General features: G+C 41.3%; 28 protein-coding genes, 9 long non-coding RNA genes, 1 other non-coding gene and 1 pseudogene across 61 annotated transcripts; 21 read left to right on the top strand and 18 right to left on the bottom strand.

Moving 5' to 3' along the window:
• Positions 1–5,488: 5,488 nt before the first annotated feature.
• On the bottom strand, positions 5,489–6,118 carry LOC122321050 (uncharacterized). The gene has a single exon (XM_043210062.1). It carries the CDS (start codon positions 6,116–6,118, stop codon positions 5,489–5,491), a length of 630 nt encoding a protein of 209 aa, XP_043065997.1.
• A 17,007-nt stretch (positions 6,119–23,125) lies between these two features.
• Positions 23,126–24,255, top strand: LOC108121462 (uncharacterized). Its single transcript, XM_017235570.3, has 2 exons — positions 23,126–23,424; positions 23,477–24,255. Exons 1-2 carry the CDS (start codon positions 23,271–23,273, stop codon positions 24,049–24,051), a joined length of 729 nt encoding a protein of 242 aa, XP_017091059.2. The 5' UTR covers positions 23,126–23,270; the 3' UTR covers positions 24,052–24,255.
• A 4,747-nt stretch (positions 24,256–29,002) lies between these two features.
• LOC138925911 (uncharacterized) lies at positions 29,003–30,046 on the top strand. The gene has a single exon (XM_070277557.1). It carries the CDS (start codon positions 29,003–29,005, stop codon positions 30,044–30,046), a length of 1,044 nt encoding a protein of 347 aa, XP_070133658.1.
• Positions 30,047–33,293: 3,247 nt separating this feature from the next.
• LOC108134076 (decapping and exoribonuclease protein Rai1-like) lies at positions 33,294–34,879 on the top strand. 5 transcript variants are annotated; one of them, XM_043209963.1, is made up of 5 exons: positions 33,294–33,300; positions 33,616–34,061; positions 34,117–34,264; positions 34,322–34,529; positions 34,592–34,879. In XM_043209963.1, exons 2-5 carry the CDS (start codon positions 33,632–33,634, stop codon positions 34,772–34,774), a joined length of 969 nt encoding a protein of 322 aa, XP_043065898.1. In that variant the 5' UTR covers positions 33,294–33,300; positions 33,616–33,631; the 3' UTR covers positions 34,775–34,879. The 5 variants fall into 5 exon arrangements, with proteins under 5 accessions (XP_043065898.1, XP_043065897.1, XP_070138166.1 ...); XM_043209962.1 differs by having other exon boundaries at positions 33,294–33,544; positions 33,620–34,061; XM_070282065.1 differs by having other exon boundaries at positions 33,294–33,544.
• Positions 34,880–36,299: 1,420 nt separating this feature from the next.
• On the top strand, positions 36,300–39,151 carry Septin1 (Septin 1). The gene is made up of 5 exons (XM_017254260.3): positions 36,300–36,445; positions 36,992–37,184; positions 37,242–37,500; positions 37,575–37,940; positions 38,010–39,151. The coding sequence occupies exons 1-5, from the start codon at positions 36,428–36,430 to the stop codon at positions 38,266–38,268; spliced, it is 1,095 nt and encodes a 364-aa protein (XP_017109749.1). The 5' UTR covers positions 36,300–36,427; the 3' UTR covers positions 38,269–39,151.
• Positions 39,152–39,861: 710 nt separating this feature from the next.
• On the top strand, positions 39,862–42,226 carry waw (Translation factor waclaw). The gene is made up of 2 exons (XM_017254252.3): positions 39,862–40,614; positions 40,679–42,226. The coding sequence occupies exons 1-2, from the start codon at positions 40,153–40,155 to the stop codon at positions 42,224–42,226; spliced, it is 2,010 nt and encodes a 669-aa protein (XP_017109741.2). The 5' UTR covers positions 39,862–40,152.
• Positions 42,227–45,970: 3,744 nt separating this feature from the next.
• On the top strand, positions 45,971–49,383 carry bbx (bobby sox). Its single transcript, XM_017254250.3, has 3 exons — positions 45,971–47,130; positions 47,192–47,273; positions 47,338–49,383. Exons 1-3 carry the CDS (start codon positions 45,971–45,973, stop codon positions 48,562–48,564), a joined length of 2,469 nt encoding a protein of 822 aa, XP_017109739.2. The 3' UTR covers positions 48,565–49,383.
• A 615-nt stretch (positions 49,384–49,998) lies between these two features.
• slgA (proline dehydrogenase slgA) lies at positions 49,999–60,694 on the top strand. Of its 8 annotated transcripts, none has more exons than XM_017254253.3 (12): positions 49,999–50,221; positions 51,980–52,612; positions 55,526–55,647; positions 56,471–56,557; positions 56,624–56,805; positions 57,301–57,336; positions 57,798–57,862; positions 57,922–58,100; positions 58,163–58,337; positions 58,394–58,747; positions 58,806–58,983; positions 59,055–60,694. In XM_017254253.3, exons 2-12 carry the CDS (start codon positions 52,097–52,099, stop codon positions 59,258–59,260), a joined length of 2,100 nt encoding a protein of 699 aa, XP_017109742.1. In that variant the 5' UTR covers positions 49,999–50,221; positions 51,980–52,096; the 3' UTR covers positions 59,261–60,694. The 8 variants fall into 8 exon arrangements, with proteins under 8 accessions (XP_017109742.1, XP_070134030.1, XP_070134034.1 ...); XM_070277929.1 differs by lacking the exons at positions 49,999–50,221; positions 55,526–55,647 and adding exons at positions 50,287–50,692; positions 55,931–56,052; XM_017254254.3 differs by lacking the exon at positions 49,999–50,221 and adding an exon at positions 50,290–50,656.
• A 685-nt stretch (positions 60,695–61,379) lies between these two features.
• Positions 61,380–63,648, bottom strand: Ddx56 (putative ATP-dependent RNA helicase DDX56). The gene is made up of 4 exons (XM_017246189.3): positions 63,491–63,648; positions 62,630–63,381; positions 61,988–62,431; positions 61,380–61,923 (listed from the first exon to the last, which is right to left on the bottom strand). Exons 1-4 carry the CDS (start codon positions 63,554–63,556, stop codon positions 61,485–61,487), a joined length of 1,701 nt encoding a protein of 566 aa, XP_017101678.2. The 5' UTR covers positions 63,557–63,648; the 3' UTR covers positions 61,380–61,484.
• On the bottom strand, positions 62,507–62,597 carry LOC122321070 (small nucleolar RNA Z30a). Its single transcript, XR_006245974.1, has one exon. It is a non-coding gene; the product is annotated as a small nucleolar RNA Z30a (small nucleolar RNA).
• Positions 63,649–63,857: 209 nt separating the features above from the next.
• Positions 63,858–65,003, top strand: LOC108128507 (uncharacterized). Its single transcript, XM_017246185.3, has one exon. It carries the CDS (start codon positions 63,960–63,962, stop codon positions 64,944–64,946), a length of 987 nt encoding a protein of 328 aa, XP_017101674.2. The 5' UTR covers positions 63,858–63,959; the 3' UTR covers positions 64,947–65,003.
• A 141-nt stretch (positions 65,004–65,144) lies between these two features.
• On the top strand, positions 65,145–65,903 carry Mpv17 (Mitochondrial inner membrane protein MPV17). Its single transcript, XM_017246186.3, has one exon. The coding sequence runs from the start codon at positions 65,321–65,323 to the stop codon at positions 65,825–65,827; it is 507 nt and encodes a 168-aa protein (XP_017101675.2). The 5' UTR covers positions 65,145–65,320; the 3' UTR covers positions 65,828–65,903.
• Positions 65,904–66,145: 242 nt separating this feature from the next.
• mst (misato mitochondrial distribution and morphology regulator) lies at positions 66,146–68,662 on the top strand. Of its 2 annotated transcripts, XM_017246188.3 has the most exons (4): positions 66,146–66,286; positions 66,340–67,075; positions 67,133–68,047; positions 68,202–68,662. In XM_017246188.3, exons 1-3 carry the CDS (start codon positions 66,206–66,208, stop codon positions 68,044–68,046), a joined length of 1,731 nt encoding a protein of 576 aa, XP_017101677.2. In that variant the 5' UTR covers positions 66,146–66,205; the 3' UTR covers position 68,047; positions 68,202–68,662. The 2 variants fall into 2 exon arrangements, with proteins under 2 accessions (XP_017101677.2, XP_017101676.2); XM_017246187.3 differs by lacking the exon at positions 68,202–68,662 and having other exon boundaries at positions 67,133–68,200.
• A 6,846-nt stretch (positions 68,663–75,508) lies between these two features.
• Positions 75,509–76,048, bottom strand: lcs (la costa). The gene has a single exon (XM_043210061.1). The coding sequence runs from the start codon at positions 76,046–76,048 to the stop codon at positions 75,509–75,511; it is 540 nt and encodes a 179-aa protein (XP_043065996.1).
• A 2,650-nt stretch (positions 76,049–78,698) lies between these two features.
• Positions 78,699–79,054, bottom strand: whe (what else). The gene has a single exon (XM_017246899.2). It carries the CDS (start codon positions 79,011–79,013, stop codon positions 78,699–78,701), a length of 315 nt encoding a protein of 104 aa, XP_017102388.2. The 5' UTR covers positions 79,014–79,054.
• Positions 79,055–95,842: 16,788 nt separating this feature from the next.
• On the bottom strand, positions 95,843–119,951 carry DIP-beta (Dpr-interacting protein beta). 5 transcript variants are annotated; one of them, XM_017246939.3, is made up of 9 exons: positions 119,635–119,951; positions 119,037–119,143; positions 111,816–112,001; positions 109,091–109,283; positions 108,882–109,010; positions 100,659–100,778; positions 99,405–99,575; positions 99,210–99,268; positions 95,843–98,861 (listed from the first exon to the last, which is right to left on the bottom strand). In XM_017246939.3, exons 1-9 carry the CDS (start codon positions 119,891–119,893, stop codon positions 98,481–98,483), a joined length of 1,605 nt encoding a protein of 534 aa, XP_017102428.2. In that variant the 5' UTR covers positions 119,894–119,951; the 3' UTR covers positions 95,843–98,480. The 5 variants fall into 5 exon arrangements, with proteins under 5 accessions (XP_017102428.2, XP_017102426.2, XP_017102425.2 ...); XM_017246937.3 differs by having other exon boundaries at positions 95,844–98,861; positions 119,004–119,143; XM_017246936.3 differs by having other exon boundaries at positions 95,845–98,858; positions 119,004–119,173.
• LOC108129026 (uncharacterized) lies at positions 100,409–160,107 on the top strand. 3 transcript variants are annotated; one of them, XR_011442897.1, is made up of 4 exons: positions 100,409–100,576; positions 100,637–100,857; positions 123,429–123,589; positions 160,052–160,107. It is a non-coding gene; the product is annotated as an uncharacterized lncRNA (long non-coding RNA). The 3 variants fall into 3 exon arrangements; XR_001773543.3 differs by lacking the exon at positions 160,052–160,107 and adding an exon at positions 132,463–132,970 and having other exon boundaries at positions 100,640–100,857; XR_011442896.1 differs by lacking the exon at positions 160,052–160,107 and adding an exon at positions 132,463–132,969.
• On the bottom strand, positions 103,239–107,645 carry LOC138926226 (uncharacterized). The gene is made up of 2 exons (XM_070279476.1): positions 107,380–107,645; positions 103,239–107,320 (listed from the first exon to the last, which is right to left on the bottom strand). Exons 1-2 carry the CDS (start codon positions 107,591–107,593, stop codon positions 103,473–103,475), a joined length of 4,062 nt encoding a protein of 1,353 aa, XP_070135577.1. The 5' UTR covers positions 107,594–107,645; the 3' UTR covers positions 103,239–103,472.
• Positions 116,074–117,669, bottom strand: LOC108129015 (methionine aminopeptidase 2 pseudogene; annotated as a pseudogene).
• Positions 137,968–138,745, bottom strand: LOC108129016 (uncharacterized). The gene is made up of 2 exons (XM_017246940.3): positions 138,336–138,745; positions 137,968–138,279 (listed from the first exon to the last, which is right to left on the bottom strand). Exons 1-2 carry the CDS (start codon positions 138,604–138,606, stop codon positions 138,113–138,115), a joined length of 438 nt encoding a protein of 145 aa, XP_017102429.2. The 5' UTR covers positions 138,607–138,745; the 3' UTR covers positions 137,968–138,112.
• Positions 139,434–140,271, bottom strand: LOC138926156 (uncharacterized). The gene is made up of 2 exons (XR_011442526.1): positions 139,741–140,271; positions 139,434–139,683 (listed from the first exon to the last, which is right to left on the bottom strand). It is a non-coding gene; the product is annotated as an uncharacterized lncRNA (long non-coding RNA).
• LOC108129017 (uncharacterized) lies at positions 140,757–141,528 on the bottom strand. The gene is made up of 2 exons (XM_017246941.3): positions 141,124–141,528; positions 140,757–141,067 (listed from the first exon to the last, which is right to left on the bottom strand). Exons 1-2 carry the CDS (start codon positions 141,383–141,385, stop codon positions 140,901–140,903), a joined length of 429 nt encoding a protein of 142 aa, XP_017102430.3. The 5' UTR covers positions 141,386–141,528; the 3' UTR covers positions 140,757–140,900.
• On the top strand, positions 146,355–147,021 carry LOC138926119 (uncharacterized). The gene is made up of 2 exons (XR_011442484.1): positions 146,355–146,610; positions 146,672–147,021. It is a non-coding gene; the product is annotated as an uncharacterized lncRNA (long non-coding RNA).
• A 553-nt stretch (positions 160,108–160,660) lies between the features above and the next one.
• LOC138926393 (uncharacterized) lies at positions 160,661–203,014 on the bottom strand. Its single transcript, XR_011442899.1, has 3 exons — positions 202,997–203,014; positions 202,732–202,928; positions 160,661–161,133 (listed from the first exon to the last, which is right to left on the bottom strand). It is a non-coding gene; the product is annotated as an uncharacterized lncRNA (long non-coding RNA).
• On the bottom strand, positions 174,172–175,690 carry LOC122321048 (serine/arginine repetitive matrix protein 1-like). The gene is made up of 4 exons (XM_070280127.1): positions 175,244–175,690; positions 174,880–175,186; positions 174,430–174,824; positions 174,172–174,362 (listed from the first exon to the last, which is right to left on the bottom strand). The coding sequence occupies exons 1-3, from the start codon at positions 175,623–175,625 to the stop codon at positions 174,608–174,610; spliced, it is 906 nt and encodes a 301-aa protein (XP_070136228.1). The 5' UTR covers positions 175,626–175,690; the 3' UTR covers positions 174,172–174,362; positions 174,430–174,607.
• LOC122321038 (uncharacterized) lies at positions 176,637–177,420 on the bottom strand. Its single transcript, XR_006245956.2, has 2 exons — positions 176,961–177,420; positions 176,637–176,903 (listed from the first exon to the last, which is right to left on the bottom strand). It is a non-coding gene; the product is annotated as an uncharacterized lncRNA (long non-coding RNA).
• On the bottom strand, positions 192,597–194,118 carry LOC108129024 (serine/arginine repetitive matrix protein 1-like). The gene is made up of 4 exons (XM_070280137.1): positions 193,669–194,118; positions 193,305–193,611; positions 192,855–193,249; positions 192,597–192,787 (listed from the first exon to the last, which is right to left on the bottom strand). Exons 1-3 carry the CDS (start codon positions 194,048–194,050, stop codon positions 193,033–193,035), a joined length of 906 nt encoding a protein of 301 aa, XP_070136238.1. The 5' UTR covers positions 194,051–194,118; the 3' UTR covers positions 192,597–192,787; positions 192,855–193,032.
• Positions 195,067–195,911, bottom strand: LOC108129020 (uncharacterized). 2 transcript variants are annotated; one of them, XR_011443286.1, is made up of 3 exons: positions 195,897–195,911; positions 195,391–195,824; positions 195,067–195,333 (listed from the first exon to the last, which is right to left on the bottom strand). It is a non-coding gene; the product is annotated as an uncharacterized lncRNA (long non-coding RNA). The 2 variants fall into 2 exon arrangements; XR_001773537.3 differs by lacking the exon at positions 195,897–195,911 and having other exon boundaries at positions 195,391–195,890.
• An 8,505-nt stretch (positions 203,015–211,519) lies between the features above and the next one.
• Positions 211,520–214,165, top strand: LOC108128977 (uncharacterized). The gene is made up of 3 exons (XM_043210059.2): positions 211,520–211,683; positions 211,739–211,918; positions 212,165–214,165. Exons 1-3 carry the CDS (start codon positions 211,598–211,600, stop codon positions 214,038–214,040), a joined length of 2,142 nt encoding a protein of 713 aa, XP_043065994.1. The 5' UTR covers positions 211,520–211,597; the 3' UTR covers positions 214,041–214,165.
• Positions 214,166–222,900: 8,735 nt separating this feature from the next.
• On the bottom strand, positions 222,901–225,014 carry LOC108128999 (uncharacterized). The gene is made up of 4 exons (XM_017246902.3): positions 223,850–225,014; positions 223,622–223,794; positions 223,395–223,565; positions 222,901–223,339 (listed from the first exon to the last, which is right to left on the bottom strand). Exon 1 carries the CDS (start codon positions 224,883–224,885, stop codon positions 223,854–223,856), a length of 1,032 nt encoding a protein of 343 aa, XP_017102391.2. The 5' UTR covers positions 224,886–225,014; the 3' UTR covers positions 222,901–223,339; positions 223,395–223,565; positions 223,622–223,794; positions 223,850–223,853.
• Positions 225,015–239,027: 14,013 nt separating this feature from the next.
• On the bottom strand, positions 239,028–242,877 carry GCS2alpha (glucosidase 2 subunit alpha). Its single transcript, XM_017246976.3, has 5 exons — positions 242,743–242,877; positions 242,214–242,346; positions 241,400–242,149; positions 239,774–241,259; positions 239,028–239,713 (listed from the first exon to the last, which is right to left on the bottom strand). The coding sequence occupies exons 2-5, from the start codon at positions 242,321–242,323 to the stop codon at positions 239,285–239,287; spliced, it is 2,775 nt and encodes a 924-aa protein (XP_017102465.1). The 5' UTR covers positions 242,324–242,346; positions 242,743–242,877; the 3' UTR covers positions 239,028–239,284.
• A 699-nt stretch (positions 242,878–243,576) lies between these two features.
• DIP1 (DISCO Interacting Protein 1) lies at positions 243,577–246,450 on the top strand. Of its 2 annotated transcripts, none has more exons than XM_043210014.2 (4): positions 243,577–243,744; positions 244,826–245,135; positions 245,200–245,789; positions 245,851–246,450. In XM_043210014.2, exons 1-4 carry the CDS (start codon positions 243,682–243,684, stop codon positions 246,046–246,048), a joined length of 1,161 nt encoding a protein of 386 aa, XP_043065949.1. In that variant the 5' UTR covers positions 243,577–243,681; the 3' UTR covers positions 246,049–246,450. The 2 variants fall into 2 exon arrangements, with proteins under 2 accessions (XP_043065949.1, XP_017102481.2); XM_017246992.3 differs by having other exon boundaries at positions 244,781–245,135.
• Positions 246,451–246,521: 71 nt separating this feature from the next.
• LOC108129035 (NFU1 iron-sulfur cluster scaffold homolog, mitochondrial) lies at positions 246,522–247,707 on the top strand. The gene is made up of 3 exons (XM_017246952.3): positions 246,522–246,679; positions 246,738–246,994; positions 247,050–247,707. The coding sequence occupies exons 1-3, from the start codon at positions 246,612–246,614 to the stop codon at positions 247,583–247,585; spliced, it is 861 nt and encodes a 286-aa protein (XP_017102441.2). The 5' UTR covers positions 246,522–246,611; the 3' UTR covers positions 247,586–247,707.
• Positions 247,708–248,674: 967 nt separating this feature from the next.
• LOC108129032 (tektin-3-like) lies at positions 248,675–250,684 on the top strand. The gene is made up of 3 exons (XM_017246949.3): positions 248,675–249,270; positions 249,386–249,973; positions 250,034–250,684. The coding sequence occupies exons 1-3, from the start codon at positions 248,840–248,842 to the stop codon at positions 250,569–250,571; spliced, it is 1,557 nt and encodes a 518-aa protein (XP_017102438.2). The 5' UTR covers positions 248,675–248,839; the 3' UTR covers positions 250,572–250,684.
• Positions 250,685–251,021: 337 nt separating this feature from the next.
• On the top strand, positions 251,022–253,357 carry LOC108129033 (solute carrier family 35 member E1 homolog). Its single transcript, XM_017246951.3, has 4 exons — positions 251,022–251,589; positions 251,751–251,959; positions 252,018–252,143; positions 252,495–253,357. Exons 1-4 carry the CDS (start codon positions 251,259–251,261, stop codon positions 252,960–252,962), a joined length of 1,134 nt encoding a protein of 377 aa, XP_017102440.1. The 5' UTR covers positions 251,022–251,258; the 3' UTR covers positions 252,963–253,357.
• A 979-nt stretch (positions 253,358–254,336) lies between these two features.
• Positions 254,337–259,673, top strand: LOC108129048 (zinc finger CCCH domain-containing protein 18). Of its 3 annotated transcripts, none has more exons than XM_017246968.3 (6): positions 254,337–254,708; positions 255,847–256,618; positions 256,679–258,275; positions 258,340–258,498; positions 258,702–258,812; positions 258,882–259,673. In XM_017246968.3, exons 2-6 carry the CDS (start codon positions 255,881–255,883, stop codon positions 259,226–259,228), a joined length of 2,952 nt encoding a protein of 983 aa, XP_017102457.2. In that variant the 5' UTR covers positions 254,337–254,708; positions 255,847–255,880; the 3' UTR covers positions 259,229–259,673. The 3 variants fall into 3 exon arrangements, with proteins under 3 accessions (XP_017102457.2, XP_017102456.2, XP_070133568.1); XM_017246967.3 differs by having other exon boundaries at positions 258,678–258,812; XM_070277467.1 differs by lacking the exon at positions 254,337–254,708 and adding an exon at positions 254,870–255,292 and having other exon boundaries at positions 258,678–258,812.
• A 405-nt stretch (positions 259,674–260,078) lies between these two features.
• On the top strand, positions 260,079–260,917 carry LOC122321039 (uncharacterized). 2 transcript variants are annotated; one of them, XR_006245957.2, is made up of 3 exons: positions 260,079–260,093; positions 260,155–260,585; positions 260,643–260,917. It is a non-coding gene; the product is annotated as an uncharacterized lncRNA (long non-coding RNA). The 2 variants fall into 2 exon arrangements; XR_011442263.1 differs by having other exon boundaries at positions 260,152–260,585.
• A 2,573-nt stretch (positions 260,918–263,490) lies between these two features.
• LOC108128996 (uncharacterized) lies at positions 263,491–264,261 on the top strand. The gene is made up of 2 exons (XR_001773531.3): positions 263,491–263,929; positions 263,987–264,261. It is a non-coding gene; the product is annotated as an uncharacterized lncRNA (long non-coding RNA).
• Positions 264,262–266,850: 2,589 nt separating this feature from the next.
• LOC108128995 (uncharacterized) lies at positions 266,851–267,605 on the top strand. The gene is made up of 2 exons (XR_001773530.3): positions 266,851–267,273; positions 267,331–267,605. It is a non-coding gene; the product is annotated as an uncharacterized lncRNA (long non-coding RNA).
• Positions 267,606–278,656: the final 11,051 nt, after the last annotated feature.

The following is a 278,656-nucleotide window of genomic DNA, read 5'->3' as shown; positions in this document are numbered from 1 at the left end:
ATCGGCATTTAAAAAGGATGAGCTAAATTATCATTTTTTTTTTTTTGAACCGTACGTCGATCTTTACGAACTTTGGCCATGTCGGGACCAAAATATTAAATTTATTGGCATGGACACAAAACACACCTACAGGGTAAACGCCTTGTTGCAACCGTCGCACACCTTACGCTCCCTGGCCATTTCTACGGCTCGTACCTTTTTCTCAAAATCTTTTAATTTTTAATATTTCAAAAACGGGATTAACTGAAAATTTAGCGTCATAATAATTTGAAACATGATTTTGAAGTTTTGAATATGGTATATATTTAGTATAGTATACGAGGTGCGTTCAAAAAGTAAGGTGACTTTGTATTTTCAAGAAAAACTATTAATTTGTTCATCAATATCTATATTGCCCCCTTCAAAGTAATCCCCCTCAGATAAAATACACTTATGCCAACGGTTTTTCCAATCCTCAAAGCAAATCTTCATCTCTTCAATCGCCTCTTTACTTTTTTCTTCAATAGCTCTCTTTAGTTTTGGAAACAAGAAAAAGTCAGATGGGGCCAAATCCGGTGAATATAGTGGCTGAGGCATTATTGTGATGTTTTTTTTGGCCAAAAAATCTCTCACAAGCAAAGATGAGTGAGCAGGGGCATTATCGTGATGCAAATCTATGAATTCTTTTTCCACAATTCTCGCAAACGGCGCATAACTTCCAGATAATACTGTTTATTGACCCTACGACCAATATGGTTAGAACTCCTGATGCACCACGCCATGGTAATCGAAGAAAACAGTGATCAAATCTTTGCCAGTGATCACTCACTCGCATATCTCTGCGTACACCCCTCGAAAATTTCAATTTCAATCTTTAAACACCAATAGATTGGCCATTTATTCATATATTCAATTTTTTTTTAAACAAAACTTTAATTTATTGTCTTCAATGACGTATTTTTTCCAAATTAATTCAACAATGTCTTATATTTAAATCTTAATTTTAAACTTAGCACTACCAAAAAATGTACACGCAAAAGTCTGCGTACAGCCAAGAAAAAAATATTTTTAATTGGAAGTTTACTTCTTTTAATAACTAGTAGGGTATCCTTTCTCTGCAAAACCTCCGTAAGGCGTCTCGGCGTAGAATCGACTAATTTTTTGGTCTCCTCTGCAGTAATTTTGCCCCATTCCTCCACAATTACATCCTTCAGCATTTTTGTTGATGTTATTTTGTGTTTACGGATCTTTCTGGGGAGGTGTTCGCAGCTGGTTTTTGACATTATAAAGCAGAGAGAGCTTGGCGAACTTCGAACTTGGCTTGCTTTTTTCGGTCTTGGCTCACCTGGGCTCTTCCATTGGGACGATTGGGCTTTGGTTTCGATATCATAACCATATACCCATGATTCGTCACCAGTTATGCCCCTTTTGAGTAAATCTGGGTTCAATTCAGCAATTTCGGAATAAACTTTGCTGACACACGACTTACGCCCAAAACGTTTGAAAAAATGTCATGGCACGAGCCATGCGATATACCGACATCTTTAGCAACTTCTCTGATAGTGATTCGACGATTTTCCAAAACAATTTTCTTCACTGCTTGAACGTTTTCGTCAATTATCAGAGCGAGGCCTCGTCATTGGCATCTTCCCGGCCGCCTTGGAAGAGTTTTTTCCACTTTTTAACATTTTTTTTACTCAGAAAAGGTTTGCCGTATGCGCTTAATATTATTTTTTACACAAAATTTGATCTCAGAGAGAATCCCTGCGACTAATGTACGGGAAAATGTCTCGTATTATAATGCTCTTCGCAACTGTTTTAAAATAGTAAGCTCCCCAATAGAAAGAATTTCAATCTTGATGCAGCTATGGAAGCCCTCAAAGCGAAGGTGGATACCATCCAAGCCATTTTGAAAGAACTGCAAGACACAAACCAGTTGCTTAGACAACTAAAATCGTGGACATACCTAAGTATTTTGACACAGCGGATAGCTTTATTCCATCGCGTATCTCTCTGTACGCGTAAAAGATACGGGATCCATTTCACTTTCCAGTAAGAGATTCTATTTATAGCTTTAGGAGTGCAAAAGATGGCACTGATAAGTAAATTAATTTCTTTGCTTTGTGATGTGAGAGATTATGCATTTTTGGGTGGACAAAAATATTTTGACATTGCATTCAATCAGTTCTCATTTGTTTGTAACTCCAGCTTATAAACCTAGCAGCTTTAATACCAGCTTTTTTTTGTCAATTTTTTAAATTTCTGTACCGGTATTTAATTATAATATGGGTAAAACACGGGAGCTAAGCCAAATCCAGCGAAACGAAATAGTAATTAAGTATCACACAGGTACATATGTATTTCGGTCCAGGGCATGAGCATATTTTATAAAGTACCCCGACAAACTATTTACTATCAAATTAACAAACATAAACTGACAAATTGAAAAAGATAATTTAGTCAGAAAAGGACGACCACGCAAAACTACGCCTAGACAAGATCGTTGATCTTGAAAATCCTTGGAAAATTTAAAGATGATGTCCTTATCACACCAAAACCTGCTTCAATGGACGTTAAATGATATGTCTATGATAGACTAGACTATGATATTTCAATTAGTAGAAAAACAGTTGAATGAAGATTGAAAGAGGCTAACTTTGCTACTTATGTGGCCCGTCCCATACCTCTCATTTCACCTAAAAATAAGTTGAAACGATTAGCCTTTGCCAAATCATATGTTAACAAGCCTCAATATTTTTGGGAACAAATTTTGTGGACCGATGAGAGTTCTTTTGAGTACCATGGATCAAAAAATAAAATCTACTGCAGATTACCCGAAAATATTCGCAAGAAAGTGCGACCTGTAATTCAACGTGTATTACCCGGTAACCATACCAATAATAGAAACAATTGTTAATTATATTCAAATATATATTTATGCGCGGTGGTCTGTTCACTCCGGCTGTAAGAATAAGATTAGATTACAAGAATTGACAAGAGTCAAAGTATGGCCTTATTGAGAGTCATAATGGGTCGCTCTCTCGCTCTCAGAGATCACCGGAGGTACAGACTCCCACATCCCTCCCTTATTGATGAGCTTCAGCTTCAATCCTTCTCCGGGTGCCGATGTCGTCTCAGACGTCGATTCCATCTGTTTTGATTCATCCAGTGTCCTGAAATTTAAAGGCTGCAGAACGTCACCTGTGCTTCGGGAGGGTGGAGAGTGATCTTCGGTCTCAGCTGGAGGTTGTGTTTGTGGAATCTTTTTCACATGGCTCACATTCCTTGTTAAAGTTTTTCCCCCGCCTGTTATTCTTATAATGTCTCCCTCTCTTCCTTTTACGACGTATTTGGTGGTGTCAAAATTTGGTGTAAGCTTGTGGGGAAAGATTACGTTTTTAAGAAAAACCTTGTCTCCCACTTCAACATTAATTTCTTTGGCTCCTCTCCTCTTGTCGGCTTATTCTTTGCCTTTCTGTTTGTTTACTAAATCACGGTCTCTTTCTACTGAGTCACTGTATTCTCCCATTAAATCCTGCACCCCCGGAATCTTGTCCCTTATTACTCGATTGAACATTAATTCCGTTGGTGCAGACCCTGTGGTTCCATGGGGAGTCACATTATACATCATAACAAATGATTGTATTTCTTCCTTGAAATTTTTCTTGTTGGTGTATGCAATTTTTAGCCTTTTTACTAACGATCGATTCATATTCTCAACTTCCCCATTGGCTTGAGGCCAATAAGGTGGCGATGTTACTTGCTCGATTCCGCATTGCTTACAATATTCCTTAAATTCTGCACTCACATATTGTCTTCCGTTGTCAGTTTTCAGCTTTTTAGGGTAGCCTAATCTGGTGAAAATTTCTTTCATGGTACTGATCAATGACGTTGATGAGATCGATTTTAGAAATTTATATTCCATGTATCTTGAATAGTAGTCGATAAAAACTAGGATGTGCTCGTTGTTAGGTAACGGTCCCAAAAGGTCTGTAGCCACAAAAATCCACGGTCCTTCTGGAAATGTGGTTCGTTTCATAGCAGTGGGGTTTAATGCTTGCGATACCATTATACAATCTCTGCATGATTTGACGAATTTCTCCGCGTCTCGATCTATTTGCGGCCACCATACCTTGGACCTTAATCGTCGCTTCATCGCTGACTCTCCCGGATGACCTTCGTGTGCCAACGTTAGAATCGCCTGTCTTAACGCTTTTGGAGTAACTATGCGGGTTCCTCGCATCATGATGGATTCAGTAAGTGAGAGACAGACTGTTTGACGATGAAGCGTTCCACGATTCGTCCTGCAGGCACGACATTGCATCTACAATCTCCTCGTCGTTAATGCTTTTCTCTGCAATTTCAGCGATCGTCATGGACGACGGAGTCGCGTTTTCGATTACGTGGAGAATGCTATGTTCGCCTTTCATGTCGTAACAATATCCTGGGTTTAATTTGGATAGACGAGAAAAAGTATGCGCAATATTCTCTATTCCGGTTTTATATTTAACAATGAATTTGAAAGCTTGGAGGCGGAGGAGCCATCTTTCGATTCTCGCTGGAGGCTTCGAAGATGGTTTAAAAATGGTTTCTAGTGGTTTATGATCGGTTATTAGTTCGAACTCTAATCCAGCTAGATAATAGAAGAATTTTTCCACTGCCCAAACTAATGATAAGCTCTCCTTCTCGGTCTGCGAATAGCGCTTTTCGACATCTGTCAGGCTTCGACTAGCAAAAGATATTATTTTCGGTTCATCGTCTCCATGAAATTTCAGCAATACAGCTCCCAATGCAACCGGACTGGCGTCTGCAATTAACTGTGTTTTGTGCTTTGGATTGAAATACTGCAAGTTAGGAATTTTCGCCAGACACGATTTCAGTTTATCAAACGCATCCTGTTCCGGAGCACCCCAGGTGAACTTCTCGTCCTTTTTGAGCAGTCGTCGCAATGGGTCAGTTTTATTTGCTAACTCTGGAATGAATTTTCCTACATATGTTACAAGGCCCAAAAAACTGCAAGTCCCCTCCTTGTTCTTTGGAGGTCGAAAAGATGTGATGGTGTTAATTTTTTCCGGATCGGCCTCGATGCCATGATTCGATAAAATGTGACCCAAAAAATGTAATTTAGAAGCTTTGTAGACACATTTCTTTTCATTTAATACTGCGTTGTTTTCTTTTAGAATGCCCCGAACTCTTTTCAATGCTTCATCGTGCTCGTCCTCAGTTTTTCCAAAAACAATGATGTCATCTATGTAATTTAGGACATTTGAGGAACCCGACAATAATTGCTCAAGCCTCCTTTGGAAAATCTCTGGTGCCGAGTTGACTCCAAATATTAATCGCCTGTAACGAAATAATCCTAACGGAGTTATAAACGTTGTTATTGCTCGGCTTTGTTCATGTAGCTCGAGTTGGTGGTATGCATCCTTGAGATCTAACCTGGAGAAGTATCTAGCATCCCTGAGTTGAGTCATGAACGCTTCAAACGTCGGTAAAGGATATTTTTCCCTTAAAATGGCTTGATTTGCTCGCCGCATATCGAATCCAGGCATAGTCGAATGTCTCCATTTTCTTTGAAAACTAAAACCATTGGTGAGATCCAGGCACTTGGGCCATTTACAGGTTCAATAATATCACGCTTTAGAGCATCCTGAGTCTTTTCGCGCACCTTTCCTTCTAATGCAATTGGTATCCTTCGCATGGGCTGTTGTACTGGTTTTATGTCCTGATCCATTGCCAACTTGACACTGTCGCCCTTCCACTTCGGAAAAACCGATACCTCCTCAATATGATTTATCTGCAGACCCAGCCGTAGCACTTCCAACTTAATTGCAGTTTCTCGTCCCAGCAATGACTGTTGTCCTTTTTCAATGACTAAAAAGGAGGCAATCATTTCAGCCTGTTTACCGACAGAAATTGGTGCCTCAAATACGCAAATTACATTTAAAATTTGGTCCGAAGCATATCCTTTGAACTGGTACTGTGAGTTAGGACGAACATTGAACACTGTGGCTTTATTCCTTTTTAGAGTGGACCAGTCGTCTTGGCAGATGAGATTATAGCGAGACCCCGAATCAATGATCAGAGATACATATGTCTGCCCCCCCGACTTTGCATTTGAGGCATTCTTCTTGCTCATCACAATTTATTTTGAAACAATCCTCCGTTTTCGGTTTTTTAGTGTAGGAGCCCGTTTCACCTGGGTTAGTAGATCTCCATTGGCAGTTCTGTCTTTTTAAATTCGTCCTGCACTTCCGTCCAAAATGGCCCAGCCGACCGCACCGATTACATTTCGACTGTCGAGCTGGACAAGTAGGACAGTCATCTTTGTGGCCAGTACGTCCACATCTCTCGCATTCGAAGTTCCGTCTATTTCCTTTCGGTTTACTTGTCACGACTCTGTTTACCGGCTCCTCTGTACCCTTTGTCATCATTGCTTATTCCTTTCTTATTTCTTCGTCAACTTGGCATGCCTCGAGTATTTCATCCAGTGAATCTTTTCTTTCATCCAGTTCTTTTTCTAATAATTTCCTTTTTAAATCTCCTGATGCCCAAGCGTCGATTACCTTATCTTTAAGACAAATCTCTTCGATGTCAGCTTTCGTTGATCCAAAATCGCACCTCTTAATTTGTTGTCTTAGGCGCAAAACAAATTTGGCAAAACTTTCGTCGCCAGATGGAATCAAACTCCTGAACATGTGTCTTTCGAACGACGAGTTTTGTTTGGGTGAGAAGAACGCTGTCAATTTTTCCACCAACACCTGAAATACATAATTTTGTTCCTCTTCGTCGAAATGAAACTGAGTTTCGTTTCATTCTGTCACTGACTCCAGTTAGTTCGTATCTAACTGTACCTACTTTACTAAAAATATGTATGATTTTTTTTCTTTTTTTTTCTCTGACTTTTGTCAGCTTAGTACATATGTATGTACATACATACATGTATGGCTAACTGCCTCTGAAAACTCATTTTCAGATAACTCCTTTTCTTTTTTTTTTATTATTATTATTATTATTACTGTCTCTGACCTTTGTCAGCTTAGTTCGGGCCTAACTGTCTCTGATCTTTGTCAGATAATCTCTCGCTTTCGCACATTTTCTTGTTTTATTTATTTCAATTTGCATGCATGCAATTTGGTAATAGAAAGCTTTAGGTCCACAACTTCAGCCTTTAACATTCGGTTTTCTTTTTGTATTTCCAGTAAAATATTAGTAATTTTATCAAATCTGGCATCATTTTGCACTAAAAATAATATCGTTATTAAAAGTTATTGTATTTAATTATGCTCTACTTACATGATGTTGAATTGTTCAATTGTGTGTATTGGAAATTTTCAGAAGAATAATGGTTCTCAGACATTGTGCACGAGGGGTGTAAAAAAGAAACTAAGGGTCGAAGAATTACGTAAACATATAATTTTTTTAAGAATATCGTTTACTGAAAACTCAATTTTGTCATCAAATGTTATATCAGCCGCACAAAACATTTGAAAATTATTCGACTCAATTGGTTGAAGAAAAGCTTGCGTCAAGTTATTTACTGCCATTCCAAAAAAAAACTGGCATATTATTACAGTTCTTTATTTCAGTAATCTTAAGAACTTTATTTCCTACCAAACAAAAATTATCGGGTTCTCGGACTGAGAAAACAACACATTTCACATTTACATTTAATATTTTTCCCTTTTTAGTTTTTCCAAAACTAGCATGTAATTCATATCCTATTTCCTTCTCTAAATTATAGCTACTTTCTACATGTCTTTTATAAATTTGGACTGCTACACTATCTCCTTTCCTAACCTTTCGTTTAATTTTATTTAAATGGTTCTCAAATTTAAATGCGCTTATACCTTCTAGAGATCCATAAAGCTTGGCATCTTCATGAATATGCAATAATGAATGAAAATTATAAGTTATGAAGGACAAATCATATAACCTTGGTGTATCAAACACAAAAGATTTTAAAAGATTTTCAGCACATGAGTTGTTAAGCCCACAGTCATATTTATCTAAAAGAATTCTTAAGGCTAAAAATAATTTTAAAAAGTGAGCATATCTTTCTGTAGTAAGATCTTCTTTTAATATGAAAGGTCCAGTATAAAGTATAAATTGTCTGAGCTCTGTTGCCTTCCATCTGTCTAGTTTTTTTAAACTTCGAGGTTTTCTTTTAAATTCCCTTGTCATGTTATTTCTATTAAAATGCAACTCTTTTGATATAGATTCGATTTTCCACGATGTTAAAGAAAAGTCTGCACCCTTTTTTTTTACCCATGCATTCAACAATGTCCTCATCACACCTAAACATACAACGTGCATGTAATCTAAAGAACATTGTGATATAATATCAATATTTAAAATTTCTAATGGAGATTGCTTTAAGTGATGTTGGGGCTGAGTCCTATTTCTGAAGGAATAATTAGTTCTAGGTGAATTGGTGGTTTCTGGTGGAAAAATAAGACGATGTTTAACCATTTGTCCTTTTTGAGTACACCTGCCACATGAATAGTATCCACTATGTCCCTTAGTTCCCAAAATATAAGACTTTGCCGGTGCATCCATTACGAAACAGCGAACAGAGATTTGGTACAAATTATTCGAAAACAAAAAACCCTCTTGCATAACAATTGTCATTTCAGAAATAAATTCTTGTAAATATTCCATCGCGCAACTTGGCTTAGAAGTTCCTTCATACACGCCAACAAGAAAAACGTTGAAATTTCTTTGGACAAACTTATTTTTTCGTTTTCACTTTCACTTTCAATTTCACTCTCACTATCGAAATCACTCATAGAAGAACATTTTTCACTTGACGCGCTTGGGTCGTTATAATTTTCATAGTTATTTTCTGCGACAAGTTCTTCATTTGTGTCATCTGCCATGTATTCATTTTTTTTTAATGCAGACAACACAATGTCTTTGCTTAATAATTTTTTGGCTTGTTTTTTTGCCAATTTTCTAATATTTTTGGACGACATATTCTTTTACCTTACCTAATCTCACTGAGCTCACAAAGTTACTAAAAGTGAGTTTAAAAATGCAGAAAATTGCAGCAACCACTTCAAATTTGGTGAAAAGTACAGTTTGAAAAAGATCAACGAGATAAGGCAGAGAGCAGAAAACCAAGGGTGTCTCCCTAGCGCGACTAAGCTCCAAGTTCTTTCACCGAATGTTAATGCAAAGCAACAAAAAATCTCATTTCAATCATCTGGATGACCAATTTTCGATTGCTTTACAATTTTGTTTTTGCTATTTTATAAATCGTATTTGAAGATCATTTGCGACTCATTTTCGAGTCATTTTCTAGTCGCGAATAAAACGAATCTTTTTTCAATCATTTCAACGACTCGAAGAAGACTCATCAAGGTGCTTAATGCAAAAACAATCTTCCAATTGCTGGCTGGGCACATGTACATACATGTATCGTGTGCAACATGCATACACGTATACAACACATGTATGTATGTATGCCGGTGTGTCAACGCCAGTTCTATGTCTACATGACGAACGGCGTGCCAAAAGATAGTGCAATTGAAAATTGCGAATCTTTTTTTTTTCTGCGTTTATTTTTTTTTTCTATTTATATTTTATTTCCTTTTAGTTTCATTATTAAGTATTATTTACCTCGTCGCCAATGTATTACCCGGTAACCATACCAATAATAGAAACAATTGTTAATTATATTCAAATATATATTTATGCGCGGTGGTCTGTTCACTCCGGCTGTAAGAATAAGATTAGATTACAAGAATTGACAAGAGTCAAAGTATGGCCTTATTGAGAGTCATAATGGGTCGCTCTCTCGCTCTCAGAGATCACCGGAGGTACAGACTCCCACACAACGTATCTCACATGGTAACGGCAGTGTCATGTTTTGGGGATACAGTCTGTTTTAACGGGATCGATGATTTGGTCCCCATTAATGGGACGATGAATCAAGGACACTATTTTCGTATCCTGAATCACCACGCTTTGCTTGCCGGCGGCAGACTCATTGGACAAGACTCTATCCTGCAACAGGATAATGCTCCATGCCATAAAGAAAAAATGATAGCATTTTTGAGGGACTTGGAAGTGAAATTTTTAGATTGGCCACCCCAATGTCCCGATCTTAACATTATAGAGAATGTGTGGGCTTACATAAAACGTAAGAGGAGTCCAAACTTAACAAGAACTCTAGAGGAGACAATTGATGAAGTCGAAGGACTATGGGAGGAAATATCCCTTTAAACACTTAAAAATTTAGTGAAATCTGTTCCTGCACGATTACAAAAGGTATAGATGCCAAGGGAGGGTTTATTTTTTATTAATTTATATTTCATTCACATTAATTTTCTAACAAATTATGTTATGTCAAAATACATTTGGCCCTTCACTTTAATGAATTTGTATTTCTAGTTTATAAGATGTAATATGAAATGTAATATTTTTGTTGTTTTTTATTGTATTATTATACTATTTTTATATATATATTTCATTAATATTTTTTAAAGGGTAAATAAATTAGAGTTTATAACACAAAATGTGAATTTTTATTTATGTCAAAATACTTATGTCCACGATTGTATGCTTAAAATTTATAAATTCCAAAGTATGAACATCCACAATCTAAGCCTTAGTATATAGAATGCTAGCGGAATTACGGTACAAACAGAAGAATTGAAACAATTTCTTCAAAAACATAATCTCGACCTGATGCTTATCGCTGAGTCATGGGTTCAACCCAATAACCAAATATTGTTACCTTTTATTTTATATTATTTTATATGAATTTACCAAATTTCGCCAACGCAGTGACTAGCTCTTAGCAACAGGCTTTCCAACATATTACCCATTACTTGGAGTTTTTGTACATCACTCCTAGTGCCACAGACTTCTTTCTCATCAATGGTATCCAGGACATGATGGTGTACAAAGTAGGGGATATTTTAAAAGATCAGGCTAAGAAATACAAGAAACACTTCAAAACCACTCAAATGTGCTAGTCAGGAATCTAATAAAATTAATAATATTATTAATATGATAAAAGGAAATAACTAAAATAAATCTTATATACACTAACAACCAAAACTGTGACACGAGTCAACTTTAAAGGTCTGTAAAAAAGCACTTTGAATATCTAAATCTTGTTTTGTAGTTTATATAATTAATTTTTATAAAATTTAAAAAAGTCAAATGTTACAGTTACGCAGTCACAATGGCAAAGCTTTGCTTTTTAGTTTTAAAGCTTAGATTACAGTTAAAGTTTATTTGTTTACATTTTATTCGCTGAGCTTTGATATTTTAAAGCCACATAGTAATTGAATTTGTTATGGATAGTGCAAAAAATAAGATTTAAAAAAAAATACAATATTAATAATCAAACTAAATAAATAAATAAGAAAGGAGCTTTCCTTAGGTTTAGTAATTTTTCTTTTGTACCTTGTAAAAATGATAGGATTAATTTAGCTATGTTGATTAAGAACTTTAAACGAAAATATAATGAATAAAATGTTACTGTAAATTTAACTGACGAACTTCGCCAATGAATCCTCGGGTGTAGAGGGGGAAAAGGGGCCACGAGAGTGACACTCTTCTGCTGTGGCCGAGCTAGGGTTGGGGAAATAGAGACAACAGCAGTGCTCCTTCATAGAATCTTTCGAACCAGGTTTCTGTCCTGTTTCATTTTTTCTTTTGAATTTGATGATCGACTGATCTCTAGCGGAGATTATACACTTCTCTCTGTCGCAGCACGCAACCTTTCTTATACCGCTAAATTACTATTATCCTACGTTGCAACTTCAGAAGGACCTGTCCCACCACCCTGTGACCTGTGACCACCACCCGCCAAGCCGACGAGCTAGAGCCGGACCCTTTCAGCGTGCCCGCGAGCACAGGTCCTCCCACTGCTCATACCCCCGTTGCACGTTACAGTAATAATATTATATTATTAGATAATAATAATTTAGGAAATAAGTGGCGCCCAACATGGAGGCCTTCCTAAGGACAAAATAAGGATAACTCCCACAGAAACTCAACGATCATTAGATTCGAAATCTGTATTACTTTTCTTTCAATTTTCAACAAATTTGCTTCTCTTGACTGTGAATTGTTCGAGAAACTTATATCAGAAGACTCTGGTGTTCTGAGGGTCCGAAATTCATTTTAGGAGCAGAGATTTGCCCATCTGTCATCTGTCATGGAACTCAGTGCAGGGATCACAGAGAACGACAAACTTCGGTTTTGTCTCTGACCTGTTACTGAGGTACCATCCTAATCAATTAGAAGCTTGACTAGAGGCTCATACGAATAGGAATATAGAGACGTTCTAACAGAGAGATGTCCTAACCACGTGTGAACTCTGGGAAAGTCTAATTTCCTTCCTTTTCTGAGAGGTTAAACATTTTGGTTGTGATGCATCAGGAAAACCACATAGATCGGTTCTACATCGTATTGGGTCCGATGCAACATAAATGAAAGAGTTACTACTCTCCCTAAACAGCTCAGCCGCCTAAAAACCTTAAGTTTTCAGGGCCTATGTCTTAAAAATCATTTGAGAGATTCGATTACAATTAAATTTCACCCGACATTCGAGGATTTCAGAAGCGAAGTTCAGTTAGTTATCGTACCATTTCGTACTTATTTTCGATTTTACAGAGGTTAGGATAGATCAATAGGGAATAGGGAAGAAAATAAAATTTTTACAAATTATAAACATTACTTAGTGATGATGGGCTTGGATAGATCACCAGACCGTGCCTCTCAAGAAGCGCCAAAACTAGGTTGCCAACTTTGCAAAAACGAAATCAAATCCGCAGCCGAACTTTTTGAAACCACTTGTCATCACGAGTTCCACAAGAAATGCATCAATGCGCATTTAAAAAAAAACGACAATTGCCCTGTATGCAAGAGTATCTGCAGGCCGGTAGTCGAAGGTCTTCAAACTCGATCTCAATCAAGAACCCGTCAGACAGGAAGTATCCAGGAAAGGACACCTACTGACGACATCCCTAGCACTTTCCGAAACACTGAGGCAGCTAACCTGAGGAACAACGATCCAACCAGCATGGCAAATGCAATTACACTGCTAGCCATGGAGAGGAGACTGCTCACCGTATTGACGGAGAAGATGGACGAACTGGTGGAAACGTCCGTGTTAGACAGTATGGAAAGACTGATAGCAACGCCTGCCAACTCTGCCGTGAGCAGGGAAGTTAGATCATCCCCGAGGTTAGAGAACATACAGCAACCGAACATAGAGGAAACAACGGCTCCCACCACAATACCGACGATGCCAGCGGGATGCGCTATGTCTCCCCAACGAAGCACAATATCCGATCTAGGAATACGACCAGACAAAGTTGGACATATCCTAAATGGGTGGAAGCTTAAGTTCTTCGGAACCGGCGTGCCGATAGACGATTTCATCTACCGTGTGGAGGCACTGACTCATCAGACACTGGATGGGAATTTCGCGGTGTTGTGCCGCACCGTCAGCGTGTTATTTGAAGGTAAGGCTACGGTATTCTATTGGCGATGTCACAAGTCCGTAGCTGAGGTCCGATGGGATCGGTTATGTTCAGCGCTCCGCTTACAATTTCGTCAAAACCGGGACGACGTCGATGTAGAGGAATTAATAAGAAATAGGAAACAAAAGCCAAACGAATCTTTTGATGCATTCTACGACAGTGTAAACGCAATGTTTGATCAAATACAAACGCCTTGGTCCACTCGCAAGTTAGTTCGCATACTTAAGAACAATTTGCGACCAGAAATACGTCATGCAATTCTGAATGTCGAGGCGGTAACGGTTCAGGAGCTCAGAGAGATTTGTCGACGGCGAGAGGCATTCCTGGAAGATGTCAAACGATCTCATGGCTATAACAGAGTAACTCCATTCCGGCGGGAAGTCGCGGAACTAGTCGACGAACCTGGTGCGGAAAGCAGCTCTGAGGTTGGAATTGAAGCAGATATCGAAGCACTCAGCCTGGTATGCTGGAATTGCCACCACGAAGAACACCGATATCAAGACTATCTGGAGGAAAAACGAGTGTTTTGTTACGGCTGTGGTGCAGCCAACTGTGGTGGATGTGGTGGAAGATTTACTTGATTTACTGGAAGTTGGTAAAGTAGCTAACCAATTCGTTGTTAGCCATATGCAGCAACTCAAAAAACACGGTTTAGGAAACATTCCAAACAATCCAGGAGGTCGACTCAGAGTTTTGAGTGAACGTGAGACACACGTAACAAGCAATCCTGATATCACACCAATAAAACCGGCGTCAATGCTTAATTTGAATGCCAGGGCTTGGACAGTTTACCGAAGTCTTAACAAATTGGGTCTTAAGGCTAAAGAAATGAAAAAATGGCATACAAAAATATTTCTACAATACAATATTTCTACAAAAATTGATCGCTCCAGTCAGTCCAGAAATCCTACGATCCTACACCAAGTAGAGGTGCAGAAACATCGATGTTATCGCAAATTCATCGGAACTATAGATGGTTTGTGGGACACCATCGATGTTTTATCACACAACTCTGGGCTTAGTGGCAGCAAACAAATAAATTGTAAGTAAGATAAGTTTTTAATTGTTTTTCTATATTTAACTAAATATTTAGTTCAATAGCTCAGGCTAGGACAAGTACAAGGCAGGATGACAAGTACATGGAAATTAAGTTTTTAGTCAGTATAAGTCCAAGCTGCTAATTTACTTACACATACACACGTGCATTTTTAAATTCTTTAATATGCTTTATTTATTTATTTATTTAATAGGAGCGGAATCGCCAAATTCTTTACAGTTTGAGACAGAAACAAATCGGAAAGAGAGCGTTTGACTTTTTGGGACCATTTAAAAATAAATACCATTTAATTCGTTAATATTCAGGCAACAACATCGAAACATCGTTTCTGCATCCCTAGCACCAAGTCACCGGTTTCATCATGGTTTGGCGGTGCACTAATTCACATGGAGTTGGTTCCTTGGTGTTAGTCGATGGAATAATGTGTAGTGTGTGGATTTCGAATAGGGCATCCATATCACAGAAAAACATAGAAATCAAGACTTTTTAAAAAGTTTAAAATGTTGTATCTATTATTCTCCGGTCACCTTGGATAAGTGAACAAAAAATATCACACGATTCTTATCTATTAGTTTCTGCATATCGAGATAATAGTGCAGCATCAGTTATGTGATAGCTTTTTATTCTAGCATAGTTAGGGCTAGATTTTCATAGGGATGCTTAGACTCTAACTTGCATACGCTTAAGAGATAAGGCTGCATTTTAAGCCTAAATTTATAAAAAGTAAACTCGTTGTTATTATAATTAAATCTATGGAAGAATTTATTAAACCCCAGCGGAATTAGCTGTGGAGATCAGTGCATTAGTGATTTTAAGCCAGGTATGTTTTGGATTTAGTGTAGTGCAGTTTTCTTTAAAGAATTATTTTCCCCAGTGCCACGTGCCAGTGCGGCTAGTACGAGATGACGTAATCGGCTAGTTAGAGGTTACGCAATGGGCTAGTACTAAATTATGCAATCGGCTAGTCTAAGTAAGGAGCTAAGGAATGCACCGATATTCGACCGGAATTAAATTTGATAAAATCGGATGGAATCGTTTTCATCAATTTTTGGAGCCGAAAGGCGGCTGCAGTTTTTTCCGGTGGCATAATGGACACCTTAATTTCGCTACACGGAGAGAAAACTCCTTCGAATTATATGTTTACGGTCGTATCTATTAGCAGTGTACTATAATTTTATAAACATTGGCCTGCTTAATTATTATAGAAAGCTTTGCGGATTATTATTTTGTTTATTTTATTATGAAGTTTTTATACGAAAGAAAACTTTCTCCGCACCATTCTATAATTTTTAATTATAGTTCTGTAATTATAGTACAGCAGTTCTGTATATTCACTTGCCGTACCCGGACGTGTTTCTTCGATCGCTCTTGCCAGTTTGCAATTATTTTCGATCTTGAACTCAAGCTTTCTCCTTCTGCGACAAGTTGAAATATAACAATTAATCCCTAAAAATAAATTCGACTTATTAAGTTCATTGAACTATTTATTTCCAATTTATACATTTAATCGGTTAAAGTTATCTCTGTTGCGCTTTAACTATATTCTCCAACATAAGTCTCTCCGAGCTGTACTCTCCGGACGTAACCCGTTACATTCATAGTTACTGTGGAGTTTGTTGTTCTTCACGACGCCGAACCTTCGTTGCACATCTCTTTCGTAACGTCATCTCTTACATCCGATCTGAATCTGATCGTCCACTCTCGGCTACAGAGTGCTTCAGAGAGCCTAAATTCTTTACACGCTATTACAGTGGTCTGCATTCCGTCAAAAAAGAAGTCAAAAATGAGTCTTACTTGCACAGCAAAAAAATGTGAATTTGTTGGAACCATCACGGGTGACTCATACCTGTCTTGTTGGCTCTGCAATAACTGCTCACATATTAAATGTGCTGGAGGAAGACACAATGGACGGATAAGTGACCTTATCAACAAGAAAATTGGCCTGACATGGTGTTGCATCGCTTGTAGAGAAATTGAGTCAGAGATGCGGACTTTTATGAAACAGACGAGAAATGGTTTTCTAGATGTCCGCAAGCAATTCTCGGCCCTTAATGAGCAATTCCTCGCTCTTGAAACTCAATTCCTTGGGCTAAAGTTGTTAAGCGAATCCCCCAGACGAAAAATTCCCAACAACAACCTGCTGACTGCTAAATTACTGAATACCCCTACATCCCATGCTGTACAAGTCGATGAATTTTCAACACCAAACATTTTACCGTCGCCTACTTGTCTACCTACTTATGCTGTTCCAGTACCAAGGGACTTGATGAGCCTTCCTTCAGGGCACTCTAATATTTATCCCTTGCAAGAAGCGATCAGCGTACCAAGTACAAATCTCGAGCCACCTCTCATATTGGAACCTCCATCGTTGGACAACCCCCATCGTTGGACAACCTACCCTCTGCTCTAGCTGTGATGTCTCCAAGGCCTCTTTTTTATCTTTTTTATCCTCTTAAATCCTGTTCGTCATACCAAAAGTAGCATACAAAGTATGCTGTCGAAAGACAGAAAGTTGAAATTTCGTACAGATTCTATTTTGGCTTAGTCAATCCCTCCTACCAAATTTTATAACGATCGGCCGACTTTATCTTTAGCTGCCATATGCTTCTGTTCCTCAACATACCAATATTACCAACATTTTACCAAAATACAAACTTTAGCGTTCTTGGGAATAGAAGTTTGGCACTTTTTTTAGATTTTGTATCGTAATGAATTGGTTATATAATGATTTTCTCAAACAGATCGGCCAACTTCTGTATATTCACTTGCCGTACCCGGACGTGTTTCTTCGACCGCTCTTGCCAGTTTGCAATTATTTTCGATCTTGAACTCAAGCTTTCTCCTTCCGCGATAAGTGGATATATAACGATTAATCTCTAAAAATAAATTCGACTTAATAAGTTCATTGAACTATTTATTTCCAATTTATACATTTAATCGTTTAAAGTTATTCCTGTTGCGCTTTAACTATATTCTCCAACATAAGTCTCTCCGAGCTGTACTCTCTGGACGTAACCCGTTACATCATAGTTACTGTGGAGTTTGTTGTTCTTCACGACGCCAAACCTTCGGTGCACATCTCTTTTGTAACGTCATCTCTTACATCTGAATTGAATTTTTGGTGGATCCATCACGGGTGACTCATACCTGTCTTGTTGGCTCTGCAACAACTGCTTACATATTGAATGTGCTGGAGGAGGACACAATTGACGGATAAGTGACCTTATCAACAAGAAAATTGGCCTGACGTGGTCTTGCATCGCTTGTAGAGAAATTGAGTCAGAGATGCGGACTTTTATGAAACAGACGAAAAATGGTTTTCTAGATGTTCGCAAGCAATTCTCGGCCCTTAATGAGCAATTCCTCGCTCTTGAAACTCAATTCCTTGGGCTAAAGTTGTTAAGCGAATTCCGAACAACAACCTGCTGACTGCTAAATTATTGAATACCCTTACATCCCATGCTGTACAAGTCGATGAATTTTCAACACCAAACATTTTACCGTCGCCTACTAGTCTACCTACTTATGCTGTTCCAGTACCAAGGGACTTGATGAGCCTTCCTTCAGGGCACTCTAATATTCATCCCTTGCAAGAAGCGATCAGCGTACCAAGTACAAATCTCGAGCCACCTCTCATCTTGGAGCCTCCATCGTTGGACATCGTTGGACAACCCCCATCGTTGGACAACCTACCCTCTGCTCTAGCTGTGATGTCTCCAAGGCCTCTGGTTGGTGTGGCGCCTGAAGTTAGATCTTCTGGACTTACGTTGAGGGCGGTTGCTCCTCGTAAGGCCATTTTTGTCTCTCGGCTTATGCCGGATGCTACTGTTGATGATGTCAAGAGTCACCTGTTAAACCATCTTAAGGTAGCTCCTAATGATATAGCTATTTTTAAGTTTAACTTTAAGCATAAGCGTTCTATATCTTCTTTTAAAATAGTTCTACCTGATTCCTACCTTGAAAAAGCACTTGATCCTGTAGCCTGGCCTGAGCACAGTATCGTTCATGAATTCCTAGCAAAAGACGCTCAGAATCCTATCCCTGCAGAAACTGCTTCAAAAAACTGAATAACATAGTATTTTCCTGCTGCTATCAAAACGTTAGAAGTATTCTGGGTAAGCTGAGCCAGTTTTTTACAAAGAGTGCTTCTTTTGATTTTGATGCTATCGTGCTTACTGAAACTTGGCTTAACTCCTCTGTCTCTGATTATGAAATTCTTGTTTCCAAATTCATAGTGTTTCGATTGGATCGTCCAACTTTTGCAGGTGGTGTCCTCATTGCTGTTACTAATAAGTACCCTTCTGAAATTATTCCTTTCACGAACGAGTTCGGAATTGAGTTCATTGCGGTGAAAATTTTAACTGGCTTGTCTCATATTTTTCTGACCTGTTCCTACATTCCTCCCATGGCTGAAGATATTGTGTACTTTCACCATCTTGATGCCATTAGGTCTATCTCTTCGTTGGCCAAGGACCGTGATTTAATCCTAATCATGGGAGATTTCAACCTTCCCATCATTTCCTGGATCCCGTCTGAGGTAGACAATTCCTTGCTTTCCAGTTGTCATAACGACTTTATCGATGGCTTAACCGATCTTGCCCTGCTCCAAATTAATCCAATTCATAACACTCATGGCAGATTTCTCGACCTTATTTTTTCTAATGTGTCATCCTCTGTGACAGTCATTCGGTCCCCGCCGCTATCGCTTCCTGAAGACATTCACCACCCTACATTATTAGCATCGGTGTTAATTGATGTGCCTCACAATGATGCTTGCTTTAATGCTAAACCTCGTTTCAAATGCTTCAGAAAGACTGATTTTATTGCCCTTCGGAATCATTTAGCTGAAATCGATTGGAATTTTCTTTCATCTATAAACACAATTGAAGCAGCTACGGATTCGTTTTACGAAATAATTCATAATGCCTTGAACAAATTTGTTCCGGAAGTCCCTGTATCATTGTCTACAAAACCACCTTGGTATAATAAACACCTTTCTCGTCTTAAGAACAGGAAATCCAGAGCTTACAAAAAGTTTCTTAAGTCAGGATCGATGTGCCACCAGTCAAACTTTCTTTATGTTCGCAACCAGTTTATTATTCTCAACGATCTACTCTATAAGCAGTATATCAGGAATTGTAAGGTAAACTTTCGAAATGATCCAAGCTCCTTCTACTCTTTTGTCAATATGAAACGTAAATCAAATCTTTTTCCTCCTTCCCTATCATATAAAAATATTTCACATTCTTCTGAGCAAGGTATTGCTAATCTCTTTGCGTCATTTTTTCAAACCACCTATTCGTCCGATTCATATAACCACAATTCTACTTATCCTTATAAATTACCACATATAAACAACATTTACTTTACAAAATTTCGAATTCAGGATCTGTTCGAAGCTCTTTCAACAATAGATATATCATTCTCTGCTGGTCCTGACAATGTTCCTAGCTGTGTTCTAAGGTACTGTTCTGATATCCTTTGCTATCCTCTCACTATCTTATTCAACTTATCCTTGGAGCTGGCATGTCTCCCCAAGAGATGGAATGAATCTTTTATTATTCCGCTTCATAAGAAAGGCTCTAAAGCACTTATTGAGAACTACCGGGGGATTGCTAAGCTATCTGCGATTCCCAAACTGCTTGAGAAACTGGTTACTTTCCAACTGCAACATTTTTGTAAAAGTATTATTTCCACTTCACAGCATGGTTTTGTCAAGCATCGCTCTACCACAACTAACCTTCTTGAATTCACTTCGTTTATCCACAGAGGTTTTCTGAGCCGCATGCAAACTGATGTGGTGTACACTGACTTTAGTAAAGCGTTTGACTCTGTTAACCACCATCTCCTCCTTCATAAGCTGTGTCTTTTGGGGTTTTCTCCTCATATAGTACAGTGGTTGACCTCTTATCTATCGAACCGCACGCAGCGTGTTTTGTTTAAAAACAGTTCATCACAGATTATAAATGTTTCATCTGGTGTCCCACAAGGTAGTCACTTAGGACCTCTTCTGTTTGTTCTTTTTGTCAACGATTTACCTAGTGTTGTAAACTATGCTACTACATTTATGTATGCTGATGATGTCAAGTTATGTCTTTCTTTCTCAGACCATTTCCTTCATAGACACTTGCAACTAGACCTTAACGAAGTCTTCTTGTGGTGCTCAAACAATCTCCTATTGCTTAACTGCTCTAAGTGTAAGGTTATGACGTTCAATCGCAGTGTGCCTCACATCGTTTCGTACTCTCTTGGGAATAACGTCTTAGATCGTGTTTTCCTAATTAACGATCTTGGAGTAATTTTTGACAATAAGTTGTCCTTCAACGACCACATATCACTAACAGTGAATAAAGCCAGAGGCGTGCTAGCTTTTATCAAACGTTGGTCTAAAGAATTTGATGATCCTTTCACAACTAAAACTCTATACGTATCGTTGGTTCGTCCTATCTTAGAATACTGTTCTAGCGTTTGGAGTCCGCAATACTTTGTTCACCAAAGGAGGATTGAATCAGTCCAAAAGCAGTTTCTGCTATTTGCGTTAAAAGGCTTAAACTGGGATACTGCCACTTCCCTCCCGTCGTATAATTGCCGGTTAAAATTACTAAACCTACCTCCTTTAAAAGAGCGCCGTACTTGTGCTGGGGTTATGCTGCTTCATCTGCTTATTCTTGGACAGGTTGACTCACAAGTACTTCTTGATAAATTATTCTTTTCTGTGCCTAATAGAGTAACTAGATCATTCCGACCCCTTTGGTTACCAATTTATAGATCTAATTTTGCGGAACACGATCCATTCCGCGTTATTTGTAAAAATTATAACTCGTTATCCCATTTAATGTCCCCTGAACTATCCCTAGTTGTAATTAAATCCAAAATTATGGAATATCTTTTAACTTAATTTATCCTTACTCTTAGTTATAATAATATAGAAATAACAGTTCATTGTTAATAATAATAAATTATATTATAATTTTGCAAATAATTTAATGTTAAAAATTCAGATAATTATTATATACATTTTCTTGATTAATTTTAGTATAAATAAATATACATTTATATTTATATAAGTGCAATGAATTTAAAAGAGAAATAATTAAAATTTACTTGAAATACGAACTTTGCGATAATATTCGAGCATGGCCAAACAAATTTTATTGTAATATTTTTTTATTAAATATTTTTACAAACATCTATAGCATCCTGTCCTTGAGCTCAACGGCGGTAAACTTCGGTAAGTGGATACCACTGAAAGAAATTACTCATTTTTTGTACTTAAACAGTAAATTTTTTTAGGCATGAATCGTGAATAATTTAATTTTATATTATTGAAAATTTCTTAATATTTAATCTAAAATGTAGCTAAAATTTAATTCTTGAACTTAAATCAATAATATTAATTCCCAAGTGTTATACATTCCCGATCTATGTATAAGCACGAGTTATTCAAACTATTCCCCACGAAAATGGCAATAAGTGAATCCATGTTCAGGATCAGGATTTGTGCAAAATTTTTGCGAAAAAAAAGCCCTTCACTCACATATAAACTTGGCATATTACAATATTAATATAAGCGAAATGATAAGAAAAAACTATTTTAAAACGAAAACAAATTATATACATATATATAAAAAATTAAAAATAAGTTAAACTAATTGTAATGGAATGATGCAAATATACATAAAATATACATATATTAATTTTTAAAACGAAATCCTGTCCTGTGGATTTTTTGCCTCGAGAAAGAAAGAAACTTGACATCAACAAAGGGAGCTTTTGAGGTTTTTGAAGGACTTAGTAGTATCCTGGGGCTAATGAAGGGTCGGAGGATATTAATCCTCGATTTTATATTGGAACTCCGTTTCCGAATCGGCTAAGAAATGGCCAGGATGTTTCCAATTCCAATATTCCCAAATATGGGTTCCGATTTTTCAATTTCGTGTTTGGTATATAGCGTATATCCCGGCCATTTCTGGACCGATTAAGGAACAAAACACCATTTCTGAATCAGGACATCAATATCCTTCGATCTGTATCAAAAGATTCGTGAAATCGATCAAACAAATTTCAGCTCGATTTTCGCAATTTTTGACAGCGGTGACATCATGATTTTTTGCGAAAATCGGCCCAAATTTTATTGTTCGATTTTTAAAATATTTTGATGCAGATCGAAGGATATTCAATCCTGATTACAAAATGGTATTGCTTTTAAAAATCCATTCAAAAATGACCAAGATATGAGCTTAGAAAGATCAGCCTGGGCGCCCGCCGTTGGGTTCGGTTGCCAAATCTTGGTCCTATCTTGGTCAAATGTAATCGGATTTAAAAAAGGGTGTTGAAAACGATATGTACAATTAATTTTCATTAATCTGCGTGTTGAGGGTCATACTAAATTAGATATTCAAATTAAAATTCTAATTGACCTTTGCAATATTTTCAAGAATTTGATCGCTATCTTTTATCTGTTTATAAGGAGAGTTTATAAAGCTTAAACGTTAAAATTCTTTATAAATGGCTTTTTCAAAAACATATAATATATTTTTTTATACTTAGATTCAAATAAAGTACTATAAAAAAACACAGGGTCTTTGTTCCATCTAGTAGGCTTTGGAAAAGTGAACTGTCATGAAAAGTGCATGGTCATTGACATTTCAAAGTACTGATTGGCCACTCTAGTTCATCGAAGAAAACTTTTTCATTGCTCTTGAAATTTTTTCATTTTTCTGGAAATTATGGACCCAAATAAGAATAAGAAACCGAAGCACAAGCTTGTCGAAAACAAGCTGGAGGTTATGAATGATGTGGAGTTTATTCGCAATATTCTCAAGGACATGAACGTGGATTCCAGTCCCCGAGCACGTGGAGTTCTTCTTGACCTGGCTTACAGTATGTATTTTATGCTTTCTAATGACTCCACACTATATAAAATTGCTTTCAGCTTTAGCCAGGGATCACCTGGTTGAGGCCGACCGTTATGCCAAGATGGATGGTCGCACAACCATAAGTGTTGAGGACATCAAAATGTCAAAGCAAGTGGAAGTGCCTAAGGTGTACAAACCTCCGCCACCGGACAATGGGCCGAGTTGCTCCAACAAAAGTGTTAAGGACATTAAAATGGGAAAGCCAGATCTTGTGAAGAAGATGGCCAATACTCCGCCACTGGACGATGGGCCGAGTTGCTCCAACAAAAGTGCTAAGGACATCAAAATGGGAAAGCATGTGCCTGTGAAGAAGATGGCCATTACTCCGCCACCGGACGATGGACCAAGTTGCTCCAACAAAAGTGCTAAGGACATCAAAATGGGAAAGCATGTGCCTGTGAAGAAGATGGCCATTACTCCGCCACCGGACGATGGACCGAGTTGCTCCAAAATAAGTGTTAAGGACATCGATATGGAAAAGCAAGTGCCTTTGAAGAAGATGGCCAAACTTTCGCCACCGGACGAAGATCCCAAGCCGAACGATGAGCTCCCGAGCACTAGCCAGCGTAAAGGAGACCACACCGACTCCTAACTATTTGACATTTTCAATCATCGAGGGCCCATGGAGCTACGAATACCACAATCGAATATGACGGCGCCTTATCCTGTCGTCAATATTTAAAACCTATTATCAATTTATCAATCAATCAAGATCGACGACGTGTGCGGGACACTTACAGAGACATTCTTATCTCCCTTTGCTCAAAATGTAGACGATAAAAAAGACAATAAATTACATAAAATAATATAAATGAATTATAATTTCTCGACAAAAAAACCCCTAACCGTTTATCAACAGATTTCAGAAAGGGATATCATATATATTCGGTCCTATATACATATGTATGTTGAAAGTATCAGAAAAAAATGCTTGTCCGCTGCTTGGACCGCTTGCAAAGCTTATATCTGGGTCAATGCTCATAGGATGATAAGAATTCCGTTTCCAAATCGTCTAAGAAATGACCAGGATATTCCCAATTCCAATATTTGTAGTGTGTGAATTTCCAACAGGGCATTCATATCACAGAAAACATAGAAATTAAGATATTTTGAAAAGCTTAAAATGTTGTATCTATTATTCTCCGGTCACCTTGGATAAATGAACGAAATATCACGCGATTCTTATCTATTGGTTTCTGCATATCGAGATAATAGTGCAGCATCAGTTATGTGAAAGCTTTTTATTCTAGCATAGTTAGGGCTAGATTTGCATAGGGAAGCTTAGACACTAACGTGCATACGCTGAAGAGATAAGGCTGCATTATTAAGCCTAAATTTATAAAAGTAAACTCGTATTTTATTATAATTAAATATATGGGAAAATTTAATAAGACCCAGCGGAACTAGCTGTGGAGATCAGTGAATTATTGAATTTAGTAAATTTTAAAGCCAGGTATGTTTTTGAGTTAGTGCAGTGCAGTTTTCTTTAAAGAATTATTTTCCCCAGTGCCACGTGCCAGTGCGGCTAGTACCGAGTTATGTAATCGGCTAGTACGAGATGACGTAATCGGCTAGTACCGAATTATGTAATCGTCTAGTTTAAGGATCCAAGGAATTCAGCGCTATTCGACAGAATAAATCCGATGGAATCGGATGGAATCATTTTTATCAATTTTGGAGTCGAACGGCGGCTGCAGTTTTCCGGTGACATCCTGCCCAAAATTATACGACACCTCTAAATTTTTTGTTTCGGGGCTCGTAGCAGAATGCGAGGACGAAAACGATCAAAACAAAGTATGAGAAATGATAGCACAAAGTTTAATGCACAAAATAAGATATTTTTTACTTTTGTTGCATCTTCCGTTATCAAGTAACGGTAAAAAAAGCTCACACGCTTTAATTTTGGCTACGCTGCACGTGTATCAAAATGATACGACACATTAGGATTTTTGCTGTTGGCGCGAAAGATTTGGTGCAAATTTTTTTCATTTAAAGTTTTGCTAAAAATTTAATTAGTTTTTAATAAAATGCCGCGTGGTTGCTTATTAAGCGAAGAAGAAAAGGGAAGAATAAGAGCTTATAACGATGCCGGATTCAATATTAGCAAAATATCGCGGATAATGGGGCGAACACGCTGTGTTATAGCACAGAAAACCCAAGCTGTCCGATCGTGATAAACGACGCATATTGAAAAAAGCAAGCAATTCTTTTCTATCATGCGCATCACTTGCAGCGTCTTGCAGTCATCCTGTGTCTCGGATGACTGTCTGGCGAACTTTGCAAGCCTCGGAATTTATTGTAAGGGGAGTTTTAAAAAAGGCTCCATTCCTAAAGCCCCAACACAAAGAAGCACGCCTTCAGTTTGCTGAAAAAAATTTGGAAACCAACTGGGCCTAGGTATGGAATTTCAACTCCATTTTGTTTATACGAATTTAATCAATATTTCTCACTTAGATAATTTTTTCTGATGAGAAAAAATTTAATCTGGATGGCCCAGATGGGTTTCGTCATTATTGGCTAGATTTGCGTAAGGATCCCCTCATGTTTTCAAGGCGCAATTTCGGAGGTGGATCCGCAATGGTTTGGGGAGCCTTTCATGCGTCTGGAACGCTTAATCTGTGCTTTACGAGCTCTCGTATGAATAGCACAGACTACAAAAAAGTATTAGAGGATCGTCTTCTGCCATTTTTGAACCAAAATGAGGAAAGAAAATATGTTTTTATGCAGGATAATGCATCAATCCATAAAAGCAAAGAAACCCAAAGATTTTTAAACGAGCATTCCGTGAAGGTTTTGGATTGGCCAGCTTGCTCTCCGGATCTTAATCCTATAGAGAACCTATGGGGTATCCTAGCCAGACGAGTTTACGCCAACAACACTAAATTTGACACCGTCAATAGTCTTAAACAGGAAATTTTGGCACAATGGGCCCTCCTAGACCAAAATATGGAAATGGGGAACCATGGAACCACAGAACCTGAAAATTTTACTTGTTTGCTAGAAAAATATTCTCTGTAATAAAAAAAATGAAAATACAACAGTGACACCAGCGTCAGTTGACACGAAGAACCACAAAAAACATATGGACATGATGCAGCTTGCGACTATCGTATACCCCAGAGATTCAAAGTCAGTGAAAGTACGATCAATCGAAAACGTTGCCAGTGCCATACGATAAGTGGACAAATTCTTCAAGAACTCATTTCCAAAACGTGTGACTGTATTAGCAAAGATACTTGGTGAAAAAATTGTCCAGTTGTGTGAAACAAGATGGGTAGAGAGACACGATGCTGTCCTTCAATTTGTTGCGAAGTTACCGTTGATAATCGAAGCTCTGTCAAAAATCAGTGAGTGGAAGAACAGAGAAACAGCAGGCAAAGCAACAATTCTCCTATCGGCTTTGTGCAAGTTTGAATTCATCGTCGGGCTCTTCTGTCAGCTTCTCAGCGACATTCTATCGCTCACCCATCCGCTCAGCGTAGTTCTTCAGAAGGAAGCAATTGATTTGGCGAAGGCATCAAAAATAATTGGGACGTTGCTTGCCACGTTCAAAAATAAGAGGGAAAAAGTTAATGATATATTCCGACTGATTTATTCAGATGCCAAGAAAATGGCGGAAAAACTCGATATTGATGAAGCAAACCCGAGGACACGTGGTCGACAAACAAAACGGGAACTATACGACGTGAAAACTTGCGAAGATTACTACAGGGTCTCTGTCTACATACCTCTGCTGGATACCATCAAAGAAGATTTGGAAGCTCGTTTTTCAAAAGAAGTTTTGGATGGTTACCAATTGAGTATGTTGCTCCCAGAAAAAGTGAGTCTTTTAAAAGAAAACGAAATGGATGATCTAATCGGATGCTTGATAGAAAGATTCGGGAATCTTCTGGATGATGACAAGACCGTACAAAAATTGAAATTCAAAGGTGAATTGAGTTACTGGCAGCAGAAACAAAAAACTGAAGGCAATGAAATTCCAACTTCTGCACTGGAAACACTAAGAAAATGTGATATCGACATATTCCCAACAATCCACACCTATCTCCGAGTATTCTGTACACTTCCCATAACAAACGCGAGCTCTGAACGTTCTTTCTCTTGTCTTCGCCGCATCAAAACATGGCTTAGGACGACCATGCTTCAAGAAAGACTAGGTGGATTAGCGTCATCGAAAGATTCGCAAAACTTGGCAGCCATCGTTTCGCATTATGAAACACGCTATGTAAAAGCATTTTTCTGTTTGAATTTCGAATAAAATTAGCCACTCTGTAATGCATGTATGGCTTTTCAAATATAACCACTTTGTTTACCTAAAAATTGGGATGGATAATTTTTGTTTTTTTAATTTGTACTGTATTTCTCTCGCAATAAAAAGTTTGAACCCCAAATCGAAGAATAAGTTCAAGGTATCACATAGGATTGTGATATGGGGCGAATCAAACGTCGTAGATCTCGCCAAGGTCGGGTGGGTTAAGACTAGGGTATAATGACCATCTAATTACCCTACAACTGATCGAAATCACTCTCTCTCTTCTGAAGCTATTTGAGTTTTAGGGGATTTGTTTCATTGTTTTCGGATTTGATTATAAAGTAAAATCATCCGGGTTTCTTCATGAATTTTCGAGCACTTAAACTATTTTAATCATGTGTTTTATGAATACGTGAAAAGCACCACCCCCATCCGTCGAGCTCAGTCTAAGACCACAAGAAGTGCACGCCCTTTACTCCCATCCATACGTCCCTAAGGTATATCCTCTGGACCTTGCAGAAGATCTTGCAACTTGGTTCTATCCTTATTACCTTATACCTTATTGCTGGCTCTCTTAGTTTCTCTCTTTTAATCCATGAAACTCCCACATATAAGGATCTATGCGTCTCACATTCACATGTCAACTATACTCACTCCCTCTCGCTAAAGACTCGCTCTTTGTACTCGTTTACATCTCTCTAATGCGTAGTTTATTGCCTTCATTAAGCTACAACTCTCCTTTTTCATTTTGGCTTTGCCTTCCATTCGCTCGCAAACCTCAACAGAATTCAGTCGCAAAAAATTCAAAGTACAGTACCATCACGATCTAGAAATGGCTACTTCTATAGACCAGGAAGACTACTACTATATAGACTACTCTTCCATCCATGGAAGACATTAGAAGCCTTCTAAATCCTCGTCCCCCAGTGAATCGGCAGCACGCAATCATTCGCCTAAACGGAAGAACACTCACGTGTTTTATCAAAACTCTACAATGCCGGCCTACAGGCCCATTCATTCTTTCACCACACAAACAATAATCGTCGATTCATAATCCCGCCATAATCCGGGCTTCGCCACGACACGTCTATCTCTCACATCCAAAAAGAGTTTGGAAAATTAAATTTTACTATCTGCTTCATCAAGAACCTGAAATCCTATCGAGACCGCACACCAATGGATATTTTCGTTATTGCACTGATGCCTTTCGACATGGAACGGGTCAACACCTTTCTCGGTATCAACAAAGTTGGAAATAGGCGTATCTCTATCGAACGCCAGAGGCAGCGTGATGAACCTAATATGTGCCATCGATGCCAAAGATTTTGGGCATACCAAAAACTACTGCCTCCACGACTACGCGTGCTTGAAATGTGCCGCCCCCCACCGCTCAACAAACTGCGATCGCCCAAGATCAGAAATCCCTAAATGTGTTAACTGTGGCGGTCCACATGTTGCCAGTTTTAGGGGCTGTAAGGCATTCAAAGAAGCCCGGGATTGCTATTTGGCTAATCGTCCGCTGCCCCCACTGAATGACTTCCAAGGACCCACTAACTCCTTGCCTCGTCGTTGCGACTCCAACCTACACTCTCGTCGATCTCTGTCGCCACCAACAACGTCTCGTCGTGCGATTGAGTCATCAAAGTCACCTCGCTGTATGCCCTTAGCACACACTGGCTCCTCGCCCCAGTGCCGCGACTCCGGCTCATCGTCTACTCAATCCATATCACCACCAACAACATCAAGCCGAGAGCTTAAATCGTCAAAGTCATCTCGCTGGGTACAAATACTTGCCCAAGCAGGCTCCAGCTACTCCACACCTCAGTGCTGCGAAACCAGCTCATCTCCTCGCCGAGCCCTGTCTCCACCTACAACATCAAGTCGTATGCTTGAATCATCAAAGACACCTTGCCGATCGCTTATGCTAGCCCATACTGGCCCTGGCTACTCCTCGCCCCAGCGCCGTGATTCCAGTTTACCTTTTCGCCAATCACAGTCTCCCCCAACTACATCTCGCCGTGCACTTGAATTATCTAAGCCACCTCGCCGAACGCCCTCGACAGCCAAGCCTGACTCCAGCTGCTCCTTACCACAGCGCCATGTCTCCAGTCCATCCTCTTGTCTACCTGAGTCTCCACCTAGGACATCCTGCCGAGAGCTTAAGCTGTTAAAGCCTTCTCGCCGGACGCCTGCGTCGGCCCAACTTGACTCCAGCTACTCCTCTGATGACGCTTTTGTATACCAGATTGAAGGTTTTAATAATTTGGCCATGTCCTTTGGAGCATCTACCTCGGAAGACTCATCAATGGAAGAGGACCTACTCGGTACAGTGTAGTAACCGTACCATCAAAAAACTGTCTAGAAAAATAGACTCTCTAACCCATCTGGTCAAGACATTCACCTTGGATCCACTTTAACTTTGTTTATTCGTAAAAACATAAATACATATTCAATACATTATATGCTGACGATTTTAAGCTAATTATTAAACTAGACAAAACCAAAACTAAACATATTATTTAAGATCAACTGGTCAACGACATTTCAAATTGGTGCTCATGTTCAGGCGCTAGTCTTTTCCGTTCAAAATGTAAGCACATATGTACATGTTTGCAACAAACACCACTGCGTATGCAATGTCCTTTGGATATTTTCAACTCCCCAATGTGAACCAAATAAAAATTCTTGAAATCATATTTATTAACAAACACAAATGGAACTCACACGTTGAGTATTTAGGTACCTCTCTTCAAAAGCGAAAAAGCCCGCTTCAAAAGCGGGCGGAGCCGAAGTTGATATACCCTTGCAGTTAAAAGCGGATATATATCGCAAACCTCGGATAAAGGTTGCCGGTCCTTATGAGAATATCATCATAAAACCAATTAATTACAATAAAATATATACAAAAAAAAAGTCCCAAGCTTCTATCTTCAAAAATATCAAAGTTGGTATTTTTACCAAAAACCATTTCCGATCATTCAGTAATATGTCAGCTATAAGATATAGTCAACCGATCGTTATGAAATTTGGTAGATCGGATTAACTGACCAAAATAAATGTGTACCAAGTACCAGCTTTCTATCATCAAAAACACGAAAGTTGGGTCATTTCCGATCGTTCAGTTATATGGCAGCTATAGGATATAGTCGGTCGATCCTTATGAAATTTGGCATGTCGTATTATTTTGCCAAAAATAGCGTTTTACACGTTTGAACTCTCTTACTCTAAAAACACCAAAGTTATACCATTTCCGATCAATCAGTTATATGGCAGCTTTAGGATATAGTCGGCCGATCCGGGCCGTTCCGACTTATATACTGCGTGCAAAGAGACTATTAATGAGAGACTAGTTTGCGTAGAAACAGACAGACGGACAGACGGACATGCTCATATCAACTCAGGAGGTGATCCTGATCAAGAATATATATACTTTATAGGGTCGGAGATGTCTCCTTCACTGCGTTGCACACTTTTGACCAAAATTATAATACCCTCTGCAAGGGTATAAAAATGTTTAAACGATTGATTATTATAAAGTAAGATTGAAAGAATGTTTTAGGATTTATTTGAAGCGCCTTTGTTAACTATAGCAACTTCATGGCGTTTTACTAAAAAGTTCACAAAATTTTTGAATCTCTCGCCAGTAATTAAGGCTCAGGACTTTTAAAAATTTTCCGAAAGTTGAATGTTAATGGGTTGAGATTAAATGTCTCTGACGGCGATATCATAACTTTAATTCGGTTGTCGGGAAGCCACTCTTTGGCCAAAAAACTGGTATACTTCAGTTCTTTATCGTTTTGAAACGTCAAAAAAAGTGTCATGTCCTCTAATATATACGGAAGTATCACTTAGCTTAAAATTTTGGATTAATGGTGACGATCAGTGATGATTTTGAACCAAAAAATGGTCAAACCTAATAATTATGCAAAACTAGGTCAAATCAATTTGGATGAAAAAATTTTTGAATGTATGTTTTAGGGAAAATTATACTAGGTATGCCTTGTAGTATACTGCCAGGACCCCAGCCACAAAAAAATCTATTTTGGCTTCAAACTACCAAAGGATGTTTCTTCATATTTTCATGGGCTATTTTAAATGGCCTAGTGTTTTGTTTTGTTAGAGAAGCAATTTTCCAGGACTTTTATCTATGAAATTGTTTTTTCTAAGTTGTCTTCTTGCTGTTTTCAAACTTTCCCAGTTGACTTTAAAGCAGTGATCGGCACCCCAATACATTGATATGATTTTACCGCATTAGTGTTAGTAACGAATAGCAGAAAGTAGGCTGTGTGCATGACGTTTCACACATGTATACTGTGTGTGTGTGGCAGAGCTCGGGCAGAGAAATTTCCTATGCCCCCGAGATAGGGCCGTGCCGACCTCTGCTTTAAAGCGATAGGAGACATACTATACTCATATTTCGCCTGCCCTACTAGACGGTTCACTTTTCGAATTATCTTAAGTGGAGCTCGCATTTTTTATGCTGGCTCATATTTGTTACTCATTTCTAATTACTGTAGGAGATCAATCAATAATATTGATTGATTGCACTTAGGCTTACGTAACCCCTTCCTGTATTTACTTTTAAAACACATTACGCCTCTCGGCAGGAATGTTTTTGGCACGTAATATATTGCCAGGACCAAATGATAAAGAAGAATCGATAAAGTAAAAATCCTGTTGGAGAACATCCTTATATATTATTTAAACTAAAAACCTTTACGAAAATTAGAACAAATTTCATATATTTAAGATTTTTGTTTGGCACTACTGCTATTTTGACCGTGACGGCCAGGTAGTTAATAGCAAAAAATGGCGAAAAAAAATAGAAAGGCAAGGAATAAGACGATCACACTTTATATTCTAGTAGTACAGATATTAATATGTTAGCTAATAATATGAAAACAATCATTTGATTATTTAAATTGATTATTTAAAGCATATAGAAATTATAGTCGAAAAACTTCTTGCTCGACCAGCACTACTATTATTTTGACCCAACTGTATGTATAAATTAGAATAAATTTGGGTGTATTTGGTTATCCCTCGCTAAGTCGGTGACGTTGCAGGTGTGGGAGATGAGTGTGATCCCTGCCGGTTGCCGAGGGGGTTCTTCCTTCTTATCAGGAAGTTATGGTGGGAGTTACTATGGATAATCTTGGATAATCCGACACTGCCGTCGCGCGGTTATCTTTAGTTAACTTATATATATTTACTATGCAACACCCGTGGCACCAACATATTTTTTAAATAACAGTACTACGAAAGAGAATAGAATGAAGCTATATTAATAAGCATTAGCAAAAATGCACATACATATATGTATTTGTCGGCGGCAAGGGTCTCTGCCTCTGCTGCCGTGCTTTCGCTCAGTATCAACGGGTAAAGCAGAAGCAGGGAATTCCCCGAGTTCCCAATTACCAGAATGCTACATTTGCTAGAAATCACACAGCGACATATTTATAAAAGTTGTGGTACATTCACGAAATATTGTATTGGGTAGCTTATCAATGCTGCTTATCAATAAATAAAGTTTACTTAAAGAATAGCTCGCCAAACTGCCGAATCAGTTCAGTGATAAACAGTAACATTGTTAGTTCAAATCGCTACTTAGCCAAAACAGATTAATTTTCGTTCATTTTTTTGCAAAACGGCACACAAGTCAAATTTGTCAAATACAGTTGTTCTCCCATTCTAAAAAAGGAAACGAAGTGCAAAAGGGGATATTGGGGATATTCTTACATTCCGTGTAATAACTCAAGAAATGGTTTCACAAAAACCAGTCAGAAACGCAATAGGAAGTTAGGAGTTAGGAGCTGAAATAGAAGCTAGGAAAGTAGGTTGGGGAGTAGGAAAGTACTCTCAAGAAAATTATAAATAATTTGTAATCTTTTTCTTAAAAATAAGCCAGAATCAAGAAATAATGGAGTTTAGCAACATTCGTTTGCGAAGCCTTTTGCATTACGACCCGGAAAGTCAAAAGTTTTCACCGACATCAACCATAAAATACCTTCGAGTGCCTGAGGATAAGGAGTATCCCCTGGATCTGACCAAAAACTATGAGACCTTTGTCCATCGGAACAACGAATATCCCGGTCAATTCGATATGGTGCAGTACTACTTTGAGCACGTCGACAAATTGGCGTTTATTCGGCAGGACTTTGACATCTTTTGCTCCCGCAAAGTACTACTAACGCTAACTACCGCCAAGCCAAGGACATCATTTACCAAAGATTTGTCGATGGAGGCCTTCAGGTTTAAAGGATGTATCTTTCTAAGGATGCTACAAGAAAATGTTGAAGCTTCCGCCCGTGATTCATACTCATTTAAGGCACGCCAGTACCTATTTAGTGGTAAGTTATCTAGACGGTTTTTAAATTTAAATAGTGTTTTAAAATTTTCATTTAGATGAGCCAGGAAAACTACCCGATACGAATGCCCCAGTAGACCAGAGGGACCAGATGTATGGAATGTTCTCCGCTCGAATTGGGAAATTCCGATTGCTCTACTCATGCGAGGTTGTTGGAGTTACAAACACCGAAAAGCTCGGTGATCTGTAAGTTGAATTTAGACAATTTATAAATAATAATAATTCCTATTTACTGATCCACAGCACTGATCCCGAGGAGCTGGAAAAGTGCTCTTTAACCACCGTAAGGGTCGTTAAAAGCTATGTCAAATGGCGAACCTCTTTTCGCTGTCCTTCGTGGGTCCTTCAGACCTACTTTTGTGGAGGTAGTCAGTTGGCTGTAGCCAAATTCGATGATAATGGATGTGTGCCCGAAAGGATTGAGGTCGAGTCCGTTGAGGATTTGCTCGAGGTAACCACCAAACTACATATAACCTTAAGTCTTTAAGCCAATTAATATCCCCTTTCTATCAGTCTCACGTGCGATCTAACCAGACCAGCTTTAAACAATTGAACGGCTTTTTGGAGCAGATCAGGCAGAAGCTGGACGAGGTCGACAGTCCGAATGTGAGCCTGAAGTTTACTCTCTCCGGAAATGAATTAGTTTTCGACGAGGCTTTCAAGACCGACTTTCTGGACTTCGCCAACCAGTTTTAGGCTCAGTGATATTATATTCTTATAATATACCAGCTGTTTGTATATTATAAGCCATGAAACTCAAAAGCGCCAATAAATTTGTGGTATTTCCCTTTATACATTTAATTCATACATATAATATAAGTTAATTACTTCGATTAGATTAGTGTGGAAAAGATTAGATACAGCTTTTATACCTGGAACTCGAATAGTGCAAATTTTTGTTCAAATGAGTGTAATTAAATGGTACACTCTTATGCACTTTAGAAGAAATTCATACTTAAAGGAGGCACCTCCGAAGCTTTTGGTTTTCCCCGATGGAAAACCAATCTCTGTAATCTTTTTTTGGACTATATCGATCCTAAATGGCTTTAAAAGTAAACAAACTTTTTTACAGACGACGACAACGACGTCGCATTAATCACCAGTCAGATAAGAGTTTTTGGTCTGCTGACTTCATTCGGTAAGCTCAAGTGCCTGGAAATCTGAGCGAAATAAAATGACTCACAGCCTTTTTTTCTTAATTTATTAAAAAAATTTTAAAAAAGGCACAATCAACTTTGTAAGCTAATAATTAGCTAATATAAAATTATTAAAGTAAACATTTTAAGCAATAAAAAATGTAAAAAAACAACTGAAAAAAAACGTATTAAAAAATCAAGCTTCGGTTCTGAGGTACAATATTAATTTTGTCCAGAAAAAGTGGTCAAATTTACCATAGTGCATAGCCAGGTCAGAACAAGTTCCGTAGGCTGTGGCTCCCAAAGATCCAGAAATTATTACAGCCTCCGGCCAGGAGTCATGCCAACATGGTCAGGGGTCACACCACCGATTATAAAGTCATTTTATGACTTACATAAAGTTCAATTCGGCACAAAAAGCACTTAAAAAAATGTATGTTGTTCTTAAAAATGTATAGCACATATTTGTAGTGAAATTTTTAAGAAATAACCAGAGGTTCTGATCATATGCTACAGAAACTATGAAAACCACCATTTCAAAATATCTATGAATTAAATCAATATTAATAGGTATTTTTAAAATTATTTATTTACGACAAAATACACAAAATTTTAGATTTGATTTAGGTTTAGCATTTTGGTTAGTTCTTCTATTAGAAAGTAATTCCCATTGACGCCATAGCCTAGGAGAAAAATATTAATGCTATTTGAATTTCAATATTCCCTTAGAATTCGTCATCGCATTCTTTAGATAATCTATTCGGGAATGAAACAAAAAAAATGGCTTTTCTATTTTGTGGTAAAGAAATTAATATATAATTTGATAAATAATATATAAATTGAAGTCTACTTGCACTGCAGATATAGCTGCTCTAATTTTAGAATGACTTGGCGACGTAACAAACGCCCCAAACAATATAATTTTCTTTAATTCTCTGAAATCTTTGCCAGAGCAAAAGGCACGTTTTCATAACTGGGGCAACGACTTCTTCAAATCTATAGGCGGTTTTAGTTTCAAATTCAAATAGTAACGGATAGTCTCCACTTTTGAACGACGCGATATCGATAATTATCGTTTGGTGTCATGTTGCCGGCACGTTCCGTTTCGCGGTCCACCTCTATTGCATCGATGTTTTTCCACCTCTAGTTTTGTTCGTCAATCGTTGAGTTTCTTTTTTGTTTTAAATTAAAAAAAACCATTTAAAAATATAAAATGGCCGACACAAAGGGCGTGAGTAGCCAAGTATTTAATAAATCCACGTGGCGCCTGCCACCGACTATCCACTATCCGAACAATGCCCAACCGGCCATCTTCGATCTTCTGGCTTGGGTGCTGATTCATTTTCGGTGTGGCGATGCCGCTTCTGTTTTTTGTCTCTGCGTCTGTTTGTTTGCCGCCACCTCCGCCTCTGCCAACGCCACCGCCCCCGCCGCCGCAGTTCGTTGTCCCCGCGCTTCATTGTGCGATTTTCCAGGCGTCGGCATTCTTTCAGAATTTTTCTTTGTTTTTGCAGATGCACTGCATCTGCACTTAACAAGCATACCCCTATGGGCGACCCAGATTATACGGGCGGAATGTCGGATGCTTATCAGCTGTGCCCCCTTTTGGAGAAATTCCAATAAATATGCGGCGACAGAGAAACTTTCAGTGTGCGTGCCTAGCATGCTAATACCATTAGTGGATGGGGGGTAGGGGCCCTAGCTTTCTATGACCGCCAGCCAGTGGCGCTGTTCTTGGACACTAAACTAATTACCAATGGTCCTTCACTTTCTACAGTTTTCTAGCATCGAGACGCCCGGCTACGTGGGTTTCGCCAACTTACCCAACCAGGTGCACCGCAAGTCCGTGAAAAAGGGCTTCGAGTTCACGCTCATGGTGGTGGGTGAGTCCGGCCTGGGAAAGTCCACACTGGTGAACAGCCTATTCCTTACGGACCTCTACCCGGAACGTATCATTCCAGATGCCATAGGTAAGCTAAACCCCATGTACTCCTAGAAATGTGTAATTATTTCGAATATTTTTCTAGAGAAACAAAAACAGACTGTTAAGCTGGAAGCCTCAACCGTGGAGATCGAGGAGCGGGGAGTCAAGCTGCGTCTCACTGTGGTAGACACTCCCGGCTTTGGTGATGCCATTGACAACTCGAACAGCTTCGGAGCCATCCTGGAGTATATTGACGAGCAATATGAGCGCTTTCTGCGTGACGAAAGTGGCTTAAACAGACGCAACATTGTGGACAATCGTATTCATTGCTGCTTCTACTTTATATCTCCGTTTGGACACGGGTGTGTACCGGTGATCTGGCGGTGGATGTTTGTTACTCATCTTGATGATATCATTTTATTACTCTTACCTGCAGCCTCAAACCCCTCGACGTGGAGTTCATGAAGAAACTGCACTCTAAAGTCAATATTGTGCCGGTGATCGCCAAGGCGGACTGCCTCACCAAAAAGGAGATCCTGCGCCTCAAGTGCCGCATCATGCAGGAGATCGAGAGCCACGGCATCAAGATCTATCCACTGCCAGACTGTGATTCCGACGAGGATGAAGACTATAAGGAGCAGGTGAAGCAACTGAAGGAAGCTGTGCCTTTCGCCGTCTGCGGCGCCAACACTCTGCTCGAGGTCAAGGGCAAAAAGGTTCGCGGTCGCCTCTATCCGTGGGGCGTGGTCGAGGTTGAGAATCCCGACCACTGCGACTTCATCAAGCTGCGCACTATGCTAATGTAAGGGTCCAACTCTCACTCTCTCTCTCTCTTGTAAAAGGCTAATACTTCATCTTGAATCCTCAATAGCACCCACATGCAGGACCTGCAGGAAGTAACGCAGGAGGTGCACTACGAGAACTACCGCTCCGATCGCCTGGCCAAGGGCATTAAGGGGGGCAAGGGAACCGGCGAGAATGGCATTAAGCCGGAGCGGGAAAGCATTGTGCCGGGCCAGGCCAGTGTGCTGTCGGAGAAGGATCGCATTCTGCAGGAGAAGGAGGCCGAGCTGCGGCGCATGCAGGAGATGCTGGCCCAAATGCAGGCGCGCATGCAGGCCCAGCAGTGAATACCATTCATCCTGACCCCAGCAGTGACGCAGGCTGATGCGGAGAAGCAGCACCCGAGTCGTGCAATCGATATATATATACATAAACATATATTTTTTGTAACGCAGATTTAAGTTCGCGATCGCGCTTTAATTCTACTCTCAATTGTGAAACGACGGGCGCTATTTAATCTGTATTAATTTCGCATTCTTCATATACATATACACTAATAATCGTAGGTCTTAGTTATACACACTCTATACATATACATATACATATATATATATACATATACATAATATAAAATCGAAACAAAACGTCTGCAATGCAATTGCGCTCCATTTACGAAAAAAAAAAAACCAAACACCATCAACACAAAAAACTCATTTCATATCACTCCTATCACTCCACAAACACAAAAACAACTGTATTCCTACTATGTATTTAAAAGCGATTAACAATTATTATTGTACTCTGCTAAAAGTTTAGGCTAAGCGATTCCTATGTCCCGATTTGTATTGTATGCTGATTAATTTTTTTGTAATTTTTATCGACTCTGTAGCCCTTTTGTTTAGGTTATCCTACATACATATATTAATGTCTTCATTTTATACCTATATATATTCATATATATTTGTTTATGTATATATGCATACACGTATATGTGTGGCAGAGTGCGACGCGCCAACTCGAATTAGTTAATAACTTTTTGGCAAAAGGTTCAATTCCTATACATTTATACTTCCTGCGAGCCCCGAATCGAACCACTAGGCTGCTTTAATTCGGTGACGAATTCGATTGACAGCCGCACTCTCGAAGCAACAAAAACAAAACCAAAATGTGAAATCTCTTTTATGTATTTGAACGTTTTTTTTATCCTAATATAATCCTGATGAATACATATATATGCTTTTTATACGATTTATAAACCACACGTCTATTTATTATCTACCTTTCTTATTGGGGAGCAGAGATGTACTCTTCAGGGGGGTTCGGAATGGAAGGATAAGATATAGAAGTCATATAAGATACTTCGCTTGAGGATCCGATGGATATTGGCCGAGATATGCGCTTCCCAAGGTCCATATTTTGGAATTTCTGCATTTTCTCCATTTTTGAAGGGGATCCATCAGAAAAATTTGAAAAAATCGGATCCCAAATTTTGTTTCTAGGTTTTGATGCAGATCGGTAGAGAATCGACCCAGAAATCGATAGAGGTACTCCTCTTGAGGATATTGGCCGAAATATGGCCTTCCTAAGGCCCATAATTTGGAATTTCTGCATTTTCTCCATTTTTGAAGGGGATCCATCAGAAAAATTTGAAAAAAATCGGATCCAGAATTTGGTTTCTAGGTTTCGATGCAGATCGGTAGATAATCGATCCAGAAATCGTTTAAGGTATTCCTCTAGAGGATCCGATGGATATTGGCCTTCCAAAACAGCCAAAAAATGTATTTACTGTGTTTTCCAATTTATTCAATAAAATAAAACCTCTACCATATAGCTATACCATGCTATGACCTGAAAAAAAATACAAAAAGTATCTTTCTGATTTTTTTTTGCAGTGTATGAGCCAAAAACAGGTTGGCAGCACACCTGATTAAATACCAAAAGTAGCGTGGTCTGATCGCCTCTGTTATCATAAGTTTCGGGTTTAAGAGGCTTTGAAACATAAGAAGACGAGTTGTCTCTTAATATATAACCCCCTAAGTACGAAGAAACCCAACAAGTTAAAGAATCCGCTGGATGCGAGCCTTAAAATCGGAAAAATCATGAGAACCTTGTTATCATACGACGGTCTGGCAACACTGGCGGAATCGTTTTTTTCACCGCAGTGTGAGAAACTCGTGGCGCGAACTCGGAAAAAGGCGACAGGCACACTCCGCATGTTTTGTAATGGTTAGATGGTTATGTTCAGGACGATATCCATTCGCCGGCTGCTGCACCAATCCCCGCCACGATGTCGAGGTCTGATTGCCGCCAACGCCCCCCACTGGCGCACCCTTTGCACCGCCAACCGGGTCAAGGACGAAGCGACGGAGGCGGCGGAACAGTCATCGGCGGAGACCTCGCCGGGGGAGCTGCTGCGTCAGTTCGCCACCATGCCCGTTGACCGCATTCGTAACTTTAGCATCATCGCCCATGTGGATCACGGCAAGAGCACCCTGGCCGATCGAATACTGGAGCTGACAGGCGCAATTGCCAGGAATGCCGGCCAGCATCAGGTCCTGGACAGCCTCCAGGTGGAACGGGAGCGCGGTATCACGGTGAAGGCACAGACAGCGTCAATCTTCTACAAACACCAGGGGCAGCTCTACCTCCTCAACCTGATCGACACGCCGGGTCACGTGGATTTCTCAAATGAGGTTATTGTTATGCTACAGAAACCAAATACAGACCAACTAACCACTCCTCTACCTTTGGACGCAGGTCTCCCGCTCCCTGGCTGCCTGTGACGGCGTAGTCCTGCTGGTGGATGCCTGCCACGGTGTCCAGGCACAGACTGTGGCCAACTACCATCTGGCCAAGCAGCGTAATCTGGCTGTGGTGCCGGTTCTAAACAAGATTGACATCAAACACGCCAATCCCGACCAAGTGTGCCAGGATATGAAGCTCTTGTTTGGCATTGATCCCGCCCAGGTGCTGCGTGTGTCTGCCAAACTGGGCACAGGGGTCTCCAAGGTCCTGGAGCGCATCATCGAGGCGATACCGCCGCCACAGGTGCAGCGAGAGAGCGAGTTCCGGGCGCTGATCTTCGACAGCTGGTTCGATAAGTACCGCGGGGCACTGAATCTTATATATGTCCTAAATGGAAAGCTGGAACTCAACCAGGACATCCAATCGCTGGCCACCAAGAAGGTGTATCCCGTAAAAAGCATTTCTGTGTTGAGACCGGCCGAATCTCCGGTTCCCGATTTATCGGCCGGCCAGGTGGGTCTGATTGCCTGCAACATGCGGAACAGCAAAGAATCCATCGTGGGCGACACCATCCACCTGAAGAACCAGGCTGTGACCGCCGCTGGGAGTTACAAGCCCCAGCAGCCGCTTGTGTTTGCCGGCGTCTTTCCGTCGGATCAGTCCAAGCACGTGGCTCTGCGAAGTGCCATCGATAAGATGGTATTGAACGACTCGGCTGTCACCGTTAAGGTGGACTCCAGTCCAGCTCTCGGTCAGGGCTGGCGTCTGGGCTTCCTCGGCCTCCTGCACATGGAGGTCTTTTGCCAAAGACTGGAACAAGAACATGGTGCGGAGCCCATTATCACGGCTCCATCGGTCACCTACAGACTGACATTAAGTAATCCCAAGCTGATCAAGCAGCAGGGTCGCGACACCCTGGACATATCCAATGCAGCTCTATTCCCGGAACCGCACAGCATCAAGGAGTATTTTGAGCCGCTGGTGATTGGAACGATTATCACGCCCACGGAGTATGTGGGTCAGATAATCGGGCTCTGTGTGGAACGTCGCGGCCTCCAGCAGAGTTGCGTGAACATCGACGAGACCCGCGTCCTCATGAAGTACATCCTGCCACTGAGCGAGATCATTCTCGACTTCCACGACCGCCTCAAGTCCATGAGCTCCGGTTACGCGAGCTTCACCTACGAGGATCACGGCTACCATCCCTCCAACCTGGTGCGATTGGACATCCACTTGAATGGCAAGCCAGTGGAGGAACTGTGCCGGATAGTCCACGTATCCAAAGCCACGGGCGTGGCCCGACAGATGGTGCTCAAGCTAAAGGATCTCATACCGAAGCAGATGGTCCAGATTGCCATACAGGCGTGTGTGGGCAGCAAGGTCCTGGCCCGGGAAACAATCAAGGCGTATAGGAAGGATGTAACGGCCAAGCTATATGGCGGAGATGTGACCCGGCGGATGAAGTTGCTCAAGCAGCAGGCGGAGGGCAAGAAGAAGATGCGAATGTTTGCCAACATTCGAGTGCCGCACGAGACCTTCATCAATGTCCTGAAGCGATAGTCCGGCTAATACTCCATCCTTACTAGGTGAGTTGTCCTTTCGAGGGATAGAGTTCCTTCGGAATATGTTTATAGTCTAAGATAATCGCTTATCGTTGTGGTAGCCTCCCTCTTCGTGAAACACCCCGCATTCCCACCATATCCGTTGTGATAACTCTTATCGGACATAGTTTATAGCTCTTGGTCTGGAATTACAAATATTATAATGCCACACACCACCCACCTACCTACCTACAAAGTTCATTAACATTAAAAGAAGGGTATTTGATGTTTCTACTTCTCCTTGTTGGTTTTTTTTTTTTTCAATGCACTTGGCGACCTTGTAATGCCGTCTGGTTGTTGTTGCAAGGAAAGCACGAAGAAGAAGAAGAAGAAGTAGAGGAGAGAGAAACTGGCGCAGAAAATCGAATTTTCCTGACCCTGAAAACTGGCACACAGACACTCACAAACACACACACACACTCACTTACCAACAAACAGATGAGTGCAGATAGAGATAGCAACATATAATGTATCCTTCCACCCAACCGCCCCAAAAATCTTACACACACACAACCACTTAGAGAGAGAGAGATACCTGTGAGAAAGCTAATAGGTGTAGGTGTGAGTTATTGCAAGTTTGTTGGCTTGTGTCGCTCTCTCGCCTGTAGATTTGTTGTTGTTGTTTACGCGAAACGAAGAGGGACGCACATTAAATGAGAGGGAGAGAGAAAAAGTGAGAATTGAACCTTTAAATCAGTGAGTGAGGTTGTTGGGCCGGTTGGGGGGTGGTGGGTGGCTGGGTTGTGTTTTATTCTGTGCCTGTGTATGGGTGACCTTGAAAAACCATAACATTGTTGTTTCCCCCCTGCCTGCTTCGGTAGAAATGCAAATTGCAAACAAACCGAATCGGCAACCGTTCGGCCAAAACTGTTAAATTATTATGCAACTAAAAAAAATCACGAGAATATAGTTTTAAATTAACTTTTTTTTTTGCATTGATCGAGTTAATTAAAAAAAAAAACTATTACGAGATACACCGTTTAAATGTCAGTCCGCTAATTATGCCAATGAACCGTTTTTTTTTTGTATCAACTTGTAACTCTTTACACCTGATTTTGTATTTAACTCTTAACATTCTCTGTAAATCGGCAGAAAAATCAGCTGCACTTTGCAAATTCTCTCGCAAACAAAACAAAAAAAAAAAACTGTAAACAAGCAACAACAACAGAAAGCAGCTGTGCGAGCTGAGCCCCAAACGCAGGTGCAAAAGAGATGGCACTCTCACCATCTCTCAATTGCCGCTCACAAACAGTTACCTTTGTTATTGTTTTTGGGGGGCTGCATGTGTGTGCATGTGGAGAGCACACATACCAGTGCAGAGGCGCCTGCAGAACAGTAAAGGAAAAAAAAAAAGAAAAAAAAAAAGTAAAGTTAAATACATTTCGCTGTCCAGTGTTGTTGCGCGCAATTGAACTCACGAACAGTGGGATATCTAGTGATGATAATAAAAAAAAAAATAATTATTATAATTAAAATAAAAGTTTTTAAAATCTTAATAAGAATATTATTTTTGTGAGACTATTTCTAAAAAACAATATTAGTTTGCCTCATGAATCAACAAGTAGACAAAAGCAAAGATTACTTCTTAAAAGATAAAAATGATCTTTTGAAATATTATCTTTGGCTATCCTTATTGAAGTAACGGTATAAGTGGGCCCATTGTGCGGCACGACGTCGCCCCAACGTCGTCGTCGCCGACGCCGCCGTTGACGCTGTGCTGCTCTGCCAGCACAAAAACACAAAAACACAGTCAGTTTTCATTCTCATTTGACATCATCAACATTGAAATTTAATTAAAACAAGAGCAGGAGGCAACTTCAAATTAATACAGTATCATCGGCGAATATTTCTGGTGCGGTTATTTCAAGTAAATCACAAAATTTTCGGTATTTGAAACGGGGCTTTATTTATGGCAGCGCGATAACTTTAGTTTTTCATTTAACAAAACAATGATTTTTGTTTTTGTGCGAAAATTAAGCGACGCGCACAAAATAACAAACGTCATCAGCTGTTCTTTGTTGGTGTTTGTGGGGGGGAGCATGAATGTGTATGCGTGTATGTGTGTGTGAGAGTGAATAGTACATATGTGGAAGAACTTTTCGATAAGTTGGGGGGGAGGGGGGTGTTGCTTTCTATATTGTACAAGTTATTATTTAAAATTGTATCATAAAAGTCGTAAACATAACCTAGAAATGTAGGAAACTGGCCGTTTGAAGGTTATGGCAGAAATACCCCTCTCCTCACTGCGCCGCCACCCATCTACCCAAATGGCTTGGCCTTGACCGTGTATATCGGTGTGAGTGCACCAGAGCGGGACAACAAGATAAAAGCCAACGGTAACCAACAGCTGACAGCTGCACTTTTGAATCTTGCGCCAAGTGGCAGTCCTAGCGATCCTCCCACCGGAACAACACCAAAACACAATTAGTTCCCACTAAACAAATATACAAAAAAAAAAATAAAACAAAAAAAAAACAAAAGTGCAAAAAATCGAAGTAAAAATAAATAACAACAAAAACAACAGGCAGACCATCTCTTTCTGGCCGCTCACTCTCTCTCTCTCTCATACACACATACACCGGCATACGCTCAGCTGTACACGTAGACATTAGTTTTGTTGTTTTTGTGTGTGCGTTGTTTTTCTCAACATTTTTTTTTTTATATTTTTGTTTGGTTGTCAGATAATTGTGCAATAGGAATGAATAAAAAAAAAACAATAAAAAAAATCGTTAACAATATACAATTCGAACGGAACTTGAAAGTTTCGCTCAAAATTTTTGCAAGCCTGGCAATACAGTGTTGAAAAGAGTTTCGAAGAGACAAACACACAAAAAAAAGCGATAACTTTTATTGGGTGTCTTCTCTCATTTCATTTTCGCTGATTCTGATTCTTATTCTGATTTCGTTGTTGTTGTTGTTGTTGTTACTGTGAGTGCGTCGCCTTTGTTGTTTATTCATTTCCTTTGCAAATATCTTCTATACTCGTTGAGTTTATTTACGCAAGTTCAAGCTTATGTATTCATCGACCGATCGTGTACACATATACATACATACATATATATATTAATTAAAAAAAAAAAAAGTGAAATTTCTTCATAATTATTCATTCTGCGCAAAAAAAAAAAAAGCTGAAAGAGAGGCATAAAAGTTTCATAATTTGAAATATAAGGCGTTATTATTGTTTAAGGATCCACAAACACACACAGCTGATAGATAGGCTTTGTTGTTTTTAAGCTGATAGTGAACGATAAGAGGCGTCGTCCGGGGGGATCGAGGTATTTGGAGCTTTCTTAGCCCTTTGTTTGTTTTACCATTTTCGTTTTTGTCTCTCTAATCAAATATCACATGAAAATTGAATTTTTAGAATGATAGACACTTTATTGATCCCCTTGATCGGTTAAGGACACCCGCCACTGATGCTGACGCAGCTTCGCTCTCATTATTTTTAAGCTCTCTCTCTCTCGCGTTCTCGATTTTTTGTAAACAACAGGGTTGCCAAACAATTTTCCAGCCACACTGGCAACACCATTCCATATTTTTTTGCATTTGTGAAATTCAAGCATTAAAGCACAGAAAGAAAACAATCAGGGCTAGGATATTGAAAGAAGTCGAGACCACAAAGCTTATATCTTGCCATTATCTTTTTGCAGTGCGTGATATGTTCGAGGATACTACACAGCCGATGTGATAAACAATACAAGACATGATCGGTGGTCAGCAGGCAGCAGCGCAGGTGACGCCAGCAGGTGCTGCAATTAAATTGCACTTTGCCTGCAACAAAAACAACAACAATAATAATAATATCAATAACACCAACAATAATAATAATAATAGTAACAAAAACAACAACATGTACGCTGGCCTTAAAACAGTTGTAGAGCACAAAATGAACATCAAAAATGCTAACAACAACAACAACAATAATAATAGCAACGCCACCAACAACAACAACAATAACAACAACAATGGCGAGAAATCAACAACTGAAATGCGAAAAATTTTCGAAAATATCAACGATGGATCTGGATCAGTATATCGGTCGCTAGGATCCTGTGTCTCGGCTGCTTCGCCGCTGGGAGCCTTTCGGGCAGTGCCCAGAGCCGCCTCGATATTAGTAACTCCAGCATCGTCGACAATTATGGGAGTTTCCAAAGGAATCGGCCCTGTAGCGCAGACCCTGAAGGGACTCCAGCCAAGATCATGTGGCGTTACGCTAGCATCGGGCACTATGCTGGGAGTTACCCGAGGAAACTCTGTGGGAATTGTGACAGGATTTCCCGCCGGTCTGCGGTTGCTGCCAGCGCCTATTCCCAAAGGAAAGCCACCAACTGTGGGCGGTGGAGATAGTGCAGAAGCCATAATGTCAGTGGGTAGAGCGGTCGAAGCTCCTGCTGCAACCAAAAGTGCCTTAGTCACCACTTTAAACCCATCAGCAGCCCAACAGCAGCCAACCCAGCGCACTGAGGACCAAGAAAATGCCTTTCGACGCATCGAGGATGTGCACAACTATGCCAAGTTGCAGGACTATAGCAGCGAAGACGATGACGTGGAAGACGACGAGGAGGAAGAGCTGGACGAGGAGGAAGAGGAGGAGGACGACGATGAGGCTGATGCAGGAGCAAAGATCCAGGTGCCTGCAAAGCAAGAAGTTACACGCATCCGACGCGAAGACACCGAAGAACATGTAGATGTGGTTACGGTTCCGCAACCAGAACAAGAATGCGATCAGGAGAAACATCAAAAGGAAGCTGTGGAAATCATTCAACCCGAGCACCATGCCCGCCGTCCCATGAACGCGTTCCTCATATTCTGCAAGCGACATCGCGCCATCGTCAAGGAGCGCTACAAGACTCTGGAGAATCGGTAGGTTCTCATAACTCTACTCAGACGATGGCCATTCTAACAGCATCCTAACATATTCTAGAGCCATTACGAAGATCCTGGGTGACTGGTGGGCCGCACTTGATGAGCAAGAGAAGCACTGCTTCACCGACTTGGCGCAGCAGGTGAGTTTTCAAGTTCGCTTTTCACTTTTTGGAAAATTTCCTAAAAGATTTCTGCTCTTTACAGAACAAGGACGCCTTCTTTAATGCCAATCCCAACTTCAAGTGGTACAAATTACCCGCTCCGCCCCTAAGAACACTAGCAACCCGTCCCAGTAATGCTGCTACGGGCGGAATTGGATCTTCTGGCGATGATAATCAGCCATCGCCACATCCTACTCAGTTGCAGTTGCAGAAGATACCATTGGACCTGTTGCGTAGCAACTACTTTAAGCTGGCCGACGAAACCCAGATGGGAGAACTGAGTTCACTGCTCCAGGTGCAGGTCCAGGAGAAGGACTTCGCCCTGCAACAGGTCCTCAGTGAGACCAGCCAATTTCTATCCGCCCACATGCCAGGTGCTACTGGCAATCAGCCTGCCACTGGCCTCAAGCGATCGTTCGACAGCCAGTCTAGCAATTCCAGCGAGGAGGAGGGGGGAGCGACCGGTTCGCCAAATAAAAAAGCCAAATCATCACGCTCGTGCAAGGGCAAGATCTACCAGGAGCTGGTCAACTCCGGCCAGCTGGCGGCCATCAACAAGAAGGGCAAGAACAGGAATCCCACAGTTTCGGGAAATTTTACGGATACATCATTGGACGCAGCACCGAATACTCCACCCATTTCGCCACCAGAACGCCCGCAGAGCAGCAGGCATCAGCGCAGTGTGTCCGAGTCGAGCAGCAGTGGCTTCTTCAATCTGGAGGAGAGGATCAAGGAGCTGCCGGCTCTCAGTTTGGATGCATATTTGCAGCGCAAGCGCAGTACCAAAAAGAAGAAGAAGTTCAGCGGCAGTAGGAAGCAAAGGAACATCCTGAATAGCAGCTCAAGTGGGGCAAGAGCGGCTCTCCCTGATCCTGCGGTGGTTGCTGGTGATCTGGAGCGGATCAAGCAGCAGCAGCAGCAACAACAATTGCAGAAACAACATCAGCGGCAACAGGCAGCTGCCGTGGGCAGTCAGAGACGCAAGGCTCGGAAGGAGAGCATCACACGTCGGGACGTGAGTGCCATCGAGCAGGAGGTGGCCTCCATTCTGCCGCTAACAATCAACGGGTGCTACTACTTCAACGAGAGTCCTGTCCCCAAGGCGACCAGTGGCCCAGTAACGATTGTGGCATCCAATTCTTCGTCGCCGCTCTCCTCAAACTCCTCCTCCTTTTCCTCGCCGAACTTGGAAGAGACCTCCTCTACCTCAGATCTACTCATTCTGGCCGAAGTGGCCGCCAATCGCACTGAGCTGACCAAGTCCAACTAGCGACAGCAGCACTACTAACAACAAAAGCAGGAGCAGCAGCAGAAGCAGAAGCAGCATCAGCAGTAGTAGAATAACCACCAGCATCAGCAGTAGTAGAATAACCACCAGCACCAGCATCACCAATTTTCATTAAAATTTTTATATTTTTTTTCTTAAACACGTTATGCCTTAAATGAAACGAAGTCTTTGAGGTGTTCCTTTTTATTTTGTAACCCAAATACGTAACATACTTTCTAGAAGTCAAGCAGACATATTCATTTTTAAACATTATTTTATTTTATTTTATTATCCAAAAAGCCACATAATTAGAAAAAATGTAGTAAGTAAGCTCTCCTTTTGCATGGAAGACTTAATTTAAAAAACGCTGGTGCTGGCGGTGCGTCAAAGATATGATGGAGAAACAGACATTCGTTGATCTATTACAATTTAGTCAATAATATTATATGAAAGATGAAAAGAAGAAGAGAGAAGCGAAGGCCGCCGGTAAGGAAATGGCAAAAGGAGAGACGGCAGGAGAAGATGTATTTTTGTTATGATGTGGGCGAGAAACCCCCTTCAATTTCATACACGCATACTGTCTATATATATATATATGTACACATATATATTTAGATAACTTGTTCTGTTTATTTTTTTTTTTTTTTGTTAAGTTTCTTCTTTCATCGCGTTCGACGCCAAAACAGGCAAGAATCCAACAACGATATCAACACAAGTCGAACGCTCATTAACTGTTAATTATTATTTCTAATATTTAGATATAATTTATTGCAACATTTGTCAATGGCAATTTGCAACACAAATATATTCAATGTAATGTAATACTGGATACTGGTTTTTATTTCAAAATCTTATGAATTTCAGTATTTGGCGCCATAATTTCAAATTTGAATTTTAAAGCTCGATAATAACTGTGAGCTGGTCTCAAGCGTGTTATCGATAAGTGGTTTAAAAAGATGGCGACTGAAAACTTTGCAACAAGCTGCGGTCACACTGAACAGCTGCATAGCCGGCTGGCAAAAAAAAACGTCACGATAAGAAAGGTAGTATGTCCAGGGGAGGAGGAGGGAGTAAGTTACTGATAAGAAAGTGTCACTGGCCAACCGCCGGGGATGTAGATAAGCCGGTTGGCTGCAATTGGCCGGAAATTGGGGCTCTGCCCGAAGAAGAAGATGGCGGCAGTCGCATGATTTTTGCATTTCGATTTTTTTTTCGCTTCAGCTTTCTTTTTGCCCTGCGCTCACGTGCAAGGCAAACAACAACTGTAGACAGCTGCTGCTGCTCAGTTTTTTTTTTTTTTTTTTCGTTTTGCTCTCCACCCCAAAAGCCCCAAAAAACCCCCAACCGCCCGTAACGGCCACGACTGCTTTTGACTGATTTTCTCGTCTACCATTCGGCGCTACCACTCTCGCCAAGCATTTGGATGTGGAGCTTTTTCAGATTCGTCGCGGCGTCAGACCTTTGCAGTTCTCGCTCTCCGCCGTCTTTTTTTTGCGAGCGTTTTTTTCGTGTGTGTCTTTCGCAGCAGCACCAACAACAACACCAAACAAATAGATCAAACCGAAAAAAAAACCCTCGCAAAAGAAATTAAAAAAAAAAAAAAAAAAAAAGACCTCCCTAAAAAGGTGTGTGTGCGTGTGCGTGTGCGTGTTCTGCTGAGGTAGGAATTACAAAATTCTTAATATTTTCATGTCTTGCATTGAAAAGTTTGTCAAACACATTCGACGGGGCACTGAGAAGTGTGTTTTTATTTTGGTGTACAAAATTGGGCAGAAAAAACAACATATTATAGCAAAAAAAAAAAATAGACAGGATTCCAATTCCTAAGAAGATTCCGTCATATTCTCGGCCAACACGCCTAAATCGCCTAATTTTAATTATTACTTTTTTTAATACTGTTATTGTTTTTACGAAACTAACGGATTTCTGGAGACTGAAGAAATTTTAAGTGTTCCATCCCTACCAAAAACCCCACCGCCCCCCACCCCCCACCCACACAAAAAGGACAACAAGAAGAAGAGTGTGTGTGTGAGAGAGGGATAGTAGGAGGAAGGAGCGAGGAGTGAGGAGTAAGGTGGTTGCTGCCAAAAAGGGGGTAGGAAAATTCGCCACAATTGCGGCGAATTCAAAGGTGTGCGCGTGTGTTACCAAAAAGGATCTGTCCTAGAGACCAGTGTTATATAATAGGCAGTGTGTAGTGAGTTATAACCCCCTCGTGCCCCCAGCCCTTAATTACTTCATCCCAACGAGAAGCAATTTTTGACTCGCTTGGCAACCAACCCCACAAAAGTATTATTACTTTTATTTTTATTCTTTTTTTTTTTTTGGTTTAATTTTCTGCTGTGTTTGCAATTTGTCGCCCCGCGAACTGTAATGAAATCTGTTCAATGAAATGTTCAATGATTTGATTGCAGCTTCTCCACGTCTGGCGATTTATTAGCAAGCCGCTAATTAATTGAGTGCAGAGTGAGAATAAGAAGAGAGAGCGAGAGAGAGAGAGAGTAGCGGCAGGAGGCCCCCCCATTAACACACCAATTACTAATTGTGGCTGCGGCGCATTTCAATTAAATCCCAAAAAAAAAAGTCACAAGCAAAAAAAAGAAAACTCAGAAAAGGGGGCTCGAGTTTCGGCTTTGATTCCTTCTGTGACGTCACACGTGAAAGCTATTATGTAAGGCGAGCAGGATTTTTATTTTTTTTTGCCCTTAAGTTTTCGCTTCGAGCGATTTCGCCAGCCTTTGAATTCGCTCCCCCCTCGTTTCAGAATTCGCCGCCGTCGCACCAGAGCAGAGTAGCGCGCTGAGCTTCACATTTTGTTTCGTGCTTTTGCGGCGCACACAGCTTCGACGCCAAAATACAAAAAAAAAAAATAAAATAAAAAAAAAAAAATCGCAAATAAAACGAAAAACCAAAAAGCAATTGAAAAGAATATAACAAAATAAATAGTATAAATAACTAAGGAATAGAAAAGTCAGAAAAATCGAATAGCTGTGCGAACATTTAACAATTTGCAGTCGAAATTGAATATTTTTGTTGTTTTTGTTTTTTTTTTAATTGAAATTCTGAGGTGTACATAGCGTACGTGTGTTGTGTTGTTTTTTTTTTCGGTGCTCCCTTGCTCTCCCAGTTTTTTTTTTTTTTTTTTTTTTTTTGCAATTGTATAACATCTCTGAGAAAACGAGAAAAAAAACGTGTACACGGAAAACAATAACTGAGAGAGACAGACAATAATATCCCTTAAAAGGATTTGTGAATGTAGAACCCCCTTTCTCTCATAATTCCATTCAGTTTAAAATTTTATAAAAAAAAAAGAGGAAAGCCTATTTTTTTTTTAAGTGTAGTTAGAAAGCTTTCGAAATCACAGCTGATTCAATAGACCTGATGTTTATTATTTTGTTAAACTGTTTCTTTCTTGCAGATTAAGTTGCCGATTCTGAATCCAAATTGAAAAAATAAAAGAAATCGAAAAACAAAATAAAAAACAGCCCAAGCGAAAATCCCCCATCTCCCCCCCCTCGGAAGAGAAGCGATTGTAATGGCTCTACTCCGTTCACTGAGCGCCCAACGAACAGCCATCAGTTTGGTCTACGGCCGTAATAGCAGCAAGTCCGGCAGTGCCGCCGTTGTCGCCCGAAGGAGTCTCCAGACCGCCACACGCTCCTCCCCAGCAGCAGTCGCCGTTGTAGCCTCCAAGGACTCTGATGAATCGGTAGTGGTATCACCACTAAGCAGATTAACACCATCCAATGGTGGTCATGGGACGCGACGATTCCTTCACTCCGGCAACAAGCCGTTGCAGGCCTCCACCGTCGCCCAGCCGGCCTATGCCGAGCCCGCCCTGAAGGTCGACCATAAGACGAAGAGCACCAAATGCTCACCGCCATCATCATCGTCATCCTCGCCGGCCGGTTCGCCACAGCGAGATCCATTGGATGTCAGCTTCAATGATCCGATAGCCGCCTTCAAGAGCAAGACCACGTGGGAGCTGGTCCGGGCCTATCTAGTCTATATGATCTGTTCCAGCGAGAAGCTAGTTGAGCACAACATGACGGTGAGTTTGGGGGGGTTGACGATAGGATCTAGATCTTGACTAATATATCTTATATGATCTTTCAAGTTCCAAGTCTGTTTAGTTTAGAGCCTTCACCCATTTAGAGCGTAACCTTTCCGTTCCCTGATCTTGTTCCACCTGCTGCTTCTGACCCATTAGTTCCCGTGACATTCTAACCTGTGTCAGGTGGCATTTTGTCCTCCTCTGCCCTGCCCCTGCCTCTGCCCCCGCCCTGCATTGGTTGATGATGAATTCATTGCTAATTGCTTTCCGTAGACTACTCAGACAGGTGTTGCAGTCCCCACACAAATTATTGAGGGAGCTCGTGTGTCGTGAATAAGGCGACTGATTGGCCAAGAATGAAGATGAAAGGGCTTGTTTTTTTTTTTTTTAGATTGAGATTGAGATGATTACAGAGCTGCCTGAAAACAATACGTAATGGGGCAAGTAAGCTCTACCACCCCCCATCCCCACCTCCCATTATAATGCGGCAAGCAGCAGCACCCCCCCTAATTGCGTCGGTGGAGGGGATATTGCATGGCAGTCGTTTGATTGTTAATCGATTACTCAAAGTGCATGCGTCGCTTGTTTATTGTTTTTTTTTTTAGTTGCTTTTATTTTTTATTTTTATTTTTTTTTTGCGCTACATGCAATTTGCATAAATGGCTGCCACATGGGGAAGGTGCTGGCTGGCTGGCAGGACAGGAGTGTAGGTGGCTTCCTGGGGAAATTATATTATATTGTGGCATTAGTCATTCATACGTTTGCTGCCCTTCCCAAGCACTGGCATAAATATTTAAAAGGGATGTGGGGTTACTTTTTCACCCTAGGGGGTATATAAGTAAGGGTTTATCTTTAGCCACCAAAAGGATACCTATTTCTACCTGGTAGAGTCTTTATCTTAAGGATATTAGCTTGATTAAGGCTTCTTTTATAGTTGTTTTTATTCTTTTATTATTTAAAGCTTTCTAAAGACTACTTCCCAAATCCTTACAGAGTCTATTTCTATGTCCCTATGTCCTTTAGTTTCAGCTTCTTGAAGATATAGCCTCTGTATTGCATATTAATGCTTAAAAAAGTGAGCTATATATCTTAGATCATATAAAATTGGCTCTTTTCTTAATAAGGACTACCTCCAAAGACAATAAATAGCACTGTCCCCGTGTCCGCATGTCCGTTTATATCTATATGTCAAAGATATAGCCTCTATTATCCATACTGAAGCTTCAAAGCATAGGTTCTATATATTAAATCCTATATAGTTTGATTTTTTTTTACAAGGACCTCTTTCAAACTCACTATAGAGCCCTGTCCGCGTGTCCGTTTGTCCGTTAGCTTCTATGTTTCAAAGATATAGAATCTTTTATGTGTAACAAAGCTTCAAAGTATGGGTTATATATCCTATATGGTATAAAGTTGGCTTTTTCTTAATAAGGACTACCTTCAATGTCTATAGAAAGCCCTGTCCGCGTGTCCGTTAATTTCATTATTTCAAAGATATAGTCACTATTCTCTACTATCATCTCTATTATCTATAATAAAGCTCAAAGATATATATCCTAAATCGTACAAAGTTAGCTTATTCTTCTTCAGGACCTCCTCCAAAGTCTCTTCAGAGCCCTGTCCGCGGGACCATCCATCTGTCATACTCTTATCCACTCCCACAATTTCCAACTCTAGACCTCTATATCCTATATCCTCACCGATTTAAAAACACCAAGCAACAAAATATGAATGGCTCTGCTTTTTTTTAACGATTTCCTTGAACTTTTTGTGGCAAGTGGCAAGTGTCGGGTGTTGCTAGTTCTATTTACAGTATCGCGTCGTTTGCTTTGACGGACGACGACGACGACGGGTCTCGTGATATGAGCAAATGGGTAAATGGATCCACAGGGATAGGGAGGGGGTGGGGGGGAGGGGGGTTGTTGCCTTTCGTATAATAGTATATATATTAGAGGGTAGTGTTTGGAGGGGGGTAGGGCCTCTTAGTAGTCGTTTCTGGGGCCAAAGCTCAACGACAAACACCTGTCCTCGATTTCCTCGAATGCGATTACTTTTTCGAATTGTTTGCCAAAAAAATTTAGATAAAACGAAAAGCAATAAGACCGAAACAAAGGCACCAGAATCGAAAAGTGAGAATTTATTTTATGTAACCAGTTTTTTTTTTTTTTTTGCCTGTCGGCTTTTTAACTTTGTGCACTCAATTAATTACTTAGTGTCGTCTCTATAGAGAGAAAGAGAGAAAACCGGTTCTCCCTAAATGGAGACCGAGACGATGGAGCCTTCTCCTTGGAGCACCAGCACCATGTCATTCATCCGAGATGGATCCCGCATCACACGTGTGCCCGCGCCCCAGCAAATATTTCATAATAAGGCTTCCCAGAAAGGGCAACGCCCTTGATTACTTCGTACTTGGCAGCTAGGATGGTTGTTAGGATAAGGATATTTCCTAGAAAGTATTGTATTAATCATCTTTCATCTATTGGCCGGGTTGATGGACTATCTGGGCTTTCTTTTTTTTTCGAAATTCGGCATTTAAATGAGACTCTTCCCGCCCACTCACTTATTTGTCGCATTTTTGCTTATAATTGGACTTTGGCAACGCCTTCTTGGCCTTGACTTGTTCAAGTTTTTTGTATTTTGGCCGAAATCCAAATGATTTATGGCCAGAAGCAGCTAAACGTGGAACATGGAACATGAGAGAGTAATAGATTTTATGGGAAAATAATTGTATATACATAAAGATATCTTTTTTTTAAACTTAAATAATTAAAACTATATCATATTCATTGTTTAATTTTTACAAATGCCTACCAAACAACAAATAAAACATTATATATAATTAACAAAAAAATTAAAATACTAAAAAAAAATAATATACCGCCTAAAAAAAAACAAACGAAAATTTCGCAGCTTATGAAATGGTCAAAGCAAGTATTCGGTCAACGCATATTTACAGCATTTATGAAGGCGACCTTCTATGGCCATTTTGTCGCCGGCGAGGATCAGATCAAGATCATACCCACACTGGAAAGGTAATTTATTGTCACGACAAAACCCACTCACTTATCGCTTTTGTTTCTTTTCTTTTCTTTTCTTCTCTTTTTTTTTTTGTATCTTTTTTATATCCTTTGATTTATGCTTTCTTCTGGCGCTATATCGTTTTTGTTATCGATTTTTGTTGACCCGATCACTCAATTTACCGATTATGATTGCGAAACGGTTATGCGAAACCACCCGCTTCAAATGCCCAACACAAAAACACACGATTATCCTCACGACAATCATCGATATATCATCGATAACATCGATAAACAGCTACTGAAACTGGCGCGCAACGTTCTGGGAACGAGGCTTTTTGTCCTGCTGATGAAGTCCAGCTTCTACGGACATTTTGTGGCCGGCGAGAACCGACACACGATTGTCCCCGCCCTAGAGAGGTTAACCTCCAAAAACCAATATCCAAAACCACCATAATATTGCATCCCCCCAAAATTATCGAAATCTTATATATACATTAGCGGTCTAAAATTCTGAAAAAAATTATATTACAAAATTTAATAAATTATCGCTATTGTGTGTATATATTTTTTTGTAAATGTCCCCAGGACTGAGAAATATTATCGGTTATGCAATTCTCAATCCAAAAGCCAGCATGATATTTCGATCTATTGGATCTATAAACCCCGAATCCGTAATGCCCCCCAAAAACCATCCGGAATGCACTTTTTTAAACCAAAACTCGCCTCCCCACGACTGCTAATCCAAACACAATCAAAATTTTATGATTTTACTAATATGTGTATGTGAATAAAAGGATTTTAGGACATTTATTAATTATAATCTTAATTATTACAGACTAAGATCGTTTGGGGTTAAGCCCATTCTTGACTATTCCGTCGAGGAGGATATCTCCCAGGAGGAGGCTGAGAAGCGTGAAGTTGAGTAAGTCTTTTATTGTATTTTTTTTTTTAAGATTTCATAGCTAATCCTTTTGTTCTTCTCCTTTAGATCTTCCGTTTCCAGTGCCGGCGACAACAAGGAGGAGGGCGCCATGCCCCAGTATCATGTGGACAAGTCCTTTGCCGATCGGCGCTATAAAGTGAGCAGTGCTCGCACCTATTTCTATCTCAACGAGGCCACCTGTGAGCGCAACATGGAGATCTTCATCAAGTGTCTGGAGGCTGTTTCCGGTATGTCTTTGGAACGATCTCTGCAATGATCTGCCCTTACGATGTTGCTGTTCCTTCACTCCTCCCGAGTCCTTATCAATTTTTTGTACATAAGCATGATAATTCACTCAGCAAATTTTAATTAATATTTTTTTTTCTTTTAAATGCAACATTATATATTAGTGTAAAGCATGAGTTTTGAACAGAAGCATCGCCATTGTTAGGATTAGTAGGGATATTCTCTATAAGAACTTGTTTCCTGATCTCTCTCTCACCATCTCTTCCCGACTATCGCTTTTTATATAAAACTTGAGCTCCTTGATCGGAGCTTTGTGAAAAATTGATAATTAATTAATTCTTTCTTCTGCCCCGCAATCTCGAAATGAAATCCGCAAATATCCCCCAAATGGCACTATCAAAAATCGAATCAAAAATCAAATCAAAAATCAAATCAAAAATCAAATCAAAAATCCCCCCGCCTTATATCATAAATCCGTATCCATTCCATTGAAAAAGAGGACGATCGCAAGGCGCCCCGGGCAGTGGCCACGGGTAAGCCGATTACAACAAAACCACACTACAAAAATACTATTACTTATGAAACACCAACAACAACAAGTATTTTCAACAAAATATCTTAAAAAAAAAAAAACAAAGAGTATCCATTCCGACAGAGAAAAGCCAACGAGTTTGAACATTTTGGGCCATTTTAGAGTGCGTTCTTAGCTAATCGATGTGGCTAACTGTAAAAGATACTGATAATCGATATTGTCGTAGCTATATAGATTGTATATCTGTGTATCTGTATCTATATATATGTGTATCCTGTATCCTGCACTCGTGTCATGTAGTTAGTTATATTATATGTGTAATTTTTTGGTTGCTTTTATTTTTAATTATGCTCCTGCTCCTGTTTAATGTCCGCTTATCCTTGAGAGCGTATCTATATATCCTTTTCCATCACATCGCATTCATCGATATCTTTCTCCCAATGCTTTCTCTTAAAACCATAGGCGCCACCTTTGGAACTGGCATTACGGCCATTAAACTTACCGCCCTGGGCCGTCCACAGTTGTTGGTAGGTAGTACTCCCTATATAGAATTATTATATATCCTTAACCAACATCCTTATTGTAGCTACAACTCTCTGAGGTAATCATGCGCACACGTGGCTACATGGAGGAGATGGTGGGCGGTCAGGGAAATGTGCTCACCCACCACAAGACCATCAAGGATCTCGAGAAGTATTATGCCAGTCTCGGCGACAATAAGAACGTCAAGGACTTTCTTAAGAATGTTACATCCGACAAGGAAGGGTATGGCCTAATTCGATTTTCGATTCCAAACAATTGATTCTAATCATATATCTGATTGGTAGTATCCTGCATCTATTCCCCTGGTCTGGAATCGTAGATGAGGACTCGCAACTGAGCGATACTTTCCGCGTTCCCGATCCCCAAACCGGACAGATGCGTCGACTGATCTCACAAATATCGCCCAAAGAGGAGGAGATGTTCCGGAATATGATTCGTCGCCTGAACACCATCGTTAGGGTTAGTTATTCCTGATCCTCCTTCAACTTATATATTAAACCTGGTATATTCTTCAGGCTGCTGCCGAATTGGATGTCCGCATTATGGTGGATGCTGAGCAAACCTATTTCCAACCGGCCATTTCCCGCATCACCCTGGAGATGATGCGAAAGTTCAACAAGGACAAGGCGATCGTCTTCAATACCTACCAGTGCTATTTGCGCGAAACCTTCCGCGAGGTCTGCACCGATCTGGAGCAGGCCAAGCGCCAGAACTTCTATTTTGGCGCCAAGCTGGTGCGCGGTGCCTACATGGAGCAGGAGCGGGCTCGTGCTCAGGCCCTCGGCTATCCGGATCCGGTTAATCCCACTTTCGATGCCACCACTGAAATGTACCACAAGACCCTGTCCGAGTGTCTGCGACGCATCAAGGTGGGCTTAACTCTGAGAGTATCGGGTATCATATAGTAACTTAATGGTTTTTCTATAGTTGATGAAGGATGGCGGTGAGGATGCCCGTAAGATTGGTATCATGGTTGCCTCCCACAACGAGGACACAGTGCGTTTTGCCATCCAGCAGATGAAGGAGATTGGAATCTCGCCGGAGGACAAGGTTATCTGCTTTGGCCAACTGCTTGGCATGTGCGACTACATCACCTTCCCTCTGGGTAAGTATTTCTGCCACTAAAATAATTCTAAAAATATTTATATTTATTTTTTTTTGTATAAAAACTTTTAGGCCAGGCGGGCTACTCGGCCTACAAGTACATCCCGTACGGACCCGTGGAGGAGGTGCTGCCGTATCTGTCGCGTCGTGCCCAGGAGAACAAGGGTGTGCTCAAGAAGATCCAGAAGGAGAAACGATTGCTGCTCAGCGAAATCCGTCGTCGCATCTTCAGCGGCCAGATGTTCTACAAGCCCAAAGGCAACTATGTGCCCATCTAAGAGGGATAACAACATCGTCGTCTCCAAAAAGAAAACACCGCTCGCACTCACAACCACATCCCACAATCCAATCCAAAAAAAAACAAAGAAAAAAAAACGAAAAATAATGGAGATCCAATTAATCGGCTAAGGATATCGCCGTCGGGTCTATTTTAATGTGTGTCTGTGTGTGCGTGTTCTATATTTTATTTTTTTCTTTTCTTCTTTCCGTCATTCGAAATCTAAACTTTACGAAATTTTGCCTATATAGATATATATATATATATATACGTATATATGTTTATATATAGATAAAAGGAAATTATGGAAAAATTGTGTATATACCAAGGTCCTGCAAACAAACCAGAAAGGATCAGCAATGATCTTTGGGACAACAATTTCAATTAGAGAGCAAGATACACTTTTTTTTTTGATGAAATATGTACATTTTTACGTCTTGTTGCAAACAATAATCTAAACGAGTTCTGTATGTGTGTTAAAAAAAAAAAAAACTATTAAGAAAGAAAAACTATGAAAAACGAAAAACAAATCCAACAAATCCGAAAGGATGAAAAGCTAACCAGCAAGGATATTAATGTTGGGTTTGAGTTACAAAACAAGAAAAGCAAATTTTTTAGCATCGTAAAAACATGAAGCATAAATCGATATAGTATATATTAAATACATATACTGAGAAAATAAAAGAAGAAGATGAAACCTTTATAGAGACATTATACGATATATAATATATACCATAGATACATGAATGTGTATGGCTGCATTTTAGTCTAAAAATTCATAAAATTTGTCGCGTGTTTCGTTTTGCATACCTCCTCAGTATATCAGTATATAACAGTATAAATGATTATATAAACACGATAACAGTATGAGTTTTTTAGTTCTTACCTCCTCCATTTGCGATGTGATTAAATTTGATTTAAATCCTTATAATACCCTTCCTATATAACCCTTTAAGTTTATACAATATCTTACCGTATTTACAAATAATTTGTTGTTGTTCCTCCATCCGAAATAGTCAAATACAACTGCCTCGATATCGGAGCGTATTCTATCTATAGGGATATTTACCTTATAACATACATATATATCTATCTGTTTATGTATGTATGTATGCTAAATGAATAATTATTATTTAATTTAATTTAGCGAGTAACGAAGCGATATTAAAAAAAAAGTCATTGTGCTACGATAGACATTAGTCGATGGTACCGCTTTATGTCTCTGTTCTCCGCCGGCTCCGACCATCCATAGATCCATATTTAGACAGTTATATAGACACACAACTAAACTAACCGATGGAGCGTTAGTTTCTTTTATTATTCTCATGATTATTATTATTATTATTGTATTGCATAAACGCTATAAATAAATGAATAAATAATTGTATGAATGTTAACTATTTCAATGACAATAATAAAATGTTAAAAACGGAAACCCCCCCTCGGCCTTTTCAATTGCCACAAACGCCCCCAATGCTGATCTATTGCCCTCTCGGATAATCATCGCCTCAATTGGTCTCCAGCTGGGCCATTCATCTCCGGCTGTCTCTGGGATTTGCAACGATCGTCAGGTGGTTCCGTAAAGCTACCCGGGATAGGTGGGAGCTGAACCTGTACGAATTGAGTTAGGAAGGGAGGCAACTCCAAAGCTCTCCCTCTCTCTCTCTAATTGAAGAATCTCATTTTTGCGGGGCCGAGATATGGCCTTCCCAAGGTCCATATTTTAGAATATCTGCATTTTCTCCATTTTTGAAGGCGGTCCATCAGGGAAATTTGAAAAAATCGGATCCGAAGTTATGTTTTCAGGTTTTGATGCAGATCGATGGAGAATGAATCTAGAAATCGTTTGAGGTATTCCACTTGAGGATCCGATAGATATTGACAGAGATATGGCCTTCGCAAGGTCCATATTTGGATTTTTTGAATTTCCCCCATTTTTGCAGAGGGTGGACCCATTAGAAAAAATCGGATCAAAAATTTTGTTTCTAGGTTTTGATGTAGACCGATGGAGAATGAATCTAGAAATCGTTTAAGATATTCCCCTTGAGGATCCGATGGAGATATGGCCTTTGCACGATTGTACGATATCTTGAATTTCTTGAGAAAGGCCTTATTTAGAATTCTTCATTAACTATTTTTTGTATTTCGCTTAAACTCCACACATTAAAATATATTAAACAACTTCAGACGCTTTAGTGACTAATATGAGCTTAGACTAAGATCCTTTACAAGGCTTTCTTTTTATGCCGTGGGGCCGGTCGTTTCTTCCCGAAATCCACTTGGCTGACCATCAAAGGATCGTTGCTTTGTCTCTCAAACGCTGTCTTGGCAGCTGATTGGCGCGGATGTTTAGCTGTGGAGGCTCCAGAAGAGGAAGAGGAGGCGGTGCCGACTACTCGCTTCAGGGCTTTGGGAACAATGTAGTCGGGCATGTCCGAGAGATGGTTTTGGACCTTTATCGTCTTAAGGGGTTTGTCGTGTCGCAGGGCTTGCAGGTCACGCTGGTTCTCCTCGAAGAATCCTTTCAGTTTCTCACAGTTGAGAATCTCAGTTTTTATCTCACGGATGCGGGTGTCGTGAACAGCGACCCGCGTCGCAGCACGCCAGCAATCCTGGGCACGATACCTAAAGGACTCCACTTCCTCCATTTTGAATTGGTAGTTTCTGAAATTTTCAAAGAAAACATGAAAGAAAATCTTCACATTGGCTATCCAAACAGAAAACATACTTAATGATCTGTTCTCCCTCCTGGGCAGCAAAGGTAGAGTGGAGTTTCTGCTCCACGGCATCGTTTACGGCAGCCTCCTTTATGCTCACAAACGACAGAACCGATCCCTTGTTGTTGCCTCTCGCTGTGCGACCAGCCCGATGGATGTACGAGGTCACGTCCCGTGGGAAATCAAAGTTAAGAACGTTGTTCACGCACTGGAAGTCGATGCCACGCGACGCACTCGATTCAAAGTCACCGCTGCGAGAGGACTTTCGCTTGCCAGTGGAGGACGAGGAGGACGCTTTGCCACCCGGCTGCTCAAGATGATGCTCATCCGAGGCGATGATGATGTCGTAGGTGCCCTTATTGAACTGGCTGATTGTGTGGATGCGTATGTTGGCTGGCAGTTCGGAGTTGAGGACACAAGCACGGATGCCAAACTGTTCCAGGAATAAGCGAACCCTGGAATTTTAAAGCAAAAAAGGTGATTAAGCTTTGGTTCTTTTATGAGAAGATACCAAGTAGTCAGTGGTTTATGGAATCAGCGAGAAGATTAGAATCTGGTCATGCGTGAGCCAACTGTTGCCAGCTGCCCACTCTCTGAAGTATGGTTACATCATATGATCCTTAAGAGGACAAGTTGCTTTGTATATTACTTACTTGTAACACCGATCTATGTTGTTAACAAAGATGATGGTCTTGCCCCGAACCAGGCGCAGTTTAAGCAGCGCGTAGAGAATGGCTGGCTTGTCGTTCTCCTCGGCCAGGATGCGCTGGTGAGTCAGCTGGTCCTGCGGCACCAGTTCCGGTTCCTCGAGCTTCAGGGTTACAGGATTGTTCAGGCACAGGCCCTTCATTCGCACCACGTCGTCGCTGAGGGTGGCGGATACCAACACGGCCTGGTAAATGGGTGGAAAGTGCTTGATCAACTTCTTGAAATCCTTCTCATAACCGAAGGCAAACACCAGGTCCGCCTCGTCCACCACCAGCGTCTCGACGTTCTTCAGATCCACGACTCCACCGGCCTCGGCGTGGTTCAGCAGTTTGGAGGGCGTAGACACCACAATGTCGGGCCTTTCGGCGAGGGCGTGCCTCTGAGTGGCGGCATCACTGGAGCTCCCAGCAATGTCTGCTACGCGTATCACTTTTCCGCAGGACTCGGCCAACTGTTCAATCACCGCACGGGACTGCCGACAGAGCTCCTTGGTGGGGGCCAGAACCACGGCGCTCACGCACTGTTCACTGGCATTGAGCTTGGAGTTCAAGATTTTCTGGATTAATGGAAGAGCGTAGGTGGCTGTCTTGCCGGAGCCGGTACGGGCTCGCACAACCACATCCTTGCCTTCCAGCAGGAGGGGTATCGCCGTGGACTGGATCAAAGTTGGTTGTTGCCATCCGAGCTGCGCTACTGCCTAAAATATGAGAAATGTGATCATTCAGGATTGTTTTTTAGAAAACCGGGATGTGGGGTGGCTTATTCCAGAGGTTTTGGAATCCCAGAGACTGGCTATGACAACTCACCTTGAGTATCCGCTGGTCCAGCTCCAGTTCGTGGAACTGCACCGCTGTTTGTGCTTTTTGGCTCATGGCGAATGGAAACTCAAGAAAATGCGCAGCTAGAGGATCAAACGCACGTTTTCTTAAGGGCAGCAACAACACCGTGTTCAGTGTTGGGTAATGCGCGAGTTGTGGGAGTATCGATAGATCGATAGTTAAATCATTAACCAAAGCACTTTACACTTAATTAGATGTACGAGCGCTTTATTTTATTTACCTTATTTACTTTTCTCTAAATGATTTAAATCTTTTTAAAGGTTTAATTTTTCAATTTAGTTTTTAAATAAATAAAATCACTTATCGATAGTTGCAATGCTCAGCTGTTGCGCCAGCTGTGTCGCTTACCAGCACTGGACCGCACAGCACGTGTGGATTTTATTTTTCGTTTAATTTCGTCTATTTCTTAGTACTCTTAATATTTATATAAAGTTTTATGGAAAAGATTGACAAAAAGAATGCCCGACGCCTGGCCAAGGAGCTGCGCCGGGAGTTCCTCGAGGAAAATGAATGCGTAGAACTGGAATCGGACTCTGGAAGGAGTTGTTGCGGCACCACCATCCAGGAATTCGATGCTCAAACCCACGACGCCTGGCTGCTCCAGTGTCCCAAAGGACTGGATCCCCACGAGTTGGTCGGAAAGAAAATAAAGCTGCCCGGCCGTCGTTATGTTGGTGATCTGCAAGTTAGGGCTAGCAACTATTCCGACCCTCTCAACGAGGCCGTGGGCTATGTCAACTCTAAAGGAAAGTACGCACTTCGCAGCTTACCTTTGTCCGGGTACGTTGTGGTCAGCAAGCGGCTCAACGCCCAGGAGCCTTCCGAGGATGACAGCAGCGTCGCCTTCCCTCTGCCTTTGCCACCGCTCAAGTACAAGCTGCCCGTGCGACATCCCTTCTTTGGAACGGACTACAAGAAGCGGATCGAGGTGCCGGAGGTGATTACCGAGAACCTCAACAAAGCGGACGAAAAGAGCTTGGAGATTTCTTCCCGCTTGCGCCGCACAGCCAATTTCTACACTATTCGGAGAAAAATGCTGACCAACACCCAGACGTTGCAGGAGAAGGAGCTCGATGTTCGCCAGTCAGTGCTGACGGGTCTCACGCCTTCGTTCATGATGTCGCCGGCTAACCCAGCCAGCTACATGGACGCTGTGGACGAGGTGGAGATCAAGGTGGAGCCAGTGGAAAATGGAACGGCGCCGGCCAAGAAGCGAAAGAAGCCGAAAACCAACGGCCATGTGGAGGAGATTCAAATCAAGGAAGAACCCACATCCCCCAAAAAGAAGCAAAAGCGGAAAGCCAATGGAGATGTTGTGATCAATGGTACAATTCCGGAAGAGATTTCCATCAAGGAAGAACCCGAGGACTCGCCATCGCCACCCAAAAAGAAAAAGAAACGAAAGGAACAGGAAGCTAACTGACACGATGTAGTTCTATAGTTTTTTTTTAAATATAAAATAAAGTAAATAATTATGAAATGGTTACAACCTTCTTGGTTTCCAAAAATTGTAAATTATTTGTGAAGATGCTACATTTTTAAGGGGTGGGCCTTGAATAAAGGATGTTAAAGTTTAAGAACAAGTGTTTTTCATAAAAAAATACAAAAGATGTCCTGTCTTTAAATGTCACAGTGTTGTTGCAGCCCGCTTCTGTTTACATATGTGAGCCTTTGGGTTGACCTGACAACCCTTTTTCCCCGGCCCGCAAAAAATATCCGAAGCATCGACAGAGCAGATGCATAATCACTAGCACAGACGGTAAACCAGCACAGCACAGACGAGGAGAGGGATTCGAAATGGCTCTACGGGCGTACGTCACGGAAAGCATCAATGTGGCAGCCATAATGGGAATCGGCGACGGTATCGCCCAGCTGCTGGTCGAGAAGAAGCCCCTGAGCGAGTGGGATATGGGACGGACGGTGAGATTCAGTGCCCTGGGCTTTGTGGTTGTTGGGCCGGTGTTGAAAACGTGGTTCATGTTCATGGAGTCAAGAATCTCAAAGAAGCATTCGCCGATGCGTCGTGGGATTACCAAAATGCTCGTCGATCAGTGTTTGTTTGCGCCACCCTTTACATTGGCCATGTCCTATATGGTGCCGAAGATAAACGGCGAAGAGGAGCAACAGATACGGAACCGGATCCGTGAAACCTACTTCACAATACTCAGCAGAAACTACATGCTCTGGCCCATGGCACAGTTCATCAATTTTTCGTTTGTGCCTCTCCAATACCAAGTGATGTATGTCCAGTGCGTAGCCCTGATCTGGAACAGCTACCTCTCAATGATGCTCAACAAGAAGTAGGGTCCGAATCTCTGTTACATTATCCATGACAATCTAACGAATAAAAATGTTAAATGTACATAGGCTTGGACAAACACGTGCTATTGTTTTTTGTTTTGATCGCTGTATTCGTGGAGGGTATGCAAGGGGTGTGCTAGTTCAGTAACAACATATAAAGTTCATTATTTTCTGTCATTTTCGGCCGCTCTTGGTCTCATAGACTACTTTTATTTAATTTTCAAAAATGCAGTAAATTAACCGCAAAAGGGGATTTTTCAAATGTTCCCCCAAACATATGCTAGAACAATCGATATCTATCGACTTGCTATCGAGTGCTATCGATAGAGCAGCGCGGCCACTGGAGGTTGCTTCCAAATTAGTCATTTTTAAAATAATATTATGGCCCACACACGCGAGATTCTGTCCCTCCAGTTCGGCACCTATGCCAACTATGTGGGCGCCCACTTTTGGAACCAGCAGGTAAGCTAGTACCTTTCATTCTGCTGGAGTTTATACGAAACTTTCGCTTCCAGGAGGCAAACTTTTGCTACGGCGCCGGCGACGGAGACGACCAGGTGGCCGAGGAGCATCTGCTACACAATGACATCCTCTACCGAGAGGGCTTGAACAGCCACAATCGCACCACCTACACTCCGCGTTTGGTGTCTGTGGATTTAGCCGGCACTCTGGCCCATCTGCCGCTGGGCGGCGAGCTTTACGGCAACTTTGTGCAGCGGGATGAGGATTTGCTGCCGTTTGGAACGGGCGAGGACTTGAAAAAGACCCTGCAGCGGGCAGAGGAGAGCGGGGTGTCCTCTACGAACCAGCTGGAGCTGCAGGAGGAGCCGGCTACGCAACTATCTGAGTATCAGCGGGATCTCATGAAGAACTCAGTGGCGCCCGATAAGGATTACCAGCTGGCGGAGACTGTAGCTAGTTGGCCGGATTTCCTGTATGCCAGATACCATCCGCGCAGCCTGAATGTTTTGCCGGGACTGGTCAGAAGCACGGTTCACCAGACCATAAGCACATATTCCGCTGGAGCGGCCTTGTGGGAGGAAGCCACCTTCAATGAGGAGCTAACAGACCGCATACGCCTGTATATCGAGGAATGTGACGGCTTGCAGGGATTCCATATGCTGTTCGACATTGACGATGGCTTTGGAGGATTGGCGGGCAAGTGTCTGGAGCACCTGAACGATGAATACGGTAGGGCGAGCTTTGTAGTGCCTCTGCACTATCCCAGAACCACCTCCTATCCACAAGCAGGTGAGTTGACAAGTTGACCTGTTAGATCTTTGAGTAGCAATGGTTTTCCTCACTTAGATTCCCGTCTGTCGCACTGCATCCGCGTGGCGAACACCATCATGAGCTACCACAATCTCAGCGAGCAGGCCACCATGTTCACACCACTTTCCACGCTGGAAACAATCTGGCGGAACACAGACCTCAAGTCTAGGAGTCTCTCTGGCCTGCAATGGCAGGCGGATAATCTGTACCAGACATCGGGCGTGCTGGCTGCCTTCCTGGACACTGCCACTTTGGGCTACAGGCTGCGAAATACCCCCGAATCTCTAATGCGCTTCTGCGAAGGGGTCACACCCTCCGGCAGGAAGATGACAGCCGCCGGATTGGCCCTGCCACTGGGAGTGGGCGAGGGTCAAGACCTAATCGAGTTCCTGGATCAAAGCGGCGACCATGCCCTGCTCACCCAACTAAGCCCAGGCTGTGAGCCAGGCACCTCGTATGTGGTGCAGTCTGTGACAGCTCGTGGCATTCCCCTGGAGCGTCTCAAGCGGCCCAGGGAGAAGGCCGGCGACCAAATGCGCATGGCCGCCTACGGATGCGACAGCGTCTCCCAAATGCTGCAGCTCTACTACCAGTGCTGCTACCACGGCAGCGTGACCAATGCAGCTTCCACACCCTTGCCCTTGAAGTCGCAACTGCCCTTCCCGTACGAAATATTTGGAGCTAGCATGAACTCCAGTGGCTTCCGGCTGCCCGGCGAGGCGGAACGAGAGCCTGGCCTGCGAGTGGACTCTGCCCCGGCGATGGCTGCTGTGCAGAACTCCACCCAGCTGGGCGAGCACTTTGATAATCTGCACTCCCAGACACATCGCATCCAGCTGGCCAAGCTGCTGGCTTACAACAATTCCAGCCTGGAGCGGGATGAGTATGAAACAGCGCTGGATCAGCTTCTAGAGTTCCGTGATCTCTATGCGGACTCGCAGTATCTGTAGGGTAAGGAAGAAGGGGGAGCTATCCTCTGTAAAATATTTTATATTTATTGAGGAAACAATTTCATTTAAAACTGTGTGTTTTTTTTTGCATTTAAAAATGTATTTTTATGGATAGAAAATATAGCACTTACTGTTCTGATTTTCACGCCTTACAGTTCACGACCTGTCACCTTTTTTTATATGCGCCCCGTGGAAGTTAGCCCGGAGCGGAAGTTGTTTGCCCCACCTGCGGCAAATTCGTGATTGGCAGGCTCGGAAGCGGCTTTGATATTTCCCGCGACTTTAGACGGAAAATGCCAAGGAACTGGCTAGAGAACACGAAAACAAAAACAATTTTCTCGAGGGTTTTCTTTGGGTTTTGGAAATGGGCAGGGGGATGCGGATGTGGAGGCGTGGCGGCTGCCAGCAGAGATTTAAAGAGTCGTCAATGGATTTCCAAAGGACGATGATGACGACAACGACATGAACGTGCCCAAAAGATATCGTTGTATATTTTTTTATTTGCATGGCAATCAATTTTTATTCGTGTTATCCTGGGAGTATCCTCACTCTCAGGTATATATTGATTCGAAGAATAAAGAGCTGTGAGATAATAAAACTAATTTATTTTTTAAATATAAACTAAAAGATTAAAATGCTTAGTGTATAAGTTATAAAACTATATTTTTTATAAAATTTGTAATGAAATAAAATCGAATTTTTAGGGTATCTATAAGTTGCAAGAAGTCTCTTTATTTGGGGGGCGTGTTTCCGCATCTTGGGCTGCTTAACCCCATGAACCTTTTCTGACCGGCTTCACCTTTGGACGTGCGGCTGCTTCTCGCTTTGTTTAACCTTAACCCTTGCGGGTCCAAAGTTGCGGGCCAGGCCTAATTTATACGGAAATTTATTGCCAATAAAGCGGCAGTAATTGAAATCTCAATGGGAGTAAATCACAATTTTATGGACTGCTAACGGTCGGGTGGAAGCTGTACCATGGAGCATGGAGCATGGAGGATGGGGTTAATAATCGTTGGCCACTCAAGGACTCACAACAGGGGGCGGGGGGGTGTATTTTTCTTTTTTCGGTTGTCCTTCGGTCAAGTTAATCCCTCACCCCCTCACCATAACATTGTTGTGCAAATTAAATTTCAATTTGATTGGAAGGCCTGCCGCCTTGGCCTTTAAGCTGTTCCCTTTTCGCATCCTTGAAGGTCCTTAAAGCAGCTGCTGCTACTGCTCCACTGCTAGCTACTTGGATGGGACAGGAATAGGACCGAAAATCCGAAATTAAAATTACGCCAACGACTTTAATGGAATATGTGCGTGGAATTTGGAATCCAAAATTGAATCGCCTTGTATAGCGACTAGCTAGTATGTATAGTGTAGTATATATTTTTGTTTTTGATACTCTAGAAGGAGGGCACCTCTAATATGTTGAAGGAGCTATCCAGATACGTTATAGCCAGGTATTTTGTCCTTTTGAGGACTTCTTTCCGAACTATTCTGTCAGTTTTTAACTTCAGATTTGGGACCTATTTTTTACTATCTTTATATAATATATGTATGTATATAGATTAAAATTATAAGGATCAGTAGACTATATCATTTATCTTTATCAACTTACTTCTCTTAAAAGAATAAAAATTCTTATCCAAAAGGGTATTTAAACTTCTTCTAGAATCTAGATTCCAAATATCCTTTTTTTTTTGTATCCTGCTCTTAATTTCATTTTCCTTTCTCCGATTTGGAGGCTGCATTTGAACTAGGACATCTAGGACATCCAGGACATTAGCATGCAAGTCCCTATGCCGGGTTTTTCTATCAAAAATGGTATGATTCTCCCCCATATCTCCCTTTAAGGGGTTATATACCTTTTTTATTTTCAAAAAAACGAAAATTTTTTTAGTGGTTTATCTTGAAGAACAACTCCTTGAGAACATTCTCCCATATTTTCATAGAGATTGGAGCAGTAGAAAAAAAGTTACAGCGCTCCTAATCGCACGCCTCGTTGCGGCCTTGAACTGAACTTGAAACTTTAAACGCGAATATCTCGAAATGGTGTTTCTTGAAAAATGACTTTGCGGTGACATGGATTGGCGGAAAACTACTGAACCGATTTACTTCAAATTTTTTTTAAAATGTTCGTAATGAAATTCTCTTGTGCTTGAACGATCGACTTTTCACGCGCAAACTTTTTTTTCGGCGAAATAAATTTTTTAGTGAAATTTCTAGAGACCAAAACGTTCATTTTTAGCATAAAACGCTGCCATATCCAAACAAAAACAAAAAATTTTAAAATCGATCGTTCAAGCACAAGAGGTTACTCTAAACTAATGAAATATTTTTACTTTTATGGTTTAAGTTGACCTGTTTGACCTGGGGAACTGTCACCGCAAGGCTCTAAAAAAAAAAGGCCTCTAAGGGAAACAGCCACCCCTTAAAAACTATTTAATATTTTTCCACCAAATTTTGCACAAACATTGTTAATAAAGTGTACTATCAAAAAATTAAAACATCCGTGTAATTAAATAATTGCTACATACCTAAAAAAAAATCCGAACTTTGCTCATTTTCTTCGACAAAGAAGGTATATAACCCCTTAAGTAATTCAAGTCATTATACATTATACATTATACTGTATAGTGTTAAATCCTTTATGTCCGAATGGGAAAGGGAGAGCACTCCTAAGCTTCCACACTGTCCGGCCCTTAATTTTCAATTAGTCCCTTCAATTATCCAGTCGGTCAGCTACTTGAGTGCCCGTCTTGTTCTCCCTACGCGGCAGTTGATTTTTAATTTCTGCCCACAAGTCCTCCTAACCATTCCATCCATTGGGCACTCATCTCCTTCCGTCTTTTGCGGTTGTATCTGTCGTCTGGGCCGGGCACTTCATCATCATCCGGCGGAACCCCTTGGATGCGGCCGCCATTCATCACCCACGGCCAAAACAAACTTAACAAAGTTAGCTAAATTCGACCGAAGGCGTCATTTTAACTGCCGCTTACTACCACCACCATCTCGTCCTAGTCCTTCTGCTCCTCTTGTGCTCGTCCTGGTCTTGTTTCTTCTAGTAGTCTTTAGGTCCTTATTTCCCCCACACTCTGTCGACATTTCAATGCCTTTTTAATCTAGAACAAAAGCAAACTTAATTTGCCACAACATCTGAGATGGCACAGGACAAAAAAGGCAACAGACAGATAGACACACTGAAAGAAAAATAGGTTATCAGTTCTCAGAGGGCTTTAAAGGTTGTGGTATTTGTTAGGTTAGTTTAAAAAAACATTCAACTAGAGAGTAAAAGAAAATTTCTATTTTTATGTAAGGGAGAGATCAGTTATACTTATAAGTTCTAGCTTAAAATTATAATTTTAAAATTGCATTGACTTGTTTTGGGAAAAGCGTTATAACTTCAACAATTTTCATAATTTCCTTATGAAGTTGGTCTCGTTTTATTCAGATTTAACAAGACAATATTGATATGTGTCGAAAATGATACCATTTCTTGGAAGTTGTACCGAAAAAATGGCGTCAAAGTCCGAAAAACACGACAAAAATTCAAAAATGTCAGTTTCCTGCGTAAAAATTGGATCTTTTTTGTTGAAATAAATTAAAGATCTATTTTTCCAAAGCTCCATCATTTAACTATTGAAAAACGAAAAAAATTTTAAAATCGGTTTAAAATTACGCGTTCAGGAATTTTTAAGAGCAAAAAAGTCCCGAAAAAACGTTTTTTCCAAATAAATCAAGATTTTGAGGGTGTTTGAAAAATTTTAAACATGGTTTTATACTATACTCGACCTAATGAACAATTCCTACTAGGTCTCTTCAAAAGTTCCAAATCACTGTCGCACTGTGTTATTATTGGAACGGGACTTATGCTTCTGTCTTTTTATAAAGGTTAGTATTTTTATTCATATCCTTATAAGGGACTTTAATATTCCAGTAAAGGCCATACATCAGTTCCTGATCAAAATAGTCTTAGAAACCCCATGCCCGCTTGTCCGTAAGACCCTCTCCTTGTCTTTGGATTATTTTTCCTTATATCTCTCATAAGATAATAAATTAAATGAACTTACTTTATAAAGAATGTATCTAAATCTATAAAAGAATCGAATTTCTTTAGCTTTCGTACCCACAACCCTGTATTCTATTGTACTTCTATTCAAAGCTCTTAAAAAAAACCCTCAAAACAAAGTCCAAGATTCCTGTAAAGTCCCCAAATTTAGTTAAAGTGCTTAGGGAGACTAAACGGGAGACAGCTCCGAGAACGTCATTTGGCACATAATTTAATTACAACAATACTTTCGGGTGTCTCACCAGGACACCAGGACACCCGCACACCCAAATGGGTGGTGGCTTTGAAGTTAACCACCCATTGGACCCATCCACCCTCTCCATCGTTTCGAGTGTTGAATGAGCAACAACTTTCGAGTGCAACGCGTCCTGAATTGTAATTAGTGCTGCCCAGGAGCTGGCAGCAGGAGCAGGAGCAGGATCTGCCAGGAGTCTGCCTGAAGGCGGCCGTATCCTCTGGACAGTTTATTTTCAAGGGGGAGAGGGCCAGGCTCCCAAGCTGATGAAGGAATGGGTGCTAGTGATGGCTTCCCTTGATTTATGGACCCCGCGCATTGGTAATTGTTATTACGTGTAAGTGCTTCGCACTCGAAAACAATCCCTTGCCTACTCCCTCCCTAACAACTTGGCCCCAAAAATAAAGAGAACTTGGCCAGTAGCAGCGTAAAAAGCCATAAATTAGTTATCGGTGCTAATTGTTAAACGGGTGAAGCGTGATTTGATTAAGTGCTTAGATAGTGCTTAGACCTTGACTTTCAGAGAATTTTTTTCTCCAAAAAAAAATAGTAGGCCTTGATTTGAAATTCGTTGACTGGAAAAGTTTATCCCCTAGGGCTAGCCCCATACTCGGTCATTGCTTAACAAATACTGGTCGAAAACACATCCACAAACACACACAAAATAAAATCAAAATTTCCAGAATATTTTTATTTCTCAGAATTATACAAACAATTCTTTCGCATTTTTCTACCCACGATTGAATCTGTTTGGCACAATGAAAACTCGTCGGCCCAAGACAGTGGTCTTCCCCAAGCGCCTCCTCGTTTACTTTCCGATGAGGACCATCTTTCGGCTGGAAACCTACCTCGTCGCCTTTAGGAGATGGTTCCAACAGAGGTACTACATCGAGTATAGTTTGCTCACCAATCCAAAATTTCCCATCCCGGGAAGTGATGACAACGAGGAGGAGGAGGAGGAGCTGTATCAAATGACCAAGTATCAAATGGTGGGAGATCGAGGACCGTGGCATCCGCCAACTTCCCCACCACCACCACCACCACCGAGCTCCTCGACGTCCATTACCATTCCATTGAGGACCTAAGTTGATGCCACCAACTAGGCCTCACTCTCGCAGCCACTTCGACCCAGCCAGGACACCCAACCAGACGACCCAGATTATACGATGAACCATAAGAATTTCGGACCACTTCATCCGATGACTGTGCACGGGAAGATATTAATGACCCACCGATCTCTGTAAATCCGCGCCAGCCCATCATCGGGATTAACAAAATAAATAAAAAATCCAAAAAAAAAATAATAGTATTTTTAAGGAAAATGTTTTTGGTTCTTAAGATAAGAAGTCTACATAGTGGGGTTTGTTAGTTTAATTTTTTTTAAGAGTTTGAAGTTTAAATCGTAGGTTTCTTCCTTAAAGAGGCTTTTATTTAAGAGGCTATCTAGTATTGTGATTCTACAGAATCTCTGGAGAATAATATTTCAAGGCTTGCTTGGAAAACTAAACTTAAATCCCAATAAACAAAACAAAACAACTATTAACCAATTAAAACCATAAATAAACAAATAAACAACTACTAAAAATAAAAAAAACAAAAACAAACAGAAATAGAAGCAGAAATAGAACTGGAACCCACATAGGAGGGGTTTGCTTTGGCAGAAACACCCATAATCCTGTCGTTTTATAACTTTTAATGCCACCTAATCCTGTTGCTGCTCCTTATGCTCCTGTTAAGCCGAATAAGCTCTCTCCCAGGACATGGCTCCTTATTTTGTTATCCTTAAAGTACTGCATAAATGTGTGTATTTGTGTGTGTGTGTGTGTGTGGGTGGCATTCAACTTGTTGTTGGTTTCCACTCCACACAGAATCGACCGAAAAACAATTGAATGGCAAATAAATTGGGCTTGTTGGAAGGCGCGAATACTGGATATTAATTTCCAATTAGAGCCCTTCATTTAAGGTGGCTTAGTTCATTGTTGTCCGGTTCTATTGTTTTTTGGCCAATTAACTGACTAAGTCATTTGGTCATAATTTATAGTTTCATGATATCTGCTGGGTGAAAATTATACTGCATTTTCAAGTATCTTGTGCCTGTTAGTCCTATTGTCTGTTGGTCTTTAAGTATTTTTGTACTTTTTATACCCTTGCAGAGGGTATTATAATTTTGTCCAAAAGTGTGCAACGCAGTGAAGGAGACATCTCCGACCCTATAAAGTATATATATTCTTGATCAGGATCACCTCCTGAGTTGATATGAGCATGTCCGTCTGTCCGTCTGTCCGTCTGTCCGTCTGTCCGTCTGTCTGTCCGTCTGTCTGTCCGTCTGTCTGTCCGTCTGTCTGTTTCTACGCGAACTAGTCTCTCAGTTTTAAAGCTATCGTCTTGAAACTTTGCACACACCCTTCTTTCCTTTGCACGCAGTATATAAGTCGGAACGGCCCGGATCGGCCGACTATATCCTATAGCTGCCATATAACTGATTGATCGGAAATGGTATAACTTTGACGTTTTTAAAGTTACAGAGTTCAAATTTGACATGAGAGCATTTTTTGGCAAAACATTATGACATGCCAAATTTCATAAGGATCGGCCGACTATATCCTATAGCTGCTATATAACTGAACGATCGGAAATGACCCAACTTTCGTGTTTTTGAAGATAGAAAGGTGGAATTTAGTACAGATTCTATTTTTGGTCAGTTGATCCAACCTACCAAATTTCATTAGGATCGGCCGACTATATCCTATAGCTGCCATATAACTGAACGATCGGAAATGACCCAACTTTTGTGTTTTTGATGATAGAAGTTTGGGACATTTTTAGGTTTGGTTTTTGTATTATAATAAATTGGGTTATATAATCATATTCTCATAAGGATCGGCCAACTATATCCGATGTTTGCGATATATATCCGGTTTTAACTGCAAGGGTATATAAACTTCGGCTCCGCCCGAAGTTAGCTTTCATTTCTTGTTTTTAGTAAGTTATTAAGAGAGAATAGTATTGAAAATCCTTCTCATTATCCTTATCACTTTTAAAAAATTATTAAAAAAATAGAACACCATTATTTTCAATATGCACAAAGACGCTTTTTTTTATTCAACACATTTTTTCCGAGTTTCAGAAGCAAGAGCTGCGACATCTGGATCTTGAGAGGATCGAGACAACTAAGCACCAGACTCTGTGGAGCTGGAAGTGGAGGCTTCGGTTGTAGTTGTGGAAGTGGAGCTTGAGCTGGAGCTGGAGCTGGAGCTGGATGAGGAGGAAGTGGATGCCTCGGTGGTGGTGCTGGTAGTGCTGTTGCCTGGTGGTCCCCATGGTCCTGGGCCACCTGGACCGCCTGGACCTCCTGGACCGCCCGGACCTCCTGGACCGCCTGGACCCCCAGGGCCTCCTGGACCTCCTGGACCACCGCCTGGTCCGCCAAAGCCTCCAGGACCACCAGGACCACGAGGAGGACCGCCTGGACCACCGAAACCGCCTGGACCACCGAAACCGCCGGGGCCACCGAAACCGCCAGGGCCACCTTGACCCGGACCACCGAAACCGCCGGGGCCACCTTGTCCAGGACCACCGAAACCGCCGCGGCCACCGCGACCGCCACGGGGACCACCCCAGCCGCCGCCCCAACCGCCAGGACCTCCCGGTCCCTGGGCAGAGGCCACAGCAACGATGGCAACAAGAGCAACTAGGATAAGGGTGCGCATATCGGATAGTGAATGAACTCGATCTCCAACTGATCTCTGAACTCCGCGCCTACCATATTTATAGATCGGATTCTGGAGAAAGTTGACTTCGCCGGCACAAGTGTTCCAAATCCATGACGTATCCGGCGGCTGTTGGGTAAACTAACGTCAGTTAGTCAGGGGATCCGGTATTTTCCGTTGGCATTGGCCTTGGATTAGGTTTTTGCATGTCTGCTAAGATAATTCCACTTATATATAATTTTTTACATAAGCTAGAGCGACAAGCTTTCAAAATATTTAAACGCCAAAGTAAACAGATGCCCAGAAAAAAATAGAGACTGAAGAGGTATTTGATGACGAGAGGGTTTGAACAAGTGGATATGGGGGTTATTAAAGGGGGCTTGGAATTGAAGCTTTATATAGAGGTTTATAAGGTTTTCGAAGAGCAGAAACCTATGTGGATTATACCAGAAACCTATGTGGATTATAGCCCTAGCCCCTCAGGCCTCTACAAAAAATCTTGAATCTTGAAAATAAATACTGGTATTCATACTTATTAAAATATAATATTAAAATATATATTTTTAGAAACTTACCAAGCCCAGTTTTCCTAGAATTTCATATATTATATAAAGACAATTTAGGCATTAGTAGTATGTATAAATATAAACAATCATACCTTAAAAATATTTACCTTAAACCTTAATTGGCCCAGCTGTCTCAAAATCTTGGTTATGGTAAACAAAGTAAAAGAATGGTATATTTTATGCAATAAAATCTTATAATAAATACAGACTTTTAAATACACTGATAAAGCTTTTAATCATACTAAAATCATTTTCAAAAAAGCTTAAAATATAAACATAAAAGGTCTTTCAAACCTTAAACTTTAACTCAACAAAGAAACTCTCAAGATATAAAGCCCCCATTTTCATTAGATTTTATTTTATATTTATATTCATTAAGAAAAATACCTATAACTATTAAAATATTTAACTAAAAACCCCCTGAAACCACTGTCTAAAATTAGAAACTAATCATTTAATTTAAACTAAAAATTTAAGTAAAAAGTCAATACCTTTAGTAAACGCCTGTCATTGCCAGAACTTTGGTAAATGTTGATTTTGTTCAATTATTTCCATCCATGTGTTTGTCTTAAAGTTATGCTATCTCTTTCACCAATATCCAGTCAAAGCAATGCTTTCTCTTTCACCTGGATCTATAGCTATCTCATACGCACATTTGGGCTTAAATATTCAATGATGTTGTTGTTGCTAATTGGAATAAATTGCGTTGGTGCTTTATTTAAAGAGGAATGTGTTTTGTTGCAACATCGTGTTGCAACAAAATGCTTAATTAAGTTTTTCTTCATGTTGTTTCTATTATTGTTTGTCTACACTTTTTCGCAAGGTGTAGATGTGTGTGTGTGGGTGGGTGTGGAAGGGCAAAAGTTCAAAGTTGATAATGAAAAGTTTGAAAAGATAGTTTTACAGAAAGAAAAAATGGTTCGAATTTAATATTTTATTAATTAAATATTTCAATGAAAATAAATAATCAAATAAATTCAATTAAATTATAATATTTTAAGTAGTTTATTAGAAAATCTTATCAATTATTTAAAAGGACTCTATTTTTAAAGGACCACCTTTGTTCATGTATTTATTTGTTTTCTTGTGTTGTTTGTCTTTCCTTCATGTTTTTGTTGCTGCTGTTGTTGTTTTTGTTGTTTTTGTTGTTGTTGTGTTTACGTCTAGGCACCCATATAAGGGTTAAAGCCACAACGTCAAGCCAAAAGCCAAAAGCAAAACAAAAAGACCAACAATGAAAAGTTTTATTTGCATTTCTTTGGCATTTCGCTGCCGAAAAGAAAGTGAAGTCTGCAGGTATGCGATGCGGCATGTCCTGCCCCAGAATCCTTTACAAGGACTCGGCAGGATTCCCTTTAACCCATGGGAGTTGGGAAAGGGAAAAAAACTTGTTTCATCTTCAAAAGTACATACAACGGCGTAAAAAAAAAAAATTAAACAAAAAACCAAACTCATTTTACACAGATTCTTCCGAGTTGCCACACAATTGAAATGAATTTGTATCCTGCAGACACACCAACACATCGGCATAGATACACCAATACATATACATACATATATAGGCAGTTACACCCAACACTACAACAACAACCATACCAGAGGAGCTACGAAAAAGGCTAAAACTTTGCCGACAAACTTTGACTTTGGTTATTGTTACAGTTTAACTTTGTTGCCTTTGCCACTGCTCTCCTTTCTACTTTTTTTCTTCTTATTTTATTTTATTTATATTTATTTTGGTTTTTTTTTGTTTTTTGTTCTTTGGAATACCTTTTCCTAACAGGATATGGCACTTGATGTTGCCCTATTTGAAGTTAAAGGATCCTAAATGGCATACGAATTATGGGGCAGCTTCAAAATAAAGGTTTTTAAATAGATATTTTCCAGATGGTGGAAAACTATTCATGTTAGAACTTTTCTTAAATGTTTTTAGTATTTTCTAGTATTTTTTCTTTAAAACCCTTTAAAATAAATAACAATTAAAACTGCAATGAACGGTTTTTTATTTTTTAAACAGCTTTACACAAAAATATACATTTCTGTTTGTCTAATTGACTTTAGTTAAGGATCAGTTATCCTTTTGGAAATTAGGCAGAGGCCGAGCTGGAATCCTCCTCGGAGCTGGAGCTAGAGTCGGAGCTGTTGCCGCCTTGTGGAGGTCCTCCCTGACCGCCCTGCTGGCCTCCTTGCTGTCCTCCCTGCTGTCCTCCCTGCTGGCCACCCTGCTGACCTCCTTGCTGTCCACCCTGCTGGCCACCCTGGGGTCCTCCTTGCTGGGAGCCACCCTGAGGTCCTCCTTGCTGGGAGCCACCTTGCTGGCCGCCCTGTCCTCCTTGTCCGCCTCTATGGGCAGAAGCCACGGCCACCACGGCGATAAGAGCAACGAGGAATAGAACGCGCATTTTTATGATTTCTTTCAAGAAGTTTGCTGGAACAAATTGAACTGACTTTACCTGGAAATGGGACCGCCTTATATATCCCCCCAGAAGATCTCTATCGATACGTCAAATGCAGGTGTTTTGGAATCGCATATTGTGCTGTTGCACAAATAACTTAAAATCAACAAAGCCCAACACAATCCACGGAAAGTTGTGTAAACCGGAAATACCTTGCAGTTATACTAGAACTGGCATTCCACATGAATATAAATATATATATTATAAAGTATAGCTATTAAATGGGTATAAACACTTTAAGGTTTCTAAGTCTAGAAACTTTTTGGCAATAAAATAAAGTCGGACAAAAACAATTGAGCTAAAACCTTAAGCTCTTGGCTGGGATTTGGCCAAAAACCAAAATGAAAAGTCCCTCCACTACCAAGTGGATCCTTGAGGAGCAGCCGAGAGAAACTTATAAAAATTTCTACACATGATTTCGCTTTATTGCTTTATGACGGTGTGTGTGTGTGGGTGTGCCTTGAAAAGAAATCCTGGCTGCATTTTTATGCACTTAAAAAAATTAAAAAGAGACTTTATAGATACAGAATATTATTCAAAAACTCTTTTTAAACTTGTAGTATTTTTTCTCAAACATTTCTCTTAAAACTTTCTTTGTTTTAAATATTAATTTTGTAATAGAATCTCTTATAAATCCTTTCAGTGTATTATCTTATGAATATTTTAAAGTGTTGTCAGTTTGAAACTTTGACATTCAGAACTGCAAGTTGTCTTTATCCTGCGGAGATGTATGCATATATCCAGTGCTCGTATCCTGTATCCTGCTGACTTTTTACACTGCCTTGCTTGTTTTTTTTTTCTGGGTAACACTTTCACTTTTTAAATTTCTTTTTACACTTTTTCTTTTCTGCTTGTGTGAGCGACTGTAGTTTTATTTATGAATCCACTTCCAAGGAAGCTCACAGGAGCAAGCCCGGACCGAAAAAAAGGACCTTTCTTATAGTCGTAATAACCTTTGATGATCTGTTTGCATGGCGCGTGCTGTGAATTGTCAATAAATAGACAATTCCGGGACTTCCCGAAAGAAAACCCCCCGATTCTTTCCATTCTGGGGGACCTCATGCTGCGTGTTTTGTGGCTGTTTTTTATTTCGATTCCGCGAAGACACTTTCCGTTGCTTCTCCGTAATGTCTAGTCGTGATGAGAAACTTTTTAAATTCAATTTTTTATTTAAAGTATAGCACTTATATAGCAATGTTTCAGTTAACTGGTAACTGGGTAAATGGCCGTACCTATTTGTTAGTTTTGTCGGGAATTATCCTCGAAATGAAGTTTGTTTATTTCGTTAATGGGCCCATCCGGGAGGCTGCGGTGATTTGCGGTTTAGCTGTCGCTGCCATCGGTCACATTTTGATTAACCCAAAATCCAGAAAAGCCCACATAACCCCCGCAATACCCCGCATAACCCCAAAAACCAAAACGCAAATCCACTCACACACTCAGATAAACACGCCACCGACCGCCCCCACACATCGGAATGCTGATGAGGCATTTAGTGTCTGGTGTCGGTGCTCCGCTCTGGTCCTGGTTCTAGTCCGGATCCAGTTCCGTACTGTTCTACTGCCCCCAGTCCATCCGGTACATCCTGTCCCGGCAGTCCGTACTGCTAATGCGCCGAACGGAGTCTAATAGGCCTGATTCGATTGCACAATCGCTCAGTCCTCCAATCCTCCGGTCCGCAGGTCGAGCTCAAATTTTGAATTTCCCCAGCGATGGCTACCCAAAAATGTTACACTTAAAAAAAAATAATGTTAGGGTATTGTACAAGAAAGAAGAATATTCAAAATAGCTTTTGAGTTAATTTTTTTACCATTTTATAGAGAATATTTTAGTCTGTTAGTCTATATCTTGTAAAGGCCATAAGCTCCATGTTTTAGCTTTTCCACTAATCTTTTCGGTAATTTTCTCAGACATTATAATAATAATATGCTTTTCAAAAAATATAAAGCTATAGAACCCTGACCTTTTGTCCGTTTAGTATCTTTAAAAGGCTATAAGTTCCAAGTTTTAGACTTCCTGCTATATCCTAAGACCGTTTTAGACTTTAACACCTGTTCTTTAGCATTTTCATAAAAGTTAAACCCATGTTTCCACTTCATATTCCACTTCAAAAATAATATTAAATTCTCAGTGCACTCTCATGACCCGAAAAACGGAAATGGGGGTCAAAGGGGGCCCCCATGAGCTCGACCATGAGCTGGTTGAGTGAGCGGAACTGAGGCCAGAAATGTTATTATGCAAAATAATAACAACGCATCGCACTATGAAATTAAATTTTGAATCCCCAGCAGTGAGTGAACTTAAAATACAAGTTATTGCAGCCACCAGACATCATGCCACATGAGTAGCATACATGTGTGCTGTATGTAACTTGCCACATGACTGCCTTTTTGGTCTTTGAATGAAACTCGAAACTTGCGGATAAGGATAAGGATAAAGATGAGGTCGAGGATGAGGATGAGGATGAGGACGAGGTCCGCCCTGGTCCTGGCTGCCTTATTTGATGCTCTATGAATGGGATTTGGATATCCCTAACTGGGGGTCTGACCTCCTAATTGGTAAAGTGCTTCAGGTAGTTTTCCGAAACCGAAGCCGGCTATTGTGCAAAATGGCATAATGGCGCTCTCAGTAACTCCCCAGACTTGTAAATTATTTAATTAATTTAATTATTTATTTAAAGTTGCTGCCATAGAGTATTGAAGAAAGCTTATTCCCATTGCCATTGGTTTGGACTCGTTTTCGTGGAAGTTTTTTTTTGGAAGACAAATTGATTTCATGTCTGAAACTTCTTAAGCGAGCCGGTGGGAGTGAAGCCTTCGACTCTACCTTCCTCCATTTTTACCCAAAATTTGATATTGCACACATGAAGCGCAGCCAGGACCTTGTTTTTCTTCCTTTTATTCTCTTTTTTCGTAGTCCTTTGGAGGCGGGTTCTTGGTTTTTTCTTGTTTTGTGTTGCCTCCTTTGAAATTTGTCTAGAAATTGATGCGCTCGCCGTCGAAACAATATAGCCGAGGCAACATGTTGCAACGGCCAGCCGGCATTCTCTATCCGGTTACGCCTTCGTCCCGTGCCACTACGACTGCCGCAAGTTCCAGGTTGCAGGTTGCAGGTTGCATGCTTTTGGCGCATATTTTGCGGCACGTCATAGACGTAGAGAAGCGAACATTCCAGCCAAATGTATGCAACACCAAATAATTGTTCATTTTCGGCAAGTTTAAGGAGTCCTAGTCTAAAGGTATCGAGAACATAAAAGTGTTCCATATATTTCCATAAAAGGTATTTGCTTGTTTGGCTGAATTTTCTAGAATCTTCTACTATATTCGCTTATTTTTTTAATTTAATAAAAGTTTAAAAGTATAAGTTTAATTTTTGAAAGAAAAAAAGAAAAAGAAAATATAGGAATTTAAAGTATACTACCAAGCTAGAGCACCTAGACTTTTATTCCTTTTCCCTCCCACTTAGATTTATAAACCCTTTTGCTACCAATATTTTTGGCAATATTTTTCCAATACTTTCCATATTAATTTCAAATCATTCAACTGCAAATAATAGCTTATAAACTACTCCACTGACCAGGCAAAAAATCAAGTCAATTCCAAAGGAAAAGAAAAACAAATTCCTCACAATATTTGCAGTATCAATAACTTGAACGTTTTTAGTTATCAAAACAGTTTATCCATACTAAGTAGAATGCTCTACAGGCTTCTTAGTCTGCCCCCATACACAGTCTACATAGATGCATCCTCCGCCATATATCCCTTTTATATCCTGCTGTGCTCGATTTCCTCATAAGTTTCGTTCTTCTCCATCGACTGCAAAACTATAAAATGCCACTCAAAAGGCAAAGGAAAAAGGACATGGAATGGAATGGAAACTGCGGCCAAACTAGATGGAGAGAAAGTGGAAAGAGTGGCAAAGTTTGCACTATTTCTTTTGTTTTGGGGATTCACACTCACACCCCAACACTAACACTATCATACTGCCTCGTCCTGCCTTAGTGCAACGTAGTATGCGTGAAAATCCTGGCAACTTGTTAGCTTATCCGGTGATTACATCGATAATGCTACGTGGTGTTTTAGCTTCCCGGCTACGTGCTGTTTATACCCCGAAGGAGTTCGGGGGGAATGGGGCGTGTAGACGGGTTGGGAGAGGTCCTGCTGCAAGGATCCTGCTGGAATGATACTGTTGCCATATCTGTTCCACTGTCTGAATGTTTGTGCTTCTGGCTTGCTCGGTGTGTTACTTTTTCGGCAAGGACTAAGAACTCTAGAATACTGCCACTCAACAATTTCGCTTTGTTATACCCTGCCCTTGGAGTTGGTTTGTTTTTTAAAAGAGTTTTCTATAAGAAAATATAAAAAAAGGTAAACAAAAAGGTAATTTTTTACTTTCAAGGCCTTTTTTTGCTTGAGAACCTTGAGTATTGAGTATTTATAGCTTATGTCTTGCTTTACAAAAATTATCGTTAAAAATAAAAATATTAAAGCCAAAAATAAATGCTCTAAATAGTCACAAACAAAAATATAAATCCTTTAAAAAAAATTATAAAAATAACACCCAAAATATTACTCATACGCACTGTTGTTCTTTTCATATTTTCTTCTCTATAATAAAAAGAGTATCATTTTTTTCAGCCACTGACTTTGAAAATGTTGCAATTCTTGTAGTTTTGTGGCATACAAATGCGCAAACTGCAATTTCGGGTTGTGGCATAATCGTGCCACCTCCTCCTACCCCTCCTCCACCGTGGAAAACGTTGCACGTTGTACATTTTATTGCCTTTCGACGAACAAAAAACGAAACGATTCGCGAGCAGAGACATTTGTAAGGGCAAACATGTATCCTGCCAGCCCGGCAGCCCGGCAGCCCACCCAGCCTGTTATCCTGCCATCCTGTAACGGCTCCTTGAAGCCATTTCACTTGGCTGTTATTCACGCGCTCAATCAATTTTTCAAGTTCTTACACACTCAGCCAGGAAACACGAGTTTCTTGTTCTTGTTGCACTTACGGTTGGTGCACGTTTCGTCCTGGTAGTCCTGCGTATCCTTCAGCTGCTTCAACTGGCTTCGCCTAATGCAGTTTCCCTTTTTTTTCGGCCAGCTACGAGTCCTGGCACTAATAATATTTCATTGGTTTTGATTTATGGTCAGATGTTTGCCCTTTTGGCTTTTGTGGTTTTTGTGCATTGATTGAGGAGGAAACTGAGAAGTTTTTGCCGACTAATAAGGACGAAAAGGAGAGCAACAGGTGGAGCCACTAGATACTAGGTGGAAGGCGATTAAGACCAATCTCTTGGGCATCTTAATTTAGTGGCCCGCAAAGATCGGCAATAAAACGAAAAGGTTATGGCACTTTGGAAATTAAATTTCAAAACTTTTTTATTATGCCGCCTTATTATGCGAAATAAATTTAAGAAAATATATAATTGGTTGTATTAAAGGACCCCCGCGCATATAGCGTGCTTGTTGGCTCTTAATGTGGCCAAGGGAGAAGTTATTTTTTTTTCCGTCCACCATCCTTTGGAGAGCCCTGCTACTGCGGCTGCTGCTGATGTTGTTTTCCCATCTAGAGGACCTTTATGTTAACGCAATTATTACGCATTTCTTATGATGTAATCAGACGCAGCTTGGTTTTCAAATGAAAATATGCCATCCTTATACACCCATTCCTCGCTCGATCCTGCGGCAAAAACTTTCACCAGGTGAATCATATTCCCATCCTCGCTTCTCCGCAGAAAATGAAGCAAAATAAAACTAAATTATGGCAATTGAAAATGAAAAGCGAAAATTAAGCGCATAATGAGTCGCAGCCGAAGAGGCAGGCAGGATGCCTTTCCAGGGGCGCTGGCAGCTAACTTTTCCAAGGGGGGCGCCCCAGCTTATGATGAGATTCGCACAAAAAAAAAGGTAAAAAAAAAGCTACGCCCCTGCAATTAGACGGGTAGATGGGGTGGTAGGCCGAAGATTAAAGCAACAAGCGAGGAGGAAGGAGGCCTGGGACTGGGACTGGGACCAGGATAACGACAATACAGGATAATACAATAAAGGCCGACAAACAACGGTTACACCACCAACAACCAAAAAACTTCCAAATTATGGAGCAAAAGTTGGCGTGAAGCAGGACGAGCCGGGACGAACTAAGGGGGCGATCCGGGACAAAAGGGATCCGGAAACAAGGAAGTAACAAGGACGAAGAATGGGGGAAGGAAAGCGCATTATCCAACGCCCTAATGCACTCGCTCCCAATGAACCTGGCCCTGGGAGTCGTCCAACCACTGCGCGAACTGAAAGCCACTTGAGCGGTGGATAGGTGGGTGGCTCGATGGCTTCGGGTGGGGCTTGTGGAGCATTGGGGCTGGCAGATTGACAGTGTGTGTGTGCCAGTGAAGAGGAAGCCAGTTTATTGGCAACCGATAAAGGTAGCAATAGTCATATGCTTTAGGTTTGATATTTGATTGGATTAGGTATTTGAAGGTTACTATATGATACTAGGTACTTTTTTAAATGAATATTTTATGAAATATTACTATATGATATCGGGTACTGATAGAGACCAGAGATCTGCTTATTTTTCTTGTCTTAATTTTGTAGCCTAGTACATCTAGGTTCATAAAGGATAGTGATAGATGAAGGTTCTCCTTAAGACTCTTTAGAGTGAGTACCGGGTATTCTTCTATAATTCTTAATTCTTATAATTCTTATAATTCTTAATTCCAATATAATCAATAAGTATTGGGTATAATTACCAAAGAGCTATCTATATACGTTTAAAATGCCCCATTTTTATAGCTCATCTTGTCCTACAGTCTATCCCTAAACTCTATAAGTACCTGGTATGGTTACTACCTAATCAGACCACACTTGATCATTGAAACCTGTGTCGCCTGTGAAAGGACTAATGCATATTCTGCATATAGGCAACCATTGAATATCTGTGAGTGTCGCAGACGGTTTTCTTTGCTTTTGAATTTGGTGTTGGTGTTGTTTTTTGGGGCTTGTGTTGCTTTTGCTTCAGCTTTCACCCACATGCAGCAACAGCAACAGCAGCAGCAGCAACATCAGCAGTAGCGAAAGGCAAACAAACGGCTCTGTCACTCAAATCTGACACAAGACAAATCGCATTGAGGGGACTCCCGAATTGATCGCATGACTTTTCCCGCCCGCCTCTGACTCTGCCTCTGTCTCTGACTCTGTCGCTGTCTCTGTCTCTGTTGCTGTCCCTGTGTCCTGTGCGTCCTTTTGGAAAATTCGCTACACTCAAGCAATCAATTCACAATTACGGAACTGCCGCTCCAATCCCGATACCCTTACCCCCAACCCACCGCTCTTTAGACCCGTTTTATTCAATACACTTGACGAAAATGCAGAGAAATGTTGTCCTTCAGGGATTACCTATACGCTTCCCATAGCCCTAAATTTCAAAGTTGGTTGCGTTTCTTTCAGGGTTGGGCGTTCAAATGCAAAGTTCAATTCAATCTTTCAGTTGTCACTGGCAAAAACAATATGCCAAAATGGGAGTGAGTTTATAAGGTGTACATACATATGTGTGGATGGGTGTTGTGGTGGTTGGACAAAGTGGTTTGGGTGGTGCATCAGTTGCTACGACTGTTGTCTGCATCTTGGTCCGGATTCTGGCTCAGAATTCAAATGGGTTTGTAGGATGTGGGATGCGTGTGTCGGTAATGGTCTTTGCAATTCGAAATCTAATGAAACGTGTTTTAAACAATTTGTTCCCAATATTGAATTATCCACATGAGTGCCTTTCGACTTGTTCTTTTCAATTCAATTCCCTGTTTCTGTCTCTCTGCCTTCTGCCTTCTGCCTCTGTCAGTTTCAGTTTCAACGATAAACGAAAAGGTGTCCTTGTATATCCCTGTATAGTAACGTGGTGCCGGCGAGGTCTGAGGTTCTCCAACGCCAAGTTCACACGTGCATGCGTGCATATCCTGTGTATCCTGCACGTATAAATTAAGATCAATGCTTATTTGGCTGGCAATCAAGTTGGATTTGGAAAATTGGCAAATCCTGTGGCCCAGTGCTCACTCAGTTGGCCTAAACTCACTTATTTGCTGGCACTTCATTGCACTCCAATTGCATCTTAGTCTTTTTCTCATAGATAACTCTCTTTAAGAATTAGTTTTTCTACCCTAAGATAACTACAGATCTTCATTCTTATTTTGCCCAAAAAAGTAGGCAATAGAAATTATCCATTCCACATTACGTATACGCCACGTTGTCTTGAAACATATTTCTCTCATTGGTTAAGTACACTTTGCAACTGATTTAATCTATTTTTAATATATTCTGAGGTTTTCTTTTGTTGCTTGCCCCTTGAAATGAAAAATGAGTAAAAAAAAAAAATTAAAAGAAAGGAATGGAGGGCCGCATGCACTCATAATAAAATTGAAACAGCAGGCAACGGAAAGGACGCGAAAGCAAAAAAAAAAAAAACGGGAAAAATGGGGTATGGGGTGTGAGGCCCCTGGAGGCAGGACATGGTTTACAGCCAGGCGGCCCAATGACCAAACATGCCCAACAACAATTACAACAATACCAACAACAAAAGTACAACAACATGGTGTAAACACATGTATGACTTGCCTGATTGTTGGTGGGTTTGGTCATATATGTTGTTCATGTTGTTGCTTTATAGTGTTGTTATTGTTCTTTGTAGCTTATTGTTGTTGTTGTTGTTGTTGTTGTTGCTTTTGGTGTTGCTGTTGCTGGCGTTGTCTGTCTGGTAAACCAAAATTGTTGCTCGTTTTCCGCATGAATCACTTGCATCATCATCGTCATCGTTGTTGGCAACGTTGGTATATTCGAACCACAACATTGCAAATATCTCTTGGTGTGTGTGTATGTGTGTGTGCAACACACACCCATGCACTCGTACACCCGCGCAACCATACATACATACATACATATATGCACACACGGGGCCAAAGCGTTTGGCTCTGCACTTTGTAAGTAGCTTTTAATATATTTTGCCACAAGCCAGAGGGGGGAAAAAAATCAGAAAATAAAAAAAATATACTACACACACACACACACACACACATATACAAATGCATACAATAAAAATGAAAATGAAAATAAAAATAAACTCCCTCTGTTGGCCTTTTATATGTGAGCAAAAATTGGATTAAAATTAAAATAAAACGAAAAATGGTAAAGGAGAGCAGGAAGCCAGAGGAGAAACAGCAGCAGCAGAAGTTGGAAAAAAAGGAAATTTATATACAAAATTAAATGAAATAAAATGTGCAATATATATAAAAAAAATATATATATACATATGTGTTTATAGGTATATAGGTATGTACAAAAAAAAACAACCCATAAAGACCAAAGCCAAAAGACGAAAGGCGTTTGATTCAAGGATGTTGTGGCTCTGGGTTAGCAAAAATAATAAAAAACTTGCTTAAGAATGGAACTGTTTAATCTTGATATATTTATTTTATGAGAAATTTAGACTTTAATTTAGTTTTCTATTTAAAAAGGTCACATAAATAAGGAAGGAACAATGAGAGTCTATTAGGAGGTCTATGACTTTGTTAGATACTTTTGTTTTAAAGATTGAAGACCAATTGGTTGGCTTTAAAAAAAATGGTTATATGGTGTATTAAATATCAAGGTATTTTTGGTTTTTTTTGTGCCATTTTTTAACGCTCCTTCTCCTCTTTCAAGAGCTGTCACCTCTTTGACACTTTCAATTGCTTTTCATTTTGCCACTGACACTGACCCTTGCCCTTGCCTTGGCTCTGGCTCTTGTTGTTGGCTTTAACCTCTCTATAGTAGGAGTAGGAGGTGGATATGGCGGATCGACACCCCTCCCCCCCCCACCCGGTCAGAGGTCAAGCTGAATATTTTCCTGCTTAGCTTGGCACTTTCCACATTGCCACATTGAACACATTTTGGAGTGTCCGCCGGTTGAAACTTTCGCTGACGTCGGCACTTGTTGTTGTTGCTGCTGCTTCTGGTGAATGTTACAGGCTACATATGCCACATTAACCCCCGAAAGGCCACGTTAACCCCTCTTCAAACCGACCCACCGAACTCTCAATCATGTCAATTACATGCCAATTGTTGTTATCTCCTCAGCTGAACAGTTGAAAATGTGTTATGCCTGACGTCTGCGAGGTTTCGCCTGATGGGCATAAATTTTGATTTATGAACAACCGCAGCACCCAACTGCATAAATACTCGATCCTTAATACACACATACACACATATCTATAATAATAATATTGTATATACATATACATATTTATATGCACAAGTGTGGATAGGGATATGGGTATGGTAATGTGTGTGTGGGCACGCTTCATTAATTTGTCATATGTAGCGATGCATAAAGTGAGGAGATATCCCTCGCAAAGGAACTCTCATACAATTCTCGCACAGTTTAAGTTTTCAATTAATGCGTAAATAATGAATATACACATATATATATAAATTAATGTATGTACCGACATTGTGTATATATATTTGTGGAATTTTTAAAAAACCCCTCAAATGAGATTTAAATAACAAAAACCACTGATTGGTGTGCTTAATATGGAAAAGTTCTTAAAAACATAAAAGCCTTTAGTTTTTCAAGGGAAATTCTGCAAAATTTTGATAAAAATCGAGAAATATCAATTTCAATATCCTATATTCTTCAATATTCAATATTCTATTCTAAAATCTTTTTATTTTAAATCCATAACATTAAATAGACCTCTCGCCTCTTTATAAACCTCTTTCTATTTATTTCCATTCCGATTACCATCAAGTGCTCTTTTATAAATAATTACCCATTTTATTTTTGGTGAAAATCAAACCTAGAATACTCTCTGGCATTGGCCACGAACATAACAATCATGATTTATGAGCCCACTCCGATTTCGTGGCCACTTCCCTGATTTTCCACCTCATTTTTGGTGGCAGCGAGGTGGTATCCCAGTATCCATCCACAGAGTGTATTCTGTATTTTGGTATTCAGTTTATTCTTTATTTATTGTTTGCCTCCTTTGGCTGCATTAACCTTGGGCTGATCCGATTCTGATTTCATTCGAATGAGAACCGAGGGGATATACCCGGGGGCCAAACAATTGAAATTATGGATTTTATGTGTCATAAGCTTTTATTGATGCAACAATCAAATATTTATGATGACAATTCCCGCTGACAATGATGGCAATAAAAATGCTTTACCTTCCCCACCAACCTTCCTTTTCGCCAACCAAAAACAAAAAAAAAGTATCTTTTGCTCTTGGAGATATATTTTTCTCGCTTTTTATAGCAATTGTTTTTTTTGTGGGGAGGCTGTGAGTTGAAGTGGAATATATATATTGCGATATATATTGAGGATGGCAATTGAAATTCAACTCCGATTGATGAGCACCACCCGAAATTAATCCGCTTTGATGGTAAGAATATTTTTGTAAAAAATTAACATTAAAGTTTTGTTTAAAGTTTATTCTTTAGGTTTAATTTGTAGAAACGAACATTCAGCATTAAACTCAGACAGAAATGTGTGTGATTTCCACCATCCGTCAGAGCTGAAAAGCGACCTGAATCCCATGGCCTGAGGGTCTCGTATCCTTCGGGCTTCTATTCAAGGCCCATCACCTGAACTGCCAAACCCAACAGCCGCCCACCTGCCACCCAGCCACCCAGCCATCCAGCCACCTAGCCACCCATGCCTCATAGCGAAATATCTATGAGTGCATCCATTATCCCTAATACACTTACTTGCACTAATGTGCTCCACATTAATGTGGGTCTGCTTGAAAATTTTAGGTTTTCCGTTTGCCGACTGTCTGAATGGCGGTCCCCCTCCAACGCCGCCCTCTGTTTTTTAGCCACGCCCCTGTCTTGCATCACATCAGCAGACACAAAAAAGCAAAACAAGTTAACCAAGTAAATAATGGTATGGACGAAGTTTATATGGACTTTAGGAGGTAGGACAGTATCTCTATCTTATATTTTCGTTGACTGATTATAGAAATTTGTATATATCTATTTTTCCTAGCTAAAAACATCCGGTATACCAGGTTTCAGATTATAAGCTTCAATATTAAGAGAAAGGCGTACCTGGACCAATTTAAAGGATTTACTGGACTAATTCCAGTCATGTTTTTGTATGAAGTGACTCTAACAAAAATAAATCTGTATACCAAGTTTCAGGTCATTATCTCCAAAACTAAATGAATAGTTGGCCAAAAACTGAACGGACAGACGGACAAAGCCGCTTTATGGAACTGCCACTCTTTTCAAAAAAATTATTAAACCCTTTGAAAGAGTATTTCAAAAACAACAAAAAAATGCGAAATAAAAAATATATTTTCTTCCTTTTTTTTAGAAGAGAATTAAAATATATATGAGGTGCTTTGTTGGCTGAGAGCACAGGTCTCCTGGGCAACACATTGGATATCCGTTTCCCATTTTCCATTTTCATTTTTCACATTTTCCAACGGCTTACATGCAATCACGCTCGAAGGCGTGGAGGCTAAGGCGGAGGGCGTGGTCATATAAACATTACCTGAATATTTTAAGGATTCCATAGGTACATAGTTTAGGACTCTGCCTCCGTTAATTGAACAACTTTTATAAACAGATGTTAATTAATCGAGTTTTTAGTTTTCGCCACAAACATTTCAAAAGTTCAACTTCAGACTCCATATATAAGGTTGTCAAATATCTCCCTTCCGCTTTTTTGCTCTTTATTCAATGCTTTATAAAAAGTGTTACAGTGATCCGATTTAGTTGAAATATGCGCCGTTTTGTTCGATAATCCGTTTCCATCTAGACGGCAACTTCATAATACCTCCCTCGTAGAAGCCCCCCTCCTTATTTGCGAAGAACTCGGACAGCCACTTTTCACAAGCCTCTTTTGAGTTCAACTTTACACCACCAAGGGCGTTCGTCATGGACAGGAACAGGTGGTAATCACTTGGCGCTATGTCCGGGCTATATGGTGGATGCGATAAAACCTCCCATCCGAGCTCCCGTAGCTTCTGACGAGTCATCAACGAAGTGTGTGGTCTGGCGTTGTCCTGGTGGAACACTACACCCTTCCTGTTGGCCAATTCTGGACGCTTCTGGTCGATCGCCTGCTTCAAGCGGTCCAATTGTTCGCAGTAGATGGTAGAATTAAGCGTCTGGCCATATGGGAGCAGCTCATAGTGGATGATTCCCTTCCAATCCCACCAAACACACAGCAAAACCTTCCTGGCCGTCAATCCCGGCTTGGCCACTGTTTGGGACGATTCACCGGCCTTCGACCACGACCGTTTTCGTTTGATATTGTCGTATGTGATCCATTTTTCGTCGCCAGTCACCATCCGCTTCAAGAATGGGTCGAGTTCGTTCCGTTTCCGCAGCATATCGCAGGCGTTGATTCGGTCCACAAGGTTTTTTTGCGTCAAATCATGCGGCACCCAAACATCAAGCTTTTTTTTGTATCCAGCCTTCTGCAGATGGTTTAAAATGGTTTGGTGACTAACTCCCATCTCCTGGGCGATGTCACGAGAAGCCACATGCCGGTCTAACTCGATGTATTCCATGATTTGATCGGTATTTGTCGTCACAGGTCTTCCGCCGGCTGGCTTATCCATGGTGTCGTTTTCACCGGCTCTGAATCGTCGAAACCATTCCTCCGCGGTTCGAAGTGATAGAGTACCATCCCCCAAAACCCCATTAATCTCACGGAACGTTTCTCTAGCGGATTTGCCTTTAACGAAGGAAAACTTTAAAATAGCGCGAATTTCGGCGTTAGTGAACTCCATGTTTACACGTCTATAACTGGTGAACGCAATATCCAAACTAATCATGCATAGCGTCGTTTTTTAGGTTATGTCAAGACCTTTTAAATTATGTATAGTGTTGCCAGATACGAGCTCTGTAGCGCTTTGTACATAGCCGCGAAATTCAAAAGACAAAAAGGCGGAAGGGAGATATTTGACAACCTTATATATGTATATATTTTTTTGCAGATTCTATCTCTCCAATAAATTGTTAAATGTACCAGTTTAAGCTTTGAGCCTTTGTGTTTACTTTTCGAGTGTTTATTCAGTTTGTTTCGCTGCAAATGGCAAATAAACTAAATGCTTAAACGATTTAAAATAAAATACAAATTCTGTGGGTAGAAAATACAACAAAAAAAAGCAACTATTTACTTAAATAAGAAGTGCAAGGCAGAGAAATAAAAAAAAATAATTCAGAGACCGAAAAAGGTAAGAGAAAGGGCCAAGGTAGGTGAGTTCTAGGGATGGGGATGGGGATGAGGATGGGGGCTTACGAATTTTATGCAGGCGCAAATATTTTAAATGTTAACAATAAAACATGCGCACAGTAAATAAATGCACATGTGATGTAAACAGGCTGCAGGACGACAAACAGACAAACAGAGAATGACGCAAACATACAGGCCAAACAACAACAGGCTGGGGCCTAAAAGTATGCAACGACTGACACACACACATACACATGCACTCTCCTCCTCCTCCAGTACCTCTCTACTCGCCTCGAAAATGGCGAGTCCCCCATTTCGGCCACATTCAAACAAAAACCGCTTAAAACACTTTACTATCGCATTTTGGAATTGTTCAAATATTTTCGCTCTTCTTCTTTTGCCGGTCTCTGCCGGCTGTTGTTGTTGTTATTGTTATTGTTGCTGTATTTTTTTTCTAGCCCTTTCCCTGTCTGCATTTCTCCTCACAAATACAAACAATTAAAATCCTCAAATATTTGCGCCAACTGTAAAAAAAACACAAAATACAAAAAAATTTGAACAAATGTGAACTCGCAGTGCAAAGAAAGTGGTTCAAATAAAGGCAAAAAAATAAAAAAAATAGGGGGGGAGTCGGAAGAGACGGCTGGCTAAATGGAAGTTGGTCAGCAATTTTTACAGTTATAAATACAAATTTGTTGTCTAGGCTTTTTATGGACATTTCTTTAAAGCTGTATGGCTTTTATTTTGGTAGGTCTAGGCTCTTGTTTAGGGGATGTATCTTACCAGGTACTTACTCTTTAATTTTCTATTATTTAACCGAAGTAAAAAGAAACATAAATGTGCTTTACATATTCTCTATTATTCTGTATCTACCCTCCCTATCTATTACTCTGTAATTATCCTTAAACTAAAGCTTAATTCTGTTTTTAAAATGTCTTGCTTTTTGCTTTTTAAAAAAGCTATATGATACCAGGTACTAACTATTGGATTTTCTATTATTTTTCCGAAATAAAAGCGGATATAAATATGCTCTACGTATCCTCAAAGATATGTCCATACTTATCCATTTCTTTTCTATTCCCTTTCCCCCCACCAAAATAAAAGGCATACCGATTATTCTCTAAATATCCTTAAACTCAAGCTTGCTTCGGCTTTTAAAAAGTCTTGCTTTTTGATTTAAAAAAAAAGATATATGATACCCGGCACCTATTATTTCTTTATTTATTTCTTTTCCGAAATAAAAATCCACAGGAATCTGAATCTTATACATATATTTAAGATAATGCTTGATTTTAACCTTAAAAGACCTTGTTGTGTGCTTTTTAAAACCTGTATAATGTGATACCCGTTATTTACCCTTTCTATTACTCCTTTTCAATTAAAACCAAAAGGAATATGCTTTACATATCCCTCAAGTTATCCAACTTTAGTTAACATTTTCTTAATTATCTTTTAGCATATACATATATTCCCTAAATATCATGTTCTTCCATTCTAATCACATCTTTTTCAGAATCGCTTGCCTAAAAGTATTAATTTTCTTCATATTTGCTTTTTGCTTACTTTGAAAATAAATTGTTTGCTTACTCTACCAGCAATTATCTATTTATTTTCCCCAAAACCCAAATTGATATTTTTCCTTAAACGAATTGCCACTTGGGCTTTCCAAATTTGTGCTAAAAGCAAACTGGCTTTATTTTGTTAGTGTTTTGCCGAAACGAAACTCGATTCATTATTTGTTTATTTCTGGCTAATCGATTTCTCTGTGAAACTTTTAAAGTTTTGACTCAAACCCTGTACATACATACATACATATATGTATTTATCAACAAAAATATATATACATATATAAAGGAAAACCAACTGAAAAAAATATTAGACGAAGATTTTTGCATTTGACGTTAGTATTTAGTATAGAACTCATGGTTGCTCTGCTTATTTTCCATATCCTTGGGTTTTGGCTCCGTACCGGAGTACATTTTTTTTCCCCATGAGTTGCCATCGGAGTCTGCACTCTATTCCGGGCAGGAGACGACATCAAATCATTAGCAGTGCATAAAGCGTGAAACCAGACACAGACATGCAGATGAATTTAAACTATTAGCCGTGGCAGTGGCAGTTGGAACTTGCAACAGGGCCAAGAAATTGAGGCAACTACTATCTCTGGCAACAAGGTGCATTCATCTTTTGGATTTAGATTTGAATTTTACTTACACGGGAATTTATTTAAGCTCCTAAATAAAACATAATTTAAGTGTTTAAATGCTTTCCTAAAGGAATCCTAAAGTAAAGGTTTATAATGCTTATTTCAAGTCTTTAACAATAAAAAAACCTTTAAATCGTATTAGAATATGTATAATTTCTTCGAGTGTAATTTTTTATCCCTTCTGTCCTTTATTGTAGATATAGTCCTGTTTCTGGCTCTCCTTCTGGTTCGAGTTGACATAACCCTGCACATTGTTATAAACGCAATCTTTGCTTCCTTCTTGTGTGAATATAAAAGATGCAAATTTAAAGATATATATATATATTTTTTTCATATTCCATTTACATTTTGTTGGGCCAAGCGCAGGCAGCAGTCGGATGAGGGAGGATGTGGGCTACTGGATACGGATTATGGATTCTGTGGAGTGCAACGTTCTGAGGTAACATTGTGTCGCATGAGCCACTGGTGTGGCAATATGAGTGACTAACTCACTGGCACGAGTTGTGTGCATGTTTTGTAACGAACAACTTAAAATAAATATAAAATGTTAGCTATGGCCACATTGTTGGTCTTGTCTTTTCACCAAAACTATTTGCCCAGCTTGCTGCCCCGGACTAGTGTTTGCATTTTATATTTATTTTTTGCGAAGCAAATTGAGCACCAATGGCTTTACTCCATACATATTTGCTGAAAAACAAGGCAAATGTGTCATAATTTGCTTAAATAATCATAGAAACTTGTTTACTTACCACATTTTCATTTAAAGAAAAACTCAAATTCTTGTTTTTTTTTTCATATTTATCTCTTTATTTTGCATTTATTTTTTTTCCATTTTTTTATTTTATTTTTTTTGGGAAAGGGGTTTTTTCGTTATGCGTTTGTTTTTGGAATATTTCGATTTTACAGTATAAACACATTTTTTTTCGCTCATTTCTTATGTACATAAACACAAAAACCAACTAATTTATATATAATTTTTGTTTTTTTGGTTATTTTTTTGTTGTTTTTGTGGAATTACTGGATATTTTCTCGTGGCTTGTGTATTATGCAATATGTAGTTTTCCCAAATATTAGAATATTCTTTGTTTATTGATTTTTTTTTATCCTTGTATGGCTGTAGCGTAGACACTGAATGTTTTACGATTTTTCGAATGGGGGCTTTTTTTTGTAATGGGCTTAGCATACTATAGTTTTGCTTAGGTTTTTTCTTTCATTTCCACTAGATTTTTAGTTTTGAACAACATTATACATTATTCCTTTGCCTTAAGTGTATATTTAATTTGCTAGGCGCTATTTTCTGTGTCTCATCCACTTACAAAAAAAAAATTCCCTATAGATAATTAACTTTATAATATTTTTTTTCCGACAAATACATTTACTTAAAATGGTTTTACGATTTTCCTTCAATCCCCTTTGGGTGCCTGCACATACAATATAATTCATATTCTGCCATATTCTTTTAATATTTATGTTTTTTTTTTGCCTCGGTACGTATATGAAGTCAGAGTACATCTGAATAGTCGCTTTTAAGGGTTTTATTTTGTATGATTTTGGTTTTGGGAGCGGAGCTGGATATGTGGGAATTACTGTGTTTCGGATATGCACTCACATTTTCCCATATTTTTTCCTCTTTTTTTTTCTTTTGATATATTTTTTTGTGTGTATATTCTTGCAAAGTTGCTTTTAATGCTTTTGGCACATTCATTTATTTCCTGTTTTAATGTTTTTTTTTTAGCTGCATTTTTTTTATGTTTGATTTACAATATATTTAAACATAGAATTGAGCGGAACACACATGAGTTGAGTAGTACATACATCTGACTGGATTTTTGGTTAGTTTTTTGTGTGATTTTTTTATATCTGGGCTATAATATGTTTTATTTTGAAACGCAACTCTCTAGAGTCTTAAAATATGCCACAAAAAATGCCATCTTGAATTTGTAGAAAAGTGTCTAAAGTTATGTGAAGAATGGTTAGTAATTTAAAAAAAATTATGGCATAATTTTGGACATATTTTTAAGTAGTTGTTGCGCCGTATTTAGTCTTTACTTTTTGGAATAGAGCAATGAGTGAAGGGTACAACAATGGGCCTTAAAAACAAATAGAATCTAACAAAGAAACTAATGTTTACGAATCACTAAGGGTGCAAATATTTACAGTTTGGGCTTTACAGTTTGCAAAGATCGTCTAAATATTTAAATTTTCGCCGAAAAAAAACACCACACACCTGCTCTATGAGACGGTGCCTTACATATATACAGAACTTGCGATTAAACACTTAATACATAGATGTATATATTTATAAATATATATATAAATGGATATACATATAAACTTTATCCTAGCCAAAAAAAAAAATACTAAAAATCAATACAAACAATTGGAAAAAGTTTAACGTTGAAAAAATCAAAATAAGTACAACAGTTTATCTTAAATTTTAGACAACTAGAATTCTGTTTTTTTGATATCTTTATCGTAATCATATAATATATCATTCAGTAGTCATACTTCCATTACTTTAGAGCTAAAGCCATTCAAAGAACCGAACACCATTTATTCTCGATTATGTTTATAGTTGATTTTCTATTTCTTATTTATTTTTTAACTTTATATTTAAATGTATTTTTTTTTTTGGTAAGTTTTCTTCATTTTTTTTTTATTTTCCACTAACGAGGTAACATTTAAACGCGTTTTCTTTTCCATTTAACTACGACACTTTAGTTTCTCAGCATCCTTTTTGATTTAATATGCATTCAATTAAGTCCCGACTCCTCTCGTCCCCCCACCTCGCCCTTCAATTAGCCAATGGCGGGGCGAGGGGGGATGATGATTAGCTTTATCATCCTCCCCTTTGATTAATGTTCGGAGCTTCCGGGATGGCGGGAAAGGGCCAGGAGCAGGAGCAGGAGCGGATGCGGGAGCAGGGGGCGCTTCTCCATTGCATCATAATCTTGTTTGTGTAATTACAATTGAATTAAGCTATAATAATCTTACTCCGCCGCCCCCACCCGCTGCTGCCAACTCGTTGATCTATCCCAGGTCCTTGCGGCGTCCACCTCCAGTGTCCTTGCCGCTGTCACCTTTGTGTCCGGATTTCTTTGGGCCACCCCCACCTCAGCATTGCCGTCGCAGGACATCATTGTTGTCTTTTCTGCTGTTGTTGTTTGGGCTTCCGCCGTGGCCGTTAATAACACCAACAGGGCTAATACAAATGTCCCGATTAGGCGCATTGTCCCCTGGGCCTGGGTCCTGGGCCCGGAATCTCCGCTATTGGGCATGTCCTGCTCCTGGTTGCGGTCCTTGTACAGCCTTCCGTTCGTGTTGCGTGACCCGTCCTCGTGCCGGTTGTCCTTCATCACGACTTCATGCTTCTGGTCAAAAAAGATTTACAGAAAAGAAGGATAACAAGTTTATTTTTAAAGTCATTTTGCCAATTTTAGAATTTTTTCAAGGGGTTCCCCTATAAAAATGTGGATTTTCAGACTTTTTCGCTTTCGCCCCAGTCTGCTAGACATATCTCGGCCAATTCGTATCCGATCGAGAAATGTCGTACCATTTTGTAATCAGGGAACTGGGAACCACTATTCCTCATTCAAAGAATAGCTAAAAAGTGGTTTTAAAAATTTTCAAATTGTTTCCATGAGTTCCTTCATAAAAGTGTGGTATATATGTATGTACATATATATAGAAAATATTTATCGCATTTTTAAAAAACTAACCGTAACTTCGTTGGCATCTTCGTCTAAGCGGGAATGTTTTTTGCCAGGACGCTCCATTTCTGAAAGGTTTAAGAAACATACGGGTTTCAGTATTATAGAATTCAATAAAGTTTTTTGTTTTTTTAATAAACCCTCAATGAATAAACACTAAACAGTTTTTATATATTATTTTTTAAAAGTGGAAACTCAACCCACCGTATAGCCGTATGGTGCCCTCGGTGTCGCCAATACTGTTCTTGGAGATGCACTTGTAACCCCCAAAGTCGCTCGACTGGAGTCGCTTGATGTGCAGAATCATCTCTATGGCGTACATGTTGTTCTCCTTTTCGGTGAGCGCGTAACGATCGCCGGCAATAATCATTTCACCTGGTGACGAAAAAAAGAAAACACAGGTGAAAAACATAACACGCCGGAAAAAGCAAATGAGCAAACATGGAAAACGAAAAAAGGGGTGGGGAGGGGAGGGGACCGGAAGAAGAATGAAAATTTAAGTGGAGTGTGGAGTTTGAGGTGCGAATGAAGTCATGAATACGAAGCAAGGCGACAGGTCAAATGAGCTTGAGTTACGTGACACGAAGAGGTGAGGTGAGAAAGGAGGGCAAACGAAAGGGGGTGGTGGCGAAGATTGTGATGACGAGCCGTGGATGATGACATTTCCAGGCATCGCCCCGTTGAGCGTCACGTTTGCAATATACGTCAAATGCACTTGACAAAAGAGCCAGCCAGAAAGCTAGGAGTTCTTTTCCACCCCACCCCACCCACTGAGAGGGATGGGATGGGATGGCATTACAAAACATCTGAGCTTCGAACACGAACCAAATAAAGACAAATTGCGGCATTGAAAGGTTTATAAAGTTTCAACGAGTCCAAGTTCCAACTCCAACAGATGCTAAATGAAAAATTCAATTCGTGGCAACCATGAACCCTTAAAACTACACAAAAAAAAAAATTATGTTTATGTTTTAAAATCAATTAATACATTAATCGGCTCTTTAGACGATTACTCTCATCACTGATATTCAGATCTCATAACTTTCACCACTATAAAATGGAAAGTTTCCATTGGAAGGCTGCGAGTGTCATCCCTAATGATCCTCTCTACCTCACGTATGGCGGCTGTGCATCGAAGACTTGGTGAATTAAAAACAATAATTAAACAAAATATGGAGCTTAATAAACCTGGAATGTGTGACAACTCAATTAATATCAACAAAAAGCATAAAGTTAGCTCTGGATCTGGCTTTTAATTGTGAAATTAGCTAAGAAGGCTGCCATGGCGTTTGTTTACATGTGAGTGTGGGAGGAGCTGCAGCACGCCATGTAAATAAACATGTAATTTTACATGTAAGGTAACTTGATCTTAATTGGTAAGTTTTTATTACATAGTGATGTTTTTTGTTCAGTGCACTGGTCGGTTTTTTTTGCAGCAGCAGCGGTTTTTCGACTTACCATTTTCGCGCTGCCAATAATTGATGGCCTTCGGCGATGCCTCGACATTGCAAATTAATGTGACATCCGTGAGGACTGGGGCGCCGACCAATTGATTTGGCACTTGGACGAGCGGATGAACTGCAAAAGAAGCGGAGACCAAAGGCAGATGAAAAAAGAGAGAAGAAAGAAAAGTGAAAAATCCTGGAAAATCAAAAGGGTAAGTTTCTGTGGCAATTGTAAAGCCATCAGTGACCTTGCTACCGCCCAACACCAATCCACCACCACCCCCACCCCCCGAATAGCCGGACTAGACTGGCAATTAAGCTGCCCACCACCAGAGGGAGCCAAGTGAAAACTTTGAACCCTTTTGTCGGACAACTCCCGGGATTCCGAATTCCGGTATTCCGGTCTTTGGACTCCAGCTGTGATTTTGTGCCTTCGTTTTTCTTGTTTTTGGTTAATGGCAGCTCCACACTACACCAGCAACAACAACAACTGATACGATTTTAATTGAAAATGAATTATTTTGTTGTTAGAGAGAGGGATAAAGGGAATTGTGATCCGAAGGACCCAGGCTCCCAGTATCCCAGTAGCATCCAGTGGTCAGTCAGTTTTGGCATCTAAAAAAAAAGTAAACTAAATAGACAATGCAATTTTTCCCTATTTTTCTGATTTTTTGTTGGCTTTTTCGCCCCCACTTATGGCCATTCACTGGGAATTGAATCCCTTAGCCATCGGTATGAAGATTCCAACGGTTTAATTATTACCCCAATTCAGATTGATTGGCGGCCAGAGAGTGATGCAGGTCCTGGCCGGTCAAGGACTATAAAAGGGAGTACTTGAGGACCTTTTTAAGGTGGAGGCTTAGATCCAGATTGGATTTTTAATCTAACATACATATTTTAATTAAGACTTTAATCTTTTTATTACTATTATTATTATTATATTTTTTTACTAAAATTTTTTGGATATATTCTAGTCTTTGTGATGAAGAGTATTCCTCTCACGCTTAGGAAATGCCATTAATATATTGGTCCTTGGACCATAGGAGCACTTCGTGTCGTGTTGAGATTTTTACAACTTCTGTGTGTGTTTTGGGATTTTTTTTCCTACTTTTTTTTTATAGTTTTCCCCCCTATTTTGTGCTTTCTCTGGTCTTTGACGTTGTCTTGAAACCGCCCCGGGGATTGGACCGCTGGCGAGGACCACCGACCATCATTGTTTTTGGCCTTTTAACTTTGCCCTTGCCCAGGCTGCATTCAAGCGTTCATTATTGGTCAATTTATTGGATTTGTGCATGCCGCACTCTCGACTGCCAGCCATGCCACAGTGGGTGGCAGGCAGCAGGCAGCAGGCCGTCGGGCAGTCAGGCAGCATATGTCATGTGTTGTGTGTTCGGGCCACTCTTTTTAGCCAGCCACTTATTGAAAATTCAATTTGTCCCAATAGAGTTTTTCGGTAGGCAGCTGGCAGGCTGCTAATATTGATACAGAGACTCCCAGAGTCTAGACTCGAGGCCAGATTTTAAAATAAATTAAAGGGGTTAATGGTTCTTTAGATAGTCATGTCCCTTAAAGATTCTTTTAATCAATTTAATTAAGTCGCTAATTTATCTTCCATCTTTCTGAAAAAAAAAATCGAAAACAAAGTTCCAAAAATATTAAAAAAATAAAACAAAAACCCAGCTGTTCTTACAAAACAAAACCTCGCCAAGAATTGGAGAGCAAATAAATAAACAGAGACTGAGAGAAAAAAACAAGAAACAAATCGGAAGAATTCTTCCGTGGACCTGATCTTCTGAAGACACCAGCTAATCATACAGCTCGCTGACGTCACACCGAAGAAAGGGGGATTTTGAGAAAGGTGCGTTTCCATTTTTGTGCAAATACTTTTCGCGAAATACTCGAGGGTATATAAGGTGGGGTCTTCGGGGGCTACTAGCATCAGTCTTTACTTGGAGCTCTTTGAGGAGGATTGAGATTAGAATGCGTGCCTACATTGCGATTACTCTCCTGGCCCTGGTGGCGATGGTGGTGGCCCAGGGAGGCGGCCGACGTGGCGGACGCGGTGGTGGCGGAGGAGGCCGCAGCCTGGGTGGATTCGGTGGCGGCCGTGGATTCAGTGGACGTCGTGGAGGACCGCCAGGCTTTGGCGGACCGGGAGGACGTTTCGGTGGCGGGCCACCTGGTGGTTTTGGAGGTCCTGGTGGTTTCGGTGGTCCTGGCGGATTCGGTGGCCCTGGAGGTCGTGGTGGACGTGGTCCTCCACGCCGTCCTCCACCCTTCTGGCCATGCCGCAACACCACCACCACCGAGAGCAGCTCAGCCAGCAGCTCTACGGAGAGCAGTTCCGACGCCAGCAGCAGCTCCACCGACAGCAGCTCCTCTGACACTAGCAGCAGCTCCACCGACAGCAGCTCCTCTGAAACCAGCAGCTCTACCGAGAGCAGCAGCTCCTCTGAGAGCTCCTCCTCGGACACTAGCAGTTCTACGGAGAGCAGCGGCTCGGGTTAGAGTTCAAGAAGTCTCATGAAAGGCCCCCCTTTTTTCTCGTCAATATATTTTATGCAAAACTAAGATATTTTAGTATTTTTGGTAACATTTTATTGAAGTCGTCTGTATGTTCATGTATCAGATATCTCAGTAGTGGGCTTCTTCTTCTTTCTTGCTCAACATTTGGTAAGAGGTCCTTCTCCTGATCCTCTGTTGGCTTCTGCATTCTAGATTCATTCTTCTTCAGGGTCTAGAAAGGATCTTCTTTGCTTGCGTGTTGCATTGATTTTCCTTTCTTCTGGAATCTTGACCATCAAGCCATCTACTTTGGATTCTGGAATTATTCTTCCGGCTTCTTCTTCGGCTCCTTTGTGGAATTTGACGATGGGGCGTTAATGTTTCCCAGGCGAGCCATTTTGGGTGGCGTAGAACCTTCTTCGAATCCTGGAAAAGGCCGAGCTGCAGGAGCAGGAACAGGAGCCGAAGACGGCGCCGAAGTAGCGTCAGGGATTGGGTCAATAGCATGGGAAGGAATGGAAATGGTAAAGGGGTTGGGCCCAGAGACAGAGGTGGACAACCTAGGCGTAGAAGATGCACCAAAGCGGGGCAAAAATGGGGCTGCAGTAGAAGAGGCACTAGGTTGGGCATGGACATCCATAAGGGGTGGGGGAGGAGAAATAAGAACAGGGTCACGATCATTAGGACCAATAATTTGAGCACGCAGAAGAGCTGTCCGAATTATCTCCAAAGCAGTCCTCGGAGCCGGAGCTGATGATCCAGATGAAGCATGATCTAGAGCTGACGGCTGAGCTATCTTTTCATCTGCCTTCGGTGCTGAGGCCGGAGCTGGATAATGAGCAGCAGAAGTTCGAGTTGTCGGTTGACCCAGTGCCTGGAAGTTCATCCCTAGATTCATCCGCTTGCTCTCTTGCATATGTTCAGGTTCTGCCACAGCTCTCTTCAAAGTTGTCTTCGGAGCTATATCTGCATTCGGGGCTAAAGATGGAACTGGAGCCAGCGCATCAGGAGGAGCAGGAGCTCGAGTTGTATTTTGTTTTAGGAGTGACGCCTGAATTATCTCTACAGCTGTCCTCCGAACTCGAGGCGAAGCTGGAGGTTCAGCTGGAGTCTGAATTGACGCTATAGCTGGCATTGGGGATTGGACGGGTGCTTGATCCGGAGCTAGAGCAAGAGGTGGAGCCGGAGCAAGAGCTCTAGGTCTAGGAGGCCGAGCCAGAGCTGACGCCAAGGCTGAGGCCATATCTGACGATGAAGGAGCTGGCATTGGGGATTGGACGGGTGCTTGATCCGGAGCTAGAGCAGGAGGTGGACCCGGAGCAGGAGCTCTAGGTCTAGAAGGCCGAGCCAGAGCTGACGCCAAGGCTGAGGCCATATCTGACGTTGAAGGACGCGGACCACGAATGGCTGTTAATGAACGGAAACGAGTCCGGGATGAAGTGGAACTAGTAGCCGGGACTATCTTGAACTTTGGTAGATGCATTGACTCCCAAGGAGCTGGTGGCGACTCGGGATCGGGCATCTTCATGGGGACAGCTTTCTTCGGAGTCTCGGGTTGCGGTGCCAGGGATGGCTCCATCGGATCGTCGAGTAGAGATGGCAGCGTGGAGTGCGGTGCCTCGTGTAGCGACGCGGCAGCGGCAGCCCCCTTGGCTCTCGAGCCAGTGGCCCTTCCCTTTGGAGGATTCTTTGGCTTTGGTGGTGGCCTTGGATTTGCTGGCTTGGCGGCTGCCTTTGTTGGCCTACCCCGCTTTGCCGGCTGGCTTTGATTCGGTTGCTTTTCTGGTGTCTCCGGCACTGGGGTGAACTCATCATCGGTCTCATCGTCACTGCTGCTCAGACCCGTTCCCCCTCCCCTATTCTTGTTGATGGCTTCCTTCTTTTTGTCCTTCGTATCCATATCCTTAGCCTTCTGATTAACTTCTTTGTCTTTCTTTGTTTTTGCATCTTTTATTATCTCATCATCTTCGTCTTCAGGAGGCGGAGTAGGCGGTGACTCAATGTCTTCGTGGTGCCTACCGTAATTCTGATAGTAACTTAACGGTGGCTCATCGTACTGGTAGAGTTTGGGGTAATCGGCGGCCATAAACTTGGCTATAATTGCAGCACGACTTAAAGTCTGCAACTCGTTAGCCACAACTGCTTCTCCATCCTTTTTATCCTCTCCATCACCTATTTTAGCTACATTAGCTCCATCCTCCCCATCATCTTCCGGATCTATCTCCGGAAACATTGACAGATCTCCCTCATCTTCGGAGGAGGATTCAGAATCGGACTCAGAGGAGGTTTCTGAATCGTCTGAGACATCTACTATATCGAATTCCAGTCCGAAATCTGAGTCCGTTTCCGAGTCCGTTCCGGAGTCCGTTTCCGATTCCTGATCGGTATTCTGTTCGGATTCATCTTCGGACTCCTGTTCCGATTCCGGTTCGGATTCATCTCCGGATTCCAGTTTCGATTCCTTTTCGGATTCATCTTCGCATTCCTGTTCGTATTCCTCTTCTGATTCCTCTTTGGATTCCTTCTCGGCTTCCTCTTCTGCTACCTCTACGAATTCCTCTTCTGATTCCTCTTCGGCTTCCTCTTCGGCTTCCTCTTCGGCTTCCTCTTCGGGTTTCTTTTCTGATTCCTTTTCGGCTTCCTGTTCGGATTCCCAATGGGACCTCAGTTCCAATTCCTGATCAGAATTCTTCTCGGATTCCTGATCGGATTCCTTATCGGATTTAATTAAATTCAAGTCTAGTCCCCTTTTCCATTTCTGATAAAATTCCGGATCCATTTCCATTTCAGATTCGTCTTCGTAGTCCTCATCCGATTCCGAATCGGATTCCGAATCGGATTCTTGATCGGGATTCTGTTTGGATTCTTCTTCGAATATCAGTATATTCGAGTTTAGTACCTTTTCCCATTCATTATCGGATTCCTTTTCGGATTCCTGTTTCGATTCCTGTTCTGATTCCTTTTCTGATTCGTGTTCGGATTCCGGATCGGATTTAGGTAAATTCCAGTTTAGTACCTTATCCCATTCCACTTCGGGTTCCACTTCGGATTCCTCTTCGTTTTTCTCTTCGGATTCTTCTTCGGATTCTTCTTCGGATTCCTTTTTGGATTCTTCTTCGGATTCTTCTCCGGATTCTTGATCGGGATTCTGTTTGGATTCCTTTTCGAATTTCCGTATGTTCCTGTTTAACACCTTTTCCCATTCATGATCGGATTCCTCTTCGGATTCCTGTTCCAATTCCTGTTCTGAGACCTGTTCGGATTCCTGATTGGTGACCTTCATAATCCAGTCTAGTACCTTTTCCCAATCCTGACCGTATACCTCACTGTAATACTGTATTTTCTGTATTTTCTTTTTGGTCTCCTTTTCGGAGTCCGATTCCTTTTCCGATTCCTCTTCGGATTCCAGTTTGGATTCCTGTTTGGATTCTTCTTCCGATTTCTCTTCGGATTTCTCTTCTGCTTCCTCTTCGGATTCCTCTTCCGCTTCCTTTTCCAATTCCTTTTCCGATTCCTTTTTGGATTTCTCTTCGGATTCCTCTTCGGATTCCTGGTCCGATTCCTCTTCTCGATTCAGTAACTTTAGAACTTTCCGTTTCATTGATTGTACCAGTTCATCCTCCAGTTCGATGTCAAGGTCCAGATTAAATTCCCGTTCAAATTCCTCTTTCAGTTCCTGTATCATTTCCTCTTTTATTATTAGCTCCAGTTCCTCTTCCGCATCCATTATCTCTTTCTCCTGATCCTTTTTCTGTACAAATTCCCCTTCCTCAACATCAAAAATCCAATTGTCGTCCCATTCCATTTTCGGTTCCTCTTTTCCTTCCGATTTCGGTGCTGGCTCTTCCTTCCGCTCCAGGTCCTTTTTCGGTTCCTCTTGGCCTTCCGATTGCGGTGCTGGCTCCTCCTTCCTGTCCTCATTCAGCATAAGATTCATCCCGACCTGACAGTTCCGCCAGACGGGCAGAAAGAGGCGATTCTCGAAGCACGGTTTCGGGAGAGTGTCGCTGATCGGGCAATATGTCCGCAACGGGTTCTGGCGGAAAGTTCGACGGCGATAGTCCTCGGATGGCTCTGTGTTGACCATTTCCAGGTCCTCCACCGTGATTGTGTCGCGATTGGTTATTTTTAAGAACCGTTCGGCATCCACTAGCTGGTCCCTGATAATGGCTGAAAGGAGAGAGTTGTGTTACTGTGGGATTCCCTATCTGTGGACCGAGAACACGTACTGTAGGTCAGGGAGAGGGCCAGGTCACGAGCTTCCGGCGACAATTCCAGCTCCATGTCATCGCAGATCTCATCCAGGAATTCCAAATCATTGATTATGTCCAAGTCCTCTAACCAAGACTTGTCATTTACAATTTCTTGCATTTCTTCTATTTCTTCTTGTATTTCCCTTTTTTTCTTTCTTCGGGAAATAATTTTTTTCTTTTTATTACCCATCGTCTAGACTCTAGAGAGATGTTACTTCCTTGAAGTAATTTTTTCGAATGATATTTTTTTTTGACACTTCCAGGGAGGTATTCGAGGTTTGATTTCAAGGCCTACTAGGAGTTCAAGGCCTACTCTGTTGGCCTTTTGGCCTAACTTTCCAGCATTTAAGTGTAAAAGCCAACGAAACCACTTTATTTTCTGATTTTAATCATTAAGTGGCTTACGTTCGACTTAGATTTCATCTAAAAATGGGAATTATTTTACTAAAATGGGGGCCAGGGAAAGGGAATTGTAAAAGGAACAAATTTCTATTCTAATTTTTGACAATTTTCTCGATAAGATCCCAGCAAGCTGTTGGGTCCTTGTCAGCCCTACAGAGAAAAAAATAACTAGTTGGTTTTAAATTTCTGGAAGTTCTATTAAAATATATATCTCCTTATATGGTCACCTCTCTTGTCTTTTATTTTTTATCCTTTTTTATTGTATATCCTTTTTGGTATCCTTGCCAAACACTACTACTGGGGGATAACCCTGTTTCTTTTACCAAATTGTCGTCGTTTGAACTTTTGGCCCGTTTTTTTTTTTTTTTTTGGAAATTTCATTAACTTTGATGCGGGAAGGTGGGTATCCTAAGGGCATATCCTAACTGGCAATAGGGTTAGGGTACTGGAAGGCGGAACTGCCCTTAACAATTACCACTTCACAAGATACAAACGCGAATACCCACATGTGCAGCCAGAGAGCCCGATGGTGTTTAAAGTTTTACTGCAGAAACGTGATGTTTGCCCGCCCGGAATAGCACACACACCCCTTTGTGGTTCTACCTTCTTTTTTAGCCATCCTGTCTGTCCTGGCATTCCACCATTTATTTTGCCGCTCTAATGCATTTGGAAAGTTTGCTCGCCACGTGAAGGAAGCTGCCGGATATCGAGTCGGAAACACTTGCATTTTGCCGCGGCTGCGTTATTGCTGCGGCTCTGTTCCTGTTCCTCTTCCTGTTTCTACACTACACTACACTACTATACCTATACCTATATGTACCTACAATACCTATAGACGGCTGCACGCACATCACATTCGACGGAGAAAAAACCAAACTGGGCTATAAGTTACCATTATGATTATTATGCGGCATTAGCTGCCTTCCAGCTGCCATAAATCAAGGTATTTTCTTGGCCAACACCACCAGCAGCAGGTGGTGCCTTCCTCCCATTTATCATGCCACTCGATATCAGTTATGTATGCTATATATATATATATATATGATTTCTTGTGTGTTAGAAGAGGGAGTACTCACAGTGCACCTGTAGCTTCATCCGTTTGCTCACCGTGGGCGGCACTCCGTTCGAGGCGATGCACATGTAGGCGCCCATTTCCGATCGCGTGACCTTTGACAGCGTCAGCATTTCCCCCTCCACGGCTTGGGCTGCAAAAAAAAAGGTCATATATTGTAGGAAACACATTAGACATGCCAGCAAGTCAGAGTCAGATTCAGCAGCTCCTTACCTTTTGTTTTCTGATGGACGCCGTTGCGGGCAATAATCTCCCGGCCATCCTCTCGCCGCCAGGTGATCTTGGGCTTGGGGTGACCTCGGGCCCGGCATACCAATTTGGCGGAGCCGCCCTCCGGCACCATCATGTCCCCGGAGGTCTCTTCATTGATGATATCCGGTGGGATTACCACCTCCAAGGTGGCTGTCTGTGAATTGAAAAGAAGATTTTCTGCTTTAGGTATATCCTTTAAATACTTCAGTGACGAAAGAAATGGTTATAAAAGGTGGAGTCTTAATTCTCCAACTTTGTGGCAAGATTTTCTTTAAGTTTCTTTCTAAAAGGAGACTGTAAGTTAGATGTCTTTGGTTATAAGTTAAAGGAGAGAGGAGTTTCCTTTGTATAAAATAATACACCAGTGACGAATGACAGTGCTATCCCTAAAAGATAACATAATGTATGCTTTTTTATGCTGTCTTCGAAATCTTGAGTAAACCTTTCTTCATTTCATTACACTATTTGAGATTTCGATTTAGGTCTTTTGTTAGAGATTTGAGAAGAGCTATGAAATTTACGTAAGTTGTACTCTAGTGACGAAAGACAATGCCCTTAAAACTAGACTATGTTTTTTTCTGTTGATGCTGGGCGAAAACCTTTTAATGATGGCTGGTGGGCAGCGTTTTAGCTGCATTCTGCAACAAATGGTCGCCTCATTATGGAAATCGCCACCGCTTCCGCTTATTCCGCTTTCATATATTTATTTTCCGCATTTTTGTCTCATTCTGCGGTTGTTAGTTGCTAGCAACAATAACCGAATTGCTGCTATCATTGTCGTTGTCGTTGTCATTGTTCTCGCTGCAGTTGACAGTTGTGTCATAAAATAAAGTTGACGTCGTAGTGCAACAAAAAAAAGGAAAAAAACAAAAAAAAGATGGAAAGGCCTGGACTGCAGAAAAAATTTAAAAAAAAAAATGGAAGAAAAACCCCAAACAAGCCAAGCGCGAAATTTATACGACGGATGGCCAGAGAGGTGGGTGGGGGAGATACAGAAAAAAAAAGGCTTAAAAGCAGGACATGCAGCTGGCAGGAGAAGAAGCGAAAAAGCTGAAGAAACGTCAAGCCTGTTTGCTTTTTATTTGTCTCATATTTGCTTTTCACTCAATTCGCTTTGTTAGGTTGATTTTATTACAAGCCGTGGATGGGAAGGGGGGTTTCAGCCATCCTGCCTTCCTATCCTGGTATGGTATCCTGGCACCCTGCCTGCCCTGCCCTGCCCTGCCTTCCACAAACCAGCTCCGCCCACTTTTCCACTTTTCACTTGCTGCATAAATGAAATGAAATTGAAAACGCAATCGTTTTGCACATGTCGAGAGAGCGTTTAATGCGAACGAAGAGGATGTGGTGATGTGGGTGGGTCCTGACTGGGTCCTGGGTGGGAAAAGCGGGGCAAAGGAAAAACGAATACGTATGTATGTGAAAATGGTAAAGGCGGAGCAGGGCAAAAAAAAAAAAACTCAATTCCACCCAACTCGCCACGACTCGAGTAGCAAACGTCACATGAGTTACTCCAACAATACACTCTAAAAAAAAAACATATCTTTGCTATATTTTATGGGGATATTAAGAGTATACTTTCCATATCATAATTTCTTATATAAAATAAATAAATATTTAGTTTCTTAAGCTAATCCTTATTTCTTTCCGTGCATAGTACACACAAAAGCGATCTTTGATGACGTCAACATTGCAATGGCGCAGTGTTTGTTATTTATTTTTGTCATTAAAGCGCTTCATTGTTTATATATCGTGTTTAAATGTCAGCCCCCCAACCATCCTAACACACACAGCCGTACACTCGGGCTCATATTAGGATGGGTAGGGACATCTACAAAAATGAGGGGGAGCCCAACATTCTTGAAATAATTTAATTGTACTCTCGGAATGCTTCATTTTCTCACTCTGTGAGGTTTTTGACTTTGGTTTTCTTTTGAAAGAAAGTCTATAGAGATTATATATTAATTAAAGGATTATACTCTCTTATTATATTATATGAGTACAGGGTATCGTTTGTTTATCTTTAGAAGTCTGGTTAAGTTCTTGGATAATATCTTTGATCTAAAAAGGAGTATTAAGTCTCGGTAATGTAATTTTTTAATTGAAAAGCCAGGAAAAATGGATTTGTATGAAACAGTAATAGTAAATAGTATGAAATAGATGTACCGGGTATTGTATACTCTTCTTTAGAAGTCTTGCTAAGTTTTTGGATCATAATATTGATCTAAACATGAGTTATTAAGTTTCTGTGAGTTGTTCTCTAACTGTAAAGCAAAAAGAAAGATATTTTTGGTTTTAAATGGTAATGGAACTACCGGGTATTGTATACTCTTCTTCAGAACTTTTGTTAGGTTATAAGAAGTGATCTATGATAAGGCAAGATCTCTTAAGAGTTATGTAAAAAAAACTTTAAAAGAAAAAGGGAATAAGAATGTAAAACGATTAGTACCGACTATCATATAGTCATAACTAGAGGTTTTCTTAGGATTCTAGGATGGGTTAGCACTCTCAATTTTAAGATAAGGTCTCCTAACGTTGATAGATATATGTAGATCTTTAAAATGGTATAACCCCTAAAAGAAAATCAATTCTTAAGCTTAAAGATTATCTCTAATTGCTTGATAGCCATTTAAAGGCAATGATATAAAAGTATTATTCGAAAGGTTGAATGGATTGTAAATCTCACCTGCATCTTCATGGGATCCGTGTTGACCTGACACATGTATTTGCCGGAATCCTCCATTTTGACGCTGCGTATGTTCAGTGTCCATGTGTTGTAGTCGTTGTGCGTCACCGATAATCGATCATTGTTGGTTATCACGTGCTCGTGTATGGCCAGAATTGCCTTGGCATCGGCCTTAATCCAGGCGACCTGATGGTGCCAGTTGCCAGTTGCCAAATGGGAAATAGAGTGGAAGAGTGGTGGAGTGGTGGGGCAGGAATGGTTGGGTGGTAAATGGGTGGTTGGGTGATGGTGTATAGCGGCCGAAGGATAAAGGGATGAGCATTGTTGTTGTTCAGTTGATGACAGCGCCGTTTTGTACGGATGAAGACAACGTTTGGTCGTTGTTGCATGTCAAAGTGTTGTTTGTATTTGTGTTGCAGGGTATACAGGGATATAAAGGATATACAGGATATATGTGTGTGTGTCATTGTGTGTGAGTGTGTGTTAATGTGTGTGTTTGTACGCCAGATGTTTTGAAATTGCAGTTTGATATCCCAGGTCCAGAAAAAGTTTTTTTTTGTTTTTTGGTGGGAGGGGTGGTGTTGATGTGACCAACGTCGTCATATTTAGTTAATGCCATTATTGGCAACATTCCCGCGTTGTCATTGACATTGTTGTTGTTTTTGTTGTTATTATAGGTTTTGTTGTTGTTGTTATTATTAGCGTAGTTGTTGTTATTGTTGTTAAATCACTCAAGTTGAGGTTGTTGTTGAGAAATTTCCGTTCGTTAGTTGAGGTTTCGTTTTCCATCAAGCCATTGAAATCGATTTGTGTGGGTGGGATGTATTAGAATGTAGTTGCAGCGAATTTTTTGTTGTTGTTTTAGTCGGGGTGGTTGATGCACCATGTGGCAACAATGGGGAGTGGATGGGGGGGGGGGGTGGAGGTAGGATGATGGTAAAAGTTAGGCATTGGTGTCAGTATCGTTGACAATGGATTCAAAAGGAGACCGGCGATAGTGTTAATAGTCAGTTGTGGGGTTCAGTTGTTGTCCGTTCATTGTTGTTGTTATAGTTGGTTGTTGTTGTGTGTGTTGTTGTTGTTTTTGCCCATCGTCAGATGTCAGCGCAATTTGACGCCATTTCCATTTTGAACCAAGAACCAAGTATTGCCGGCCAGTAGCAGCAGCCGCAAAGTTTTTGCAAGTTTTCGGTTTTTTTTTTTTTTGGGTTGGATTGAAATTTTTGTTTTTTTTTTTTTGTTCGTTTCCGTGGTTTGCAGATTGTTAGAATCGTTTTTGTTGTTGGTTATTGGTCGGTGGGATATGAAAAGGGATATTTCAAGTGCAATTAGTGGAATTGGGTTTGCGGTTTTCGTTGCCCATTTGGCGTATTTGGTTTTGTTTTGTTTTTGTTTTCAAGTTTTGGAGTATTTAGTTTAGCGTGTGTGATTGTGGAGAGAAGAAACATTCAACAATTAGTTAACATTTTTTGTACTACCATCCTCCTTGTATTTCTTATGCATATCTATATTCATTTTTTTCATGTGTTTGTTTAGGTTTTAGGTTCAGGTTTTAGGTTTAGGTTCTGGTTTGTTTTGTTTGTTGGGTTAACCAAAGAGGAGAAAGGATCAAGTACAGTCGGAGTGAAATTGGCGCCCAACGTGGCGTACATATTGTATACATTTAAAGTCAGACAGATAGAACGGATAACCAGAAAACAAAACAACAAAAAAGAAAGAAGAGAAGGTAAAGGAAATAAGAGAACAGAAGATTCATGAATAATGGGTGCAGTTGGCAGTGCGTTTTGAAGCGGCTAATCAGTTGGCATTAACATGGCATGCACAATTAGAAAAAAGAGTGGATTAACTAGGTCCTGGGTATGGCAGGATAAAAAGGACCAAAAGGGATAAGCCGAAAGGACAGGGACGGGGATGGAGATTGGGGCAAAAATGTTGCAACAAACACACGTTGTCCTGAAACAGGCATACTTATTTTCCCTCTTCTACATATATCCTTCCCCGCCGCTGGCACTACTCTGGCGAATTTTAATTAACATTATGATGTGTGCCCAGCGAGCGCAGTCTACGGGTTTTAGCTAATAGGCTTAAGCGGGCTTTGTCCTGTGCCGGATTCGAATGGAAATGGTCTCACAAGCCGGCAAGAGTAACACAGAGTAACAGAGTCAAAGGATAAAGTACAGTACAAACGCGATATATCTTTTGAAATCTTATAATTAATAAGCTTTTGATATAATTATTTATTGAAGTTGCTAAAAAGGCTATATATTTGATGAGTTTTCTCAAAAAGTGACTTAATGTAACCTAATCTAGTGAATTAGTATGACCATACCTATATATATTCACTTTCTCTTAAAAACTTTTCTCCAAGTGTTACTATGCGGACTTTTTATCTGTGTGCCCAACCTAAATGGCTGAAATCCTCTTGGCTTTGGTCTTAGTTTCTGATTGATATGGACTACCAATAACAATTGGTGTCCAACCAAAAAGAGTACCCGAATATGTGCCATTAGTTCTTTGTTATCTACCCTCCACCCTCTGACGGAGTCAGCTTTTTGCAGGTTATTCATATTTCTGGCAGAGTTCGGCAATCCAATAAGCAGGAATGCCAATACAGCTGGCGGTGGCGCCTTTATTTTTTTTTTTTTTATTCCAAGTGTGTCAACATCAGAGGCCAGAATATAAGCCCATTCTGTCAAAAAAGAGAGGCGAAGGGGGGATGGGAAGCGAATAAATACCCATGGACAACGGGCAACCGTTTGATGTTGCAACATCGACAGTGCCACTGGCTGTAGCAGTGACGCTTTATTTATTTACTCAATAAAGCAAATTTATTGAGTAATGCATGGAGGGGTGCACGGTCGGGAAGGAAGTTTTCGAGGAACAAAGGCTCAAATGGCAAATAAAAACGGGGGGTACAGGATTGACGAAAAATTCGAGAACGGCAAGAAAAGTTAAGAAAAAAAAATCAAAAAAAAGAAAAGGATTGTAAAAAATTTCAAATGTAAATGCAAATAAAGCGAGCAAATGTCATAAAGTAAGACTACAATACAGACACACAACTACAAGGACAACACACACAGGACTACGTGGCGCGTATCTCGCAGACACAAAAGATTTATATACATATATTTATTTATATATAGACATAATAAAAAATGGTGCAAAGTCTGTTTCGGTTTGAACTCGGTGCGCTTGAATTTATTTTATTAATATTTCTCTCTATTTTACGAAAACGAAAAAAATGTAAAAAGGTTGGCTTACAACCCGAAAAAAAGAACCAAATCAGAGAATCAAACAAAATATATTTTATATATATATAGGATAGATATAGGGGGAGATGGTGCCTTTGTTACTCCATATTTTGTGCTGCAAAAAAGGAATTCTTAATTAAGCTTTAAAATGCATTTAAAACTAGGCTTTATAAATAAATCACTGCAAGTTGTCCCTAAACTAAATCTAAACTATTCAATAATCGTTTTTGGATTTAATTATTCATGATAAGGGCATGGAGTAGTCGTGGCATTAGTTTTTCGGCCTGAAATTTATTTTATTACCTTCACAATAATTTATGTGTATTTATTTATTGTTTAAATACCCCGACATGGTGGCACAACCAACTCGGCCACTCGATCCCCATTTTTGTAGTGTTTTTGTTTGATTGAAACATCTAAGGATTTATATGAAATGGTGTTTTTATTTATGATGCCATTTCGTTGATTAACACACTGGCCGGACGGGCGAAGCAAACGTCCACTCTATAAGCGGATTTCATACCCATTATTTGGCACATATATCTATTGCCAGCCTTGGCAGTTAAGCCAGCGTCTGTTTTTGGTTAGTTTTGATTCACTTTTTTTGCATTGCAGTTTAAAATGTAGTTTTAGTTTTTTGTCTATTTTCAGTAATAGACTGGGTAGCTTTCCAAATGCTGGGTAGTCCATGACGACTTTTGCAATCCTGCAAAAGTTTCTCACTACCAGCGAGCAGGTGTTTTCATTATCCTTAATAGATAGTGCCCGGAAAGCGGTCCATTTAATATTAAATATTTAAAGCCATAATATGTATTGCCTGTCGATGCCAGGAAGAAGAATGACTGCAAAGAGTTCACTTTAATTGGGGAATGTGTGTGTGTGTGGAATATTTTTGTAGCTTTTTTCTTGTAATTCGAAGCCAACGTGTCGGCTACTTGATTTTTGAATATCACGTATACGCCATGTGGCTTGCATTAAAGTTTTCAAATTAAATAAAATGAAATATTAAGTTGAAGGAATTTCTTCTCTTTTATTTTGGGAATTAAAGTGAATATTGATTTACTTTAATCCTTTTTTTTTTAAATACAATTAAAGGATTAAAGTAGAAATGCCCAGGCAGTTCTAGTAGTCATCGCCGCGTGAAACCACCTCCTTGCAGGTGGGACGCAGCAGGATCGTGTGCTCGAACTGGGCCGTGTAACTTCCTTTGATGTCGCACAGCGGCGGATAAGCCTTGACCACGGACTTATCGCACAGGTCCTTGAGGGCCATTTGGTACTTGGAGGCACCATAGCGTTCCAGCCAACGCCGGCAGAAGGCCAAAGTGCCAAAGTTCCGGTTTATGCAGTTGAGCAGCTGACGGGAGGACTGCAACCGGAGCTGGGTGAGCGGCGGGCTCCAGGCGCGCATATAGTGTGAGCACTCCCCGTTCTTCTGGACAACGCCGCGTCCGGTGGAGCCAAAGGTCTCGATGGCATAGAACTCGCCCTCCTCCATGCGAATGGCGTTGTATCCGTCACCGGAAATGGTGCTGGCCACATTGGACACAGTTTTGCCAGCATGTATGCGATACTGGGCCACCAAGTGGCCGTTCAGGTTGCGAATGCTCTTTATGGGATAGACCTTGCCGTTTAGCTCGATCTCGTACGACTCCATAACCTCCTGGACGGCGGAACCGATTTCGCTGAGACGGACATCGATACCAGCCGCTTTAATGCCGGCGTTGGTGGCCGCACGCACAGCCTCCACCAGGGGATCGTACTTCGGGTTGAAGGTCAGAGTAAAGGCGCAGTCGATAATCCTGCCCTGGACATGGGTGCCGAAGTCGATTTTGCAGACATCGTCGGCCCCCAAGACGGTGGTGTCGCCACTGTTCGGAGTGTAGTGGGCGGCACAGTTGTTGAGGGAACAGCCCGTGGGGAAGGCCAAACCCGCGGTCAGGCCTTTGTCACCGATGAGGCGGCGTGCCGTCTCCTCCAGCGTCTCGCAGATGTGGATCATGGTCATGCCCGGCTTGATGTAGCCCTGCATGTATTTGCGGGTCTGGCGATGAGCCTCCGCCGCCAAACGGAGTTGCTGGTACACCGCCTCCTGCTCGCGGTCGAGTAGACGCTTCTCCTCCGAGGTGAACCTGTCGACGGCCGTGGTGTCGTCCGTGGACTTGGCATACTGCTGGATCTCTCCCTCGGGCACTTTGCCTTCGATGAACAGGTCCCAGACACTCCGCTTGGGAACCACCAATTTTTGGTTGCGCTTCAGCGAATCCCGAAAGTTGGAGCCTCCATCTTGGGCCGCCGGTCCCTCCTTCAAGGCGCGTTCCTGGTTGGCCTTCGCCTCGGCCTCGGCGGCCGCCTGGCGCAGCTTCTTGTTGTTCGGCTTCGGTTTCTTTACCTTCTGGACAACGGGAGCACTCTCCAGAGCATTCTCTGGATTCTCCGGATTCTCGGCCGGGGGCTGGTCGCTGGTTTTGGGTTCCAAAAGATCACTCATCTTAATTTTGGTGGATGTTTGCGTCTCTGAAAAAGTTACTGATTTTTTGAGAGAACTGACTCGACAACCTTTGCTCGACTACTTCGCTTGTAAGTTTTCCAATCGAAATGAACGACTCCCTCTTTGAAGAAAAACTATTTCGGATGGCAATTGCAAAGCCTACTGACAGAAGAGGCCTAAATATATCCACTGGCTTATCGATAGTTTTCCCGATACTATCGATGAGGGCCCATGGCGATGGCTATATCTTCTCATCCGATTCTCGAGCGGAGTACCTTAAACGATTTGTGGACCGATTCTCCACCATTCTGCATCAAAATCCTGAGACAAAATATGTTTTCGATTTTTTGTCCATTTTTCCAGATAGGGGCCCTCATCCGATTCTCAAGCGAAATACCTCAAAAGATTTGTAAAAGAATTCTCCACCATCATGCCTTATAGTCTGTGATATATTTGGGAGTATCTTATATATTATAGAAATATCTCCACCATTCAGGACTTAAAGCTATTAAAGCAATGTTGATGCAAAGACTTAATTCATGTTCATTGTTTCGCGCAAAGCCCCCCTGCGGCCTCCGAATAGTATCTATTATGCATTTATTGTGGACTTTTTCGTTTTATTTTTAATGATTGTTTATTGGCGATTGTTTACTGGCGATTGTTTATTGTTGTTAACAACAATCGCTTACAGACTGGACCGGTTGCTCTTTTGTGGGCCGAGTTCTTGCCACAAGTAGGGGGGGGGGGGGGGGGCCTGGGGCCGGGACCGGGCCGGAGTCGCTCGGAGTCGAGTGTTACAAACGACATGGGAGTGCTAATAATAATATAATACGATGATAAAAACAATAAGCTATATGCAGTTTGTGGCATCGCTGGCGATTCTGCGACACACCAATTTTGACATGTTTATTTAAATTTATTTTGATTCTGCTGTTCGATTCAATTTTATTCGATATATACATATATGCAGAGATACATATATATATATATATATAGTACCTACCTATTTCGGGATACTGGGTTATTTTCTTTACTGTTATTGTTTGAGGTCCTTTTGTTTTAGTTTCTGTGGCAGTGCATTGGTGCGTTTAATATGCAGAGTGGTCTATATATACATAGATATATATATCTATAGTATATATATATATTATTTTATGGCAGTTTATACTGGTAGGTTGACTATAGATATGGTGTATATAGTTATATATAGGAATAGGTGCGCTTAAAGGTTACATAATTGCGATAATAGTGGTGGTGCAGTTTGGTAATCGTTATTGTTATTGGTGCCTTTTAGTTGGAAAATCGTTAAAACTGGATTAGATTATTGTGCACTTGAAATGGCGAATGAAACGAAACCACAAACGGAAAATGGACCAAAAAAATATACAAAAAAAATTATAAAAGTGGATAAAAAATTCAACGCTGCACTTAAGAAACCGATACATACCTTGGCTGGGGCTGACGCACCGTCACCACTCACCCGATGACCCCCTAGGTTGTTTACCACACACGTAAAGGTCGCGTCCCGACCCTGGGCAATGGTCACGTTCTCCAATGGAATCACAAAGTCCGGCTCGAAGGCGCCCACTGAGGAGATTTTGTTTGAAACGGTATAATCTTCATTTCAATTGAGATTTCATATCCATGAAGAGAAGACATTGATTGGAACAATTAACACAATTTCGAAATTCATTTACATATGGCTATGGTTATGTGTTATGTGTATATGAGTACCAGGTATCTCATAGCATGGAGTGTCTGGAGTGTCTTGGGTTTTTTGTGTGTTTTTTTCAACAGCGAGCGGCCTGTCAACGATTGGCAAATCAATATTAATACAACAAAGCTTTGAATAACGTACATATAGGATCAATAAATAATGGAATCATTATCGATCTGGACGATAAAAAGTATATATGAGGCAAGCAGAGTGTAGTATGAGTATTATTGAATCGATAAACCGATAACGATTAGAAGCAAAGCATTAGGATAGAGATTGGCTTTTGCAAAACGCTTCAACGACAGAGCTCGACTTACCGAAAAAAAAATACTGAATGGAATTGGAATAAAAATCGACTTACCAATGCAATTGCAAAGCAGTAAGAGTAACAATAATTGCCAGCGAAAAGCTGGTCCACATCCAGCTCCAGCTCCAGTTCCCGATCCAGATCCCGAACCCGATCCAGATCCAGATCCCAGTTCCGATTCGGACGCCGCCAGCTTCGAGTGTCGATTGTAGGTGTTGCTTTGATTGGGCTTCAGTTTATCGTTCATCGATATATATCGGCCGATGTCGGCGATCCGCTCGCCGCTCTCCTGCACCACAATTGTGTTCATCATAAGTTTTCGGTCCTGGTGTCCTTGGGCATGTCTTGAGATCGCAAGACTTACAAGGCTTCTGAAAAAAGAACAAAAAAAAAAAAAATGAATATAAATAATTAATGGTTGTGGCAGTATTTACACTCCGGTATCTGGTATCTGGTATTTGTCATTTGGTATCTGGTATCTTGTAGCTGCATTATCTATTGACAGAGCAAATTGCATGCCTCGCCAGGACTCCAGACTAGACTCGCCTTTGTTTGGCGGAGACAACATTCTTATTGCCACAAAAAGAAGTACAAGCAAGGACCCAGAACATTTTTATACACTGCGAGAAATTAGGGAAAATATACCATAAAAGATACCAGATACATGTCGGAACTATTTCTGGGCGTGTAGTTGCAATTGTTTTGGCAAAGGACTTGGAAGCTTTCAAAGAAGAAGGACAGGATACTGTCGTGGCCCGCACGTGCCGCTATTTACATTTGCACGTAATAAATTCAACGGCAGGACTCAGGACGAAGGACGAGGCATGAAGCACGAAGGGCGAAGGACGAAGGACGAAGGACTAGGAGTCGCAACAGGAAATGTGTCGGAAGTGCATATGCCGGCTGTCCTCCTTGGAGGATGACTACCCAACCATCATCAACCTTTTGCACAGCAATGTGTTGCATACGAAGGACTCCCCGTCGTCGGCTATACGAGTCCTGTATAGTCCTTTACACCACACACATATTTAAATTGACGAAATTTAATGAGCTCACAAAGGCTGAGGCTGGTGCTGGCGCTGAAGCTGAGGCCAAATATTTGAGCAGCCAGGATCGAACGGGCAGGACATTAGTGTGTGGGTACGTGTGCCGGGCGTTTTATTAGATACGTGTCCTATCTATCGCTCATGTCCAAGTCGGTGTCCCCGTTCTGCAGGTCCTTTGGTTCGGTTAGGCCTTTAGTCCTTTTGGTAATAATCAGGCCTCCTGCCGCCCTCCTTTTTTGATGCACTTGGCACTTAAACACTCTTCCGTCCCAGATCAGCCACTGAAATCTTTCTAATGTCCTGATTACAGGATACTCTCTGATTAAAGGCATCCTTTTTGGTGAAAAATTGAATTACTGACCGATATTATTATATTGATTTTTGGGCTGCACACAGGCCCGCACACAGGATCAACAATTTGGTTAGAAATTGAGTGCTCATGCAGGTAGACCTGCCGGGATTAGCCCCCTTTCTGGCCAAGCTGGGTAGGGGGTGGGGCTTTTAATTGAAACAAAGTGCCATGGTTATAGCCGGAATATGGCAGTACCCAGTCCTGTGTGTATATTGTTGGCTAGTTTTGTGAAACAGGTTTGAAATCCTTTGCTTGGCTTCCAGCTCGAGGGCCACCCGGAATATATAATAATATTTCCTGATTGTTGCCGAAATTGTTGTGGCATTTAATTGTTCTATTGCTGGGCTTAGCCAATTTCATCCTGGCAGGACTTTAACAGAGTCCTGGCCAGTTTGTTGCTGACATTTAAAATTATACACTTGGGAATGCAAAGAATAAGGACAATGTTGCCTTCAAAGTAAACAAAATTAGACACCCAACAGGGGGGTGGGGGGTTATATCAGGACACGTGCTTCCAGGCTGGCTCTTGGCTATTTAGGCCAGGATCTCCTGTAGTCCTGTATGTCGGTGTTCTTGGTCAGCAAAACTTACTTGTCGCGAGGGCAACTCCCCAGGATAACACAGGATAACTAGCCCAACTCTATTTGTGTACGGAGTGAGAGAGAAAGAGAAATCTTGGTCGAAGCCATCTCATACCCCAGACTGAGGTGGCCTCCTGCCTCCTGAGGCAAGTCCTCCCCCTGCCAGGCTTCGTGTTAGTCTGAGGCTTTAGTGCTGAGGCGACAGATTTCCGAGACACTGGGACATGTGGCCAAGTGTAAATGAGCAGTCCTGGCTGTTCTGGTTAGGGAGGGCCAGCGGCGGAATTGTCACACCACCAGTAGTCCTTGCCACCACTCCCTTGTTATCCTGCCACCTTGCCACCTTCTCTGGCAAATGCATGAATATGCGTTAGTTCCACACACACCCACACACACACGTGTCATATTTTTATTTGTCCGACCACCAAAGCCAGGTCTCTTTTTTTTGCTGGCTGTTTGGTCCTTTACCGGTTTTGTGCCGCACGCTTGACCACGCCCCTTCGGCCCCCAACCCCCCACTACTGCACGCCCTGCGGTCTAATTGAGCGCTTTGGCTTTGGCTTTCGTCCTGGTCCTGGCGCAAGGATATGGGTGGGCGGGAATCGTTGATATGCCATGTACGATGGCAGGACAATTGTCCCATTCGCCTGATCCTTAGTTATCCTTAGTTATGCTCTGCCAGTGCCGGCACTGAAGTGGAAAAGTGCCCGGCATGTCCTGCCAAAGGATTTTGATTTAAGACACGAAGGAAAAAAAAATGCGGTTTAGTTCTTAGATGGTTCTCTTGGTTCTCAAGATCCTTTTGGTGTCCTTTTACCCCTCAAGTTGTTATTATTTTGTGATGAAATACCAATTAGAGAGTCAGGATCTAAGGTTAACAAGCCATTTGACACCCAAGGACCGAGTCCTTGATCCTTTAAACCCTCAATCCGGCTCAGTCAATAAGCGAATCAGGACTGGTTGGGCTTGGATTCGGTTCGGTTCGGTTGAGTTGAGTGAAAGCAATTGCCATCAAGTGCCAAATAAAGGCATAACTCGGCAGCAAGTCCTGCGAGAGTCCTGCGAGACACTTCGACATCCCGCCCGACAGTCCCAACAATCCCAACATCCGACCTGCCATAAGGATATGGCGTAAGAATATAAGTAGGGTTGCCGCCAATCCGGATAAGAATGATGGGCGGAAAAAAAAGGACGAAGGACGAAGTAGTCAGGACGCAGGACTCAGTAAGAGGATGAGAAACTTAAGGCATAAAGATTGAAACTTGTAAATGGGCAAATAAAATGGAAATGAATAAAGTCTCCGACGCGAAGCTTTCCGCTTTCCGCTTTTATTTTCCACTTTTCTCAGTCACTCCACCTCCCCCTCCGCCTCCCCCTCCGGCCCCTTTAAGGGGTGTCATTGTCGTTATCCTGAGACCCCCCGTCCTGCCAGCACTCGTGGCCGCCTAAGTGAAAAGCTGACAAGCAGCTTACATAAATAATGTCAACGCAACAATAAAAATAATAAACGAATTAGCTGCTTATTCAAGGGCCATGACCCTAAGGGGTACTGTTGCCCCAGGACATCCCAGCATGGCAATGGGGGAGGAAGGGGAGTGGCAAGTCCCCTTTTCCCTGCCTTTCCCCTCTGCCGGTTTTGGACAAACATTCAAATTGACTTTGCGACTTTGAGCTGGCGAGCTGGTTGGGTTTACAATTCGAAAGAGCAACCCCGGAATGTGGCACTCTAAAAAAAAAAATAAAGGATAACTATAAAGGATATGCTATAGAACTAGGATAACAAATAAATGAAAAGCTTTCAAGAATATCTATAGCTTTTAGTTCTCAAGTAATATATTGTCTAATCCTTTATCCTTTTATTGTTTTCAGTGCACAGGACTCTGATGATATTTGCAACTTCACTCCATTTGTCTGCGCTGACTTTTCCCGACTAAAAATGGAAATACGAATGGCAACAAGGACGAGAGGGGAACAAGGACGTTAAGATGTTTATGGCTTGTCAAGGATTATTGTTATCGCCAGCTAGCCAGGTATGCAAACAAACAGTATCCTCCAAAAAAAAAAAAAAAAACGTAGAAGAGAAACGCAGGAATACGTTGTAGAAGCTGGTTTTTCTCGACTTTCCACGCTTTCCCTGTCATGTAATTGCCGTGTAACAGAGATGGAAAGGCCAGGATAGGGTTGGGGCTGACCAGAGTTTTAATCTTTTGGGAAAAAAAAAGAAAACAAAGAAAACAAAGTGGAACTAAAAGGGTGTTTTAAGGTAGTTTAGTTATTAGACTTTAGGATATACGACTAATAATCCATCTAAAGCTAAAGGGTACTCATCAAGTCTAAAGTGTTTAGAAAATAAAGATACAATTTATGAGGCTCCCTTGGCCGGTGGATGCGGAACAGATGGGCATCCTTTCGGCTAGCCATGAACTCTGACAAAAGGATTACTGGGTTTTTGGCCAATGCAGTTTATAGGTTAAATGAGATTAATTTCGAGATTACACTGGACCACAACAATGACTCGGACTCTCTGTTAGAGCTCACTGTTGGGTGTCCTGTGCGCCACACGGCTACCCACCTCACATCCAGGTCCTGTCAACGACTCTGTCTGGGACTGCCTTTCGATTCATTTGGTTTCGCCTGTCGATTCGGTAGCCAGCGTGCAAATTTATTAGATTAACAGCAAATATCAAATAGGAAATTAACTGTCGTCTGGACACCACCAGCTGGGACATAGGAGTTGGGAGTGCACACAGTCACACACCTGTCATACAAAGCTTGATGTGTGTCCGTCTGTCCTGGCAGACAGACCAGGACATTGGGACGTGTGTGTCCTGTTTTTCTGTTTCCCCTGCTGACATGCATAAATCTCTTTACTGGGAGGCCAAATGAATTTTGTTATGCCAGAGGACTAGCCAGAGGACTAGCCAGTGGACTTGCCATGACCTGGACTTGCTTAAGCCTTCGAAGGGCAAACAATTAAGTTTGGGGAATAAATATTAGGGCTGATTTAATAAGGAGCCAAGGAGCTAATTTGATTGATGGCAGCTTTAAGCTGCAAGGATCAAGTTGATGGCTTGATGATGTGTTGAAGGGCAAAACGACCTCTGAAATATCCTTATACTAAAGCTCCTAAGTTAAAGCTTGAAAAAGTCAAATGACAAAAGCCAGGATAAACTCCGACAGCAGGACACACATATGACATATGAAGCCAACAACTGGCAAGTGGCAGGATCATGGATCAAAGGCCAGGGACCACTTGGGGGCCAGGGATGTGTTTCTGCATTAAATGCTACAAATAGCCAAGTCCCATTCAATAGTGAGGAAAAGTTTGAGGTCAGCCCTACAAAATGGCAAGCCAAACATGACTCTCCGACTTGTTGCTGAATCCTGAATGAATGCGTTTCGTGTTATGTACTGTGTGCTGGTGGTGGTGGTGGTGTGTTTGGGGAATGCAATGAGTCAATGTCGCAAGGACACATCCTTTTTCATGTTGCCACAAAGCGGGGAAAGGACGAGAAGAGTACGGTTGGAAAAAAAAAGGCTGACTAGGCAGGCCTCCCTCCCCCAATAAGAGATGTACTCTTTTGTGGTTAAAGCATATATAGAGTTTGAAAAAAAAAGATATAGAATATATATGCCAGATATAAGCCATAAAATATTCCAGATATTTTTTTTTAGATTTTTTTTTTGTAGAATTTTTAGAATGTCATCTCAACTGGTATGCATATTTTTGCTGTAGTATGTTGCCTTGAGCGTTCGCTTGGATTTTCAGTTTGTTGTCAGTTTGAAAAGGGTTACTGGGAGGGGGGCGAAATTTTTAAATTAATGACAAAACGAGGACCGCGACACAAAAATCGGGTAGACTCGATTCGGGTAAAATTCCAAACGGCTCACCGCAGTTTGTTTGCCAATGGAAAATCGTTTTAATTAAATTTCGTGGCCAGTCGTCAGTGTGGCACGAAACAGCCAGCCAGCCAGCCAACATCCATCCAGATCCAGATCGAACACAAAAACACCCACTTCCCCAATCGCTTTCAGCAACTTCAGCAATATATAGTCGTACTCCAATATTGTTTATAAACACCCATTGGACACCCTTTCACCTCTTATTTGCCTTCTAAAAACTCAAAATCGAATTGGAAATATGGTCAATTGATTTTAAGCTCTTATTGTTAAATATTGAATACCAGAGCAATCATCGAATGTAATTATGGCACATAATCTTCCATTTCCTAGACTCTCCAGACCTATTTGCACAAAAATATAACCGAATATTGTGGATTTATTAAATAGACTCAACATGCAATGGCTGCCGACAAACATTAAGTTGTTCGCCGTCTTTTATTGTTGATATTTAAATAGATATTTGTGCGAGAAGTCTAATCAAAATTCAGGCGGGTCCTTGCCATTCGTGGGTACTTCAGACCTTCATGCAAATGTTGTGTAAATGATCTGTTCAGGTCGCTTATGGTGGCTACACATGCAATCCCCGAAAGCAGGTCTTTTGAGGAGGAGGTAGGTATTTTGTATTTATATTTGAAATAAGCATATAGTGCTTCAAGTTTTGTTTTTTGGTTAGGGAGGTACTTCTTTAGGGTAGAGGGTTTTGTCCATTTGTACCGCCAGTTGGTTAACTAGTCTCTTATTTTAGAATCTACTTTAAAATATAAGAGAATCTCATGGTTTATAATTGTTGTTAAGTTTTATGCTTTTTAGGCCTTAAAGTGAAAGAATTATGTTCAACGTGTCAATCTGTCCCTGTGTCCCCTAGTTTGTAAGTCTTTTAATCTCTTTTTGTAGAAAGCTACTGGATTCTAAAGACTCAAAGTAAAAAGAATTCTAGCATTCTTAGGTAAAAGGATTCTTAGTAGATGAAGTGGTTAATATTTGTATATCTTTTTTAATGCTATTAAGTCTATTATTTATTAATGTTATTAAAATTAGTGTTATTATTAGTGTTCTTCTGTCCGCTAGTTTGTAAGTCGATTAGTGTCTTATATAGAAACCTCTTTTTCAAAAAAAAAAGCTTTTTAGTTTCTCTTAAGTGGTTTGTATTGTTATATCCTCTATATACATATTTTTGAAGCTAGGTTCTCTATACAACAATTATATTCAAATTATATTCAAATTGCCAACAAGTCTCTTCTTTTAAAAGCTATTTCACACTGTGTTATAGTTTTAAAGAAGTGTTTTATATTGTAATATTGTGTTTAAAAATATTAAGTATTTTATATTGTTTTATATTATACATTGTAGCTGTTTATAAAGAAAATCGTTTTAAACTGTTCATTTGTCCGTGTATCCACCAAATTGTTATCTTATAGTAACCATCTTATAGTAACCTTTGTCGTAACCAGTATCTTTCGTTTCAAGAACCTATCCCCAAATATGTTATAAATTAATATAATGTTTTTATGTTAAAGCCCAACATATAAAGCCTATAAAGCAAACCATTTCAAAAGATGATATAACCTGTATAAGATATATACCCTTGTAAGAAGATATATAACCTATAACCACTTACTCTCCCTCTGTTTTAAAGCCTCTATTTTATTTGAAACTATTTTTTGTCTCTTGTACCTTCCAAGTTGTTACCTGATGTCCGACTTACTAATTTCCATTGTCCAATTTCCGCGGGGCAGTGTTTTTCATGAACCTACTACCAGATTACATTGTAAGCCTGGCCTCTTGCTTTTTATTTAGAGCAGCAATGGCATTATTTGTTCACTTAAAGTAACTGAAAACATTTCGCCATGTTTTCTACTTTTTCAACTCTCGGCCAATTGTTTGTGCAATTTGTGCTTTTTTTTTTGTATGAAATGGGAATGTTTATATGTAGGTATTTTTCTTTTATTCCGCGTGCTGCGCTTTTGTGTTCTGGTGGCCTTTTGTTAATGTGTAAGTGCTCGTTATTTGTGGCGGCTTTGTAGAGGGGGCTATAACCCCTTTTAACCCTCAACCCTGACTGCTGGCCAAAAAAAAAAGAAGGCACTTTTGTGCACAAACACATGTAACTATTGTGCCACTGATGCGTTTTTAATTGTGTTTATTTCCGGCTGGGTGTGTGACACGTCATTTATTAGCTGCCACGCCCCTTGGCCTTTGAAAAACTGCCTCCCATGCCCCCCTTCCCCCCCCCCCTCCCTTTCCTTTTGAAAGTGTCGATCAATCTTGATATTGCAGCAGCTTAATTTATTCGCTGACATTGTGCCCGTGATAGCCCAACCCTTTGGTATTTTTTCTTTCGTCACTGGTATAAAAAACCAGAATGAAAATATTTATGGCTCTTCGGGGACCCTGGGAGCGAGACGATACTGATGACGATATTTCCGTTGTTCTTCGCTATTGTCGTATATTTTTGTATATTTTTCGTTTCAGCTTTCTTTGTTGAAAATTTTCATCAGAATTTATGCAAAATATCTGGATTTTTTCGCTTCTGTTCTGCTGTTCTGTTGTATTGGAAGTGCATTGTTTTTGGGCGCCAGATCCTGTCAATAATTCTCGGATGATGGGCCATCAGTCATATCCAATTTCCAAATAATTAGCTCCGGTTTAATTGCTCCGGGCATGCCGTCAATGTGAGTTGAAAAGCCATCACGCGGTCGGTCAAAGGTGGGCTGGCATTCGGTCTAGGATTTCGCAGCCCATTAGATCTGGCTACTAATCGAATTCCAAATATACACATACATCTCTGTCTCTCTGTGGGCTGTGTCATGAAATATATATATAAGGTTTCCAAATACCAAAAACCCAAAACATTGGCAATGCCTTTGCACTTTTCCGCTGTTCTGGAAGCATTAGTTGATTAGCCAACCAGTCTTTAGTTCTCAGTTGCATGTCACTATGTTGCCAGAATGTAAGCCAAGGATGTAGGAGGATGTAGGAGGTGGAGCTGCTGCCAAGGATCCTGCAAACTCAAATTCCAAATTAATGCTAATTGAAGTGCATGCACACTCGTTCTAAAGGCCTAAATGCCCCAAATGCCCGAAATTCGTATTAAATACCTTGAAATGACTTGAAGAATGTTTATTTCTGACAGTCTATGAAAGTCGGATGAATGTCAGGACAATATGCACAGGACATACATTGTATCTGCATGCATATTTTTGAAAAAAAAATTGCATCCACACACGCATAGTTGGACATGGACACACACAAAGGAACACAATGCGAATTGCTGAGTACAAGCGTTATTTAATTAATTAATTTTCATTAAAAACACGACAAAATGCGACGCCAAATAGAGCGAGGCAGGGTCGCGAGACAAGGACCCACAGGACACTATACAGGAGAAGCAGATAGGACTGCTCATGCTCCTGCTCCTCCTTCTACTCCTGCTCCTGTCAGTCTAGCTGTCATTTACAATTTTAATCTCGTTGTGCAGCAGTTTAGTCCTTAAGTTCGGCCAGCCAGTCAGCCAGCCAGCCCTGCCCTGCCCTGGCCAGGATAATGAACAGTGCGGCGGGCGCTTAAGGATACGGTCAGCCTGCATCACATCCTTTTCGCATCCTCTCGCACCTGTAATTAAACAATTGCGCATGCAGCAGGCGGCACGGCGTACCGAGCAGGGACAAAGGCATTACCCCGCTGGCCAACTTCGCCTCTCGAATTTCATGGCTAATAAATCACTTTTAATATTAATAAAACATAAATCACGGCAAACTTAAAAAAGAGAGATGCAAGCTCGGGCAGCGCCAGCAGTCTCGGTTTGGCGCCTTTTGTGTTAGATGGCCAAGAAAGTTGTCCATAAAAAGGGTCCCAAAGAATTTACCAAGGTGGCAAGGACAGAAGTAAAAAAAAGCCACAGGAATGAGATTCTGGTTCTTAAGCTTAAAGTTGGCTAAGATTTTGGCAGCCAGCAGGGAACCAAAGTGTTTAAAAAATGATTAAAAAGTGTGAGCTTAATTGCCTTCTTTTTTTATAAATTTTTTGAAGAGTTATGGCAGCAAATTGAAGAGAATTTTTAGGAATAAAAGAGGTTAAATATCACAACTGTTTGGGTTCTTAAAAAAAGTTTAAAAAATATATAGAAATAATAATTAGTCACTGCGGGATTCGAACTTGAAGAAGATACGAATATATATAGTATTTTTTGAGGTTCTAGATTCCTCTCCTTTTTTTTATTTTCCATCATGATACTTTCTAATGTTAAGAATATTTTATTTATCTTGAATCTTTATAAAAAAAAACGTACCTTAACTTAATACTGTCGTTTAAAAAGATCATTTCTTCAGATAATTTGAAGTTAAAAAAAAAAATTGACACTGCGGGAATCGAACTCGAACTTGAAAATAGTATATTTTGAGACTGTCTCCATCTCTCTCTTCATTTATTTTTCATCAGAATACTTTCTAAAGTTAAGAATCGTTCCTTTCTTTTGATATTTTTACTCATCTTTCATCTTTATAAAAAAAAGAACCTACCCTAACATAATCCTATCGTTTGGGGTCAAAGATTTTTCACTTTGATCTGACAGAAAACATTTCAAAAGTGTTTTATTTTAAAACCCCATAACTTAAAGCTTAAGAATCTAAAGAAATGACTTGTTTTTCCAATCAACAACCTATATAGATTATAAAAGATATCTCCAAAACTTATCTGATGACTTCTCAAACACTTTCATATTCAAACAAGATCACTTAACTTTACACAAGTTACTTAATTTTTAATAAATGAGTTTCTCACCTTCTAGTTTTATTTTTAAAACCTCGAAACGAAAAAAAACGAAAACACAAAAGTCGACTTTCTGGTCCGAAACACTGGCCAACACTTGAAAAAAATTCAAACTTGGAAAACGAGTGACGTTTCTCTTTCGAAAGAGCACTTTTCAAATCAAAAAGTGATTTGTGATTAACATCTGTATATATTTTATTTTATTTTTTTTTTGGGAATAATGCTCAGAGCTTCAGTAATTTTGTGACACTTTTGCGTTTGAGAGAGATTGATTTCTATTGGATCACTTGGCTTGGTTGGCCGCAAAAGAATTCTCGCAAAAGAATCCTGGTTCAGTTCAGCAAGGATAACACGGCTGTCGGCACCCGAGTCAGAGTTGAGAATTTTTTGAGAATCTGAAGTGAACTGAACCGACGCGCTAGGAAGTTGCCCGAGCACTGAACCTGTCGCGCCAAGCGCGTTTCGCATTGGACCGATTTTGACCTAGCGCAATGCCAGGACGCTACTTCGTGAGTCCTGGCGTCCCGTTATCCAGAGTTGCCTTTATCACAGGCCCACGCAGCACGAAGTTGGCCGATGCCGACACCAAAGCCGAGCGAAAGGAGCGATGGATGCTTCGTGTAAGGGAGCCGAAGTCATCAAAGTTCCTTTGGCAACATGTTGCTAAGCTTATAAAGCAACATTTTAAATATGAACTGACTAAAAAATATATTTTTTGAGTGTTTTAAATTTTAAAATTATAAAAGATAGTGTGGATTTTATTAAAAAAAAAATTGATTTAAAATTATTCAAAAGATTAGTTGCAACAAGCACTCATCTCTTAAGCTTATAAAGCCCTGTCCACTTGTCTAAAACACTAACTAGTATTTTTTTTAAATAGTCGTACCTTCTTGGTTAGTAATCATTATATGGCTCACCCCTCTGGTCTTAAAAAAAAAAAAATAATTAAAATTGCAGCCGGCAACGGAGCGTTAAATAACTTAAATAACTGCGGCTTTTGCAATCAAAGGCACTTTGCTTTGCTCTCGCTTTGCGAAAATTCACTTACCAAGTGCTTAAAGTACGCCCACGCCCCAGCCACCCACTCGACCGACCGCCCACCCACTACCACCCCTTCTTTTTTTTACCAACGCTTTCCTCCACATCACTTAGGCAAATCAAGGAGACCAATAAAGACAAAAAGGCGGCAACACTTAGTCCTGACAGCCCGCGATTGAAGGCGAGAGTCGCGGCAAAGTCGTCTTCTGCCTATCATAAGTCTACCTCCTAGCATGTGGGTAACGAAGGCTGATGAGTGTGGCAACGATGAGATGAAGATGTGGGTGGCAGGTGGCAAGGTGGCGAGGTGGTAAAAGGCTGGGAAGGTAAAAGCACTTTTGCGCTTGTTTTAATGAAATTCAATGCGTCGTCGACGACGATGCTCGGCGGCAAACCTTTTCACCAAATGAACACGAAAATTTTCATCAATGGTGGCTGGGGCTGCGGTGGCGGTGGATGCCAGAAAGGATGCCAGAAAACGGGGTGGCCAGGATACCCCGAAAGTATCTAAAGAAACCCACTTTCATGCTCCAAAGGTAAATTCATTTGGCTCTACCCAGACCCACACCTTGATCTTAATGAAATGTCATCAACTTTGAGGTGTTTATTGCGCTGACAAGATATCTACATATATACAGGACTATGACAGGACTAAAGGACTACAGGACTGTTTGTGTGTGTACCGCTTGCTACCCTTTGAGACCCAACCCAAAAGTAATCTTTGGGTCGCAGGATATCGGAATAAGGTGTGTGTGCCTCAGCAAGTAGAACACTTTCATGTATCATAAATTGTCCAACACTTAAAAAGTGATTACGTCTGCGTGTTCCCACTCCTACCAGGACTCCCGACTACCGACTCCCGACAGGACTGTTTGGGATCCTTCCTTTTGCCAATCCAATCGAGTACATCAATTTATAGAAGAAGCTATAACGAAGCTTAGCACTTTAGATAAACAATTTTGTGCAAGTTGTTAACTTTTACGATGACTCATTAATTTTGTGGAATCTCACTTGTAGTTGTTGAACGAAAATGGTTTGAAAATGAATGTCGGGGCTAACCCATCCAGCTAGTTTTGCTGAATTGTTGTTTCCCGAAAGTTGTTTGTCGATTTTAATGATGTGACACTAAATACCCACCATATCCATGCCGCCCCACCTTTTTCAAAAAACCTCATTGTTCATTGTGTATTTTCAGAATGCATTGTACCTTGTGACTCCCCAGGGACCAGGACATCCCCTTGAAAGCCAAAATCCCAAAACAAAAACAGTAAACAGTCAACGGTAAACCGTAAACAACAAACAACATCATCTCACATTTGAAACAGATGACAGCACAGCAACACATAATTAAAGGCCTCCCGGAGGAGACCTTTCGCTGCTGGCTTTTGGTAGCTTTTTGGGTTTTGGTTTGGGTTCTGGTGCGGGTTCGGGTTCTGGTTCTGGTTCGAATGTGACACAAAAAAAACCATCTCATACCCGAAATCGGAAAATTTTAATCTGAAATCCGGATTCGGGAATCAGGGGCCCGGAAACCACGCAGTCCTTTTTCTGGAAATTACGGCCTAAAACAGAGTCTTTGCTCACAAGAGCATGTATGGCTAATCGCTTAAGTTGTGGACGTTTCCAGAGCTTCCCAGGAGGCTCATTAAAATTAAAATTATAATTAAAATCATTAAGCTGAATGAAGGGAAGGTGATAAAGACTACAGGTAACCCACAAAATATTAAAAAAAAAAAAAAGAAAGAACTCAAAGAAGTCTATTGCTTTCTACAAAGAATGGTATTCTACGGAATCTTTTGGTAAGTTTTAAACTTTTATTTTATTTAAGAAACACTTTAAAACCCAAAAAATACTAACCCCTGAATACGAAACTACTTTGCACTGACCTTCTGACATTTTTTTTTTTTGGGTAACGGGCACAGTATGAGTGACATAGGACTCGACTTTTTCCGGCTATTTCTGTTTTTTTTTTTGCCTTTCCTTGTTTTTTGTTTGAAAATCAACAGTCCCCCGTGTTCTGACCCAGGTTTATTGGTGTTGTTGGGCACAAATCGCTACAAAATGTAACTACTTTACAGCGACAACATTGCTAAGGGTGTTTCGTTGGGGTTTCTGGGGGTGTGGCTGGGACCGATTATCGGGGCAAATTAAGGAATTTTCATTGAAAAAAACTTGCCAGTCACGCAACAATCATTTGGCCTGGTCAACGTCAAAGAAGCCCAATGATTGCACAGCGAGAAATAGTGCTGGAATAAAGGAGAGTTTAAAGAAAGAAAAGTATATAATGCCTGGTACTTGTAAAGAATCTATAGAAAATATTAGCTTTTTAAACAGACCTAAACAGATAAAAGTAGTTCTAAAACAGACTCACTCTCTGAGGGACAGTTTAAAGAAAGAAGAGTAGACCTTCAAAACTATGTATATGATACCCGGTACTTATGGAGAATAATAAATAGACCCTAGTAGCTTTTTAAACAGACCTTCTCCTAACAACCTAAGAACATTTACTCCTACTAACCCTCTTCAACAAATACTTGGTATATTATTACCTATTTTCATACTTTTTTAAAAGAAAGTCCCCTTATTTCTCTTAGTGCATCGTTGCCTCCCCATTTTTGCCACCTTTTGGCGCTCGCCGACTGTCCATCAATGGAAATATGTGTTTGCAGGTCCTGACTCCCAGTCTGAGGCCGAGTCCGAGTCCTAAGTAACTCGAGGACCCCCGTTGCCCCATGCTTTATTATTTCTTATTGAATAATTATGGGTCATTTGTGAGCGGCGACGTGGTGGGCGTGGCAGAGATACTATCTAGGGGTGGGAGTGGAAGTTGGGTGGAAAAAGAGGGTCGCCTTGTCGCTTCACGTGCTTATCTTGTTTCCGTTGCTTCATTTAAAAGTTAATGGTTGCTTTTAATGTCCGGGAATCGGAGCTGGACTTGGACTTGGACTTGTAACTGTGTGACTTCCCCGAGGGGGATGACATAGTCGAGGCGGTTCAATGATGGAATGGGTAACTACATCTTCCCAGAGCCAGGTCTAGAGCCAGACCGGTGCCCTCAAATTGATTAGGTTTCTGCCGCAGTGGCGCAAAATCATGGCATACATTAGCGACGACCCCCCATTGGGCCAAAAATGTTTTACAAATTGAAAGTTACGCAACAATTGACCAGTGGGTGAGGACTACCCCACGTCCGACGTCCCACGCCAACAAAAATAAGTGAAAGTTAGGGAGGACAGACGTCCACCCGAAAACATAACCGCATTAGTGTGTTGTCTGCCACCCGTCGGTGGCTATTAAAGGCGAATGTTATTGAATCATTAACACCTGGACTCTCACCTCACCTCACCGCACTTCCAACTAAAACCGAACTGAAGTGAACTGAAAAAATGATGCCGTAAAGTTGATTAGAAGTCACTTAATAGCAGCGGATGTTCAGGTTTATTACAATTTGTAACGAGAGCCCCCGAAAAGCACTCCGGGGTTTCGTCCATTTCTCGTTCTGCCAATTCTAGCTGTCCTGGTAGTGCTGCTGGTTGGGCTGGTAGAGCTTATAAAATATGCAGCAGTCGCGTGTCTGTTTCCAATAAATACAAAGAAGTGAGCTGGCCCCGGAGCTGAAGGAATTCGCGCATAGCCCATATCCTTGGACCATTTGAACTGAAAACGAACTTGAACTCGAACCGGACGTGCCACCCCACGGCACTTAAATAACCGTAAAGACACCGCCGAATGTTTTTCGCATTGCGGGTGTAAAGTGATTTTTGTATTTTTTTTTTCTTTCCTTCTTTATATGTTCTTTAAAATTTACATCAAGACAGTGGGTTTTTTATTCGAAAAGCTATCAATTAAGATGGGTTCTTAAATAGAGACTTAATGTCATAATATATTCCATTTTTTTTGTTCGTCCTTCGAGCCTATTTCGTTATGGCTATGTATATTTTCCAAAGTTTGTATTAAAATGAGAGTTTTTTGATTTGAAAAGTTATCAGTTTCAATGGCTTTCTAATGGAGAAAGCCATAATTTCATAGCTTATAATATTTCGGAATGCTTTTGGTCCTTCTAGCCTATCTCTTTTTATTCATACTTAAAGTTTGAATCAAGAAATGAGTTCTTTTATTTAGAAATCTCTCCAATTAGGAGGGTTTTCTTAAGAACTTAATATCCCAATAAGTAAAATTAGATTATGAAACATTATTTTGGTCCTTCGAGACAAAAAAAGGAATAGGTTTTTTATATATATGTCTTTATGTCTATATTCATCAAGAAACAAGTAATTTTGTTTGAAATGTATGAAACTATTAAATGCTTTTGGTCCTTTGAGAATATTTTATGACAATTTTCTTTAAAAAAACTTCAAGAAAGGAGTTCTTTGGGATTTAAAAAGCTATCATCTAAAATGGAATTCTAAGAGGAATTCTCCATATTATGATTTATGATTTTATTATATGTAAATGGTACATCATAAAAGAATACTTTTAATTAAAAACCTTTCAATTAAAATGGTCTTCTGAGAAAGCCTTAATATCATAACATATAAAATGTACAAGCCCCTACATATCTGGCCTGAACATTGAGAAACAGAGTTCGTGGCGCAGAATGTTGGCAACAATTTTTAAGTACAAAAATGATGCAAGACAGCCGACGAGACGACAAGGATTGTGAAAGGGGTTTGTGGGAAAAGTCAGGGGCAGTGGCAGTGGCAGTGGCAGGGGCAGAGGCAGAGTAGTATTTCAGCTTGACAGCCGGCTGACTGAGACAGGTCCTGCTCCTGCCTGCCTGGAAGGACGCACGCTTAAGCATAAGTACTTCCGACTTTAAAAGGATGTCACATCCGGTTTCGCTTCTGGAGCGTGAAGCGCCGACTGCCGACTGGCGAATGGCGAACTGGCGACGCGATAAGGCCCAGGTCCTTGGTCCTTGGTTCTTGGTACTTGGTCGTAGGTCGTAGGTTTCCTGGTTGGTTTTTGGTTGCAGGTCCTGCGACTCGACCACAATTTAAGGTGCAACAGTTTGACAGGCTTAAGCCCGTCAGTTGGCTGGTAAAAAAAGAAGAGTTACCAGAGGAAACAGTGAACGAGCAAAGCGGCTTAGAAGAAGGCCACCTCAGGCTGGCCAAGAACCTGGCTGGCCGATAAGAAGTTATCTTGTTTTACAAATCGCTTTTCAAACTTCACGATCAATCGCTATAACCAGATTTCTCCGTCCAATTTCAATTGAAAAGTTTATATTAATTTTTTTTTTTTGAAAACTATGCTGAATAAAAACTTGTTCTAATGAGTTTTGAACGCGATTGCTGAGACAATGGCCTGATGCTGACATTTATGCAGTTTGACAACAACAATAAAAGCTTAAAATAAAAAAAAAACCAAAAACACAACAATGAATGCAAAATTGTTGTTAGAGGCGAGGCAAACGCGACAATGACAATAGAAATCTGCCTACCTCTCAGATCTCTTGGTTCTCTCGGAGCTCTACCACCCCTTTATGCTACGCCTCTGCATAGTGGATAGTGGTATAAAAAGCAACCAAGATTGATGAAGAAGCGCCACAAACATAACAAAAAAAAAACAAAAAAAAAAGAATAAAATGTTACCAGGGAAGAACTAGGGACAAAGAACCCCGTTAGTATCTGTATCTATGACAATCTGTGGCAACAATAAAAAAAAAAAAACAGAAAAATAAAGCCAGAAAGGAAAGAAGAATGCGGCAGTGGAAACACGCAATGGAAACCGCGAAGGAGGTTAGGCGGGAAAGGATCTAACAAAGAACTAAGCGCCCTAAAAGAATAAGGAAATTATAGAGTTAAAGAACCACATCACATTTATATAACAGATCTCCCAAAAATTAGAGAAAATATATATTTTAAATACCAGACCCTAAAATAAACTTCTCTCAGTGTATAGAGTTGGGTGGTAGGTAGGCTGATTGTGGGTTTAAAAGAAAAAAAAACAAAGTGGGTGGACTGGGTCGGACTAAAACAATACGTTTGACAAAAGTGGAGTCAATTGCAACGGCTGCTGCAACCGTACGTTGCACAATGGATGCAAAAAAAAAGAAGAAGGGATATAGTGAGGTGGTGGGGATGGGGTGAACGTTGCAGCACCGCATAATATGTGTAAAGCCAAAATGATTTGTTATTCGAAACCGAGCAAAAAGATAAATAAACAAAAGAAGATTCCGTTCTTCTATCTCCTCTCCATGGCACATACACACCACACCACACTACACACATACATCGTTCAAGCCTTGGGCAGACAAAGACCCGACCCTGGGATGAAACAAAAACCCAAGAAAAAATACCAGAAAATTTTTAATAAGTGCCACAATGCAACAGCAACACACCAACAGCAGTAGCAGCAGCAGTAGTAGAAGGAAACCGGGAAGATACAGATACAGATACGAACACAGAATAGAGATGAGGGAGAGCAATAATGAATGCTCGGACTTGCAAACACACACATGCACATGGACGACAAAAAAAAAGGACGAAGGACATGTGTGCTGCCATTAGAAGTCAGCCAGGGGCCAAACACCAAAATCCAGACAGCGACGTTGACGGGATGTCAACCAAAACGTTTAAGCGACATGGCCAGAGCCAGAGCAAATAAAAATTGTTGCATTTCCACAACCACCAGGACCACCACCACCACCATCTCTACCACTACCACTTGTTGTAGCTTTAGTTAAAAGTACAGTGACTCCGGGCTATTGCAAAATTTATTCAAATTTAGAAAAGAGGTGGAAATTTTGACAAGAAGAGGTTCCAAAACTATAAAATTAAAAGCCTACGAAATAAACCGAATTGGTTGAACATTTTATCAGTAATTGCCACGCAGGACAGCGCCTATTTCTGCCCCTTGTTGTAACGATGGCTTAGAACCAGTTGCATCTCGCTGGGGGTAACACCAGCCTTGGCCCAATCACAGATGTTTCCCAAGCACTTAAGGCAGATTTTCTGGCCTTTTGCTCGATCCCCTGTACATTTGCAGACATCAAACTTGACGTGGCGCGCTGAAGATGGAGAACCACATTATAGAACTATAGGGCTATAGGTCCCTAGAACTTACGATTGGAGGCGCCGTTGTTGCGTTGGCATTTACTTTTTAGAATTGACTTCACTTTCTTTCCACCTTTACCCCGTTTCTGGCAGTTCTTAGTGGACCTCCTCTGGTTCTTGGGTTTAGCGCAGGATTTCTTTTTATTTCCTCGGCTCTTTCTATTCCTTCCCTTGGGACTCTTCAGGGCGGCACTGCCACTCTTGCAAGCCTTGGATGCCGCACGGCGCATGGTGGTCCGCTTTTTACGGCCACTGTCCACGAGCGAATTTCTATACGCCATTTTCAAATCAAGGAGTGAAAAGGGAAATAGAATACTATTTCGAAAAAAATTTCTAATTTTCACGACGAAAATTAATATAAATTTTTAACTTTTAATTTTTGGTTTGTCCTCACAGTTTGGAGTTCAAACATTGAATGACTAGAAATGGGATAGGGCTCTGGGGCTACAATTTGACATTTCGGTTTAAAGCCTCAAGGCCTACTTGAGAAAGAAATATTTGTAGAAATTTGAAAATATTATTTGAGATGAAAATATTTAAATTTGGAATACCAAAATGAAATTCCAAACGTAAAAAAAGCAAGTCCTAAAATAAAATAAAGCAAATTCAAAAATGGAAAAGCAATTCCAAAAATAAATATTATACGATCTCGCATCTCTTAGATCTAGTTTGGCGTTCATCTTGGAACTTGGGAGGAAAATACATGCAAATTATTTTCCTTGAAATTCAAGTTAAATCTTAAAACAAAAAAGGACAGCTAAATCGTGATAAGTCCTTGCAGTTAAAACTGCATTTATATATCGCAAACATTGAATATAGGTGGCCGATCCTTATGAGAGTTTTATAATAAAACCCATTTATTGAAAAAGAAAATCTTAAAGAAATCGCAAGCTTCTATCTTCAAAAATACCAAAGTTGGTATTGTTACCAAACATTGAATACCATTTCTGATGAGTCAGTTAGATGGCAGCTATAGGATATAGTCGGCCGATCCTTATGAAATTATAAGATGGCCAGAGCCAGAGCCAATAAAAATTGTTGCATTCCCACAACCACCACCACTACCACAACCTCTACCACTTCTAGAATTAATTACTAATATAGTGACTCTGGGCCATAAACATTTATTGAAATTCAGAACAACTTTTGGAATACAGAAGGTCCAGAAATATAAATTTTAACATCCTTAGAATTTGTTTTGTAGAACATGCGGGACTGCGCCTATTTATGCCACTTGTAAGGATTGTAAGAAGGAAGGTTGTAAGGAACGGTTTGCATCTCGTTGGGGTAACACCAGTTTCTGGTCAGCTGCTCGATCCTCTGTGGAATCCTGCAGCCATTTAATCGGACGTGGCACACTGAAGATAGGGAACCACATTATGCAACCTATAGGGCTATAGATCCCTGGAACTTACAATTGGAGGCGCATTTCGCTGACAATTAAGATTGTGGATTAACTTGAGTTTTGTCACACTTGTCCCCGCATGAGGTAGTTGGACCCCCAGTTGGGTTCCTCACGAATCTCTTGAATGGTTTGGCGGCGGGTTTCGTCGCTACGTGACCAGTACGCTTATCCGGATTAAATACCGATCGATTCTTGTGGGTCTGTTTGGGATGTTGGGTCTCCTCTTGGGCTTTTACTGTCACCATTTTGAAATAAAATTATAACTGAAAAAACTAATTTAAAAATGGGAAAATTCCGACACAATATTTTTAATATTCAAAAAATATCTGACTCTCAATTTTATATTCGACCTCACACTTCGGAGATCAAACTTCGAATGACTAGAAATGGGAAAGCAGTTTGGGGCTACGATTTGACATTTGGGTTTCAGGCCTCAAGGCCTACTTGGGAGAGAAATATTTATAGAAATATTTATAGAAAAATATTATTTGGGAGGAAATTATTTACCAAAAATAAATTCAAAATTTAAAAAGAAAAAGTTCTAAAAATAAAAATAGAGCAAACCCAAACATGGAAAAGCAATTCCAAACCTAAGATGTAAGATAAATAAAATAAAAGCTGGCATCACTGATCTGCTTTGGGGTAAATAGTCCTTCTTAGAACTTGAGAGGAAATACTTCACAAAATTAAAGTCCAAACACGAAATAAAATATAATAAATAATAACCTGAAAAAGTGAAGTCCAAAAATAAAAAAAATGCATTGTATATCATGCTTTGGACTTTGGAGGAAAACTCCCAGCAAAATTAAAGTCCAAAAATGATTAATGCAATTCCAACCATAAAAAATATGCGATCTGGCATCACAGTGATCCTGTTTGGCCCTTATACAGGCCTTTATTTCCTTTAAGTTTAAACTTAAAAAAAAAGCAAGTCCAAGCATAATGTATAAAAATAATTGCATTTCCACGAGGACCACCCCCACATCTACCACTACCAGTTGTACCATTAATAACAAATACAGTAACTCCGGGCTATTGCAAAATTTATTAAAATTTAGAAAAGGTGGAAATTTTGACAATAAGCAGTTCCAAAAATATGAATTTAAAAGCCTAAGTATTTAACCGAATTTTTTGAACATTTTAGAAGTCAACTGCCTTGCAGCTCAGCGCCTATTTCTGCCCCTTGTTGTAACGATGGCTTAGAACCAGTTGCATCTCGCTGGGGGTCACACCAGCCTTGGCCCAATCACAGATGTTTCCCAAGCACTTAAGGCACATTTGCTGGCCTCTTGCTCGATCCTCTGTACATTGGCAGCCATCAAACTTGACGTGGCACACTGAAGATGGAGAACCACATTATAGAACTATATGGCTATGGATCTCTAGAACTTACTATTAGTCTTGCGCTGACAATTTCTTTTTGAGGTTGACTTTGTTTTCTTTCCACTTTTACCCCGTTTCTGGCAGTTCTTGGTAGACCGCCTCTGGTTCCTGGGTTTAGCGCAGGATTTCCTCTTAGAGACTCGGCTCCTTCTATTCTTTCCCTTGGGACTCTTCAGGGCGGCACTGCCACTCTTGCAAGCCTTGGATGCCGCACGGCGCATGGTGGTCCGCTTTTTACGGCCACTGTCCACGAGCGAATTTTTATACGCCATTTTTGAAATCAAGGAGTGAAAAGGGAAATTAAATACTAATTCGAAAAAATAATTTTCAATTTTCACGACGAAAATTCAAATTCAAATTTAAACTTTGAATTTTTAAATTCGACCTCACAGCTTGGAGTTCAAATATATAATGACTTGAAATGGGATAGGGCTCTGGGGCTACAATTTCAAATTTGGTTTAGCCTACTTGGGGGAGAAATGTTTAAAGAACTTGGAAAATACTTGCCAAAATTTCATTCCAAATTTAAGTAAAGCAAGTCCTAGAAGAAAAAAAGGAAACCCAAAAATGGAAAAGCAATTCCAAAAATAGAAAAATTCGCAATCTGGGATCACTGTGATCTGGTTCGGCGTTTACAGGCCTTTATTTCCACGGCAGTGTTTGGCATTCGACGACGAAGAACATAAAACATATTTAGGCTCACTGCATAAAAATAAAACGGGGAGGGGCGAAAAAAACAAGACTGGGAATAAAAACTGGGGCAGCTAGAACTGCAAAAAATAAAAAACAAAAACTTAAACAATAAAAAACGAACAAGATAGACAAAAAAAAAAAAATATGTAGAATGATAGGCGACTGGAAACAGCAGAAGCGGCAAACGGAATTGCAAAATGCAAACAAATAGTCCACAATTTTAATAACTCACATTTTGCGGCAGCGTTTGGCGGCATTTCGAAATTAAAAGGGAGTCCCGGGAATGTGGCAATGGGTGGATGGCAGGATGGAGGATGGTGGATGCCGCACAGGACGAGGTCTAGTGGGGGGAATCCCACTATTGTCATGGCTGGGCTTGTAGCTGTAGCTGTGCCATTGTGGTTTTTTTGTTCTACCATGGTGGCTTGGTGGATAACTTGCTGGCCGATTTTCACTTTTAGCTGCCCTCAAATATGACTCCACAATGCGATCGAGTTGGCTGCCCTGCCCTGCTCTGCCGGGGAGATGTTGCATGCCGCAGACAACACAGGCTTAATGATTCAACAGCTGCAGCTGCGAATTAAAGTCGTTAGACATCCTGTATGTAGCATAATCTAATTTAAAATACTTGATATTAATGTTGAATCAAAGCCATTTGGTAAACAAAGTAGTTATGCCACAAAAATTCCATGCCACACGCGCGTGTGTCCTGATGAAATTCCGAAACAAACATGAATAATGGAATGCATTTTTCGTGAATATTTTTCACAGAATCGCAAGTCTCTTATTCCGTTCACTGCTTACATTATTTATCTGAATGATTAATAATATTAATTTATTTTTTTTTTGAAATTAATAACACCTGAAATTATTTCGTTTCGGTTGCATTATCGGGTATATATTTATTTGTATACATTCACAAGAGTTCTGGTGGTATACATATGTTAACCGTTTTCCGTTTTGTTTGGAAAGAGATTTTTCAATTTTTCCACTTTGTTTGTTTGTTAATTGTGTAAAATTATACAATTTAATTGCACACACGAGCCGCAGACATCGGACCTGCTCTACAAAATTGTACCATCCAGCCGGCAAGTTTACCTTTTGCGTTTGCCCCTCCTACCCCTCACCCCTCCACCTCCATATGTATGCAGGCAGGTGAGTGTGTTGCATGTGCAACAATATTCACATTAATTGTGCGACTCTAATGATGCGCGGTATCCGCTCGCTTATAAATTTAATTAATGCGCAATTTTCACTTTTAGCCCAGTTGGCATTTTGTATTTTTGGTTAGCTACTGACTGCATTTTTTGAAGGCAACTTCCACTACCAATTCCAATTATTGTTAACCAATCCGATGAATAGCATTTAATTAGCTTTTCCTACTTTTCAAACTATAATTTGAGGCTTTTATTTTTCATTTAAGGACATGATCAATCGTTTAGAGGTATGAATATTTATGAATATGAGCCATAACCTCCATTTAGAGGTATGAATATAAACCATAACCTCTAAATAGGTGTAAGTTTTTCTTTAGAGATATTAATATAGAGATATGAATAAAAATAATTATTAGCCATAACCTCCATTTAGAGGTATGAATACGAGCCATAACATCTAAATAGGTGTAAGCTTTTCTTTAAAAGTTCATAATTTCTAAAATTTTCAGTCTATAGCCTTGAAATAATTAAGGTTGTGGCTTGTTTTACTATCTCTTAGCTTAATTTTTTATCAAAAGATATGGCTAATCAGGTTCAAACACTATCTTGTATGAAAGCCATTACCTATAAACAAATTTGAGATTTATTTTCTTTAGTTCTTTATTTCTATAAGTCAGAACCTCTTATTCGCAAAGCTATTTCTCCTTGTCTTGTTGCTTAAGAAACAAATTTAATCAATCATATTAAGGGGTTATATACAGCTGTACCGCGCAATAAATAAGTGGTCAAAATTTGTTGATCGGATTAGTAGTTTTTTAGTAATCGTGTCCACCGCAAAGGTAATTTCGAAAAATCAAGATTCTGAGATAATCGCGTTTAAAGTTTAACGTTTGTTCAAGTTTTATGTGCAGGTAATGCACTATAAATAGCTACAACTTCGGTTCTACTGCTCCGATCGTTATGAATTTTTGTGAGAGTATTCTCAACAGTATAGACTTAAAGAATATGCAATAAAAAATTGCAATTTTTTCATCTATCACAACTGTATATAACCCCTTAAGACATGATCATGAACCATGGTCATAACCTATAAAAAGCAGAAGTTTTCCTTTATAATTTATTAGTTTTTGAGTTTTTCTAATAAGAATATTTATAATCTTCAAGAATGTGGATATCAGAAACCTCTTACTCTCAAAGTGTTTTATATACTTGTGTTGTTTTTCTTCAAAAAATTTAAATATTTTAAATTCATTTATGTTTAAATATGATCTTGAATATGAGACATAAACTATAAAAAAAGGTTAATTTTCTTTTTTTAGATCTACGTTTATAAAAGTAAGCATCTTTAGCCTTATAATCATCAGCCAGGTCTCTTTCTCCACCGTCTGGTTATCCTTGCCCTGTTTTTAATGTTCAAACACCAATATTCCTATTCAAATACGATCATTTATATTCAAACATGATCTTGAATATCAGATCCTAATTTTTAAAGCCCTAAAGTAATCCTCAACCTCTGTCCTCTGTCTCCCTCGACACTCTTGTCATCGTCGTCCAATACCCAACCCCGCCATCTAGCCAATAATTTAAATGTTTTCGGCTGAAGGCCAAGGGGGGGTGGGCTTGATGGCCAGGGTGGGGCAAAGGGAGGCAAAGGCCATGCGGTCCACAGACCAACATCAATTTAAAATCATTTAATAAATTCGCACTAAATTTCAATTCCGTTTTCATTAAATGCCACATAAATTATACGCACTGTGATGGGTGATGGGTGCTGGGTCGGAGGGCAGGAGGGGGATATTGTGGCAAGGTTGGAATCGCTCGGATGAGACAGAAGTAGGGGGAGGAGGGGTGGCAGACGGGCGATAGAGAGGAAGAGCCTGCCTGTTGTCAGCTGGGGTCGCTGGGAGCCGCCGCCAAATCGCGTGTTACCATATTTCGCATTCGTTTTAAATGCCGCGTGCCATTTGCGCATAAAATGCTTTTAATTTTTCGTTACATTTGTCGTTCATTCTGTTTTTGTAGCTCTTGTTGTTGTTGTTTCTCTTGTTGGTGTTGTTGCTTTTCACAGACTCCCCAATTTTGGATACCCGCCACCTCTGCCACCCCCTCTTTCGCTGGCCACTTGATTCCTGCCACCGTTTCAACGCCTTTTGCGTCCCCTCCCCCGCATTTGAAGCTTCATACCCACTTGGCCACATTTTCAATTCGACCTCAATAAAATTTACGCCCAAAGGCGGCAGACAGTTGGCAAGAGGGGTGAGGCTTTTTGGAGGGGTGGTCGGTGGGCCAAAGATAACTGAGGCAACGGGGCGGATGAGTAATGGGATATGGCTGTTCTTCGAATGCTCTGATTTTTTGGAAATAATTATGAAATCTTCCTATAATTGTGGTTCTTTGTTTAAGTATTTTAGTCTTTTATTAATTTTTAATTAATATTTCTTTAATTTTAAATCTTAAATATTTTATTTCAAATTTTTAAAATTAGTTTAATCATTTTTAAAAATATATAGTCTTCCATTTAAAGGGTTTTCTGGGTTAAGGTATAATATTTTTTCAAGAGTCTTGACTCTTTGTTGTGGCATAATTTTGTTAAAATATAGACATACCTCCTTGTTGTTGTAGGCCTTGTTGTTGCTTTTTTTGCTTATTTTTGTTGTTGTTGTTGTTTAATACTAACTCCGTCGCACCCCATTGCCCAAAAAAAGTGTTCATTTCCCTTTTTGGCGTGTTATCATCGCCACTTCCGGTGCGCGTGGTTGCAAGGACGACAAGGACAACAAGCTTCAAGCGACATTGAATATCGCCTGGCATATAGCCATATATACTACTAATACATATATATATTACTCAAGCCATATGTATATAAAGACCTGAATATTTAAGAGCCTAGACTGCAACACAAATACCTTTTCAACTTGAAGTCTAGCCGAGGTAGCTTTTGCTTCTCCATGCTGACCTTTGAACTCTTTTGGCTTTCTCTTGGGCAATTTTCCAATTGACTCCAACCCCCTCTTTGGCTGGAAACTCTTTTGACGACCTTGCCGAAAACGTAAAATAAAATCGAAGCTTTGCCAGCAGCACCGCCTCTGTTCCGAGCGAGTGCAAAGTGCAAACACAATTTGAATGCAGCCTCTGCCATCAAATCGAGTAGAAAAACCCACTTTGCCCAGCTGGGAGCCTCTGGCTGCTGGGAGGTACTGCGGAAAACTTTTCACTTAATCGCTTTTCATTGCGTTGAAGAGCCAAAAAAAAAAAACCAGAAAGGGGGAAAAAGCTAGAAAAGAAAACCATGCAGAGCTAATTTGACTTTATCTTCTGGATGGCAAGAGTTTGTTCTTCTATTGTGTATCCTTTGAAGTTTCCCCCTCTCCCAAGTAAGTAGGACGAAGCTTTAACAAGTAGTCTATGGTTTAAATTTCAAATCCAGTATTTGTCAAAAAAAGGGCTGGGCCTAGGGCTCAACCCAATTCAGTTCATTCTATAGGTTTATACAGAACACAGCGTATCCAACAAAAAAAATACAAAACACAAAACAAAAAACAAAAAAAAAATAATATTTCGAATTTAAAATTTGTGAAATGAATTTTTTTTTTTCAAACAAAAACAAGAGAAATTTTATTGGAATACTTGGACGTAATGGTGTTGGTGTAAGTAACCAGAGGGAGATACCATTCTCGTATCTGAAGAAGCTCAAGGCTGTTTTTTCAGGTCGACGTTAGAATTCACATCCGGGCTCTGATATTTGTGAAGGATCAAGGACAAGCACTAGTGAGGTTCATCCACGATCAAGTCTTCATGGACTGGGACTTCACTTGCCATCAGAATTGCTACTCCGGCCTAGTAATTCCTGGTGGAAGGGTACTCCTATGACTAGTCAGAGTGTCCTCACTTACTGCGGGTCCTGTTTGTCGATCAGAGGTCATGGCGCTCCTTGCAAGACCCATCCGAATCCCATCCTCGTTGCGATCCTCCTGTTCCTGAAGTTTCTCTTTGTTTTAAACTGTATTTTGTTCCTATCTGTATGAAGTGTAGTTTAAAACTAAACTAAAAATAATTAATGTTTTGTGTTTTTTTTAATTAATTATACTACAAGGACATTAGGGGTGGCATCTTGCAGCTGCATCCTGCAAAGGTCCTTGAAGGCGTATGGATATTCCACTATTAGATATTCTTTATGGGGTTTCGCTTAAAGCTAATTACATTTTCGCATGCGATATTTGGTCAATAAAAAATATCGCATGCTATATTTTCTTCAGGCCCCAAAAAAGTATGCTACCATTTTTTTCTTTGTCGTTTTTCTTTGAAAAACTACAAAATTTCAGGTTTATTTTTAAGCTTTCAATTTATTGAATATTTTTTTTACATTGTAGCGACAGGTATACTAGATTTTTGTATTTTTTTTCGGGGAAAACTCAAACCTGCTTGGTTTTTGGGCAAAAAATGAACTAAAAAAGCTATGGGGGCCACAAAAGTATTTTCTGGGAAAACATTTTTTTGCGCATTCTGTAGCTGCGTTTTTCAAATACACTTTCCAACATTTGACAGCTCCGACTGTCAGTGCCATATGCGTTGGTGTGCTATCAGTGTGTGTGTGTGTTTTTGTTGATTTTTGTGGAGTTGTTTCAGGCACAACACTCGCCCTCCTTGCCACACACTGTTGGCATTCATTCACGTGGCAATGCCATCGTCAACTCGACCCTGGCCCGCTGGCTGCAGTTGTAAATAAATTTGCATTTTTGTCAATTTTGATGGCGACCACACACATACACACCCACACACATGCATACATATACAATAGACATGCATATGTAGAGTAGGGGTATGGAAAGGACACCCCTTTTACCCGAAAAATGATTGCAAAGTATGTAGAGTTTGTGGACTCTTGGTGAAAATTATCAATTGGTTTAGAAATTTAAGAGTTTTTATAATTAAAGAATTATTTTTTAAATTAAAATTAACTAAAATATAATCTCTTTAAGGGTTAGAGACTATTTTTAATCAATTTCTAAAAGTAATATTACCCTAAACCTAGTCCTAGCTGAGACCAGCCGCCCCTGGTTTACCTCCAAAAAAGGACAATGCCTGGAACCTGAAATGAAAATGAGAATTTGTACTGGGACCTTGATCGTCAGGGGGATCAGGACTCCTACTCAGCCTGGGCTGGGGGTGGAGCCTTGGTTCTCTGGCAGGAGGGGACTGGGCACAGAATTTGTTGTTGAAATGGTCACAAAGTTGCTGACTGCGTTTTTGGTCATCACTTTGTCGTCATACTTGTGGTAAGCCATTGTTGTTTTTGCAATTGCTTTTATGTCTGTGTGTGTGTGTGTGGAGGTGTTACCAAAAATTAATTTGCATAATGGACATACACACACACACACACACACATACATAGACATTCCAAACATTAGCGCAGCTTTGCGGGTCTGAGGGCCAGGACTAGCCAGAGAGAGAGAGAATGGCGAGGAAACCAACATTTCTGGCATATTTCAGCGCACATTCGCACATTCACACTCGCTGGAGGGACAGAAGAAGAAAGGATATTCGTTAAATCTGAAATAAAATCAAAAAACAATGCCTTCCTCACACAGACGACATACATACGCAGTGACATATTTGCGGACATGTCCTTTTGACGTCATTTATTAACTGCGAATGCCGAACAATGTTTGCATTTTGCATTTTTGATTGCTCTTAGGGGCTTGTTCTATACTATTCAAGCCTTTAAAAGTCCTTATGAAGGAAAAAAAAAAAAAATTTTTAATCATTTTTAGATAAGGTTCCAAACCTTGGTCCTAAGTCTAAGGATAAATAATACAAAAAATAATATTTAATCCTTTTCAAATTTAAAGATAGAAACTCTATCTGTTTTAGAATTATCCTTTAACTCTGGTCATTGTCCTTGGCGGCGGAAGTGCTTCAAAGCTATGTTACGGCTTGTCAGACACTTTCGTCCTTTCGTCTCCCTGAAAAACTGAAAAACTTGCCACCAAAAAGTGCCCACATAAGCATAACAATAAAATCCAATTGATAATGATGGCTAGCTGCCATTTTTGGGCCAACCATTATGTTTGAAACCGGAAACGGAAGTGATTCAAAGGAAGAGTTTTTGAAGCTCACGGTTTTTCTTGTTTTTTTTTTTAATTTTTGGGAAAATGTCAGAGTTATAATCACAGACAACAATTCGTATTTGGTGATGGCTGGATTTTGTCTCGGTGGCGTTGTTAAATGTCATGTTAATTCCCTCGTAATACGCGTGTTCATTATGTTAAACACTTAACATGTGGGGGGGTGGTTGTAAGAGTGTCTGTGTGTGTGTGTGTATGTGTTGTGGCCTTGTTTGTTTATTTGTGTGCATTATCCTTGTTGTACATGAGAGAGTTCTTGTCAGCTTCGTCATCCTACAATACATACATATAGTACATGCCATCCTGTGCCCCCTCTCGACAATAAATGAAAGTGTAACACACTAATTAGTCTTGTATGCGATTCATAATGATAACGGTAATTAACATGTGTGTGTGTGTGAGGTGGTGTGTATATGTGTGGGTGTGTATTATGAAAGCTTAACAGCAACAACAATGCCAGAAGCCAGAAGACCCAGGCTGGCCTTTTTTTTTTTTGTCTTTCCATCAATGCTTGATGAGTGGTGGTGGGGTTTATGCGGTCTAGAAAATCATGAATTTGACAAGATCATGAATTTGGTTTTAGATCATGATTTTATTATAATCCTTAGGCCTTAACCTTATAGGTTTTAAATAAAAGACTTTCTTAAATCACAATTTCTAGTCAGGTGTATCTGCTTTCTTGCCTTTTTGTCAGCCACACACTCACACACACCTACACCCTTCGCCGCCCTTTTGGCCCTCTCTACTGTCAGGCCACCTTAGGCGCTTGTTTATGGCCCAAGTGTTGCCAGGAACCAAAATACCCAACCACGAGCACACTTCCCGCACGTCTCGCTGGGCAAACACCACCCACCCTAGGAAATGTTTACACATCAGCTAACACACACACACACAGCTAGGCAGGCGGCAGTGTAGGCGTGGCAGTCGCTGGGCACATTTTGATTCTCGCAGGATGCCATGTCATGTTTTCATTATGCTCATGTGTCTAAACAATTATCCTGCAGGCATAATTATGCCTGACGTTTATAAGCTTTGACACTTTCGGTTTTTGGTAACATGGCCCCTAGCACTCGGTCTCTCTACCCCTCCCCTCCTCTCCAAACACAGCTACACCTCTTGGCCAGGTTTAAAGGTTATATGTGTGTGTGTGTGTTTTTTTTTTGGGGGGCTTACATGGAAATGATTACAACTAATTACGATGCACTTAGAGAGTGCGGGGAGTTCTCTAGAACTCTAGACTTGTGCCGGAGCGGAGGAGTACTGAAAGGACTGAAGGACTGCACTCCCAAAAATACCAGGCAGGACCCTAACCCTCAGGCAGGACTCAGGACTGACTGGTTGGGGTGAAAAATTACTGGCATGGCCAAACTTATTTTGGCGTAAAATTGAAAAATTCTTTTGTATAACAGGAATTAAGAGTAAGTTGATTCTTTGTTTTTTCTTCGGCTTGCTTATGTTTTTCTTTTCTTCTTTTGCTGGTCTTCGGTTCGGATTCGGTTTTTCGTATGTCCTGGATGGCTATGGAGGCTGCTGCTCCTTGAGTGAGTCCTGCCGCATCCTCATCCTTATCCCCATCCTGGTGCCTGTGTTTACGCTATTTTATTATGCAAGAAACAAAAGTTTCATTTGTTTGTCCCGTTCTTCGTTAAGAAAAACCATCAATCATTCGCCGTGTAGTACGACGATGTCCTTCCTCCTTCAGCTCCTTCTCAGAGGACGCAGGACGACACTGGAAAGCGCAGTCAAGCAGCCAGGATAGAGCCGACAGATTCGGGGAGAAACAGTGGCTGGCTGGCTGACTGGCTGGCTGGCGGCAACAAAAATGTTTCATTTTCACACACTAAACAAATTACATGCCGACAGACTGAAGTGTCCTTTTGTTCTCCCCCCCTCACAGGCTCCCCCGGCAACACATTCCTCACCACCATCTTGCCACCATCTAGGTGGCAAATAGTTTCCATAATATGCTCCGCTGACTGCTTAGATGCGCGAAGCTCTCATCCTCTCATAGCCTGCAGGATATCCAGGATGTACCTGAGAACCGCATTTAACCTTCTTTCGCTTCAAACAAACTTTACAAGTTCAAGGATCAATTAGAAAAGCTTGAGGATACTTTATCTTAAAGCTTGAAACCTAAATTAAAACAAAAGGCTGATTGGAGAAAACACAATTTTTATTTTGGAAACCATTCTAACCAGACAGTCGAGAATGGCCATTTGTCGATTGGCAATTGAAATTCATGCTGAGGCATTTATACATTTCACCTTGGCACGGCATTTGACCTTCAAGGGGGGGCGGCCGCAAACCGACCAACTGAGCTCGAAGGACCAAAAACTTAACCCCAAAAACCGAACCGAACATGAACCTGTTTCTCGTTTCTGGTCTCTGGTTTCTGGTTGATGGTTTACTGGTTTCCCTCTACTCACTATGGGGGGGAAGCAATTTATTTTGCAACTAATAGCGCTTGCTACCGTCCCGTTTCCTTAACACTTCCATCGTCCCTCTCCCCCACCGTTGCTCTTGAGCCGACACTTGAGTCATGCAACTTGAATTTATAGAAGTACATTAAACTTTTAAATGATAAATTGCTGAATATAATTTACGTTTGCCAGCCAAATGAGGGGGCGTGTTTGGGTTTAAGAGAGAGGGGGTGTCCTGGAAAAAGGGGTGCCAGGATAAGCAAAGGTTTCAAACCTACCGACGCCCCTGTTTCCTTGTTGGCTGCCTGGGTGCTCCTGCCCATGCCATACTGTCTTTCTAAGTTGACGTCGTGGCATGCTCAGTTAATAAGTCTTATGCTACTGCCTTGGGCTTACACTACACTGAGAGAAATTCTATAAATAGATACTAAAAATAGAAGTAATAACTTGTAATTGTACTACATAAACTAGCACCCGAGCACTTCCTTAAATTCTAACTTTTGAAGAGAAGAGATGGTCTTAAGACCCTAAAAAGTAGGCAATGCTTAAGGTAGGCCTGCATAAGTACCTCCTATCATATAGTTGGTAAAAAAAGAAGACTAATACCAGGTACTTGCACTACTATAACTAGCTTCCAAGAAAACTAGAGCCCGATTAAAGAGAACTGGTACTTCCAAAGACCTAAAAAGAAGGCAACTCTTGAGATAGACCTGCTCAAGTACCTCCTATCATATACTCTCCAAATATATACCCTCATAACCCCACATTTTCTTCAAGTGTGATGGGCTGGGCATGTTTTCCAGTGGGTGGCTTTTCGGCGCTGTGTAAACTGTTTAATATGCACGCAATGTCGGCGTAAATGTTTGTTGATTAGTGTGTCCTTAGTTTTTAGTGCCTTCCGATGGAACTGACGAATGCGTTTCCGTTTTACACACACACACACATACATACACCATCATAGATGGGAGAGGGAGGTGGAGGTGGACTCCCCAAGTGGGTGGCCATTTGGGTGGCTAGCTGGCAGCACTTCATATTCATGCTCATTGACAGCACGCTAACGGCATATAAATTGACGGTTTTTCGCGTGCCAGCCAGAGGAAAAGGAGCCAGGATACTCCTAAAAAGGGGTATGGATGATACAGGGGGTAGTGGAGGGTAGAGGGGAGGAGAACACTATAACAGGGATATAGCCTCTCTATCCTCTTTATGGTTTTTCTTCCTTTAGAGTTTACGTCAAAGTAGCAGCTCGTATTGTGCGAGTGTGTGCACCCCTTACTCCTTTTACCCCTTCACCCCCTCTCTGCTTTGTTCTCTTCTTGATTTTCCTTCCGCTATGTGTGTGTGTGTGTGTGAGTCCTTATTGCCTGGCATATCCTTTTGTTGTTTTTGCATTTTCATTTTCAATTACAAATGACACAAGTGCCTCACGCTCTAGTTTCCCACTGTGCGTGTGTTTGTTAGTATATGTATGTGTGTGTGTGGCTGTCAGGATAATAACAAGTACCGCAATTTGTTGTTGTTGTTGTTGTTGGCCACCCACAAGCCTACAAAATCAACAAAAATGCCACAAAACAGCCAGAGGTGAACTTAACACGTTTCTATTTCTATTTCTGTTTCGAGGTTTTTTTTTGGGTTTTCAGGACATCTAAGGGGTGTAGCCTCGACAGGATAATCCAACTGAAAGCTTGTGTAGATCTATGAACTATGCTATGTCGACTATATCTATCCTTTCAAGGACATTAATGTCTTGGCTTTCAATAAGCACACACTCGTAACTTGTTCGATCTTAGAAGGAAAAGCAAATCTCGTTTAATAATCGCTGGCTGGCTGGCTGGCAAACACCCTTCCCTAAACATCATCCTCTGGCACCCCCTCCCCGGGATCCATTCGATAAGAATTTTACGATATTATCGTTACGGGGCGGGGGGAGGGTTTAGGGGTTTGCCACTTGCCACTTACCACCACAGCTCGCAAGTCGATTATAGAAAACTTGTAATAAAATTTTCGTTAGCCGAAACCAACAAATGGAACGCAACCGCAGTAGAGAAGGGGGGAGGGGTAGGGCAGAGGGGTTCTTCCAAGAAAAGAATCCAAAAAAAAAGAAAGAGAAAAGGAGAAGAAAATACTTAAGAAAAAAAAGAAAGAAAACCGCTGGACTCTTGGAAATTGGAAACTATGAAACAAGCGACCGCAGCAATAAGAACGAAAAACTGGGCAGGAGGCAAGAGGCAGAGTGGGTGGTGCATGATGGGTGGTGGCAGGCAGACGTTGCAGCTGCGAAAATTGTGTTTATTTAACGCTGCTGCATGAGAAGGCAAAGGGTAGAGAGGAAATATAAGGCAACACAAAAAAAAGAAACGCAAAGAGAAGAAATCTGCGGGCCGTAGAGGAGCTTCTGGCAGGATGCTGCGGTTCCGCTCTTCAAGATAAAACGGATTTATGCACAAAATTCACTTCGACGAGGGACGACCAGGATGGTAAGAGGGAGGAGCAGCTGCCACATGAGCCCCCAAAAACTAAGCCCACTAAAGAACTTCAGGCCAAAAGACAGGCCAAGCCAATTCACTTAACAACTTTATTAACAACTTCATCATTGGGCTTAAACTCAACAGCATTGTCAGTTACAGGATACACGAGCGCTAAGGACACAGCCACAGATACAGATACAAATACAGATACAGATACAGATACAATTACACTCCGACATACCCGTATACTTTTTCCATTTCATTTCAATTTGTTGACGGGACGGCCTGCAAGACGTCATCTCATGGCTTTCAACGTTCCAATTTTAAACCAAAGTGGAGGAGGACCAAAAAAGGACGAAAAAGACAAGGAAGACGAGCACAATCCGGCGGCGTACGTGATTTTCCACCTTAATGCCAATTTTTAGTTGACAATCTCCGACAATTTGGCACTCTTCGAAGGCGTTCTGGCCGCCTGCCCTTTCTAGCCTAAGAGCCTCAGCTCATCACCCAACTATATCGCCCTCTATCGTCTATATCGTCTATATGTAGGGGGCTATACCCCTCTGACCTTGTCGCCATCTAACCCCTGGCTGCGCCCGACTTATCGTGCAAAGTTTTTAAGTTTCAATTCGTGTTTGGAATCCGTAATGTAGGCAGGCTTTTTTTTCTGGCAGGCTTGACTTGGTCCTTTTTTCGCTCTGATTTTCACTAGCAGGGATAACGGGGCGAGTCCTTGCCCTTAAGGATTAGCTTTTCAATTTGCCAAAATTTCGGTAGTTTTTTTTTGTAGTTTTGGCAAAGTTTTGGCTTATTATTGGGCTATATGGATTATGGAGTTTCTAGGCCTCTAAAAGAAATATAACAACAATAAACTATAACAACAACAAAAAAAACCAACAACAAAAACAAAATACAACAACAAAAAACTACAACAAAAAAATACTACAACAACAAAAATCTACAATAACAACAAAGTACAACAACAAACTATGACTACAAAAACAACAACTTACAACAACAACAAAAAAAAACAACAACAAGATACAACTACTGCAATCTACAACAAAAACCAAACACAACAACAACCACTAAGTACAACAACAATCTAAACAAAACTATAACAACAACAAACTACAACAAAAACGAACTTAAGCAACAAAAAAAAACTACAACAACAACAAACTGCAACAACAACTAAAACTACTATCAATAAAGCTTACAACAACACACACACACTTTCACGAAAAAAAAACTAATTTTTCCGATTTTTCTGGCCTGCTTAAGTGCAACCTATGAGAATCGAGGAGGAGGGCGCTGTTTTTTAATTAATTATTTTTAAAAAATTTTATTAAATAGCACCCAAATTAAAGCATTTTCTGGACCATTATCATACGCAATAAAGCGGTAAAATTATACTCTTTATTGCTATTAGACTTCGAGGAGCCCTTAAAAGTAGTCAATGGGTATATGAGTGTTTACATTTTTAGATTTTTAATTTAAAAACAAACATGTTTACATTTAAAAATTTTAAAGCAATTAAGTGGTTTTACAAACTTAGTAAGGATATATATCCTGGCAACTATAGGTCGGATTATAAAGTACAGTTATTTGAAAGATATAACCAAAATAAAAAAAAATACAAAAAGAACAAATATTTTTGAACAATTTTCCACATATTTCTACATTTTTTTGGCATCTTTGGACATGTAGTTCGATATTTTATTTCATGTTCCTGAAATATTCACTCGTGATCCTTAAATCTAGCGAATATTCTGATTTTGATTATATCTGAAATGGTAGCGAGTCCTGCGAATAAAGAGTGTGTGGGTGTGGGAGGTGTGGGAGTGCCGGGTCTGTGTAAACACCGGATTGAAACCTGTAAATGGGAAGACAATCCCTGTCTCTTTTTCGCTAAGCCTCTTATAGAAGAATCCGTCCTCCATCCGTCCAATGGAGGAACACAAATCAAGGTAATCAACATGAAATCAATCGATTTACTCTTTAGCTTTCAATTCGATTTCCCTCTTCTGTTATTCCCTTTTTGTTGACGCTTTTCTAGTGTGTGTGTGTGTGTGGGTGGATGGGTGTGTGTTTTTATTGTTTTTGTCAAGGGAAATATATAGAGCAACAAAAATGAAGGAAAAACAAAAAAAAAATAGAACGCACAATTTAAAAATGCCTTTGTTTGAAGGGTATGTGTATATGTATACATACAGGAAGGTTGTTCATCCATCGAGCCAAAGGACAATGGCACAGACATGAACATTTTCGGCGTATGGCATAAAAAAAAAAAAAAAAAAAAGCAAGAAAAAAAATGTAGTGAGAAGGGGGATAGACTCTAGTGGGGGTAGGGTGAGGGGCAAATAGAAATGCTAATAAAAAAATTCCAACATCAATCTGTGGAATTTGTGTTGAACATATGCGCCAATAATGTTCAGAACCCCTTGCCACATACAGTAGGTAGGGGAGGGGGGATAGGAGGTTGAAGGATTTTCACAGGACCTGCTGCCGCTGATGCTCCTCCTCCAGCTCCAGCTCCAGCTTCAGCTCTTGCCACGTCCTTGCCCCGATGAGGTCGATATGTTTGGTTAGCTGAATGGTGGTGATGATGTGTAAACATTTACATGACGTGCTCCAGTTTATTTTAACCTTTGATCAGGGTTTTGGCTTTAGCTTTTTGCTTTTGCTTTTTGTCTTTGCTTTCTGTGTTTTTTTTTTGTTTTTTACTTCCACCCACACTCTTGCCACCTGTCTCGATTTCCCAGAAACATAAAAAACTAAATATTTGCATTAAAAATGAGTTGTTTGTGTAGGCAGGCAGGTTAGAACTACACCAGAGAATGCCCTGGTGCCCTCTCGGTTTAAAACTCATTACAACAAAAGGGTAGCCGGAAGTGCTTTTTGGTCTTTAAAGTCTGCATAAGTAAAACGCCTTGGCTCGAAAAGCGCAAATGAAACCTCAGGCTTACAATAAATCCTGGCGGACATACCGACAAATCGACAAACTGCCAAACTGACATTCCTGCCTGGAAGCTATAGTCTAAGAATGACTCGGGGGCTAATGGGCATCGGATAAGGGGATGTGTTAGGGTTCTCAACATATGCCTACGAGCTATGGTTCTTAAATAGTTGAGATGCGAGTCTTTAAGCCTTTAGATGTGGTTTTGTTGAGGGCTTTTCAATAAAGATGACTAATGCTTTAGTAGGTGAGGGGGTTTCTTAAAAAAATATTGGTTTATAAGGTTGCGATTTCAAGATCATATTGAGAAAAGTTTCAAGACCTTATTATATAGACCTTATATCACTACCTTATTTTGGCAAAATTTACATCTGAATCTACTTCATATTCAGTAATATGAAATAGATTTCACAAAAAAGTGGATAGCTTCTTAGATTATGGCAGGTATAGGTACTATATATTGTAATAATAAAATAGAGTCATGAAGAAGTTTATTAATAATATAAGTTGTCCTTGTTAGATAGAGTTTAAAAACCTTGAACATTATACAATTTTTGGCGTGATTTTCAGCTACTCCTTCTAGTAATCTAAACAGAGATTTCATAGCTTTAAAGATTATAGATCTTATATCTTCCAATAATATAGTCATGAAGAAGGTTATAAATAATATAAGTTATCCTTCTTAGAACAATCTGAAACCCTTTCAAAATATACCTTTTTTTTGCGGGAACTTTAGTTTCCCTTTCCAGTACTCTGAAAGTGATTTCATTTATATATCATGTAGCTTCATAGATTATAGGTGTAGGATCATGTAATAATGTACTATATTTAATTATAAAAAGGTTTATAAAGACCCCAAGTTACCCTAGTCAGAAAGAACTGGAACCTTTGAAATACATACATACTATTTTTTGCGGGAATTTAAGCGTCTCCTTCTACTAAACTAAAACTTCGTAGAGCAGAATAGGACCTGTATATATCATAATAGTCTAGTCTTGAAGAAGTTTACAAAAATAATACTAGAAGTCCATATCCAAAAGGATTAAAACCCCTTGAAAACCCAAAAAAGAAACCCCCTTAGACTATCTAAAGAAACCGGATAACTCCACCCAAATGATGAAAAAAATCGCGACCTGGCGGCATGCTGGCTTTAGGCCTTTGTCTTGGACATTTGAAAAGCGGGAAAACCCTCGGGAAGCTGTGGGCTGGGGTGTCCCGGGGTGTCATCAGACCCCAAGGGGCAAAAGCCAAAAGGGAAGGGCCTAACTGGATGGATGGTTGGATGGATGATGTTGATCACATGGTAATCAGTGCGCCTCGCAACGCTTTTGCCAGCTTTTTATGCTTTTTTATTGCTTGTTTATGACATTGTCGTTGAGTTGAGACCCCTGCCTCCTTCCCTGGCCTGCCTACGCCCATGGAGTTTTGTCAACATATGCCTCCGGTATTGTTTTATGAGTGTGTGGTATGTGTGTGTGACGTAAAGGGGGGGTGGCACACACCCACAGAGAACTTTTTACGAGCGCATAATCGAAAAACTTGCCTTCCAGGGGTGTTTTTGGGGGAAGAACCGAGACTTCTGGCGGGCTTTGGAGAAGCCTAAAGTCATCTTCTTTATGTGCCACCCCCTCCCCGCCATACTGTCTGTTGTTAACAGCTGCTTTGAATACAAAAACAAAAATAATATGAGCCGAAACAAAGGCAACAACAACAATGCCAGGACAGCCGGACAACTTTTTCCCTGTTGCCCACATCCTGATGTCTGACAACAGGCGACAATTTCGCTTATACCCCGCCCCACCCCCTGCTGACAGCCTTGACCCGTCGCCCTCTCCCCCAGCCGTTTAAGCCGCAACAGCCGCCTTTTGGCCTGGCTAATTGTGTGCGCGACTTTTTGATTTCGCATTTGTCTCTCGTCTCTTTTCTTGGCCAAACATGGCCAGTCTTTATCAAAGAGGGGTAGTATACTTAAGTATTTCCAACCTCATAAAGTGTATATATCTATAAACCCACTCTGAATCCATATAGGCTACTTTTTGGATACATTTTAGCCAATATTTGGGTTATTCTTGTTGGATTTAAAAACTGAACACCACTTTGGATTAGAGACTTAATTGCCCTTTGATTTGCATCAAAACATGCGAAACTGAAAGCAACAAAAATGTTTGCCATTTTTTGGCAAAAATTATGAGGGTAACCCTTCGAAAAATTGAAAAAATTGGCTCAAAAATTTTATTGCCAGGTTTTTACTCATATATCCATTGCTTAGTTTTAAGGGCTCCTCGAAGTCTAATAGCAATAAAGAGTACAATTTTACGGTTTTATTGCGTATGAAAATGGTCCGGAAGATGCTTTAATTTGGGTGCTATTTAATAGAATTTTTAAAAAATAATTAATTAAAAAACAGCGCCCTCCTCCTCGATTCTCATAGGTTGCACTTAAGCAGGCCCCAAAAATCGAAAAATTAGTTTTTTTTTTTTTTTGTGAAAGTGTGTATGTGTTGTTGTAAGCTTTGGTGGTTGTTGTTTTTTTGTTGTTGTTATCATGACCCCCCTAGGGTTCCCCTAGGAAAAATTGAAAAAAATTGGCTCACAAATTTTGCTGCCAGGTTTTTATTGGGAATGAAGCTACTCGGTTCTGATTTCGGAAAGGTATAACATTTATAAATCTTTCCACTTGTAGCTGAGTTATGAACATTTTTCCTTAAAAAAATTTTAAAAAATTAAGCTACGTTTTTCAATTATTTTCATTCGCCCAAAATTTAAGTTGAACTATTTCGCAGTCGACTCTTAAACGGAATACCATATTAGAATCAGTGCTTAAATCCGCTTCGATCTGCATCAAAAAATAAGAAATACCAAGCAACAAAATTTGCCATTTTTTGACAAAATCATAAGGGTACCCATTGGAAAAATTGGGTCAAAATTTTTGTTGGTTGGTTATTATTGAGAATAAAGTTACTCGGAGTTCTGATTTCGGAAAGGTATAACATTTTTAGATCTGCCAATTAATAGCCGAGTTACAACTATTTTTCCATTTGAAAATTATGCATTTTTTTCCTAAAAAAAATAATAAATTATGTTTCAGTTGCACTAATGGTAAATTTTTTTTTTCAGGACGTTACCGATATGGAAGAACACGAGGCCGATAAAATGACGTTTGATGTCCCGCCGCAACTGGATCTGGAAATTTCCTAATTTTAAGATTTTAAGATATATTGTATTTTGTTTTCTGCGTGGAGGTTTTGTCCAAAAAGGGCAGACTCCAAATATATTGTACCTTCCGTTTGGTGTTTTCTTTCCGCGCGACTGTATGTAGCTCTACACAGAGGAATACGGCATTATCCTATGCGGATTTACATAAATTTTTTGTTTTAATATTGAATTATCACTTGGTCCGTACAGTCGCGCGCACAATTTTTTAAAACGAAATAAAAGTATTTTTTTTTTTTGTTTACATTTTTACACCAACATACCCTGGGGTCACGCTCGATTTTTTTTTTTTTTTGAAATCAGAACGACATACTAATTAAACTGGGGTTTGCAAAAAGTATGTCGTTTTAAAATTAGAGCAACATACCGAAAACGAGGCCAATTTTGGAGGTATGTCGTTTTAAATTTAGAGCGACATACCTGAAAAAGAAGTCAACTTTGGGGTATGTCGTTCTAATTTTCAAACGGTTTAATTGGTATGTCGCTCTAATTAAAAAAAAAAAAAATCGAGCGTGACCCCAGGGTAAGTTGGTGTAAATTTTTCCAAAAAAAATAAATTTTATTTCGTTTTAAAAATTCTGCGCGCGACTGTAGGAGCCAAATGATAATACATCCATACAGGACAGTTAATTATAAAATAAAAAGATTTCATATAAATCTGCATTAAAAACTCCGCAAAGGATACTGAAGCTAAAAGAAAATATGTTTTGTACAAATCCGCATAGGATAGTGAGGTTATTCTACTCTCTGGAGCTACATACAGTCGCGCGGAAAGAAAACACCAAAAGAAAGGTATAATTTATTTGGAGCCCGCCCTTTTTGGACATGGCCTCAAAGAAGAAAAAATTAAATACAATAAGTTACTTAGAAATAAAAAACAAATTCACTAAAAAATAGGTCATAAATAATTCTTCCAGATCTGATTCTTCCAGTTAATATCTACGAGAAGTGCTGGATTTGTCCTTGTCCATGAAGATTCTGCAATTCTGCAAGAAAGAAACAGAGTTAATGAAAGTTTAATAACGTTTTTATTATGTCTAATTTTCAAAAGATTTTCAAGTTTTATAATAAATTAAATAATATATAAATTCTTAAAGAGCTGGTAAAGAGTTCTACGTTTTCCTTACAGACATACACCATATATCTGTTAGATTTTTGATTGGTATCTGTAATTTAACACCGCTCGAGACTGCCACTAGCAATTGCCATAATTTGTGGCCGGGCTTGGGTATCAACATTGCAACAAAATCCGGCAAAAAGCAGCTGCAACACGAGTTGCAACTTTATTAGCTTTGACAGCCAACTGAAAAGTGGGGGGCGACAAGCGTCGAGCAAAACTTTTGCTCATCGTCTCATATTTATCATATTTAATTAGTAAACCGAGTGTTGCAGTGCAACAAAATATGGCCAGTGCAGAGGGAATCTTTTTGCAAACCCCCCATACACTCCCCCTTTTTAACGCTTTATCCGCTCTCTTCACCCTACCGCCGTCTCTTCATTCCGGCCACATCTGTACTTTGTTAGTCAGCCAAATTTACTTGGCTGTTATAAAGTAATTTTCGACACTGCCAAACAAGAAACAAGTCAACAATGTTGGTGTACTTGTTCTACACAGGGAGAAATATATTAAAATTAATAAATATTATAAATATTTATAAAGTTAGACCATCGTAGAGATGACTTTACAGATGAATTAAATTCAAAATCAATCTTAAATTTCTACAAAAAGATATAGTATTTCTTTGCGTGTTGTTGTCTTTAGGCACGCATGTGGGGTCAGGTCATGACCCCCTCAGACTGGTGTTTGTTGTCAACAAATATTTGTCGCTGTATTGCATTATTAGTTTGTACGAGTTATGAAAAGTAAAATAATTGCACGCACTGAGGACCAACTTCTGGGAAAGCGTAGAAGAAGGGGGCCCTGGCCTGGTCAGTCATTTCTTTTCGCCGACACACGTATTGCTATCTCTTGATTGCTACAAAAACCAAAAAAAAAAACCAAAAAAAATCAAATAAAATAAAAGTAAAGAAGCCAAAAGTTGAACAAGTGTCGGCCAAGTTGACCTCCCATTCGCATTTTCTCGTCATTTTTGCCTTGAAATTGGAAAAGCGGAAAAATGTCCTTGTCATGGAGCAGGGGAGCAGGGTAGCAGAGAGGAGCTACCAGATAAGTTAGGGCTCCCCAGATAGTAATTATCAGTAGATTGTTGTTGGTCAGCCGAAAGTTTGACAAGTTTTGTAATCGGTTTTTGCCATTTTGATTTCATTTATTGTACATGACAGTGGCGGATGGTCCAGGGGGTTCTAATCCAAAGATCCTCAACACCAAGTAATCAGTGGGTATCTCCATGTTGACAAAATCATAACCCAACTAATGACCAAACACAAACATTAACTGCTCTATTCAAATGAAAAATTCTGTAATATACTTCATTCTGGGCCAAGAAGAGCTGAGAGCTAAAAGCTAAAAGCCAAGACAGACGATGAATAAATTTTTCGGCCACCGAACTGGCCAATATCCGGCGCCGACATTGTCCAATTGGGGGCGTGGGTTCCCAGGAGACACACACCATTGGCCGCACGCCCCTAGTCTCACACTGGTGCCCCTTCCCAGGGACGGCCATGGACTATTGCTGAAGGAAATATTGAATAGTCGTCGTCGTTGGTTGTCGTTGTCTGGATCTGGAGATCTGGACTGGAGAAAAGGGCCAGGCTAGGGCCAGGCCAGCAGCCATATCATCAGACATGTTTATGCCCCGCCCTCTATCACGCACATACTGATATCTGTGTGTGTGTGTGTGTGTGTGTGTGGATGTCCTGTGTGTTTGGGGATGTGTGTGTGTTAAAGGAAATGAAAAATTCTTAGTAAAATTCCCATCATCCCTTATTGTGCTCTGGGGCATTTTGCTTCCAATTTTTTTTTTGTTGTTGTTGTTGTTGTTATTCCTTTTCTATTCTTTTTCTTGGTGGAAGCCCCCCCTTTTTTGGTCCTGCTGGATATATTTTTTAAGAAAGTATATGTGTGTGTGTGTGTGACAATAAACACACAATATGTAATAAAATCGGACGCGTTATAGAAATCGCCCCGGGCCATATCAACTATGATGATGACTACTACTAGCATATATAGGAATCACACACAGGACACAAAAGCTAAACAACGAAGAGAATCCTTGCGAGAGGATAAAATTGTGAATTTAATTCACAAAGAATGCAATAAAGTGTAAACCAATTTATTATTTTTATTTAGTTCCCTAATAATTCCAATATTTGTTCATCATTTGAGAACTGCAAGACTTCAGGAAGCACAAAGAATAAATCCTTTGAATCCGGGATTAATTGTGATGGAAATGAATATTGAATTGTGGCCAAGAGGTCCACCAATGTGGGCCAATAATAAGCCATTCGGTTAATCCACTATTGTGATTGTGATTGTGATTGTGTAAGCCAAAGTCGGTTTTTCTTGGCCCGAAAACTAGCAATTCAAGCAATTAAGCTGGCATAATTGAATTCCGTCCCGCCCTCCAGTATTTTGCTTGTTTGCTTTTGGCCAAGTTGTTGGCCTTTTTGGACAAACTAATTAAAATAGCAAGCGATTTAAGTGTGTTTGTGTGTGTATCCCCAGAAAAGTTTTTGGTCAAACGCAGAAACCAGAAAACCAGCTTTGAAATCTTCAACTGCAACACATCTGAGGAGTAAAGTCAAATAAACTTGAACGCATCCTAGACATCCTTATCCTTATCCTTATCCCATCCATCCCCCCTTCACTGGAAGGACAATACAAACAAACAACCAAATGGCAAATAAATAAATATTAAGTATTTGCATTCTCGGCCCAAAGGATATAAAAGGATATAGGTATGTAGAGACATGTGTGAGAGATGTCTAGTCCATCTGGCTGATTGATATAGCAGGCAGTCCGATGGAGCAGGAAGTGGCCTGCAGTCCAGAAATTGGTTCTGTCTTTATTTTATTTACGGCTGCAATTGATGCAAGTATCCTGGCTTTATAATTCCCATTTAATTTTGAAGGAAAATAAGGCAGAAGACTCTCAGAAGGCAGGACTCTCTTTAAAAATAAATACTTTTCCTTACAGCTTAGATGGATCATCTTGGACCAGACCAGACCTAGCCAAGCCAAGCCTACCACAACCGCTCCATTTACCCAAAGTTGGCTAATTCAATTACCGCAAAACACAGGGGGCGTCAGGGGGGCGTACTGGGCGTGGCAGGCACTTGCCCCCCCAAAGGCAAGAACAACAAAAGTGCAGCCTGTTTAGAATAGCAATTAAGGAGCAAGCAAGCGCAAGAGCCAAGTTCTGGTGACAAGCTCTCCTCTCGGCAGCCTCGACACCTCCCAAAAGCCAACCCATCCCACCCACCCCCAAGAAATGTGCGTGCACGTGCCACCAAATGGGGCAAGCAGGGGGAGAAGGTCAACTTTGGAGGCACGCGTCCTGCAGGACTCTCTCGAACCTGGCGTGGCAAAAGCTGTGTGACCACAATTTCGATTTCATTGAGCCAACTTTTGGGCCGCCCGCCTTGGGCCTTGATCCTTTTTGGCCATCAATCGGAAAACAGGTCTCTCGCCCGTCTGGCCGAGGCCTGATCCGAAAGAACAGATAATTGGGGGCTTATCCTTGAAGGAAAATGAAATGAAGTGGTAATGAAAGGGCTGTGTAATCTGCCAGAACCACCATCCACCCCACTCCCACCGGCGATTGTCCAAAGCGTCTACCATCTAGCACTTATCCAGGTGTCCTGCAGCGGAATCCTTGCACCCTACCTACCCCCCCCAGTTTTCTGAATACATATTCAACATTCGGAATAATTGATGCTTGTTTGCCAGTTTGCCGGCCAAAACCCAGGCTCTGTTGACCATTCGACAGTCCATCCATCCATCCATCCAGCTAGCCATCCATCCATCCATTCGGCAATATCTACACCCCTGGCTGGCAAGCATTTGCTTCATTACCCCCCTTGGTTCAGACGGAATTTGTACTGCAATGCCACCTGGCAGTGGTGGTGGTAGTGGTGCACTGCAACAAACCATCGAAGGATAATCGTTATAGGCCCATGTCCTTGCATCCTTTTTCCTTCCAGTGCAGGCCAACTGGCTCGCATTGAAAGATGCTTTTGATAATTTACAGCTCTGCTGATTGCACTTTCCTGCTGCCACATGGTTACCTCCTGGCAGCAGTATCCAGGATGCTCGTCCAGCCTCTGCTCCTGCCCCTGCTCATCACCCTCCTTCTTATGGCTCCGGAATCATCATTATGGTCATTATAATCGGCGGGCGCGGTAAACACATCATCGAAATTGGCCTCCATACTCCATATAATCCTGAGTATCCAGCCTATAGCCGCTCTCACGCTGGCCTGCAGCGCAATCATCATCGGCAGACAGCCATCCCGGCATCCCGGCCAGAGAGAGATCCAGCAGAGACACCGCCAGCCACCGTCTATGAATTAATTCAGCATTAATTTGCTTTAATTGCCAAGAGCTGTTGGGAGCCAGAAAACAAAAAAAAAAGAAAAGAAACCAACTTTAACGGCCACTTCCGCTTAATTTCAGGCGCGGGTCTGTGTAAACATAACCATGACATTTAGCGTTATACGGGAGTTTATGCATCCTGCAGGATGTTCTCCCCAGACCAGACCATCCTACACCAGTCTAGGCCCAGGGAAAGTTTCTCGTTGCCTTTGCTGGCGGGGTCGCACACCATTTAAGGCCACACTCGGTTGCGCCAGGATTCAGTTACCAGCCAGGCTGCCGTTATCCATTATCCGTTAGTTTTGCGCATTTCCGGTCCATGCGATTTCAGTGACGACGGCACCGCAGGACACACAGTTTCATTTAATATTCATACCCGGTACTTGTAGAGGTTCTAACTTTTCTTCAAATATTTTTTTTAAAATTATTTGAAAATCAATCTCATGCCTTTTGTGACCCCTGACCCCCTTAATGCCCAGCCAAAGCCACTGGTGACCTCCATGTGGACCCGAACCCCAAAAACACACACAATTGCTGCTGAATTTTCAATGCGCTCTGGAGAGTGTGGAAAACCGAAACAGAAATCGTAGTAGTATATACTCTATATGCTAATATATATACTATATATATAGTGGCAGATGCTTGCTGTGCCAGAGAACTGTGCCATGTAGTCTGTGCAGAAATCAGGCGCAATTGCACTTTTAATTAAATTTGTAAACAGGTTTCCGTTTTATTGGAGCTGTTGCCCTTGGCTCCAAATACTTGTAACGAAAGCAACTGCCCTCCGATCGGATATATGCTTGGAACAGATATATATCAGGCAGAGGGTGGAGGGTGGTAGGTTAACAAAGACCGAGGCAACGCCGAGGCTGTCTCGTCCTTCGTCCTTTCTACTTTCTCGCCTTTCTCTCTCTCGGAAAGGCAACAAACCAGCATTAACACCATCAAAGTTGGTAAACAGAGATACAGCACGTATCTAATAAAAGGCCACAACGTGATGCCATGGTGTCGTGGTCGCGGGAGGATGGCGGATGCTAGGATGCCAGGATGCCGGAATGCCAGAATGGCGGATACGGATGACGCCCAGTCCGACGGAGATGCGTTCCAGATGTCGCCAGTCTAGCAGACCGCCAGTCACCGAGTTCCGGAAAAATCACGGAAATGCACAGAGAATGCATGGATATTAGTCCTTTACTTTATGAAAGTTATGAAATTTTCAATATTTTGGATCTAAAATAGGTCTTCAACTAATTAACAGAAAACCCCATGGATGGTCACTAGTTTTGGGGGAATTTCTGGGGGTGATTTCCCGAACTTGTAATATTTTCATGCGTTTCGCTGAAACAAAGCCGAAAGCCGAAAGCCAAAAGGATGCGAAACGAAGGCGACGAAAGGATGCCAAGAGGGTCGCATCCTTCTGACAAACTGAGACTGAGACTTGGAGACAGAGAGGTTGCTCCTTTCAGCGCTTTTGCCAGTTGATATCCTGCTTAAGGATGCGCTCAAGTACTTTCAAGTCACTTGGCAGCTGCTTAAGTTAACTTTTACTTTGCTTTGTCAGCGGAAAGGACGAACGAACCAGACACGGATTGAGGGAGGGGTTGGGGCAGGGGCAGGACTTCCAAAAAAGGAGCGCTTCCAACCGAGGTGGGAAGGATTGTGCCAAGAATGTGTTTCAATGCTGAAAAGGGGAGGGGGGGTCTTAGGTCGACAACGGGCATACCTTTTCACCTTCTCTCTTCCTAGCCCCTCCCTCCCTTGGGCCACCCTCCCCCTTGCCTCTGGTTGTTGCCGCCTGTTGCCCTGGCTGCACTTGACTCAAGTGGCCTTCTCGACTGCTTCAAAGCGACAAAAGTGTCGCCGCAACTGTTGCGGTTGTAGCTGCAGCAAGCCAGAGAGTTTGGCTTCCATCCATACACACACACACACACAGAGACAAACAAACAAACACACACACACACACACACATACACTTAGTGAGGACCTGGCTTGCCGCCAGGACAACAAGAGAAACAACACCAACGAGACCAAAGCAAATCTATTGGCTGCGTTGGTAAGACGTTTTCCAAAAACACTCAAAGAAATCAGAGATCTGGAAGGTTATTTGGTTTTTTGAGGTTTATTTTTAAAAATAGTCTTAGTTAGGGGGGGCTTTTTTTATTGAAATTACCATGAAAGTAGATGAAACTGTCCATATGTATGTATTTAGGGAATGAGATAAGGAAAATACTACTATCCTCAGTTATAACTCATTAGAACTTGTGGAAAAATACGAAAAACCGGTAAAGAAATCTTAAGTCTGGAAATTGATTGCACTTTTAAAGCTATGGTTTTCAACTAGTCTTAGTTATTTGAGTGACCTTTATGAAAATTACTATAAAAAGTGTTGAATCTTTAAACGAATTATAGAATGTCGAGAATTCATAGGTATTAGAGATCCTTAGTCTAGAAATCTCAAGAAAAAGTATACAACCAACATAAAAGAAATCCTAAATCTGAAAAGCTCTTTTTTGTCAAAGATTCCTTTTGAGATCTAGGTTATATTTTATATTTGGTATATTTGGAAACTACTCTTTATTAATTTAGTCTACAGTTTAGTTAATAAAGTCACTCTAAAAGAACTAAAACTTTCCATTTTTAATTATTTATAAAAGGGTTAAAAGAAAATATTCATCAATATTCATTCAATTCAATAAAATAATTCATCAAAAATGAAGAAAACTCATTAAAAAGTACAACAAAAATTATAGAAATCCTAACTCGGTATTTTATTTTGTACGTTAAATTTATAAGAAGTCTCATTAAACAGAGTTATTTTTATTGAAATTACTCTAAAAAGTCCTGAAACTCTCCATATGCATGTATTTGGAAAGGAAATGGGAAATTAATGGGAAAATTAATTAATTATTCATTAATTTATTATTTGGAAATTAATGGGATAAGAAAAGTTCTAACTGCCACTAATTATAACTGAAGAATACTCATATAATATTACAAAACAGCCCTATGAAGTCTACAAACTGGAAAACTTTAATAGAATATTTACTAAAAATCCCTTTTAAGAGCTATATTCTTAATTCAGACTTTATTTACTGATTTAAGTTCCTAAAATCCCCTTTAAAAGTTTCAAGACCTACAGCCCTTAGGTTTTCAAGAAAACCCAATCCCAACACAAAATAGGTATAGTACTACTAATCACAAGTAATAATACCAAAACCCACCTTAAATCTTTAGAAACCTTTATTTATTTCCAAGCTACAAGTTCCAAACAAAAGTTAGTGTAAACATATTAGAAAATTTCAATAGCCTCCTCCCCCCCTTGAGGAAAGTTGGCTCGAAAACGACTCGAAGATTTGCAAATCAAAAGTTTAGGCCCCGACGACTAGGGCGATGGCGAGTGGAACGTTCCTCTAGCTAAATAGATTTCGAGGCAGAAACAAAAAGCCAAAACCAACATATGTATGCGCCATGCAAATTGGAGAAAAAAAAAAAAGAAAGGAAAGCCAACCATTCCGTGGCCAACTTGTTTGTTCAGTTCAGCTCTGCTCGTCCAATTCATTTCTCGTTTCTTGTCGTGCAATTTCCGTTTCCGCTTCGGTGGCTACAACGCCCCCTTAGGTCCTCATGGTCCTCATGGTCCTCATCCTGGTACTGGTTGTTAACCCACCTATGTATGGTATGGTTGGGAGTAGTATTCCCCTTGCTGGTACACACGCGCCGATTCATTCGCAAAACACTTGACATTGTTTTGCAAGTTATTTTCGCATTGTTTGATTTCACTTTTAAATTTCGTTTCGTCTGCTTGCTCAGACACGGAGGTAAATACGGGTAATGCGCCAACTCGGAGCTCAGCTTGGCTTATCCTTCGTGGGCACGGGATACAGGGCCTCATCCTTATCCCTACCCACTACTCTACCTTATCCCTCCACCGGCATTTGTGTTTGGATTTGTTATAAACATTTTAGTGGAATTACTTTTAGTTGAAGTTGGTGTCTTCGTCTCCGCCTCCATCTCGCTCTTCTGGCTTATCCTTAATGCCACGAAAGGACTTTAAACTTGCATCCTCATCCTGAATTGTTTCAATTTTTTTGATCAATAAATACTAATGCGAGAATATTTGTCATTTTAATGAAATTCTGAGCTTCAGAGTGGGAGGCAGGCATGTCCTGGTCCAAGGATTAAACGAATTTCTGGCAAAGTGACAACCACAACAAGCAATTTATGAACGAACATTTGCTAGATTGGAGAGTGCTGATGGAAAAACTCTGAAGCGATGAAAAATTCATACGGAAAATAGGATAATAGCCAAGGTCTTCAACTGACTGGATGACTAGCTGGCAGGGCAATTGAAATTCCTTGCACAGATCCAGATGGCGGCTTTAAGAGATGGTCCTGATGGTGATGGTGATGGTGCTGCAATGGCAACTGCATCGGCAAACTGCACCACCCGGAGCGTTGTGGTTGAGCCAAAGGTTAAGTTAAGCTCCGTTTGAGTTGAGCTCCACACTCTCTGAACTCTCTACTCCACACTCCTCACTTCCATTTCCCATTTCTGCTAGTGCCAGTAGTGCTACTACTCCCATGTCCCAGTTCCCATACCCATTCCCATTCCCATTCCCACTCCCATTCCCATTTTCCTCATTTCATTTCGTTACGTTTCGTTTCGGTTGCGGTTCTGTTCCGGGTTACGGGTTACGGGTAACAGGTTACGGGTTGGGGTTTCGGGTTTTTGGTTATCCATTCCCGTAGCCAGTCCCTCATCCTCCTCCACTGCTCCTGGCTCTGCTCCTTTAGAGACTTTTTCTCCTGCCTTGCCTTGCGTGCCGCGGAATGCAGAAACCCAATACACTTCACCGCGCTCCACTCTCCAAATCTGCCACTTCCTTCCTTTGCCTTTCTGGCCTGAAATACCAGGACATGCTTAGGACCAGACTAGGCATCCTGAATCCAGAATCGGTTAACTGCCTTCCGATACATCACTTGAAGATCGCCTTTGAGGACACCTGGCCTGATGCGGTGGTGACTGCAGCCACCGAATCGTCTCGTTGCTGCACGAACACTGTGCCACAAAAGGCGGCAGCCCCGATACCGACCGACGTCGACGAACCAAGGCGCCACGAGCCCCAACGAGCCAATTGGACGAGGCGGCGGCTCCTTCTTAGCAACATGTTGCTGGCAACATTTCCTGGTAAAGCCACCACCCGGCAACACTCGACCAGCCAGTTCGAAGGATTCTCCTGATCGAGAATATATAGTATATTCCGAGAGCCAAGACTAGTTCTGAGCCTCTTCTCGGGTCAGGTCACGTCCTTCAATTCTCAGCCATAAGGATGCAAATAAGCTAACGGAATTATGAAAGCCAACGAAGGGGGGAGGGACCTCGGCGAAACTTTCGTCACCCACTCAGAGGACTAGAGACTGCGTTCGAGGTTAATTTCAGTTTCTTATTGCAGTTAATTAAGTGAAACTTGAGTTGCCGTCATCGCGAGATGCACAAAAAACAGAGAAAAACTTTCCAAGAAAAAAAAAAAAGAGAAAAAAATTAAGGTCGCTTTTAATTTATGCAGAGTCTTTCCATGTCAAAGCGACGACAATCAGCCGACAATCCCAACAAGGACAATCAGGCTCTGTGCTCCTTTCTCCGGCGGGCGGCATAATTGCGAAAATTACAATTCATTGCTTTTAAATACTTGGCATCCCTCTGTTTTCAGACAAGGACTCTCACACATAGTTATCTTCTAAAAAAAAAGAAAGTAAACCGAAAATCCTCATTCCTTCCCACAACCCATTATCCTGTTGAATCTTTTGGGCATTCTGCTTTAAGATGCAAAGAGAATGAAACCTGGCAGGGTCTGTCATCATCTGGCCGGGATCTCCCCCGGGGAGTCCGGCAGACAGGACTGTGATTGCGCCAAGGACATAAAGTATGCAACACCCGAAGCACGAGCCTGTGCTCATTGAATCCGCAACAAGGACATGCATGAAGGGACGCAGGGCGCAGGGCACAGGGACTAGGACTAGCTGCTATAATCATCATAATGGCAAATTTTATATAATAATAAAATATTTCGTGTCCAAACTAACAAACTTTTCAATGTCTCTGAGTGTGTGTGTCGGCAGAAGGTGGGAGTGGAAGGATGTCTGTCCTTATTTTCAATACACGAAGCGTACGTGCATTTCCCATCAAAAAAAAAAGGAAAGAAAGAAAACAAACACAGGGGTGGAGGGAGGGTGAGCTTTAAGAAAATCCTTTTTCGGGACAATCCACAGTCATCCCCCCAACCAAGCTAACGAAACCATTTTGGATCCGTATCCGTCTGGCCATTTCATAGACGGCGTGACAATGGCCCGTTTCCAAATCAATCGTCTGCGTGACCCTCCTGCGTCCTGCGTCCTGCGTCCGGCGACCTGCGACCTGCCCCCTCTGACCTCCAGCCAGGCTTCACACGCCTTTTCAACACACCGCCTTTGTGCGCTGCATGCAAAATTAGCCGAGAGGCCGCCACGACGGGCGGACGATAGGAAATGAAATGCTTTCGGAGGGGAGGTGGACCTTGGAGTTTGCTGGTAGGGTTTCCTGGAACTAGAACCGAAACTGGATCGGATCTCTGCACCTCTGACCCCTACTAGCCTCCACCACCGACTCCCCCTCTGCTTCTTCCTTCCAACACCCCACATTATATATACACCATATCCATTTCCGTTTCCGGCACTCAGCAGCAATCGCCTTCGATTCAGTGCGTGCCTTTCTAAAAAAAAAAAAAAAAGTCGATATCGATACATCGATATCCACGGCAAGAAATCGAAATTGAATAAAATCTGAATCCGAAATCATGAAAAATATTTAAAGGTTTAAAAAAAAAAGAAGCTTGAAGGTATTATAATGGTCTACAGGCATTTTTCCAAGATAGCTTCCAAAAATATAAATAAATTTGTTACTTATTAATTATCGATAGTATCGGCAAAAAAAAAAGAATAAGAAAAATCAGACCCAAGTGAAAAATATTTAAGAAGGTTTAAGACGAAATTGAGGCTTTGCAAAAACTAGAATGTCAATTAGATTCGACTGTTAAATCGCTCTCAAAAACATGATGGAGCTAATATTAATACATTATCGATAGTATCGGCAAAAAAAAAAAGAATAAGAAAAATCAGACCCAAGTGAAAAATATTTAAAAATGTTTAAGACGAAATTGAGGCTCTGAAAAAACTAGAGTGCCAATTAGATTCGACTGTTAAATCGCTCTCAAAAACATGATGGAGCTAATATTAATACATTATCGATAGTATCGGCAAAAAAAAAAAGAATAAGAAAAATCAGACTCAAGTGAAGAGTATTTAAAGGTTTATGAAGAAACCGAGGCTCTAAAAAACCTAGAATTTTAGTTGATATTCCAAAAAAAATCAGCAGCAACCACCTGGGCATCGATGAGCATAAAAGACTTGGGCCTTAAAGTGGTTTAAATAAAATAATATAAAATAAGAACAATAATAAGAAAATAAGAACACAAGTAACCATTCCAAAGGAAAAGAAAAGATAAGTACCCAAGATGGAAGAAACTTTTCTCTTACAGCGTTGACATTATAATCCAAAGAAAAATAAAAATAAGACCCAAATAAAATCATTAAAGACCAAATAAATCAGACCCAAAGAACCCTGAAGAATTTTTTTAAAAAAACCAGGATTCCATCGGAAGAGCTTCAGGAGCAGTTCTATAGTATAGGAATGGTATTTAAGGGGGTAATCCCTAAAAAGAAACATTTTAAAAGAATTTTTCAAAATAAATGAGAAAATCAGATGCCGTCTTTCGAACCCGAACTACAATGGCACTATCGAAAAATGATCGCTCGAAATTGGTTCTACATTCCATATATATGAATTAACAAAAAATAATAATTAAATAAATAAAATCAGGATTTCAGAAGAGGCCCATGGTTAAAGAGCATTTTTTAATAAAAAAAAAAAATAATATTTAAAATAAAATAAATTAGAAAATCAGGATGAGAATGGAGAGGAGGTCTGGTTGGGTCGAGCTCCTCCGCCAGACTGAATTTCTTGAGACCGAGGCACTGGTATTTAAGTCTTAAGATTTCACAGGGTGACCCTGTGATTTCACCCATTCACAGGGTGACCCACTTGACAAAGAGTGACCAGCCTCCTTAAAAAACCAAACAAAACATGTAAAAATGTTTGAAGTTAGTCTAAAAATACATAGGTGTCTTTGTAACCCAATTATCTTTTAGACTAGCATTTTCTTCAGGAAATAAACTCAATACCTGATGAACTCGCGCTTGCAATTTGTTTGAAAGGCAGCCGCGCTTGTGTTTGCCCCAAACAGTTGCATTGTCAGCGATTCTGCAAAGCACACAACCACAGCCGCCACTTGAGTTAATTAGCATTAAATTAGGTGCACCACGCCTCCCACAGGTAGCCGCCTGCGCAGACCCCAAACTGACCATTTTCCACGCACATTGGCCTAATTGACCAGTCCACCTGCCCACCCACCGTCTTAAGGAATACAAACATTGGTATTTGAATTTTGTTACACAATTGTATTACGATATCTAATCACTATCCAAACATGCAAAAGGTACGTCAAAATACACGAGGATGGGCTACCAAATGAAAATTCCAAAAGCTTCGTTCTTCTTTGGGATTTTGATTCCTGCGGCTATTTCCTGACTCTGCTCTCGACCCTGAAGACTGCAAATTTTGCCATAAACTAGGAAATAGATGGGAGATATGCGAGTTGAGGGAAAAATCCTTTGCGAAAGTTGTCAAGGTCTCACCTCCAAAAATATTTAAAAGAAAATGCACGCATACAAATCGAATTTGGTCACACTTCGTCGGGAAATTGGAAAAATACACTACGTCTGGCGAATTTGAAAAATGGCACGTCCGGGAAATTTGAAAAATACACTTCGTCTGGTAATTTGAAAAATGGCACGTTTGCCAAGAATGGTCCGTCTAGGGTCTCGCATGCTTGCGCACCGCCTTATTATCTTTCTTCGCGCCATTATCCCGACGCCAAGATCGCGGTTCTCGGTTGTCTTCGCTGTGGCTCTCTTGCGGCTCAATTCTAACAATGGGATCTTCCTTCTTCGCCTGATTCTTCGCCTGATTCTTCGCCTTAAGAACTGCGGCCTCATGAGCCTTGAGCTTGGCAGCCACTCGTCTCAAAGTTCTGTGGGGGATTCAAGGTGAGGACCGGAACCCAGATGCCCTATAGCGTTACCTACCCACTGGCGTGAAGCTTGGGCTTGGGCTTCGCCGTTGTACGCCCGCCAATCACCTTTTTGGCGCTAACCTTCGTTTTGAGCTTCTTGGCTGGGGCTTCGTCGGCCCGGGCAGGTATGAAAGTAACCGAGTCAGGCTCAGGCTCACGCTCACGCTCCAAGTTCCTCGGTCTAGCGACCGGCCTGCGAGTGATTCTGCGTCTGGGTGCAGGCGATGTCGAAAGGCGAATCACCTCTGGAGGTTCGTTCCCCTTAGGAAGGGAAAGCGGGTCTTCAGGTTCTGGAGTTGGTTCCTTAGCAGTTTGGGAAGCTGGAAGGAAGCACAAATGATGGGCAGAAGAACCAGCTGGGAGAACATCCAACAAACCATTCAAGCAACGCTTTGGGCGCTTGGCCCTTTTGGGCTTCGAAGGACGTTTGGCAACGCACTTCCGCGTTGTGGTCTTGCGGGGCTTGGATTTCAAAGCCTTCTTCTTCTGCGGAGCGGCACAGGCCTTCTGTGTCTTCCGCTTCTTCGCAAGCGGCTTCCGGCAGGAGCGACCAACTTTGGAATGGGGACCGCTTTTAAAAGCACGCACTAGCGGATGACGTTTCTTCGCGACCGTTTTGCGTTTCGGGCATTTTGAAACGGTTCGCTTCTTACTAGATACGCGGGGGGTTGGCATTGTTGCGGACGATTGAGCCACCGGATCGAATTTGAAAAATATGCCGAAAAATTGTTTGAGTCGCGGGAATATAAAATCTTTCATGAGTGCAAAATATTTTACTTCTACTACAACCTAATCGTTCGAATGTCGGATGTAAACTGAGCCTATACAATGTAGCTCCTGTCGGCCTTAAATGAAAGCATTGACAGTTGAGAGTCATGGCCTACTTGTTTCAGTTAAGGGGGATTATTTTTTGTAAAATCAAAGAAATCAAATATTTTTTCTATTTTGCATTTACGGATAAATATATTTTGTAGTTTCACTTTCCCAAAACCTGAGTCGAAATCTCTTAAATTACAAAAGTTATCGGACGTTTGGTGGACCAGTGTCGAGCATTTTTCTCGAACCCATGATTTTCAAGTTGGTGGAAGTCCTTCAGGTCACAAAAATTCAGCAATCCTCATGAAATGTTCCTCAGTTCCTTTTTTCTTCCTTGGCACCAAAATCTTTTATAAATATTTTTGATTGAAAAAAATAAAAATAAAATAAATAACGAGAAAATGGGGAAAAATGAATTTTTTCTAAAGCTCATAATTTTTCCTTTTTTTTAAGTTTTTTTTTGTTTTGGTACCACGGATGGGGAAAAATTTAAAAACTAAAGACATATTCGTCTTTGGCAGTTCAGATTTTTTTCTTGAAGGTCTCAAGACTTCCCCTATGATGACCCACTATCCCTCCTCATTTGAATCACCACCAAAAAATAATGTTTTTTCAATAAACCGTATTTTACAGTTGGCTGAAATTTTATTTTCATACCAATCATACTTTTTAAATTTTTTAACAAAAATTGTAGAAACACGAAAGCCAACGTTGATATACCCTTGCAGTTAAAACCGGCCGATCCTTATGAGAATAAATTTTCAATAAAATTTATTGAAAAAGAAAATCCAAAAAAAACCCCCAATCTATATTCAAAAATACCAATTGGTATTTTTACCCAAAAACCATTTCGGATCAGTCAGTTAGATGGCAGCTATGGGATATATAGTCGGCCGATCCTTGTGAAATAATAAGATGGCCAGACCCAGAGCAAATAAAAATAATTACTAGTAATTAATAGTTACTGACTCGGCCATAAACAATTTATTGAAACTCAGAACAATTTTTGGAATACAGCAGTTCCAGAAATATAAACTTTAACATCCCTCGAATTTGTTTTGTAGAACACATAAGTACGTGTCAGAGGCGACTGCGCCTATTTGTGCCACTTGTTGTAAGGATTGCGTAGAACGGTTTGCATCTCGTTGGGGTAACACCAGTGTCTGGTCAGCTGCTCGAACCTCTGTGGAATCCTACAGCCATCAAATCGGACGTGGCACACTGAAGATAGGGAACCAGATTATGCAAACTATAGGGCTATAGATCCCTGGAACTTACAATTGGAGGCGCATTTCGCTGACAATTAAATTTGAGGATTAACTTGAGATCCGTCACACTTGTCCCCGCATGATGTGGTTGGACCCCCAGTTGGGTTCCTCACGAATCTCTTGAATGGTTTGGCGACGGGTTTCGTCGCTACGTGACCAGTACGCTTGTCCGGATTAAATACCGATCGGTTCTTGTGGGTCTGTTTGGGATGTTGGGTCTCCTCTTGGGCTTTTACTGTCACCATTTTGAAATAAAATTATAACTGACAAATACTAATTTAAATACGGGAAAATTCCGACACAATATTTTTAATATTCAAAAAATATCAGACTCTCAATTTTATATTCGACCTCACACTTCGGAGATCAAACTTCGAATGACTAGAAATGGGAAAGCAGTTTGGGGCTACGATTTGACATTTGGGTTTAAGGCCTCAAGGCCTACTTGGGAGAGAAATATTTATAGAAATTTGAAATTAAATTCCAAATTCATAAAAAGCAAGTCCTAAAATAAAATAAAGCAAACCCCAACATTTTTTTTTTTTTTTTTTTTTTTTTTGTAATAGCAGGGTAATGTTTATTTAAAACTGTCCATTAGGGACAACCATTAAATTTTATCACGTAAACTTCACGTATTTTTAAATATTAATATGGTAGAAAAAAAAAATTAGAGTAGTAAGGGGAGGTCCAGGGGGTGTGTCCTTTTAAGTCTTCTGGGTTGCTCGCTGCTGTCCAGCAGGGAGCTGGCCAACCGGTTCGGGTGATTATGAAGCCTCTGCATGTAACGTGCGCTGCTTCTTTGTATCTCGTCCTTGACCCAAGGGAAATTGAGAACCTCGTGGATAGTGCGATTGTCATGATAGACGTGGGCCCCAGTGGCGATTCGAAGGACTCTATTTTCGAAAGCTTGCATAGTTCGGACATTCGTCTTGCTCGCAGTTCCCCAGAGCTGTATGCCGTACGTCCAGATAGGGCGTATTATTGCCTTGTAAATGAGGAGTTTAGTGGAAGTTCTCAGCTTCGATCTCCTACCCATAAGCCAGTTGAAGGATCGAAGTCTTTGAATAGCCTGTTTCCTCTTCTTAATCAGATGGGGCTTCCAGGTGAGCCTCCTGTCTAGGGTGAATCCCAGGTACCTGGGATTGTCTACCTGTGGGATTGGAGAGCCGTTAAGGTTAACTGGAGGGCAGTTGCCTTTGCAGAGAGAAAATGTGGAGGCAGTGGACTTCTCGTTATTGACGGCAATGTTCCATCGCTTTTGCCAGTCGCTGAGCAAGTCAAGCTGCAATTGCATCGTATCGGCTGCCCCCAATGCGCTATCGGCGGTGGTAAGGAAGGCGGTGTCGTCTGCATAGGTTGCTGCGAGCAGGTCAGGCCTCTGAAGAACAGGGAGGTCGGCCGTGTAAGCATTGTACATCAACGGGCCAAGAACGCTGCCTTGGGGTACACCAGCGTGAGCTTCTCTAATACCGGAGATGGCCTCGCCACATCTAACAGCAAATTTACGGTCTTCCAAGAACGACTTTAGGAACTGGAAGTATGGTCGGGGTAGGCCAGTCTTTAATTTATATAGAAGACCGGGATGCCAGACTCGGTCAAACGCCTGCTTCACGTCCAGCATGACGGCCATGCAGTACTTCTTGGTTTCAAACGCGTCCAGGATGCACTGCACTACCCGATGGCACTGCTCTGGCGTACCGTGTCGCCGCCTGAAGCCAAACTGGTGGTCAGGGATCAGTCCAGCCTCGTCAAATACTGGCAGTGCTCTGCTTAAAAACACTCGTTCAAGTATTTTGGAGAGCGTTGGTAACAAACTTATTGGTCGGTAGGACGAAAGGTTTGCTTCGGGTTTCCCGGGCTTAGGTATCATAGTTACCTGGGCACGTTTCCATGTGGACGGGAAGTACCCTATCTCCAAGCATCTATTATAGATCCTCGTAATTAGCTGAATGCTTGGAGGTGGTAACATTTTTAATGCAATTGCATTGATACCATCATCGCCCGGGGCCTTGTTGTTGCTCATGATGGTTATAAGCTCAGCTGTTTCCTCCTCAGTCACTGGTGGTATTGTATCGGCGTCCCTAGAAGGCTCGGCTAGCAGACGGGCAGTTTCAGCAGCATCCTCCGGTGAGCAGCGATCGAAAGGCGTAAAGACACCTTCGGGGTGTTCGGCGAAAGCGTTGGCCCTGTCCATCTCCGATCTGCACCAGCTGCCGTCGGTTCTTTGTACAGGTGGGATCCTTTTCAGCGGCTGTCTGATAGATTTGGTGACTCGCCATAAGTTATGTTGAGGGTCGCCTGGCTCAAGTTGTTCGACGAACCCGTCAAAGGCCTGCTTCCTTAGTCTTGCCAGAGTTTCTGTCAGACATTTGGTCGCTCTATTGAAGGCGGTTTTGTCCAAAGGATTCCTTGAGAGCATCCACACTCTTCGGAGTCGTCGCTTTTCAAGTTTGAGTTCTTCGACTTCTGGGCTCCAAAAATGGATGTCCCTGTCAGTGGCTCTTGGGCGGTTGGAGGGCCTTGGTGCTGCTTCAGAAGCTGCCCGCCTGAATATGGGCTGTTAACTCTTCTACAACGGTGTCGATGTCAACCGGGGAGTCAAGTGTCGGGCTGGGGTCGGTAACGTTGTTCAGGTAGGATTGGTACTTGTCAACGTCTGTTGTCTTGTAGATCAGCTTTTTGCGGGCTGACCTGAGCAAGGCTGGGGTGAAAAGTGACACGGCAAAGGCGCTGTGGTCCGAGAAGAGGTCTTCTACTTCTCTCGCTTGAATTCCGGCAGAATCCAGTCCTCCGGAGATGGCGAAGTCTAGCACATCAGGGATTTTGTGGGGATCCGTAGGCCAGTATGTGGGTGCACCGGTTGCGTGACAGCTCAAGATTCGGGACTGAATCTGCCTGTATAGGGCCGAGCCCTTTGGGTTTGTAATCCTGGAGCCCCACCAGGGGTGTTTAGCATTAAAGTCCCCTCCGATTATGAACTTGGGGCCGAGGCAATCCAGTAGCAAGCCGAATTCCTGTTCGTGGATGTTGTGCCTGGGGGGGCAATATGCTGCGGCGATTGTTATGTCACCGTTGGTAGTGGAGATTTTAATTTGGGCACATTGTACCCAGTCTTCGCACATGGCTGGAAGTGCCTCATACTTGATGCAGCTGCGAATAAGGATGGCCGCGCCCCCGCGACCTCTACCGTTCGGGTGGTTAGCGGCAATGAGGTCGTATCCTCTAATAGTCAAGTATGATCTGTTGGTAAAATGCGTTTCTGATATGAGGAGAACGTCTGCTTGGAGGGTCTTGCAATATAGCTCGACCTCTGGCCTTCTTTTTACCAGGCCGTTAGCATTCCATATGGTTATATTTAATTGCGTATGCACAAGGATTTGCAAACGGTGGCCATCATTTGGGCTATTTGGCTCAAGACCTTCTCCATCATGCGCTCAAACATAGATTCCATCCTAGCCGTTAGGGCGTCCATTGGATTACTTGAAAGACTGGGATCGGGATTGGGGTTGGAGTCAAACTGTGGTGCTCCGTTTTTGACTGCGCTAGCATAGCTGATGTTAGGGTTAATTTTGCTGAATTGAGGTTGCTGGCGTCTTGGGGCAGCCTGCTTGGGGGCGAACGTGCTCTTTGCCTTTTTGTAGGCTGGACAGCCCTTGAAAGAGGCCGCATGTGATCCGTCGCAGTGGAGGCAGACTGCTGGTTCACTGGCAATTTTGGTGCATTCGGACGATGGGTGCCTATCTCCACACTTTACGCATCTGTACTCCAGATGGCAGTACCGTTTCGTGTGACCGAAGCCCTGGCAGCGATGGCATTGGGGCACATCGTCGAATTTTTTTGGTGGCTCAACCGTAACCACCGTGCTGCATAGCCGCTTGACTTGAAAGGCCTCCTTGTTGTATTTGGCTGGCTCGAGGTTAATAAAGAAAATGTTTAGTGGCTTCTTTGTACCTTTTTGCATAGGATTGTGTATATCCCTGACTTTGTGTCCATGGCTGCTGAAACCCACCTTAATATCCTCCGGGTCGGTGGAGAAGTGGAGGCCTTTAACGACGATCCGATAAGCGCGCTCGTCTCGGGGCTGGAATGTGTGGTATCGATGGTTATTTTCGCTCAGGAACTTTTTCAGAGTTGAGTAAGTATCCTTATCTGGAGTCATGACGCGAATTGTGTTGTTAGTGCTTGCTTTGTAGGTCACTTCAACATCCCCGCCTAAGAGGTGGGAAATGTCTTTGGAAAGGCCCTTGATGCTGGATACGTCCGGGATAAAAATTGGGGGCGGTTTGATGATTTTCGCCGTTTTTACCGCAGATTGCTTGGTTTTCTTATCATCTTTTTTCTTCATAACGTCAACCTCCATGTCGCTGACACGATCTTCATCGTCTAAATCAGAAAGAATTGCATAATAATTTTTTTCAATATTAGCTTTAAGTGCAGCTCTGGCTGCTTCGCTGGTGGTAGGTTCGTCTTCCATAATGGGTTTTTTAGCAGACTTCCGCTTCATTTCTCCATGCTCGGAGTCGCTGGAATCGACATCTTGAAAATTAGAATAGGCTTTCTTTTTCGAAGGCGGCTTGATTTTGATGGAACTGGGAGGGTTTTGCCAGCCCATTAAGTTGGTTTTGCCCGAGAATGGCCGCAAGATTAAGTAAATAAGAGTGGTTTTATATTTTTTTGGTGGTTGGAAAAAAAATTTAAATTTTTCTTTTTATTTTTTTAACAAACAATAAAACGATGCTTTCAGTTCAAAGCCCAACATGGAAAAGCAATTCGTAACCTAAGATATAAGATAAATAAAATAAAAGCTGGCATCACTTAGAACTTGAGAAAAAATACTTCATAAGTCCAAACCGAAATAAAAAACAAGGAAAGCTAACTTCGAGCGGAGCCGAAGTTGATATACCCTTGCAGTTAAACCGGATATATACCGCAAACATCGGATATAGTTGGCCGATTCTTATGGGAATATGAATATATAATCCAATTGATTATAATATAAAATCTAAAAAAAAATCCCAAACTTCTATCTTCAAAAATACCAAAGTTGGTATTTCTACCAAAAAACATTTCCGATCGTTCAGTTATATGGCAGCTATAGGATATAGTTGGCCGATCCTTACGAAATTGAGTAGGTTGGATTATCTGACCAAAAATATAATCAGTACTAAGTTCCAGCTTTCTATCTTCAAAAACACGAAAGTTGGGTCATTTCCGATCAATCAGTTATATGGCAGCTATAGGATATAGTCGGCCGATCCTTATGAAATTTGGCATGTTAGAGATGCCAAATGTTTTGCCAAAAATAGCTTTCATGTCAAATTGAAACTCTCTAACTCTAAAAGCACCAAAGTTATACCATTTCCGATCAATCAGTTATATGGCAGCTATAGGATATAGTCGGCTGATCCCGGCTTATATACTGCGTGCAAAGGAAAGAAGGGTGTGTGCAAAGTCGATAGCTTTAAAACTGAGAGACTAGTTCGCGTAGAAACAGACAGACAGACAGACAGACAGACAGACAGACGGACAGACGGACATGCTCATATCAACTCAGGAGGTGATCCTGATAAAGAATATATATACTTTATAGGGTCGGAGATGTCTCCTTCACTGCGTTGCACACTTTTGACCAAAATTATAATACCTTCTGCAAGGGTATAAAAATTCTGGTCGTTGGAAGAAGCACCAACTCGTAAAAAGCTTTTGTCACCTTAACAAGAGTTATGTAAGGAATATTATCTTAGAAGAATACTGTTGTACTGCCTTCAGGTCGATTCGAAGTCAAACTTCAATTTAAATCGGATGGTTTGGGAAACTCGTTTGCGGTAGCCAAACGCCGTTTTTTGTAGCACCAAAGAAGAAGATTATCTCGAGACCCGAATTTAGAAAAAAATGTATTTGGAATTTATGGAAGAATACGAATTCTTAGGACATAAGTCCCCTACAAGTAATGGTGTTCTTGCTACTCCACACTATTTTATACCCCAACAGTGTAACTTACGGCCTCAAAGCACACCGTCTAAGCTACGAGTCATTTTTTACGCGTCTTGTAAGACATAAAAACAGAAGTGCCTAAACGGTCTACTCATGGTTGGTCCTACAATCCTGGAAGAGTTTTACTCAACCCTTCTGCGGTTCCGGCTAAAACAGATTTGCTCTGATAGCTAACATAAAAAAAATGTATCGCTAAGTACTGTTAAGTGAAGCCGATAGGCGATAGGCAGTACATTTAGAAGTAGTTTCCGACCTTTCAATTGATTCGTTTTTGTTGGCTTTTCAAAGGTTCGTTGGGCGCCAAGGATATCCGCCGATCGTGCACTGCGACAACGCGACGAACTTCGTCGCCGGGAATGAGGTCGCCGCGGTCACACAATACGCATCGAGAAGCGGAGGCGTATTTGCGTTTGTACCGCCGCGGGGTCCGATATGGGCGGACAATGGGATGCAGGTATGAAGTCTGCCAAGCACCTACTCTTACGAGCGGTAAGCACGGCAAAGCTGACCGCTGAGGAGCTGCAGACCGTCCCCGATGGAGTCGAGGCCATCTTAAAGTCACGGGCCAAGGTAGCTCTGAGTCAGGACCCAGGCCACGCACAGTGGCCGATTTGGGTGATTTAGTGTCAGATGTGGAATATCTTTAAAAATAATGATCATTTTAAGAAGTTTGAAATTTTTATGGAATGTTAACCCACTAAGAAATTACTTTAATTAAGTAAAATTTTGTATTTCTTATTTTTTATATATTATTTAATTAAATTTTGTTTTATTTATTTTTTTTTTTTTAATACAGTTTTACAAAATAAACTAGTTTTAGGTTTCCTAGTTTGAATCTACATTTTTTTCTGAGTCAGAATCCGAATTTTCTTCTGGCCTTCAATCTCAAAGGAAACTGCCTTGCTGGATTTGTTGGCCGAACTTTTGGAAACGCTTGTAATTAGTGGATCTGACGATACTAACAATAAATGCATTGTGTTTTGGCGAGAGTTTTACGCGTATGGCTCAAGCGAAAATTTCTTAAATCTTTGTTTCGGGCTTCTAAGGCTTCTTCTGATATCATTCCGATCGGAGGTGGTACATTTTCTATAATATCCCCCCCATGAATGAAAATGTTGTCCATTGAGGATGGCATGTAAAACCACGGATATTCCCTAACAAAAATTACACAGTGCGACAAAATAAGAAAAGTTGGAGGAACTTTTGAAGAGACCTAGTAGGAATTGTTCATTAGGTCGAGTATAGTATAAAACCATGTTTGAAATTTTGATTTTAATAGCGCTCCGGAGTAAAAGTGTGTGAAAGAAAGGAATAGGCGGAATGAAATGGCACACTATATACTCGACCTAATGAACAATTCCTACTAGGTCTCTTCAAAAGTTCCAAATCACTGTCGCACTGTGTTATTGCAGTTTCGAAGGTATATTCGCAAAATCTTGGAATATTAATAATAATTCCGGAAGCCATACAGCGCAAAATCAGTGATAAACTTTTTTATAAGTTCCTTGTTCACTCCGGTTAATTCAGCAAACAAATTGTAGTTCTCAAAAAATCGCCTAGCCAAATTCCCACTAATGACCGATCCTTGCATTGGAATATCAACCAATAAAGCCATTTCGACTCTAAACCCATCTTATATGGTTGCTTTTCATTGACCAACTTTGGTTTTATCTGATCCCCTCACTTGCCACTTTTTAATGGGTAGCCGATAACCAATGTGCAGCATGCATTCAAAGCAACGAATCCCATTATGTAAAGTAGACAGTAGATAGAACCAAATGTTCGGTTAACAAACCCGAGTTCTTCCTCTCGAAACGCACCCTACATCTATTCGATTTTTTCCATCTTTTAGAAAGAGTTTTGCAAAAATTTGTAATGGTACATTCTATATGTAGATGTCAAGTCCGTCTCGGAATATTTGGATTTATCAACTATATCGCTGAAAATGTGATCAAACACCCATGCCATACTGCAAAAAGTTCTTGTTTACAGGCGGACATGATTCCTGAAAATATCGCTATATTTAACAGTTGGGGCAGTTGAACATGGACAATTTATACACTAGACGAACCATAGTTTACCAAAAATATACGATTCTTGAGGGCCGAGGCGACAAAGTATTACAAAGTATTCCTTCACAGAAGTTGAAATTTGTTATAATAAAGGTTATAATAAAGTATATTTGTATAATAAATATACTACAAACATTTCTGGTTTTAAACATAAATTATGAATGCAAAATCTACTCACAGGTCACAAAACCTTTTTCTTTGTTTAATACATACCTTGAAAAATGAGAAAATGATAAAATTGTTTTCGAACAGACAAAATCAAAAAAAGTGTCGCAAATATTAAAAAAGACGTCGATCAAGCCAAATTCAACACCTGAAAAATGTATAGTACCATTTTTTAACTTTGAGAGCTTACAGCTGATCTCGTTGATCTAGTCTATAAGTTTTGGTATTTTTTTTTTACCGATATTCAATTATTTGACTCAGGGTCAAATAATTTGGGTAAGGGTCGCCATCGTCATGACTAGCTCAGGAGCGGAGTTTAGGAAAGCAGTCCATAAGCTGGTGCCGCTGTCAATTACTTGAAGCCGGATGGAGGCCTTCAACGGGGCCGATGCCAACGGATACGCCGTTTCTAAAATTTTTGGATTTGTTTTTGAATTTAAATTGTTATTATAATTTACTTGTAAGTTGAAATTTAATTTATTTTAATTTAATTTAATAAATTTATTTAAATCTAACATAAGATAGCTCATATTTAAGGATCTAAGGATCTAAGAATCTAAGGATCGAAAGCTCATATTCGCTCTGGTGCGAATTCGGTGCGAGGTATGCTTAATATTAGAGCAAAAATACATCAATTGAATTACAACGTTAAAGAGGCAGAATCTTTCGATTGCTTAACTATTGTTTAATAGTTAGCAGCCACCAATTATTTTGAATTTTTTATTTTTACCCTATTTTTTTATTTTTTTTCTTGCCTCATTCGCTTAAAATATCGCTTACTATCGTTTTTAAATTTTTCGAATTTTTTTCAAGGGGTATTCCGATAATATTGTGGGTTTTTCTGATTTCCCCATTCTCCCGATGGCCATAAAGTACCATTTTTTAATAAGAGAACCCAGAAGCGACTCTCCTCATTCAAAACTTAAATATCGTTTTTAATATCATTGCTTAAATATCGTTTTTTACCCCCATAAAAGTGTGGGTTTCCCTGATTTCCCCACTTTTGCTCCTTCCAATGGCAAAGCTCTACCAACTTGTATCTGATCAGGAAATAAAGTAGAGAACCCAGAAGCGACATTCCTTATTCAAAACATTGCTTAACTATAGTTCTAAAATTTTTAGAATTTTTCGAAGCAGGACTTTCACTGGAAGGAGCTTCACCCACTTCTAACTAAAATGGCCAAGCTACAACTCAGCTCAAATGGGACTTTAAATTAAAAGGAATAAATCAGAAGTCAATTAATCAGAAGTCGAATGGCTCTTGAAATAAAGAAACCATTGACTAAAATAGAAACGATTCAAATTCCATATTAGGAGCACATTAGGAAGTTAAATAACAAATCTAGAACCAGTTAAATCAAAGACTTGAAAAAATCAGGAAATAAGAGATCCAGACATAACTAAGACCTGAGAAACCACTGCACGTCATCCGTAATTGGAACAGGAAACAAAATTAAAGGAGCGGCGCATCAAGTATGTTATCCAGGGTTGTCAAAAAGTTTTCGAACCATTAACGAAGGCTCCCAAATCAGAAAATGAGAGATCCCCGTAGTGCAGACAGAGCCAAGACCTGAGGGGCCACCGTATCTGCGCAAGACAAGAATCGAATAGTAATGAGAAAATCAGACGTCAACCTCCATCGACAAGTGATGGTAACGAATACTTGGGATTCATAAAAATAGTCCAGTTAAGAGTTCAATTTCTAAAAAAGAGAAGTTATATCAGAGACTGAGGGAGTGTGTCTCCTCTATTTAAAAAAACAGTTCTTTGGAATCGAGTTGGGAGACATTGATCGGGACCACCACAAAGTAGGATCAATGATATAAGGAAATCTAATCAAAGCTGGTCTCCATCTTCACCATGAGAATGATTTTTCAATTTAAATGAAGAAATTTATAACCAAGGATATCCGCCGATCGTGCACTGCGACAACGCGACGAACTTCGTCGCCGGGAATGAGGTCGCCGCGGTCACACAATACGCATCGAGAAGCGGAGGCGTATTTGCGTTTGTACCGCCGCGGGGTCCGATATGGGCGGACAATGGGATGCAGGTATGAAGTCTGCCAAGCACCTACTCTTACGAGCGGTAAGCACGGCAAAGCTGACCGCTGAGGAGCTGCAGACCGTCCCCGATGGAGTCGAGGCCATCTTAAAGTCACGGGCCAAGGTAGCTCTGAGTCAGGACCCAGGCCACGCACAGTGGCCGATTTGGGTGATTTAGTGTCAGATGTGGAATATCTTTAAAAATAATGATCATTTTAAGAAGTTTGAAATTTTTATGGAATGTTAACCCACTAAGAAATTACTTTAATTAAGTAAAATTTTGTATTTCTTATTTTTTATATATTATTTAATTAAATTTTGTTTTATTTATTTTTTTTTTTTTAATACAGTTTTACAAAATAAACTAGTTTTAGGTTTCCTAGTTTGAATCTACATTTTTTTCTGAGTCAGAATCCGAATTTTCTTCTGGCCTTCAATCTCAAAGGAAACTGCCTTGCTGGATTTGTTGGCCGAACTTTTGGAAACGCTTGTAATTAGTGGATCTGACGATACTAACAATAAATGCATTGTGTTTTGGCGAGAGTTTTACGCGTATGGCTCAAGCGAAAATTTCTTAAATCTTTGTTTCGGGCTTCTAAGGCTTCTTCTGATATCATTCCGATCGGAGGTGGTACATTTTCTATAATATCCCCCCCATGAATGAAAATGTTGTCCATTGAGGATGGCATGTAAAACCACGGATATTCCCTAACAAAAATTACACAGTGCGACAAAATAAGAAAAGTTGGAGGAACTTTTGAAGAGACCTAGTAGGAATTGTTCATTAGGTCGAGTATAGTATAAAACCATGTTTGAAATTTTGATTTTAATAGCGCTCCGGAGTAAAAGTGTGTGAAAGAAAGGAATAGGCGGAATGAAATGGCACACTATATACTCGACCTAATGAACAATTCCTACTAGGTCTCTTCAAAAGTTCCAAATCACTGTCGCACTGTGTTATTGCAGTTTCGAAGGTATATTCGCAAAATCTTGGAATATTAATAATAATTCCGGAAGCCATACAGCGCAAAATCAGTGATAAACTTTTTTATAAGTTCCTTGTTCACTCCGGTTAATTCAGCAAACAAATTGTAGTTCTCAAAAAATCGCCTAGCCAAATTCCCACTAATGACCGATCCTTGCATTGGAATATCAACCAATAAAGCCATTTCGACTCTAAACCCATCTTATATGGTTGCTTTTCATTGACCAACTTTGGTTTTATCTGATCCCCTCACTTGCCACTTTTTAATGGGTAGCCGATAACCAATGTGCAGCATGCATTCAAAGCAACGAATCCCATTATGTAAAGTAGACAGTAGATAGAACCAAATGTTCGGTTAACAAACCCGAGTTCTTCCTCTCGAAACGCACCCTACATCTATTCGATTTTTTCCATCTTTTAGAAAGAGTTTTGCAAAAATTTGTAATGGTACATTCTATATGTAGATGTCAAGTCCGTCTCGGAATATTTGGATTTATCAACTATATCGCTGAAAATGTGATCAAACACCCATGCCATACTGCAAAAAGTTCTTGTTTACAGGCGGACATGATTCCTGAAAATATCGCTATATTTAACAGTTGGGGCAGTTGAACATGGACAATTTATACACTAGACGAACCATAGTTTACCAAAAATATACGATTCTTGAGGGCCGAGGCGACAAAGTATTACAAAGTATTCCTTCACAGAAGTTGAAATTTGTTATAATAAAGGTTATAATAAAGTATATTTGTATAATAAATATACTACAAACATTTCTGGTTTTAAACATAAATTATGAATGCAAAATCTACTCACAGGTCACAAAACCTTTTTCTTTGTTTAATACATACCTTGAAAAATGAGAAAATGATAAAATTGTTTTCGAACAGACAAAATCAAAAAAAGTGTCGCAAATATTAAAAAAGACGTCGATCAAGCCAAATTCAACACCTGAAAAATGTATAGTACCATTTTTTAACTTTGAGAGCTTACAGCTGATCTCGTTGATCTAGTCTATAAGTTTTGGTATTTTTTTTTTACCGATATTCAATTATTTGACTCAGGGTCAAATAATTTGGGTAAGGGTCGCCATCGTCATGACTAGCTCAGGAGCGGAGTTTAGGAAAGCAGTCCATAAGCTGGTGCCGCTGTCAATTACTTGAAGCCGGATGGAGGCCTTCAACGGGGCCGATGCCAACGGATACGCCGTTTCTAAAATTTTTGGATTTGTTTTTGAATTTAAATTGTTATTATAATTTACTTGTAAGTTGAAATTTAATTTATTTTAATTTAATTTAATAAATTTATTTAAATCTAACATAAGATAGCTCATATTTAAGGATCTAAGGATCTAAGAATCTAAGGATCGAAAGCTCATATTCGCTCTGGTGCGAATTCGGTGCGAGGTATGCTTAATATTAGAGCAAAAATACATCAATTGAATTACAACGTTAAAGAGGCAGAATCTTTCGATTGCTTAACTATTGTTTAATAGTTAGCAGCCACCAATTATTTTGAATTTTTTATTTTTACCCTATTTTTTTATTTTTTTTCTTGCCTCATTCGCTTAAAATATCGCTTACTATCGTTTTTAAATTTTTCGAATTTTTTTCAAGGGGTATTCCGATAATATTGTGGGTTTTTCTGATTTCCCCATTCTCCCGATGGCCATAAAGTACCATTTTTTAATAAGAGAACCCAGAAGCGACTCTCCTCATTCAAAACTTAAATATCGTTTTTAATATCATTGCTTAAATATCGTTTTTTACCCCCATAAAAGTGTGGGTTTCCCTGATTTCCCCACTTTTGCTCCTTCCAATGGCAAAGCTCTACCAACTTGTATCTGATCAGGAAATAAAGTAGAGAACCCAGAAGCGACATTCCTTATTCAAAACATTGCTTAACTATAGTTCTAAAATTTTTAGAATTTTTCGAAGCAGGACTTTCACTGGAAGGAGCTTCACCCACTTCTAACTAAAATGGCCAAGCTACAACTCAGCTCAAATGGGACTTTAAATTAAAAGGAATAAATCAGAAGTCAATTAATCAGAAGTCGAATGGCTCTTGAAATAAAGAAACCATTGACTAAAATAGAAACGATTCAAATTCCATATTAGGAGCACATTAGGAAGTTAAATAACAAATCTAGAACCAGTTAAATCAAAGACTTGAAAAAATCAGGAAATAAGAGATCCAGACATAACTAAGACCTGAGAAACCACTGCACGTCATCCGTAATTGGAACAGGAAACAAAATTAAAGGAGCGGCGCATCAAGTATGTTATCCAGGGTTGTCAAAAAGTTTTCGAACCATTAACGAAGGCTCCCAAATCAGAAAATGAGAGATCCCCGTAGTGCAGACAGAGCCAAGACCTGAGGGGCCACCGTATCTGCGCAAGACAAGAATCGAATAGTAATGAGAAAATCAGACGTCAACCTCCATCGACAAGTGATGGTAACGAATACTTGGGATTCATAAAAATAGTCCAGTTAAGAGTTCAATTTCTAAAAAAGAGAAGTTATATCAGAGACTGAGGGAGTGTGTCTCCTCTATTTAAAAAAACAGTTCTTTGGAATCGAGTTGGGAGACATTGATCGGGACCACCACAAAGTAGGATCAATGATATAAGGAAATCTAATCAAAGCTGGTCTCCATCTTCACCATGAGAATGATTTTTCAATTTAAATGAAGAAATTTATAACCAAGCTGAATTTAAAAAAGATGGCAGGACAGGATTTACAAGAAAGCCAATTATCTAAGAAAATCAGAAAAAAGAAAAATATTCTTAATGGATCAAAATGCAAACTTATATCTTTTTTTCGTTCTTGCCCTCTCCAGGCTAACTTTTTTTTCTATAGGATTGCCTTAGAAAAATAAACTCATGTTAATGATCTCGGTTTCCTATTAGACTGAAAACTCATATTTGCAGACAATAATTCCACAACATTTAATGTGTCCTAATGGTGTCCTTGGTTTTAATAAAAGGTGGTCAAAAGAATTTAACGACCGCTACATTACTAAAAGCTTATTCATTTCTTTGTTCCGTCCGATACTGGAATACGGTTCATGTGTCTGGAGTCCCCTAGTTCCCCTCTGGAGAGACTAGTTCGCGTATAAACAGACAGACAGACGGACAGACGGGCATGCTCATATCAACTCAGGAGGTGATCCTGATCAAGAATATACATACTTTATAGGGTCGGAGATGTCTCCTTCACTGCGTTGCACACTTTTGACCAAAATTATAATACCCTCTGCAAGGGTATAAAAATATTAACCTGAAACAAGAAAAGAAAACTAGCTTCCATCTTCAAAATACCAAAATTGGTATTTTTACGAAATACCATTTTTGATCGTTCAGTTTTATGGCAGCTATTAGATATAGTCGACCCGGCCATTGCGACTTATATACTGCGTGCAAAGGAAAGTATCCTGATCAATAATATATATACTTTATAGGATCGGAGATGTCTCCATCACAGCGTTGCACACTTTTGGATTTTTCGCATTTTAAATTAAAGGGTTTCTTGCAGATATAAACCGATATTTATCGTTAAAGTTGATCAGGTTAGTTACTGACCGTTTCACTGAGATTTTTATACCCTTGCAGAGGGTATTATAATTTTGTCCAAAAGTGTGCAACGCAGTAAAGGAGACATCTCCGACCCTATAAAGTATATATATTCTTGATCAGGATCACCTCCTGAGTTGATATGAGCATGTCCGTCTGTCCGTCTGTCCGTCTGTCTGTCCGTCTGTCTGTCTGTCCGTTTCTACGCGAACTAGTCTCTCAGTTTTGAAGCTATCGTCTTGAAACTTTGCACACACCCTTCTTTCCTTTGCACGCAGTATATAAGTCGGAACGGCCCGGATCGGCCGACTATATCCTATAGCTGCCATATAACTGAACGATCGGAAATGGTACTTGGTAGAACTATATACTAACTATATACCAACTATATCCGATGTTTGCGATATATATCCGGTTTTAACTGCAAGGGTATATCTACTTCGGCTCCGCCCGAAGTTAGCTTTCCTTTCTTGTTAAAAATAAAAGCTGGATATTGGATATTTTTCAATTTTATATTTCTGTTCGACTTTTTTTGATGATCATCCATTTTTTATTCAACCGAAAATCGAAATATAAAAAGGTTTTTTTTCAGAGAGAGAACAAACATACTTTATTTTCGGTTAAGTTCCAATAGTAAACTAGATGTCAAGAATGGTTTACATTATTGGCAAGCTTTGTTCAGAAGCCATTGAAAAATGCCGATAGTCTTGAGAAGAAAATGCCAAAAATAGTCATTTTCCACGCACCCTGGCCTCATAATTGACCAAACCACCTTCCCACCCACCAACTCAAGAAATACAAACATTGGTATTTGAATTTTGTTACACAATTGTATTACGATATCTAATCACTATCCAAACATGCAAAAGGTACGTCAAAATACACGAGGATGGGCTACCAAATGAAAATTCCAAAAGCTTCGTTCTTCTTTGGGATTTTGATTCCTGCGGCTATTTCCTGACTCTGCTCTCGACCCTGAAGACTGCAAATTTTGCCATAAACTAGGAAATAGATGGGAGATATGCGAGTTGAGGGAAAAATCCTTTGCGAAAGTTGTCAAGGTCTCACCTCCAAAAATATTTAAAAGAAAATGCACGCATACAAATCGAATTTGGTCACACTTCGTCGGGAAATTGGAAAAATACACTACGTCTGGCGAATTTGAAAAATGGCACGTCCGGGAAATTTGAAAAATACACTTCGTCTGGTAATTTGAAAAATGGCACGTTTGCCAAGAATGGTCCGTCTAGGGTCTCGCATGCTTGCGCACCGCCTTATTATCTTTCTTCGCGCCATTATCCCGACGCCAAGATCGCGGTTCTCGGTTGTCTTCGCTGTGGCTCTCTTGCGGCTCAATTCTAACAATGGGATCTTCCTTCTTCGCCTGATTCTTCGCCTGATTCTTCGCCTTAAGAACTGCGGCCTCATGAGCCTTGAGCTTGGCAGCCACTCGTCTCAAAGTTCTGTGGGGGATTCAAGGTGAGGACCGGAACCCAGATGCCCTATAGCGTTACCTACCCACTGGCGTGAAGCTTGGGCTTGGGCTTCGCCGTTGTACGCCCGCCAATCACCTTTTTGGCGCTAACCTTCGTTTTGAGCTTCTTGGCTGGGGCTTCGTCGGCCCGGGCAGGTATGAAAGTAACCGAGTCAGGCTCAGGCTCACGCTCACGCTCCAAGTTCCTCGGTCTAGCGACCGGCCTGCGAGTGATTCTGCGTCTGGGTGCAGGCGATGTCGAAAGGCGAATCACCTCTGGAGGTTCGTTCCCCTTAGGAAGGGAAAGCGGGTCTTCAGGTTCTGGAGTTGGTTCCTTAGCAGTTTGGGAAGCTGGAAGGAAGCACAAATGATGGGCAGAAGAACCAGCTGGGAGAACATCCAACAAACCATTCAAGCAACGCTTTGGGCGCTTGGCCCTTTTGGGCTTCGAAGGACGTTTGGCAACGCACTTCCGCGTTGTGGTCTTGCGGGGCTTGGATTTCAAAGCCTTCTTCTTCTGCGGAGCGGCACAGGCCTTCTGTGTCTTCCGCTTCTTCGCAAGCGGCTTCCGGCAGGAGCGACCAACTTTGGAATGGGGACCGCTTTTAAAAGCACGCACTAGCGGATGACGTTTCTTCGCGACCGTTTTGCGTTTCGGGCATTTTGAAACGGTTCGCTTCTTACTAGATACGCGGGGGGTTGGCATTGTTGCGGACGATTGAGCCACCGGATCGAATTTGAAAAATATGCCGAAAAATTGTTTGAGTCGCGGGAATATAAAATCTTTCATGAGTGCAAAATATTTTACTTCTACTACAACCTAATCGTTCGAATGTCGGATGTAAACTGAGCCTATACAATGTAGCTCCTGTCGGCCTTAAATGAAAGCATTGACAGTTGAGAGTCATGGCCTACTTGTTTCAGTTAAGGGGGATTATTTTTTGTAAAATCAAAGAAATCAAATATTTTTTCTATTTTGCATTTACGGATAAATATATTTTGTAGTTTCACTTTCCCAAAACCTGAGTCGAAATCTCTTAAATTACAAAAGTTATCGGACGTTTGGTGGACGAGTGTCGAGCATTTTTCTCGAATCCATGATTTTTAAAATGGTGGAAGTCCTTCAGGTCACAAAAATTCAGCAATCCTCATCAAATGTTCCTCAGAAGTATATTCTTCCGTCGCACCAAAATCTTTTATAAATATTTTTTATTGAAAAAAAAAAAAATAAAATAAATAACGAGAAAATGAGGGAAAAATGAATTTTTTTTTCTAAAGCTCATAATTTTTCCTTTTTTTAAGTTTTTTTTTGTTTTGGTACCACGGATGGGGAAAAATTTACAAACTAAAGACATATTCGTCTTTTGCGGTTTAGCTTTTTTCTTTAAGGACTCTACACTTTCCCTATGATGACCCTCTATCCCTCCTCACTTGGATCACCACCAAAAAATAATGTTTTTTCAATAAACCGTATTTTACAGTTGGCTGAATTTTTATTTACAAACCAATCATACTTTTTAAGAACAAAAATTGTAGAAACACGAAAGAATAGATAACTTTCAGCGTTGATATACCCTTACAGTTAAAACCGCCCGATCCTTATGAAAATAAATTTTCAATAAAATTTATTGAAAAAAAAAATCTAAAAAAAACGCAATACATATCCAAAAATACCAATTGGTATTTTTACCCAAAAACCATTTCGGATCAGTCAGTTAGATGGCAGCTATGGGATATATAGTCGGCCGATCCTTGTGAAATAATAAGATGGCCAGACCCAGAGCAAATAAAAATAATTACTAGTAATTAATAGTTACTGACTCGGCCATAAACAATTTATTGAAACTCAGAACAATTTTTGGAATACAGCAGTTCCAGAAATATAAACTTTAACATCCCTCGAATTTGTTTTGTAGAACACATAAGTACGTGTCAGAGGCGACTGCGCCTATTTGTGCCACTTGTTGTAAGGATTGCGTAGAACGGTTTGCATCTCGTTGGGGTAACACCAGTGTCTGGTCAGCTGCTCGATCCTCTGTGGAATCCTGCAGCCATCAAATCGGACGTGGCACACTGAAGATAGGGAACCACATTATGCAAGCTATAGGGCTATAGATCCCTGGAACTTACAATTGGAGGCGCATGTCGCTGACAATTAAGTTTCGGGATTAACTTGGGATCCGTCACACTTGTCCCCGCATGACATGGTTGGACCCCCAGTGGGGTTCCTCACGAATCTCTTGAATGGTTTGGCGACGGGTTTCGTCGCTACGTGACCAGTACGCTTATCCGGGTTAAATACGGATCGGTTCTTGTGGGTCTGTTTGGGATGTTGGGTCTCCTCTTGGGCTTTTACTGTCACCATTTTGAAATAAAATTATAACTGACAAATACTAATTTAAAAACGGGAAAATTCCGACACAATATTTTTAATATTCAAAAAATATCAGACTCTCAATTTTATATTCGACCTCACAGTTCCGAGATCAAACTTCGAATGACTAGAAATGGGAAAGCAGTTTGGGGCTACGATTTGACATTTGGGTTTAAGGCCTGAAGGCCTACTTGGGAGAGAAATATTTATAGAAATTTGAAAACATTATTTCAGAGGAAAATATTTGAGCGTTATGGCCTACTTGTTTCAGTTAATAAGTCTTTAGTTCCTTATTTCTTTTTTTTTTACAAAATATTTCAGAAGCCACTGAACTTGATATTTTGTGGAAAAAAGCCAATAGTCTTGAGAGGGAAATGGGCCAACTGAAAGTTGTGTTGAAACACCACATGGCTCCGCATCTTTGTACATGTATTATATGTAGTTTAGGGTTGTCATCAGGAGGCACAGGGTTGTGCAGAGCACAAGCGACATTAAAGACACATCAGAACTCATCAAACCCGAAACTAATAGAAAAAGTTCTGACAGCAGCCGCTGTTGTCTCTCGCTGTGTGTGATTCTTGTCGCTGTTTTGGAGAAGAGCCCTCCCACCCGTCCTTCTCCAGGACTTCCCCGAGACTCGCATTAAGGTTAAATAGTGAAAACAATTTCAGTTGTCCTGTGAGCCTGTGTCTCTCAACATAAAAATGATTTAAATGCAGTGCCATCTTGAAACTGTTCGGAGTTCGGAGTAGAGAGTCCATTTCTCTCTGGCGGAGATGGAGGCTCGCGTTGAGTGACAAGTTCCTTGCTGGAGGCCATGTATCAACTTGATGGCTGCCCGGTGGCAAACAGTGGTGGCAACTTCGTTATGACCGTTAGCAGCTCTATTTACCGGACTCCACGATTCTTCTATTGTGCACTTTTCAAAAAGAAACTGCTGGTTTTCCTTCTATTATTTGATTTTGGATTGGCAATGAAATGGACTAACATGAAAGACAAGTATCCCTAGAGACTTGCAGAGAACCAATAAAAGTTTATAGTATTATCTGCAGTGTAGGGTCTCGGTGCTTTATCGTCGCGAAGAGTGCAGAGCACTCCATCTGCATACTTAATGCATTTTCATTTTATTTCATTGCTTTAGTTTTTTGACCAGGCCCGAGGATGGAGGAGGTCTGAGCTGGTCTGGTCTGGTCTGGTATAGTGTCTGGGCCGTATCTGGGCTTGGTTGCTGGTATCTGCTGTAGTAGCTGTATCTGCATCTGTAGTATCTTGAGCTGTATCTTTATCTGTGCACCGGCTCTTTGCTCTATGGCTTGTCTTGTGTTTACTTACTTTCATTTGTTTACTTGTATTTCATTCGGTTAAGTGCTTGCTTGATTGTTTGGCCTTATCCTTATCCTCGTTTCTGGTTCGTCCGGCATCGTCCTGCCAGTAACCATTTCGGGGCAAACTTTTCACTTTATTGCCAACTTTTAACTCTCGCAACTGGCAACTGGTTGCAGCTTCACAGATCTACATATCCGCTTAGTTTTTTTTTCCAAAAAAAAACTGGAGTGAATGGTGAGCCGTATTTTCACTTCACTTGTTAACAACATTGTTGGGGGATTACATCAGGATTTTGTCACCAATTGGCCACCATCGAGCCAATAAATATGTAGTTATATCTATATATACAGTCGTTCGATTTGCATGGATTATCCCGGCATGTGAATGCATATATTTCACAGGATCTGTTGCTTTTTGGCCAGGATATGTATTTCTATTTTTTGTTGTTGTGATGCCAGCAGCAGCAACAGTACTGAGCTGAGCTGAGCTACAGAGCCATTGACCATAAACATCCATCCTTTATGCATACATTATTTTAATGAATTATTGATTTGGTTCGATTCCCCGACATGGTTCTGGGTGCTGGTCTGGGCTGGTCTGGACTTTGTTGAATGCAGAATGCCCTTTTAATATGATGTATCGATATGGACATCCTCATAGCTATGATATCCTTTCTAATGAGTGTAGCCTAGTTCCATTTCCTTATAATTTATAATATTTAATTTCAATTCAATCTGTTTTGGCAGCATAGATAACTAGCTTTCAACACTTTCTCCCAGATACCAGCCCACCTACCCACCTGTCTACCTGTCGGAGCCCTATTCGCCTTTTCAGGAGCCCTGTCCTTTGTGTGGGCGATACTTTTGTGTGGTTTTTGTGGGCTAAAGTAGCACTTTGTGTGTCTATCGGAAGGTTAATGGAAATAATGGTGTATCTATTCAATTATATCGAAGCCTTTCTGCTTTTGCTTTTGCTTCCTTGTTGCCTTTCTCATCAAAAGTGGATCTATATTTTTGGGGAGGCAATACCCGAAATAAACCCCAAAACCCTTACTCTCCCTTACTTCTGTCATGGAATGGAATGGAGTGTGTGTATCCTAATGGATGACAAAAGCGTTTTATGGACATTTTATGTTAGTGCATACTATTTATTATATTAAAAATCCATTAGTGATTTTTGAAACTGGTGGTCGCCGACCGTCTGCCACATCTTTCATTTTCGTTTTCAGTTTGATTGGCGCTTTCGGTTTTCAGTTTTCAGTTTTCTGGTTTCTGGTTTCAGCTTCGGTTCACTTCCAGTCACTACTGTTTTCAGTTACATTTACATTTTTGGCCCTCTGGTTGAGCCAAAGTGACGTCAATAAAACCGCCCGACGCCATATTGTGGCCACTAATTGCATTTTGGTTAAGCCATCGATGTCCTGAAACCCCAGCAGCAGATGGAAATGTAGCCCAACTACTACTCCAACTCAGCCCTGTCCTGGCCTCTGCGTTATGTATCTTTCAGATAGCACTTTCTGCACTTGATTTATCCAACTAAACAAAAAAAAAAAGGAAGATATATATATATATATATAGAGGAGCTAACGTCAGCGGCAAAGTCGCGCCATTAATGCACAAACTGTCAGAGATAAGTCCTTGTGGAGTGGGCGGAGTAAGCGCCTGGGCGTGGCACTAATATCGCGCCACTTTCTTAGCAGCAGGGATTAAAGTTGCTTGCATAATTCCAAGTGCATAATGAAGCATCCTGGCATAAGGCAGGATGAGGCAGGCTTGTTTTAAAGCTCTACTCCTTCTAGAAGGATGTATAAAACTAAAATTAATTGTCTCCCAGCGATGATGAATCGATTTCTTAAGGATATGCCTCTCTATTCAAAAAAGGTAGCTTCTATTTTTGGGGTATATTGTTGTGCCGGCCAGGCCATTAACCCAACAATGGTGGATAACTGGGCCAACAAGAAAGGCGTCCACTATCCTGCCATCCTGCCATCCTACTAGCGTATTCAATCTTTTTAACGCGATAAAGTGCCTAATGCACTGCGACCGATACAGAGACACTGTCCGAATCGACAGACCATACCTATCCATCCCATTGAACCTTTAGTGACCCGCCCCAACTCCTTTGTTGTTTACTGCTGGAGGATGACTAAGTAAATTGGATTGAATCCCATCCACTTTGCATGGGGCGATCTTCTCCAGCAGAGTTTCTGAAAAATTTAAAAGAAAACTTCAATAAAAAGTTAAGAAACAATGCCATAGAATACCACTTGATAAATAAATCCAAGAGTATCCCTCGGAGAGGCCTTTTTCCATTTATCCGAGCAAGATGAGATACGATACGAGGAGTGTATTATGCGTCCCAGATGGGCTCCCAGGCTAATTGAGTCATATGTCAGAGGTCGGTCGGTACAGGACAGAGGCCTAATGCCTAATGCCTAATCCTGAAAATGTGTAATGCAATTCGCATTGAGTGCCGACCGGGGAGCAATCAGCTTCTTTGATTTTAAGTTGCCCATTTGGCCATAAAAAATGAATGCCTCCCCCAATGGAGCCAGGCCATCTTCGAGGAGGCTTTCCAGAGTCCAGTGCCAGGGCATGAGGTTTCTGAAGGTTTTTAATTGAAAACAAACAACGCTTAAGCCAACTTTGGATCCCCATTCTTTATTTTTTGGGAAGTCTTCCAGCCCCCCCGCTAAGATTGTTTGCATGCGTGTCGCTGACGTTGACATTCGGAGTAGGAGTGGGAGTGGATGGCCTTCGGGTTAGAGGTCAAAGCAGGAGCAAAGGGTTCTGGTTCTCACTAGCTGGCTAGGTGGGCGGATTAAAGTTTTTCGAGGTTCGAGGTTTGAGGTTCGAGTATAAATAGCACAGCAGTCTTGAGTGTTTTTGGGGGAAGCGCCTTCGAAAGTGAAATGCGAACTCGGCGAACTTCGAACTCTCCTCCTCGGCAAGATGGTCCTCTTCTGGAGCATAAAAGTGAAAAACAATTGAACCCTTGGGCAAAATTGGTTTTGACAATGTAAATAAATAAAACACAAGCATAAATATTTACTGCTGACGGCAGTTTCGTTAAGGGCTTAGGCTGCCCTGTCCTGTCCCATCCCATCCCGGCAGGAGGTGGGAAGAGATTACAGGGGCTCAGAGTTGAGTAAATTTTCGAATGAGTGCCAAAGCAAAAGCCGGTCTGTTGTCAAAAGGATTTGCAGCTCATTTCATGCCCATAGTCCTGGGCACACAGGCACACAGACCAAAGCAGAAGCAGAATCAGAACCCTTTGGCCTCGAGTGCCTAACCCCGAGTGCTAATATTTGATTGTGTTGTCGGGTCAATGGGTAACACAAATTTCAAACTCAACTGGGCAACTGGGCATCCAAAGGCATCTAAACTGAAAGAAAAACTTTGTGCGAGTGTCCTGAAAGTGTCCTTCAAAAGTGAGAGCTCAAGAGTCCTTGGTATTTGTTGCATTCTTGTCCCCCCCGCCCAAATGTTTTCTGTGGTAATCGAGAAAATATTTTCCCTTTTTCTTTTTTTCAAAGTGAAGCAGGATAGGATTTTTGGCAAGACCTCGACCTGCCTTCATGTCCTTTGCCTTGGCCAGATCAGCTCCTGCATTTGGCCAATATTCAGCCTCAATTTGTGTGTAATTAACGTGAGACAGAGCCCATTGATGAGCTCTCCCTCTCTCTGCCGCCATGCCGATTCAATTGTCTGGCCAACCAGAGGTGTTGAAGAGTCCTGCCAGCCCAAGGACCAAGGAGTCCTGGCTGGCTCTTCGATTATTAACCAACTACTTACATTGCGGTGTCGGTATCATAATTGCTTTCGAACACAAGCCCCTTTCTCGGTTTAGATTCTATTTTAAAGTAAGGATTTACAGAGTCCTGTGGAGCATCCTGTATTTAATTAGTTTCACAAGTGGGAGAATGTTTATTGAACAAAAAACACACTCAGTCTTCAGTCCATTGGATGGCCATTCCAATAAAATATCCAACAGGACATCTTGCTCTGGCTGGCAGGATGGGAGCTGGATCCTGGGAGCTGCATTAATTTTACATTACTATTATAGCTGGGTGGATGGGAGGGGAGGCATGCCACTTGGCCATAATAATTTTCCGCGTAATTTATTTGAGCGCCATAATGTCATATTTCACACTGGGACAAGGACAAGGACGCGCCAGGATAAGAGCCGGGGGAGTAGCTTCCCCTTCCACTTCCACTACCACTTCCTCCTCTGAATTATTTAAGCTCCACACATGTGCTCCCGGGCGGAGCGGATGTGGGGTCTGGGGTGGCTGCGGAGCCCGTTAAAATAGGCGGAAGACGATTATCAGACAGTTTGCACACAAAGTTAGGGATCCAGAGTCTCGAGCTCTGAATCCCGAATCCAGTGGCTGCCACCCGAAAGCGGTTCACATTTATTGCCAAAATTAAATGACAATGTAGTTGGAAAAAGGCAGGAAGGGGGCAGGAAGGCAGAAAGGCAGTGGGCGAGTCAAGTTTGTTGTAACCGGAGATAGATGCGGATGATTTTTGCGGAAACGGAAGACAGGGGCGGGCCACGGTGTGAGGTAGATAACTTAACGGGGTCATGCATACACCCATGTGTGTGTCTATGTGTGTGTTTTTGGAGGAGGAGTGAAATTTTTCATCGAGCTTCATACAATTTTTGTGAGCTTGATGCTCGTCCTGCGCGCTATCAGTCCAAGTGTAAAGGAATTTTAAGGCTTCCTGGCAGATTGTTTGGTTTAACTGTGGCGCGGAATGCCAGCCAGTCAGGGGAGAGGGAGTAACAGGATGGTGGAGCAGGTGGTGCAGGACTAAAGTCATGTGGTCCTCGGGCTCGGGCTCAGGCTCAGGCTCGGGCTCGGGTTCTGGGCCAAAGTGCGCGCCGCTTTTGTTGAACTTTTGCGTAAGATTGCGCAGTAAATTGTCGAAAATTAATTTTCATTTTGAAAAGCTGCAAATTGCAAGGAAGGCTGGCTGGCACGAGGAGAGAAGAGCACGAACGAGATATGGTGGCAGGAGTGGGTGGTTGGGCGGCATCTCAAGGAGGTTTGTCAATTAATTTCTTGAATGGTTCGCCTAATTGAAATTTTATGGCTTTTGTGTTTCCTTGTCTGCGCTAGTCCTTCTCCTTCTGGGATGGTTTTCGAGATGGTGTACGGGTGGGAGTGGGGGCTGGGGGCAGGGGGCGTGGCATTTCTTCGACAACATTTCATTAAGCCAGCTAGTATGTGTGATTGTGTTTGCATGTGTGCGTTTAAGGGTCACTAAAATTGCAAGTTTGGCACAAAATCGAACACTTAACTTACAACTAAGTTGGTAAACACTTAAAATTAAAGCCATAAAAATACAAATTTAATTATGGTTAAAATTTTAAGAAAAAACAACAATGGGGTGATAATCGGGTGATCATAAAAGGTATCTTAAAAGAGGTCATATTTTCAACCAAAAAACTATTTTTTTAATTTTAAAAGCAAAAAAAAAAATAACAAAAAACAAACAAAAACAAATATTGCAAAAACAAAAGAACAAAAACATTGCATTTTACATGGCTTATTTACAAATTTTACATTTTACACAAAGAAAACTTCCAAAAATATAAAAAGATTACAACAACCTCCAATTCTAATGCAATTTGTTGTTGTCTCATTCTAACGTATGCAGTGCTTCTATTTCTCATTATGCATTATTTTTGTTATTGTAATCTCTTCAGCCATGCAAGTGAATTAAAGCCCCGTTATATGTGAAAAGTATGCAAGTCCGACTTACCAGCAATGTTGTTGTCTTCTTCTTTCTGTTTATAGAGGTGCTCCATTGGAGTCTTATTTTCCAAAAGCATGAAAAGGTTTATATTCCTCGCTATAATTCCATATTATATTGCTAATTCAGTCATTAATCCAGTTTTAAATATGTACATATGTAGTTTCATTGCTTGGCTAACTGGAAAGCCATAATAGTTTTATAAACTTAAGATAGAAATTAGGCATATGTTACTACATTTAATTTAACAAAAAATTTCATGACTAGCACTCACTTTATTATTCATTCCATTTTTGTTTTCTCCACCGCTTTTATTAAGGCCATCTTCAAGAATCTCTGCTTTTTAAATAAATTACGTCGAAAATGCAAATTAGTGTACGAATTGAGGATCAAGAGAATGGCGCTAATGGCGACGTTAGTGATGGCATTTGCACTTAGCGACGGCACTTCCAGTATGGCCGCGTTGCCAATGGCCGGCTACAATTGGAAATGGCTGCAAGCCAATCACTGCCGATGTTTAAATAAAAGATCACCAAACATAATCCCCATAACACAGCATATAAATCTCAATAAATGATTATCATTCCCTATTTTTTAATTACTTCTGTGGGTGAATAGATGGATAATACACAACTTTGTATATATGTATGTACATATGTATCTTAGCCAAAATATCTCCGATTCTGGAGCGGAATACCTGCCAGATATGGCCCACAGCGATTTCTATATCTTCTCCAATTTTAATCCGTTTCTCAAGCGGAATTTCTGAAAACGATTCTGGATCGTCTGGATTCTCCGTCAATCTGCATTAAAATCTTGATACATAATATTTTTTAAATTTTTTGTTCATTTTTCCGGATGGGACCCCTTGAAAATGCGATTTTGCCCCTTATGGCCCCCAGCGATGTCTATATCTTCTCCAATTTTAATCCGATTCTCAAGCGGAATACCTTAAACGATTTCTGGATCGATTCTCCGTCAATCTGAATCAAAATCTGGACACGAAATATTTTTTAATTTTTTGTCCATTTTTCCTGATGGGACCCCTTGAAAATGGAGTTTTACCCCCAAATGGCCCATAGCGAATTCTATATCTCCTCCAATTTCAATCCGATTCTGAAGCGGAATACTTTAAACGATTTCTGGATCGATTCTCTGTGAATCTGCATTCAAATCCTGATACAAAATATTTTTTTAAATTTTTTGTCCATTTTTCCTGCTGATATCCTTTAAAAAAGGGGTTTTGCCCCACATGGCGATGTCTATATCTTCTCCAATTTTAATCCGATTCCCAAGCGGAATACCTCAAACCTTTTCTGGTTTGATTCTCCGTCAATCTGCATCAAAATCTGGACACGAAATATTTTTTAAATTTTTTGTTCATTTTTCCTGATGGGACCCCTTGAAAATGGTGTTTTGCACCATATGGCCCACAGCGATGTCTATATCTTCTAGAATTTTAATCCGATTCTTAAGCGGAATACCTTTAACGATTTGTATGAATATTCGCATTCCGTTTTTAATAAACATGTATTGTAAAAATTGTATTAAAAATGTTCAATGAATATGTCTAAAAGTGTTTGTGGAGCGACCCTTTGTTAATCGGAATATATTTACATATCTCCCCGAACCTTAACCATTTCTTTGCCAAGTGCTATGCGATCCTTAACGATTTGTGCATCGAATCCCTTTTAATCTGCATCAAAATCGGAATCTGTATATTACAGAAATATATTTCGAAATTTGTACACACGACTGGCTGCACTTCTAATTAAGCAAACAGGCGACAAATGAAATCACAAATAAACATTAACGGACAGACAGGACTCGACAAATATGGTCGGCTATCCTCACAATAATCATATCAGCAATCCCAGTTTACGCTGTAATTCAATTAGAGTTCATTAAAATGATTACATAATAAATTATTACCAATGACTGGATACAGGCCGAGTCCCCCTGGCCGCAATAGTGCGACTTTTGAGCCAAATTAGTTTTTGTTTTTTTTGTTTTTTTGGTGAAATATGTGCATTTGTTAAATGCTCGTTTGCAGCCACGAATGATTCGCTTTTAATGCAAATGTCCATAAAATTATGAATTAAAAGCGTACGATAATGGTGGCTAATGTTTCCGCCATAACAATTGACAAGTTTTGGTGTCTTTTGTTACTATTGGTTGTGACCAGAAGTGACAGGTTTTTTCGTCACAGCTCACTGGGCTGTGAAATTGCACTTAATTAAAATTTAATAACTGATTGGTAATATCAAGAAGAGTACATATAGTACTTCCTGAGACGGGAATTAGTCCGGCGACAGGCTAAGCCCTGAATTGATGGGCCTTTGTGGCCTGTTCCACGGCAAAAATTAAAACAGTTAAGTGCTTATGCAAATCTAGGCTAACACATACACGGGGGCTTAGTCTACAAAGGCAGGCACAGCCTTGGCTGTCTTTCGAGAGCCTCTAGTCGGACAAGGGATGCCAAGTTTATAAATTAAAATTATTATTAAAATTTTATAAAAACATTTCTTATAGAAAACTTTTAGAAATATAATTTCTGAAGTCTTATCTTAGTTTTTAGTATTTAGGGTAGTACTTTATTGTAGCCAACCCTGATAACAACAAAAAAAAAGTAAAAGCTGTCGGGATTAGGCAGCCACAGCAACAGGCGTTCGCTATTCCCTTTTTAGCCAACTCTCTGCTAGCCATGGCACGCCCACTTTGCCAGTCAGCCGCCCCCTTTTGGTGGGCCATACTTAAAGGTGACACGGCGGCTCCAGCGAGTCACGTTTGTTCGCATTTTGTTAATTACAATTATGATAATGAATCTTACAAAAGGCTAATTAGTATGGTAAAAATGTTGCCAGCCACAAGAGCCCTAACTATGTGTGTGTGTGTGCAGGACCTGCACTCGACACTGGCCATGTTTCAATAGGATATAAGCCAGGATAAAAGCCTGCAACTCTTTAAACACTGTGTTCGCTTCTAAATAACTTTTCAGTTTTAATTCGAAACTGGATATTAAATCTATTACTTGAAAAACAACTATTTAACGCAATTAGTCAAAAAATAATATTTCTCTCTCGCTGGCCAGTAACGCTTCATTATAGCCAGATGCTAATGAAGCTTTATTTAAATCAAAATCGAGGCCACGATTGTATTGACATTTTGGTTACACCACACACTGGCCTGTACCCCCTCCAGTCAGACCACTGGGCACGTCCCGAGGGGTTATTTCACACATTTAAACCCTATATCAATGGTATTACAATTACAAAAATATTAAGTGACAATGGCAGAAGCATCAGCTCGCCATTTAATTATGAAATTTACAAATGTAACACACACATGGCGTTTTAAAATATATACATACATATATTGAATATAGTTGAATCCAATTGTTGTGGCTTGTTTGCTGTAATTGAAATTAATTTTAAACAATTACAAATTGATTTAAGTCCAATTGAAGAGCTAAAGAGTAGGGTAGGATGGATCAACTTAAAGATACATATGTATATTAAGAGCTTATGAAGAGAGACAAGGCCTTAATGATCTAGGAGATGTATTATTCATAAAGACTATGTTAATCCCTAGTACCCAAAGAAGAATATAAACCAAAAACCTAAGAACAAACCTAAGGATAACATCCTCTCTTAGGTTAATCCTTCCAAACTTATAAAAACCTCAAGCAAGGGTATAAAAAGCACTATAGGTTTAGTACACCCACCTCGCCCACCTAGTCGTATCCGTATCCGGTGACTTTTTAATCGATTCCGAAGCCAACGCCGGAAGTCAACGAATCCTGCAGTCGACACATGAATTAGCCTGACAATAGGCTTTGTCCTGGTCCGGGGCGCGGGTGAACGCAATTTGGGTAAAGAAATCGCAGCCAACTCAGCTCAGGATTTGTGCGAAAATTTGCTCCTTCCTTCCCCAAAAAAAAAACTCTAATAAAATAAGAAGAAAAAGTTGAAGATTTTTTATTTTGATTTCGATTTGCTTGCAGTTCTCCGGCTCCTTGAGGCCACAAATTGCTGCCGAATTTGCATATGGCTGGTGGTATTAAAAAAAGAGTACAGGGGGCACTGATAAATAAGAAGGCGTGGCATGCCTGTGCGCGACATGCACTCAAATGAAATCGATAAACAGTTTGGCATTTAATAAAATCAACATCAAACCACCCCACACCCCTACTACACCCCACATACCCCACTACTTGGCGCATTATCGATGCACAAAAGTTTCAGCTCAACACTGGCGATACCGATTCCGATTCCCGATTCCGATACGAAATCCGAATCGGAGTCCGCTTTTAATTACCTCGGCTTGTAGTCGTTGTATTAATTAATTGTCTGAAGTCCTTGCCACAGGACTCGGATCGTTTGATTAATGGTGCATTGACGGCTTCTCATCGCTTTTAAGCCACTCGCTTTATACCTGTGCTTTGGGCCAAAATCGGTTTTCGGCTTTAAACTCAACTGCTTTCACTTTAAACGGGAATAAACCTGGTTCAGAGTGTCCTTCAGAGCGAGATATTAAAATTTGGCTGGGAAGAAATTATTACTATAAAGCGGATCTCATATGCACATTTCACTTTTAATACTTTTTATTTACTTGAGTACTGAGAAAGTTTATTGGTTCACTTTTTATGGCATTTTTAAACACCGGTAGTGTTAAATATTTAAATTCTTTAAAGCTTAATTTATTTTTATGTCAAGAAAGGGTTATAGTCTTTTTAAATATGGCCTATATGGCCTATCATACATACATATGTGCTTATGACTATATGGCCTTTTGAAACACTGCCTTGAACAGTGTTTAAAAGTGCAATGTTTCAAAAAACCAGACACAGGGTTGCATTTTCAATGAATATGAATGTAGTGCATCTGCATTAAGCTACTTAATATTTTGTCACTGTGTATTAACCTGGCTACAACTAAACCGGCAATCTCAATCCCAACTGTCTGGCCTGCAGACCTTTGGCTAACTCGCATTAAATTCAGACGAATTTCAACATTTAGCATATTAAGCGGGGCAGGCAGCCCGGCTTTTGTAGCCGTAACTGGACTCCGGGGCTTCTGACCGACCGAAAGCCGAAAGCGGAGGAGGAGCAGGTCGTCCGTCTCGCTGCCGTGCACTCCCGGATACTCACACACACACACAGACGCAGACAAACATACATATATAGAGGGGCAGGACACACACTCGCATGTGAGTGGACAAGCGGATGTTGTGCGATGCTGTTTATGCCTTTTACATTTTCCGCCGTAATGAATTCAACGTAACTGTAACAGCAGCAGCCGGGGAGTGGAGAGAGTTGGAGAAGAGAAGAGTTGGTCCAGGGCTGGCAGCACACTGTGAAATTTCTAACTTCCGCTTTTTGTAAAGTTGACAACTTGGCTGTCCGGAGTCCGGACCCGGCATCATATGCGTCCTGCCAACGTGTCCTTAAAGTTGGCTTAGCGTCCCGACCCATTAGTGTGTGCTTAGGCTTACGGCTTATACTCTCGTATTTCTGTATTTCTGCCACTAATTTTGGCCAACAAACTAATGCCGGCCTACAGCGATCTGACCAACAGTTAAGCGATCACTTTTCCGCCACATTTTAATTATAAAAGCCCGTTAAAATAATGTAATTGTGATCAAAAGATAACACACAAATAAATGTTTATTTTCGTTTTAATGGCCAATGGTCCAGGACAATGGAAAAGTATTTCCCGGTAAGACAATTTAAAGGTGAATTGCCAGGACAGTTTTGGTCCTGTTTGCATGATAAAGTGCCGACGCAGTGGAAAGCAAAAAGGAAAAAAAAAGGACAAATAAAGGAGGATGGCAAGGAGTATGGCGAGAAAGTGGAGACCTGCGTCTGCAACTTGTCCAGCGACCCGTTTTCTCTTTCCCGGATCTTGGCCATAATTCCCGTGCATTGTGCAAGCGACGCGTCCACATCCGCCAAAGTGGCAACAGAAACAGCAACAACTGCAACAACAACAAGGGTCAAAAGTAATAGCAGGCAACAATAAAAAAATATATATTCGCAACAACAATAAGGCCAATAAGGGCAGAAAATGCAGGAAGACTGAAGCTTGTGGTTCAGACTTTGTAGATACCCGGTACTAGAGATTCTTCTTCAGGTCTCTAGAAAGCTTCAGGTTCTAATAAGGATTTTTGGTTTAATTTTAAAGAAATTTTATTTTTGAAGACAAAAGAAACTAACCGGTTGGGTTTTAGGCAAGAGATATACCCCTGTAAATCTATAAGTACCGGGTATTAATACCAACAAAAAACATAAAATGCAACAGCAAAAGTCATATAAGAAGCCACAAAGCATTAAAATCAACAAAAGCAAATAATATGGTATCATTTAAAAATTTTAAAATAAATATTAACAAAAAAATAAAGTTTCAGACACATATTAAAAGCTAAACATTATCTTCCCTAGCTCGAAGTAATATTATTTTTAAAAACCTACCCACATTTGTTTATTGTGTAGCTGGTTGAGTAAAAATTGCGGCAATAACAACACCATTGCTGGCAGGAAAGGAAAAATATTAAAATAAATTTGAATAAAAATGTCTGCAAAGATTAAATCACCATTGCCATGAGCCGACAGTCGCCGCCGTCTGCAATTCGCAGACGTTTCCCGTTTTCCCAGGGAAAGCCCTATCCCAGCATACCACCCACATAGCCCACCTTCCTCTTTTGCCCTTTTGGCTTATTGTTGGCAGCAACAATAACAACTCCCTCTTAGGAGGGAGAACCGCTTTCTGGACACTTTCTGTTCCCTGGCAGGCCAAAAATAATACGTATCCGTTACGGATTTCGCGTTTCCCACCCACTAGGCGACCCCAACCCAGGCCTCTGTATTTGGCCGCATTGTGCATCGTCTTAATTTGTTTATTTGTTGCCCTTTGCCCTCTGTCCTCTGCCCTCTGCCCTTTTGCCGTTTCACCTTTAAACAATTCCATTTACATGCGGCGACAAATTTCTGTTTTTATTACTTTTATTGTCAACTTTCCTCGGACCGAGCGTTTCGGGGTCACCAACTCACGATTTTTCCCCCAAAGTCCCACAGGAAAGTAAAAAAATAAAGACACTGACACTGCCGCTGGGCCTTTGATGGGAGGACCACACAGTTGGGCAATAACAATAAATAAGTTAATTTAAATACAATAAACACAATCGAAGCTGTCAGGGTCAGGTTAAGAGTCGAGGCTCCAATTAAAATCAGGGCACTGCCTCCATCTCGTTGGGAATACTTTTGAATAATTCTCTGGCAAAAGTATGCCTTGTAGGATGACTTTCATTCAGGCTAGTAAATATATCACATCAAAATATCAAAAGTAAGAAATATTTCTATACAAAATCGGAAAGGTAAGACCCAGCTAATAGGACGGTATTTCTTGATAAACGCTCTTTCACCAATAGGTCTCTAAAGAAGATCTTTGAGTCTATAAACCTAATCTCAACTTGATCAAAAGTAAAAAGGACATAATGCCAGAAAACTCGACTAAGAAGCGAAGAGCCGACGAGGAACCTGTCGAACCCGACGAATGTCCACAAAAGAAAGTAAAAACCAAGCCTTCCAAGCCAGACCCATATCCTTTTAAGGAGCCAAAAGAAAAATATGAACTTCCACAAGCTCCTCAATCATCAAAACTTTAGGGTAGAGAAGTCCTCCAACTCACAAATAATACCTCACTAATCAGATATCTTCTACGGTTCATATATTTAATTTAATAAAATGGATAATCCCAGAGGAAGAAATAAACTTTGAAGATACTAATGTTACTCCCCGTTATATTTAATGTTAAAATAAATTCAATATTAAATACAATAACCTTGTTCTTAGTTTAAAAGAAGAAAAAAAAAGTTCAAAACAAATATCCTATTCCTGTGGAGGAAAAATCCTTGGCCAAATGTAATACAAACAGAAGCCTTTCACGCGGAAAAATCACTTGGCTGTGTCTGGGCAAGTCTGGGGGAAAACTTTCCGCCGGAGCGGAAAACCCCTTCAGGCGGAATCCAATTGCTTTTCTTTGGTTTATTCAATTAGATTGTGGAAGCCCTATATAAGTAGTTTAGACTTTAAGCTTTTGATCTAATCCCGAGATCCTCCGATCGTCCTGTTGTCAAACTGAGATAAAGCAGCAATCCTTTAGCATTGGGAGTTGAAAAAAAAAAAAATATGCTCCAAGGAGGAGTGTGGGTCATAAAAATTCATTCGACTAATGGCTCGTCATTGCAGCAGCAGACAGAACAGGGGCATAGGGCCAGAGGGGCTACAAAAAGAAAAATAGGAAAAAAATAGTAGAACCGGGAATGGATCCACCCATTTCTGTTTGCACTTCTATTGGCAACATGTGGCGCTTTTATTAAAAATTCATTTGCTCATCACAGACACACGGCCCGGGAAAAGCCTGAAAAGAGAGAGAGGCCCTGAGCCGGGTAGAAAGAGGTGGAGCTACTGCACTGATGTCTGACGGCGATGATGTCGGTTCATCTTGGCGGCTTCCGTCCCCAGCCCGTCCCCAACCCCGGGCCTCTTTCATTCCTCTGACCTTCAGCAGCTGCCACATTTTCCTGCGATTTCTTTTCAGTGCAACATCAGTGCCCCGCTTCCCTTCTCTGGAGACCTTTTGGCCAAAGTATTTTGACCCGCATACGTTGGCAAGAGAGAGCGGAAAAAAAAAGAAAAGCCCCTGATGGGATGCCTGGAAAGTCCCACAACTTTAAAGGCAAAAATCGAAGCAGGCCGTGTGTTTAAGTTCCCTGGACGTTCCGTTTGGTGTCGGTGTTGTAGCTCATTCTGTCCCCGGCTTTCTAAGAAGCCACATCAATAAATATATTTTCTGAAAATATTAACTGAAAACACAAAATGTGGCTCGAAGTTGAGCCACCCAATATGCTAGGTTCACTGGATGTGAATAGCTCCACTGGCTTTAGCTTTGACAACTGTGTTCGGTAAGATATATTCATTTACCATCCTATATAGCCATCCCATATATATCCCTCTCAGTAACCGGGACTTGGTTAAGGAGGGGATTGAGGGACCCAACGTAGTCAGCACTGGCACCACCATTGTGGGCCTCACATATCGCGATGGCGTAATGATTGCCAGCGACTCCAGATCCACTTCTGGCTCTATTATTACTTTCAAGACTACTCGCAAGATTCAGAAGATCCAGGACCATATTTAGTGAGTATAGATAGTATCAACAGTATCATCGGTTCTGTTCCAAATTATACAAAACGTGATCAAAATTTATGTAAAATGTTTGGCCTTTTCGGTAGTCATACCCGGTACGCGGTATAGTTCCTCGCTCTCCAAGTCCGACGGTTCATCGCGTTCTTCCAAAGAAAATTTTGACAAGAAAATGTTTCTAATCTGAAATCTTCGTTTCGTCTAAATTCTTTCCATAAACCACAATCCCTTGCCTTCCAGTGCCGGTGGAGCCGGAATGGCGGCTGACATTTCTGCCCTGCTCGATCTGACCCATGCCCAGATGAACCTTCATCGAATGAATACCGGTGACCGTTTGGTGCCCGTACGCTGCGCCAATCAGTTCCTGAAGCATGTCCTCTACCGCTTCCGGGGCGTCCTCGGGGCCAGCTTCATCATCGGCGGCGTGGACAAGGAAGGAGCACATCTGTTCTGCACTCGATTCGACGGCACCACCGACATCCTACCATATGCCACCATCGGATCGGGAGGAATGGCAGCCATGGGTGTACTGGAGACCCGTTACAAATGCCGAATGAGCGAGTCATCGGCCCGTCGTCTGATCAAAGAAGCCGTCCACTGCGGCATGGAAAACGACTTGTATTCTGGGAACGAAAGCCACATTTGCACCATCCGCAAGGACTACTCGGTGAGCTTTGAAGTCGACAGCACTGAGGACGATTGTGTCGATCGCGACATTGCCAACATAAGGATCAAGCCGGGCTCCACCAGGATCCTGAAAACCGTCGTGCACTGGGTCGCCGATATGTACGACAATATTGTGTACACCCTTCCCAGGGACTGCGACAGTTGGTATCCGGTTCCGCGACACAAGCAGGGCGAGGTGGAAATATGGCGCAACGGGCGGGGACCGACAAGGCTCTTTGTGCCATTTGGAGAGACTAGGCCAGCAACGGGAGCTCGGCCTGGACAAGGAGCGACCCAAGGAGCCCCGAACCCGAGGGCAGTCCGAAAGGTAAGGTCTGGCACTCGTCCGGGTGCAGTCCCCCGCAAACTTCCTGCCGGAGGTGCCACCAATAAAAGAGACAAGTGCTCTAGGACTCCCGAATGCAGGCGTTCTACCAAAAACACCAATCGTAAAGCCGGAGGTAAACGCAGCCCGAGTCGTCGGAATGGAGGGCGTTCCGGAGGTCACAAGAAACGTACTAGCCGTAGGAAGGATGCCGAACAAGGACTCCAAAATGAAGGCCCAAAGGAGGGATCTGTGAAGATCCGCTCAGACGATGGGGAAGACACCGAACGCTCATCTGAAGGTACTGAGCTAGAAAGTCTTGAAGAATCCAGTGGTGTAGAAGACAATCGTGTCTTAGGCGACAGCGAAGATAGCTTTAAAAGTCTGCACAGCTCAGACCACAGCGAGATGGACCTTGGCCCAGAAGACAGTGCAGAGAAGAAGAGTGGCTCAGAAGAGTTCGTATACAGCGACATGGAAGAGTGGGATGGACCTACCGATGTGGGGCAGGAACCAGTGGATGGATTCGATAGGAACACTCAAAAACAGGAATGGGTTGAACGTAGACGTCAACGACGCAGGCAGATAATGAGACTGATAGGATGTCGAACAGGAGCCGGTGCAGCCCCAGGTGGAGACGGTGGGGATGATCCAGGACGCGGCGGAAGAGGTAATGGAAACGGAAGGGGCGGTGGTTCCGGTAGACGCGACGATGACGATGAAGAAAAGAAGAATGCCGAAAAGAAGAAGGCCAAGGAAAAGAGAAAGAAGAAGAAAAAGGAGAGAAGGGAGGCCAGAGAAAGGCTAAAAAGAGAGGCTGAAGAAAAGAAAAGAAAAGAAGACGAGGAAGAACAGAAAAAGGCTGAACAAAATAAGAAAAGGGCTGAAGAGAAAAAGTCTGAAGACAAGCCTCAAGACAAGCCTCAAGACAAGCCTCAAGACAAGCCTAACGAAGAGAAGAAAGATGAAGACAAGTCTGAGGCTGATGAAGAAGAGGAGAATGCAGAGAGCAGCCTCTTGATCTCCCCAAGTCGCCCACTGAAGAGGCGGCACAGCAGCGACGCGGACGACGAGGACAGTGACGACGACGAGAAGCCTCAACCCGCCAAACGGGCCCGTTTTTAGGGAAGGACTTGCTCCACCCAAGCCTCCCCCAGTTAATATTTTCCATGGTTTATAATTTTTGGTATTGCTCGCATAAATTCTACGATCTTCGGATCAAAACGTAATTATACTCTCTTGAGATTTCATTTTTTTTGGTATTTTTGAAACAAAAGTGAGAAGCTATTTGCCATGAGGGGACAAAGACAAATAGTTTACCAAAAAAGGGACACACAAATCTAAATGCTTTTTGGCCAAATATTTGAAGTAAATTTTGGCGTTTGTTGTTACCAGTTTGTGCTACCATTTGCAGTGGCATTGTTTTTACTCTGGTGTTGGCCCTTGTCCTTATTCACTTCAAACAAAATGCTAAATGAAGTGGAAGCAAGGAATTTCACACAATGCACACCGGGCTAACTCCTCCCAGCTCCACCCAGCTCCAGCTCCCTCTCTGGCCTACACATGTGACTGACTGTTTTGGCGGTTCGGTGGGCTGGGGTGGGCATGTCCTGGGGGCCTCCCCCCCCCCAACAACAACAAATAAACAGACAAAATAAAACGAACCGAAAAACCAGAAAACGTAACGAAAATAAACCAAAAATCTCTACAATAGGGGGTTCTGGTTCTGGGTGGAGGAGGAGGGCTGCTATATAGGTTTTTGGTTTGAATTAGGGCTTAAGGGGGGTTTTAGGGTATAGGGTTTTGGGGCGATGTACTGAGCGATGTGAGCATTCCGGTAAGAATTCGGGTTTTAACTCGAAAATCACATCAGTACACAGTGCAGCATGCCGGCTGTCCTTTTCAGTAAGTTGCCTGCCCATTGTCAACCAGCCACGCCCCGTGCTCCCTTCCTCTTAGCCTTTGTAGTATAACCCCCTCTTGCCACTTGGCGAGGCATCAAAAAGTACTTCATTATTGCGCTCGATTGTGCACGTGTCTATACACTGATCAAAAATACTACTAAAATTTACAAAATAATTAAAAGAAATTACCTAAGAAAAATATTTCTTAGTCCTTTTAAGAATATCCTTTAGGTATATTTCCTTTAAATTCTTTTCAATTCTTCTATTTTACAGTGAAACCTCCTAAAAAGTGGTCTGGGGGAACTGGAAACCTGGGCATCCTGGCACTAGGACACTCTGGCCACAGGACAACAGCATTTCATTTGTTGTCCTTCACATTCTCTTTTCACACTTGGCACGTAAACAAAGGGAATGGCCCTCGGCCCTTGGCCCACAACTGGGAGATGGGGAGTCCTGGCGCTACCTTTTGCATTGCAATGTGTCAGCCAGGTCCTGTTGCCCTCTCCACTCTCCACACTAGGTGCTACCTCCTGCTCCATTCCCCCTCTTACTTTCCCCTGGTGGACCACAACTTTAGCTGTCTGTCAAATATGCTGGAGAAATATTTCAAATTGTGGCTGCTAAAAATTGAACAAACCACCTTTTCTTCCTTTTCACGTGACCTGCTGTTTGTTGTCCTTCGGGGGTGCCACTCTCTCTACCACACACAACAAAAAAAAAAAAAAGAAAATACACACCAGGACCCTAACCTGGACTTTCAAATTCTCCATCTCTCTGCCTTTTTTTTTTGTTTTTGGGGAAGTGTCGGTGTGTAGGGGAATAGTATTCATTTCATTTATTTATTTGGTATTCAAAGCCCAGGTCGCGCCACCTCAGCTCTAACCTCTAACCTCTCACCAAGTGCTATCCGGCAGCATCAAGAATTTCATTATTTGCCAGGTGTGTCTGTGTAATTTTAAAGCAGTACCTGCATCATCCTTAAATTATCCATTTTCTTTATTTTTAGTTCTTTTAATTTGGACCGAATGTTCATGCCATAAAATGCCAGAGACTATCCTTAAAGTCGCACAAAACATGCCTCAAATGGAGAATAGTATTCCTGTTGTAAAGTTGCCTTTTTCAATTAATTCCAACCGGCTTGGCATATATGCTTTGGTAATTTCACGGCTTTTTTTTAATTAGCAAATTAAATGTGTAACGAAATCCTTAAGCCGAAAAAAGCTGAAAAGACAGGCGAACCAGACCGCAAGGACCTTTCAATTTGCCTAAGTGGCCGCAAAGGATAAACGCTTTGAAGCGTAGATAAAAGCCGAAAGGATTTGAACAATTTAATAAATAACCACAGTCCATATCCACATACATATGTATAATTTTGTCCAATAAATGGTATATAGTTAAAAAGAAAATCAATTTAAGTCAAAATTAGATTTTCAAAATAAACAACACACACGCGCGCTCAAAACCAGGACATTAGCGTTGACTCCACCCAGACCTCGTCCTTAAGAAAAAAAAGGATATATAACACACACGCAAAGTTTAAATATGAGTTTTTTGGGGAAAAAGTTTTGTGAGGCGTAAATATTTTGTGTGGCAGCCGGAGCCTTACTTGCCACGACCCCTGACCCTCCTGCACCTTCCACTCTTACCCCTCCTGAATCCTGTTTATCCTTTTTTCCAAGGCAGGGCACGAAAATTGCCGTCCCAGTGTTTGATTTATGCCGGTTGAATTTTAAAATTTTCCCTTTCTTTGGAAGAAAACGCACGCCAAATCCGATTAAGTTTTCACAGAGAACCCCACTCCACCGTCGTCTTTCTTCTACACCATACACACCATATATGGCTGGGTATGTGCAGAGTTTTTTAAAAGATAAAAAAAAAAAGAAAAAAACATTATAATAAAATACAAAGAGTCGGAGGAAAAATCGTTCAAGGAAAAACTTGCGTACTTTTTTTTTTTTTTGAGAAATCTGAAGACAAAATCGCGGGCGAAAGGATTCAATTTTCTAAAGTGAAAAGCACATGACCAGCAACAACAAATCAAAGCCTTTGAAGTGCCACAAAAAAAAAGAATCAGAAGCCGGCAAAAAAATATCCTTCTTTGTTGAAAGGAAACGACCTTGCTAAATAGTTGACTTGTCACTCAAAAAATAACACAAGAAATATATGGAACACCCACAGAGTGAATGACAAGTGAAAACTGGTGACCTTTCTGGGAAATATTTTAGTGGTTTCTGCTAAAGCAAAGTTGGGTTTATTTTAGGAAATTTTACAACAAATTTTAAACAAGTTTCTAAGGTTTTAAAATATTTCCAAAAATTTCCATAAGAGTTTGGTGGAAATAAGCTTTCTTAAAATAAATCCTACAAAAATTTTATAAAATATATTCAATCTTTAAATATAAAAATTTATGAAGAAACCTCAAAAATATGTATAATTTTTACTTCAAAATATATATTTTTTGTAACTTACTTTATTTGTAAGCCTCTTTTTGTATTTTTTCCAGTCTATTCTGATGTTTGATGTTCGTGTTGGAATTTTTATGACTTTTTCGTCGCCTTGGCAAACAAGGGGGTGTGGTTGGTGTTACGGCCAAAAACCCCAGCACCTTCGCCTAATTTGGTAATACAATAATTAGGAGAGGGGCTGGCGATGTTGGCGAACTTAATCATTAATGACTTTCCGTCAACTTGTCAGCCCACAAATGTCATAATAGATTTCTTGGAGCTTTTGTTTTTGTTTGCCAGCCAGTCAGCCATAAAAAAAAAAAACCAAAAATACCGTCAACAAGGGGGCCCTTGTGACCCCCACCATGAAATGACCACAAGTTTAATGACATTTTCCGTTGACGGCTTCGTTGATTTGTTGATTCTGTTGACTGATACAATGGCCCACACTCCGTTGGCCATTTCCATCTAATTTACGCCGAAATTGATTAATCCGCGAGCCACTAATAACTTTTGATGGCAAAGGCCAAACACTTTCGCAAAGGTCTCGTAACATTCCACAATATATTTATGAACGGCATGCGGAATGTTCCCGACCCTTAAAAAGTATTTTTAAGTCACAAGTATATTCTTCACATCAACTTCTCGCCACAAAATCCAAAATCGAACTGAAGTCAAGCCAATCGATCGATCTTCCTAGTAATATCTCTGTTTATTATTTCAAGAGCTTAGCTGAGAGCCAAGTCTGACTGAGTCCAGAGTCTAAGTCTCTCGTCCGATTCTCCTCAGCCACTGCCCCCTCTAAAAAAAAATTAAAGAAACCGAAAACCTCAGCGAAATTCAATTGTAATCAGTGCAAATTGAAAATTATACATTTCTTTGCCGTTGGGCTTTTCAGTTTAAAACAAAAAAAAAAAAAAATAAGAAGAACTAAAAGGAGTAATAAAATTATTTTCTTTTTTCGCTGAAAAGCAAGGCCAAAATGGCTCTGGGGGAAAAACTCGGAAAAAGTCAACGGAAATCTTGCATAAAGCTTCCTCCCATCTCCCATCTCCAGAACCCTTCCCGAAAAATTTCTCTAGATAAAGTTTTAAATGCCGTTGCAGACCGAAACAGTGGCGTGCGGCAAGGGGGTTGTACTATATAAACATTCAAAGGGGTCGGTGGGCTATGGTGAGAGGGGAGGTCCTCCGAAGAATCCAACTGAAAACTAACATAAAAAGCCAAAATCTTGCAGCACTTGAAAACGCCAAGCCAGATAAAGTTTACTCTCGATTTTTTGTCATGGGCGGTGGCAGAGGTGCAAAAAAAGGGGTTACCAAGGAGTAAGCATATTTCCACCACTTGATTCGCATTGATTTCTGAACTGAGCGTGGGGGGTGGGGTATTATTTGGAAGGGTGGAGTCGTGGGTTCTCAAAACTGTCTCAAGGCGAGAACGCGTCGAAAGTTGTAATTAAAACCTTGGAACCAAGTCGCGACAAAGCCAACAAGTCAGTGTCATACCCTACATTTTTGTTAGCCAAAGGGGTATATTAGTTAATTGTTAGTTTTTTGGTAATAGATAGAATTTTTTTAGATATTTTTTACTATATATTCTAAGCCTAAAATGCAAACAAATTGGGGCTTCGGGGCTTAATGTTTTTGGTTAGAATTTCTCAATTGTTATAGCTTAGCAAAAAAAAAAGTTAAATTTAAATAATTTTTAACCAAATAATACTTAAATAATAATTTAAGAAATTTACCGAAAAATCTTCTATTTCTCTCTGTGTATTATCCCAAGACCATTTACCCTTGGAAAGCAGCAGAAAACCAATTGAGGTACGAAAATTGCAAACTTTGTCTATGGCGGAAATGTGGGGGAGTCCCCAGTCCTCAGTCTTTGTCCTGATTCTCGAAGGAGTTCGCTCCTGGCAGGCCAGGAAGAGCAGGAGGAACTGATCCGGAGTCAGTCGCTTGCCCTGCGGAAATATTGATTCTCTCGTCTGGTTGGAAATTCTCAAGACCCCCGTGCCCCCACTGCCGGTCTCAACTGCCACTCCTTCAACCGCCCCTGCCATTTATCCTTGGGAGTTGAGAGGCCAAAGTTTTGCATTTTTCGCCAGACACGACTTCTTTTGCAGTTTTTCACTTGGAGTGTGTGTCATGCTAATTATAAATCGAAACTTCCGGACGACACTTTGTGAACTGTGAAGAAGTCTAAGACGACCGAGCCCCCTCTTTTAACCTCAGCCCTCAGCCCATGGCCTCAGCCCCCTTTCTTCATTCACTTCTGGCACTTTTCTGACACTTTCTCCACGTTGTAAGTAAATTAAATTCAATTAAATTAATGCAGCTGGCAAGTTTTTGGCTAAATCTTTCACTTGCCAATGGCTTAAGTACACTTGAGGGGCTTTAAAAATATATTTTAAAATCTATAAAGCCTTCGCTTTCTGTTTTTAAATTTTATTTGCAATTTTCATCGTTTTTTTTTCGTTCATAACCAGACCCAGACCGCATAGCATGTATAATTATATATTTAATTCAATTAATAAAATATTTTAAAAGCATAAAAGCTGACAAGTTCTACTCACTCCCTGGTATAGCTCAGCCCCCCTGTCCACTCGTCTCCACCTGGTAAAAGCAATCAACGTCAGTCTGTGGCCAGGTCTGGACGGTACGGGGCGTCAGGTATCTGGGGCTATTGGATATAGCCCGCGATTGAGTGACACTGGCATGTAATTCGATTTTGGTCGCCTCTCATTTATGAACCGCGCTCGAGTTCGTCTCTTAATGCCCATTAATGAGAGGGAGTTTATATTTTTTTCCTTTGGGTATAAGCGACGTTTATATGCTCTTTTAAGTTTTAAAATTCAAAAAGTTTATACAAGTATAAATATATATTTCTTCAAAGAAATATTCTTTTTCTTTCTTTTTAATAATACCATTTTATGACCCAAAACCTTAACAACTAATAGATCCTTATCCATCATTATCCTTACATTGTCCTACAAATTTGAGCCTTAGTTTTTATCAGGACCCCCCCTCAAGCTGCGGACAAGAGCAAATTAATGCAACATCTGGTCGGACTTTCAACGTCTTGGCCAACATCCTGTCCATCCAACAACATTGTTGCTGCTGGAAAATTTGCTTTTAATTTTTTAATGACACATTTAGTCGCAAAGGCATCAGAATTTCAGACTGCAGGCTGATAAGGTCCTTGTTCTTAGGACTCTCAACGACCAAAGGACTTGAGAATATTCTTTAAAAGTGGATGGTGGGCTTTTATCAATACTTAGCTTTAAAAACCTAATTAAAATTATATAGTTTGTTTAGCATTTTTAAGCCACTTTCACACTTGATCCTTTAGCCTTTAGATCCGTTATCCTTTAACCATCTTTTCCAAAAAAAAACACACACACACTGCTTTTGTAAAAAGCAAAAACTATTGAAAAGCGAATAGGTTGAAAACCCATGTGTCCTTTCCAGGACTATATATGTGTGTGTGTGTGTGCACGATATATATATGTGTGTGTGTTTATATCCTTGGCTATATCCTTTGACAATGCCAATTGGTGGCAACGGCAGCGGCGTTGTCCTTTTTACAATTTTATTGCTTGTTTACGAGCTGCTTTTCGGTTTTACTTGACTTTGGGGTAGCCTTTGCCCTAAGTCCTTTGGCTCCATGTCCTGTGTGTGTCGTGTGTCCTTTGGCCTCCTCCCAATCGCTCTCTAACCCAAACTTTCTGGTCTTTATCACTCCCAATATCAACACAGTGGCAAAATGAGAGGTTTAGTTTGGTTTTCTGGCTGCTCCTGGTCTTGGTCCTGGTCCTGCTGCTCCTCCTCCTCCTGCTGTTGTTGTTACTGTCGATGTGCGGTTAAATTGCGGTTCGTTCTTGGCCCAATTCGATGGCCAAAACCAGGATTGCCCTCCATCGCCCCTCCCCGCCCCTCTATGTTTACTGCACAAACACCCAAAAACTTTCACAAGCATATAATCGAAAAAGTTTGTGTATTTTTTGGGGGGGAATGGGCTTGTGGCAGTAGCATTTGTGGCAGAAACTCTAAGAAGCAATAGTGTCATCAAAATCAATGATGAAATCCATCTAGCCTTGACTTGACTTGAACAATTAGCATAATCGCTATAGCCTTATGATTCAGAACTAGTCGAGAATTAGTTCCTTAATCGAAGATGTCAAGCCGCTACTGCTTCGAAGCCCACAAGGTCTAAAATGTTACCACCAATCCCGAGAATTTCGAAAAGAAACCAATAGTTCTAAAGATCCGTCCAGACTCGCTTTCGGGAACTAAAAGGTTTCTTCCATTAAGAGATAACCTGATGATGCCTGGTGGTGCCTGGTGATGAACTGCAACTCCATTGCACCCTGAACCTTCCCGCCCAAAAGGTCTGTACTTAAACTTTCGAATATTTTAAAATTTAAATAATATTCTAACCTGATTAGTACAGGATTATTTCAGGTGAAGGCATCAATTACTGTTCATCAATTATAAAATTAATTAGCCAGGATGTCAGTCTGTCTTGCAAATCATTGCTGGAATGCAGACAAATAGTCTAAAAATATTCCATAAATTTTGTATACCATTTTCTACCAATTTTGTAGAAGCTAAAAATGCATTTTTCGGCATGTTGTATGTAGACTTAATGATAGTTGAGGGGAGGAATCGCATTCCGAGAGGGGTCTTCAAATAAAATAAAACAAATAAAAAACTATGCACTACTTGCATGTAAATGACATACAGGTTTGTTGCCAACTGGAATGACAAATGACTCTGGCTTTTGCTGCTTCTTGGCCTTTGTATTTGTTTCTGGCTGTTATTGTTTGTTGGCCCAAAGAGAAGTTAAGCCAACAAGAAAGTTAAACACTGACAATGAGATTTATGAGAGAACTCGTTCACACACAAGGATATGCTACAGCACAAGCAGGAGCAGCAGCAGGAGCAGGAGCTGGAGCTGGAGCACGAGGAGGAGTAGGAGGAGGTCCTGCCTCGCTGCACGTATGTTGATGTGCATTAAAGCATGACTAACCTAATTCAATTGTGCTCCAGGATATGCACACTGATGTTCTACCTTCGCTTCCCGACCCCAACTTGTTAGCCTTCTCGTTTAAATAATGTCTAACCCCAATCATGGCCAACTCAGGACGTGCTTTGTCCTTCGATGTGCTCACCCGCGAGCTATGGTCACATTAGCCGCAAAGTCTACCGTTATGTTCTTCCAATTATCAGGTGTCATGTCCTGGCAAATAATTTTTTTATTAATGTGCGGTGACTAGTTGTGATTGGAGACAAAAATGATGAAGTATCACAATTTCACTTGGTCCCTCGGTACCTCAATGTGTGCTTTGGTCACACTGTAATTATAAACAAGCTGAAACATCCTTTGGAAGCATATTGGAAGCGTCAAGCAGTTTATTATCTGGCTCTCAATCATTTGTTCAATCATATTTCCAGCAGTCCCGGAGGCACTCGAATAATCGACTTCATTTAACTGAAAAACACCCCCAACACCGCACACACAGCTGAGCCCCAACTACACCACAAGGATAGAGAGGGACCAGGAGCAGGACCAGGACCAGGACCAGGACCAGGACCAGGACCAGGAGATCCTTGTGCTGAATGGCATTACGATGTAATATTGCATTAGATGATAGATTTATTCCCAGCACAATTTTAACTGCCACTTTTACTGTTTGCCTTTATTTCCGAATCCCAAACCACTTGGATTCTCCTTTACTGTTACAATTTTTTCTTGCTTCTCTGTATCCTCGCCATGGCAGTTTACAACGTCCGCACAGTTTTTGGCCCAATGGCCGATTATGTCCTTTGGGTGCCTTTTGCCATTATTCCCCAGTCTTCCTTGCCGCCTTTTTTTTCGCCCTTCGGCATTTGGTTATTTCATGCTTTTATACCCAGGACTTCCGCCAAGGATGAGGGTATATCGAATCTTGGTGTTGGTGTGCATCTGTGGTAGTCGAAAAGCACCCAAAATTCCGAAAGGATCTATATCCAAAAACGTCCTGAATAATATCCAAAAAGTTAGATTTTTAAAACATCACACACTAAAGGGCCTAGAACTGTAATTTGGGAGGTAAATTAGTATCCTTATTGTGGTATAATGTTAATATTCACCTGATTAGTTATAAGCTAGCTTGTTGGTACGATGTTCCAGTACTATATCCAGTACAAACGGGACTTCACTCTAATCCAGAGTGAACATCTGGACCTCATCTCTACATCGAAATTATTGCCAAAAAGGTAGACTTTTAAAAAATCGCATAGACATTAACGAAGGGCCTTTAACTGTAATTTGGGAGGTAAATTAGTATCCTTATTTGTAGTATAATTATAATATTCACCTGTTTAGTTATAATCTAGCTTGTTCGTACAATGATCCAATACTATTTGGACTTCACTGGTCGTTATGCTGGCAGACAAGAGGGACTTAATTCTACATCCAAAAACATCCGAAATTATTGTCAAAAAATTAGATTTTTAAAAAATCACATAGACACTAATGAAGGGCCTTGATCTGTAAATGAAGAGGTTCATTAGTATCCTTATTGGAGTATAATTATAATATTCACCTATTTAGTTATATTCTGGCTTGTTGGCACGATATTCCAGTACCAATTGGATTTCACTGACCGATACGTTGGCCGACATGAAAGACTTCACTCTTGAACGGGTTTGGGTTTGTACAGAATGCTTCGATCCTTTGCCTCTTGGGCGAAAGGACTCAATATCTTTACGACAATCGGAGAAGAACTCCGGGTATGGTGTCCGATCGCGATGTTCTAGTAGTATTCGGATTTCACTGGCCGTCATTTTAGACGAAAAGAGGGACTTCACTCTTGAATCGGTTTGGGTTGAGGCGGAAGATCTGGATTTCTCCACCTTAACCTCGCATGACTGAACACAATTGGCACAATTAGGGCAGTGCTCCGGGAATGATCTCTGGTCAGGACCATAGGCCGTGTTCCCTGAAGTCCCAGTCATGTCGATGCCATGCTCGTTCGGTATCATCAAGGCCCTATCCTCTATTTCGGGGATTCCGGTTGGGCTCATGAGTGGGCCTCCCACCCGGGTTCTAGACGCCACATGAACACAAGCTCCGGGTGTCCGGATGAGAAACGGGAACAAGGAGAACCGGTTGTTGGACTCCTTCACTGGCTTAGCTGGACGCTTTGCTTTCTTTGATGAATGCTTTCCAGGCTTCGTTGGTTTCCTACCTGGCTTATATCGCCTACTTGACCTTAGATGCCTAGATGGGTACCTATATCGACGCTGTAGATAGCGATCGATACTGTATTTCAGTGCGGCTCTCATTTTGTTCTTTCGGTTCCTCCGCCTTTTATGTGAACTGCTCTTCGGACGGGTCCTGGCAGACGTCTTTAGAGACCCAACCTTCTTGGACGTCAGCTGGCGGTGTTCGGAAACCTCCTGGCCTCCGAAGCTGAGTCGCGTTTCGGATCTACGTACGTCCTGGGTAAAGAGCCCATTGTCGTTCGAAGGGCTCACATCCATCTCGGGACGGAGCCGCAATCGAGGTTCACGATGAAACAATTCCTTCATCTCTGATTCAGTGTACTCGGGCATGTTCTCCTCCCATTCTTTAGGCATCTTTCTTTATTTTTAGCTAAAAAAAATTACACGCCGAAAATTTATTTTAAACTTGATCAAAAAATTTATTATTTAATTTTGTCCGGAAGCTGTGTTTCTCGTCGAGAGTTTGTTTCAATAATGATTTAGAATTCGTTCCGACATAGGCCCATCGATTTGAAAGCTTCACACAGCCTACTTGGGAGTATGGGGTATCGGTTAGTCGAAAGCACTCTATGTTTTTACATTATTTTGGCTCGTTCCTTTAGTTTATTTCTGCTGCTTCTAGCACTTTATCTACTGGCCAAATCTGTATGCAGAAAATATTTTGTCCATCAACCACGACATCACATCCTCTCGCTTCTTTTTTTTTTCTTCGGTTTTGGTTGGAAAAACTTTTCGAGTGAAAATGATAAACATCTTTGTGAAAATTCTGTGATTTTTCGTAGCTATATTTTTTTTTTTTGCTTCTTCTCGTGCCACAAAACACATATAGCCATTTCGCTCGGCTTGTCCATTCTGTGGCTTGTTTCTTGTCCTTCTTGGCCCAGCAGCTCCTTGGGCTTTTCCCCCACTTTTCCTTGTCTTCTCTCCTCTCATTTTCCTGGCCGCTTCATCAATGCTTTGGTGTGAAATGTAACAGCCACTTATTGTGATTGTGTGGGTGTACGCTGGAAAATATAATATAAAAGTTTTAAGAAATTAAAAAATATATTCTATAAGAAATAGTTTAAAATTCTTTTTATATTTAAAACTTTGAAATTTGTTGAGAAATCTAAGTATATAAACCTTAACCTATATATTTGTAATAATAATAAACTAAACTAAAAGATAATATATAATATATGAATTATGAAACCAATTTTTAAGCAATACCAGATAGTATATGAGAACTACATAAGTTCTTGTACATCTTTAATCCATTTTTTCCTAAATAAAAAGCCTATTAATTATGGATTATAGCTCTTGTACAAATATTTCCCTTAAAGCCATCTTCCATTTCCAACTAGACTCTACAAGATCCTACCCATCTCAGAACCGAAATTAAAAAATTCTCTCCAAGTGTAAAAGTTCACATGAAACGTCAAGCGTATCAGATGGTAGCATCCCCCTCAGCACTTTTCCAACCCCCCTTGGCTCCATTTGGCGGGGCCGGAAAATCCCATCGCAGCCATCGCATCGCATCGCATCGCATCGATGATGATTCTGTTGGGTTCTGTTGGGTTGGCTTGTAATTCTTGGTGTCCTTTTCTTCGATTGCAACATCATTTACACGCTCTGCCGTATTTATCAATCAAATTGAAATCTGTTTGTTGTTACCAAGCTCCCGCACCCATAAAATAATTGAAAAAGAAAAAAAAGAAAAGCGAGTGGGGAAAAGCAAAGGAAAATCAGATGAAGACTGGCAGGAATATAAAGGGACATGTGTGCATGTTTTGTTGGCCAGCTGAATGAAAAACGGAAATGGAATTGCCAAAGTGAGTGCCATTTTTTAGGCCAACATTCAGTGTGTTATTCTTCGTGACTGGTTTGATATGATGTGTGAATACCCATAGGAAATCATTGAGCACTGAGTATTTTAATGGTAGCCTGGTAGTACATATATGTTTGAGAGAAAATAACAAACAATAATTGAATGCTGGACTAGAGTTAAAAAACTTTTAGTGGGCCATACCTAGTAGATTTAGAGACAGGCACTAAATATTTGTTATTTTTTTAAACCCACATTTAGGACATTGGGGCATCGTTTATTTATTCAGTTGGTCTGGTTTTCGCCTCTCAAAATATTCATAGGCCTGTGACACAAACATGACCTGGATTGATGATCAAATTTGGAGGCTTTATTATTTATAAGGACTTTAAATGTCCATCAAGTGCCATTTGCATTACATTGTTTACAAACCGAAGATTAATAGTGCTTTGGTTACACTCTACATACTATGTACATACAGTGTGTACATGTGTCCATTCATTTATCTATTTATTTATTATATTATATATTTATTTATTCATGCTTTGTTTCACTTGAATTTCGTTACAGGTTATAGAGGGTGGTATAGGTGGGAGGTGCTGGATGGGTGGTATCTATGGTGTGGGCGTGTATATGTGTGTACTGGGTGGGAGGACTGTGTGTGCTTTCATTTGATTTTCCAAGCTGGCGCTTTCAGTTTTCATTTCTTTGTCAAACACGTTACGCAAATATTGTTCCAGTTCCCACGGCGACGGCCGTGCAAACACCTGGCGCTTTTACCGTTACCGTTACCGTTACCTGACCGGGAACCGGAATGGTCTAGGACGCGGAGGGGCCAGGACTCGGTACTGGGCCTATGCCACTTGTTTACACAATGTCCACGCTCGACTCTGAATATCCTGCCCATAAAGCACAAAAAAAAACCAAAAAAAAACACCAGAAACCAAAACGAACCGAAAGGAAGTTCTGTCTCCAAAGTCCCATACACATACTTTTCACTCAGCTATCCCCCCACTAAACTTAATTGTTATTCATTTATTTTTTACTCTTAACAAATTAAAGACTTAAATCGTGTTTTGTGTCGCTGGCGAGTTAACCTTGAATGATCAGACTGACGACTGGATGACTGACTTTCGTCCTGGGAATTTCAGAAATGCACTCCATGGGGTTTGGCTTTGTAAGGGACTCTGGGCCCCCCTGTCTGCATTTTTCAGCCCCACGCCCATGGCCTTAGCCACATGGCGGTTTTCCAGCACGTTCCTCTTCCACTCGTTTCGGAGGTTGTTTCCATTTCCGTTTCCGTTTTGAAGTTTAAGTTTTAAAGGATCAAACTAAGGAATATTTTTAAAGACTAAATATCTTTTATACAAGTGTTATTTATTAGAAATATTTATTACAATATAAACTTTTATAGAAGAACTTCCTTTATTCAAACTATTAGGTTGCCTTTCTTATAGTTTTTACTAAAAGTTTCCATAGTATTTTCAACACTTCCCACTGTTCCCCTAACCAGAACCCAGGGCTCTATGGTCCTGTTTTTTTTGGCATCATTTCAGGACCCGGCTGTCCATTGATTTTTCATGATCTGAATAAATAATGAATGGCCATGATGCGGTAAATTGAATATGGCGTGAAATTAGCCTAAGTAAATGGAATAAACTGGATTGCCACAGCTGAACTGCAAAGAGAAACAAAAATCCAAAAAAAAATCACAAAAATCCACATAAATCCGAGAGCAATGTCAGTGATTTTGTGGCCTATAAATGCCAACTTTGGCCTGACCCACAAAAAGTACAAAATATATGTTACGAGTATGTGTTACGGAATGTTATTTCAGTTTCAGTCGCGAGCTATCAGGACCTCCTGGGACATTTTATGACACCGGAAAGGACCTCACCGGATATGAGGATAAGTGGTGGCGCCAAAAAGAAGCCAAATCGCATCGTATTAACCTTCAACGTTTTTCATTTTTTGACAGGAATTCATTTCCCAGTCCGCATCCACTTGATCCGCATTTGATTCGTCAAATGTTCCTTCCAGACATCGGAGTCCTTAGACGCGGGTAAATGCAAAAAGGACAAAAAATACAAGCACACACTCCCACATCAATAAAAAAAAAGGAAGAAAAAGGGTTTCCACAAGGGCCGCCCTACAAGTCCTGACACTTGTGGCGGTTTCTTATGGAGATTGTAATTTTTGACTTAAAGAATACTCTTACTTTGGAAATATATTTTAAATATGATTTAAAAGAATTTTTATAAGATTAAAAAAACTTAACATATAACATTTACAAAAAAATAAATACTATTCATATTTATTTCAGGGTATCTAAGGTCCTTGCTGTGTCACACATCCTGTCTGTCTCTTTTTCCGTATAGGGTTACGTTTACGTCTCCGGCTCTGACTACGGCAAAGCTAAAATGACATTCACTGACACTGAGCACTCGTCGCCTGGGAGTCCTGCAATAAAAATAAAACGTTTTTCAAATAAGAGCTCCGAACGCTTGTCTCTTGGCTCGTATATCCTTTTTAAAGATACACCTGAACGGTAAGCAAAATACAGTTGAAGAAATTGGAGAATAAAATGATCCATTTAATATAGCCTTTTAAAAATATTAATTGGGAAAATGTATGCTGGATGATCCAGATTGGTTAACCTTTTTTTAAGATCCAGTAAACTTTAATGGTGATCCTAGCCCAATGCCCAAAAATGTAGGCTATGATATAGGCTATTTAAGTAATAAATTAATAATTAATTCTAAAAAAAAAAGGACAAACTTAAGACCCAAACATATGAGTTGCAATATAATTCAAGTTACTTAGCTGACTTAAAGATCTTTGTTTTTATCCACAAAGTTGCCGTCATTCTGGACGGCTTTCGGGCTCATGTATGGACCAAATGGTAGAGTGGCTTAGAGTCTCCACTTAACTTGGCCCGCTTAAAATGCTAATTATGAAAACAATTTTCAACTGATGGCGACGGGATGCAGGATTTGGCCGGATCTCGTTGCTATGCATGCGCTTTTCCGCTTTTAACAAGTTTCTTTAGCTAATTTGTCAAACACTTTGCATAATTTGGTCTCCCCCGTCTCAGCCGCTGCCCCTGCCACTGCCACTGCCGCTGCCGCCGCCGCACGTCTTGGCCGGAATAACGATGTGGCAAGGTGGCAAGGAGGCGAGTACCCGAGTAGGAGTGGCATGTGGCAGGCAGACTGGGCAGGCCTCACTCATCCTCAAATCGTGAAAGCAGCAGCACCAACAGCAGCGTCTTGTGTTTGTTAATTAATAATTTTCACAGCGGAGTTTGCTTTTGGCTTTAATCCATTTTGGACATCTTGGCTTAAGGACTTGGCTTAAAAATAGAGAGTTCTTTAAAGTATTTAAAACTATTTTTAGAGGGTTATTTTTTTTTAAAGAAAATATCTATTTATATTCAGATTTCTCAACTACAAAACAAATAACCAAAACCTTTTATGTTTTGCGGCCCATCTCCTTGTATTAAGTCTTAAAAACAATTTAAAAAATTCCTCAAACAAGCCGACTTCTTGGAACAATTAAATTTACCATTAATCTGTGCAAATACCTCAGGGCTCAAAGCCAAGTAATTTTCGCCTTTCGCCAGAGAGTCTTTCCACAGGAGGCAAGTTGATTTCCTCGGGCAAACACAAGCCCACACCGCGAGAAAAAAGGAAGAGTTATGCCTCAAATATGCCTGGCGGGGGGAACAGCAGGGTTGGAGGGAGCTTAAGGAGCGTGAAGGGGGGGCAGAGTCCTTTCCACCCCCCAAGGGCGACTTACGTGTTAATGTGTGCAATGCGAAAACATTTTCCACTCATAAATTAGCGTGCGCGTGAACATTTATTTTGTTATTAAATTTAACAAGTGTCGGTGGCCCGAATTTCCCAGCACTCCACCCACCCAAAAGCCAACCCCCTTACACACACACACACACACTCTCAGGGAGAAAGAAAGTCCTGTTATTAATTTGAAGTTGCTCAGTTGGCTGGCTTTTTGTTGCCATCTTGGCTCCCAAGTTTTTGTCTTAAATTGTTCAAGCTCGTTTCCTTACATTTCGCACTTGAATACAAAGTTGCCACGCCTCTTATCCTTACCCCCCCATATCCCTCACTCCCCCCCCTAAAAGGGTAATTGCCAACGGGTGTGTGTGTGGAGGTCCCTTTCGGCGTTATTAAGCAATTTACAAGATACTTAAACAAGAATTATGTGCAACATTTTCCAACAAAATGATTCGAGAAGCTGAAATTTGAAATTTGGAAATAAACAAAACTGACTTCTGACAAGACCCGAAAATAAGAAAATTACTAAATAAAAGCCATTCGGGAAATAAGTTAATACACGTGTTTGGAGAAAATGAACAAAGAACTTAATTAGTGAACACTTCAAAGGAAGTGTTTTCTTCATTAAGTCTTAAGGGATATTTCTGGATTCTTAATCTTTAAAATCTTAAATAAAAAACTAGTTAGTAGTTCAAAAGTTGTAAATATTTTAACAGACAGACAAAGAGACATGGCTTCATTCTGTTTCTGAAAAAAAAAACAATATGGGAGTGTCCTTTTCTCCTACAAATACAAATACAACCCTTGTGCATTTACAAGTACCGGGTATCATATAGCAAAAAAAAATATATAATCCCTATAGGCCTTACGAATTGCGTGACAAAGGAATAAAAATCCCACCACTTTTGGCTCTATAATCAGACTTCTGGCCAATTGAAAATTCAAAAGCGTGGAATCGTTTCGCAATTTTTTCCACATACATATATGGTGTATATGAAAAAAAATCATAAAAAAAAGAAAACACTCCATGGCTCTTTTGCTTTTTGCCGGACTTTACAAGGACAATAAACAAACGATTGACGCGAAAACTACCTGGCGGCTGGTGGTGGCAAGTGAGGAATAAAAACTCGAGTGCCACGCGGGGTTGTGGAAAGTTGAAGGGCCGCCTCGAACCGTTGCACAGTTGCACTCGCAACAAAGGATACTTTCGCAAAACAAAAGCTTCATTTTCACCGACTCTGGATGATTTTTCTTCAACACCCAAGTGCGTATTACTCGGTGGAGGAAAATGTAGTTAAATTTTACGAACAAGGAGAGACAGGACTCTTCCTTACACGACCATATATTGCGCATACGTCATGTTGTCTGTCGGCTTTAAGTCGTCGCCCGCCATCAGGCAGCCACCTCCTGCCCCGTCCTGCCACGCACTTTTGACAAAGTGCAGTAAAATGTGCAAATTCAATTTTCTGCCAATTTTGTTGCCGCCTTTTTCAAGGTGCCGTCGCCATCGCCCTCGCCCTCGCCATCGCCGTCAACTTTGATGGCCTGGCAAGTCAAACAAAGCTCCAAAAACTCACAACTTCAGACTGTAGAGCCAGAATCCAGATTCTGGCATAGTCGGGGTCATAACTCTTATGAAATCTGCGAGGACACACGCATCCTGCAGCGCCAGAACGGCATTAACATTAACCCGAAATGAACTCTCTCTGGCTTTACCCCCCAAAAACCACCCACCCCCCAACCAAAAGTCCCCTTTTCCATACCGCCTCTGTCCTTCGAAATCACGCAAAACATCTTTCGCCTGACTTAGCCAGCTGGATAAACATTATGCTTCTGGAGCTCGATAGGGTAACGGATACTGCACTGCAAGAAAATTTGTAAATTAAGGTTTAAGAGTGTGTTTAAAAATAGTATATTTAATGTGCTCTTTGTGGGTTATTTTATCATTGAAAAGTGTTTAAATTTTTCAATCCTTTATCTATAGATCATATCTAGTCTTTAATTCTTAGATATCTAAAGACATTGGATCATTTCTCAAATATTGTATTATAAAGGTAAAAGCTATAATTAAAAAAACTAAACTAGGACCTTATTTCCTATAAAGTTTCTAAAAGAAAAGACTAAACTGTGTCTCCCAGTCACTTTTAAAAAAAACGTTATTTAAAAGCATAGGTAGTCCTTGCTAAGGATCATTTCTTAAATATTGTATTATAAAGGTAAAAGCTATAATTAAAAAAACTTTATTAGGATCTTATTTCCTATAAAGTTTCTAAAAGAAAAGACTAAACTGTGTCTCTCAGTCTCTTTTTAAAAAAAACTATATTTAAAAGCATTTTATTTAAATAAATCAAATAAAGCACTATATTTAAATTCCTTAAGACTTACCATGAATTACTATTAAAAAAGAAAGAATATAGATTTATAGATATAAAGATTTTTAAAATTTGTAATTTTTCCTTAAATTTCTATAATATTTCTCTCAGTGCAATCCAAAGCCAGAAGGGAACTCCCCGCATCGACTTGACATGTTTGCTTTAGCATAAAACGATGACAGGCGGCGACGAGCGTGGAGCTTGCCACTGGAGCCAGCTAGCAAGTTATCATCCTTGGCCCAGGCATCGGCATCGGCATCCTTGCACCCTGCCACATCCTTGCCACTCCACTCCATGTCACCCACCCACTCCCTTCCTTGAGTTAACATTTTTTTTTTTTGGGACAGACTGCGTACCGCAAGTAGCCAGTTTATAGAATGTCGCCCTGTTGTTTGGCTTTCAATTTTTATTTTAGTTTTATTTATACATTATTTTTGTCTGACGCCACCAAAAAATGCGATAAGAGAAGCTCTCAGGCGGCAACAATGCCCTGGAATGGTTGAGACTTTTTTTTTGTATTATTTCCATCTTTTTTTTTTGCAGAATATTTAATTTCGCTGAAAAGCGTGGGAGAGATTAGACGGAAAATAAACAAATATCGGTGCCAGCATAGTGACGGCTCGGACATCGATCGGATATCAATAAATATTATTAGAGCGATGGCTTTGATCATCGGGAAGTGCAAGCTAAATAAAAGCCAAATGCAGTATAAACACAGACTGTGAAACGAAAGCCAAAGGGGACCCTCTTCAGGTGCATCGCCAATGGAGGGGGGCAACTACACTTGCAAAAAATGTGAAATAAATATGTAATTTTTCATTGTTAAATAAACTAAGATTTTAAATATATTTGTATGGAAATAATTATGATATAGGTCTGTTTTTGGAAAGACTTCTTAGATATCCTTATAACAGTTTCTGAGCTAATTACTCCCTCATTTTCGAAGCTTTGGAATTAAAACTTTACAAACACACTTTACTTTATTTATCCATTTTTAAAAAACCCCCCTAAACCCCAAATCAGTTAACTATATCCTTTATATTTTATTTAATTTGAAACATTTGTTTCTGATGTCTAGCTTCCTGAGATCCTGTAATCCCCTCAAGTAAGTACTCTCAATGGTCTCGCTGTCACAAATGGAATCCAGCCACTGGAAATTAAGTTGAAAAAAAATTTTATTTGATATAGTGTGTCCTTGCTGAAAAGAGATAGACTTAGACAGAGATAGAGATAGAGAGAGCTTCAATTAAAATAAATGCCACACAAGCGTAAAAAAAAAAAAAAAGAAAAGGGCTAAAAAAAAAAAATGAAACAATAAACTTTGACTTGCTGACGGTGGCATTTGCGTGATGTCCTAGTGTCCCCATGACTGTCCCCGCTGTATCCTGGCCATCCTGGCTATCCTGCTATCCGATTCTGGCGCTCTGTCTATTTGCACCTGCATCACAGATCAAAGTGACGCCCCTCTCAATCCCCATCCTCCCCCTGGCTGCGCGCCCTGCATTCAATGGTCAAGTGGAGCACTTGTGTGCGTGGACCCGTAATGAAAAAGCGCGACGTGTGTTCTTCAAGGACCAAAAAGAGGACTTCCAAAGGGGGTCAGAGCCGAGTAGAGGTGGCCGATGGTGGTGGGGTTTTCAAAGTAAAAATATGAGCCACTGGGCGTGTTTGCCCGCTGCTTTACTTTCTTTTCATTTCTTTTCCGTTTTTTATTTTTTTTGCGCCACAATTTCATTTTCAATTTCAATTGCTAAGCTACATACAACAAGGACCTGTTCCAACTAGGTATTCCTCCTGGGCTGATAGTGCTGCTACCAGTGGGAGGTGCTGGTCGTCGCATGTATAATATTTGTATTGCATCTCACCAAACGATGACCAAGTGAATCAACCAACCGTCCAGTTAGCCAACCGTCCAGTTAGCCAACCCACTTCCATTTGACCAATTGCATTGCAATTTGTTGGCTTTGTTTAATATGAAGGAAAGTCGCTTACATTTATTTACTCAGCCATTTCAATCCAATTTGCGGTTAGCTTTGCTATTGTTTCGATTGAAGATAAATTTTCAAAACTTGGCACAAAATTAATCAAAATATTAAACCCTTAAATATAGGCTACGATTATCATTCTCATCTAAATTTCCTCCATTTCTTTCTATAATTTTTAATTGTTAACCTTTTTAAAATAAATTTTAATAGACACTATATCCCTTTATAATAAAAAGTTGCAACTGCATATATTGCCACATTCCGCAACTAATGTTGGCCATATTCAGCGCCTTTTAACAAATTTTCTTGTTATGCTTATTTTCTGTGCAATTTTCCCATTTTGTTGTTGTTGTTGTTGTTGTTGCAGGACCCTCACAACGACATTTTCTTTTATCTTTTGGCTTTTCTTGGTTTTTCCATAAGAATTTTTTAATTTAACGCTCAATAAGCTTTTGCCGCGTTACGTTTTGAATTTTCATTCTCGTTTTTTTTTTTCTTTTTTTTTGTTGTTTTTGGCGCGAATTTTTTCTAGAAAATTTGCATTTTCTTGTAAAAACATATAGTACAAAGTCGAGAGCGAAAAAGAATAATATGTGGAGACTTAATCCTCCCCCCCTCCCAGGAAATAAATAAATCGGTTTAGAAATAGTTGGCTTAAAAAAAAACTCTGCCTCATAAAAACCTGTCTACATCATTTGGTGGGCGTGGGTGGGGTGGGGGGCGTGAACTCTGGGGAAAGAGGGGCCGAATTCCCAAATTCGAGACTTGTACGTGGAAGCAGCTATATGTGTGTGTTTGGGTGTGGAGTTCGACCAAGATTGATGGGAATTTAAATTGAGCATTTCGTTATAAATATGCGCGCGTTTTACTGTGTTTTGCGGCTGATCCTCCCGAAACTAACGCGTGTCTGCCTTTTCACCTCCTGCCCCTCCAACAGAGGGGGGGTTGGGCCAGGTCGATGGGTGGTGGGTGGTGGGCGTTTCATACAACGTGTGTGCATGCGCCGCACTTAACAGTCAGCAAGTCAGCCAAGTGCTGCCGTCATTTCAACCCCAGACCCTGCCCCCCCTGCCTTTGCCTTTGCCTCTCCCTTGAATACTCACTCCTGTCCACAGTAAAGCCTCGACAGTCAGTAACATAAATCTAAATCTTCATTAACAAAAATATACAGTTTGAAATATTTATGCAAGTAGCTCCTTTTGTAAGGACTCTTCAGCAACCATAACAGTAATCTCTTTTAAAAACATCTATTGAATACCTATTCTAAAAGATAGTTTATAGGATAGGAAACCAAAGCTATATTAAATAAGGCCCTTTATACTTTATGTAGCTGAGACTGTACCCATATTGACTGTACCCAGTGACAGAATTTGTACAATGCCCTGAGCATGACGCACATAATTCCTAAGCCACAGACGCACCACGTCCAGGCCAGTTCCCAGTTGCCAGTTTCCAGAACCCAGAACCCAGAACTTAGAACCGAGATGCAATATCATCCCTGGTTGGAAACATGGGGAATGGATGCTGGTGTGTCTGCTGATGCTGGAAGCTGTCATCCATGTGGGAATCGGGGATGTAGGATATGTTGGATATGGAGGCCTGGAGGCCTGGATTCTGGGGTTTTAGTGTCTGGGGTCTGATGTTTGGGGTCTGGCGGATCAAGGGAAGGGGCCCTGAAATAATGGGCGACGAGACATTGCCGCTGACATTTGTTCTATTGCTGACATTGCATTCAATGTTGCAAACACCACACAGACCCATACCCATACCCATACCCACTACAAATACATATATGTAAAGGATATATGTATGTACATATATGCGAATATATGGTATACATATTGCCTATTCCACGGAGCGGAAAGGTGGGTGGGAATCGGTTCTTCCCTGACAGTTTCAAACACCACAACGTGCCAGGAACAGTAGCTGCAACATTAACAGTAACAACACCACCTCGACCAAATAATCTGCAACAAATGTAATTAAACAGACAAGGACTTGGAGTATAATATCGTTAATGATTAGAGGGCTACTCGGTTATAGCCTAAAAGTTTGAAAAAGAATCTCTCTGATCAAGACTACCATTTCCAAACAGCTACTGAGTGCTATATCTACACCGATTCCCCCGAGTCCCCTTTCGAAAATGAGAAAAGGCACTTTGTCGCCTTCCGAAGGCTATATCTTCGCCAAAAGGATTCCGATCCTCAAACGGAATACCTTTACCGATTCGTATATCAATTGCCCATAATCCTGCATTAAAACCTTGAAACTTATTTTTGGATCCATTTTTTTCGAATTTTTTTGGGGATCTCCCTTCAAAATTCGCGAAAATCCGAATAAATGCAAATATGACCTCTTGGGAATGCTATATCTCGGCCAATATTTATCCGATTCTTGAGCGGGGTACCTTAATAGACTCGTAGGACGATTTTCCGTAAATCTGCATCAAAACATGGCAAAATAATTTTGGATCCATTTTTTTCGAATTTTTCTGAGGGTCTCCCTTCAAAATTCGCGAAAATCCGTAATATCCAAATATGACCTCTTGGGAATGCTATATCTCGGCCAATATTTATCTGATTCTTGAGCGGGGTACATTAATAGACTCGTAGGACGATTCTCCGTAAATCTGCATCAAAACATGGCAACAAAATTGTGGATACATATTTTTCGAATTTTTCTGGGGGTCTTCCTTCCAAATTCGCGAAAATCCGTAATATCCAAATATGACCTCTTGGGAATGCTATATCTCGGCCAATATTTATCCGATTCTTGAGCGGGGTACCTTAATAGACTCGTAGGACGATTCTCCGTAAATCTGCATCAAAACATGGCAACAAAATGTTGGATCCTTTTTTTTGCGAATTTTTCTGGGGGTCTCCCTTCAAAATTCGCGAAAATCCGAATAATGCCAATATGACCTCTTGGGAATGCTATATCTCGAACAATATATATAGACTCGTAAGAATATAGACTCGTAGGACGATTTCTAATTTTTCTGGGGGTCTTTGACTTTGTTACCTTCCGAAATCGGAAAATGGGAAAATCGCACTTTGTCACCTTCCGAAGGCTATATCTTCGCCAAAAAGATTCCGATCCAAAAAATGAATACCTTTACCGATTCGTATATCAATTGCCCGAAATTCTGCATTAAAACCTTGAAACTTAATTTTGAAATTTTGTCTAATTTTTTAGAAAGAGGGGAAAGGGATTTTTGCTCCTTTAAGAGCTATTTTTTGGAAAATAGAAGCGGATTCTTAAGAGGAATACCTTAGAAGTACGTATTTAATGCATCCGAATATCGATTGCTGTTCAAGCATTGAACACTATTTTATATAGAAATTCTTAAGTTAGAGTTTCAAGGGATCCATGGAAATATGAGATAAACAGCATAATCTAAAACCGATCCCCTGCAGCCTAACATAAATAACACAAAAATATGTGGTGCTCTTATTGCACTTGAGAAAGGGTCTTATAAGAGGGTTACTTATAAGAGAATTGTACCAAATAAAATCAGTTTCTAAACGGAATTCATTGGAGTTAGGGGCTCCTCTGAACAGTTTCCAAAAGTAACTCATTGGAGTAAGGGGCTCCTCTTAACAATTGCCTAATGCACTTTTTCGATAAATTTATTTAAATATCTCGAATCGTTTTTTGTTTTAGTGTTTAGAAGTGTTTTCTTTAGACTTTAATGTGAGAGTCCTGGCCCATTCTTTGAGCCAATGATGTTATCTTTTTCTAGTGTGGCGGGAGGGAAAAGAGCTCAGCTAATTTTCTAATTTCGCAATGTAATGCGGTCGGTTTCCAAAAGGGACTTTTCCAAAGGGACACGGAGAAGCCAAGGATGCCAGAAATGCCAAGGATATGCTTGTTGCTAATATTGTTTTTCCGCGTTTTCCACTCCCAGTCAGTCTATCCCCGTCCCTTTCTCGTTCGTCTTCCCTCTCTGTCCGTCGTACCCCTTTCTCGGTGCTCTGACTGGAAATTCTTGTAGAGCGCATTAAAAATAATTATGCTTATGCTGGTGGAAAATTTGCTGACTTACATACATATGAACGCATGGCCAGATGGGAACTATACATATGTATATGCATATATATATAAAAATATATAAATATATATAAAGGCCGCAGATATGGGAGAGGTGATGGAGATGGAGATGGTGGGAGAAAGGCAACATCCAACAACATTCTTAAGCTTAACCGAAACGCAAAGTTATGAAACATTTTATGAATATTCATCTAAATCCGTCTCCCGGTTCCGGTCTTGGTCCTTCTTTCCCGCCCCTTACTACGCCCACTACACCCACTACACCCACAAGCCCTCCTCCTCTTGAATTCCCATCCACTCGAACGGTCAGAGGTCAGCTGCTTGGGGCTCATGTGGTCACATTTTAATTGAAATAGCTTTGATAATGCAAGTGAAAAACCAAGCAAGGAAATGCGAAATTAACATGCCCTAATACATAATGGTTAAGGGGCATAGTTTTTTTCTCAGCCAACAGGGCAAAGGTCAGATAGGACATTGAAAGGCATCTCTTATTACTAAAATTACATATTTATTGAAACAAATTTCAAATTCAAATCGAGTTACACTCGTCGTACATTGGAATTTGATCAGTGAGGATGGAAAGGAGGATCAAGGTAGGGAGCTGGGTGTTCTACCATAGGGTTCTACATAAAATACGAGTCTAAAGGCTCCGCGTCTTCTAATCGCTTCATTTAATAGCAACTTCGAAATGTGCAAATATATCAGTAAACATATTAATACCGGACATCGGAGACACTACAGACTATTAATAGTTGAGTTTAAGGGCAAAGTCGACGTCCATCTTGACGCCCGGTTTGCGGACAACCACGTGTCCCTCATGCGGCAGCACCTCCAGCTGCTGAGTGACTCCGTTCACCGTAATGCCAGCTCCACTGGGCACGCGCTCCAGGCCGGCGATCACGATCCTCTCGATCCAGGCGTCGCTCTTGTACTTTGGCTTGCCAATGAATCGGTTAACCAGCTGCCCGTTAGCGAACTCATAGTTCACGTGGATGAACTGACCCTGGCGGTAGGCGTAGGACTTCTCATCGTCCAGATACAGAGAGCCAGAGGCCTTGCCCTGCCTGTCTAGGCAAATAATCAGGGTGTAGGGATCGTTGATCATCAAGGTGGAGGCACGACGCTGACGCTCCTTCTTGGGCAGAATGCTGCCGCCTCGTTGCCACACGGGAATCTAAAAAGGAAACACGAGGATTAACTAAAAGTAGAACAGGAGGAATGCCTTGAATCCTACCTTATACTCATCCACGGAGACGGAGACGTAGCCAGATTTCTCCTGGCGCTGATAGGTGTCGACATCGTACCACAAGTCACCATTCTTCTTGTCATCCACAGCGGGGAAGTAGACGTCCACCTTGCTGACGCCCTGCTGCATCACGGGGCGGACCAGCAGACGATCCTGGACCAGCAGCTGGTTGTCGATGGCAAAGCCTTCCTTGTCCAGAGGGTAGTGGGCCAGGAGAGGACGGATTACAGGCTCGCCGGTCTGTTCCAGTTCGTAGAAGGCCGTGTACCACAGCGGCAGATAGGAATACCTCTTGAGCACGGCATTCTGGATAACTAGGCGAGTGCGTTCCGGGAACAGCCACGGCTCCCTGCGCTTCGTGTCAATGTGGGCATGAGCGCGGAAGAATGGCAGAAAGATGCCGGTCTGATACCAACGCTCCAGCAGTTCCGCATCCGGATTGCCAAAGAAGCCGCCCACATCAGCGCCGCAGAACGAAAAGCCGGCCGTTGCCTCCGTGAGGCACATCTTGATCGAGTGCTGCAAGTGCGACCAGTCAGCGAGGTTGTCTCCCGTCCAAATGGCAGCATAACGCTGCGATCCGGCAAAGTGGGCTCGGGTCAGAATGAAGGGGCGCTGGTTGGGATCACGCTGCTGCAGACCAGCGAAGGAGCCCATCAAGTGCATGTGACCGTAGAGATTGTGGACGTCACGATGCTCCCAGTTTCCGTAGTGAATCAGATCCTTGGGCGCCGTGATCTCGGGACCATTGAAAACCGATGGCTCATTCATATCGTTCCACAGCATCACATCCGACGTGACCGTCTGGAACTTGTCCAGGGCGTACTGACTGGCATAGTAGTCCCTCACTACCGGGTTAAAGAAATCCGGATAACTGGCTGCTCCAGGCCAGCACCAGCCCTCGTAGTCGTTGCCATCTCGGGTCTTAACATAATATCCGCGTTCGGTGCAGTCGTTGTGGAAGAAATAGCCATTGTCCCGCTTGATGTGGGGGTCGATGATCACCACCAAGTGGCGTCCCAGCTCCGTCAAGTTCTTGATCATGGTTAGCGGCTGGGGGAACTTGAATTTGTCCCACGTGAAGTAGCGCTTGCCGTCGGTATACTCAATGTCCAGCCACATGGTGTCCATGGGGATGTTGAACTCGTCGAACTTGGCCGAAACTGAGGTCACGTCGCGCTCATCGTTGTAGTTCCAGCGGCTCTGGTGATAGGCCAAAGAGAACAGCTGTGGCAGCTCGTGGGTGCCGGTCAGGGCAGCGTACTGCTTGAAGGCGTCCAAAGGTTTGGGTCCCAGCAAAATAAAGGCATCCACGATGCCCGACTCGGACATAAAGTGGGCAGCCGGCGGAGGAGATTTACGCGAGCCGGAGACAAAGTTGACCAGCGAGGAGACCACATTGGTTTCAGCCGTTTGGATGTCCACCCAGGTTTCGGCAGCATTTTGCCAGTAAACTCCAGCAGTGCGCTGAGGTCTGCAACAGATTAGGGGAGAAGATAATGAACCAGTTTCTGGACAAAGTTCTACACCTTAAAAATATCTCTGATTCAAATCAATGACTAATAGCTCCCAATTAATATTTCCAAAACAGTAACCCCAATAAAGTCCACTCACCCATGGCCGTAGATAACCGGAACCGAACCATACAGTGCCATCTTGCTGTCCACAATGTACTCGAAAACATCCAGGTTATACAGACGATAAGGATCAGTACCAGAAGTGGACTTCAACACGAAGCTATCGGCATGCTCGGGAATACCAAATAGGATCTCAGCGGCGGGGAACGAGAAATCAAGAGCTACAGCTTCAGGACCGTAGGGTTTGGCATCGTGATGCGATTTGAAGTTCTCCTCCCATGCACCAGGGTCATCGATGGCATCGGCCGCCTTGGGGGTCTCAACAGCAGCGTCCTGCTCCTGCTGATTCTCATGCTCCGCCTGCGCGGCTGGCGGCTCTTGGGACTTCTGGCGCAAGTGTTCGAAATACAGCCAGTTTTTGGCATTGACCGATACGACCAAAACATCATTCTCATAGAAATCGACGCGGAAGGGGTCACCATGGATGACGGCCTTGTTGCCCTCCGATGTGATTACGATCTCGCCGTCAGTCTCCCGCTGGACACGAATGCGTCCTGTCTGGGGTTGTCCCTTCAGAGCGTGCTCCACGCGATATCTGGGCTTAAGTGGCTGCTTCTCGTCGATCTGGAGTCGGAACGAGCTGCCTACAAGAGCCTCCAGCTTGAAGGCGAACTGGTGGTGGTTCTCCTTGTTAACTAAATCAGCAGTCAGCGAATCGGCGTATGTGTTCAAAGTGCCTGGAATAAGGGCGTACTTGCTACCAGAACTCTGGACCTTTCGAGAGCGACTAATAAATAATTTTAACTGGTTAGTTGTGAAAATAAATGGCTTTAAATTTAAAAAAAACTTACCGACAGAAGCTACTCTGGTCACAGGTCTTGAAATTTGAAGGATCAACAGCATCGCTGAGGATTAAAAACAAGGCGCAAAGGGTGGCCAAAACGCCAAGGACACAACGCATTTTGACTGGTCCTTGTTTGTGACCTAAAAGAGATTCAATATTTTATAAGATTAATTAATATATAATAACTAATTGCTGTCAATACTGCAGGCTACCTCAAACCCAAAGTCAGACCCAATGTACACGTCAGAGATGTAGTTATTTACTTAAAACGGTTATTTATTTAAAAAATCCTCTACTTTATTGCCAAAGACCCAACAATTGGGCTTCCAATTGACCTTTTAATTGGAAATGACATTTAAATACCGAGAAATTTCCTTATATCGAACAACACTTGTACCAAGTTGAAAAGTTTGTAATATGGTCGTAAAAAAATTGTCGCCGGTTATTAATGCGAATTATAGCTGCACCTTTGCAACATCCAGCGCAATTACCCGCCCAAGATTTTTTGGATTTTAAACAATCCTGCCAAGTCCTACCTTTTTGTGGAAAATCGGTTCTTACGGGAAATCTGCGTTAATAACTTTTTAATAAAAAACTGCAAGAAAACGGCACTGGCTACATTTAGTGATGGTCAGATAACCGCTATCGAAAACAGTGTTGGAAAATGGGACATCAATAGAACTAAACGATAGGAACAATCGATAGGAAGGACATATTCCACAATCCACAAAATATCGATATATTGATACATGTCGGCCCTAGTATTTTTTTTTTTTTTGTAATAGCAGGGTAACGTTTATTTAAAACTGCCCTTTAGGGACTTATAGATAATCACTTATAGATAATTTTAAATATTAATATGGTAGAAATAAATTAGAGTAGTAAGGGGAGGTCCAGCGGGTGTGTCCTTTTTAGTCTTCTGGGCGGTTCGGGTGATTATGAAGCCTCTGCATGTAACGGGCGCTGCTTCTTTGTATCTCGTCCTTGACCCAAGGGAAATTGAGAACCTCGTGGAGGGTGCGATTGTCATGATAGACGTGGGCCCCAGTGGCGATTCGAAGGGCTCTATTTTCGAAAGCTTGTATAGTTCGGACATTCGTCTTGCTCGCAGTGCCCCAGAGCTGTATGCCGTAAGTCCAGATTGGGCGTATTATTGCCTTGTAAATGAGGAGTTTAGTGGAAGTTCTCAGCTTCGATCTCCTACCCATAAGCCAGTAGAAGGATCGAAGTCTTTGATCAGCAAACAAAAGTACAAGTATGACCAAACAGAAAGTACTACAAGATATATACGATATTTTGGTAAAAAATAGGGAGAAATCTTAATATATCGATATAAATACATCTACTCGAATCTCTATTCCTCACCATTAATCATTTACTGAAAAAACTCAGAGCGCTTCAGAACAAAATCAGAAAGGAACAAAAAAAGTCAGAGCTTTTCAGAAGAAAGTTAGAAAGGAACAAAGAAAAAAAAAATGAAGCGTACCCGTCGCCCAAATAACGCTGGAAACAAGCAATTCGTTTCCGGTGGCGTTTATGTAAGTCCAAATTCCATTTTTTTAAATGAATAATTTCAGACAAAAGAATAAACCACAAATTGATTGTTTTTTGCACATTTGGGAAAATGTATACGCGCGTGAATGAGTGTGTGTGTGTGTTCTAGACACCCAAGGTGCAAAGAAAAGCATTTTGTTTTACTAATTTGTTTATATTTGATTCGTGTAATAACGAAGATTGTTTCCGTTTCTATAATTTGCAGCGCACAAAAATGATAATGTGTGTATTCAGCCCAATTGTGAATTCATTTGCAGTAGCCACTATAAGCGGGTTAATCGAAAGTGCAGACCGTTGTCCGACACCCGGCAGGCAGCATACCCCACCCCCACCCTTATCACTTTCAACCCATCGTCAACCCCATTTCGCCATCAATGCATACACAGAAACTATCTCATTTAATCCTATGAACGCCTTATCGAACAACCCAAAAATGGCCAGCACACGAATTATTATTCGTTTATAGCTGGACTTGCGATTTTCCCCAACTTTAATGGCTACTGAAAATGCATTCACTTGAAATTGTAACTAAAATTATTAGTTTTGCGTCAGATAGCAATGCCCATTCTCTTCACCGAAAGTGTCTCCGAACCGAGAAGCCGGCTATAGACACAGGCCAAGGACCCAAAGATCCCACCGGTGCTCCGCGTCGCTGGCGAGGAGTGACTGGTCTGTCGGATCTCGCGGTTCTCGGCCGGGGGCGACTGATCCACCGTTGCTGGGCACGTGGTTCGGACTCCGCTGGCTCTTAGCTACGGTTCGGTGCACTCGGGTCGCAGGAATGGCCATGGCTAGTTCCTGAACTATGGTTTTTAGTAGATTAACCAGCCAACCAGACAGCCTGACAGCCCCTGACGCTTCCGTTTATGATGAAACTCGATGGGTTCCGTTGGCAAAGCCACAACATTTTTTTTTTAAATATATATCCGTAATATGGATTCCATACCATATATTAAACACGCACAGCCCCCTTCTGGGGTTCCCACCCATTCCACTAACTAAATAATTTTGCAAAAACAGAATCCGAATGCCAACGCCCAGCCGTTGATCCAGCCTCCATTGCAGGCCGCTAATGTGGTCCAGAATCAGCCACAAGCCGCTCCCCAGCCGGCACCGGCACCGGTTGCAGCTCCTGCTCCCGTTCAGCAGCAGCCACAGAAGAAGCCCGATGGAGCCGCTATTGCGGCCAAGCTGCCCATGCCAATACTGGTAAAGATAGAGCCCCTCGATGTGGAGGCGGAGCCGGAGCCGATGCAGGATTCATCTCAAGAAACCGACACCGACCGGGATGTGACTATTGATTTGAGTGAGGAGAATGTATCTGGAGGCAAGATTCCATTCAAGAAGATCTTCCAGAAGCGCAAAAAGTCATCGGGTAGGTCTAGAAAACTATAGCAAGGTCGGAATCCCGATCAATATTTAATTTCTTTTAATTACAGAGCGCACTCGGGATAAGAAGCAGCGCCAGAACCGTCAGCTTCGCAAGTCGATGCTTCCCAAGAACGCTCTAATGGCCCTCAATGAAGTCAAGGGCGTGACTATCAGTGATTTCACCATTGACAGCAATGCCGATGGGGGATTCACTGCCATAGTGACAGTAAACTCTAACCAGTACGAGGGCAAGGGACTCTCCAAGATGTCCGCCAAGAACGCTGCTTGCGAGAAGGCTTGGCGTGATTTTATTATTGCCAAAATGACTCCGAAACCCCCTCGCTCTCAGCCGAACGAGTCAGACAACGGCGACGAGGCAATGGATACTAACGAGGACGAGGCGGAGTCGCCGGAGGATGATCTACCCATGCTTAATCTGGCCTCGTTTGCCATCTACAAACTGTTTGCTGAGTGGGAGCGCGAGGGTTTTGTAGTTCCTGAGATGCACCCCAACTCGGCCCAAAACCCGAATGCTTCTGGTGGCGGGGATGCTGCTCCAGCCGCGCCAGCTGCTCCCAAAGAGCCAAAGAAGCCGCCAATTCGCAGCGATTTGCCGCCCAACTGGCAGACTATGCATCCGGCAACTATTTTGTGCATTGTAAGTCCTAGTAAGTCCTTTAACACTCAAAAAGAAAGCTAAAAGTTTCAATTTCTAACAGATGCGTCCTGGTATTACCTATGTGGACTACGGAACCTCTGGCGAGAAGCCAAATGTTGTCCAGCACTTGGGCATAGTGGTTGATGATCAGGAGTTCACCGCTAGCGGCCGTTCGAAGAAGATTGCTCGCCGCAATGTGGCCGTTAATGTGTGCAATACATTGTTTGGAACCAACTTCACCTACGAGAACACCGCTTAAAGAACCCAAGGAACAAGGATTAACAACTCTGCTAGCAACTATACCCTTCTTAACGGCCTATGGTCATAGGCGCTATAATACGCACGCTTAGAAATAAACCGTCATAAACGGACCTAGAGATATTTAATGTTGTTGTGAAAGGTCGCCTTTATGGTCATATTTTTTAACTTTAGCATAGTCTCATGTTCATTTTACGCGGCGTAGATTATTTGAAACATTTATTTGTTAAATGCATGTGAAATAGCATTTTTTAAAATAGTTCAAATAATTTTTTTTTAAATTTTTTAAATCATACACATTTATATATACATATAATCTATTATTATTTTCCCAATTATAGCAGCCGTTTCGAAAGGGATAGAGATTATACTGAAGACTAATAAAATTATTTGAAATAGAAAAGCGTTTTTTTTATTGATTGGATTGCATTTTGAATGTGTTATACACGCATAAATATATATCGATAGTCGATATCGATAGTCTGTATAACACACCGATTGTCACATAACAGCTGGCTCTGACAGCTGACTTTACGGTTAGATTCTGATTAAAAATATAGAAGAATGTCGAAATTATTAACAAACACGGCACTAAACACCTTCCGGTCCACTCGCTTCGCCGCCCGTCAACTGTAAGAACTCCCAGGATCGATTAATTCCCTTAATCACCACGATTATACCTTCCTACAGGTCCCGGAATTTTGGAGGCATTGCATCCACAGCCCAGCCGGTAAACTTGAAACCCGGTTATGGATTGGAGTTCAAGCATGGACTCCTGCAGACCCAGCAGAGACAAATACAACTGAGCGGAGCACGTAACATGTTTATTCAGACGCAGGACACTCCCAACCCGGAGAGTCTGAAGTTCCTGCCCGGCGTGGAGGTTCTTGGAAAGGGCAATACCCACGACTTTCCCAGCGGCACTACCGCACATGGCAGTCCTCTTGGTAAGTTTCTGCATCCTGTGATAGAGCAAGCATGACAGAACCTTCTCTTGTCCAGCCAAGCTCCTTTTCCGGGTGGAAGGCGTGCGTGCTGTATTCTTTGGGGCCGATTTCATTACCATCTCGAAGGAGGAGGGCGCGGAGTGGAGTCTGATCAAGCCGGAAGTTTTCGCCGTTATTATGGACTTCTTTGCCAGCGGCTTGCCCATTCTGCACGAGTCCACACCCAATGCTGACACCGAGATCCTCGAGGATGACGACGAGACGGTGATGATGATCAAGGAGCTACTCGATACGCGCATCCGACCCACTGTCCAAGAGGACGGCGGCGACATCGTCTTCATGGGCTACGAAAACGGCATTGTCAAGCTAAAGATGCAGGGCTCTTGCTCCAGCTGTCCCAGCTCCATCGTCACGCTCAAGAATGGTGTCCAGAACATGCTGCAGTTCTACATCCCAGAGGTGGAGTCCGTGGAGCAGGTCTTCGACGAGGTGGACAAGATGGCGGACAGCGAGTTTGAGCGCTTCGAGCGAAACCTCAAGGCACTCAAGGCAAAGGATTCGGCGGCGCCAGCGGGAGGCGGTACCAACTAAAGCCTGGACCTTAGTTTAATGTTGCTAGTTTTTCTTGCGTTGCTAACTATTTAGTAGAATGGACCCTGTAGCCCCGTATACATAGTGTTTGTTAAAATAAATCTACGGCTTTAAGCATTAAACATTCCTGGGGATCCATAATTAGTTTCTCCCTGAGCAAGGTCAATAATTCGTGAATACATTTACGATTCGGGACTTTAACCCACTTTGACCCCAATCGGCGGGCGGGCAAGTGGGTCAATAAACCCGTGTCATTGCCATTGATTCCACAAAACATCGCAGAACACCAATGCCAACCGATTCCGCTGCCAGGATACCAAGTTTAATCAATAATTTCGAATTAAAACATTGCCTGGTATTCCATTGGCATTCCATCACTCTACCCGGAGCCAGGTAGCCGAACAGACGACGACGACCAAAGCGAGGAGGAGGAGGATACCTTGGACGCATCCAATAGCTGTGTGTCAGAACCAATGCTCTGCTGGGCCAACGAAGATCACTTTCTGAGCCAACGCTATCCGAATCCGCAGCAGAAGGCGCCCGAAACCCTCAAGAATCTACTCCTCCGTTCAAGTGTGCCGATAGTGAGTGCATCGTCGAAACCGAATCCGAATCCTCAGTCCATCGATACCACCACCATGGCACCGCTCAAGGGGCAGGAGGTCCTCAAGTTTCACAAGCACTCATATCTCGAGAACCGCATCTTCGATCATCGCCTGGTCAAGGACAATCTGCTGGACAAGTGGCCCACGGCAGACATGAACGAGTACAACGAGCGCAAGGACCATCGCAACCTAATGGAGTCCTATGTACCAGCCACATATCATTAATCTATAATCATTCTTTTCATATACACATTCCTTATTTATTATCCAAGATTAAGGTCCTGGAAAGAAATCTTTTCACCAGGATTCTAAACATATTTTTAAACTAAAAAAGCCTTGGACGAAATTCCAAGGAATTATTCTTATTTTTTATTATTATTATTTCAAACATATCCATATAATCAGAATCATCTTGGCACTCCAAAGAAACCCCATCAAGTAGGCCTTGCTCTGGTATTCTGGGTAACCTGTCACCTGCCCTGCCTTTCGGATCTCAGTTGAATCTGCTCCGTTGACGAGCTCGCATCTCTGCGTAAAAAATATTAAATTATTTAAATTCCAAATAATCCAAATTTCAAGTGGAAAAAATTTCCAGTTAACCAGTTAAACTTTTGCGTTTTCGCTCTCCGATATCCGATATCTTTCCGAGATGGCACAACATGGGGCAGGTGGTGGATCCGGGGGATCTGGAATACCACAAACCACAGTCATGTATTCGCAATTGCAGCCATGGAGCCAGGCGGGCGCTCCACCGTGCATGGAACCCGTCACCGGGCCATCGATTCCGCCCCGGGTGGGCGCCGCCTACGAGACGACAACGAAGCATCCTTGGCGTCCGGCCATGGCCTATGAACTGATCCAGGTTAAGCATCTGCCGGAGCAGCCAGTCACCAACCAGCTGACTAAGCAGTGCTTCCTGCCCAAGGGCATGAAGACCGACGGTATGATCTTTCCGAATCTGGTCACCGGATTTGATCGCAATCCCCAGCACGCCGCCCGAGCTGCTCTCTATACCAGATACACCAGCAACGAATGGTACAACAACAACATGACCAAGTATTCAGAATCCAACACGAACCGGTAAGTGATCCTCCAGATTCCTAGAGTCCTTTTGAAGGCTTCTTCCTAAAATATAAGACATTAAGAGCTATTTTGAAGCAAATATGTAACTTACGTTTCACTGGAAACCTTTTAGCAACCTTTCGGAACGCATGCGCAATGATGCAGTGCGTCTAATGCGTGAAACGGACGAGAAGGCCACCTCTGGTCAACGGGACGCAGGCAGACGGCTTGGTGAACGCATCACCGATCTGACATTTTGGCGAAACGAACTAAACGCCGAGCTGGAGAAGCTCATTGCTGAGATGTCGGACATCAATGAACTGCAGCGGCAGTGCGGCAAGGCCTTGCTCGACCTCGAGATCCCCCTGCACATTGCCCAGGAGTGCCTGTTCCATCGGGAGTCGCGTCAGGGCACTGAGAAGGTGCACGACATCGTCGAGAAGGCGCTGCTCGTGGAGATCAACAATCTGCGCAATTCTCGGGACAAGTTGGGCGGACTTCACGAAAAGATTGCCAAACAGGCCCTGGACTGTCGCGGTGCTCAGCATCTGCTCGAGGACGACGTGTCCCATAAGGAGTCGTCTCTGGGCATAGACTCGATGTGTCACCAGCTGAATAACCATAGTCGTGGCATCACCTACTATGGCGGTATCGAAAAGTTTGATCCGTCTGTGAGCACCCAGGAATCCTGGGCTCAGGCCAGCAGCGAACACGTTAGGCGGTGAGTAGCTCCCATTCGCTCGATATACTTAAGGTATTAGTTTAATCCTTTAATCCACAGCTCCCAGGCGGAGCGGGCAAAGCTGTCGCAGCTTCGGAGCGATTCCCAAAGCGTGGTCAACGCTGTGGCCACCACAGTGTGGGACTTCTGGAGCAATACAAACAACGCATTCGACCGACGCTCCCAGGAAATGGCAGAGGCCAAGAATCGGGTGCAGCTGCATCTGCAGAAGGTGCAACAGGAGCTGTTTGACATGGAGAAGCATCTGTTCCTGCTGCAGAAGGCCATCCAGGATAAGTCGGGACCTTTGAAAGTGGCCCAGACCCGTCTTGAGGCTCGCTCCCACAGAGAGGGCATCGAGTTGTGCAAGGACTATGCCCAGGAGCGCCTGGTACAGGAGGTTTTCGATATCCAAGGTGCCGTGGAGTCGCTCCATCACAAGCTCCAGGAGGCGGAGGCCTCTCACCAGGGTCTTCTGAAGACTCGCTGCAGTCTGGAGGTGGATCTGCGCAACAAGGTGAATGCCCTGTTCATCGACCGCGAGAAGTGCATGAGCTTAAGGCGCTCGTTCCCCGTCAGCAACCTCATTAAGTACTAATCCTTGAAAGATCCTTGAAGGGCATCTTTAAATTGTAGGTAACAGTCGCACAGTCGTCTCAGCTTTTATCCGCAGCACTGAATGTCAGAATAAAACAGATTGTCAATATTAAATACTGCCTTTTTTTTTAATTTTTTTAATGTATATATTTGTATAAAATCATGAGCATTTCATTATCAAAGCTAGAAAAGTCAAAATAGTTTCGAATTATCGGGACAGAAAAACCGTTATTGTGCTTCAATTCATATTAGAGATGAGACTTTTGAATACGCAATTCAAAAATTTCCACCAAAGGCAAAAAATGTTTAAGTAATATATCTGAAGCCCATTTAAAAATAGCTTTTCCTATAGAGGTTAAATATTTACCAAAATATTTAATAAAAACCTTAACGATAATTCCCTAAACATCGATAGGGACTTTCCCTGCCCATGTAGGTCATCTCGAGCTGCCGAGTATGTGGTCACACTAGGTACACGTAGAAAACAAACAGACAAGGGTTTTTATTTAAAACCAAGCGCAATGCAATAGTTTCCGTGTGATAAGCAGCAGCTAGCAGACCCATCAAACGGGTAAACACACCTCCCATCCGCCACCAGACCTAGGGCGCACGGAAATCCGCAGCCGGACATCGAAGGGAACGGACTGCATTCCGGGAATTCCAGAGCGAGGAAAGGAAAGGGAATAAAATGCTGGGTGGAAAACGAACTGGTACACGGCATGTGGCTGTGGTGTTGATGATGTGCCTTTTTTGGTACGTGATCTCCTCCAGCAACAATGTAATCGGAAAGATGGTCCTCAACGAGTTTCCCTTCCCAATGACCGTGACATTGGTCCAACTGTGCAGCATTACGCTCTACAGTGGGCCGTTCTTTAATTTGTGGCGCATACGAAAGTATCAGGAGATCCCCCGCTCCTACTATTGGCGTCTAATCGTACCTCTGGCCGTGGGCAAGCTGCTGGCCTCGGTCACATCGCACATCTCACTGTGGAAGGTACCAGTTTCCTACGCGCACACGGGTGAGTCGTGATGGGAGTTTCCCCGCCAAATGTTCCTACCTCAACACGTCAGCAGTGCGGCGTCGGTTCGATAGTGGGATACCCTTTATGATTTATTATTTAAGATATATTTTATGTGAAGTAATTAACATTTTGTATTGAATTCTATTGGATTCTTTTAGTCAAGGCCACCATGCCACTGTTCACCGTCATCCTGACCCGTCTCTTCTTTGGGGAGAAGCAACCAACGCTCGTGTACCTGAGCCTGCTGCCCATCATTACGGGCGTGGGCATTGCCACCGTAACGGAGATCTCCTTCGACATGATGGGCCTGATCAGCGCCCTAATCTCCACGATGGGCTTCTCCATGCAGAACATCTTCTCTAAGAAGGTAAGTGGCATGGCAGGTCACCTTGAAAAGCTATGAGTACATCTTTTTATTACTTCAGGTACTCAAGGACACCAACATCCACCATCTGCGGCTGCTGCACCTTCTCGGAAAGCTGTCGCTGTTTATTTTCCTGCCACTCTGGCTGTACATGGACAGCTTCGCTGTTTTCCGACACACCGCCATCGTAAGTTGGGATCTCAGCAGACCAATCTTATCTTGAGAACATTTTCTCTAATTTTGATAAAGAAAAACTTGATAGGAAATTAAGTAGAACTCTTTAGAACCTTAACCGATGAAGGCAGAGTATTGGCGGGTTTGTTCCAATGTTTTGCCAAATTCCACGTTAACGAAAAAGAGTCATCTGTTACGCATGTTAGAGACTTGTTGGCTTAGTCGCATGAAAAACACTTGTATTTGCATTGTAGGGTTAAGTTTTGGTGTAGTTTTGAGATACTTTTTACAGATACAGTACCGCGTTCCTGAAACGACTGCTATTAATCCTAATAAAAATGTTCTTTTCTTTTATTTTTTTAAGAAAAACCTAGATTACCGGGTAATTGCCTTGCTCTTCGCCGATGGAGTCCTCAACTGGCTGCAGAACATTATCGCCTTCAGTGTGCTCTCCCTGGTCACCCCGCTCACCTATGCGGTTGCCAGCGCCTCAAAACGTATCTTCGTTATCGCCGTGTCCCTGCTGATCCTGGGCAACCCAGTGACATGGGTTAACTGTTTGGGCATGACGCTGGCCATCGTTGGCGTACTCTGCTATAATCGTGCCAAGCAGATCACCAAGGGCAGAGAACCGCCGACGCTGCCGCTGTCGCAAACCAGCCATGTGAAGTACGCCCCGCTGGAGCAGCATCATAATCGTGATCCCTATTATAGGGGATCCGTGAACGGGAAGCTAACCAACGGCCTGCAGCAAAAGTCGGCGGGAAACAGCCTGCTGGCGAACGGAAGCGGGATGCCCAGCGGAACGGCCACGCGGCTGCTCTTTGTCTAGTTTGTAGTTAGCGAATCTGTATATCAATCCCATAAGCGGGTCAGCAGCAGTTGTATTCAAACCCTGACCACCACCGCCCAATCCCTGACAACTCCCCCCATCAGCCACGACCCCCTGTCTCTCTTCGTCCCCCTAGCTGTGTAAATATATAGCTTATATTTTTAACTGAAGAGGCGCAATTCGGAATTTACAAAGACACAATGAAATAATGATATTGGAACTTTTTGAGTTGCTATGTATTATATTCTAAAAGGTAAATTAATTCCAATTGCATTGAAAAATAGTTATCTAAGATTGTATATTTTTCTTTGCAAAAAAAAAAGAAACAAGACGACACTAAATATATTGACATGAATGATTTTTCATATGAAATATTCGAAAGCTTCGAAAACCAAGTGTTTTGAGTTGTGCCTGTTGGGTTAAAAGTAAGTCTTTTGTAGTGTATTATAGTGTTTGTATTGTAGGAATCCTTCCCCGTTCCCCAAAATTCAAAGCAATGCTGTACAGTTTTCTACGCGAGGCGAGTGTGTAAATAATTAGTTTCATATCCCTGCAGCCCTATGACCCATCCTTATCGCTATTTTCGAATTTGTTTGTGAATTGAAAAGCCCAAAATTGTATTCAGAGACCCAAAATAAAATTGTTGACCATGTACATAGGCCTAGCAAATGCAAAACCAGCAATTAAACTTCTTTTCTCTAATTTTTTGATAATATGGAGGGTTTCGTATAGCTGGGAATATAGGTACATATGTTTATCCTTGTCATTTTCCCGGAAAGCAGTCGATCTCACAAAATTTTTTTGTAAAGATCCTAAAGATCTAAAAAGATCTGCTCCTAAAAGCACAAAAAACACAGTGTCGAGAGCCCAGTTAGACAAATTATATTTTTAATTAATTAATTATATTTTTTATTTAGAGAAAGTATGGATCTATTACTACATGTATTCATAACCGTTTTTGGTGACTTTAAACTTGGCACCTCTTCAGTTTTTATTTTATATATATTAAAATTAGTATCTTGTACCCCCGATTCTTTGGCCTTTTATATATTTGTTACTGAAGTAAAAACAACAATATTTAACAAGCGCAATTATTTAAATTTGTATTTTTTAAGTATGAAAAGTATTGATTTATGTTTTTGATTTTCTAAAAATAACTTTCAATACTTAGCCCTGATAAAATATAATCTAAGAAGAATAAAAATAAAGATTGTTTCTCCCAATTTAACTTTATTTTCTTAAATAATAATATAATTTAAAAAGTTATTGTTCCGTACCCCGTCGTTTCAACCTAACCGATATTTTTAAACGATAGTGAACGGAGAAAAAGTACTAGAAAACGTTGCAAGCCACGATATTTCCATGGGTGTCTCATCACTGGTCACATTACATCGAGCGGATATAGCGTTTTTCCGAACGCCAGACATAAATCGAAAAAAAAAACGAAATTATAACTTGATCATCCAAGCAGGTAAAAGGCCCAACGCCCGTTCTCACAGGAACGGAAAAAGGAAACCCCAAGAAAAAAAAAGGAAGCAAACGACTGGGAAAAAGCATTAATTCGCACGGCAAAAAGCGAGAGCAGCAGTGGCACAGACGGCGACATTGACAGCGACACCGATAGCGGCGCGGCAGCGGCGGCAGAAGCATCATCGAAGCGGTAGCGGCTTCTACAGGAGCTCTTTCCTTATTCCAACAGTCTGATATCCTTGCAACTACTCGCACCAGGGACCCACTCAGCCATAGGTAAGCGGCAATGACAAAATCTGCATATTGCAAAAAAAAAAACAGACAACAACAAATTGATATTTTCAAGTATTCTATTCTATTCCCCTCCAAAACGAAATAAACGAACTAAAATGTAAAAAGTAAAAGTCACCCAAAGTGAAAAGTGCTTCAAGTTCTTAAATCAACTAGTCGGTCGCGAAAAGTGCGCAAAAGTCCGCAAAAAAAAAGTTGTAAAATAAGACAAAAAAAAAAGAAGAAAAAAAGAAATGAAAGAACAATAACTCTCTCCCGTGTTTCTGTGTCTGTGTGTTCGTGTCCTACCTGTGTGTGTACCTTAGTTGCCAGAGGAAAAGCGAGAGCGGGAAGTGGTGCATGGTCTCGGATCTGCCCAGTTTTGACAAGTCCTCCCGTACTTGCAATTCCAATTCGTGTTTGTTCTTGTTGGTGGTCACTGCGACCTTAACTCTCCCTCACTTACTCTCTCCCTCGCTTTCTCTCTCTCCCGCGCGTAAAAATACAGAAAAGAATAAAAGTAACCGTAGCACACAGAACATAATAAATAAAGTAAAAAAAGTAAAAGCTTATTAAAAATAAAAATGAAGGTAAGAACCCCATAAAAAGTCAACCAGAAAATGAAAAAATTGATCGATCAAATCTTTTCTTTTCCCCCCTACCCCCACCACCACTCATTGCCATAATAAGAATAATGAATGTACTAATACCGATTGGTAGTGATATCGGAGCACTGGGAAGCCCATCGGCGTTTGTTGGGGCGCAGCCCGGGTCCTTGACCTTGCCCATGCAACTGTCTCTTATGTTTCCCCCGTCCTCTTTACCCTGGTATAACCAGCTGTAAAAAGCCCCAAACTAATTCATAAACTCAGTTCTGCAGTCTTGTCGATTGCCAGCTCCCCCCCAAGAACTTCCATCCGTCCCGAATCTGTATCCTTGCCCGCACCACCCCCAACAAATGTTCGACCTGCTCCACACCACACCAGCTCTGTTTATCTCGGTTACACCCATCCCATCGAGATTCTGGGTATTAATCGCCTACAGGATGTTTGTCCGGGGTGTTTGTCTTGCAGTTTTATAACGACTTCTGTTCAGTGCTGTAAACGCTAATCTTTCATACTGTTTGCTCCGTAATCTCCTGCAGACACGCGACCAAAGAGGAAGCCGGTGGAGGTCCTATGGTCTTAGACATGGAGTCGGACGATTCTCGTGGCAGCTCTCCGTCCAACTCCTCGGAGTCGCGCTCCAATTCGCCCGCCAACAACAAGGATGCCGCCTCACACGATGCGGCAGCGGATTCGCGCCCTCCCGTCGCCGTGGCCCGGTCGGTGCGCTCCGCCTCCACCAGCTCCAGTTCCTCGAACTCCAGCTCGAGTTCAAGCCGCAGCGCCATATCGGCGAAGAACATGAAGAAGAGCTCATCCAGCAGCAGCGGCAGCGGCAGTGGCAGCAGCTCATCCAGCGGCTCCTCCAGCGAGGACGAACCCGACCAAGAGCCGTCGCAGCCGCCGCAGCAAAAGCAGCAGCACCAGGAGCAGCCTGAGCCGGAGGCTGCCATCTCAGAGGATAATCCTGTTCCTTCGCCAAGCGCCAAATCGCAGCCTAGCTCATTTCTTTCTTCGGTGCGCAGCCGTAGCAATAGCCCAGGGGATCAGCAGCTGTACAACCAGGCTGCCGTGGATCTCAACATCAGCCACGAGGATCTCAGCGATGTCAGCGACATCGAGGCGGAGACGGAGAAGCGCGCTTCGTCGAAGAACCCAACGCCGCATCCAGTCGAAGAGGACGAGGACGGAGCCATATCCAATGACTCACTGCCAGGGCACGAGGAAAAGGAGGCCAAGCTGAACGGCAAGGCTGCGGCTAGTGGCGGGCAACATGAGAAGGTACCAACAGCTATCGCCAAGGAGTCCAAAGTGAGTGAAATGTTAACCAAACCAAAGCATGGTTCTGTTCTGACTTTCGTTTTGTTTCAGCCGGAAGATGGGCCGCCAAACGGACGAACTGGAGGCGGCTTGGAAGAGGACTTGGTGAAGACGCATGACGACGACGCTCTCGACTTCGAAGCAGAGGAGGGCGAGTGCGCGGAACCGATACCGAAAGAGGCCACAGATCAGTTGAAAGACGAGACGAAAGCCAATGAATCAAACCAGGCCAAGGGCACGCCGAAGTCGGCGAAGGACGACGATGACGACGACGAAGGCGAGGTCGATGCCGAAGAGGGCGAGGAGAAAAGCAAGGACGGCCAGAGCGTGTCTGCTGGAAATGGCAGCCTGGAGGAAGGCGAAGATACCAGCAAGGATAAGGAGAAAGACCTGGCCAAGAAGAAGAAGGACGAGGAAGAGCTGGAGGAGGGCGAGGTGTCGGACGAAGACGAGAAACGGCCCGAAGAGACTGAGCCCAAGCCAGTCTGCCGGTTCTACACCCGCGGCCAGTGCACATGGGGCATGAGCTGTCGTTTCCTGCACCCAGGCGTCACCGACAAGGGCAACTATACGATGTTCGAGAGTCTGGTGCGTTCCGTGCCGATGCAGGGTGGCGCAGCCAGTGGAACCTCGGCCGGAGGGTCGTCTACATCCGCAGCAGCTGCTGCTGCCGCCGTGCGTTCAGCGGCTAGCGCCTACAGTGCCGCCCATGCTGCAGCGGTGGCGGACTACCACGACTATAGGAACGAGCGACCGGCTCTACACCATCGCTCAGCCATGCACCACCCATCGAGTGCCTACGCCAGCCACGGGCACGACCCCCGTAGTGGTATGCTGCCGGAGCAAGGTCCTGTCGTTTTGGAGAATGCCTGGGAGCGCGGTCTGCGCACTGCCAAGGAGATGATGCGCAAGGCCAACAAACGCAAAGAACAAGACATGGACTTTGAGGACAAGAAGATGAACCTCACCCTGTCGCCGGATGAGCTCGAGAAGGATCCGTTCTACCTCAAGGAGCGTGGCGGGGCCAGCTCACCGCCGCCGCCGTCTCGAGGCGTGGAGCCGCCTATGAATCCCCACAGTATGGCCATGTCGATGCATCCTCACGCCAGCCTAGGTCATAGCAATCCCCGTGCCCTCCTTCCTATGCAATACTCCGTATATGGTCCGATGGCCGATCGGTATGGACGCAGCCAGTACATGCACCCGCCGTACGAAGATGTGGATGCCTATGGAAGGATGGCGCGTTATCGGGAACTGCCGCCGCATCGGATGCCGCACTACGAGGACGACCGCCGATTGCGGCCAGCGCGCGAGGTGATTGTTCAGCGCGTGGAGGCTGCCGGACGTGGCGACGAGTGGAGCGATCCTTGGATGCGTTCCAAGTCCATGGGCCGGGGCTCATACGAGCGGGATGACCGTCGACGCAGGGAGCGTCGCAGCTACAGCACCAACTCGTCGTACTCCACCTCGAACAGCTCCCAGAGCGATTCCTCCGACAGCACATCGCGATCCAGCAGTCCCTCGGAGCACAAGCGACGCTATGGTGGTAGTTCCCACAAGGCAGCAGGTGCCTCCGGCTCCACCTCGCGACGCCATTCGGGCCATAGGCGCTCGTCCAGTCAGACAGTTCGACGCCGTCACACATCAAGTGAGTCTTGGGGGAGGGGGATATTAGTACTAGTAGTGGTTGCTCATACCGTGTACTGTTCCAGAGGGTAGCCCCTCGCCGTCGTACAAGCGTGCTGCCATGGAGCACAAGCGCCACAGTGGCGGTCACAGTCCCGCGTCCAAACGGAAGAAGCTCTCATCGCCGTCACAGAAGAAGCTGGACAAGCTAAGACGCCGCCACAGCTCCAGTTCATCCGACTCAGGTTAGTGCCACCTAGGATAGCAAGCAAGACGCAGGATAGCAAGAAGAAGTCAAGAGGTAGTCATGCTTAATGTCAGGAGGGAATATTAGAATAAAGTGGATTCCAGAGATGTAGTTTTAAATTCCAAGATCGGGTAAAAATATATAACACTGTGTTAAAATCATGAACCATTTTAATAGATTCATCCGACACCTCGTACTCAGAATCAGAGTCCGGCTCATCCTCCTCGGACAGCTCGTCGGGATCCCAGACGCCCCAGAAGCGAATCCGCTCCACCGACAAGGCGCTGAACGAGCGTAAAATGATCAAGAAGCGTAAGTCCCCCAAACCAGGTACTGACTTTCGATTTAAAAACTTTATTCACATTCCTGAATCCTTGGCAGCACCTGAAGTACCCAGGAAGCGGTCGCCCATTTCCATTGAGATTAAGAAAACGTCGAACATGGTGGGTGTGTCGGCGCTGGCCTCGCCCAACTCAATCGACTCCGAGAAGGAGAAGGATCATCATGGCAAGGACAACCACAGCAAGGATAAGGAGCATAACAACATCAGCAGCGGCAGCAAAGACAAAGACAAGGACAAGGAGCGGGAGAAGGATAACAAAGAACACGACAAGGACAATAAAGATAAGGATGGGAAGGACGGGAAGAAGTCGCGCAGAGAGGAACTTCTTAAGCAGCTACGTGCGGTCGAGGATGCCATTGCCAAGAAGCGCTCCAAACTGTCCTAAGAATTCCAGACTTTCCATCCTTCACGAGAACAAGCGTATCCATCCTTCCTCCCATCCTGCTGCACTAAGCCCACACTGTCTAGCTCTGCACCACCCACCTCTTTTGGATTCGATTAAGTTAATCCGGATATCTCCGGATATCGTCACATCAATCAACTTAGTGGTTACATAACATTCACATCGTATTGCGATAAGGGGGGCGGCGGCATGCTGTGCGACAATTTCCGCATTTCCGCATTTCCGCCGTGGCCCCGAAGACTGCAGCAAACTGCAGAAAATGTAGACTTTAATGATCATATTTTGTCGAAACATTTTTTTTTCCACACCCCAACCCTACTCTTCCCGAACCACATCCGACTCCACCTTGACTTACCACCAACAATGGAGCATTAAAACAAACTGTTTATAATAGATCATAAATAAAAGCCAAGAAACACTATAAAAATTACTGTTTTGATACCCTTGCAGAGGGTATTATAATTATGGTCAGGTGATCCGACCTACGACTATAGCTGCCATATAACTGAACGATCGGAAATGGTATTTGGTGTTTAGTAAAAATACCAACTTTTGTATTTTTCAAGATAGAAGCTTGGGGCTTTTGTTTAAGATTTTTATTGTAATAAATTGGTTATATTCTGGTATTCTCATAAGGATTGACCAACTATATCCTACTTTTGCGATATATAACCGGTTTTAGCAAGGGTATATCTACTGAGGTTGGGTTAATATTTTTTATTTCGTGTTGGGACCTTAATTTTTTTGAAGTTTTTTATATTTCAGGTTAGGAATTGCTTTTCCAGTTTTGGGTTTTGTTTTATTTTATTTTAGGACTTGCCTCTTTTAAATTTTGAATTTAATTTTGGTAAATATTTTCCTCTCAAATAATATTTTCAAATTTCTATAAATATTTCTCTCCCAAGTAGGCCTTGAGGCCTTAAACCCAAATGTCAAATCGTAGCCCCAAACTGCTTTCCCATTTCTAGTCATTCTAAGTTTGATCTCAGAACTGTGAGGTCGACTATAAAATTGAGAGTCAGATATTTTTTGAATATTAAAAATATTGTGTCGGAATTTTCCCGTTTTTAAATTAGTATTTGTCAGTTATAATTTTATTTCAAAATGGTGACAGTAAAAGCCCAAGAGGAGACCCAACATCCCAAACAGACCCACAAGAACCGATCGGTATTTAATCCGGACAAGCGTACTGGTCACGTAGCTACGAAACCCGTCGCCAAACCATTCAAGAGATTCGTGAGGAACCCAACTGGGGGTCCAACCACATCATGCGGGGACAAGTGTGACGGATCTCAAGTTAATCCTCAAATTTAATTGTCAGCGAAATGCGCCTCCAATTGTAAGTTCCAGGGATCTATAGCCCTATAGCTTGCATAATGTGGTTCCCTATCTTCAGTGTGCCACGTCCGATTTGATGGCTGCAGGATTCCACAGAGGATCGAGCAGCTGACCAGACACTGGTGTTACCCCAACGAGATGCAAACCGTTCTACGCAATCCTTACAACAAGTGGCACAAATAGGCGCAGTCTCCTCGTACTCGTAGACACGTACTTATGAGTTCTACAAAACAAATTCGAGGGATGTTAAAGTTTATATTTCTGGAACTGCTGTATTCCAAAAATTGTTCTGAATTTCAATAAATTGTTTATGGCCGAGTCAGTAACTATTAATTACTAGTACTTATTTTTATTTGTTTTGGGTCTGGCCATCTTATAATTTCACAAGGATCGGCCGACGATATATCCCATAGCTGCCATCTAACTTACGGATCAGAAATGGTATTTGGTAAAAATACCAATTGGTATTTTTGAATAAAAAAGCTTGGGTCTTTTTTTAGATTTTCTTTTTCAAAAAATTTAATTATGATATTCTCGTAAGGATAAGCCGGTTTTAACTGCAAGGGTATTAGCTCTCCTTTCTTGTTAATTAGTTCAGTTGGGATTGATTTTGAAGCCATCTAGCGGATGGCAGTGAAAGCAGAAACGTATTTTTAATTAAATTCAAAATATTTTTTGGCTAGGCCTTTTAAATTTAAATGTTTGGTTTTTAGGATTGTGAATTCTGTATTAATATTATTTTTTATGTTAATTATAGTTTTATACAATATTTAAAACTATAATTTTAAATATTGTGCGAACGGCAGCTCAGTGCCGTTCGCCCGAGTGGCAGAGGTCCAGCGGGTGGGTCCGTTTCAGCCTCCTTGTGGTGTAGCTGTTGTCCAGAAGATTGATGGCCTCAGGGTTAGGATGTCGGTCCAGCCTTTCCACGTACCTATTGGCGAATCGCTGAACTTCTTCGCTCACATATGGGACTCTCAGTTGGGCGTGGATTGTCGCATTGTCGTGGATCGGATGAGCTCCAGTTAAAGTTCTTAGGGCCTTGTTTTGGGCGATCTGGATGATCCTTCGGTTGCTTAGACACGCCGTCCCCCATAGCTGGATACCACAGGTCCAGACTGGCTTTACAATGGCCTGATATATAAGGAGCTTGACTCTTAGCTTCAGCCTGGACCTCCTTTTACTGAGCCAGTTGATCTGACGCAGCTTGATCCCGATTTGCGTCCGTTTGCGCTGCAGGTGGGTTCTCCAGGTGAGCCTTCTATCCAGGGTCATACCCAGATATTTGGGTGTAGGGCTTGCTGGAATTGGAGTGCCTCCGAGACTGACTCCAGGACAGTCGCCTCTCCTCATTTAAAAGTCGTTTGGGCTGATTTTTTCGTGTTTGACGGCCATGTTCCACCTTCGAAGCCACGGATCAAGGATGTCCAGCTGGCGTTGGAGAGACGCAGAGGCCTCCTCTGGAAAGATTTCAGAGGTAAAAAATGCCGTATCGTCTGCATACGTAGCCGCTAAAAGGCCCTTCTCTTCAGCGACAGCCATGTCGGCTGGGTATATGGTATACAGAATGGGGCCAAGTACACTGCCCTGCGGTACACCTGCCTTAATGGGCCTATAATCTGACCTTGCGTCTCCACATCTAACCCTAAATGACCTGTCATTCAGGTATGACTTGAGAAAGGCGTAATGCTCATGGGGTACGCTCCTTTTTATTTTCATTAGTAGTCCTTGATGCCAGACCCTGTCAAATGCCTGCTTGACGTCAAGGAAAACTGCGCAACAATATTTCTTCTCCTCCAGGCTGTTTAGAATCTTTTGTACAATCCTGTGGCATTGCTCCGGGGTGGCGTGACAACGCCTGAAACCAAATTGATGGTCTGGAATCAAGCCAGCCTCGTCTAATACGGTCTGAAATCTGCGCAGAAATACTCTCTCAAGTAACTTGGATAGTACTGATAATAGGCTTATCGGCCTGTATGAGGCAAGATCAGCTTCAAGCTTTTTCCTGGCTTCGGAATGAGTATGACCTCCGCCTTTTTCCAGTCAGAGGGGAAGTGGCCGATCTCCAAGCACGCGTTGAATATGCTCGTAAGCCTTTGGATACCTAATGGGGGGAGAAGTTTAACGGCAAGTGCTTCAAGGCCATCCGCACCCGGGGATTTTTTGGTGTTGAGGCCAGCGACCTCCTCTTGAACTTCCTCTTCTGAGACTGGCTCCAATTGACAGAAATCCGTGCAGGGTAGAGACAGAAACCTCTCAGTCTCAGCTTGGTCCACCTCCGAGCATCTATTGAATGGAGTGAAGGCGTCTTCCAAATGAGCAGCAAATGCGTCCGCCCTCTCCTCATCGTAGCGGCACCACTCACCGTCGGGTTTCCTAACCTGAGCCACCCTTTTCTTTGGACGCTTGATGTGACTAGTCAGTTGCCACAAGTTGTGCTCAGGGTCGCCGGGCTCAACCTGACGTAGGTATTCTTCAAAAGCACAAGTCCGCAACCTCTGGAGCAGCTTCGTGAGTCTTTTGGTCGCACGATTGAGAGCTGTCTTGTCGCTGGGATACCTAGCTCGGAACCAGATCCTTCTAAGCCGTCGCTTTTCATTGAGCGGTAGAGCTACTTCTGGAGACCACAAATGTAGGTGCCTTTGAAGGATTTTGTTATTGCATGGAGCCCTTGGTGTTGCGACTAAGGCAGCATTGTGCATCTCCTGAGTGAGGTTGACCACGGCATTGTCAATATCAAATCCTGTGTTGAGGTCCGGCTGAGTATTGCCTAGGGCGTTATTTAGCCACCCTGTGTAGGTTTCGATGTTGGTACGTGATTTTATCATCCGGGAACTGATGACCTTCTTTTCAACAGGTATTAACAGGTATTAATGTGGAGCTCCACCGCGCTGTGATCCGAAAGGAGAAGTAGGCCTTGAGGCCTTTAACCCAAATGTCAAATCGTAGCCCCAAACTGCTTTCCCATTTCTAGTCATTCGAAGTTTGATCTCGGAACTGTGAGGTCGACTATAAAATTGAGAGTCAGATATTTTTTGAATATTAAAAATATTGTGTCGGAATTTTCCCGTTTTTAAATTAGTATTTGTCAGTTATAATTTTATTTCAAAATGGTGACAGTAAAAGCCCAAGAGGAGACCCAACATCCCAAACAGACCCACAAGAACCGATCGGTATTTAATCCGGACAAGCGTACTGGTCACGTAGCGACGAAACCCGTCGCCAAACCATTCAAGAGATTCGTGAGGAACCCAACTGGGTCTCCAACCACGTCATGCGGGGACAAGTGTGACGGATCTCAAGTTAATCCTCAAATTTAATTGTCAGCGAAATGCGCCTCCAATTGTAAGTTCCAGGGATCTATAGCCCTATAGTTTGCATAATGTGGTTCCCTATCTTCAGTGTGCCACGTCCGATTTGATGGCTGCAGGATTCCACAGAGGATCGAGCAGCTGACCAGACACTGGTGTTACCCCAACGAGATGCAAACCGTTCTACGCAATCCTTACAACAAGTGGCACAAATAGGCGCAGTCTCCTCGTACTCGTAGACACGTACTTATGAGTTCTACAAAACAAATTCGAGGGATGTTAAAGTTTATATTTCTGGAACTGCTGTATTCCAAAAATTGTTCTGAATTTCAATAAATTGTTTATGGCCGAGTCAGTAACTATTAATTACTAGTACTTATTTTTATTTGTTTTGGGTCTGGCCATCTTATAATTTCACAAGGATCGGCCGACGATATATCCCATAGCTGCCATCTAACTTACGGATCAGAAATGGTATTTGGTAAAAATACCAATTGGTATTTTTGAATAAAAAAGCTTGGGTCTTTTTTTAGATTTTCTTTTTCAAAAAATTTAATTATGATATTCTCGTAAGGATAAGCCGGTTTTAACTGCAAGGGTATTAGCTCTCCTTTCTTGTTAATTAGTTCAGTTGGGATTGATTTTGAAGCCATCTAGCGGATGGCAGTGAAAGCAGAAACGTATTTTTAATTAAATTCAAAATATTTTTTGGCTAGGCCTTTTAAATTTAAATGTTTGGTTTTTAGGATTGTGAATTCTGTATTAATATTATTTTTTATGTTAATTATAGTTTTATACAATATTTAAAACTATAATTTTAAATATTGTGCGAACGGCAGCTCAGTGCCGTTCGCCCGAGTGGCAGAGGTCCAGCGGGTGGGTCCGTTTCAGCCTCCTTGTGGTGTAGCTGTTGTCCAGAAGATTGATGGCCTCAGGGTTAGGATGTCGGTCCAGCCTTTCCACGTACCTATTGGCGAATCGCTGAACTTCTTCGCTCACATATGGGACTCTCAGTTGGGCGTGGATTGTCGCATTGTCGTGGATCGGATGAGCTCCAGTTAAAGTTCTTAGGGCCTTGTTTTGGGCGATCTGGATGATCCTTCGGTTGCTTAGACACGCCGTCCCCCATAGCTGGATACCACAGGTCCAGACTGGCTTTACAATGGCCTGATATATAAGGAGCTTGACTCTTAGCTTCAGCCTGGACCTCCTTTTACTGAGCCAGTTGATCTGACGCAGCTTGATCCCGATTTGCGTCCGTTTGCGCTGCAGGTGGGTTCTCCAGGTGAGCCTTCTATCCAGGGTCATACCCAGATATTTGGGTGTAGGGCTTGCTGGAATTGGAGTGCCTCCGAGACTGACTCCAGGACAGTCGCCTCTCCTCATTTAAAAGTCGTTTGGGCTGATTTTTTCGTGTTTGACGGCCATGTTCCACCTTCGAAGCCACGGATCAAGGATGTCCAGCTGGCGTTGGAGAGACGCAGAGGCCTCCTCTGGAAAGATTTCAGAGGTAAAAAATGCCGTATCGTCTGCATACGTAGCCGCTAAAAGGCCCTTCTCTTCAGCGACAGCCATGTCGGCTGGGTATATGGTATACAGAATGGGGCCAAGTACACTGCCCTGCGGTACACCTGCCTTAATGGGCCTATAATCTGACCTTGCGTCTCCACATCTAACCCTAAATGACCTGTCATTCAGGTATGACTTGAGAAAGGCGTAATGCTCATGGGGTACGCTCCTTTTTATTTTCATTAGTAGTCCTTGATGCCAGACCCTGTCAAATGCCTGCTTGACGTCAAGGAAAACTGCGCAACAATATTTCTTCTCCTCCAGGCTGTTTAGAATCTTTTGTACAATCCTGTGGCATTGCTCCGGGGTGGCGTGACAACGCCTGAAACCAAATTGATGGTCTGGAATCAAGCCAGCCTCGTCTAATACGGTCTGAAATCTGCGCAGAAATACTCTCTCAAGTAACTTGGATAGTACTGATAATAGGCTTATCGGCCTGTATGAGGCAAGATCAGCTTCAAGCTTTTTCCTGGCTTCGGAATGAGTATGACCTCCGCCTTTTTCCAGTCAGAGGGGAAGTGGCCGATCTCCAAGCACGCGTTGAATATGCTCGTAAGCCTTTGGATACCTAATGGGGGGAGAAGTTTAACGGCAAGTGCTTCAAGGCCATCCGCACCCGGGGATTTTTTGGTGTTGAGGCCAGCGACCTCCTCTTGAACTTCCTCTTCTGAGACTGGCTCCAATTGACAGAAATCCGTGCAGGGTAGAGACAGAAACCTCTCAGTCTCAGCTTGGTCCACCTCCGAGCATCTATTGAATGGAGTGAAGGCGTCTTCCAAATGAGCAGCAAATGCGTCCGCCCTCTCCTCATCGTAGCGGCACCACTCACCGTCGGGTTTCCTAACCTGAGCCACCCTTTTCTTTGGACGCTTGATGTGACTAGTCAGTTGCCACAAGTTGTGCTCAGGGTCGCCGGGCTCAACCTGACGTAGGTATTCTTCAAAAGCACAAGTCCGCAACCTCTGGAGCAGCTTCGTGAGTCTTTTGGTCGCACGATTGAGAGCTGTCTTGTCGCTGGGATACCTAGCTCGGAACCAGATCCTTCTAAGCCGTCGCTTTTCATTGAGCAGTAGAGCTACTTCTGGAGACCACAAATGTAGGTGCCTTTGAAGGATTTTGTTATTGCATGGAGCCCTTGGTGTTGCGACTAAGGCAGCATTGTGCATCTCCTGAGTGAGGTTGACCACGGCATTGTCAATATCAAATCCTGTGTTGAGGTCCGGCTGAGTATTGCCTAGGGCGTTATTTAGCCACCCTGTGTAGGTTTCGATGTTGGTACGTGATTTTATCATCCGGGAACTGATGACCTTCTTTTCAACAGGTATTAACAGGTATTAATGTGGAGCTCCACCGCGCTGTGATCCGAAAGGAGAAGTAGGCCTTGAGGCCTTTAACCCAAATGTCAAATCGTAGCCCCAAACTGCTTTCCCATTTCTAGTCATTCTAAGTTTGATCTCCAAAGTGTGAGGTCGAATATAAAATTGAGAGTCAGATATTTTTTGAATATTAAAAATATTGTGTCGGAATTTTCCCGTTTTTAAATTAGTATTTGTCAGTTATAATTTTATTTCAAAATGGTGACAGTAAAAGCCCAAGAGGAGACCCAACATCCCAAACAGACCCACAAGAACCGATCTGTATTTAATCCGGATAAGCGTACTGGTCACGTAGCGACGAAACCCGTCGCCAAACCATTCAAGAGATTCGTGAGGAACCCAACTGGGGCTCCAACCTCGTCATGCGGGGACAAGTGTGACGGATCTCAAACTAATCCTCAATCTTAATTGTCAGCGAAATGCGCCTCCAATTGTAAGTTCCAGGGATCTATAGCCCTATAGTTTGCATAATGTGGTTCCCTATCTTCAGTGTGCCACGTCCGATTTGATGGCTGCAGGATTCCACAGAGGATCGAGCAGCTGACCAGACACTGGTGTTACCCCAACGAGATGCAAACCGTTCTACGCAATCCTTACAACAAGTGGCACAAATAGGCGCAGTCTCCTCGTACTCGTAGACACGTACTTATGTGTTCTACAAAACAAATTCGAGGGATGTTAAAGTTTATATTTCTGGAACTGCTGTATTCCAAAAATTGTTCTGAATTTCATTAAATTGTTTATGGCCGAGTCAGTAACTATTAATTACAAGTAATTATTTTTATTTGCTCTGGGTCTGGCCATCTTATAATTATACAAGGATCGGCCGACTATATCCAATAGCTGCCATCTAACTGACTGATCAGAAATGGTGTTGGGTAAAAATACCAATTGGTATTTTTGAATATAGATTGGGATTTTTTTTAGATTTTGTTTTTCAAAAAATTTAATTATGATATTCTCATAAGGATCGTCCGGTTTTATTTTCAAGGGTATCCTTTCTTGTTAATTAGTTCAGTTGGGCTTGATTTTGAAGCCATCTAGCGGATGGCAGTGGAAGCAGAAACGTATTTTTAATTAAATTCAAAATATTTGTTGGGTATGCCTATTAAATATAACTGATTGGTTTTAAGACTTGTGAATTCTTTTTAAAGGAATAATATTTTTTGATGTTCATTTTAGTTTTATATAATATTTAATGTAGTTCAAGATAAACTAATTAATCTTGAGGCAAGCCACCTATGGGCTGGCAGAAGAACTGTGGAATTCTAACTCTAATTGGAATCGTTAATCGTTGATTTCTCTTGAAATACGATATTCAAAAAACCGTTGAAGAGTTTAGACTTTATTATAAATATTTCTAAATATTTTTATATTTAGAAATATTTACTTATTTATCATGGTATTATATGCAGAAAGATTTCCTTTTGAGGGGCATGTAACAAAATATTTGACGGATGAAAAATACTATAAATATTTAAATGATGTGAATTCGAGGCCCGAAATGTCATCCTCTCCTCCCCCCCAGGGACCTGCCCAGCTGCAGAGCATTTTTCCCATAGATTGGACAATTTTCCCCTGCCCCTCGTGGAAGGGTGGGTGTGTGTGCTGAGAGTGTGTGTGTAATGCTTGGCAATTCCGCGCAGTGTGTGTGGTGTGTGAAAACCTATTTAGATGACGAATCACAGAAATTTGGCCTCATCAATGTCTGGTGGCCCAGGATCACAAAGTGTGCGTGCGTGTATGGCTTTGAGTGTATTACATTTCAGGGTTTCATTTTTTATACATGCAAAAAAAAATATATATATATATTTTTCATATGTATTTTTTTTGCAATTTCTCGTCATCGTGTCGCAGTTTTTTTTTTCACAGGCGGCCGCAAAAGCTGTCAGAAGACATTGTCATCATCCAGCGACCAAGTCAAGAGCCAGGCCCGTGGCAGCCACCCCGTGGCATGTCCTTGGAGGGGCTGGAGGCACATCCACCCACCTGGTCACGTCGCTCGTGTGCGTGAAACGACAATACATGTGTCCGTAATCGACTCTGATTTTGCCGCAGTCTACACTGGCAGAAAATCCTGAGGGAGAGGTGAGTTAAAATATTTTTAATAAAAGTTTAATAAATAAGTAGCATATTTTTTATTCTAAAAATGACTTAAAAGATTTTTGAAACCTTTTAAAACACCATTTTGTGGACTACCTACTTAAATACTTTACTTCTTAAATATTTATTATTAAATCAATAAACAAAATATTCAAAAGTTTTAATTTTATATTTTAAAACTTTAATGTATTAGCTTTCTCTGGAAATTTCTCTCAGTGCTTTAAACTCACCGACTGCTTAGAAAATAGTGTAATAAAGGACAGCTGAAGCTTCAGATTCTGATTGAGATTCAGCTGAATTTTGAATCTGAAGCCGGCAGACCCCTTTGCCTGGGATTAGCGAATTCCGCTGCCATTTTTTTTATATATTTTTTTTTTTGCGTTGGACACCTCTGTTCCGCCCAACCACCCACCCAACCACACACACCACAAAATCGCCCAAGAGGGGGAGGCCCAGAAAAAAAAGGCTGGAAAAAAAAAAACAATCGCGAACAGATTTATCGCGTTCATATTCAGCCTGATGCGATATTCAGACTCGTATGTGACCAGGAGGGTGAGTCCTGAAAAAATGAGACTACCCCCCTTTAGATGGCCCCGCCCCGCCCCCCATTTTTTTTTCAGTGCTCAGTGTTCCCAGTGTTGGTGGGCGAAGACCGCAAAATGGGATTACATTACTCAAAGAAATTTATTTTGACAGAACTAATATTTTGTCCCAGAGATCAGGGGCCCTGCTCCTGATGTGTTGGCCTTCTTTTCTGGACTCTCTGATTGCCTGTTTTTTTTTTGGCCAGAAGGGGGTGGTGGAGAAGGGAGCTTAAGGGGGTGGGTGTGTGTTGGCAGTTGGGGCTGCGGTTTTTGGGGTGGGGATGGGGCTAGAAGGATATCCAGTGTGGGCATGTGTGTTTGTGGCTTTTTCTTTAAAATAAAATACTATTTTTAAGATAGACTAAATTAATATCTTATATTCCAAGAAAGAAAGGAGGCGTGGCTGCCTTTAAGATTTGCTCCTAATAGCTGTTATATACTTTGTATATATGTAAAGTCCTTAGCATATATGTATGTACATATGTGAGTTGCCACACACGTATTTGGCCATGTCCTTTGGCGTTGTCCCTTGTCCGTTTGTTGCCATAGCCCACCACCCCCTACTCCCACTCCCTACCGCCGCCTCTGAGTTCTCCTTCTGGTTTTCCCCCATTTCCATTGCGACTGCGTATGTGTGTGTGTGTGTGATAGAGTGTGTGCTTTATTTTTCCCAGGCAAAAGTTTTCTTTGATGCAATATGTACAAACGACCCGACCAGCTAACGGCCACCAGAAAGGACCAAATGCGAATGGCTGCTGTCCTGTGAGCCGGCTCTCCTCCTGCCAGTCCTGCCAGTCCTGGCACTCCCCCCACCACCACCACCACCACGACCCCCCGTATTCTTCTTCGTAGCTTTCTGCGACTCAACTCGACCCTCACGTACGAACTTTGGCCATAACAACAACTGTGGCCATTACGAAGCCAAAGCATGTGATACGAACACACACACATGTGGAGGACACTGCAAGAAACTGGGAGATTTTCTTTTATTTTTATAATTTTAAAGACATCTTGGGGGTCTTCAAACTTTAACTTCTTCTAATCGATCTCCATACTATCTATAAATCATGGTAATGTCGAAATATTCTCCCAGTGCTGTGAGGTCCCTTGGTCCTTTTGGACATTCCGGGCTGGAGTTGGCAACCGCCTGCTACCTTGCCACCTTGCACCGCCCAGCAGCAATCCAACGCCCACCGAGGACCACCGAGGTCCTTTCGCCACCACCACCACTGCTGCCACCAGCACCACCGCCACAAGTAGCAAAGGCAGCAACAACAATAAGGGCCGCCATCAAAAAAGGCTTTCAATGGTAGACGAGGTCCTGCCCGCCCCCTGCCCTCCCACTTCCCACCCCGCCCACCAAGTCCCTGCATCCTTGCGTCCGTTTGTCCGTTTTTCCACGTTGCCATGTTGGACAGCAATGGCGATATTTGCTTTCCTTTCCGCCATGAAACGAAATGAAATGTGTGTGGCAGGACCAGGATGTGGCGGTGGAGGTGGAGGTGGAGGAGAGGGTGGTGATAAAAGGAGGCGGCTCAAGGGGTGGTGGGAGGTTGAGTCCAGTTTGCCCGTTGTGCACACGGGGTGGATTTTTGCGCCATTATTGTAGCAATTTTGATCAATGGTCCTATTTTTGCGTGGGGACGTTGTCCGCCAAGGAACGAAAGGTCCTGGGAGAGGCACGCTTTCATATTCATTCGTATGTTGCCACAATGGGTCTTCGATTCGTCCTTCAAACTTGGTTTGTGGCCTGGCGGGGGGTATTCGAATATTGTTTGTCTTTGAAACTAATTTACTTATTTTACTCACCTGATAAGGTGAGTCTATAGTTTAAGGTCTTTGTTAGTCTTTAAGTTTAAAATTAGCGCCAAAGTCCTAATAAGGGTTATGGTTTCAATCGATAGTGTCACCTCTAGCGGCACCTGCTCTTCCGCCCACTCGCTCTCACTCTCCCAAGATCTCTTTGGCTGGCCGTGTGTTTGTTAATTTCACTTAATTATTTTAAGAAAATAATTTAAATTTAAAATATAGTTAGTCTCTCTAGCTTTAGTTAAACTATGTGTTGATTCTTAACTTTAAAAACATGCTGATATTCGTGGCTGGAACTTCGTATCCCTTTTGTTTCTATTTTCATTCAAAGTTCGAGCAGTCTGCAGCGTTGACACCATAAACTACCATTAATTATAAGTAATATTAACTAGAAAAGTATTATTTACCAGCATATGGAACTATAATTACAAGTAAGTTTCATTATTATCCGATTTTATCAAAGTTCTTTTATTTAAAGACTTAAATTCTGATTAATTATAATTTCCTTAATTTGAGAAACTTGAAAAATCATAAATTGGTTCTTCTTAGATGAGAACTATCAAGCAAAAACATCAATTAAACCCAATTATTCAGCCAACAAATAAAATCGCCCATTTTCGTAGCATACTTTCCTGCTGCTCCTGGGCAGCAGCCAGTCGCATCCTTTTCTTCCACTCCTCCCAAAACTTTCTTCAGCAATGGCTAACTTTGTCTTGGTCTTTTGCTTTTTTATTATTTATTTTTGCCGCGTCTGCTGCTTTTTTTTTTTTTGAGGGGGCGGGGAGGGATAAGGAGACGAAAGGACGATGGGGACAACAAGGACAACGCGTGACTGTTATTATTTGTGCTTTGGCCTCATGACCACACACACACACACACACATACAGCCTTAGAGCATAAAGGATACACCACCCCGTTTGAGAAAAAAAAAAAATAAGGCACATATGTGCGACCACAGGCCATGACAACATTTTGGGCTAATCGAAGTTAACCCTTGGCTGGCTGCGTCCAAGCCCTTAACCCCACCAGGCCCAACCCCCAGAGATGGCTTTGGCAATTTTTTATGCATGGCTCCCGTTTGCCATTCAATTCGTTTCGATTCCTTTCCGATTCCTTGGAATCCTTCGATTCGGCTACACACATACTGCCCATTAAATTTACGACACAAAACGCAGTCGGGCAAACAAACAAGCTAAAGTAAAAAAAAATATATATATGCATATATATATATGTATGTGTGTGTAATAATAACACACTCGCACACACCCACAGACAGACCAACAAATCGAGGCATAGACAAACAAACAAACAAACAAACCGAAGGGCAAACATTTTTATAAAGTCCCCAAAAAGAAAAGAAAGAAAAATGCCTTGAAAAATAAAAGAGTTGCTTATGATTGGTGGGAGGGGGTGTTGGGGTATATTTTCTATAAGAGTTTCCCCCACCCCCCCCCAAAAAAAAATGATGGCAACTGCGGACTGGCCCACATGTTTGTGGACATTTATGCAAACTTTTCGCATTTCTTTGGCCAATTTCCGGGAGGGTGGTGGTGGGAGTGGGCGGTGGTACGGGCAGTGGGTGGTGGTGTGTTTGTCTATTTGGTGGCTTTTACTCAAATTTGATTTCGATTCGATTTGGGCTCTTCCTCACTGTTTGTGAAGGTCTCCCTTCCAAAATGGTTAATCAACTGAAAATATAATAAATAAATAAAAGACATGAGCACTGATTTAGTTGCTTGGAAAATATTTATTTAGACTTCATTTTGTTGATATCATTTTTTTTGTTTAATAATTTTTAAATGAGAACAGATGTTACTGGGCCATCATAAAATATGAAAACCAACCAAATAATAAATATAAATTGCTCAACAAGGTGCAAATTAAATGAATTCAAATTTTCGAATGCGGTGGCCACTGACTTATAGGGGGTTCCAGGCTGTTGTTTGCACCCATATATACACATAGTATGTCCTCATATGGGATGGCGAAAATACGCAGATGTCTTTAAAAGCGACTTTTTTTTTCATAAACAACACACAGACACATTCCAAAACGAGTCCTGTTTCTCTGTCCATTCGAAGAGAGGTGTTGTAGAGGGGTATATGTGGTTTTCTCATAGGATATGTTTTTCGAACTTTTAAATATTATATAGAAATATAAGAAAACATTATTTCTTTTAATAGAAATATACTCTTTCTTATAATAATTTAATTTTAAATCCTTTCCTGAGTTTACAATATTATTCTAGCTAAATTTAAAGCTATCCTATTTAATCCTATATATCCTTAATCATCCTTAGAGCATTGAGAGTTCGTTGTGTCTGTGTCTGAAATTTAATGACGTGCCTTTCTTGTTTTTTGGAATAAAATGAAAAATTTGTAAACGTTCGCGATCTCATATGAAGAAACGGGACATGCAAAATACAAAGGACGAGCAATAACAACAAAAACAGGAGGAGGAACATGAGGGCCATTTCCACTACACCACGTGCGTGTCGTCCTTTCGTCCTGTGTGTGTGTGTCTGTGTGTGTGTGTGAGCCGCCAGATTGCCGCAAGGTAAGGCAGAAGCAAAAGCAACCAAAAAAAAAAAAAAAAGTGCACACAAAATCAACGCGACTCGCTTGCTATCTCCTATGTCCTGTAGCCTGAATCCTGTGCGTATTTTATTCTTCCTGCCCGCTCCAACACTTATACCTATTTCAATTTTTTTTTTTTTTGCATATCACAGTGGCAGGACGAAAAAGGGGTGCTCGGGGGTTGGAATCATCATTTGAATAATTCGACATTTGCGGCTCGCGGGTAAAGTGGAGGGGGAAGTCCTTTTCATAGTCCTTCCACCTTTGATTTCCACCTTTCCACGCGCCACAGCCGCGCATCGAATGACGAAAATTTCGTAATAAATAAATAATCCTTTTTTTTCACCCCCCCTTCCCCTCCTCCGGTGAGTGTGTGTGTGTGTGTTCGGAAAAACTATGCCACGGCAGCGGGGAAAATTTGCTCGCAATTTGAAATTATGGATGAAAAGAAATGAGGCCATGCAAATGTATGTAGATACAATGTGGGTATTAGGGGTTGAGGGCTTTTCGGTTTTCTGCTTTTCTGCTTTTTTTTTTTTAAAGGTTATGGAGGGGCAGCGGAGAAGAGGGGTGCTGGTGCCAATATTCCCGAACGCAGATACAGATACAAACACACCTGGCCACCATCGATTGGCAATCGATATCCTCGATATCTGCGGACAGTTGCTATCCGAAATTCAATCGCAAGCTTTGGAATTATATTAAAAAAATACGGGCGGGTAAGGGGTTGTGGAGTTCGTGGGATTTGAATTGATGAGCTGGGCAGACAGAATTTAAAAAGTATCTAAAAGATACTGGTAAAGGTAACCTAATTTAAGGGACTCAATTGAGAGCTAAAGTTCCTCTTCTAAATTTAAAATTCTTGCTTTTCCAACTCCTAAAATTTTCAACCCTTTCTTAAAACAAAAAAAATTTCAAAATTTTCCTGTTGTGTAATTTTTTATAATTTTTCGCCTTTTGTCATTTACCTCCCCCCTGCCCTTTCGGTGGGTTGACTAACCCCCTAAGCCCTTAACCCTTTTGCCAGCCATTGCGAAAATGTATAATAAATTTTTTGGCAATGCAATGCAACGGAAAATGCATTGAAGGGAAAGGGAAATCCTGAAATCCCTGAAATCCTGAATCCCTGTACAGTACAGGCCGGGCATCCTTATCCGATCCGATTTTGTTCAACTCATTAACCACTTGACTAATTGCTACCGAAAAGGATGCCAGCCATAGAGGCTAAAGGATAACTCAAATGTAATTTTCCATGTTTTTCCCCTATATTTCATTTTCATTTTCTATTTTCCGTTTGACCCGAGAGGCGCCTTATCGCATTACCTGTGCCTTTTGTGGCCTTAATCGTCCGATTCACACCTTAACAATACCACAACCCAAAAAAATAACACAAAAAGTTGCCCAGCATCCTCCAATTCACACGCACTTTGAACCCTATGATCCACAAAAAAACAGGATTCGGATGCGGATCACACAGCATCCCTAACCTTTGCCACTTCCATTCTATTCCCTCTCTATATTTTGGGGTAAAAAACAAAGTTTTTGACATTAAACTGCAAACATGATGTTATAGAATACACATAATTGCCCAGCTCATGGGACGCAGCATCATTTTCGTTTCATTCTCATTTTCATTCAGAGTCAAGGACCCTTGAAATGATCTGAAAAAATCCCTTTTTAGCTACCCCATCCTCTCTGCTCTTCTCTGTTTTCATTTATTATTTTTCCACCAATTTTTTGTCCTTTTTTTTTGGGTGTTTTGTTGCTCATAAATTGCCGCTAAATGGCACAGGGGGTAGCCCCTGCCTGTCATTGGTTTGTTTAGGGTTTGATGTGTCAATATTTGACAGATCAAATTGATATTTATACGTTTATGGTATAATAAGGACTAAGGACCAAGGACCATGGACCGTGGACTAGGCCTCCCCCTCTCCGCCAGTCGGGGTGTGCGTGTTTTTTTTTTTATCCTTGGCTACTTAAACCTGACTAATTGCTTGATTAATGAATTAGCCGGGGTCGGGGGACACGAACACGGGGGGTCACTTAACGGACGCGGGTCAGTTGACATTGCGGGGGAGGGTGCCATTAACTCTGTCCTTGTGTCCTTGCTAAGGAATTTTGGTGCAGATTACTGGGGAATCGATGCACGAATCGTTTTCGAAGGGGGTCAGAAAATGTTTAAAAAATCAGATCGAAAATTGTATTTCTAGGTTTTAATGCAGATCGATGGAGAATCGATCCAGAAATCGTTTAAGGTATTCCGCTTGGGAATCTGATGGATATCGACCGAGATATGGCCTTCCCAAGGTCGTCATCTTGGAGTTTCATGATTTTCCCCATTTTCGCAGGGGGTCCATCAAAAAAATTTGAAAAAATCGGTTTGAAAATTTTATTTCTATGTTTTAATGCAGATCGATGCAGAATCCATCCAGAAATCGATAAAGGTATTCCGCTTAGGAATCTGATGGATATCAACCGAGATATAGAAGAACGACTTCTTTGGAAGGACGATATTTTGGAGTCTCACGATTTTTCCCATTTCGTCCCCCAACTATTAAAGAGCCAACTTAGCTTAATCTTCATAGCTAACTTAGCTTAATCTTCATCTTCATACCATAGAAGCGTTGGAAGTAAGGCAAACGAAACCTCTAGAGCTACCCTTTTTAAGGACCTTCGACGTGTCGTTGTCCTGCGGAGAAAGCCCTTAAGGGGTTGCCCTGAACCGAACCGATTGTGGATCAATCATCTCGTTAGGGATCTTGCCACAGGACCTTTGTCTGATCGAGGACTGTTATCCTGCGAGATGCTGCAAACCTGCGAAAATACGGATCACAGCTGGCCTCAACGAAGGACCTCCTCGGGCGAAGAAGGGATGACGCCACTGCCGCTTTATCCTTCGCAGGATCTACCCCGCAAAAGGATCGTCTTTTGGCAGCAGCAACTGTTACCTTTTTCCCTCTCGAACGGTACCTAATCATTAAAAATTATAAATTATAGATGTGTGGCCTCGAAGGGGTTAACAACTTTCTCACGATCCAAAAAAAAATAAAAGTAGGAACCGAGGAGAACCCAAGACTTCAAATAAAAAATGGAAATCCATTAAATACAACGGATCGAACTGTCGAATGTCTTTGGCAATAATTCTTTGTTATCCTGCAGAAGAATGTAACGGGTTTTCACTCCCCTTTGACCCTCTTTCTCTTTCTCCCTGAAAGGGAAATCTTTGGCCATTGATTGACATTCTTAAAAGTGGAAAATGTATTTGTCTTTGAGATTTGTCTTGAATTTTGTTATTGAAGGTCTGTGGAAGAATTTTTCACTTGAAGACACAATTTTTGGGAAACTAGGAATATCCTTTTCATAATTAATTTTATTTAATTATTATTTTTTAATTTAATTTCTTTAGAATAGGTTGCTTTAGAAATAGTACCACGTTTTGGGTTTAACTTTTCCGTTTATAAAACATCGTTATTAGAACTATTATTATTATTTGTATTATTGGTCTGCTGGCGTGGAAAAGTCTATAATTTCATTTCCTTTGGGTGTCCTTGTCCTTGCATTAAAATGTAACCGAAAACAGACACAAAAAAAAGAAAAACACATAAAAGCGCATTGGCAGAAGTTTCAAATGAGGCAGGACCCCATGTAAGTAGGATAACATTTCAGCGGGAGGCACTACTCCATCCAGTATACAGCATCCAGGCAGTCAGGCAGCCAGGGATCAGAAAAGGACGCAGAACGCAGGACACAGCACAGGACCAAACAGGACATGGCAGAAGCTGAAGTAGAAACAGGAGCAGGACTTGGCGATGAAGTTGCTACGGAAATTCGTTATTGTGTTACCACAGGCGATGTGTCTGTGTCCCAATGTTGCTGCCACATCACCATGCCTCATGCCCCATATCCCTCACTCAGTGCCGCATCAACATTCGTAGTTCCCTGCGAGAAATAACACAATATACAGTGGGTTATACCATACTAGGTGGGTTCTTTTGTGGGCTTTGAGTCTAAAAATTAGAGACTCTGAAGTGGAATTTTCCCTCAAAAAGAATATTATTTAAGATCTAATTTAAAAATATATATATTTTTTAAGCCAAAAACCTAAGACTAGTGCCCACTGTGCGGAAAACGCACGGCGCCGGGCGCCTTTTTCCTTTTCTGGCAAACGAGCGACCTTTGCATGCACGACAATATTTTAATATGCAAAATTTCGAATACTACGCGTATGTGTGTGTGTGTGCGTGGCAGGACATGGCCATAAACACACAGACACAAGCACACGTAGACTTACGGTCAGGATGAAAAGCTAGGGAACGGGGAAAAAAACGAAGCCAGAGTATCCAATTCAAAAATTTTGCAAACCAACCGAGCGGAATCGGCCAGGACAACGGACTGTTTCCATAAAGGATATACCTTTATATGTATGTATATATGTAGATGTATATATATTTTTTTTCATTTTCATTTCCTTTTACCGCTGGGCGGCGTCCACCGAAGCGCATCATCAACAAGGACCTCACACACATATGTGCAAAAAGGACCCCAAGGAGCCCCAGAAGAACACAGCGGAAAAGCCATGGCAGCACCCTTTGATGAGAAATATTCGAAGCATATTCTCCTTGAGACACATTCTGTCAGTGTAGTAGTCCAACAAAAAAGTAACAAAAAAGGACGAAAAAGGACCAACCAAGCCACTGCAGGTGCTGTTGCCATTTTTGGCCCGTTTCGATTCGGTGACTTGGTG

This window comes from Drosophila bipectinata, chromosome XL (assembly GCF_030179905.1).
Source record: "Drosophila bipectinata strain 14024-0381.07 chromosome XL, DbipHiC1v2, whole genome shotgun sequence".
Taxonomy (NCBI): domain Eukaryota; kingdom Metazoa; phylum Arthropoda; class Insecta; order Diptera; family Drosophilidae; genus Drosophila; species Drosophila bipectinata.
This window is presented reverse-complemented; position numbering and strand designations above follow the sequence as displayed.

What these genes read in the sequence shown, in the direction of transcription:
- LOC122321050 (XM_043210062.1), bottom strand. Translation starts at nt 6,118, where the DNA reads ATGAGCAAGAAGAATGCCTCAAATGCAAAGTCGGGGGGGCAGACATAT.
- LOC108121462 (XM_017235570.3), top strand. Translation starts at nt 23,271, where the DNA reads ATGGACCCAAATAAGAATAAGAAACCGAAGCACAAGCTTGTCGAAAAC. An exon ending in TCTTCTTGACCTGGCTTACA is followed by an intron (nt 23,425 to 23,476) that starts GTATGTATTTTA and finishes AATTGCTTTCAG; the next exon opens with CTTTAGCCAGGGATCACCTG.
- LOC138925911 (XM_070277557.1), top strand. Translation starts at nt 29,003, where the DNA reads ATGAACCTAATATGTGCCATCGATGCCAAAGATTTTGGGCATACCAAA.
- LOC108134076 (XM_043209963.1), top strand. Translation starts at nt 33,632, where the DNA reads ATGGAGTTTAGCAACATTCGTTTGCGAAGCCTTTTGCATTACGACCCG. An exon ending in ACGCCAGTACCTATTTAGTG is followed by an intron (nt 34,062 to 34,116) that starts GTAAGTTATCTA and finishes ATTTTCATTTAG; the next exon opens with ATGAGCCAGGAAAACTACCC. An exon ending in ACCGAAAAGCTCGGTGATCT is followed by an intron (nt 34,265 to 34,321) that starts GTAAGTTGAATT and finishes ACTGATCCACAG; the next exon opens with CACTGATCCCGAGGAGCTGG.
- Septin1 (XM_017254260.3), top strand. An exon ending in TATCATTCCAGATGCCATAG is followed by an intron (nt 37,185 to 37,241) that starts GTAAGCTAAACC and finishes ATATTTTTCTAG; the next exon opens with AGAAACAAAAACAGACTGTT. An exon ending in ATATCTCCGTTTGGACACGG is followed by an intron (nt 37,501 to 37,574) that starts GTGTGTACCGGT and finishes TCTTACCTGCAG; the next exon opens with CCTCAAACCCCTCGACGTGG.
- waw (XM_017254252.3), top strand. Translation starts at nt 40,153, where the DNA reads ATGGTTATGTTCAGGACGATATCCATTCGCCGGCTGCTGCACCAATCC. An exon ending in ACGTGGATTTCTCAAATGAG is followed by an intron (nt 40,615 to 40,678) that starts GTTATTGTTATG and finishes CTTTGGACGCAG; the next exon opens with GTCTCCCGCTCCCTGGCTGC.
- bbx (XM_017254250.3), top strand. Translation starts at nt 45,971, where the DNA reads ATGATCGGTGGTCAGCAGGCAGCAGCGCAGGTGACGCCAGCAGGTGCT. An exon ending in TACAAGACTCTGGAGAATCG is followed by an intron (nt 47,131 to 47,191) that starts GTAGGTTCTCAT and finishes AACATATTCTAG; the next exon opens with AGCCATTACGAAGATCCTGG. An exon ending in TCACCGACTTGGCGCAGCAG is followed by an intron (nt 47,274 to 47,337) that starts GTGAGTTTTCAA and finishes TGCTCTTTACAG; the next exon opens with AACAAGGACGCCTTCTTTAA.
- slgA (XM_017254253.3), top strand. Translation starts at nt 52,097, where the DNA reads ATGGCTCTACTCCGTTCACTGAGCGCCCAACGAACAGCCATCAGTTTG. An exon ending in GTGTCTGGAGGCTGTTTCCG is followed by an intron (nt 56,806 to 57,300) that starts GTATGTCTTTGG and finishes CCATTGAAAAAG; the next exon opens with AGGACGATCGCAAGGCGCCC. An exon ending in GCCCCGGGCAGTGGCCACGG is followed by an intron (nt 57,337 to 57,797) that starts GTAAGCCGATTA and finishes TTAAAACCATAG; the next exon opens with GCGCCACCTTTGGAACTGGC.
- Ddx56 (XM_017246189.3), bottom strand. Translation starts at nt 63,556, where the DNA reads ATGAGCCAAAAAGCACAAACAGCGGTGCAGTTCCACGAACTGGAGCTG. An exon ending in TGGACCAGCGGATACTCAAG is followed by an intron (nt 63,382 to 63,490) that starts GTGAGTTGTCAT and finishes CTCATATTTTAG; the next exon opens with GCAGTAGCGCAGCTCGGATG. An exon ending in AACATAGATCGGTGTTACAA is followed by an intron (nt 62,432 to 62,629) that starts GTAAGTAATATA and finishes TTAAAATTCCAG; the next exon opens with GGTTCGCTTATTCCTGGAAC.
- LOC108128507 (XM_017246185.3), top strand. Translation starts at nt 63,960, where the DNA reads ATGGAAAAGATTGACAAAAAGAATGCCCGACGCCTGGCCAAGGAGCTG.
- Mpv17 (XM_017246186.3), top strand. Translation starts at nt 65,321, where the DNA reads ATGGCTCTACGGGCGTACGTCACGGAAAGCATCAATGTGGCAGCCATA.
- mst (XM_017246188.3), top strand. Translation starts at nt 66,206, where the DNA reads ATGGCCCACACACGCGAGATTCTGTCCCTCCAGTTCGGCACCTATGCC. An exon ending in CCCACTTTTGGAACCAGCAG is followed by an intron (nt 66,287 to 66,339) that starts GTAAGCTAGTAC and finishes TTTCGCTTCCAG; the next exon opens with GAGGCAAACTTTTGCTACGG. An exon ending in CACCTCCTATCCACAAGCAG is followed by an intron (nt 67,076 to 67,132) that starts GTGAGTTGACAA and finishes TTCCTCACTTAG; the next exon opens with ATTCCCGTCTGTCGCACTGC.
- lcs (XM_043210061.1), bottom strand. Translation starts at nt 76,048, where the DNA reads ATGCGCACCCTTATCCTAGTTGCTCTTGTTGCCATCGTTGCTGTGGCC.
- whe (XM_017246899.2), bottom strand. Translation starts at nt 79,013, where the DNA reads ATGCGCGTTCTATTCCTCGTTGCTCTTATCGCCGTGGTGGCCGTGGCT.
- LOC138926226 (XM_070279476.1), bottom strand. Translation starts at nt 107,593, where the DNA reads ATGGGTAATAAAAAGAAAAAAATTATTTCCCGAAGAAAGAAAAAAAGG. An exon ending in GGCCCTCTCCCTGACCTACA is followed by an intron (nt 107,321 to 107,379) that starts GTACGTGTTCTC and finishes CTCTCCTTTCAG; the next exon opens with CCATTATCAGGGACCAGCTA.
- DIP-beta (XM_017246935.3), bottom strand. Translation starts at nt 119,893, where the DNA reads ATGATGAACACAATTGTGGTGCAGGAGAGCGGCGAGCGGATCGCCGAC. An exon ending in CGGATCCCATGAAGATGCAG is followed by an intron (nt 109,284 to 111,815) that starts GTGAGATTTACA and finishes TTCAATTCACAG; the next exon opens with ACAGCCACCTTGGAGGTGGT. An exon ending in GGGCACCATACGGCTATACG is followed by an intron (nt 99,269 to 99,404) that starts GTGGGTTGAGTT and finishes TAAACCTTTCAG; the next exon opens with AAATGGAGCGTCCTGGCAAA.
- LOC108129016 (XM_017246940.3), bottom strand. Translation starts at nt 138,606, where the DNA reads ATGGCGTATAGAAATTCGCTCGTGGACAGTGGCCGTAAAAAGCGGACC. An exon ending in CAACAACGGCGCCTCCAATC is followed by an intron (nt 138,280 to 138,335) that starts GTAAGTTCTAGG and finishes CTCCATCTTCAG; the next exon opens with CGCGCCACGTCAAGTTTGAT.
- LOC108129017 (XM_017246941.3), bottom strand. Translation starts at nt 141,385, where the DNA reads ATGGCGTATAAAAATTCGCTCGTGGACAGTGGCCGTAAAAAGCGGACC. An exon ending in TTGTCAGCGCAAGACTAATA is followed by an intron (nt 141,068 to 141,123) that starts GTAAGTTCTAGA and finishes CTCCATCTTCAG; the next exon opens with TGTGCCACGTCAAGTTTGAT.
- LOC122321048 (XM_070280127.1), bottom strand. Translation starts at nt 175,625, where the DNA reads ATGAAAGATTTTATATTCCCGCGACTCAAACAATTTTTCGGCATATTT. An exon ending in CCCAAAGCGTTGCTTGAATG is followed by an intron (nt 175,187 to 175,243) that starts GTTTGTTGGATG and finishes GCTTCCTTCCAG; the next exon opens with CTTCCCAAACTGCTAAGGAA. An exon ending in CCCAAGCTTCACGCCAGTGG is followed by an intron (nt 174,825 to 174,879) that starts GTAGGTAACGCT and finishes AATCCCCCACAG; the next exon opens with AACTTTGAGACGAGTGGCTG.
- LOC108129024 (XM_070280137.1), bottom strand. Translation starts at nt 194,050, where the DNA reads ATGAAAGATTTTATATTCCCGCGACTCAAACAATTTTTCGGCATATTT. An exon ending in CCCAAAGCGTTGCTTGAATG is followed by an intron (nt 193,612 to 193,668) that starts GTTTGTTGGATG and finishes GCTTCCTTCCAG; the next exon opens with CTTCCCAAACTGCTAAGGAA. An exon ending in CCCAAGCTTCACGCCAGTGG is followed by an intron (nt 193,250 to 193,304) that starts GTAGGTAACGCT and finishes AATCCCCCACAG; the next exon opens with AACTTTGAGACGAGTGGCTG.
- LOC108128977 (XM_043210059.2), top strand. Translation starts at nt 211,598, where the DNA reads ATGTGGCTCGAAGTTGAGCCACCCAATATGCTAGGTTCACTGGATGTG. An exon ending in AGCTTTGACAACTGTGTTCG is followed by an intron (nt 211,684 to 211,738) that starts GTAAGATATATT and finishes TATCCCTCTCAG; the next exon opens with TAACCGGGACTTGGTTAAGG. An exon ending in AAGATCCAGGACCATATTTA is followed by an intron (nt 211,919 to 212,164) that starts GTGAGTATAGAT and finishes CTTGCCTTCCAG; the next exon opens with TGCCGGTGGAGCCGGAATGG.
- LOC108128999 (XM_017246902.3), bottom strand. Translation starts at nt 224,885, where the DNA reads ATGCCTAAAGAATGGGAGGAGAACATGCCCGAGTACACTGAATCAGAG.
- GCS2alpha (XM_017246976.3), bottom strand. Translation starts at nt 242,323, where the DNA reads ATGCGTTGTGTCCTTGGCGTTTTGGCCACCCTTTGCGCCTTGTTTTTA. An exon ending in GACCAGAGTAGCTTCTGTCG is followed by an intron (nt 242,150 to 242,213) that starts GTAAGTTTTTTT and finishes ATTATTTATTAG; the next exon opens with TCGCTCTCGAAAGGTCCAGA. An exon ending in CCGGTTATCTACGGCCATGG is followed by an intron (nt 241,260 to 241,399) that starts GTGAGTGGACTT and finishes AATCTGTTGCAG; the next exon opens with ACCTCAGCGCACTGCTGGAG.
- DIP1 (XM_017246992.3), top strand. Translation starts at nt 243,682, where the DNA reads ATGAAGCGTACCCGTCGCCCAAATAACGCTGGAAACAAGCAATTCGTT. An exon ending in TCGTTTCCGGTGGCGTTTAT is followed by an intron (nt 243,745 to 244,780) that starts GTAAGTCCAAAT and finishes TTGCAAAAACAG; the next exon opens with AATCCGAATGCCAACGCCCA. An exon ending in GAAGCGCAAAAAGTCATCGG is followed by an intron (nt 245,136 to 245,199) that starts GTAGGTCTAGAA and finishes TTTTAATTACAG; the next exon opens with AGCGCACTCGGGATAAGAAG.
- LOC108129035 (XM_017246952.3), top strand. Translation starts at nt 246,612, where the DNA reads ATGTCGAAATTATTAACAAACACGGCACTAAACACCTTCCGGTCCACT. An exon ending in CGCTTCGCCGCCCGTCAACT is followed by an intron (nt 246,680 to 246,737) that starts GTAAGAACTCCC and finishes ACCTTCCTACAG; the next exon opens with GTCCCGGAATTTTGGAGGCA. An exon ending in CGCACATGGCAGTCCTCTTG is followed by an intron (nt 246,995 to 247,049) that starts GTAAGTTTCTGC and finishes TCTCTTGTCCAG; the next exon opens with CCAAGCTCCTTTTCCGGGTG.
- LOC108129032 (XM_017246949.3), top strand. Translation starts at nt 248,840, where the DNA reads ATGGCACAACATGGGGCAGGTGGTGGATCCGGGGGATCTGGAATACCA. An exon ending in TCAGAATCCAACACGAACCG is followed by an intron (nt 249,271 to 249,385) that starts GTAAGTGATCCT and finishes GAAACCTTTTAG; the next exon opens with CAACCTTTCGGAACGCATGC. An exon ending in AGCAGCGAACACGTTAGGCG is followed by an intron (nt 249,974 to 250,033) that starts GTGAGTAGCTCC and finishes TTTAATCCACAG; the next exon opens with CTCCCAGGCGGAGCGGGCAA.
- LOC108129033 (XM_017246951.3), top strand. Translation starts at nt 251,259, where the DNA reads ATGCTGGGTGGAAAACGAACTGGTACACGGCATGTGGCTGTGGTGTTG. An exon ending in AGTTTCCTACGCGCACACGG is followed by an intron (nt 251,590 to 251,750) that starts GTGAGTCGTGAT and finishes GGATTCTTTTAG; the next exon opens with TCAAGGCCACCATGCCACTG. An exon ending in TTTTCCGACACACCGCCATC is followed by an intron (nt 252,144 to 252,494) that starts GTAAGTTGGGAT and finishes TATTTTTTTAAG; the next exon opens with AAAAACCTAGATTACCGGGT.
- LOC108129048 (XM_017246967.3), top strand. Translation starts at nt 255,881, where the DNA reads ATGGTCTTAGACATGGAGTCGGACGATTCTCGTGGCAGCTCTCCGTCC. An exon ending in CTCCAGTTCATCCGACTCAG is followed by an intron (nt 258,499 to 258,677) that starts GTTAGTGCCACC and finishes CCATTTTAATAG; the next exon opens with ATTCATCCGACACCTCGTAC. An exon ending in GCGTAAAATGATCAAGAAGC is followed by an intron (nt 258,813 to 258,881) that starts GTAAGTCCCCCA and finishes AATCCTTGGCAG; the next exon opens with CACCTGAAGTACCCAGGAAG.